Source organism: Xenopus laevis, chromosome 9_10L, assembly GCF_017654675.1.
Source record: "Xenopus laevis strain J_2021 chromosome 9_10L, Xenopus_laevis_v10.1, whole genome shotgun sequence".
Lineage (NCBI taxonomy): Eukaryota > Metazoa > Chordata > Amphibia > Anura > Pipidae > Xenopus > Xenopus laevis.
The window spans coordinates 8,595,325-8,809,651 of record NC_054387.1 but is presented as its reverse complement, the minus strand read 5'-3'; the positions used below and the strand labels follow the sequence as shown (position 1 = coordinate 8,809,651).

The following is a 214,327-nucleotide window of genomic DNA, read 5'->3' as shown; positions in this document are numbered from 1 at the left end:
GACCCTGCCCTGAAGAGCTTGCAATCTAATAAAGACGTGGAGGTGGGCAAGATCAGGGGTCAGCAAGGTGACAGACGAGGGGGCATGTAGTGTACTCTGAAGCTATGCTATGTAAAGAAGAAATGTGCTCCATCTATATGTTGCTGAACTACAACTCCCATCATACTCCAAAATCATATCAAGGAATAAAGCATGCTGGGAGCTATTGTATTAACAGGGGTGATATTCATTTAGGGATTAACCTAACATCTGGGATTATAATATATATAACCCTGCCTGTTGTGGAGAGGTTAGAGTTAATCCAGTTGTACTGCTATACGTTGTTTCACCAGCAGGTGTCCCTGCAACACAAGTTGTGTACACCCTTTATGCGCCAGGGTAGCCCCAAACTGACACGAAACAGATGCTCCTTTGCAGCGTTTGGTTTATTCAAAAACGGATCATTGCTGAAAAGAAGATCATTCTGGTTAATGGTAACATCAGGAGAAAATATTTATTAAAGGGGAACAACCCTTTTTTTTAATTTCCTTTTATATTCGTCTATGGGGAAATGTTTAGAATACACTTTCTGTTCAGGCTCTCTGTTGTCTTTCAAACCATTGCCTTTTGCTTAAATCAGGCTACTGGGTAGTTAAACCCTAACTGGGTGGCCGATACCTAAATCCTTTCTAAGGGCTCTTACAGACGAGCGTTTTTACCTGCGCCCCCCTGCGTTCCGTTTTTCTGCGTTCAGCCGCAGGGGAGCGTAGGAATAGACGCATTACATTTTTTCCAATGGGGCTGTACTCACACAGGCGCATGTAGGCGCCGAACGCAGGTTGAGACGCAACATGCTGCATTTTTCCTGCGTTCGCCTGTGTGAGTACAGCCCCATTGTATGTAATGCGTCTATTCCTGCACTCCCCTGCGGCTGAACGCAGAAAAACGGAGCGCAGGTAAAAACGTCTGTAAGAGCCCTAAAGCACAAAAAAAAAAAAAATTAAGAGCAAATGGCAGAATTCATCCTACGAACAGTTAATCACGTCAAGTGCGGGTAATTAGTATAGGGGAAGCAGGTCCAGAGAGAGAGAGACAGAGGAGAGAGAGAGAGAGAGAGAGACAGAGGACAGAGGAGAGAGAGAGAGAGAGAGAGACAGAGGACAGAGGAGAGAGAGAGAGAGAGAGAGAGAGAGACAGAGAGAGAGAGAGAGAGGAGGAAGAGGAAAAGGACAGAGGAGGAAGAGGAGAGAGAGAGGAGGAAGGCTGCCGGCTCTATGGAAAGGATTCTGGAAATGGAATTGTTGTATTCAGCAAAGGTACAGTCAATATATATTATATATTTAATTTTATGCTTATGATTCCGAATGGGGGGACTGGACTTGCAAGGGAGTTACACCCTGTATCTAATTAGAGCCCAATAGGATTAAAGATTCATGGTCTGTCTGCCTTAGGGCTCTTACATACGGGCGTTTTTTCCTGCGCTCCCCTGCGTTGCGCTTTCTTCTGTTCAGCTGCAGGGGAGCGCAGGAGTAGACGCACTCAATTATTGTGAAGGGGGCTGTACTCACACAGACATGGAAATGCCAAACGCAGGTGGGACACCGCATGTTGCATTTCACCTGCGTTCGGCGCATACATGCGTCTGTGTGCGTACAGCCCCCTTCGCAATAATTGAGTGCGTCTACGCCTGCGCTCCGTGTGTAAGAGCCCTAAATCCTTAATAAACTGCATTTGCCTTTGTGCTTCTGATCCCACTCACGGTGCATTTGGGTCGGAGCTTTCCACTAATTGAATAATGAGCAGCTCAGCCGCAGAAAGGAAAAGCCCCCCGACTGTATTGTGGGTCCCAAATACCCCGGCCCAGACCTTCAGCCTAAGGAGTGGAGGGTAACTAGTAGTACAAGGAAAAGAAGACCCATAAGCAGCTGCTTTCTGTATATTCCTGCAATAAAAGTATAAAAATCTTTGTGGATTTTGTGTTCCCTACAATGGGTGGGCTGTGAGCGCTCGTCTCTCCTCTGGATTGGGTGGGCTGGAGCTGCCATACTGGTTTCCTTGCAGCATTTATAATGGGGTGTGGGCACTTTGCACCCAGTTCAGCAGAGCAGACTGTAGGGATCCAGTCTCCGCAGGAGTATTAGTTGTGCACCTGTTACCTGATCATCATTTCCCCCAGGTGCAGCTAATGGGGCAGAGGAAGCCCAGTGAGACCATAAAGGATAAGTAACTGAGAACTAATCAATCCCACCTGGGCCTCCTGTCTTTGTAAAAGGTAAAATAAAGGTTAAACTGTTCCAGGAATGAGAGATGTTGCTGTCGTCCAAAGATCTAATTAATAACAGGGAATAGACAGAATTGGCATTGGACTCTGTAGCCTTTTTCACTGAAACCCGAGCCTGGCCTGATGCCCAACATCATTGCTTGAGACCTTACCATTAAAGGGATTGTTTCCCTTTAAATCTACTTTTAGTATGACGCAGAGAGGGATATTCTGAGACAATTTGCAATCGGTTTTATTTTTTTATTATTTGTGGTCTTTGAGTTATTTAGCTTTTTATTCAGCAGCTCTCCTGTTTGCAAATGCAGCAATCAGGTTGCTAGGGTCCAAATAACCCTAGCAACCATGCACTGATTTGAAGTATGAATAGGAGAGGTCTGAATAGAAAGATGAGTAATATAACAATAAAGGTGTAGCCGTAAAGGGCATTTGTTTCTTTAGATGGGGTCAGTGACCCCCATTTGAAAAATGGAGAGAGTCAAAAGAAGGAAAATACAGGTATAGGACCTGTTATCCAGAATGCTCTGGACCCGGGGATTTCTGGATAATGGATCTTTCAGTAAATTAGATCTTCATACGTTAAGTCTACTAGAAAATCATTAAACATGAAATAAACCCAATAGGCTGGTTTTGCTTCCAATAAGGATTAATTATATCTTAGTTGGGATCAAGTACAAGCGACTGTTTTATTATTACACAGAAAAAGGAAATCATTTTTAAAAAGTTTTTTTATTTGATTAAAATGGAGTCTATGGGAGATGGCCTTCCTGTAATTCAGAGCTTTCTGGATAATGGGTTTCCCGATAACGGATTTTTCTGTAATTTGGATCTTCATACCTTAAGTCTACTAGAAAATCATATAAACATTAAATAAAGCCAATAGGCTGGTTTTGCTTCCAATAAGGATTAATTATATCTTAGTTGGGATCAAGTACAAGTGACTGTTTTATTATTACACAGAAAAAAAGGAAATGCAGGTATGGGACCTGTTATCCAGAATGCTTGGGACCTGGGGTTTTCCGAATAACAGATCTTTCTGTAATTTGGATCGTCACACCTTAAGTCTACTAAAAAATCTTTTAATTATGATGGTTTTGATGATTTTTTATCTAGAATGCTCAGGACCTGGAGTTTTCCAGATAACGGATCTTGTAAACATGAAATAAACCCAATAGGCTGGTTTTGCTTCCAATAATTAATTCTATCTTAGTTGGGATCAAGTACAAGTGACTTCATTTTTAAACTTGGATTATTTGGATAAAACGGAGTCTATGGGAGACGGCCATTCCATAATTTGGAGCTTTCTGGATAACGGGTTTCCAGATAAGGGACCCCATACCTGTAATTCAAAAAATATTTTTTTTATTAAAAACGAAGACCAATTGAAAAGTTGCTTAGAATTGGCCATACTAAAAGTTAACATGAAGGTGAGCCCCCTCTTCGTCATTATGAATCAGGCAGGTAAAGTTCTCCTGGTATCTGCCAAACCCAGACTTTTCCATCAGACAGACCCACGGGGGGGAATACGATGTTTCCTGCAGAGAACGCGTTTCCGCTGATTGTTCCATTAGGGGGAGTCTCGTGTTGGGCAACGTGTCTGGATAATTTTGGCCATATGACATTGCATTGCTTTTCAATCAAAAACGAGAGATTTGAACCCTCATGTAAAGCGATCTGAGCTGAGTCATTAGGCTGAGGCCCATCAGTAATAACAATCAGTAGTTGCACCCTTTGTTACCGAATCCTTCTTTGTTGGGTTTAGTTCTCCTTTCAGTCCCTAGCACTTCTGTGTGATTGTTGTGTAGCACACGCCAGGCTCAAGGTCGTCTTTAAGTAAATTCAATTGGCAGGTGGTCTGGGAAATTCCGGCTCCAGCCAAGATACAGCCATGAACCCAAGGAAATGCCCGGGGTCTTATCTCAAGGAGGAAATCCTGAATAACCAATTAATTATTAGCTTTGATCATTGTATGGCAAGTTACACTGTACTGCTTCTTAGTTGCACTGTCTGCTGTAGATGTCACCAGACTAGTGGGATATAGAGTTCCTACACTGATGTTTGATATAGGATTCTATAAAATCCATAAGCATCTGTTCCTGCTGAATTGTGCTTAGTACAGGGAATACCTATGCTGCCATAGTTTTATGGGATCTCTCTGTACAGACTATGAGCAAACTTAGGGGACTGTTCCTGCTGAATTGTGCTTAGTACAGGGAATACCTATGCTGTCATAGTTTTATGGGATCTCTCTGTACAGACTATGAGCAAACTTAGGGGGCTGTTCCTGCTGAATTGTGCTTAGTACAGGGGAATACCTATGCTGCCATAGTTTTATGGGATCTCTCTGTACAGACTATGAGCAAACTTAGGGGGATGTTCCTGCTGAATTGTGCTTAGTACAGGGGAATACCTATGTTGCCATAGTTTTATGGGATCTCTCTGTACAGACTATGAGCAAACTTAGGGGGCTGTTCCTGCTGAATTGTGCTTAGTACAGGGGAATACCTGTGATGGGCAAATTTGTTGCAAAATTTGCGAAAAGCATTGAAGTCAATGGGCGTCAAAATTATTTTGATGCGCATCAATTTTGACACCCGCGACAATTTTTATATGCGCGCCTATATTGTCCAAATGCATTAAAGTCAATGGGCGTCCGATTAATTTTGACGCTCAACAATTTTTACATGCGCAACTATTCTGACGCATGACACTTTTTTTTTTTTTTTTACGCACAGATTTTTTCAACTGCGAATTTTTGCTACTGTTTCGCGAATTTATTTGCCGGCGGCAAAACATGGAAATTGCCTGCATGGCTACACAGCAGCTTGTTTATATAAACTATAGTAGTGCTTATCTGTTATCTACTGTGTATCCTGTGCTTGAATGGCTGCCCCCATGGCTACACAGCAGCTTGTTTATATAAACTATAGTAGTGCTTATCTGTTATCTACTGTGTATCCTGTGCTTGAATGGCTGCCCCCATGGCTACACAGCAGCTTGTTTATATAAACTATAGTAGTACTTATCTGTTATCTACTGTGTATCCTGTGCTTGAATGGCTGCCCCCATGGCTACACAGCAGCTTGTTTATATAAACTATAGTAGTACTTATCTGTTATCTACTGTGTATCCTGTGCTTGAATGGCTGCCCCCATGGCTACACAGCAGCTTGTTTATATAAACTATAGTAGTACTTATCTGTTATCTACTGTGTATCCTGTGCTTGAATGGCTGCCCCCATGGCTACACAGCAGCTTGTTTATATAAACTATAGTAGTACTTATCTGTTATCTACTGTGTATCCTGTGCTTGAATGGCTGCCCCCATGGCTACACAGCAGCTTGTTTATATAAACTATAGTAGTACTTATCTGTTATCTACTGTGTATCCTGTGCTTGAATGGCTGCCCCCATGGCTACACAGCAGCTTGTTTATATAAACTATAGTAGTGTTTCTGAAGCAAACACACCAGTTGTACCAGTGCAGGGAAACTGTATATTATATTTATACAATTAAAATAATTTTTTACTGTTTCTTTAACCATGTCTCTCTGGTTTCTAGTATAATGAATGACATTATAAACAGGGAGACCAGCGGCCGGTGATAATTGTTACAAGCCTGCCTGTGAGACAATGGCTCTTAAAGGAAAGCTATAGTGATCACCATTAGTAATTGGTTAAACCAGAGCAGCAGTGTCTGTTTCTGTTGGTTTCTCAGATCGGGAGCTCGGTGGCTTTTGCGGCTGAAATTTCCGGGACTGGGAGGTTTAACAGCAAAGAATTGAGCAGGAATGTGTAAGGAAAACAGTCGGGATTCTTTGCAGATCAGCGTGTGGGGCTCTCGGCAGCCTGTTGTGTTTAAACACTGATCTGAGTTATACACTGGGGGCTGCAGAGAGGCTTATACAGGTGCACAGACACCAAGGGGTTACACCAGCGTTTATTCAAGGAAAAGCAATTGTTTCTGAGTTCACTATATACAGAAAAAGTCATTTATGTTCCTCATATACAAGTATGTTTTGCCTTCAGTTGTACCGTGTGAATGTAAATCTCCAGTAGGACGGCAGTTCGATTTAGCTTTCCCAAGTCGCCCAAAGTTTCCGCGAGAGGCAACGTTGGACGACTTCGGAGAATGAAGCGTTCCAAGTGCCATCCCTCCACGATTTATATTCTAGCCAACGGGAAGGCAATTCTGAGAGATTAGTCACCCGAAGAAGAAGCGATTGGCGACTAATCTACCCGAACTGCCTTCCTGCCGGTTAGATTGTAAATCACCAGCGGGATGGCAGTTGAATCGCTTCGGCTTTCCGAAGTCCCCCAAAGTTTCCTTGTGAAGAAATTTCCGACAACTTTGGAAAACGAAGTGTTCCGAGTGCCACCCCGCCGGCGATTTACATTCTAGCCGGCGAAAAGGCAGTTCCCGAGAGATGGCAGTTTGATTGCTTCGGCTTTCCAAAGTCGCCCGAAGTTTCCTCGCTGCTATTTCGGGAGATTAGTTGCCCATTGACAAATCGCCTCTTCTTCGGGTGACTTATCTCCCGGAACTGCCTTCCTGCCGGCTATAATGTAAATCACCGGCAGGAAGGCAGTTCCGGGAAATTAGTCGCCCCAAAAAAGAGGCGATTTGTCGATGGGCGACTAATCTCCCGAAGTAGAAGCTTGTCTCTGCCCTTAAGGGTGAAAGTATAATGGGAGCTGTAGTTCACCAGTCTGGGATTGGGATTTCAACTAAGAGCAACACTGGACAATAGAAACCTGCTTTTTTTTGCTTTTGAGTCACTTTTTGTATAATTTCCCAAAAACGGACTTTTTTTATGCCCTATAGCCTGAGCTGGATTTAGGTCACTAGGCAGTAGCCCTTGGCCCTCTCCCTTCCCATTGCCAATTGGCACCTATGCTCAGCCATGATCCTCCAGGTGTTCTATCAATATATTTGTCATAGTGCTGAGCCAAATTTTTCGCCAAGTTTCGGCACAAAAACTATAGACTTTAATGGGTAAAAAAAATTGTTGCGCAAAAAAAATTGTCCCCCATAGACTTAAATGCATTTGAGTGAATTTTCGCCATTTAGCAAATTTTTGGCGAAGCTAAACAGGTCAAATTCACCCATTACTAATTTGTAAGTAGATGGCTGTCCTCTGTAGACTGGTCTACCTCACTGGTTGGAGCTGCCATCTTGGACCTGCTGGAAAACCAAGAATCGGCATAGGAAGCAAGAAACTTGGCTTTCCATTGGTGGGTGTAAGGCTTGTGATAACGGTGGACTTCCCATGTGACCCGCTTGCAACCACTGCACAATTGTAGGGAGTTATGCCCCCGAATTTGGAGAGCTGGTTGTGTAAAAACAGGAGAATTTTGTAGGCAGGTTTATAACCACTTTATAAAGTTTCAGCAGTGGGTTTCTTGTCCTTACAAATAAGACATTGGCACCTCAATGAGACTCAACAGTCTCACCATCATTATTCTATGGTGCATCATTTGAGTGCAAGCCTGTCCACTTCATTATATAACTCCTCCACCCCCACCTTGATCTACCCCCTCATCATCTACCCACCACCAAACCGTGTTTTGTAGGATGAGTCCTGATCGATTCCCTGATCTTTGTTGGTGTATTAAAGTTTTAGTGGGTCATTATTTTCATTTGGACTTTTGTTAGCAATTCCCTAGGAATAGACTTATTTGATACAAGCTCTGTCCCTCAGACTCTTGAGGTGCTCCAGCATCCATGCATCTCAGAGGCTTCCAACCCAAGACCAACTTCAGACAAAGACCTTTAGATCAAGTCAACCGAGGTTTTAGGTGACCATACAGACCATGGTTTCAGTGTCAGTAATTTCTTTAGAATAGATTTATTTGATACAAGGTCTGTCCCTCCAACTCCAAGGTGCTCCAGCATCCATGCATCTCAGAGGCTTCCAACCCAAGACCAACTTCAGACCAAGACCTTTAGACCAAGTCAACTGAGTTTTTGGGTGTTTTAGGTGACCATATAAACCATGGATTCAGTATCAGCAATTCCCTTAGAATAGACTTATTTGATACAAGGTCTGTCCCTCCGACTCCAAGGTGCTCCAGCATCCATGCATCTCAGAGGCTTCAGACCAAGACCTTTAGATCAAGCCAACTGAGTTTTTGGGTTTTTTAGGTGACCATATAAACCATGGCTTCAGTGTCAGCAATTCCCTTAGAATAGACTTAATTGATAGAAGCTCTGTCCCTCAGAATCCGAGGTGCTCCAGCATCCATGCATCTCAGAGGCTTCAACCCAAGACCAACTTCAGATCAAGACCTTTATACCAAGTCAACTGAGTTCTTGGGTGTTTTAGGTGACCATATAAACTATGGCTTCAGTGTCAGCAATTCCCTTAGAATAGACTTATTTGATACAAGCTCTGTCCCTCAGACTCCGAGGTGCTCCAGCATCCATGCATCTCAGAGGCTTCCAACCCAAGACCAACTTCAGATCAAGTCAACCAAGGTTTTAGGTGACCATATAAACCATGGAATCCGTTTCAGGAATTCTTTCACTCAAGTTTTAGGATAGGTCAGCTGGATAACAGTGCAATATCCGAAAGTAAAGGTTGAACTGCCTATTTTGAGAACTTGGGGTGCAAATGAGGGAGTTTTGTGAAAGTTTACAAACCCTTAAAATATGGCTGAAATCCTGGTACCTCCAAAACAAAGGTTTTAAACACCTTTTAGGATTTTTCAGGAAAAGGATGTTTTCAAATTTGATCCAAAAGTTGAATCCAAAGGAATGTTGACCTTCTTCAATAGGAAGAGAGAAGAAAAACTTGTCAGAAAGAGAAATGTGTTAGAAATGGAAACATTTTATATCTTCATTGTTTATAGCTTATAAATAGGGTCCTGAGGTTCCATTTTTAGCGCATGTATTTATTTTATTTTCAATTCAGAGCTGACGGTCATTGTAGAGGCCAAACTGTGCTAAAATAGGACTATTTATTATCGAAAATTTCCCCAAATACTTTTGACAGTTGTACAAATAGTTTTTCGGTATTTCGGGTCCTTTTTATGAACGATTTCCTTGGGACAAATATTTTTGGTATTTCAGGTCCTTTTATGAAAGGTTTCCTTAGTACAAAAGCTGGAGACAGCCTAAAAATAGAGGGAGCCCAAAATATCGCAGCCAATATATTGCTGGAAGAGCAGACGGGAAACCTCCCAGGCACATGGGAATGGGCAGCAGACAAATAAATATAACAGTTTATTACAAGGGAGATGGTGACCCCTCTACTGCAGGGCTTGAGGCCCCCCAATAAAACAAAATAAGAAAGTTCCAACCTAAAGGAGGTCGAAATCTGGTTGTATTCCACAGTACTTTACAGAGATTTTACATCAGTTCCAGCCCCAGTGGAGCTTACAATCTAAGGTCCCTATCATATTCATACACACTAGGAGCCAATAACCTGCCTGTATATGTTGGTGGGATGACTCTAGCGTTCCCGGAGCAAAGCCATGCACACAGAGGGTGATTGTGTCTGGTTGGACTTAACCCCAGGGCTGCAGGGCACCATACTGCCTATGTCATAGCCTTGGGTATAAATCTGTTTCTGGATTCAGTTATCTTCTGGTCTATATCACCCAGGGCTTCCAGGCATGTTCTCCCACTGCTTCCAGGAAGAATTCATCTAGGCCGGTGATCCCCAACCAGTGACTCATGAGCAACATGTTGCTGTCCATAGGCCCTGATTTATGGAAAGACCACCTAGGCCCCAGGCCTAGGGTTGGAGGATTTTAGGGGGACGGCATGCTGCCCAACCACACCCACATTGGTTCAAAAACACTGGAGATACAATCATTTTTTTAAATTTCCCGTGCGCAAATTCCCATTGCTCCAGTCCAGATGATGAAAATTTACACGAATAAAGGGGAGGGGATAGGGGTGACGAACGGCAGTGGGCTTAGGGGCAAGCACTATTTAAATCCGGCCCTGGCTGTCCAACCCCTTGGATGTTGCTCCCAGTGGCCTCAAAGCAGGAGTTTATTTTTGAATTCCAGGCACGTTTTGGTTGTATAAAAACCAGCTGTACTGCCAAACAGAGACTCCTGTAGGATGTCAGTCCACATAGGGCAATTGAATAGCCAATCGCAGCCTTTATTTGGCACCCCAGAAACTATTTTTTTCATGCTTGTGTCCAACTCTTTTTACATTTGAATGTAGCTCATTGGTAAAAAAGTTTGGAGACCCCTGATCTAGAGTATAACTCTACTGAGCCATTTACTCAATGGTGGCCTAATTTGCTGGTACCTTTGTACTCCATCTTCACCATAGACAAGGACAGTCCTAAGTACTGGGGCGAAATTATCCTGGACAAGAGGACTCGGGAAGATTCAGAAAGATTTATTTGCCAGGCGATAAATCTCCTCCTCTTCAGGGCGACTAATCTCCCCGAACTGCCTCCCACCGGCTGGAATGTAAATCACTGGCGGGATGGCAATCTGAGCGATTAGTTTTCCAAAGTCGCCAAAGTTTCCTCGTGAGGAATTCCCACTGTATGAATATCCAAATCCACGGAAGGGCAATAGTTTTCTCTCTGAACTACATTTTCTAGGAATTCCCCCAATGAGATAAACAAGGGGTTCTTTGATTATTAGCGTCACTATAATCGCACTGAATGTTCCCATACTCATTCTGCACTTTCTAACGGGGAACCTCCTGGGTCCTGTTTGGGGGAACACGGGCAAAGTCTTAATAACACTGTGTAAAGGGCTATGTTTTTTGTTGTTTACACCCTTGACCGGCCTCTGTAGCACCCAGTAGCACCCAGTACCACTGGCTGGTTATGGAGCAAGATAAGCGTAAGCAGGTGTTGTGCTACTGGGTCTGGTCCCACAGTAGGTAAATATACATTGGGGAGTGTATCCCAGATTCCACTCTGTTTTCGCTTTATTCCATCCAGTGTTTCTAAAAACTGTCCGTTTCCAACAACAAGGAGCAGCCTAGACGTCATGATAACGTTTATTCCTTAAGGCCCCAATAGACGGATCAATAAAAGCTGCCGACAGACCGAGTTATTGGCTGTGTTTGGGGCCATCTGATGGGCTTCCCCGATCGATATTTGCCCGAAAGTCGCCAGGTTAAAAAATCCCATTGGATCGCGGCCACATCTGTACCTCTATGCGGTTCCGCTATCCGTCCACGTATTGGATCCATTATGATCCAATCATTGGGTACTAGGGTCCACAATCGGATCAGCCCGATATCGCCCACCTCAATGTTGGCATATTGGGGAGAGATCCGCTCGTTTATCGACATATCACATACCAGCATCACTCACTGGGAATAAAGTCTCCATTAAAGAGGTACTTGCAGTTGTTTTTAGTATGTGAGATATGGAACTCGGCACTTGTTCTCCTGCTGCAAGCAACTCAGACAAGTTGTTCGGCACCATGTAAAAATTATATCGGGTTGGAGATCAGACGGATCATTTGTGACGGTTTTAAAATCCCATTGGGTGTTGGGCTGTTGATGGCTCAGTGACATCAGCAGCAAAGGAAAAGCGCAACCTCACATGCTGTTAGTCTGGGACTGAGTTGTTTGCAGCAGGATAAAAAATGTTAGTGCTGAAGAGCTCACTAATGTCCCGTTCCATAGCGCCAAAGGTATAATAATACTGTGATTTCAGGGCACTTTTTTATTGCAATGGCCGTTTCGGGGAGAAACCCCTTATTTTTATTATTTAGCCTGTGTTCTGTCAGCTCCCCTTCTTCAGAGAAACCCATTGAGGCTTTTGCTTCTTACCAATGCTGATGCACGCTGGGCCGGGAGAGATTTATTCCCTGGATTATGGGGATTTTAAATATTAACACAGTCAACTCTCCGCTTATCCCAAGAAGGTATTCATGTCCCACAATAATTCTAAAATTCCAGACCAGCCCCCTGTTCTACCGACTTTCTATAAACAATAAATGAGCCCTCGTGTCTCCTTCTCTTACAGATGCAAAATTGCACTGGGGCAGTTGCTCATAGCAACCAATCAGCAGCTAGAATTGAATTTACATCTGCAAGTCGCAAAAGGAGGTGGTAAGTTGCAATTTTCTTTTTTTTTAATATTTAAAAAAAAAAAAAAAAAATTAAATGTTTGAATATTTTCATTGGATCTTGCTCAATTAATTTTCTTAATGTTCCATTTGGGTACATGTTGAAATACAATGCTGTGTTTGGTTGATTATTTCCCTATGAACATCCTGATTGGCTACAGGCTGGTCTAACTCCGTTTCTGATTGGACGCAGGTAGGTCTAGTCTTGCAAACCAACAGTCTAAAGCTTTTGTTGATCGTAGCACCTCCTCTTCAAAGTTGGTTATTATACCCCACGATAATGTCTTATTGTACATCTCCTCCTATTTCTTGTAGGGATTTTTCAAGCAAAATAACACGTACATTTGGGATAGCAGACTGTAACTGCAGCCTTAAATGGGTTGTTCGCCTTTAAATTAACTGATGATTTTTTTTGAGTTATTTAGCTTTTTATTCAGCAGCTCTCCAGTTTGCAATTTCAGCAGTCTGGTTGCTAGGGTCCACATTGCCCTAGCAACCATGCACTGTTTTATTATATGAACAGGAGAGGGACTAAATACAAAGATGAGCAATAAAAAGTAAATAGCAATAACAATAAATGTGTAGCCTTACAGAGCATTTGTTTTTTTAGACGGGTCAGTGACCTCTGTTTGAAAGCTGGAAACAGACAATAGAAGGCGATAAATTAAAAAAACGATATATATTAATTAAAAATTAATTATTATTAAAAATTATGAAGAGCAATTGAAAAGTTGCTTAGATTTAGCCATTCTATAACGTACTAAAAGTGAACTTAAAGGCAAACCACTCGTTTAATGGAAACTTTGTATTTTCTTTCATTTGCCTAATGTAATATTGTCCTCAAGGTATGGGATCCCTTATCCAGAAAGGATAACCACACATTTAATATACAAGCCCTTGCCAGATTGGTTATATATATATATATATATATATATATATTTTTTTTTTTTTTTTTTTTTTTAAAAAAAGCAAAAACACAAGGTTCAACTTTTCTTCAAACAAATATAAAAGTTTAATGTTTTGTCTTCCCTTTACACACACCACCAATAAAAATGTAATGTACGTACAAACCCTGGTTTCCCAAATCCATGATGTTTTCCATAGAAAAATGAAAAGGGACGCTGTATAAAAAAACGTGAGTTTCTGTGCAATTTGGTGAAACCTTTCTGTAATTTACTGTATTCACTTTACTATTCACTTTACTATTGCTCAAGCAGTCGGTTATAGGTAATTTGTGCAAAAATGTGTAATAAACGTTGCTGCGCACAGTGTGGCAAATTTTTAACCACGCCCATTTTTGTGACCACACCCCCTAATTACTGTGTTAATTTTACAAAATTTGGCAGGTTATGAAAGTTTGAACATATTTCTTTTTTTTTTTTTCTTTTCAGTTATTAAAGTTTTGCTAATGAAGGTGAATTGCCCTTTAGGGTAAGTCCACACTGGTCGTTTTGGGGAGATTTGGTCACCTTGCGACTAATCGCCACGTTTTTGCGGCGACCGAATCTCCCCAAACGTCTTCCCTGACTCTGCGCTAGCTTAAAATGAAAAAAAAAAAAAACGCCGCACGTGATTAGCGCATGTGTTTTTATTTATTTTAGCCGGCGCAGAGTGAGGGAAGACGCTTGGGGAGATTGGACGCCGCAAAAACGAGGCGACCAAATCTCCCCAAAACGCCCAGGGTGGCCTGACCCTTAAGCTGTGAGTCTAACTTCTCCCAAGAGACCTGTAATCTTATATTGTTACAATTACTTATTTGCTTATCTCAAAACTGTTACAAAAGTATCTTATCTGCAGTTGTGGCTGTTCTATGCTCTCTGCCAAAAGCCAAGTAAGTTAGAAACTTTGTTTCTTTTTCTGGCTGTTCAGTGCAAACAAAAAAATAGGGAGTTTCCAGTACAAACAAGGGACTGCGGGTTGAGCTGTCAAAAGAGGGACCGTTGGGAGGTATGAATTTGCATATGCAAATTAGGTTTCGTATTCGGTTCAGTATTAAGCCTAATCTTTCATGAAGGATTCGGGGGTTTGGCCGAATCCAAAATAGTAGATTCGGTGCATCCCTAGAGTTAAGGGAAACTTTGCCTAATGTATTCTTGTTCTCAAGGTATGGGATCCATTTTCTGAAAACCCCTTATCCAGAAAGCTCCGAATTACAGGGATGGAGTTCCTATAAAGTCCGTAATAAAACAGTCGCTTGTACTTGACTTTAACTGAAATATAATAAATCCTTATTGGAGACGAAACAATCCTATTTAGCAGATTTAGGGCATTGACACACACTAAGATTCAGGGGAGATTAGTCGCCCAGCAACAAATCACCTCTTCTTCGGGCGACTAATCTTCCCAAAATGCCTTCCCGACGGCTAGAATGTAAATTGCTGGCAGGATGGCACTCTGAGTGATTCGTTTTCTAAAGTCGCCCGAAGTTTCCTCGCGAGGCAACTTCGGGCGACTTCTAAATGAAGCGCTCCGAGTGCCATGCCACAGGTAATTTAGATTTTAGCCGGTGAAAAGGCAGTTTGGGGAGATAGTCGCCCGAAGAAGAGGAGATTTTTCGCTGGGCGACTAATCTCCCCGAATCTGAGCGCGTGTCTCTGCCCTTTAAGGTGAAGATCCAAATTTAAAGCAAGATCTTCTAGATACAAAGCATCCCAGATACAGGTATGGGATCTGTTATCCAGAATGCTTTGGGTTTCCCGGATAATGGATCTTTCTGTAATTTGGTTCTCCGTACCTTAAGTCTACTAGAAAATCATGTAAATATTAAATAAAGCCAATAGGCTGGTTTTGCCTCCAATAAGGATTAATTATATCTTAGTTGGGATCAAGTACAAGCGACTGTTTTATTATTACACAGAAAAGGGAAATCATTTTTAAAAAATTGGATTATTTGGATGAAAGGGAGACGGTGGGAGACGGCCTTCCTGTAATTCTTTGCTTTCTGGTTAACGGGTTTCCGGGTAATGGATCCTATACCTGTAATTCCTTCCTCTCTTTGCAGTAAATGACTGTATAACTGTATGATTCACATTAGTATCTAAGGTCAATATTGTCCTTTTTGGCTGTTTATGGTCCCTTATCAGATGGAGACACAATTCTGAGGTTGCCGATATCTTGCTGGGCGCAGTCTGTTGCCGACAACAACTGAACTAAACCACATTGTGCAAGTGCTGGGTGTGAATACACTTTATGCCATTTCAAACGAACATTTTAGGGGATATAAAACCGTATTTGAGCAGTTGTGCTATTCCACCTGATGGATTTGGTACTTATTAAGCTCAGCTGTCGTTGGAGGAGAAGTTAGTCCTTCATAAAACCTAAAAAGGCCGCCCAAACAGAACCCCTGATGCAGTTGTCCTCTAATGCCAGTTCCTTAACGTTCTTCAGATACTTGTTCAAGCTCCTTCAGGTTAAAGTCTAGGGTTTTGGTGTCCTGGTTGGCTTGATTTCTTCCCAGGAACACAAACCTGTGGCAGCAGGATTTCTTCTTCAATTTCTGGAACTGTGAAACAAAGTTCTCATTGGTCACTAGGTAAAGAAGAGGGTTTATGGCGCTGTTGAGGCAAGCCAAGCCTCTGGTGATCTGGTAGGTGACGTAGAGGTCCTCCAGAGCCTTGGTGCATGTTCCTTGCAGTTGCCACGTTCTGGAGAACAAATTAAAATTCCGGAAGCTGTAATAGGGGAAAAAACAGAGAAAAAACAAAATCAAAACGATCAAGACCAGTTTGATACTTTTTCTTTTCACGTTGGGATTCACGCTTCTGTTATTTTTCAAGACCAAAAGAATGCGGGTGTAGCAGCCGACGATAATGAGGAACGGTATGAAGAATCCGGTGACGGTTACAACCATGGAGTAGGGCGTGTAGGTGGGTAGATGCTCGTTGATGACAGAATCGTGGCAGTAGGTGTCGTTTTTGTCCATGTTTGTAAATAGAAGGTTTGGTAGAACCTGAATAATCACCCAAACCCACAACAGGAGGCTGATGTACAGCGAAGGACGCAAGTTCTTAAATCGCCCTAAAGTCTTCATCGGGTGGACAATGCCCAGGTAGCGTTGGACACTGATACAGGTGAGAAAGTTGATGCTGGCGTACATGTTGACGTGAAAGAGACAGCGAGCCAGGCGGCAGAATTCATAACCAAACACCCACACTCCTTTGTTGGCGTAATACGACACGAAAAACGGAAGAGTGATGATGTAGAGGAGGTCGGCCAAGCCGAGGTTCAGCACGAAGACGTTCAAAGAAGTCCACTTCTTCCAGTTGAGAAAGGAGTTCCACAAGCCGAAAACGTTGCCGAGGAACCCGGCCAGGAAGACGACGACATAAACAGCCGACAGGTATTGGAACGTGAAGTCTTTGTTTATCAGGCACTTGGAGCTGACGTTGAAATTCCCAGATGTTCCGAAGAAGTCGTCCATCTCCATTGTGTAGAACAGAAGGAGGTTATGGTTAATGCACTCGCCTTCACAACTGGCACCTCACTGCAATTTTTTTGTTTTCTAGGTTTACTCCGATTCTGTTCCGAGCATCAGGAAAATTTACAGAAACATGTCGGTGTCTGGTCACATCTTCTGAAGCTGATTTTAGTTTTAAGTCATCAGGGTTGGATGAGAAGAGTTCCAATGTGAGAATGAGCCGCAGAGTGAGCTCTTTTGGGAGTAATGAGACGGTTGCTCTGGGTCTGTATAGTTCTCAAGATAAACATTCACTCCCTCCAGCGCGGAAAGCTCATAAATTGAAGCTGTAGATCCCTCCGTTGCATGGTCTTCTCCTACAGCATGGCGCCTGTATCTGGCATCATGCCATGCTCTTGTCACCGGCATAGTATTCTCTCACTTATGGCATTCCTGCAATTATTCCCACCAGCTAGTGCTGAAAATAAACCTAAGGGTCTGTAGTGAGAACACAATAATTCTAAAAATGCTGTCCAAACATTGTGCACAGGCCTCGTCTGAGAAGCCTAAAGCATCAAACACTTTAATGTTCAGTTCCTCTAGAGAGAACTACGAGGCCCAATCCAAACTGGTTCTTTGTTCAAGGGGTGCCCACATTGGCATAGTTTTAAAATCTCTGTACAGGCTATTGGGAAAAGACATGATTGTCTGTTCCTGCTGAATTGTGCTTAGTACAGGGGAATATCTATGCTGCCATAGTTTTATGGGATCTCTCTGTACAGACTATGAGCAAACTTAGAGGACTGTTCCTGCTGAATTGTGCTTAGTACATGGGAATACCTATGTTGCCATAGTTTTATGGGATCTCTCTGTACAGACTATGAGCAAACTTAGAGGACTGTTCCTGCTGAATTGTGCTTAGTACATGGGAATACCTATGTTGCCATAGTTTTATGGGATCTCTCTGTACAGACTATGAGCAAACTTAGGGGCTGTTCCTGCTGAATTGTGCTTAGTACAGGGGAATACCTATGCTGCCATAGTTTTATGGTATCACTCTGTACAGACTATGAGCAAACTTAGGGACTGTTCCTGCTGAATTGTGCTTAGTACATGGGAATACCTATGTTGCCATAGTTGTATGGGATCTCTCTGTACAGACTATGAGCAAACTTAGGGGGCTGTTCCTGCTGAATTGTGCTTAGTACATGGGAATACCTATGCTGCCATAGTTTTATGGGCTCTCTCTGTACAGACTATGAGCAAACTTAGGGACTGTTCCTGCTGAATTGTGCTTAGTACAGGGGAATACCTATGCTGCCATAGTTTTATGGGATCTCTCTGTACAGACTATGAGCAAACTTAGGGGCTGTTCCTGCTGAATTGTGCTTAGTACAGGGAATACCTATGCTGCCATAGTTTTATGGGCTCTCTCTGTACAGACTATGAGCAAACTTAGGGGCTGTTCCTGCTGAATTGTGCTAATACAGGGGAATACCTATGCTGCCATAGTTTTATGGGCTCTCTCTGTACAGACTATGAGCAAACTTAGGTACTGTTCCTGCTGAATTGTGCTTTGTACATGGGAATACCTATGTTGCCATAGTTTTATGGGATCTCTCTGTAAAGACTATGAGCAAACTTAGGGACTGTTCCTGCTGAATTGTGCTTAGTACATGGGAATACCTATGTTGCCATAGTTTTATGGTATCTCTCTGTACAGGCTATGAGCAAACTTAGGGGCTGTTCCTGCTGAATTGTACTTAGTACAGGGAATACCTATGCTGCCATAGTTTTATGGGATCTCTCTGTACAGACTATGAGCAAACTTAGAGGACTGTTCCTGCTGAATTGTGCTTAGTACAGGGGAATACCTATGTTGCCATAGTTTTATGGGATCTCTCTGTACAGACTATGAGCAAACTTAGGTACTGTTCCTGCTGAATTGTGCTTAGTACAGGGGAATACCTATGCTGCCATAGTTTTATGGGATCTCTCTGTACAGACTATGAGCAAACTTAGGTACTGTTCCTGCTGAATTGTGCTTAGTACATGGGAATACCTATGTTGCCATAGTTTTATGGGATCTCTCTGTACAGACTATGAGCAAACTTAGGGGACTGTTCCTGCTGAATTGTGCTTAGTACAGGGGAATACCTATGCTGCCATAGTTGTATGGGATCTCTCTGTACAGACTATGAGCAAACTTAGGGGCTGTTCCTGCTGAATTGTGCTTAGTACAGGGGAATACCTATGCTGCCATAGTTTTATGGGCTCTCTCTGTACAGACTATGAGCAAACCTAGGGGACTGTTCCTGCTGAATTGTGCTTAGTAAAGGGGAATACCTATGCTGCCATAGATTTATGGGATCTCTCTGTACAGACTATGAGCAAACTTAGGGGCTGTTCCTGCTGAATTGTGCTTAGTACAGGGGAATACCTATGCTGCCATAGTTTTATGGGATCTCTCTGTACATACTATGAGCAAACGTAGGGACTGTTCCTGCTGAATTGTGCTTAGTACAGGGGAATACCTATGCTGCCATAGTTTTATGGGCTCTCTCTGTACAGACTATGAGCAAACCTAGGGGACTGTTCCTGCTGAATTGTGCTTAGTACAGAGGAATACCTATGCTGCCATAGATTTATGGGATCTCTCTGTACAGACTATGAGCAAACTTAGGGGGATGTTCCTGCTGAATTGTGCTTGGTACAGGGAATACCTATGCTGTCATAGTTTTATGGGATCTCTCTGTACAGACTATGAACAAACTTAGGGGCTGTTCCTGCTAAATTGTGCTTAGTACAGAGGAATACCTATGCTGCCATAGTTTTATGGGATCTCTCTGTACAGACTATGAGCAAATTTAGGGGACTTAGCCGTGTCCTTTTCTCACTTCTTGTTAAAACATTATAACACAGCAGGAAGCTAATGGGAAGGAATAAGGACAATTGTGCTGGTAAAGACATAATATCTCTGTAGTTAAGGGCAAAACTGTAGCCAGAACCAGTGAGAGCTTCATAGAGGAACATTCATAAATGGACTCCTTAATAATTACACTGAAAAAGTCATTTTACAGCCCGTTCAACCTCTGGAATATGGAGGAGTAGTTGTCGTGGGTAGGTCAGGAATATCTCCCAGCACAGCGAGAGCAAAGTACAATAATGAGTCAAAGGGCTAAATGTCAGCGATGAGTAAACTGTCAGTTCCTGCAGTGATGCGGTGTTGGTGCCTCTCATTGAAGCAGCTGAGGGAAACTTGATGGGATTCATCCAGCATTACATGTTGTTATGTAACATAGGGAGATCATTGTGCGGCTTCTCTATTCTATAATAATATAATACAATAATAATAATAATAATAATAATATAATACACAAAAGCCATGAATATCTTGTAAATTCCTTATAAACGGTCAGTTCTGATGTCATCAGTTATAAACGGTGAGTATATTAGAAGTTACCTCGGTAACTTATAATATCCTTATATTTTACAAGAGGGGGTACTTTATTCACTATATAAACTGTATTCAAACAGGGGAAAGGAGGAAAATGTAGTTGTTCAGCAGCTGAACAACCCTCATTGGGAATTCTCTAACATTCATTCTGTCACTGACCCTGGAGAGGTGATAATTAATTAATAAAAGAAGGCAACCCTGGTGTTGCTGAACTACAGCTCCCAGCATGCTCTACTTCTTGAGATTATATTGGAATATCCTGGGATTTGTAGGCATGTGATCAGGGCTGGATTTACAATTTAGGCACAAGGTCCCATGCCTAGGGTGACTCTTGGGTGCAGGGCAGGGGTAGGATGAAGAGGCCTAGGGTGCAACAATAAGGGGGAGCCAGTCTCCTTCTCCAGTGCAGGTCGCATAATGTTAGATTGCGATGTCCCCATGATTCCCTTAAATGCTAAATGTGAAATCTTTTGTGCAATTTTTATCGCTTTTGGTTTTGCAGGGAATTTCCCAACAAACCTCCCCTACCTCGTCGTACTTGTAACTGCAGATCATGGCCTCTCCTGTTCATAGTCCAGTCTCCTATTCGTATCAATGCATGGTTGCTAGGGTAAGTGGGACCCTAGCAACCAAGTTGCATAATGCCATAGGGGCCGTGCCTTATTCTTCCAGACTTGACCTGCGCTCCGAGTCCATAGGTTACTTTTATAGAAACTGCTCGATGGACTTGGAGCCTGACTTTATACATTAATGACTCTAACAGACTCTATACTGGCCTCTATATGGACTCTCAGGCTGCAGAGCATGTGGCAAGTCTGTAATTTATTATTTATTTTTCTTCTTCTTTTTTTTTTTTTGTATTAGAGATCTTTGTTGCAGTTTCCTATATCTGGTATCTATATCTCCTATATCTGGTATCTATATCTCCTATATCTGGTTCTGCAAGGCTTAAAGGTGCCCATAGACGTAACAATTGTGATCTTTTTTGGAAAAGATGTTTCCAGGAAAGATTGTTGGTTCCAATACACAAGTGTAGAGCTGAATGGTCAGATATACAATAGAAACAATAGAATTCTACCTGTATCTGACAATTCAGCACTAACAATGGCCGATGTTTTGAAGGCAACTGATAATAATTTTCCGTCCATCCCGATCGACGAGCCGACCAATATCTAAGTCTTCCACCATAATCGCACAGAATATCGTACGAAAATTTGATTTGTACGATATTATCTGTGCGTCTATGGCCACCATTAGCAACACAGCTTAGGGATTATAGAGGATTTCGATCCTCCAAGGAAAATTTGGCCGAATCTGAATTTGAACATGGCCGGTTTGGCCAGGCAGAAGGATTCGGCCCAATCCTGCTGAAAGAGGCCGAGTCCCAACCGAATCCTGTATATACACAGTTCAAGAGGACCCGCAGCTTGAATATATATATATATATATATATATATATATATATATATATATATATATATATATATATATATATATATATATATATATATATATATATATATATATATGTATAAACACTATAAAGGTGGTATATTGAATAAGAAGCATACCCTGTAATATTGTTCTACGTTGTGGGCAAGTAGAGCCTTATCCCTCCAGTCCAAAACTGTTTTCCCAGGTTCCCTTTGGGTCACATCACCCATTTAACATTGAGCCAATAACCCTACTCATTATTATATAGGAATGACTGCAGATTCTCAGTACTCATTGCACTGGTCAGGTCTTGTGTTTAAGTCCAACCTATGTACTTTGGGTTCTCTCTGATAAAGTTGCCCATTGGGTGTGTGAATGTGTGTGGGACCTTGGACTGTAATCTTCACTGGGGCTGGGACTGATCTCCGTGTAAAATCTATAGTTTATATAAACAAGCTGCTGTGTAGCCATGGGGGCAGCCATTCAAGCACAGGATACACAGTAGATAACAGATAAGTACTACTATAGTTTATATAAACAAGCTGCTGTGTAGCCATGGGGGCAGCCATTCAATCACAGGATTCACAGTAGATAACAGATAAGTACTACTATAGTTTATATAAACAAGCTGCTGTGTAGTCATGGGGGCAGCCATTCAAGCACAGGATACACAGTAGATAACAGATAAGTACTACTATAGTTTATATAAACAAGCTGCTGTGTAGCCATGGGGGCAGCCATTCAAGCACAGGATACACAGTAGATAACAGATAAGTACTACTATAGTTTATATAAACAAGCTGCTGTGTAGCCATGGGGGCAGACATTCAAGCACAGGATACACAGTAGATAACAGATAAGTACTACTATAGTTTATATAAACAAGCTGCTGTGTAGCCATGGGGGCAGCCATTCAAGCACAGGATACACAGTAGATAACAGATAAGTACTACTATAGTTTATATAAACAAGCTGCTGTGTAGCCATGGGGGCAGCCATTCAAGCACAGGATACACAGTAGATAACAGATAAGTACTACTATAGTTTATATAAACAAGCTGCTGTGTAGCCATGGGGGCAGCCATTCAAGCACAGGATACACAGTAGATAACAGATAAGTACTACTATAGTTTATATAAACAGTCTGTTTTATATCAGATTAAAGAAGCTGTAAACCTGCATCAAAATACTAAACCCTCATTTGCTGGGGCCTGTTTGTTTATTTGCAAGACTTACACAACATATTAAATTCACTAAATACATGTTTTTCCTATATATATATATATATAGATATATATCTATATATATATATATATCAAAAATAAACATTTTTGCTTCTTAATGTAAATCTACAATAGCTGAGATGCCTCTAACAGTGCTGCCGATTATGTACAGACAAGAACAGGGAAATTCATAAAAAAAGACGGTCCATTAATTAGGCAGAATAACGTTCCAAAAGGCTTGTGTATTCCTGGGATAAATATTGCTTTAAAAATGGACCAAAAGTCATATTTACCATATTTAAGTGCAGATCAGGTGTGTGTGGGGGGGGTATTACTATTCAGGCAGGTAAATGGATGACTAGTGAAAATGAATCCTGGAAACATTATTTTGTTTAGCTTTTCTTGCTGACCCCAACAATTTACATTTCTGGATAACGGCTCTTTCCGTAATTTGGCTCTTCATACCTTAAGTCTGCTAGAAAATCATATAAACATGAAACAAACCCAATAGGCTGGTTTTGCCTCCAATAAGGATTAATTATATCTTAGTTGGGATCAAGTACAAGCGACTGTTTTATTATTACACAGAAAAAGGAAATCAGTTTTAAAAATTTTGGATAAAATTAAGTCTATGGGAGACAGCCTTTCCGTAATTCCGAGCTTTCAGGATAATGGGTTTCCGGAAAACCGATCCCTTACCTGTATTAACATGCACAGCAGTGCCTACATGATGTCTAATATATTTAATACTGTTATGAATAAACCATTTGAGAGTCAGTGGAATGTTGAGGGAAGATAATATTTGACAGGGGCATCTGGACTTTATGAACTGTCAGTAGATGACTCTCCCGAGATACTGAATCAGAGCTCTGCGTAGTAGTAGTAGTAGTGGTAGTAGTAGTAGTAATGATAGTAGTAGTGGTAGTAGTAGTAGTAATGATAATAGTAGTGGTAGTAGTAGTAGTAGTAATGATAATAGTAGTGGTGGTAGTAGTAGTAGTAATGATAATAGTAGAGTAGTAGTAGTAATGATAATAGTAGAGGAGTAGTAGTAGTAATGATAATAGTAGAGGAGTAGTAGAGTAGGTTAATTCGCCCCCGCTCCCCAAAGCAAAATCAGTATAGGTCATATGATTGTTATACACGCAGGGACCTTTAGAGGGGTGAAAATAAGGGGCGCCGATCTGAATTCCAGCAGCTACAGGTTGGAGAATTTAGTTCAGAGTTGCCAGGTTTAATTTTCAAAACCAGCCAAAGTCGGCTACAAAACCAGCCCAAAACCAGCCAAGAGGCGCTTCAAAAGTAGCCCAAAAAAAATGTGAGATTGTGACGGGAGACTGGGGTTCAGAGCCCAAAATCTGGTAACTCCCTACTTCTACACAAGTCAGTCCCATTGCATGCTGGGTATTGTAGTCTTACATTAAACTTGGCAGTTGGCAAATTGTTAAACAAAACACTATATTACCCAACATGCATTGGGAGACGCAGGCTTGGCATATTGGGGCAGGAAAAAACGTTGGCTGGTTTTCAAAGTACAAACCAACAAGGATCCCAAATCCGTAGCTTGGCTAGTTTGTACGCCTGGGCTTTAATTTAGTAGCCCAATTTAGCTGGAAAACCACCAACCTGGCAACCCTGATGCAGTTAGATCAAGATGGTCCTGCATTTTGAAGGTTTGCACCTTGCAGCACCCATCCACAGCTCAAGACTGTAGGGAGTTGTAGTTCCAACAGCTCCACCCCAACTAGAGTTGCTGGCCAGGCCTTCTATCCTCCTGGACCTCCAACTAGCTCCTGCCTCCATGATTATGCCTCTGATTCTGATATCTCTTTAAGTTCAGTATTCCCAGAAAGAGTGATGTCCTGATTCCTTCCGAGAAACACAAAAGCACGCAAGGTGGACCTCCGCATCTTCTGGAACTTCATAGCAAAGGTCTCATTGGTCACAAAGTAAAGGAGAGGGTTGATGGCGCTGTTCATACTGGCCAACCCTCGCGTGACCTGATATACGATATAGGCGCTCTTCAGGGAGGGAGAGCATGTCCCCGCCTTCTGCCAAAGTCTCGAGAACAAATTGAAGTTCCGTAAAATATAAAAGGGGAAAAAACAAATGAAAAACAAAGCCAGCACTATCACCACCAGCTTGATGCTCCTTCTCTTTAAAACCGGGTCGATATTTTTATTTCTCCGGAGGACGGTCAGGACCCTGGCGTAACACACCACGATGATGAGGAACGGGATGAGAAACCCGGTGACGGTTAAGATCATTGTATAAAGTGTATAATATTTCAGTTTCTCCAGATTTTCGTTGCTGGTGGAGTCGTGGCAGTGGGCGATATCGGGGTCGCTCTCGGAGATAAAAAAGCTGGGGATAACCTGGACAATGACCCATATCCACATGAGCACACTGATATAAACAGAGAGGCGCAGGTTCTGGAAGGTCCCCATCATTTTCATGGGATGGACAATTCCCAGGTAGCGTTGGACGCTGATGCAGGTGAGGAAGCTGATGCTGGAGTACATGTTGACGTGAAAGAGGCAACGGGCGAGGCGGCAGAATCCATGGCCGAATAACCACACTTCCCCCTTGAGATAATAGGACACGAAGAACGGCAGGGTGATGACGTAGAGGAGGTCGGCGATGCCGAGGTTCAGCACAAAGACGTTGAGGGACGTCCACTTCTTACGGTTGATCCTCAAGTTCCTCAAGCCGAAGACGTTGGCAAACAAGCCGACGAGAAAGACGATGAGGTAAACAGAAGGCAAGTAGCGGAATGTGAACTCCTTGTTTACTGTGCAGCTGGAGCTGTTGGTGGAATTTTCCATGATTCCATCAGAAGGAGAAGAAGCACAAGAGGGAGCTCAGCTATTGCCGTGGGACAACTCCATTGGTTTCCTCCCAGACAATACAGGGAATGTCCAACCAGAGACAAAGTGGCATCTCCGCTTCACACCGAACTCCCCAATCTTTAACTTGTTTCTTTCTTACTCTTCATGGCAACGTCCCGTTGTGTGAAAATAAACAGAAAGTGAGAGCAGGTGTGCCCAGCCTCCGCTACACATTCTGCTCCACTCACTAAACCTCCCGGCAGCTCCACCCAGCGCTGGTTATCTCTGGAGAGCTGCTGCCAAACCAACCCTGTGATAAATACCTCCTGCCTCTTCTTTTTCAGTGGCCGGGCGAGATAACTCCCTGCAAGAGAATAGCTGACAATGATCCGTCACTATTTGGTTTTTGCTGCGTGGGTTTAACTTTGCCTTGTAACTTTGCAATTGGAATATGTGTGTGATGTGTTTGTCTGTCAGAATGAAGCAAGTCCCATAGTCCGTCTGCTGACACCCGTCAAATGTCTAGTTACTGGAAATCAGTGTGTTCAACTTTGAGTTAACTTTTACTATGACGTAGAGAGGGATATTCTGCGACAATTTGCAATTGGTTTTCGTTTTTTATTATTTGTGGTTTTTGAGTTATTTAGCTTTTTATTCAGTAGCTCTCCAGTTTGCATTTTAGGCAATCTGGTTGCTAGGGTCCAAATTACCCCAGCAACCTTGCAATGATTTAAATAAGGTTTGCTGCTTTGTCCCTGCATGAATATACTGCTATACACTAAAATGATTTGCTGAATTGCACAGAGGGATAACTGTGCTGCCTGAGTTTTAAGCATTTGTTTATATAGTGTGTGAGCAAAATAGCTCCGCCTGCACTGTACTAAGTATATGGTAAGCGCTATCACTATTACCATGACCATGCAGTAAGAACCATGCCCAGTACTATGCTGCCATAGTTTTATGGGATCTCTCTGTACAGACTATGAGCAAACTTACGGGGCTGTTCCTGCTGAATTGTGCTTAGTACAGGGAATACCTTTGCTGCGATAATTTTATGGTATCTCTCTGTACAGACTATGAGCAAACTTAGGGGCTGTTCCTGCTGAATTGTGCTTAGTACAGGGGAATACCTATGCTGCCATAGTTTTATGGGATCTCTCTGTACAGACTATGAGCAAACTTAGGGACTGTTCCTGCTGAATTGTGCTTAGTACAGGGGAATACCTATGCTGCCATAGTTTTATGGGATCTCTCTGTACAGACTATGAGCAAATTTAGGGACTGTTCCTGCTGAATTGTGCTTAGTACAGAGGAATACCTATGCTGCCATAGTTTTATGGGATCTCTCTGTACAGACTATGAGCAAACTTAGGGGCTGTTCCTGCTGAATTGTGCTTAGTACAGGGGAATACCTATGCTGCCATAGTTTTATGTGATCTCTCTGTACAGACTATGAGCAAACTTAGGGGGCTGTTCCTGCTGAATTGTGCTTAGTACAGAGGAATACCTATGCTGCCATAGTTTTATGGGATCTCTCTGTACAGACTATGAGCAAACTTAGGGGCTGTTCCTGCTGAATTGTGCTTAGTACAGAGGAATACCTATGCTGCCATAGTTTTATGGGATCTCTCTGTACAGACTATGAGCAAACTTAGGGGCTGTTCCTGCTGAATTGTGCTTAGTACAGGGGAATACCTATGCTGCCATAGTTTTATGTGATCTCTCTGTACAGACTATGAGCAAACTTAGGGGGCTGTTCCTGCTGAATTGTGCTTAGTACAGAGGAATACCTATGCTGCCATAGTTTTATGGGATCTCTCTGCACAGACTATGAGCAAAATTAGGGGCTGTTCCTGCTGAATTGTGCTTAGTACAGGGGAATACCTATGCTGCCATAGTTTTATGGGATCTCTCTGTACAGACTATGAGCAAACTTAGGGACTGTTCCTGCTGAATTGTGCTTAGTACAGGGGAATACCTATGCTGCCATAGTTTCCAGACTAAGGCAGGCAAAAAATCTATGGCACCCGAGTAGAGATGCCAACCTCATCTGAAGGGATGTGGCACTACCTGCTCCACACCTCATGCCCCAACACAACCCCTTTCCACCACAATGACCACAATGAATTTCAATAGAGTCGGCGAGTTTAGTTTCGGGTGCACATTATTGATAGTGGGTGATGGACCTGTTACTGAGGGTGATCAGGCTGAAATCAGAGTGGCTACTAAAAAATACAACTTTCACTTGTCCGGCCAATAAAAGGGTGGTGAGCGCTGGGGCCAGTACAGATGAATCCATGGGCTGCAGTGTAGCTGGGGCAACAACTTTCACAATAAAGCTGCACATTAGGAACATGCCCCTGGTACTGCCCCTAGTACTGCCCCTAGTACTGCCCCTGAGCAATGGTTGAGAATTTCACTTGGTTTATTACTATTTCCCCAGAGTCATTAGCCCACACCCCAATGTCCCGTAGCCCATGACTCCTAATGGCTTCTTGTATTTGTATCAAGCACAACAAGTCAGTTGATAAGGAATGTTGCCATTTTTGAGAACAACGGCATCTTGGGCAAGTCTGAAGCTGCAAGCTGAGCCATTAACTCCTTCATAGAAGCCAGGCCACTACAGAGGGTTAGTCTCCGGGCAACAAATCTCTTCTTCGGGCGACTAATCTCCCCGAACTGCCTTCCATCGGCTAGAATGTTAATTGCCGGCGGGGTGGCACTCTGAGCGCTTCGTTTTCTGAAATCGCCCGAAGTTTCCTCGTGAGGACGAATCGCTCCGAGTGCAATTCTGCCGACGATTTACATTCTAGCCGGCTGGAAGGCAGTTCGGGGGGATTAGTCGCCCGAAGAAGAGGAGATTTGTCACTGAGCGACTAATCTTCCCGAATCTGAGCGTATGGCTCTGCCTAAAGAATTCTATGGACGGAGTGGAATGTCAATGCCATAAGGAATTTCATACGTAGGCTCTGCTCTGCTCAAGTCATGTGAATGGGAGAAGTAAATCAGAGGAGTGTAAATAGTACTGCTGAAAGGCACTTTATAGGTTAAAGTAATGGAATCAACCTGTAATATTGATTTGCTTGGCACCTGCATTCAGTCAACAGAACTGGAGATAAGGGAGAATGAGAAGTGACACAAGGGCAAGTGTTTTATGATCTGGATGGGAAATAATAAGGAGGTGGATCCGGACTGACACAAGGACAAACAAAGCCAACACTCCAGCAATGTCCCAGGAGGAAGTGAATCCCAGAGACTTTGACTCCAAAAACCAGTTCATAAAGTAATGGGGATGGGATTGGCTTATGCAGTGGAAGGGGGCGAGTTGGCTGGGTTCATTAACAAGATTATATCCTTATAAACGGTGAGTTCTGATGTCATCGTTTATAAACGGTGAGTTCTGATGTCATTTCTGTCACATGACTCACTACAACTTGTGTATTATAATAAATAAAATACCCCCAGTTGCAAAATATGAGGATGTTAGAAGTTACCTCGGAGTTCCATAATCTTCGGCCTCGTGTTTTTATATGGTCATAAAACTCCTCTGTAACTTATAATATCCTTATAATTTACAAGAGGGGGTACTTTATTCACTATAACACGAGAGAGGTCACTTACTGTATTACTGGAAAGTAAATTCACAAGGCGTTGGCTGTAGAGAGAGAATCTGTGGTTTGTGTTTTATACTGACTTCTTGAATTTAGGTTTGTGAAGTTGTACAAAGATCAAACTTTATATTCATTCTGGCCTCATAATTTACCAACATGTTAAATAGAGATACTGTAACTGCAACAATATTTTGTTTAGAGACTTAAAAACTGCAGGGAAGATAAACAGATCTGTCCCTCTCCTTCTCTCCCAGGATCTCTGCAGGTGTCAACATTCTCTGTTTACACCCCTAATATCTCGGGTGTGGGAGTGTGACTGTGGGATAGCAGGTATAGTAGGGAGAGATGGTGCCTATAGTAACAGTGGATAATAGTCTCTGTGAAGGGAATGTGACTTAGGGATAACAGGTATAGTAGGGAGAGATGGTGCCTATAGTAACAGTGGATAATAGTCTCTGGGAAGGGAGTGTGACTGTGGGATAGCAGGTATAGTAGGGAGAGATGGTGCCTATAGTAACAGTGGATAATAGTCTCTGGGAAGGGAGTGTGACTGTGGGATAGCAGGTATAGTAGGGAGAGATGGTGCCTATAGTAACAGTGGGATAATAGTCTCTGGGAAGGGAGTGTGACTGTGGGATAGCAGGTATAGTAGGGAGAGATGGTGCCTATAGTAACAGTGGATAATACTCTCTGGGAAGGGAGTGTGACTGTGGGATAGCAGGTATAGTAGGGAGAGATGGTGCCTATAGTAACAGTGGATAATAGTCTCTGGGAAGGGAGTGTGACTGTGGGATAGCAGGTATAGTAGGGAGAGATGGTGCCTATAGTAACAGTGGATAATACTCTCTGGGAAGGGAGTGTGACTGTGGGATAGCAGGTATAGTAGGGAGAGATGGTGCCTATAGTAACAGTGGATAATAGTCTCTGGGAAGGGAGTGTGACTGTGGGATAGCAGGTATAGTAGGGGGAGATGGTGCCTATAGTAACAGTGGATAATACTCTCTGGGAAGGGAGTGTGACTGTGGGATAGCAGGTATAGTAGGGAGAGATGGTGCCTATAGTAACAGTGGATAATAGTCTCTGGAAGGGAGTGTGACTGTGGGATAGCAGGTATAGTAGGGAGAGATGGTGCCTATAGTAACAGTGGGATAATAGTCTCTGGGAAGGGAGTGTGACTGTGGGATAGCAGGTATAGTAGGGAGAGATGGTGCCTATAGTAACAGTGGATAATACTCTCTGGGAAGGGAGTGTGACTGTGGGATAGCAGGTATAGTAGGGAGAGATGGTGCCTATAGTAACAGTGGATAATAGTCTCTGGGAAGGGAGTGTGACTGTGGGATAGCAGGTATAGTAGGGAGAGATGGTGTCTATAGTAACAGTGGATAATAGTCTCTGGGAAGGGAGTGTGACTGTGGGATAGCAGGTATAGTAGGGGGAGATGGTGCCTATAGTAACAGTGGATAATACTCTCTGGGAAGGGAGTGTGACTGTGGGATAGCAGGTATAGTAGGGAGAGATGGTGCCTATAGTAACAGTGGATAATAGTCTCTGGGAAGGGAGTGTGACTGTGGGATAGCAGGTATAGTAGGGAGAGATGGTGCCTATAGTAACAGTGGGATAATAGTCTCTGGGAAGGGAGTGTGACTGTGGGATAGCAGGTATAGTAGGGAGAGATGGTGCCTATACTAACAGTGGATAATAGTCTCTGGGAAGGGAGTGTGACTGTGGGATAGCAGGTATAGTAGGGAGAGATGGTGTCTATAGTAACAGTGGATAATAGTCTCTGGGAAGGGAACTGTGGCTGTGGGATAGCAGGTATAGTAGGGAGAGATGGTGCCTATAAGTAACAGTGGATAATAGTCTCTGGGAAGGGAGTGTGACTGTGGGATAGCAGGTATAGTAGGGAGAGATTATGTCTATAGTAACAGTGGATAATAGTCTCTGGGAAGGGAGTGTGACTGTGGGATAGCAGGTATAGTAGGGAGAGATGGTGTCTATAGTAACAGTGGATAATAGTCTCTGGGAAGGGAGTGTGACTGTGGGATAGCAGGTATAGTAGGGAGAGATGGTGCCTATAGTAACAGTGGATAATAGTCTCTGGGAAGGGAGTGTGACTGTGGGATAGCAGGTATAGTAGGGAGAGATTATGTCTATAGTAACACCTTACTTACAGAGAATAAATGACAAATATCATTTACCTATAAATGTTGTATAATAACATTAGTATCCTATAAACTCTACAAAACAATAAACATTTCAGTACATGACAATACATCGATACATTATAACAGGGAGGTTCATTACAAGTATCTAACATAGTAGGTAACATTACTCACTCAGTGGTGCTGGGACTTTGTTTATCCCATTTAATACTCTCTCACAAACCATTACATAAAAACACCTTTAACATATAATACACAATATATCTGCTACTCAGTGCAGTTTCACAAAAAACTTATAGAACATAACTGATAAGGAAATATCACAATGACACAATGCATTGCCCAATCTATGGTGGATTGTGTATTTATTTACAGCTCTTAGTTTTATGCATCAATCAAAATACTTTTTCCAGCTTTCATATGGGGGTCACTGACCCCACCTAAAACACAAATGCTCGGTAAGGCTACAAATCTATTGTTATTGCTACTTTTGATTACTCGTCTTTCTATTCAGGTCCCTCCTATTCATACTCCAGTCTCTTATTCTTATCAATACAGGGTTGCTAGGGTCATTTGGTCCCTAGCAACCAGGTGGCTGAAATTGCAAACTGCAGAGCTACTGAATAAAAAGCTAAATAACTCAAAAACCACAAATAATAAAAACTGCAAATTATCTCGGAATATCACTCTCTACATCATACTAAATTTTATTTTAAAGCTGAACTCTCATTTAACCAATTAAACTCCAGTCTAGGTTCTCGGAAGCTATCCGGGAATAATGCAGTCAACAAATAATCGTTCCCCTCTCTTGCCTTTTGGCTCAGTGGTTTGTGAGCCACTACCCTGTCGGTCCTTATGGGCTGTCCATATGTACGGCAAAAGCCTGGCCAAGGAAAATAAAATAACACTGTCCCCCCTGCTCATGGTGCTACCTTAACATTATCCCATTCTTCCAATAAGTGAACGGAACAGACCAACTTACGCAAGAGGGAGAGCTGTTATCAATAGTTCTTTGGGCAATAAACAATATTCTTTCTTTTTTTCTTTTGCCCCTGTCCTCTGTCTGTGCCGTAGGCTACTAGTTCCAGTTTTGTCTCCAGCTCAACAGTCAATCATTATGCTCCTCCTAGCCGTCGGCATTAACCGTTAGCGTTGGATTCCGAGTCCTCCCAATATACACACACGCGTGCCATGTTTTCGTCTTCGCCTTCTTAATTGTCAACAAAAAGTTCTCGCCGGTGACGAAGTAAAGCAATGGGTTAATGGCGCTGTTCATACTGGCCAAGCCCCGGGTGACCTGGTAGGCGATGTAGGTGTTCTTCAGAGCCGGACTGCACTTTCCTTGCAACTGCCAAAGTCTGGCGAACAAGTTAAAGTTCCGCAAAATATAAAATGGGAAAAAACAAACAAAAAACAGCGCCAGGACAATGCTGATCAGTTTTATGATTCTTCTTTTCACCGCCACGCCGATATTTTTGTTTTTCCAGAGCACTTTGAGGACCTTGGCGTAACACACCACGATGATGAGAAATGGGACGGAAAATCCGGTAAAGGTCAAGATTATGGTGTAAATGGTGTATCTCCTGACGTTTTCGTGCCTGTTGCTGGTGGAGTCGTGACAGTGGTCCGGATCGGTGTCGTTGTTTGTGATGAAGAAACTGGGCGCCACTTGAATGATCACCCACAGCCACACCAGGGCGGTGATTACAAGAGCGTGGCCCAAACTCTGGTATTTAACCAATGTCCTTAAGGGGTGGACAATGCCCAGGTAGCGTTGGACGCTGATGCAGGTGAGGAAGCTGATGCTGGCGTACATGTTGACGTGAAACAGGCAGCGAGTCAGGCGGCATAATCCGTACCCGAAATGCCACACTTCTTTCTTGGTGTAATACGACACAAAGAATGGCAGGGTGATGACGTAAAGGAGATCGGCGATGCCGAGGTTCATCACAAAGACGTTGACCGGTGTCCATTTCTTCCGGTTTATACACAAGTTCCACAAACCGACACCGTTGCCGACCAGTCCCACCACAAACACAATGAGGTAGACCGAGGGCAAGAAGCGGAACGTAAACTCCTTGTTGACGGAGCACATGGTCCCGTTGGAAGTAGAGTTGGTGTCCACTGGATCCATTATCTCATTGGCTTTAGAAGATGAACTTCAGAGCTTTCTCTGGCATTTGTTAGACTTCAGAGCTTTCTCTGGCATTTGTTGAACTTCAGAGCTTTCTCCAGCATTAGTTGAACTTCAGAGCTTTCTCTGGCATTTGTTGGACCTCAGAGCTTTTTCCAGGATTTGTTGAACTTCAGAGCTTTCTCTGGCATTTGTTGAACTTCAGAGCTTTCTCTGGCATTTGTTGGACCCAGTGATTTCTCCAGCATTTGTTGGACTTCAGAGCTTTCTCTGGCATTTGTTGAACTTCAGAGCTTTCTCCAGCCTTAGTTGAACTTCAGAGCTTTCTCTGGCATTTGTTGAACTTCAGAGCTTTCTCCAGCCTTAGTTGAACTTCAGAGCTTTCTCCAGCCTTAGTTGAACTTCAGAGCTTTCTCTGGCATTTGTTGGACCTCAGCGCTTTTTCCAGCATTTGTTGAACTTCAGAGCTTTCTCTGGCATTTGTTGAACTTCAGAGCTTTCTCTGGCATTTGTTGGACCCAGTGATTTCTCCAGCATTTGTTGGACTTCAGAGCTTTCTCTGGCATTTGTTGGACCTCAGAGCTTTTTCCAGCATTTGTTGGACCTCAGAGCTTTCTCTGGCATTTGTTGAACTTCAGAGATTTCTCCGTAACATTTCTGTAAACCTCAGCTCACTCACCCCTGGAGAACACAGGAAAACAGATGACATTTGCTCCCGCTGTCCTTCAGTTCATCCGGTGCAGAAGGAACATCCAATTAGTTCCCCTTATCACAACGCAATTAGACTGTTGTCCGGCTTGAGAATATTCCGAGTGACTTTATCGACTCCTCCCAGACTTTTTTCAGCTCTATGAAGATGTTGGCAAACGACTCACTGACAGTTAATACAGCAGTCACATCTCCTAGCTGCCACTTCCCCACCGATCAGCCTGTGAAATCATACAAAGATAATGAGTCAATTTTATTTTATAAACAATTACAAGAAATACTGATGTTCAAACAGATAAAAATGTAACCGCATGTGACATAGAGGTCTATCACTAGTTCACAGGGCGGAAGCACAATCACTAGCCATCAATGAATTTGGATGTCACAACTGCCGCCCCTTCCTAGCTGTCAGCTATCACATGGCATCTGACTTTTAGTCTCTGAACTGCAGAGATCATGAGATATAACGCCATGATGTTCATCTGATAATCCGTTAACTGGCTCAGTGTTGAGTGAGTAGAACAGGGTAATGGAGCAATATAAATTATACTGTAAATGATAAGGATATTAGAAGTCACTGAGGGGTTCTGTGACCATATAAAGGCACAAGGCTGCAGGCTGAGTTATACAGGGAACTCTGAGTATCACTCATGTATTATAAGGGATAATGTACCCCCCTACTGTAAATGATAAGGATATTAGAAGTCACTGAGGGGTTGTTCTGTGACCATATAAAGGCACAAGGCTGCAGGCTGAGTTATACAGGGAACTCTGAGTATCACTCATGTATTATAAGGGATAATGTACCCCCTACTGTAAATGATAAGGATATTAGAAGTCACTGAGGGGTTCTGTGACCATATAAAGGCACAAGGCTGCAGGCTGAGTTATACAGGGAACTCTGAGTATCACTCGTGTATTATAAGGGATAATGTACCCCCTACTGTAAATGATAAGGATATTAGAAGTCACTGAGGGGTTCTGTGACCATATAAAGGCACAAGGCTGCAGGCTGAGTTATACAGGGAACTCTGAGTATCACTCCTGTATTATAAGGGATAATGTACCCCCTATTGTAAATGATAAGGATATAGAAGTCACTGAGGGGTTGTTCTGTGACCATATAAAGGCACAAGGCTGCAGGCCTCCTTCCCTTTCCCCTCTCACTGTATAATGTGTTTGGGCAAATGTTCCCACTGCCTCTCACTGTATTTCATATATTTGTCCCTCCCTACCCTCTGCCTCTCACTATATAATGTATTTGGAGTCATTGTTATGGGAAGTCTCTGTACCATTATTTAAAAGAAAAGTTTCTGCAACCAAGCGACTTCCTCTCCTCCCTCATGTTGTCGGTTTTACTTGCCCTTTCAGCAGTTACACGGGGACCGCATCCTGTTTTCTGCTGCTCTCTGGTCTCACAAATGTCACTTGCTTGTACTATATATTATTATATCTATTATACACGTATACATTGATACAGCTGCCACTGATACTGAATTATAGGAGGTGTAAGTCTATGATGTCACTGCTGTGACCTGATGATGCTGAATTATACGATGTGTAAGTCTATGATGTCACTGCTGTAACCTGATGTTGAATTATACGATGTGTAAGTCTATGATGTCACTGCTGTAACCTGATGATGCTCACACTGTTCCCAGATTCAAAAACAAAATGTAAAAGCCGTGACTTGTTCCTTATTAAGGGATGTAGCTTTGAGATTATTGAGTTATTGAGAATTTTATTCAGCAGCTCTCCAGTTTGCAACTTTTGCAATCTGCTGTTGCTAGGGTCCAAATTCCCCTAGCAACCATGCATTGATTTGAATATGAGACTGGAATATGAATAGGAGAGGCCTGAATAGAAGGATCAGTAATAAAAAGTAGCAATAACAATACATTTGTAGCCTTACAGAGCATTTCTTTTTTTAGATGGGGTCACCGACCACCATTTGTAAGCTGGGAAGTGTCAGAAGAAGAAGGCAAATAATTCAAAAACTATATAAAAAAAATAATGAAGACCAATTGAAAAATTGCTTAGAACTGACATTCTATAACATAAGTTAACTTAAAGGTGAACTGCCCCTTTAAAGTGTGTTCTAGAAGGACTAATTCTAAGCAACTTTTCAGTTGGTCTTCATTATTTCTTTTTTATGTTTAGCTTCTTTTGCAGTTTTGATGTTTTGGAGCCAGAGGGTGATGTTAGCAGAGATCAAGCCGAGCAGAAAACATTAAAAAAAAAAAAAAAGAAGAAATTTACAAACAAACAGGAAAGTGTTGAAATACTTGAAATGACAATGACGGCAACGTTTCACCGAGTCGTTTTCCTGTAGGCGCAGCTCTGATTTCCGGAAACAAACACTGCAAGTTTAGTTATTACTGACTTAACCCGCAGTTCATCTTATTTTCTCCATTATTCCCACCTTCACCTCCCGTAGTCCTCCCGTCATTTTATTCTTCCCCATTACAAGTGACCAACTGCAGGAGGGGCTTATGGGAAAGGTCCGATGATGTGATCATAACAACATAAGTGCTAATAGCTTGTATAGAGGTATTCCAATAAAATACTGAATGTAAGCATAGGTATTCCCCTGTACAAAGCACAATTCAGCAGGAACAGCCCCCTAAGTTTGCTCATAGTCTGTACAGAGAGATCCCATAAAACTATGGCAGCATAGGTATTCCCTGTACTAAGCACAATTCAGCAGGAACAGTCCCCCTAAGTTTGCTCATAGTCTGTACAGAGAGATCCCTTAAAACTATGGCAGCATAGGTATTCCCCTGTACTAAGCACAATTCAGCAGGAACAGTCCCTAAGTTTGCTCATAGTCTGAACACAGAGATACCATAAAACTATGGCAGCATAGGTATTCCCCTGTACTAAGCACAATTCAGCAGGAACAGTCCCTAAGTTTGCTCATAGTCTGTACAGAGAGATCCCATAAAACGATGGCAGCATAGGTATTCCCCTGTACTAAGCACAATTCAGCAGGAACAGTCCCTAAGTTTGCTCATAGTCTGTACAGAGAGATCCCATAAAACTATGGCAGCATAGGTATTCCTCTGTACTAAGCACAATTCAGCAGGAACAGTCCCTAAGTTTGCTCATAGTCTGTACATCCCATAAAACTATGGCAGCATAGGTATCCATAAAGCACATTTCAGCAGGAACAGCCCCCTAAGTTTGCTCATAGGTACAGAGAGATCCCATAAACTATGGCAGCATAGGTATTCCTGTACTAAGCACAATTCAGCACAGTCCCTAAGTTTGCTTCAGTTACTCATAGTCCATGTACCCCTGTACTAAGCACAATTCAGCAGGAACAGCCCCCTACGTTTGCTCATAGCCTGTACAGAGAGATCCCATAAAACTATGGCAGCATAGGTATTCCCCTGTACTAAGCACAATTCAGCAGGAACAGTCCCCCTAAGTTTGCTCATAGTCTGTACAGAGAGATCCCATAAAACTATGACAGCATAGGTATTCCCCTGTACTAAGCACAATTCAGCAGGAACAGTCCCTAAGTTTGCTCATAGTCTGTACAGAGAGATCCCATAAAACGATGGCAGCATAGGTATTCCTCTGTGCTAAGCACAATTCAGCAGGAACAGTCCCCTAAACTTGCTCATCGCCGGTACAATGACAGTGACTCATTTGTGTATTTAGACCCTCTATTCATATTTCAGTCTCTTATTCAAATCAGTGCCTGGTTGCTAGGTTAATTTGTACCCTAGCAACCAGATTGCTGGAATTTCAAAGTGGAGAGCTGCTGAATAAAAAGCTAAATAATTTTTAAAGCCACAAATAAAATAACATTAAAACCAATTGTAAATTGTATCAGAATGTCCCTTTCTACACCCTACTAAAAGTTAACTCAAAAAAAATTTCCCAGGCTGGTTGGTGGAAGTGATGTCACTTGGGGGCAGCATCGGACATAAATACAGTCCTGATTTAGGGTCTGGCCACACAGGCAGATTCGGGGAGATTAGTCGCCCGGCGACAAATCTTCTCTTCCTTGGGACGACTAATCTCCTGAAGTGCCTCCCACCGACTGGAACCTAAATTGCGCTTTGTTTTCTGAAGTCGTCCGATGTGGTCTCACGAAAAAACTTCGGGCGACTTCAGAAAACGAAGCGCTCCGAGTGCTTAACCCAGCCGGCGACTTTTATTCTAGCCGCACGTCTCGCGCCAGGGCCCGCCCCCCTCTAGTTACGTTTCTGCGGACGACTAATCTCCCCGAATCTGACCATGTGTCTCTGCCCTAAGAGTCTGGCAAGTAATCTGTATATTTTTGGTGGATGACTTTTGTTTACACTGAAGAAATGTTGAGACATAATAAATATGTACAATAGAGAATGGAATAACATCCACACACTTCCCTGCACACGGCGCATTGATTTACTACAAACTGACAGTTACAGTAACAATTCTGGGCGGCAGTGAGTCCAATGTTGGCGCGAGAGAGAGAGAGAGAGAAAGGTAAAGTGTTTGGAAATCTTCATTAAGAGCAGAAAACAGGAAGGGAGGGACGAATTCTTTGTTACCAAAGAGTAAAATCATGTTTTTCCCTGACCTTGTTTTGTTACTGGTGCTCGGCGTCAGCTCAGATACCCTGCAAGAATAGTAATATTTTCCCCAGGGTTTAATACAGGGGTGCAATACAGGGGTGCAATACAGGGGAGCAATACAGGGGTGCAATACAGTGGAGTAATACAGGGGTGCAATACAGGGGAGCAATACAGGGGAGCAATACAGGGGAGCAATACAGGGGAGCAATACAGGGGAGCAATACAGGGGAGCAATACAGGGGAGCAATACAGGGGAGCAATACAGAGGTGCAATAGAGGGAAGCAATACAGGGGAGCAATACAGGGGAGCAATACAGTGGAGTAATACAGGGGAGCAATACAGGGAAGCAATACAGAGGTGCAATACAGGGGTGCAATACAGGGGAGTAATACAGGGGTTACAATACAGGGGGGCAGACGTCTAAGTGCTACTTGGACCTGAGGGGCCCCGCTGGGCAGAAAGAATGACATTACACCCCACAGCAGTGTGACTGTAGCAATGGTTTTGTATATTGAGGTTGCCAGATCAGTGATTAATGGGGGGTGACAAGGGGATATGGGGGGGCACATTTTGGGGTAACAGGAGTAAAACGCTAACCCTTAGCCTTATGGACCGATCCTTCCTGAAAATAAGTATGAGTACCACACGAAAACAGAAAGGGTCATTTATTTAACCACAGGATAAGCTTCTCTCTGTCACCCCCTAAATTGCTCATATGAATGGGGCAAAATGGGGCGTGTGTGTGTGTGTGTGTGTGTGTGTGTGCGCTACTATAGGAGATACATAAAAGAATAATCTACCGTCCAGGTATTGGGGTCACTGACCCCATCAAGTTTAACAATTCCCAGAGGTTAAATAGTCAAAAATAGGTTTTTTTTTAACTCTTACTAGAATGTTAAAATTATGAATATTTAGAGACAACCCCCCAACCATTTGCCATCAAAGGGTAAGTCATCCTACCTGAATTTACTATTGAAAGTCGTTCAGTCCTCAGTGGAAGAATAAGCAGAGAAGGGTAACTTTTCCCCATCTGTGAATGTCGGTAAACTAGAAACCCAAGCAGTGACTATGAGAAGCTACAGGGACACTGTGTGTGTGTATATATATATATATATTATAGAGGGTATGCGTTGCTATCAGTTCCACGAAGTTCTGCCCGTATTCGCCATGAATCATTTTATAGACTCCCTTGTGGCCTGTATTTTTAGCAGCAGCTTTCCCACTAATACACACACATAAACACATACACACACACATATATATATATATATATATAAAACACAGTGCCAGGAAGGAAATATGTGACAATTGGCTACAGCCAAAAAATTCTATGGAAGTAGTGACGGGAAAAACATTCTAAAGAAATTCAAGTGGTGTAAATAATGAGCAGTTTCATGTAGAACCGACGTGACAATGTGTCCCTTCTGCTTATTAATATGAAATAAATATTTCTCAAACTTAACTCTTTCTGGATCATACAAGTGCTGCTCACATTGAATTGTGGGCTACGAATGTGTAGGTAATTGCCCAGCCTGAAGGTCAGTTAGGGGGAGATTTGGGGTGAGTGCTTATTTGTACCCTGGGTACCCCTGGAACTATAGCAGGGTGACTGTTACCCCAATGTTTCTATATATCTGTAACCTTGTTATGAGCGAAGGGGGCCCAGTCTGAAGGCCAGTTGGGGGAGATTTGGGGTGAGTGATTATTTGTGCTCTCTGTACCCCTGGAACTATAGCAGGGTGACTGTTACCCCAATGTTTCAAATGTGCTGATAAGAGATCTGAAAGAAGACATAGACTCGTTTTTCTGCCTGTGGCTAAACTCGCTATACCATACATGAGACTGGCACCATCTGCTTCTCTCACTTCTGTAAATTACCCAAGAATAGTTTGAGTCGTTGAGTGGGTGCTGGGGGAACGGTGCAGGAAAGCTGTTGGGGAGGTAGAACGATGGGGGATTTACAGAGGTACAATAAGTCCAGTGTTCTCCTACGCTGGCTGCCATTGCCTCCAACCTGCCTCTACTGGTGAGTAGGTGCAACTGCGCTTATTGAGGTTGGGGAACCCTTGAGCAACTGCCACCCTGGACCAGACAGTTGCTTTAATCTCTGCCAATAGAACTTGGCTTGGCACTGCATTCAAGTTAGATCCGTTCAGTCCTCAAGCTCCTTAGGGTCGGTCTCCGTGACCCCCTTTAAAAAAAGCGACATGCCCTGCTGCCATAGACAATAGCAATGAAAATAAAGCATTTGGTTAATTCTAGGTGAATTCTTGGCTTCCAAAGCCTTTATTTGGGTCCCTTGATTAAAAGAAAAAAGTTTTGAATAACCCCAGTAGAACAAAGGTGCGTTTAATGGTTTCCATCTTGGTCAGGCGTGGGGCACACTAATAGCACACACAGGAAATAATGGACATCATTCATTTCCAGGTTAAGTTCCCGCGGCAACGAAAGGCAACCGGTTCAGTGTGAGTCTGATATGGCACACAGCGTCTGGATGGGCAAATGCCACAGAATATTGGCTTGAACTCTCTGAGGCTGATACACTCGTCAGTCTTATATCTCAGCCGGTGCTCAGAATGGACGGTGGGAGTGCAGGCGGCTCCTGTCTGGAAAGAACAAGATTTAGTTACTGAGATTCCCCCAAAATTTATCAGAGATTCCTTGTCATTAATATTATTAGCTCTTATAATATCCGAGATATCCTGATCCTAAGTCAACTCCTGCTGCAAACAAAACACTCCTGCTCCGAGTCTCGGCACAAAGCAACGTGGCTGTCTGATTGGTTCAATTCGGTTGAGTGAATGTGTCATTTACTCCACTCACCATTAACAAATGGTTAACAGAAATCAACCAAATGGAAGCCCGTGTGCCAATGGTTTCCTTGTTTGCAGCAGGAAAAGAAAAAATCAGGATGAGGAAGCTCTCTTATACGGCAAGTAATAATATCTCATAAATTAGGATCATATAATAACTTGAAAATATTTGAATTAAACATTTACAAATGATTCAGTACAGCTTAACAACTAATCTAGTTCCCCTTTAATTTTTTTTTTTTTTTTTTTTTTTTTAAAGACATAGTAGATGATTATTGGCTGCTCGTTGGCCTTTACACTCTAAAGCCGGTTGCTGTGATTGTCCCGGTGTATCAGTTATTCCCATACATCATAAAAAGTAACCTCTGACCCCGGAAAGATGATTCCTGCAATGCAAAGTCTGACTTTGAGACTGGAGCTTAAGAATAGAGTCTCATGGGAAATCACCTCCATAGAAAGCCCACATTTTAGAATTCCCTGGTGATAGGGGCAGTGTATCGATATGTATCAACATGAGCAATTACTGGGGAAGTGAAAGTGCGTCTTTTGACACTGGAGAACCCTGGAGGTAATTAGTACTAGAGGTGTTCCTATAATTAGCAATTCGGGGAATACCTATGCTGCCATAGTTTTATGGGATCTCTCTGTACAGACTATGAGCAAACTTAGGGACTGTTCCTGCTGAATTGTGCTTAGTACATGGGAATACCTATGCTGCCATAGTTTTATGGGATCTCTCTGTACAGACTATGAGCAAACTTAGGGGGCTGTTCCTGCTGAATTGTGCTTAGTACAGAGGAATACCTATGCTGCCATAGTTTTATGGGATCTCTCTGTACAGACTATGAGCAAACTTAGGGGGTGGTTCCTGCTGAATTGTGCTTAGTACAGGGGAATACCTATGCTGCCATAGTTTTATGGGATCTCTCTGTGCAGACTATGAGCAAACTTAGGGACTGTTCCTGCTGAATTGTGCTTAGTACAGGGGAATACCTATGCTGTCATAGTTTTATGGGAACTCTCTGTACAGACTATGAACAAACTTAGGGGGCTGTTCCTGCTGAATTGTGCTTAGTACAGGGGAATACCTATGCTGCCATAGTTTTATGGTATCTCTGTGTACAGACTATGAGCAAACTTAGGGACTGTTCCTGCTGAATTGTGCTTAGTACAGGGGAATACTTATGCTGCCATAGTTTTATGGGATCTCTCTGTACAGACTATGAGCAAACTTAGGGGACTGTTCCTGCTGAATTGTACTTAGTACAGAGGAATACTTATGCTGCCATAGTTTTATGGGATCTCTCTGTACAGACTATGAGCAAACTTAGGGGACTGTTCCTGCTGAATTGTGCTTAGTACAGGGAATACCTATCTGCCATAGTTTTATGGGATCTCTCTGTACAGACTATGAGCAAACTTAGGGGACTGTTCCTGCTGAATTGTGCTTAGTACAGAGGAATACCTATGCTGCCATAGTTTTATGGGATCTCTCTGTACAGTGAGACTCTGATGTTATGGCTCAGTGTAGATCAGTATATATATCCTGATTTATAATCTAGGGGGGATATTGTTATTTGATTTAATGGTGTGAGTGGATGATATATAATTATGAGAGATATAGACCGAATGGCAACTCCCAAACAGCCTGTGTCCATGGGTTTTACTGGACCTGTTTGGAACAATGAGGTGAAACAATAAATACTGACCGTGCTGCTCATGTCAGGGCTATTCCTGCAGGGTCTCACTATACACAGACGCACTTGTGTCTCCAGCCTGCAGAGCAGATTCCTATTGGACACCCGCAGGGACACGCCCAGCCCGCAGCTGACGGAACACGCGCTCCATTGGGTGCTCCAATCTGTGCAAGCGAGCGGCTTAACCCGTGACCCTCCTTGTAATACAATGGACGTTTCTGCCCGACATAAAAACAACATTTAAAAAAGAAATAAATTGTGTGATCATTATGGAGAACAGAGAGTCAGTAGAAACTCTTGGGCTGAATAGGGGGCGCAGCTTGTGCAGACCATTATCATGTTTTGATTGTAGTGGGTGTGGTCTGAGTGGATACATGATATATTATATAGTGAATAAATGACCCCCTATTGTAAAATATAAGGATATTATAAACGACAGAAGAGTTTCGTGACCCTATAAAAGCAAGAGGTATTATAATACACAAGCGACAGAAATGACATCACTAAGCTTCGATGACATCACTAATCATTTATAAGGATATAATTTACAGGATATTCATGGCTCTTGTATAATATATATCTCCATAGTAGAAAGCACTCACAGCACCTAATTCCTATTGCAAATGTGGTTAAAAAGTTTATTTTGCCAAAAAAACACATCAACGCGTTACGATCCGCAAATTATCTTCATCGTTTCGAGCCCAAATTGCACCATGGGATACAAATCTGGCAAACTGCTATTTTGAACTCAGTAAATCAACTGGGAGCTCTCAACGACCTCTTTAAATGTATTGGACCTGCATTTTGTCAAGTGGCACTTGCTGGAGGTGCCTTCTAGTTGGCAGTTAATAAAGTGGCATTTAGTAAGGGACAATGTGATTTCCATATATTGTTTGGTCCAAACCTCAGGGCAGACAATTGGTAGCCTCTAAAACAGACCCCCACAACAAACTGCCCACCCTGCTGTATTGTTACATCACTGCTTACATAGAAAAATAGTATAAAATAATTAGATTTTAGGCTACCTTTTCCAAGACTGTTGGAAACCGGGCTTTGTTGTTCCTCGTCACATATCCACTCTGGGCAACACCTCCCCGGAACTTGTACCCGTCTGGGAGAGGGACATTCCGGAGAAGCGAGCAGAACATTTTCGCTGCAGAGAGGGGTGCAAGTGACGCCACCATCGAGGCACTTGCACTGAAACTTACAGTTGGGCTGAAATACCTCTCCGTCTTCATATTCCTTCCCATCGTATTCACAGCCGCCATCATAGTTATCTACAGAAACAGTAATATCATTTTATATGGTATCAAATATTCTTTCCTGCATGTCTATACCCCCAGACCTACAAAAAAGTGCTTTTTCCCATCAATCTAGCCAGTCTGTTTTCACTTGGCATCACTACTTCTAGCTGGACTGGGCCTCCTAGGGTTGAATGTTTGGCCCAAAGACCCACCACCATTGGAGGGAAGGTTAACTAGCTGTAGCCTCCTACCCTACTTCTGGTGGGACCCTTGGAAATATCTTTAGTACAGCAAATTGGAATTATCCACCTCCCCAACAGGCCTTTAAAGGAGAACTAAAGTCTAAAAAATATTATGGCTAAAAATGCAATGATCCAGCAATGATCCAGGACTTCAAACTTGTCACAGGGGGTCACCATCTTGGAAAGTGTCTGTGACACTCACATGCTCAGTGGGCTCTGATTGGCTGTTGAGAAGCTAAGCTTAGGGCTCGTCACTAATTATCCAGCAGAAAATGAGCTTCCCCTGTAATATAAGCTGATGCTACAGGTTTGCTGATTATTAAATTATGATGCTAATTGCACTGGTTTCTGTGCTGCCATGTAGTAATCTGTATTAATTACTAATCAGCCTTATATTGTGACATTTCTATTCTATGTGTACTGTATATTGTGAATGGGTCCCTAAGCTCAGTAAGTGACAGCAGCACAGAACATGTGCAGTGAATCAGCAGAAGAAGGTGAGGAGCTACTGGGGCATCTTTGGAGACACAGATCTTTACTGCTAAAGGGCTGTGGTTGCCTGGGGCTAAACATAATGTACAACATTTCTAGCTACTCCTTTAGGCTTTAGTTCTCCTTTAAGACAACTCTTAACTCCCATATTACCCTGTTATCTTTACATGAAGGACCTCTATCTTCCCTCTGCACTAGAAGCAAAAGCGCCTCTCGCTAATGGAACAATTAGGGGGTCTTACAGTTGCATGTTCCTCTCCCAGTGCTAGTGGGATAATCACAGAGCAGCTCCTTTGACTCATCACACAGGTAGAGGCGGTCGCAAGATTCTCCAACCTGGCGAGCGCAGATTCTGCAGCAGCCGCAACCATCCACAATAATGGGGACCCCAGGGGGACACCTTGGTGGGATCCAAGAGCAGAAACATGGTGTTCGGCAGAGCTGAGTGCAAATCTAATGCAGGAAAGTGCCATGTTAGTAGAATTCATCTTATTTAACCCAAGGGAATGGTTCTGGGTGGAGCTTATTTAAAGGGCATGTAAAGGCAAAAAAATAAAATCCAGTTTTTACTTTCTTAAATGAAAAAGAAACCTATCTCCAATATAATTTAATTAATAGATGTGCACCATTTTTATAAAAAACCTGACTGTATGCAGTGAAATTCTTCCTTCATTTACTGCTGTGGATAGGAATTGTCACACAGTCCCTAACTGCTCTGCAGGGAAACAATCATACTTATGTACAGCAGGGGGAGCCCCCCGCCTTACTTCCCAGCCATGCAGAACTCAAGCAGCTTTGTTTGTTTCCCTGTTTTTATCATTTATGATGATCTCTTAGCAGCTCAGACCACACTGAGCATGTGCACAGTCTTGGTCTTACAAAGATGTTTAACAAAGTTACAAGATGGTGACCCCCTGTGGCCAACTTTGAAAGCATAAATCATTTGTTTGATTAGGCTTGTGGTGCAGTAAGTTTATGTTTAGTATACAAAATACACCATTTCTAGCCTCATTCTATTTTAGACTTTACTTTCCCTATAAGTGAATATGTACAGGGTTTATACAATAACTATGGTCTATGGTACCCCACTTATCCATACCAACCAGAGTTGGTTCTAAAAGGAATTCTAATTTCCAGAATTATAATAGTATTAGCCTGCTCATTGGTGAATGGTCGCTGTCTGTTAACTCACATCTGTTGTGTTTTTGAAGGACGGTTCTGATTTGTTAATTTTAAAAGTGGTGGAGCTTTATAGAAAAGGGGGGACACCTCTTGGTTGAGGTTAGCCTCAATGGAATGCGGCCGAGGTATATTTAGAATTTTGTAGATATGTTTGCTTAGATATGTTGGCTTGAAGCCATTAATCCATGAACTTTCTCTTTTAAGTCTGGGCTGTTTCCCCTGGAGAGCTGGGGAGTGCAATTAATTGTTTTTTTGGAAGGTTTCTATTCCCTTTAATGCATACAATTTCTATGATGTGCTGGTATATAACATGTGTGTGAATGTATAGAGGGAACTCTGATCATGAGGCATAGCTGAAGTTCATGATGACCTTGCTCAACCAACTTAATACAAGTTCTCATAGAGCAATGCTGTCCAGCTGGTACTGAAGCTCCGGGCCAGAACCCGACTTCTGAACATGTGGAATGGAAACCAATACTTGTGCAAGGCTGTTGTAAACCATAATTATACCTTTGGTGTCTACATGACTTTTGTATTGATTAGGGAAACCTATAGAAAGAATCACCTTGGCTGTGCCCTACCCACAAGCATGTCTCAACCATAGAGAGACCCTGCCCAGATAGGATTTGGTATTTACATTGGACCTTCACTGTATGAATGTAAGAATATGGAAAAGTGGATTATTAACTGAGAGCATTAGCTGACCTAAACTGCTGCATTTATTTAGAGCAGAGCAGTCAAGCAGAATTGGTCCTATTGCATTGGGTCCCCCTCTCTACAACAGGATCTTGTGGAGTAAGATGGTCCACACCAACCACTCGGTGCATTTTGGGAGGATGAAGAGAGGACTCTGGAGGGTCTCTCTCTCTCTCTCTCTCTCTCTCTCTCTCTCTCTCTCTCTCTCTCTCTCTCTCTCTCTCTCTCTCTCTCTCTCTCTCTCTGTATATACAAATGTACATGCATACAGTGTAAAACAACATCAGCGTCTTGCTTTATGGCAGGGATTTTATAAAGGTCACCAAGCTTGACCGAAACTCTGGGCTCTTGATGAATTGCTGTTTGAGTGTGCTATTTTTTCTAGTAGCACCCAAACATCAAAGGTAGGTAGATAGACAGATAGGTAGATATATAGACGATAGATGACAGACAGATATAGATAGAGAGATGGGTGGGTAGATAGATAGATAGATGATAGATAGATGATAGATAATAGATAGATAGATAGAGTGGAAAGATAGATAGATAGAGTGGAAAGATAGATAGATAGAGTGGAAAGATAGATAGATAGAGTGGAAAGATAGATGGACAGATAGAGTGGAAAGATAGATGGACGGATGGATGGGTGGATAGACAGACAGACAGATGGATGGATAGATGGATAGACAGATAGACGGGTGGTTAGATAGACACACAGACGGATGGATGGATGGATAGACGGATGGATAGACAGACAGATGGATGGATAGATGGGTGGATGGTTGGAAAGATGAATAGACAGACAGACGGATGGATGGATGGATAGACAGACGGGTGGTTGGATAGACACACAGACGGATGGATGGATGGATAGACGGATGGATAGACAGACCGATGGATGGATAGATGGGTGGATGGTTGGAAAGATGAATAGACAGACAGACGGATGGATGGATGGATAGACAGACAGACGGATGGATGGCCAGATGAATAGACAGACGGATGGATGGATAGATGGGTGGATAGACAGACGGATAGATGGGTGGATAGATGGATGGATGGACAGACAGACGGATGGATGGATAGATGGGTGGATGGATAGACAGATTGATAGACAGATGGATGGATAGATAGACTGATTCAGAGGGTTAAAATTAGAAATGTTTGACCAAACAGGGTAATTAAGTGAGTGGTATGACATTAAAGAGAGGAAAGCTTGGGGAGATTGGTACCTGTGGGAGGGAGCAGTAGAGGAGCAGCAGCAGGTTTCTGTTTAGAATCCCCAGGTCCATAGTATTCCAGGCAACATTCATCAAACCAGCGCCTTGTCCAGGATTAGGAATGTGATGTGGTTTTCCTTTCCGACTCCCAGCTCCATCCAGCTCCATGTGTTTATACTCGCAGGCAGCAAAACAAACACCGCAGGGGCAACTGGAAACCCATCCAGATTTCTCCTGTGATTTCTGACATTCCAGTACAGGTTTGGCCCTTGTGCAGAGGAAATAACACAGTTCTGACTCCGTATGATGAAGAGATTGTATCCCGGGAGATCCAGCAAGGAAACAAGGCAAATGTCTGTATTAAAGGGCAGGTGCCTCTTATAATTAACCTTCCCTCAGAAATGTAAAGAAGCTGATGGTATTCCAAGACAAATTGCAATTGGTCTTTTATTTTGGTTCAATTGTTTTTGTGCTACAGCTGCCCAGTATAGAATTGAAACTCCTCCTCTCATGGCTGAGTCAGTGCTGGGCTAATTGATAAGGGGGCCCAAGGCAGGTCCCTTTCCTCACCCCCCCCCCCATTTGTCACCATTATGCAGACTATCAGAAAACTTAAGGGCTGTTCCTGCTGAATTGTGCTTAGTACAGGGGAATACCTATGCTGTCATAGTTTTATGGGATCTCGCTGTACAGACTATGAGCAAACTTGGGGGACTGTTCCTGCTGAATTGTGCTTAGTACAGGGGAATACCTATGCTGCCATAGTTTCATGGGATCTTTCTGTACAGACTATGAGCAAACTTGGGGGTTGTTCCTGCTGAATTGTGCTTAGTACATAGGAATACCTATGCTGCCATAGTTTTATGGGATCTCTCTGTACAGACTATGAGCAAACTTAGGGGACTGTTCCTGCTGAATTGTGCTTAGTACAGAGGAATACCTATGCTGCCATAGTTTTATGGGATCTCTCTGTACAGACTATGAGCAAACTTAGGGGACTGTTCCTGCTGAATTGTGCTTAGTACAGAGGAATACCTATGCTGCCATAGTTTTATGCGATCTCTCTGTACAGACTATTAGCAAACTTAGGGACTGTCCCTGCTGAATTGTGCTTAGTACAGGGGAATACCTATGCTGCCATAGTTTTATGGGATCTCTCTGTACAGACTATGAGCAAACTTAGGGGACTGTTCCTGCTGAATTGTGCTTAGTACAGAGGAATACCTATGCTGCCATAGTTTTATGCGATCTCTCTGTACAGACTATTAGCAAACTTAGGGACTGTCCCTGCTGAATTGTGCTTAGTACAGGGGAATACCTATGCTGCCATAGTTTTATGGTATCTCTCTGTACAGACTATGAGCAAACTTAGGGGACTGTTCCTGCTGAATTGTGCTTAGTACAGGGGAATACCTATGCTGCCATAGTTTTATGGGATCTCTCTGTACAGACTATGAGCAAACTTAGGGGACTGTTCCTGCTGAATTGTGCTTAGTACAGAGGAATACCTATGCTGCCATAGTTTTATGCGATCTCTCTGTACAGACTATTAGCAAACTTAGGGACTGTCCCTGCTGAATTGTGCTTAGTACAGGGGAATACCTATGCTGCCATAGTTTTATGGGATCTCTCTGTACAGACTATGAACAAACTTAGGGGGCTGTTCCTGCTGAATTGTGCTTAGTACAGGGGAATACCTATGCTGCCATAGTTTTATGGTATCTCTCTGTACAGACTATGAGCAAATTTAGGGACTGTTCCTGCTGAATTGTGCTTAGTACAGGGAATACCTATGCTGCCATAGTTTTATGGGATCTCTCTGTACAGACTATGAGCAAAGTTAGGGGGCTGTTCCTGCTGAATTGTGCTTAGTACCAATGTTGGTTTAATAACTCTCTGTAGAGGCTAGGAGCACAGTTAACTGGATTGTGACAGTATTAATCATAGGGGATAAGTATCACTTATAGGATCAGAAGCCTTGGCAGTTAAGCAGCCCAGTCGTGCCATAATAATTTTCCTGAGAAATTGGATATTTCCCACTCTTACTCAAGATTTCCACATTGGGATTGAGAGTATAGTGCTTTAAGTGAAAGGGCTGAGCAGTTTCTGCAGTCAGTCTGTATCCAGACAGACAGACACACACATACATACATAGATACCGACAGACAGACAGGACAGACATACAACGGGTGCAGTTGGCTGAATCTCGCTTGTACACCAGTTATTCTGCTCAGGACAGGGAGAGACCTTTAATTCTGTGCAATGGAGATTTAAACTGTTTATTAAATATGGTTATCACTTATTCTAAATATTTACATTCTTGTAAGCTCTAAATGTAATCAAGAGCCCGGCCTTCAGTTTACTGATCTGTTCCATCAAAGGGAGAAACCAAATCCCTCAGTGCTGGAATTAAATAAAAATGTCAATTCAACCACTAGATTTTGTGCTTTAACCCTTTTATGTGATGTCCGCTAGATTTACTATCCAAGTCCATCCCGTATTCCCCTCCTTACATGGCGGGTGTAACACTCCCCCACATACATGCAGTTTACTATTCACTGCAACTCTGTGTGCCTTTAGGCAAAATCACACAATTCTAAAAATTACATAATTTTTAAACAAAATTATTTTTTTTATAATGTAGGTGAATATGAAAGGGTTAATAGGTGTAATACCCTTTTAAGAAAAATATGGCAGCACAACTTACCCTGTAACCCAGACACACAAGCTGCCAACTTCTGAGCAGGTTCTTATTTTAAGATGCATTTTATATAGAGTTAGCTCATTAATCCCACGGAAGGGAAGTGTTACTCTCACATTCCATACTGGCTTTCCATTCTCCAAAGAATTTATGTTGGCAAAAGTCTCGTCTGGGCCTGAGACCTCCTAGTCAACTGTCACAAACCCACACAGCTTAGAGGAGAACAGCAGGTATAGTAGGGAGAGATGGTACCTATAGTAACAGTGGGATAATAGTCTCTGGGAAGGGAGTGTGACTGTGGGATAGCAGGTATAGTAGGGAGAGATGGTGTCTTATAGTAACAGTGGGATAATAGTTCTGGGAAGGGAGTGGTGACTGTGGGATAAGCAGGTATAGTAGGGAGAGAATGGTGGTCTATAGTAACAGTGGGATAATAGTCCTCTGGGAAGGGAGTGTGACTGTGGGATAGCAGGTATAGTAGGGAGAGATGTCTATATAACATGGATAATTAGTCTCTGGAAGGGAGTGTGACTGTGGGATACAGTATAGTAGGAGAGATGTGTCTATAGTAACAGTGATAATAGTCTCTGGAAGGAGTGGACTGTGGATAGCAGATAGTAGGAGAGATCTATAGAACAGTGATAATAGTCTCTGGGTGTGACTGGATAGCAGTATAGTAGGAAGACATAGTAACACTCGGGAAGGAGTACTGGATAGCAGGATAGTAGGAAGAATGGTGGTAACAGATAAATAGTCGGGAAGGGAGTGTGACTGCAGTATAGTAGGGAAGATGGTGTCTATAGTAAACAGTGGATATAAGTCTCTGGGAAGGGAGTGTGACTGTGGGATAGCAGGTATAGTAGGGAGAGATGGTGTCTATAGTAACAGTGGATAATAGTCTCTGGGAAGGGAGTGGACTGTGGGATAGCAGGTATAGTAGGGAGAGATGGTGTCTATAGTAACAGTGGATAATAGTTCTCTGGGAAGGGAGTTGACTGTGGGATAGCAGGTATAGTAGGAGAGATGTGTCTATAGTAACAGTGGGGATAATAGTCTCTGGGGAAGGAGTGTGACTGTGGGATAGCAGGTATAGTAGGGAGAGATGGTGTCTATAGTAACAGTGGATAATAGTCTCTGGGAAGGGAGTGTGACTGGGATAGCAGGTATAGTAGGGAAGAGATGGTGTCTATAGTAACAGTGGTATAATAGTCTCTGGGAAGGGAGTGTGACTGTGGGATAAGCAGGTATAGTAGGGAGAGATGGTGTTCTATAGTAACAGTGGATAATAGTCTCTGGGAAGGGAGTGTGACTGTGGGATAGCAGGTATAGTAGGGAGAGATTGGTGTCTATAGTAACAGTGGGATAATAGTCTCTGGGAAGGGAGTGTGACTGTGGGATAGCAGGTATAGTAGGGAGAGATGGTGTCCTATAGTAACAGGTGGGATAATAGTCTCTGGGAAGGGAGTGTGACTGTGGGATAGCAGGTATAGTAGGGAGAGATGGTGCCTATAGTAACAGTGGATAATAGTCTCTGGGGAAGGGAGTGTGACTGTGGGATAGGCAGGTATAGTAGGGAGAGATGGTGTCTATAGTAACAGTGGGATAATAGTCTCTGGAAGGAGTGTGACTGTCGGGATAGCAGGTATAGTAGGAGAGATGCGGTGCCTATAGTAACAGTGGATAATAGTCTCTGGGAAGGGAGTGTGACTGTGGATAGCAGGTATAGTAGGGAGAGATGGTGTCTATAGTAAACAGTGGATAATAGTCTCTGGGAAGGGAGTGTGACTGTGGGATAGCAGGTATAGTAGGGAAGAGATGGTGTCTATAGTAACAGTGGGATAATAGTCTCTGGGAAGGGAGTGTGGACTGTGGGATAGCAGGTATAGTAGGGAGAGATGGTGTCTATAGTAACAGTGGATAATAGTCTCTGGGAAGGGAGTGTGACGTGGATAGCAGGTATAGTAGGGAGAGATGGTGTCTATAGTAACAGTGGGATAATAGTCTCTGGGAAGGGAGTGTGACTGTGGGATAGCAGGTATAGTAGGGAGAGATGGTCCTATAGTAACAGTGGGATAATAGTCTCTGGGAAGGGAGTGTGACTGTGGATAGCAGGTATAGTAGGGAGAGATGGTGCTATAGTAACAGTGGATAATAGTCTCTGGGAAGGGAGTGTGACTGTGGGATAGCAGGTATAGTAGGGAGAGATGGTGTCTATAGTAACAGTGGATAATAGTCTCTGGGAAGGGAGTGTGACTGTGGGATAGCAGGTATAGTAGGGAGAGATGGTGTCTATAGTAACAGTGGATAATAGTCTCTGGGAAGGGAGTGTGACTGTGGGATAGCAGGTATAGTAGGGAGAGATGGTGTCTATAGTAACAGTGGGATAATAGTCTCTGGGAAGGGAGTGTGACTGTGGGATAGCAGGTAATAGTAGGGAGAGATGGTGTCTATAGTAACAGTGGATAATAGTCTCTGGGAAGGGAGTGTGACTGTGGGATAGCAGGTATAGTAGGGAGAGATGGTGTCTATAGTAACAGTGGATAATAGTCTCTGGGAAGGGAGTGTGACTGTGGGAATAGCAGGTATAGTAGGGAGAGATGGTGCCTATAGTAACAGTGGATAATAGTCCCTCTGGGAAGGGAGTGTGACTGTGGGATAGCAGGTATAGTAGGGAGAGATGGTGTCTATAGTAACAGTGGATAATAGTCCTCTGGGAAGGGAGTGTGACTGTGGGATAGCAGGTATAGTAGGGAGAGATGGTGTCTATAGTAACAGTGGATAATAGTCTCTGGGAAGGGAGTGTGACTGTGGGATAGCAGGTATAGTAGGGAGAGATGGTGCCTATAGTAACAGTGGATAATAGTCTCTGGGAAGGGAGTGTGACTGTGGGATAGCAGGTATAGTAAGGAGAGATGGTGCCTATAGTAACAGTGGATAATAGTCTCTGGGAAGGGAGTGTGACTGTGGGATAGCAGGTATAGTAGGGAGAGATGGTGTCTATAGTAACAGTGGGATAATAGTCTCTGGCGAAGGAGTGTGACTGTGGATAGCAGGTATAGTAGGGAGAGATGGTGCCTATAGTAACAGTGGGATAATAGTCCTCTGGGAAGGGAGTTGTGACTGTGGGATAGCAGGTATAGTAGGGAGAGATGGTGTCTATAGTAACAGTGGATAATAGTCTCTGGGAAGGGAGTGTGACTGGGATAGCAGGTATAGTAGGAAGAGATGTGTCTATAGTAACAGTGGGATAATAGTCTCTGGGAAGGGAGTGTGACTGGGATAGCAGGTATAGTAGGGAGAGATGGTCCCTATAGTAACAGTGGATAATAGTCTCTGGGAAGGGAGTGTGACTGTGGGATAACAGGTATAGTAGGGAGAGATGGTGTCTATAGTAACAGTGGGATAATAGTCTCTGGGAAGGGAGTGTGACTGTGGGATAGCAGGTATAGTAGGGAGAGATGGTGCCTATAGTAACAATGGATAATAGTCTCTGGGAAGGGAGTGTGACTGTGGGATAGCAGTTATAGTAGGGAGAGATGGTGTCTATAGTAACAGTGGATAATAGTCTCTGGGAAGGGAGTGTGACTGTGGGATAGCAGGTATAGTAGGGAGAGATGGTGTCTATAGTAACAGTGGATAATAGTCTCTGGGAAGGGAGTGTGACTGTGGGATAGCAGGTATAGTAGGGAGAGATGGTGTCTATAGTAACAGTGGATAATAGTCTCTGGGAAGGGAGTGTGACTGTGGGATAGCAGGTATAGTAGGGAGAGATGGTGCCTATAGTAACAGTGGATAATAGTCTCTGGGAAGGGAGTGTGACTGTGGGATAGCAGGTATAGTAGGGAGAGATGGTGTCTATAGTAACAGTGGATAATAGTCTCTGGGAAGGGAGTGTGACTGTGGGATAGCAGGTATAGTAGGGAGAGATGGTGTCTATAGTAACAGTGGATAATAGTCTCTGGGAAGGGAGTGTGACTGTGGGATAGCAGGTATAGTAGGGAGAGATGGTGCCTATAGTAACAGTGGATAATAGTCTCTGGGAAGGGAGTGTGACTGTGGGATAACAGGTATAGTAGGGAGAGATGGTGCCTATAGTAACAGTGGATAATAGTCTCTGGGAAGGGAGTGTAACTGTGAGATAGCAGGTATAGTAGGGAGAGATGGTGTCTATAGTAACAGTGGATAATAGTCTCTGGGAAGGGAGTGTAACTGTGAGATAGCAGGTATAGTAGGGAGAGATGGTGTCTATAGTAACAGTGGATAATAGTCTCTGGGAAGGGTGTGTAGTTGTGGGATAGCAGGTATAGTAGGGAGAGATGGTGCCTATAGTAACAGTGGATAATAGTCTCTGGGAAGGGGGTGTAGTTGTGGGATAGCAGGTATAGTAGGGAGAGATGGTGTCTATAGTAACAGTGGATAATAGTCTCTGGGAAGGGAGTGTGACTGTGGGATAGCAGGTATAGTAGGGAGAGATGGTGTCTATAGTAACAGTGGATAATAGTCTCTGGGAAGGGGGTGTAGTTGTGGGATAGCAGGTATACTAGGGGGAAATAGTACATAAAGTAACAATGACTGTAAATGACTGAGGCTGGTATATGGTATAGTCCGTTTTATCTCCTGTTCAATTCAATAATGTGAGAATGTAAACCCCAGTCCTATGAGGTGTAATTTAGGATTGTGATCTCCTGAATGACAGTGCCATCTTCTGGAAAGCCTACAAACAGCACTGTGACTAGCAGCCCGGCTAATGAACTGGACCTGCTTTCTAATGAATTTCACAAATGGGAATATTTATTAATGAATTTAAAGTATGTTTGTGCAAATTGAATTGCATCTAATAATTTACTGTCCCGTGTAGTACCGTCATGTTGAGCAGTGCATTGCAATTGATTTACCTACTGAATTAATTATTTACATTTAAGATACACCACTCTTCCTTGAATTGGAGAATGATAATCACTTACACCTAGGAATAACATATTCTTATAATATATAGTGAATAAAGTACCCCCTCATGTAAAATATAAGGATATTATAAGTTACCGAGGAGTTTCATGACCATTTAAAAGTACAAGGTCGAAGGCTGAGTGTTTTTATACAGGTCATGGAACTCCGAGGTAACTTCTAATATCCTCATATTTTGCAACTGGGGGTAATTTATTTATTATAATACACAAATTTTAGTGAGTCATGTGACCGAAATGACTTCAGAACTCACCGTTTATAAGGATATAATTTTTAAGATATTCATGGCTTTTGTGTATCATACTGTATATATTCCTATTGAGTAAGTGAGAGACAGACCTAGGAAATGTTTGGAGGATACTCTTGTATTGCAGTTACAAGCAGTAGAATGCTGGTTGTAGGAAATTCAACAGCTGTACAGATTCCACAGCTTCATAATAGTGATGGGCGAATTTGCACCGCAAAAACGCCGGCGTCCATTTTTTTTTTTGGCAAATTTATTCGCCGCCGGCAAATCACGCAAATTCACCGCAAATTCGTGCCTGGCTAATAAATTCGCCCATCATTACTTGATACTTATGACCAAATATTGGTTTGCTGGTATAAAACAGCGATTATCCATTTTGTTGTTCTGTATTGTAATTCTGTATAGTAATTGGGTCCAATTTGGGTTCAAATTTCTTGGTATTTCGAAACATGTGCCTCCTTGGGCTTGTCCATGTCTAATTATCTCTTGTACAGGTCTGGGTCATATATTGTGTCATAGCCGTGTCCCATTCTCTCTGCTTTCAGCATCTCTACAGCCGGAACACAAAAGAACATGTAGGCTTACACTTCTTAAAGGGGAATGGCCTTGTTTCCATGCCAAGTTTTGTAAATTGTCTTAGTCAAGACCTGCTGTCCTCACTGTGCTCTCGAAACTGCTTTTTATAAAACTGTACCAATATTTCTGCTTCCCCTTTTTATTTGTCTAAAGGAAATTAGAGGTTCAAGGCTAAGTAAACCTTAAAAATGAGAGAATATAAAATTGAATAAGCACTTTTGCAATGTCAATTTATTATTTATTTATTTTTGATTCCAAGATATTAAGGGATACATGTCCAGTTAATATGAATGAATTTAGTTACAACAGCGCCACCTGCTGGTCAGTTTCCCACCAGTCTGACCACCAAGTAGTCAAGGAAGTTGTCAGGAGAAAGAAAGAGGCTGCTCTGATGTTCTTCTGCTTAGGAAAACAGTTAGAAACCTTTCTCAAATCTTTCCTAAGCAGAAGAACATCAGAGCAGCCTCTTTCTTTCTCCTGAAAACTTCCTTGACTACTTGCTGGTCAGAGTGGTGGGAAACTGACCAGCAGGTGGCGCTGTTGTAACAAAATTCATTCCTGTTAACAATATATGTATCCCTTAATATCTTGGAATCAAAAATAAATAAATACTGAATGTACATTGCAAAAGTGCTCAGAATAGCCCCCTCATCAATTTTATATTCTTTTATTTTAAAGTTTTACTTGTCCTTTCATGTATTATTCTTTCCCATGGGCTTTTGATTTCATGACTAAATCTCCCCAAATCTGAGCGTGTGTCTCTGCCCTGAATGGGGGCATTGCATAGAATGGTTCTTGTTGCCACTGATTTCCCAAGATATTGAGGCAAGAAAACTCCAGAGGAATAATGATAGAAAAATCAGTTACAGGTATGGGATCTATTATCCAGGAAGTTCCAAATTGGGGGAAGTCCTTCTTCCATAGACTCCAATTTTAATGAAATAATTTAAATTTTAAAAAATCCTTTTTATGTCATAATAAAGCAGTCGCTTGTACTTGATCTCAATTGATAATTAATCCTTATTGGAGGCAATTCCTGCATCCAGTCTGTTGTATGGCTGAACTAAAACCCACCCATGCAGGTCCGGAATGAGAATTAAAATAGGCCTGACATTTCAGGTACACAGAGGCCCAATCAGCCCACAAAGAGGTCCAAACAGCCCCCACCAGCCCACTAAATACTGACTTTCTATGGGACCTTATAGCAGCCCCTTTGGCATTTGCCAGAACCCACAGATTGCCAGTCCGGGCCTGCACCCATGTCCTTGACCTCTGATAAATGTTCTCCTTCGTTCATGTGCTGAGATTTAATCGGCTTTGATTTCGGTTTCATTTCGGAGCTTTGTTCTTTACTCACCTGGAAAGCTTTCAGTTGCCCTGGGAATGTCTCATTCTTCAAGCCTATATCTCCCGCCAGATCAATTCGGACTACACCGACATTGTGATATTTCTTACACCGCTCCACCACGTCAACCGACCAACCTGCCAGAAGCCCACTCACAATTACAGAAAATAAACAGTGTGCAGCGAAACCCTACGAAATCCATTATTATCTCTATCTGCCTTTCCCTGAATTTATAATAATATTGTGTGGGTTTAGGGCAGTGATCCCCAACCAGTGGCCCTTGAGCAACATGTTATTTCCCAACCCCTCGGATGTTGCTCCCAGTGGCCTCAAAGCAGATGCTAATTTTTGAATTCCTGGCTTGGAGGCAAGTTGTGGTTGTATAAAAACCAGGGGAACTGCCAAACAAAGACTCCTGTAGGCTGACAATCCACATAGGGACTACCAAACAGCCAATCACAGCCCTTATTTAGCACCACATTAACTTTTTTCATGCTTGTGTTGCTCCTCAACGCTGTTTACATTTGGATGTGGCTCATGAGTAAAATAGGTTGGGGGACCCCTGGTTTAAGTGTCCAAGGTGGTTATACAATGACTGATCTTCCATGGTAACTGACCATTGAGTAAAAACATTTCTAGAATCTGCTTAAAGGGGAAGTAAAGTCTAAAATCAAATAAGGCAGGAGAAATGCTGTATTTTGTATACTAAACATAAACATGAACTTACTGCACCACAAGCCTAATCAAACAAATGATTTATGCTTTCAAAGTTGGCCACAGGGGGTCACCATCTTGTAACTTTGTTATACATCTTTGCAAGACCAAGACTGTGCACATGCTCAGTGTGGTCTGGGCTGCTTAGGGATCGTCATAAATGATCAAAACAGCACAAGTCAAATAATATCTGCCAGAAGCCGATACAGCAAGACTGATTAATAATCAGAATATACAGACTGCACTGGGTCCTGTGTTGTCATGTAATCTAATGTGGATTTTATAGTTTTTGTATTGGTTAATACAAACTTTCTCCAACTCTGCAGAACCAGTGGCTGCAGCAAAATAATCCTCCAAATAGAATCCCAGTTTATCTGTTTAAATCTGGCTCCATGATCTTTGTCCCTGCAGCTGGAGTTGGAAACAGTAAAGGGGATGTAAAGGCAAAAATAAAATCCAATACAAATTTCTACACAGTCGCCGACTGCTCTACAGGGAAACAAACAAAGCTGCTTAAGTTTTGCATGGCTGGGAAGTAAGGCGGGGGCTCCCCCTGCTGTTCATAAGTATGATTGTTTCCCTGCAGAGCAGTTAGGGACCGTCTGACAATTCCTTTCCACACATTTTTTGATTAAAGTATATTGGAGATAGGTTTCTTTTTCATTAAAGAAAGGAAAAATGGGATTTTATTTTTTTGCCTTTTTTACATGCCCTTTAAATGAACACAGACAACACCTCAGGCTGAAGCTACGTATATTAGATTCTTCTTATCAAGTATGTATCTTCATTTTGCCCTGGGCTCCGTACAAAAAGAATTTTTTTTTGGAAGGAAGGAGCTGTGAAGTTAATGAAAGATGACAGACTCCAGGATTGGAGCGAGGCTAGTTCAGGTCAGCACTCCATTTGTATTCAGCTGTTCTTTAAAAAAAAAAAGTATAATCTGTAATGTCAGCCGGCACGTACAAGTAAAGGAGCTGTAATTCTGTCTAAATAATCTACAATGGTTTCCTTAAGTGCTGGTGTCATGGAGACTCCATTACTGTCAGCTGGTTGGCTCCATATGGTATTTCTGAGCATGTTACCATGTGGGATGTGGGATAATAGTCTCTGGGAAGGGAGTGTGACTGTGGGATAGCAGGTATAGTAGGGAGAGATGTGTCTATAGTAACAGTGGATAATAGTCTCTGGGAAGGGAGTGTGACTGTGGGATAGCAGGTATAGTAGGGAGAGATGGTGTCTATAGTAACAGTGGATAATAGTCTCTGGCAAGGGAGTGTGACTGTGGGATAGCAGGTATAGTAGGGAGAGATGGTGTCTATAGTAACAGTGGATAATAGTCTCTGGGAAGGGAGTGAGGGATAGCAGGTATAGTAGGGAGAGATGGTGCCTATAGTAACAGTGGGATAATAGTCTCTGGGAAGGGAGTGTGACTGTGGGATAGCAGGTATAGTAGGGAGAGATGGTGCCTATAGTAACAGTGGGATAATAGTCTCTGGGAAGGGAGTGTGACTGTGGGATAGCAGGTATAGTAGGGAGAGATGGTGCCTATAGTAACAGTGGGATAATAGTCTCTGGGAAGGGAATGTGACTGTGGGATAGCAGGTATAGTAGGGAGAGATGTGTCTATAGTAACAGTGGGATAATAGTCTCTGGGAAGGGAGTGTGACTGTGGGATAGCAGGTATAGTAGGGAGAGATGGTGCCTATAGTAACAGTGGATAATAGTCTCTGGGAAGGGAGTGTGACTGTGGGATAGCAGGTATAGTAGGGAGAGATGTGTCTATAGTAACAGTGGATAATAGTCTCTGGGAAGGGAGTGTGACTGTGGGATAGCAGGTATAGTAGGGAGAGATGGTGTCTATAGTAACAGTGGATAATAGTCTCTGGGAAGGGAGTGAGGGATAGCAGGTATAGTAGGGAGAGATGGTGCCTATAGTAACAGTGGGATAATAGTCTCTGGGAAGGGAGTGTGACTGTGGGATAGCAGGTATAGTAGGGAGAGATGGTGCCTATAGTAACAGTGGGATAATAGTCTCTGGGAAGGGAGTGTGACTGTGGGATAGCAGGTATAGTAGGGAGAGATGTGTCTATAGTAACAGTGGATAATAGTCTCTGGGAAGGGAGTGTGACTGTGGGATAGCAGGTATAGTAGGGAGAGATGGTGTCTATAGTAACAGTGGGATAATAGTCTCTGGGAAGGGAGTGTGACAGTGGGATAGCAGGTATAGTAGGGAGAGATGGTGTCTATAGTAACAGTGGGATAATAGTCTCTGGGAAGGGAGTGTGACTGTGGGATAGCAGGTATAGTAGGGAGAGATGTGTCTATAGTAACAGTGGATAATAGTCTCTGGGAAGGGAGTGAGGGATAGCAGGTATAGTAGGGAGAGATGGTGCCTATAGTAACAGTGGGATAATAGTCTCTGGGAAGGGAGTGTGACTGTGGGATAGCAGGTATAGTAGGGAGAGATGGTGCCTATAGTAACAGTGGGATAATAGTCTCTGGGAAGGGAGTGTGACTGTGGGATAGCAGGTATAGTACGGAGAGATGGTGTCTATAGTAACAGTGGGATAATAGTCTCTGGGAAGGGAGTGTGACTGTGGGATAGCAGGTATAGTAGGGAGAGATGGTGTCTATAGTAACAGTGGATAATAGTCTCTGGGAAGGGAGTGTGACTGTGGGATAGCAGGTATAGTAGGGAGAGATGGTGCCTATAGTAACAGTGGGATAATAGTCTCTGGGAAGGGAGTGTGACTGTGGGATAGCAGGTATAGTAGGGAGAGATGGTGCCTATAGTAACAGTGGGATAATAGTCTCTGGGAAGGGAGTGTGACTGTGGGATAGCAGGTATAGTAGGGAGAGATGGTGTCTATAGTAACAGTGGATAATAGTCTCTGGGAAGGGAGTGTGACTGTGGGATAGCAGGTATAGTAGGGAGAGATGGTGTCTATAGTAACAGTGGATAATAGTCTCTGGGAAGGGAGTGTGACTGTGGGATAACAGGTATAGTAGGGAGAGATGGTGTCTATAGTAACAGTGGATAATAGTCTCTGGGAAGGGAGTGTGACTGTGGGATAGCAGGTATAGTAGGGAGAGATGGAGCCTATAGTAACAGTGGATAATAGTCTCTGGGAAGGGAGTGTGACTGTGGGATAGCAGGTATAGTAGGGAGAGATGGTGCCTATAGTAACAGTGGATAATAGTCTCTGGGAAGGGAGTGTAACTGTGGGATAGCAGGTATAGTAGGGAGAGATGGTGTCTATAGTAACAGTGGATAATAGTCTCTGGGAAGGGAGTGTGACTGTGGGATAGCAGGTATAGTAGGGAGAGATGGTGCTTATAGTAACAGTGGATAATAGTCTCTGGGAAGGGAGTGTGACTGTGGGATAGCAGGTATAGTAGGGAGGGATTGTGCCTATAGTAACAGTGGGATAATAGTTAATGTTTTTCTTTGCCCAATGTTGTGTGCTCAGCAGATATAACAATTTGCCAAGTACATATCGAATACAACATTCTGGTAACAGCCAAAAATGTACACAAGGTGTCACTGTTGTTCAAACACGTTTGACACTAGAGGATATACCAAAAGCCAATATATTTTTAAGAGACATACAATTAATAAATAGAGTCTCATCCATGATCAAAGCTTTCTCTTCGCTATATTTCCTTATTCAACCCTTTCACACATGTATTTCTGGCTGTACCATACATTTTATTCAAAGCTGCAAAAATTGTGATATTCCCTTGAATCGGCACAGAGTTTACCAGCCACTGGGTGGTGCTGTGTTTTAAGCTTGTGCCCCCCACACTTCTCACAACTTTTTTTTTTTCCAATATGGGCCGAATCAGTTGGGTGATGGTTTATGCTCAGTGTTGAATTGACCCACTGGGATACCAGCAAAAGTCCCAGTGGGCCCAGGTGTCAGTGGCCCTCCTGCTGCTAAACATTTGGCCTATTTCATGGCCATTCCCTATTTCTATGAGAACAAAGAGGCTAAAGAGATGGAATAATAGATTATAGTATGTAAAGAAAAGAGACTAGGAGAATAGAGGTTGAGTGAGGAGAGGAAGAATAATGATACTAAGGGTGGGCCCCTGGTCTAAGATTAATTGGTGGGCCCCTGGTCAAAGGTTTTTGGATGGGCCCCTGGTGTCCCAGTCCGACACTGTTTATGCTAAGGAAGAATTAGGATGGGGGACCCTCTTAGCAGTGTCCATGATGTATGTTTGGATTATATAGAGTTAATATAGAATATAACTGGCGTGTGTCTGGCTCATGTCCACAGAGAGAGAATGTGGTGGATTCTCTGTAACCAATTAACCGCAGCTGCTCTTTATCAGGACTGGATGTGTTGCACAATGTTTTTATAAATAACATTCCATGCTTTGGACAAGTAGCCGAGTGTTTGAGGGGCTTCATATGGGGGCTGCTTCATGGGTCAATTTGGGGGAGGCCAAGGGAACTAGCCATTAGCCTGTTAGGGCAGAGAAACACGCTCAGATTCAGGGAGATTAGTCGCCCACCGACAAATCTCCTCTTCTTCGGGGGACTAATCTCCCCAAACTGCCTCCGACCGGCTAGAATTTAAATCGCTGGCAGGATGGCACTCTGAGCGCTTCTTTTCCCAAGTTTCCTCCTGAGGCAGCTTCGGGCGACTTCGGAAAACGAAGAGCAGCGATTCCCATCCCGCTGTTGATTTAAACTGTAGGCGGCCGGAGGCAGTTCGGGGAGATTAGTCGCCCCGAAGAAGAGATTGTGTCTCTGCCCTTATGCGTTCTTGAGCGATTATTCATTTTTTTTTTTAATAAAATTCTCACTGTATTTATCCTCGTTATAGATAAAACAGAAATTGCATATATCCTACTATGGGGGTTATTTAATAAAAGACATTAAATTTGCCCCGGAGCAATAACCCATAGCAACCAATCAGCAGAAAGCATTTAGCGGTCACCTGTTTAAAAGCAAACATCTTATTGGATGCTATGGGTCAAAATAGTGGCAGCACCAAAGTCTGTGCATTCTGCCAGCCCAATAGCATCAGCTTCTTTCTCACAACCCCTAAGTTTAGCCTAGAGCCCACTGAGCATGTGCAGAGTCACTGACACTCAAAGGATGGTCTAACAAGATCCAAGATGGGGAGCTGCTGGGGGCAACATTAAAGGCCTGAATCATTACTGTTATAGAATTGCTAAACCTCTTGGTCAGAAAATAAAATTGTATGTTTCCAGAAATTTTTTCAGGCTTTAGAAACTGAGAATTAAATTTCCTCCTTTAAAGGGGTTAAAAATTAACTTGTAGTATTATGTAGAGAGGGATATTCTGAGACAATTTGCAATTGGTTTTCATGTTTTATTATTTGTGTTTTTTGACGTATTTAACTGCAGCTCTCCAGTTTGCAGTTTCAGCCGTCTGGTTGCTAGGGTCCAAATTACCCTCACAACCATGCACTAATTTGAATAAGAGACTGGAATAAGAATAGGAATGTCCTTAATAAAAAGTAGCAATAACAATATATTTGTAGCCTTACGTTTTTAGATGGGGTCAGTGACCCCAATTGAAAGCTGAATGTAAAATTATAGGGGGGGGGATCTCAAGCAATCCATGAACACATTTTTTTTTAAGCAATTCCTACAATGTAAACAAGAGTCAAAGATCAGGGGTAAACATGGGGAAAAAAATCTTTCATGCTGTTGGCAAAAGAATAAAAGAGCAATGGTTATAGTATTCCCATTGTATGTCGTGTGTAAGCAGCTGCCACTGTCCCCAGTGAGTAAACTTTGAAGCTTCAGTGTTTGCACAGAGGTTACAGCACCATGAGAACTTGTGCAACTCATGAAATTGGATGATAGAAAGGGGCTCATTGTTTCACGGGGTCTCCGTGTCAGCCAATCACGATGCCCCGTTTGTTTCTCTGGTGCTTTAAAAGCAAATATCTGATTGGTTGCTATGGGTTCCAAGACCCTCACCTTTCCACTTAACTTAAAAAGGGGTTGTTCAACTTTGAGTTCACTACTTTTATGTAGTGTGAATGCTGTAAATATACCACAGTCCTGCAGAGAAAACTGATGTTTCAGCATGTTAATGTTTATGATGAGGCCACACCAAAGGTTTTAGATTATGGTTTTATGATCTAATAATGACACACACACAAGGGAAGGTCATTTTACATTTATACCATTCTGCTGAATTGTGCTTAGTACAGGGGAATACCTATGCTGCCATAGTTTTATGGGATCTCTCTGTACAGACTATGAGCAAACTTAGGGACTGTTCCTGCTGAATTGTGCTTAGTACAGGGGAATACCTATGCTGCCATAGTTTTATGGGATCTCTCTGTACAGACTATGAGCAAACTTAGGGACTGTTCCTGCTGAATTGTGCTTAGTACAGGGAATACCTATGCTGCCATAGTTTTATGGGATCTCTCTGTACAGACTATGAGCAAACTTAGGGACTGTTCCTGCTGAATTGTGCTTAGTACAGGGAATACCTATGCTGCCATAGTTTTATGGGATCTCTCTGTACAGACTATGAGCAAACTTAGGGGACTGTTCCTGCTGAATCGTGCTTAGTACAGGGAATACCTATGCTGCCATAGTTTTATGGGATCTCTCTGTACAGACTATGAGCAAACTTAGGGGACTGTTCCTGCTGAATTGTGCTTAGTACAGGGAATACCTATGCTGCCATAGTTTTATGGGATCTCTCTGTACAGACTATGAGCAAACTTAGGGGACTGTTCCTGCTGAATTGTGCTTAGTACAGGGAATACCTATGCTGCCATAGTTTTATGGGATCTCTCTGTACAGACTATGAGCAAACTTAGGGGACTGTTCCTGCTGAATTGTGCTTAGTACAGGGAATACCTATGCTGCCATAGTTTTATGGGATCTCTCTGTACAGACTATGAGCAAACTTAGGGGACTGTTCCTGCTGAATCGTGCTTAGTACAGGGAATACCTATGCTGCCATAGTTTTATGGGATCTCTCTGTACAGACTATGAGCAAACTTAGGGGACTGTTCCTGCTGAATTGTGCTTAGTACAGGGAATACCTATGCTGCCATAGTTTTATGGGATCTCTCTGTACAGACTATGAGCAAACTTAGGGGACTGTTCCTGCTGAATTGTGTTTAGTACAGGGAATACCTATGCTGCCATAGTTTTATGGGATCTCTCTGTACAGACTATGAGCAAACTTAGGGGACTGTTCCTGCTGAATCGTGCTTAGTACAGGGAATACCTATGCTGCCATAGTTTTATGGGATCTCTCTGTACAGACTATGAGCAAACTTAGGGGACTGTTCCTGCTGAATTGTGCTTAGTACAGGGAATACCTATGCTGCCATAGTTTTATGGGATCTCTCTGTACTGACTATGAGCAAACTTAGGGGACTGTTCCTGATGAATTGTGCTTAGTACAGGGAATACCTATGCTGCCATAGTTTTATGGTATGAGGCTTTACAGTGAATGAATAAATGTTTTCCTTTCTGAATCAATTTTCTCTTTTCCATATTTCTCCCTCCTGTTGCCACTCCCTTCTAATCTTCTCAGTCAACAATTTCTCCCTCCTGCGTTTCCCCTTTATCATTTATTATTCAGCAGTTTTCTAACAGGTTCATTACAATTTTATGACACAAAAAAGCCATGCTGAACAACCCAGCAGAAAAAAAAACTATTCGAAAGCAATGGGAAACATTTGAAACTTGAAGCTTTTGAATACAATTTGTGATGATTCTTTGTTTATATAGACATGTGGTGAGTTAGGGGGGCAGCCTTCAGGACCCCTTAACCCCTTAGAATCCACCAGTTGCCGACCCTGCACCTCGTTTTTTTTTATATTAAATTTCTCTTCCCATTAAAGGGGTTATTCACTTTTGAATTAAATGTTTAGTTATGATGTAGAGACAATTTGCAATTGGTTTTAATTTTTGTGGTTTTTAAATTATTTTGCTTTTTATTCAGCAGCTCTCCAGTTTGCAATTTCAGCCATCTGGTTGCTAGGGTCCAAATTCACCTAGCAACCATGCATTGATTTGAATAAGAGACTGGAATATGAATCGGAGAGGCCTGAATAGAAGGATCAGTAATAAAAAGTAACAATAACAATATATTTGTAGCCTTACAGAGCATTTGTTTTTTAGATGGTTCAATAATTCTCTAACACAATTGTGCCGGGCAGCTCAGCAGGACAGAGTCACAACCACTGAGGAATTAGGAACAGAGTGTCCGTGCAAGAACACAGATCCCAGACTTCACGTTCATTCCATTCTCAATCCCCAATGAATATCCGTACAAATCTCTGCAGGCCCCAGGCCAACGTCTCTCTCCAGCTCTTCTTAAAATTGATCAAATTAAGTCATGAGAAAGATGTTGCAATTCAGTGTTGACGCTTCGGGAGTATTTGGAAACCATCTGGATCTACAGCAGAACTTTGAGTTCCCAAGAATGAAGTAAATGGGCCAAAATGTTACTTGGTTTGCCCCTTAAGCCCAAGGCTGTCCAAATCCAGGCCACTTTGTTTTTCTTATTATTATATAATGTGGGCCCTTCGAGATCCAGAGGTTCCCAAACCAGGGTCGGACTGTGCTGGTGGGACACCGGGAAAAAACCCGGTGGGTTCCCGGACCTCATGGTTCTCACCGACCCAGACCTACTGCCCCAGAAACACCGGCTCCTGCACCATTAGAGTTCACGTATGTACACGCCGGGTGAGAATTTGGAGGTCGGGAGGGGGCCCCCAGGACTGCCAGGAGGGCCCTTCATTTTCCAGCTCCGGTGGGCCCCCAAGGCTCCAGTCCGACCCTGTCCCAAACTACTGCAGACCCAGCTCAAAGGTCAGTTCTGGTGAGATTTGGGATGAAAACTTGTTGGAATTATGGCTTATATACGAACGTTCTCCTGTAGCTGTCGCCTTATTATTAGTGATCAGGGACAGTGGAGTAACTAGTTACTGGGCCCCACAGTAAATAAATTTTAGGGCCCCCAACATATCCAGAGATTGCCCTGTTTTATCAATAAATGTTAAAATCGCTCATTATTTGGGCCTTGTGGGTCCCCTATGCCTCCTGGCCCCCTGCAGCCTCAGGGTCTGCTTCCTCTATAGTTACACCCCTGATCAGGGACCATCACTAAAGAAGGGGCCTCCAAATGGGGCTTGAACCTAAAAAGTCAACCATTGCTTTAGGTCCATTCTTATTATAAATATGCAATAAGTCCAAGACTCTCTGATTGGGACAGGGTTTAGTGAATATGATTGTGTTTATTAAACCTAAAGCCTACTGATAGGATGATAAAATAACGGAAAGAAATCCCAGCAGATGGACAGGGAAGATAATGAGTGAGAAACAAGTGAGAAGAGGCTGAAGGACAAGGACTCCCAGTAGCAAGTCTGTAGGAAGAATGTGGAATGCTCAAGGTTACACACAACGACATTATCATATAGTCACAACAGCATTGTGTGGATTTTGGTTGTTCACCTTTAAATGTACTGTTAGTATGATGTAGAGAGGGATATTCTGAGACCATTTGCAATTAGTTTTCATTTTTTATTATTTGTTTTTTCAGTTATTTAGCTTTTTATTCAGGTGCTCTGCCATATGGTTTCCCTTCAGCAGTATGTCTTCTCTGTATTTTTGTATTTATACATAAGGGTAGGGGCTGCCTTATCATTTCCCATGGACACACTATGAGGGAATAGCTTGTTGTGAATTACCCAAGTGTGCGTCAAAGAGGTTAAATAAGCTTTCTAACCAACTGACCCTCAGCCTGAGGCTCATAGCAACATGCTCCACTCCACCCCATTGGCTGTTGCTCTCAGTGGCTGTGAAGCAGGTGCTTATTTTTGAATTTCTGGCTTGAAGTCAAAGTTTTGTTGCATAAAAACAAGGTGTACTGTCAAACAGAGCCTCCTGTAGGCTTCTAGCCCATGTTGGAGCTACCAGTAGCCAACCAGAGCCTATAGTTGGCACCCCAGAAACTCTTAAACATGATTGTGTTGCTCTCCAACTTTTAATTCAATTTGAATGTGCTTAAAAAAGGTTGGGGACCCCTGTCCTACACCCATAGCTTGAGGTTCCCTTATGGAGCCATTCACACAGTTTTGGGTAGTAGAAAGTAACACAACTATTCCATGGCAGGTTTTTCAGTTTTGCTTTTCCCAGAAAGTACAACTTTTCTGTAGCTGAAATAAGAGTTTCAGCTAAAAAAAAAACCCAAGTGGTCCTCTTGTCTGGACCAATTATGGCCAAGTCTTTTCCACTCAACATCTACTGGGTTGTCCTCTCAACGAGGCTTCTTTGTGTTGAGTACATTAGGTACATATAAATAGCAACTACAACACTCATTGTCCTTGTTCCAACAGAAGACTCACAATGGGTTGCCATAGTAAAGTCAGCCCCAAACATTCTAGAAGGTCAAAACAAAAATCCAGCTTCCATCCCCAGGCCTTCAATGGGACCCAGGAGCACATCAGAATGATGAGACCTTGTCACTGATGGTTTTGTTGGGTTTATTGACGAGACAAAGAGCCACTGGAGGGGGCAGTAACAAAGCAATGGCAAGAGACTGGAGCTCAACACTTACCATTTACCTTGGGTACAGTTCCCAGCATGCTCTCTGCCTTTGTGTCACAATGGAATACTATTCACTCTCGTTGATGGGCCAATTATGTATTATTCACCGTCCTACAATGTAACAAAGGGGCAGGTTCTTTTAATGCAGTTATGTTGGGGGTTAAAAATGAACTCATGGCAATTTCAGATTAAATAACATTATTATTATTATTCATATTCATTTCATAGAAAAGAAACTTTGTAAAATACAACCGTGTGTAATGCTACTTAAACTCTATCTTTAGAGTCTGAGCAAATATGATGATTATTTCACATGGCTTGGCCATAAACAGGACTTTCTTACATGAGACACGTGAAAACCTTCTGTTTTAGGGTCTCTCTACACCTGTTTTGCATTTGAATAAGGCTCTTTAGCTCTTTTTAGTCCTTCTCATCCCCTAATCCATATGGTTCTTTTGCTTCACTGGACCAATACCCTAACCATTGTTGTGCTTTAGCATCTCTATGGTCCGTCCATTTGTCTGAAGGTTTTGGGTAAATATGAGGTCACAAGGTGATTGCCCTTTATGTGGCTGGTGTTGCCTAGGAAACTGATGTTGAGTGACTTCAATCAGGCTTCATGGTGTTGTTGGAAAAGTTGAAGGTTTTATGGAACTAGAGAAGGTCTTTTTTTTTTTTTTTCCTTGCAGTGCAGAGGATAGGATGGCGTTACTATAACCCCAGCAATATGTTGGCCAACTTGCGGTTATCTTGTATACAGACATTATTGCGCCTCTATTCTGTAATAAAACATTAGAGGGAGAACATACTCTACATCTGTTTGCCTCATGCTAGAAAAACTGTTTGATGCCTCCAGCTTGAATTGCAGGTACAAAGAACCCTGAGCGAGATTTACACAGAGCAGACGGGATTCTCAACGTTAGAGGATTCTCTTTTACTCGATGGAGCACGGGCCCTGGAGATGTCGGGAGGATGCAGACATTGTCCAGTAAGATCGGAGCAAACTACGGTGTTGAGCAACAGGGTTTACATGCCCTTTAAAGCTGGTGTTCAAGCATTGGCTTCCAAAATGTTGCTTAACAAACACCCAGATACTTCAATGTATTATCAAGGCCTAAAGCAGGGGTCCCCGACCTTTTCTGAGCCGCATTTAAAATTTAAATTGGAGAGCAACATAAGTATTCAAGAAGTTCCTAGGGGTGCGAAATATGGAATGTTATTGGCAATTGGTAGCCCCTGTGTGAACTTGCAGCCTACAAGAGGCTCTCATTGGCAGTACACATGCTTTTTGTACAACTAAAATTGCCTTCAAGCCAGAAATTAAAAAATAAGCACCTGCTTTGAGGCCACTGGGAGAAACATCCAAGGGGTCGGAGAGCAACATGTTACTCACATGCCACTGGTTGGGGATCACTGGGCTAAAGCATGCTGGGCTGAATCCTTAAAGCAACATGGCTCAATAAGATTTTTAGATCCTTCCCTTTAGAGTCCTGCCTCCTCTGTGTACCTGCTCCTCCCTGTTCATTAGGTGCATCAGGTTAGTATCACCAACAGAGGCCTGTGTGTATCTGGCAGACCCATCCAGACTTGACAACCTACATTTAACCCCCCTTAAACCCCATGACTCATTCTACAGCGGCATTTCCAAAAAAACAATCCAGTGCCCTCCAGCAGCTCATGTGACTTGCAAGTCATATGACTTTACCGTGGAAGTGACATCACTCCAGGAAGCATATCAGTTAGGTATAGTAAGCTCTTTTTCCTTTATTTTACAAAAATATAAAGTCCACACCCTACCGGAGTACCTAGGCATGGTGCCAGGCCTGGATTTGTGGTGATGCCACAAAGGCCAGGGCCTAGGGTGGCAAGATCTTAGGGGCCTCCCAACCTAAGGAGAATTGGGGGACGCAAACTCCTATATGCGCAATCCCCAGTGATCCGCCTCCCAGCACTTCCATTGCATGCTCGAGCGTGGGGAGAGGAGGTAAGAGCTTGAGGCGGCCAGGCAATAGGACCCAGTGACCTAGGGGCACCCAACCCCAAAATCTGGGCCTACATGGTGCCTGCAGACCACCCACATGGTCTGGAAATAGGGGATTTTCTACCAGGGGGTCTGCTTCCTCTGCATTGATCCCCAACCAGGGATCAATAACATGTTGCTCTCCAACCCCTTAGATGTTGCTCCCAGTGGCCTCAAAACAGGTGCTTGCCGGCTTGGAGGCAAGTTTTGGTTGTATAAAAACCACGTGTACTGCCAAACAGAGACTCAATGTAGGATGACAATCCCCATAGGGGCGCTAAATGGCCAATCACAGCACTCATTTGGCACCCCAACAAAATTGTTCATGCTTGTGTTGCTCCCCAACTCCTTTTTACTTCTGAATGTTACTGACAGCTACAAAAGGTTGGGGACCCCTGCTCTACAGCTTTAAGAAACCCACCCACACGGGACACTTGTGGGCAGGAGGTGAAGGGTAGGTGGTAACTATGGGCTTGGTGGCTAGTGGGCAGAATTCTCACTAGAGACAGTACATGTGCCAGCGGATATTCTCAGCCCATTAATCAGCGTGCCAGGCTACCCATGTTGCACAGTAATGTGACTGATCTTATTTATTCCTCTCTTAATCTGATAATGTGTTCCTCGCTCATTAGTCACTTCCCCGCAGTGTCTGACACTGATCTGTAGTCACATTCTGTAAAACAGAGAGGAAATGTATTTTTGTCTTATGTTTTATTCACTAGATTTTCCAGTTCCCTGGACCGCAAGCTTCTTGTGCCCAGCCTTGTTATTTATGTACAGTAGCACAGTCCCACCAATGGCCTTCCTCCTCTGTGAGTCTTTCCTAATGTGATTGGCCGTGCAAGATTACAAAAAAAGTTGCTTGTGCTTTAGATCAACCTTGGGTTTCCCAAATGTGGCTGGACTATATATATATATATATATATAGCCTGCTTTCTCTGAAATGATGTTTTATAACAACGATACATAAATCTATGTCGGTGATAAATCAATCCTATTGGGTTATTTGAAGGGGAAGTAAAGTCTAAAATAGAATAAGGCTAGAAATGCCTGAAACATAAACATGAACTTACTGCACCACAAGCCTAATCAAACAAATGATTTATGCTTTCAAAGTTGGCCACAGGGGGTCACCATCTTGTAACTTTGTTATACATCTTTGCAAGACCAAGACTGTGCACATGCTCAGTGTGGTCTGAGCTGCTTAGGGATCGTCATAAATGATCAAAACAGCACAAGTCAAATAATATTTGCCAGAAGCCGATACAACAAGACTGATTAATAATCAGAATATACAGACTGCACTGGGTCCTGTGTTGTCATGTAATCTAATGTGGATTTTATAGTTTTTGTATTGTTTAATACAAACTTTCTCCAACTCTGCAGAACCAGTGGCTGCAGCAAAATAATCCTCCAAATAGAATCCCAGTTTATCGGTTTAAATCTGGCTCCATGATCTTTGTCCCTGCAGCTGGAGTTGGAAACAGTAAAGGGGATGTAAAGGCAAAAATAAAATCCAATACAAATCTCTACACAGTCGCCGACTGCTCTACAGGGAAACAAACAAAGCTGCTTGAGTTCTGCATGACTGGGAAGTAAGGCGGGGGCTCCCCCTGCTGTACATAAGTATGATTGTTTCCCTGCAGAGCAGTTAGGGACCGTCTGACAATTCCTATCCACAGCAGTAAATGAAGGGAGAATCTCACTGCATACACTCAGGTTTCATATAAAAACAGTACACATTTTTTAGTTAAAGTATATTAGAGATAGGATTATTTTTGATTAAATTAAAAATGGGATTTTATTTTTATGCCCTTTAATGTTTAAATAGCTGAGGTATGGAGATCAAAAGTCAAAACCCCTCAACTGGAAGCCCCAGGTCCCAAGCATTGCAGATAATGGGTCCTATACCTGTATAGTGTGGCCAGTCGTTTTGTATATTATAATATGGGCAAGTGTGTGTCACAGGTTATTTATTGGTGGTTCCAGCAGCGACAATCCCCACAGAACTGAAATTATACATTAGACACACGCATATGTTCATTTAAGAAAGCTTCCTCTGTTCTTCTAGAGCATGTTGTAACATTTGTGACATTCTTTGTTCTGTACTGAAGCTCTCACCTAAGGGCAAGGAATTTTGTTTTGACAAATACTCGCTGTTCCATACTTGAATATTGTTTCCTTCGAGCTTCGGATTCTTTACATGTCAGTTTGTACGAATAACAGCATGAACTTTGCTGTTCCCTCCTGATTTCCAACATAAAGTCAATACAGATTTTATACAGCTGGAGAAGCGCAAACTTTAGTAAACCCTCCTGCCGGCAACTCTCAACTATCAACAGTCATCTAATTATCTGGTGTTGATCTTTTGAACTTCTCCAAAATTGCTATTTGCTATCTATTTACTAAGATACACAGTCCTTGGCAACAAGAAAATAGTGTTACAACTGATACCCATTGCTACTATAGGCACCATCTCTCCCTACTATACCTGCTATCCCACAGTCACACTCCCTTCCCAGAGACTATTATCCACTGTTACTATAGGCACCATCTCTCCCTATCATACCTGCTATCCCACAGTCACACTCCCTTCCCAGAGACTATTATCCCACTGTTACTATAGACACCATCTCTCCCTACTATACCTGCTATCCCACAGTCACACTCCCTTCCCAGAGACTATTATCCACTGTTACTATAGGCACCATCTCTCCCTACTATACCTGCTATCCCACAGTCACACTCCCTTCCCAGAGACTATTATCCACTGTTACTATAGACACCATCTCTCCCTACTATACCTGCTATCCCACAGTCACACTCCCTTCCCAGAGACTATTATCCCACTGTTACTATAGACACCATCTCCCCCTACTATACCTGCTATCCCACAGTCACACTCCCTTCCCAGAGACTATTATCCACTGTTACTATAGGCACCATCTCTCCCTACTATACCTGTTATCCCACAGCCACACTCCCTTCCCAGAGACAATTATCCCACTGTTACTATAGGCACCATCTCTCCCTACTATACCTGCTATCCCACAGTCACACTCCCTTCCCAGAGACTATTACCCACTGTTACTATAGACACCATCTCTCCCTACTATACCTGCTATCCCACAGCCACACTCCCTTCCCAGAGACAATTATACCACTGTTACTATAGGCACCATCTCTCCCTACTATACCTGCTATCCCACAGTCACACTCCCTTCCCAGAGACTATTATCCACTGTTACTATAGACACCATCTCTCCCTACTATACCTGCTATCCCACAGTCACACTCCCTTCCCAGAGACTATTATTCCACTGTTACTATAGGCACCATCTCTCCCTACTATACCTGCTATCCCACAGTCACAAAGTATTCCTTTTATTTAATGAAGAAAATAAATTCCTCTTGAGAAGTGCATAAATAGGAAAATACACAAAGTTTTCCAATAAATCATACAAGTTATGAATTGCAGAGTGAAGCTGCTGGGAGTTATTAATGATCAGCTAAGGGAAGATAGTCTAATTACCCCAATAAATACCTGTATGTTATTCCTGGGAGCACACATAGGGGTTGGCTCATTATATATATATATATATATATATATATATATATATATAGCTGTAGTAGGCTGAGCCTGGGCTGATCTTATTATCTCAGTGCAGCATGTGTGCTAGTTTTTCCGGCAGTTGACAGCACACAAGAGGTGTGTCTATATTGAAAAGGCTGAACTGGCAGTGGGACATAGAGCAGAGCTGGGCTAGAGACAGAGGAAAGCCTCAATCTGTCACCGAGCTGAGCAGCAGGGATTACACTGAGCTCTATGGCTTTTAACAAACCAAAGGTAAATCCTTTTCATTCCGCACACACATCTCTACACAAAGGATCTGCTCCATGTACAGGGCGAGCTGCCCGACTCTCAGCAAAGCAAACCAGGTCCCATCTGCTGGGGAGACACATTGTAAATCAATGGAACCCAGGGGAGCTTGATTCATGCTGGGAGACAGGGGGTGACGCTGGGGGGTTCCCTGCCGGAGATGATCCCTAGGAAACTTGTAGGAAGACTTGTGTCATTGTGGTGAATTGGTGCAGAACACAGGAATGTGAGTATAGTGTGACTGGGGAGGATGCCAGGGTACAGGTTGGTATTGGCCCCGGATAATTCTGCAGCAGCAGCAGCAACGTAATGTGTGTCTCTATATGTGACTGTGATTGCTGTCAATATATATATATATATATATATATATATATATATATATATATACACACATATACATATATATATATATATATATACACACACACACACACACCCCCACACACACACACATTGATGTATACAGAGAGATACATTCAAAGATAAATAACACACAAACACACACATATATACACAGAGTGTTAAATACCGCCCACACACACACACGTGTATAAATACATAGATATACAGACACATAGATACATGTATTATTATGTATATACGATATATATATATATGTGAATAAAGTACATATAATTATGAATAAAGTACATATAATTATAAGGATAAAGTACATATAATTATAAGTATATTATAAGTTACTGAGGAGTTTCATGACCATATAAAAACACGAGGCTGAATGGCTTTTGTGTATCATTTATTTATATATATATATATATATATATATATATGTATATATGTATATATGTATATATGTATATATGTATATATGTATATATGTATATATGTATATATGTATATATGTATATATGTATATATGTATATATATATATATATATGTATATATATGTATTTATACACGTGTGTGTGCAGTATTCATCTCTCTATGTATACATCAATGTGTGTGTTTGTTATGTATCATGAATGTATCTCTCTGTGTATACATCAGTGTGTGTGTGTAGGTATGGGATCTGGTATCCAGAATTTTTGGAACTTGTGGTTTTCTGGATAAGGAGTCTTTCTATAATTTGGATGACGATTCCTTAAGTCTACTAAAAAAAATCATTTAAACATGATTTAAACCCAACAGGTTTGTCTTGTGCCCAATAAGGATTAATTATATGTAAGTTGGGAACAAGTACAAGCGACTGTGTTATTATTAAAAATTTTGACTTATTTGATTAAAATGGAGTCTATGGGAGACTGTAATTAGGAGCTTTCTGGATAATAGGTTTCAAGATAACGGATCCTATACCTGTATATGCATATTCACACACACAAACATCATATTCTCTATTGATTTCCATTAAAATAGACCGGCAAACTCTCTCCTCTGTTCTGATGGTGCATTGCTCCCAGCAGGAAGGGTTAAAAAGAACCGCATTCTCGATTAATTGCCTGTAATTCCAAGTACTCCAGTCTATGGCTATTACAAGATATATTGAGTGATGCGTCTCGGGATGGGGATCTGGATGACGCTAACTAATCTTCCTTATAAAGCGAAGGGGAAGAGCCTGGGTCGCCCAACCCTTTATCATTTGTTCTATGAATTGCGCAAGTTTTTTTTTTTTTTGGATGATCATTGCAGGGGACAGTTGAGTCGAGACTCTTTCTATTCAAGTCAATGGGAAGCAGGTTGGAGCACTTGGTAACCCTTCTTATAGGAAGATAACACAACATAATGCCATTTAAGTATTATTTATTATTTGTTAATATCCTGTGCTTTCGGGAGTTAAACATGGGGGATAACGTAACTCCTGAGGCTGCAGCTAAACAGCAATAACGACAGTGAATCTGAGCATTGATTCCTTATCCCCTTTCCCTTGTTCCTTTTCTATTGATAAATGAGAATGATTGATATATACACACATAAATATATATATATATATATATATATATATATATATATATATATATATATTCCATAATGTACTTTATCAAGTTGCAAATGTATATATGCCCATGTGCATAGGGAGGCATCTCTGTATATGTATGATCTTTGGACTGTACCAAGTCCATATTTGCATTGTTTTGGGGGTGAGGGGCAAGTCATGGCTTGTTCATTATCACTCAATATAGAGCGATGGAGAGTAGGAAAAGGTAAGCGCAGATGATTGGGAGGAACATGAGTTGGCGTGGAATAATACCGTGACAATGGCCTCCTTGTTCACCTTTAAATTAACGGTTAGTCTGATGTAGAGAGGGATATTCTGAGACAATTTGCAATTGGTTTTCATTTTTTATTATTTGTGGTTTTGGAGTTATTTAGCTTTTTATTCAGCAGCTCTCCAGTTTGCCATTTCAGCCATCTGGTTGCTAGGGTTCAAATTCCCCTAGCAACCATGCACTGATGTGAATAAGAGACTGGAATATGAATAGGAGAGGCCTGAATAGGAAGAGGAGTAATAAAAAGTAGCAGTAACAATACATTGGTAGAGTTGTTTTTATAGAGGGGGTCAGTGACCTCTGTTTGAAAGCTGGAAAGAGTCAAAAGCCATTGGCATGGCTGAACGAGTCACTGTATTTTGTTAGAAAGTGCCAGGATGAATAGAAAAAGGGAGGGAAGGTTTCTCTGTTAATCATGAAACCCAGAAGTTCGGTGGGAATTCATGGGGAGGCTGAACCCATAGGCATGGGACCTGTATATATATAAAAATATGGGATCTGTTGATTGGAAATCCATTATCCACAAAGCTCCTAATTAGGGGAAGGCCGTCTCCCATCGATTCCATTTTAGCCAAATAATCCAAATTTTTAAAAACAATTTCCTTTTTCTGTGTAATAATAAACAGTAGTTTGTACTTGATCCCAACTAAGATATAATTAATCCTCATTGGAAGCAAAACCAGCTTATTGGGTTTATTTAAGGTTTACATGATTTTCTAGTAGACTTAAGGTATAAAGATCCAAATTACAGAAAGATCCGTTACCCGGAACACCCCAGGTCCAGAGTATTCTGGATAACAGGTCCCATGCCTGTATAACTATAGACAGTACAGGTATGGGATGCGTTATCCGGAAACCCGTTATCCAGAAACCTCTGAATTATGGAATGGATGTCTTCCGTAGACTCCCATTATAATGAAATAATCCAAATTTGTAGAAACGATTTCCTTTTTTCTGTGTAATAATAAAACAGTCGCTTGTACTTGATCCCAACTAAGATATAATTAATCCTTATTGGAAGCAAAACCAGCCTATTTCATGTTCAAATTAATTGTAAGTAGAATTAAGCCATGGAGATCCAATTTACAAAAAGATCCCTTATTCGGAAAAACTCCAGGTTCCATAACTATATATAATATAGTAACCGTAATGTCTCGTTTAATATAGGTTACAAAAATCAAATTTCAATAGGTCGACATAAGACATAAGGGGTGAATTATGGAGGATCACGGCCCTAAGGCTAATGTCCTACTTGGCACCCAATTGGTCCGGCGCCTGCATCTAGGGACAAGATTGATATCTGCCCTGTCGCTGATCACGCATGGAAGGTTTTCCACTCCAAAAATTCGTGTGCTGTTAGCCTTAAGGTCTAACCCTACAAGGCAAACTTCACATAAGGAATTTAACAGAAAGGACGACAAAGCATTTAAACATTTTAAGGCTAAAGACTGATATTCTTGGATCTTAAAAAGTTACAGATTGCTGTATAGGAGCCATTATGAAGGCAAAATAGAAAACAAGGAACTGATTGATTCACTTGCAAAGAACAATCCCCCCAATATATACTAATACTAAAAGGATGCGGTTTGAGAGTGTGGGTCCATTGGAAATCGAATTTACGGTTTTTACAGGTTTCCTTGTGTTATTTTCTCCTTTTTATAAGCTTGTTTTATATAAGAGCCAATGGTACAGGAATTACACTGTAGGAGTAGAGAAGGCTTAGCACAAACTAGATTGTCAGATTAGTTCTGGTTGTAATTGGTGTTGAAAGATTTATAGGGAATAGTGATGGGCGGATTTGGGGTGTTTGGCTTCGCCGAAAAATTTGTGAATTTCCCACGAAATTTGCAAAACTGCGAAAAATTTTCGAAACAGCGCCGGTGTCATTTTTTTTATGCCGGCGTCCGTTTTTGGCGAAATTGCACCGGTGTCCTAAAAAATTTCACCGGAGTCCATTTTTTTTTACTCCAGCAAATTTTCACGTCGGTTTTGCGTATTTATTCTCCGGCGGCTAATTGCGGGAATTCAAGCAAATTTGCGCCTGCAGAATAAATTCACCCATCATTAATAGGGAATTTCCAATGACAGAACCATGCAGAACTTTTCCATCCATCCAGGATGGGTCTGGTTCATTCGTGCGGGAGGGGGGCGGGGTTTAGACAAACTGGTGATCTGGGCAGCAAATTAGATTCTGTGTTGATAAATGGAAGTTTAAGCACCTAGAATGTTAAAATATGCAGACTATTTATATGCTTAATGGGACTGAGATAGTAGAATCCTTGATAGAGAAGGACCTTGGAATACTTGTGGATAATAAACTGAAGCGCTAGCAAAAAAAATGCCAGTCAGCAGCAAGGGCTGTTAAGATGTTATCTAATATTTAAAGGGTTATAGAGTCAAAGAAGGAGAGTGTAAATGCCTCATCTTAAGGGCAGTTTAGTTCTCGAACTCTCAAAAGAGACATTAGATTAATTGCTCAACCGAACCCTTTTCTCTGCAGCTGCAGGCAACATGCTGTGAGTCGCTGACAGAGAACACCTGCTGCAGGGGCGGAACCATGTAACAGCAGAAGGGGGGGTGGCTAAATAGGGATCCCTGACACCACTGCCTGCAGTAAGTGACTGATGACAGCATGAGTCTGCAATTTACAATGCAATAATGACAAACCGCATGGTTGAGCTGCTTCTCTAAGAACAAGGGTAGTTTAAGAAAACATAGTAATGAACCATTTTTAGCGCAAAAGCCTACAAGGTATAAACACAGTAAAACCCGATGTGTGAAAACTTAATTTACCTTTACTAAAGTTTAGTATATTTTCTAGAATTGTAACTGTTCCCATTTTATGATCACTATGTAAGGACCAGTAGATCCAAAGATACAGGGGCACCTTAAGGCTAAGGCCACACTAGGCGATAGCGCCGCGATTTGACTCGCGGCGACTTTTCGCCGCGACTTTTAAGCCGCAATCGCTGGGGAAACTTTTGCGCTGGCGTCTATGGGGAATCGCGAAAAATCGCCAGCGTAAAAACACACGCGGCGATCTTTTTTCTATTGTCGCTCGAAATCGCCTAGCGCGGCAATTTCGAGCGACAGTAGAGAAAAGATCGCCGCGTGTGTTTTTACGCTGGCGATTTTTCGCGATTCCCCATAGACGCCAGCGCAAAAGTTTCCCCAGCGATTGCGGCTTAAAAGTCGCGGCGAAAAGTCGCCGCGAGTCAAATCGCGGCGCTATCGCCTAGTGTGGCCTTAGCCTAAGGGCAGAGACACACGGTCAGATTCGGGAAGATTAGTCGCCCGGCGACAAATCTCCTCTTCTTCGGGCGACTAATCTCCCCGAACTGCCTTCCCCTGCCTTCAGCCGGCTAGAATGTAAATCCCCGGCAGGGTGGAACTGGAAGCGCTTCGTTTTCCGAAGTTGCCGCACAAGAGGATTGGGAGCCTTTTACTGTAAAGCCTCTTTCAGAAGAGGCCCACACACACTCCAACTGTGTAGAGGAGAGGTCAGAGCGTAGCTCAGGTGGCCCTGGGGATTGGTCTGGTCTGGCGGGGCCCACAAGATTTTTACCCCATTCTCCTGTTGGCCAGTCCAACCCTTTATACAACATATAAATAAGTTTCTACTTTTCACAATATAAAAGTAGGTGAATATTTGGACGTGTTTCGATCAGTTTGAGCTGATAAGTGTCTAACATTCTTCATGGGGGCAATTATTAACAGAGAAGACAAGATCTGTGAACTAGAGTCCTGCGCGGAACCAATTTGTTAAACCGGAACCCGACCTGGGACCTGCAACCCACACCCCGACCCACTTTCTTACCCGATTGGACCCGCTACCCGACCCGCAAGTATCTTATCCGCAACCCGATCTGCGAATCAGGAAGTGCTCTCATTGTAAACCAGAAGTGACATCATCAGAAGTAGGCATGATCAGAAAAACTCTATTGAAAAGACCCGCAGCCTGACCCACGATCCGCAAACTTGCAGAACCACCGACCTGCATCTATACCTGCACCTGAAACTTCTACCCAAAGGTTACTCGTTTTTTTTGCAGGTACCCGACCCGCTGCAGGACTCCAAACTGTGGTCTACCTGGGAGGCACAAGAGCTATATGGTAGAAGAGGAGCTTGAAGGTTGTTTAGGTGCACACAACAACCGATAGAACAATGGGGGAACCCAGACCACAAATAACACCTTGAACTGAAGTCTGGAGCCTCCTGGTCTAAGGGAAACCCAGAAACCCAGGTTTGACTTTCATATCAATTCTTGGACAAAACTCTTAATTGACCTCTCCATTATCCCCGTCCCATACCGCTAGGTCTAAAGATCCCACATGCATTCCAGTGGTGATAAATAATGTAAATGCCTTCTAATAATGGAAAGACACTGCCTACGAAAAAATTCCCACATGCAACGACGACAGTAAAAATTGACACAAGGAGGAACAGCCAAGATCAGCAGGGGCCAGCACCGCCGAGCATATAGGAATCCAGGCACTTGAGCCAAAATGTCAAGGAACTGAAGTGTCACAAAGTCCCCATGAAAAAGAACAAAATGCTGGGATACTAAAAATATACCGTGATACAAAAACAGAATGTCATGGGAGCAGAGAAGTTTACATATATTTTGTGGCATCTGATGTTGTGTATGCAAACTCTACTCAAAGGTTTGATTTTTGTCTTGATAATGGTAGTCAAGTAAATCTGGTTTTTGTCTTACTCCTCTGTGACCCAACCCAAGCAGCGTTATTTTTTTTTGATGTAGGAACATGAAGGACGGCATGCTATTGCCAAAAATGGGCCAACATTTTCCTTCATATAGAGAACACAATATTTTAATGTGTGTTGCCCCATATTGTGAGGAAGACACAAGGCATAACTCTATGAGAGCACTGCATTTTAAACATGCACTTCACCAGACTTTATGGTACATTTTGTAGTTCTTGCTTGTTTATAGGCTGCTATGGGTTATACTAAGCTCCTAATCTCTACTGCTACATAAAGATCACTACTGGAGTTTGAGGACACCAAGCAAGTAGTGGGCCTAGTCAAGAGCTCCCTTGCCAACAAGCATCTAGGCCACCCTATTCTCTAAAATGCTATTTGTTATCTACAGATGTTGACAGACTAAACCAGATAGGGCCACACCAGGCAGCTTAAATGCCCATTTGGCCAAAGACTAATGCCAGGAACATAAGTACAGAAGATATCTCAAAGTCAAAGGCCAACTGTAGATGCCTTCATATCAGCAATCCATTGGACAACTGTAAATAATTTCTTTATAAGTGTAGATCCATCCTTCCAGCCATGAGATCCCCATAGGCCTGATGACAGGAAGAACAATGGAGATGGATTGGGTGAATCAGGGAAGGACAATGAGATCTATGAAATAAGGTAAAATGTCAAGACATAATCACTGAAGCAAAGCAGGAGGTTATCTTCTTTTGTTCAACAGTGAAGCCAACGCCATATCAGATGTCTCTCCACTGACTGTCAGCTGATTAAATGTCACACGGAAAAAGCATGTCTGTCTCTCTTTATCAGGCTGCTAAATGAGGCACAGTCCACAGCAAACGACAGTATCAGAGCACACGTGTAACTGAGAGGCCAAGCAGAAGTCAATTTGACTCAAACGCACTGCTGATACCGTGCAGAGGCCATCTTGGGGCACACGAGATTTTCTAGATTTGTTCTGCCTTCTCAAATATCAGCTGGTGTGTAGAATGTCGTTCCAGCAGTTTTCGTTTAATAAAAAAGGGAAGCAAACTCTAATGTTAATGGTTACATAACATTACAGAGATATAGAGAACTTCTTCTGAATCTGGAACTTAGGGAAGTGTTACTGTGGCACTTCCCTACTAAATAAATCCTGTTATTGTTATTGGTTTATATAAATATCTTGATATGATGATAATGATGATACATGCTCCTCATCATGAGTCCTCTAGACTTCTTTAATGATTTTATATGGTTGGCAGCAGCATCCTTCCAATGACAGCGACCCATGTTATACCCTCCAACTTGGACCTGGTTCAGAAAGTGGTTGGGCAGGAATGCAATCTGAAGACTACTGTTAATATCTCACTTACATGTACATATAAGAGAAGATCAAAGATTCCATGAAAGACAATTTGGCTTTCCAAAATGGCGGTCAAAAATATTTCTAACGCCTAAACAGCTGATCCTGTTGATGAAAGTGTTATGAAGTGCCGAGTCTGGTTGACATTAGAACTTCTGCATATGGACCCAATTAGAAAATACAAGGACACTGTCGGACTGGGCCAAGTAGGGCCATCAAAGAAACTGACATTGAGGGCCCCACTACCAACACCATTTCCACCACTGCCTATAAAGAAAGGGCTGATGGAGATTGCCCTTGGCCAAGGCCTACCAGGAGACCTTCTGGAACTCTGGCACACTAGTCCAACCCTCTAATTGAACAGCTTAGTAAAGCCCCACTTTGTTTGAGATATTAGATGGGGGAGTGGATTCAAGTTCTAAGTGTAGACAGGATAAATTGAACCATCTTTGTGTCTAAAGGCGTTAATGAGATGTTCTAAGGTTAGTCCAGATTTTCATGGCTATGAGGAACAGGGGCTTCATGGACAGTAACATGGATCAGGGTGGGGCAATGACTGATCTGGATTTAGGATTGAACCATGGGTTTTATTTATTCCTCCTACGCCCAAAGACATGACATTTATGTTCAGTCGGCCGGAGATTATTGCAGCTGCATATTATTTACAACAGGCAAATACTGTATTGTGGTCCAGTTAATCTGCACAGTGGCAATGCAAAAGAACTGCCAATTGCAATCAGGAGACATATCCTATTTGGTTAGAGAAGAATAAACTGGCTTGGGTGCCAACTTTTTTTTTTTTTTTACTTAGTGGATATTGTTTACCAGCATTATTTTCTCTGTGTTCAATGAACATGTGACAAGCTGAGCTGCATTTGTTTGGCTTCAGGCCAGACACATTTTGCTTTTTAGTGGAACAGTGTGGTTATCTAGTGTTCGTTGAGTGCCAAGTTCATAGTCTGACCTTTCATTGAAACGTTGAATGTTATGGTTGCTGCACTTCGGGTTGTCTTCGAGGTGGGTGTTATTTATATAAAGGTGATGTGCCATTTAGCTATTGGCAGGAGCCATCTTGCCCTTCTGCTCTGCTTTGTTATTCCTCACTCTTCTTACCTACAGCTTCTTCTCTGCAGGGAACCAACCATGTTTGAGCTTTCCTATAAACAATAGTCTACAAAATAAAGGGGGCACTCCAGATGTACCCCAACTAGTGATGTGAGGGTCAAGACAAACTCGACCTACACCCGATCCAACCCAAGCCCACAAACGCCCACCTCCTCACCTCTATTTATGGGCCTTCGTTGACCCCTCCCTGCCAATGATATTGCAAAAGGGGCAGGGCGAGCACGCACCTATAAAACCAGAAGCCAGCAGTGTAAGGCAGGGAGAGCAGGCAGAAGAGCTCAACCCAAACCCACCCGCAAATGGCATGCTAAGGTCGTCCCAAACCCGCCAGACCCATGGGTATCAAGCCAGCTGGCACATCACTATCCCCGACCACCAACTTTATTTCCAACACTCTGAAATGCTAGAGCCGAGTCTCTCTGGCACACTGAAATGCTACAGCCAAGTCTCTCCAACACACTGAAATGCTAGAGCCGAGTCTCTCTGGCACACTGAAATGCTAGAGCCAAGTCTCTCCAACACACTGAAATGCTAGAGCCGAGTCTCTCCGACACACTGAAATGCTAGAGCCGAGTCTCTCCAACACACTGGAATGCTAGAGTCAAGTCTCTCTAATACAGAATAATGCTAGAATTAAGTCTCTCTAATACAGAATAATGCTAGAGCCAAGTCTCTCTAACACACTGAAATGCTAGAGCAAAGTCTCTCCGACACACTGAAATGCGAGAGCCAAGTCTCCCCGACACACTGAAATGCTAGAGTCAAGTCTCTCTAATACAGAATAATGCTAGAATTAAGTCTCTCTAATACAGAATAATGCTAGAGCCAAGTCTCTCTAACACACTGAAATGCTAGAGCAAAGTCTCTCCGACACACTGAAATGCGAGAGCCAAGTCTCCCCGACACACTGAAATGCTAGAGCCAAGTTGCTCAACAAGTACTAGACATTAGCAGAACCGGCAACGGGAGGGGTCATTGCCCCGTTCTTATTTCCCTACATTTCACATACAATTAGCAGATCCGCTCTGTCTGGCTAGCGTGGCCATTAATAAGCAAATTTACAAAAATTGTGCCTCTTGTGTGAAGTCAAAGCCTTAGCATAGGGAGGGTGCACATTATATACCCTGCGGGCAATGAGCAATTAGTAAAACCTGCAGCACTTATATTGTTATAGGATTATGCTGTTTCCTTTCTTTTTTTTTCATTGAAAGGTTCTTTCTGGAGAGATAGAAACAATAATGTATATGTCCAAACCTTAGACATGTCAACTAACCCCAAGTAGGGTTGCCACCTTTTCTGGAAAAAAAATACCGGCCTTCCTATATATTTATATTTTTTCCCATATTAATAACATTGGGATCAAAGATCATTTTTGCCGGCCAGGCCAGTAAAATACCGACCAGGTGGCAACCCTAACCCCAAGTCATTACGGTGATCCAGCCCTGGCTTTTTTTAAACCAGATTTCTCTTTATTTTAAGTCATACCATGAAATAAGGTCTCAAAAAAAAAAGCCCAGAGTGGGTTGCTACCAACCCATGCCCAATCCCAACCTTTCTTAGGCCAATCCAGAAACCTACCCAACCTGGTGCACCGTCCTTCCTTATACCCATGTCCACCCTACTCCAACGTTACTGGAGAAGGAGGGTTGGTAAGCACCAGTATAAAACTATATATATAAAATGTATATGGCTGCCTGAAAGAAGGGAAACTCAGAGGGAGCCGACACCATGGGCAGGGTGCAGCCAAGACAAAGTTCAGACCCAATGGAAAAGCGATACACGGGCTTGAACCCATCCAACCCATGAGTTCTGTGTGTTTCATGCCAGCCCGTCCAATACTAGTGTGTAACCCACATCACTTACAGTCAAGTTACAGCCAGGCATTGTATCTTGCTCACCGCTTCTCACAAGCCGGAATAACCCAACTATTATACATTTCTTTTTAACACGAAACCCCGATACCAATTTAATGTTTTAGCATTCTGCTCCTTTTCCAGTGGGTGCATTTCCTGGATTTTACGTTTTTCTGCATTTTAAGCCATTTATTTACAGTTAAACCCCATCTTAACCCTCCCTTCCATTTTATGGTTCTGAGCCTTATATTTTGGTTTTTCCTTTTTTGTTTCCTGGAAAATGTTTCTTGAAAAACAGGGTTTGCCTGTATGCCCGCCCTGCTAATGGTGTAATATCAGCAAGCCAAAACTGCACCGTAATCTGTGTTGCACTTACTAAGTGCAAATTAGCACAGAAATAATTGCACATTTGCGCCCTTTTCACTGGAGAGGGACTTTATAAATGCTGCCCATTATCTTATAACAAATGCTGAAGTTTGGATAACATGAGTTAAACAAAGAACGGATTGTTTATGTTGTATGATTTCAATACAAGTATTTTCCTTAGTATCACTCTGTTTGGATGGCTTAGCGATGTTTATAAACAGATAAAGATAAAAATCTGCTGTTGGCAAATGTTATTCTAGTTACCCTTTAAACCTCTCTGCAGCCGTCTGAACACTTGAGCTACAAGCACAGGTCAGGCGTATCCTTTACTCAGTGTAACTCCCAGACATGATGGAAAATCTCCAAGAGAATTAACAGGATCTCACCCCAAACCAAAGAACTGCTCTGTTGTACCAAAAACGAAACGCCTTTTCTTGGCGAGCAATGCAGTCGTATAACGGGGTGGCAAAACATCATTATCAAAACATATCTGACAGTTTAAAAAAACTGAACGTCTACAGTTCTCTCCTCCTGGCGGGAGATCAGAAAGACGGCAAATTCTAAAAATATTCCTATTAATGTCAGGGCGTCCGAGGATCAGATATTCAACTGCAGCTTCTCGGCTGACTGCACCGCTACCATATTAACTGACCAGAAATGAAAATATTGCAGCTCTCATTTGTGTGTATTCAAGGGAAAATATATTTGCATTGTAGCCTATGAGGAAAAACGCTGAGGCAGTTCGGGGAGATAGTCGCTCAAAAGACGAGGCGATTAGTCGCCAGGCGACAAAATCTCCCCGAACCTCCTCGCGTGGCCTTACCCTAAACATTTATAGTGTTTCGTGTTCAGGGTAATGGAAACACCATTGTGATATATAGTGATGCCTAAGTTTCATTCTGAAACACTCATAAAAAAAAGTTGTGGGTTAATAGTTAAACCATAAGCTGATTCATATATGTGTGGGCAGCCATCTACTAAATGATGTTCATAGCAGCAAAATTGACCTTATTTTATCAAAATAGCCCATTGTAAATGTTGAGTCGATAGTAATGCATTTTAAATGCAAACATGTTATTAACAAGCTCTGAAGGCAACATCAGAAAGGTGATAAGATTATAGGATTGGACTTTATTGCCCTAACATTCCTTATGAGCGAGCTACAATCAATACACCCAGGACAAAAGTTTCAGTTGCCCTTTAGACAAAGAGAAAAACAGGGATCTTAAAGGAGACTCCTAAAAATAGTAAAGGAGACATTGGCTGTACATAGTGAGTTGGAGGCTAGATGTGTTGTTATTGAGTTGGAGGCTAGATGTGTTGTTATTGAGTTGGAGGCTAGATGTGTTGTTATTGAGTTGGAGGCTAGATGTGTTGTTACTGAGTCGAAGGCTAGATGTGTTGTTACTGAGTTGGAGGCTAGATGTGTTGTTACTGAGTTGGAGGCTAGATGTGTTGTTATTGAGTTGGAGGCTAGATGTGTTGTTACTGAGTCGAAGGCTAGATGTGTTGTTACTGAGTTGGAGGCTAGATGTGTTGTTGTTGAGTTGGAGGCTAGATGTGTTGTTACTGAGTTGGAGGCTAGATGTGTTGTTATTGAGTTGGAGGCTAGATGTGTTGTTACTGAGTTGGAGGCTAGATGTGTTGTTACTGAGTTGGAGGCTAGATGTGTTGTTACTGAGTTGGAGGCTAGATGTGTTGTTACTGAGTTGGAGGCTAGATGTGTTGTTACTGAGTTGGAGGCTAGATGTGTTGTTATTGAGTTGGAGGCTAGATGTGTTGTTATTGAGTTGGAGGCTAGATGTGTTGTTACTGAGTTGGAGGCTAGATGTGTTGTTACTGAGTTGGAGGCTAGATGTGTTGTTATTGAGTTGGAGGCTAGATGTGTTGTTACTGATTCGGAGGCTAGATGTGTTGTTACTGAGTTGGAGGCTAGATGTGTTGTTACTGAGTTGGAGGCTAGATGTGTTGTTGGTGATACAAACAACTGGAGTGTAATTGGCCAATAACTGCTCCAGTAGGAACACTAGATGATCTGACTGCCTTCTGCAACCTAATAGAATCAGACTGTCCCACCGAACAGAATTTTTGGGGTTCAAGTCAATCTTTGTTGACCAGTATTTGGGCAAGGCTGCCCCACCAACAAGGTGAGAATTTGTTGTCATATAATTATTGTTCCAGTAACAGACTTCAGTTGTCCTTTGTCCTGGTCATGACGATCTACAATAGCAAATAAGGCCGACAAGGTGAACCTGTGCCACCACCAACTGCTTTTTTTTTTTTTTTTTTCCAAATATCTGTTTATTAAAGTTTTAAACAACATAGGAAGTGGGGATACAGAAAGGAAAAGGGGGATGAAGGATACAAGATTATCAACAGACATGTTGTTACACATTACATTAGGCCATGATGAGTAATCTGATAAAGAAACAATGCACATAGTCACAATGTAAGCTTGTAGGTAGGGGAGAGAGAAGCAGAGGAATCTCTGTAGCAGATTAGTATATTTCAGTTAGGGGATAGTCCTTTTATAGTAGTCAGATTCCTTAAAAGAAAGCCAACTATACCATTTTGAGCTGTAAGTATTGGATTGGTCTACCGAAAAGAGAGAGAGTTGTTCAAATTTATGGATTTCTTCTATTTTCCTATACCAATCTCGCAATGTCGGGGTTGTAGGTTGTTTCCAATGAAGCGGGATCAGAATCTTGGCCGCATTCAATAGATGTGGCTCTATGGTGGACATGAAGTCATGGAGGGATTTTTCCATGTGAAAAAGTAATAGATACGCTGGATCGTCAGGTATATCAAAGTTTAGTATGTGCCGCATGGCAATTCTGATGTGTCCCCAGAATACTTGTATGAGTGGACACGTCCAGAAGATATGCATTAATGTACCAATTTCTAACCCACATCTCCAGCATATCCCATTGGAATTTTTATATATAAGTTTAAGCCGGGAGGGAGTCAGGTACCATCTAGTAGCTATCTTATAGTTTGTCTCTTGGATTCTGCAACATCTACTACTCTTAAAAAGTTTTGTCAGAAAATCACTGAACTGATCCTCCTGAAAGTCGATAAGGAGATCTTTAGACCATGAATTTAGGTATGAAGGGCTAACGTATTGCTGAGAATTGCGCAGTAGAGCATAAATTTGTGATATATTGTGCCGCGGGGGAGAGCTTGACGAGCACATTGTTTCAAATGGTGTTAGAGCTCTACCTAATGTGACTGAACCTCCTAGACTTTGATAAAAATGTTTTATCTGAGCGAATTTAAAATGATCCGCTTGCGTAAATGGTTTAGCCTCCTGGAAATCTGTTTTGGAAATAAAGTCCCCTTTAGTGATAAAGTGCAGCATCTGACCACCAACTGCTTTAGGTGCTTCCAGTCTGGGAACGAGTGTAATTCTAGTAGAACTTGATCGATCATTATTATATCACCCAGTGTAACAGTCTCTATAGCCAGTCAATAACTGCAATTGTATTATCTTTGTGTTATAGCACAAGAATGTTACCTTGCTCCAAAATCACTGCACACATCACAAGTCACCCATATAGTGGCAGATATTCTAGCTTGTCATTGGCAGACCCTGGTCCATGTCTCACACCAAAACAATTGAATTGACTAATGTTTGGTCAGATATCAATGGGCCAAAACTGAAGCTCCTGTTGGCCAGAAGCTGTCTTAAAGGGTTTGTTAACTTTTAGTCTGATGTAGAGAGGGATATTCTGAGACAATTTGCATTTGGTTTTCATTTTTTATCATTTGTGGTTTTTGAGTTGTTGAGCTTTTTATTCAGCAGCTCTCCAGTTTGCAATTTCAGCAGTCTGGTTGCTAGGGTCTAAATTACCCTAACAACCATGCATTGATTTGGATAAGAGACTGGAATATGAATAGGAGAGGCCTGAATAGTAAGAGGAGTAATAAAAAGTAACAATAACAATAAATGTGTAGCCTATGGGGAAAACACGCTGAGGCAGTTCGGGGAGATTGTCACTCAGAAGACGAATATATATATATATATATATAATACACAAAAGCCATGAATATCCTGTAAATTATATCCTTATAAACCGTGAGTAGTGATGTCATTAGTTATAAACGGTGAGTTCTGATGTCATTTCTGTCACATGACTCATTGAAATGTGTGTATTATAATAAATAAAGAACCCCCACTTGCAAAATATGAAGATATTAGAAGTTACCTCGGAGTTCCATGACCTGTATAAAAACACTCGGCCTTCGGCCTCATGTTTTTATATGGTCATGAAACTCCTTGGTAACTTATAATATCCTTATATTTTACAAGAGGGGGTACTTTATTCACTATATATATATATATTTATATATTACCAAGGAAAGCCGGCACTCTCGAATAAAAAGTTTATATGCCTGGGTGCAGTATCCATAATTTTAGCCACAGGAAATCCAAGAAGATCTGTACTCACAGGCAGGTCCGGACTGAGAATTAAAATAGGCCCTGGCATTTCAGGTACACAGAGGCCCAATCAGCCCACATAGAGGCCCAAACAGCTCCCACCAGCCCACTAAATAGTGACTTTCTATGGCACCTTATAGCAGCCCCTCTTTCATTTGCCAGAACCCACAGATTGCTCACCAGGGGCGCGCCGCCAATGAGGCGAGCTGAGCCACTCGCCTCAGGCAGCAGCGGCTGAAAGGATTCCAGGGGCGGCAAAAAGCCGCTCCTGCACCTTTAAGAGACGGATTTCCGGTTTTTGAACCGGAAATTCGGCTGTACTATTGCGAGAGAGCGCAATTGCGCTCTCCGCAATAGTGTTTCTGCCTCCCCTCCCGACACGTAAGTTGGTGAGGGGGTGCGGCATTGCAGGAGCCGCCTCAGGCGGCTCCTTAGTCTGAATCGCCGCTGCTGCTCACAGGTCTTACTACTTAAATAAAAATGTTTTTATTGCAGAGTTTACAGCCTAACATTTCGGCACTTTGAGAAAGGCCTTGGATGAGGCCAAAACTTTAGGCTGTAAGCTCTGCAATAAAAACATTTTTATTCAAGTAGTAAGACCTGTGTGTACGGATTCTCTTGGATTTCTTGTGTGTGTTTGTATATATGTGTATGTATGTGTATATATATATATATATATATATATATATATATATATATATATATAGACAAACAATCCCTGTGTTGTTTAAAGGGTAAGGCATTATTCAGTAGCAGTAGCACAAAATGTCGCTGTCTTAAATATATTGATAATGGGTTGAGTGCAGAGGAATCTTGTATTTGTCTATATGTATCTTGTGGTCACAGCCTCATTGCACCCCCGCCTAATGGTTTTAAAAAATAGTGGTGAGCACAACTTTCCCTTGTTTGTTATATATAGATAGAGATAGATAGATAGAGAGAGAGACACAGAGAGAGAGAGAGAGAGAGATTTTATGTAAGGGGGGAGGTTATTCTTACTGCTTTTCCCTGTCTAGTTGTAAATTCAGATACATGTGTGAGTAAATAGTAAGAGGAGTTGGTGTATAAGAGGCTGAAGGGGTTGGTATTTCAGTAGCAAATACCTGCGGTACATCATTTCCTGTTCCTAGTAATGAAGAGAGAAGCCACTGCAATGGGATTTCCTTGTTCCCCTCCGAGCTGCTCTCTCATTTATTATTGGCCGCCCAGGGGACGTTGCTCCAACTCCCGTCTGACTTGTCATGTTTAAGCTCCCGGGATGTTCCTGTGTAATTAGATTGGGGGAGAGAATCTGGCTGGTATTTCCGTCATAAGCCTGCGTCTGTTTTATACAGAGAACAAACTGTTCACCGAGTCTCCTGAGCATATGTAGAAATACCTTTAAGTTAAATGTTAATGTGGCCAATTCTTAGCAACTTTTCAATTAGTCTTCATTATTTATTTGTTATCGATTTTTGATTATTTGCCGTTGTTTGCTGACTGTTTCCAGCTTTCAAATCGGGGGTCACTGACCCCCATCTTAAAAGCAAATGCTTTGTAAAGCTACACATGTATTGTTCTTGCTACTTTTACTATTCTTTCTATTCATGACCTCTCCTATTCATATTCCCTTATTCAAATCAGTGCATGGTTGCTAGGGTGATTTGGACCCTAGCAACCAGATGGCTGAAACTGCAAACTGGAGAGCTGCTGAATAAAAAGCTAAATAACCTTGGTGTTAACTTTGATTATGATGTAGAGAGTGATATATTCTGAGACAATCTGCAGTTGATTTTCATTTTTTATTATCATTAACTTTTTATTCAGAAGCTCTCCAGTTTGCAGTTTCAGCAATTTGGTTGCTAGGGTCCTAATTATCCTGGCAACCATGTTTTGATTTGAATGAGACTGAAATATGAATAGGAGAGGCCTGAATAGAAAGATGAGTAATAAAAAGTAGCAATAACAATACATTTTTAGCCTAATAGAGCATTTGTTTTTTTAAATGGGGTCAGTGACCTAGAAAGAGTCCGAAGAAGAAGATAAATAGTTCAAAAACTATAAAAAATATATAATGATTGTCAATTGAAAAGTTGCTCAGAATTAGTTATTCTATAACATACTAAAAGTTAACTGAAAAGTGAACCACCCCTTTAACCAGACTTAGCTCACATCTCTAGACCAGAAAAAAAAGTAATCATGGTGCACAGTGATCCCACAATGTCTGCTGTCCAGGGTGCTGGACCCAGATTTACTGCTTACCAAGGTTTAACAGTTGAACCCAATAATCCACAGTTCTATTTCCCCTTACTTTATACATACAGCTGAATTGTGCTTAGTACAGGGGATACCTATGCTGTCATAGTTTTATGGGATCTCTCTGTACAGACTATGAGCAAACTTAGGGGACTGTTCCTGCTGAATTGTGCTTAGTACAGAAGAATATCTATGCTGCCATAGTTTTATGGGATCTCTCTGTACAGACTATGATCAAACTTAGGGGACTGTTCCTGCTGAATTGTGCTTAGTACAGGGAATACCTATGCTGCCATAGTTTTATGGGATCTCTCTGTACAGACTATGATCAAACTTAGGGGACTGTTCCTGCTGAATTGTGCTTAGTACAGGGAATACCTATGCTGCCATAGTTTTATGGGATCTCTCTGTACAGACTATGAGCAAACTTAGGGGGATGTTCCTGCTGAATTGTGCTTAGTACAGGGGAATACCTATGCTGCCATAGTTTTATGGTATCTCTCTGCACAGACTATGAGCAAACTTAGGGGGATGTTCCTGCTGAATTGTGCTTAGTACAGGGGAATACCTATGCTGCCATAGTTTTATGGGATCTCTCTGTACAGACTATGAGCACATTTAGGGGCTGTTCCTGTTAATGTTGTTGCCATTTATCTATGGTGCTATACCACTGACTATAACCACTATGGCATTACACTATATTGGGTCATACCACTTCTTCTAAGGAGATTATAACAAAACAGAAGGACTATGGAACGGGATAAGAATGGTTGTAAGAAAGGTCTTAATATTTAGATTGTACTTTTCATTGCACGGAAAATAAGAAAACAAAGGTATAACCATGCTGTGAAGGATGTAGTATGAATACAAATGTGACATGAATGTACCATTATAAATACATGAATAGCTTTAAAGTGTTTACCCAGTACTAGACTGTTCCTCTATCTATGCCATGTTGGGTAGGATAGTAAGGAAAACACTATTCTCTCCCATAGATCCCGTACAAGATATTCTTTCCCTCTTGACTGGAGTATAAGTTTGCAGCAAAAATCTTTCTGGAAAATAACAATAGAACTTTCTCTTACTGGGGAACAAACTGTCCTCTCGGGTCCAGTAAAATGTTCTGAATCTGCGCATGAAACAATTACCTATGACCTAATTACAACGACAAAGCAGGCAGAAAATTTAATTACTTTCACATCAAAAAGTGGCAGCTGCTCCAATGGGAAAATACAGCGAACAGAGGAAAAAATGTAATATCAGCTGTAAACTCCCACCTTCTGTGCATTGAAACAACAACTACTCTGCAGGACTACATGAAATGCTGTGCCCCGGCAATGCTGGAAGACTTTATATGGTCACAGAACAACCCCTCAGAGACTTCTAATATCCTTATCATTTACAGTAGGGGGTACATTATCCCTTATAATACATGAGTGATACTCAGAGTTCCCTGTATAACTCAGCCTGCAGCCTTATGCCTTTATATGGTCACAGAACAACCCCTCAGTGACTTCTAATATCCTTATCATTTACAGTAGGGGGTACATTATCCCTTATAATACATGAGTGATACTCAGAGTTCCCTGTATAACTCAGCCTGCAGCCTTATGCCTTTATATGGTCACAGAACAACCCCTCAGTGACTTCTAATATCCTTATCATTTACAGTAGGGGGTACATTATCCCTTATAATATATGAGTGATACTCAGAGTTCCCTGTATAACTCAGCCTGCAGCCTTGTGCCTTTATATGGTCACACAACCCCTCAGTGACTTCTAATATCCTTATCATTTACAGTAGGGGGTACATTATCCCTTAGAATACATGAGTGATACTCAGAGTTCCCTGTATAACTCGGCCTGCAGCCTTGTGCCTTTATATGGTCACAGAACAACCCCTCAGTGACTTCTAATATCCTTATCATTTACAATAGGGGGTACTTTATCCCTTATAATACATGAGTGATACTCAGAGTTCCCTGTATAACTCAGTCTGCAGCCTTGTGCCTTTATATGGTCACAGAACAACCCCTCAATGACTTCAATTTCCTTATCGTTTACAGTAGGGGGTACATTATGCCTTCCTTATGATGTATTATCCACCCCAATGCTTAGAACTGCCATTGATTTCCATGTCCCCTAAAACTCCTGAAAGCCCAGGTAATATATCAGGATTCTGACATTGATATGTAATGTTGTTCCTTTGCCTGAGAAAGTCAGACATTATCATTAGTACATGACAACACATCTAATAAATGACTTCACAGCATTGGCAGTTTATCTCCCAATTACCCTTAACCATTAATTAGTTGCTGAATAATTTTCTTCCAGACCTCGGTGATAAGGAAAATGCTGAGCTACAGTTCTATGTTCTAGCGGCTGTGCCCTCTGCCCTAGAGAATTCCTCTCCCGGTGTGGCAGAATGTGCAGCACAGTTGACTATTTTGCTCAGTTATAAGGGTGTCATTGATTGAGGTGGGACCTAATTATTTATAGAACTGTCCAACATGTGTTCTGTCAGCTGTCGTTGCATTACAACTGGCAGCACTCAACACCAACTCAATGGCTGCAGTTTGGACAACATCAATACAAAGTGATGGTCACCATCGCCCCATCATGACCTGCCATTGCTTTCTTGGTCTACTGTCACTATCTTCCTCTACTGTCCCCATCTTGCTCTACTGTCCCCATCTTCCTCTACTGTCCCCATCTTGCTCTACTGTCCCCATCTTGCTCTACTGTCCCCATCTTTCTGGTAGTACTTCCATTCTTCCCATTGCAACTGCTGCTCTATGGGGCCACTGTATGTTGAGTCCCTTTGGCAATCTGTCCTTTTTGCACCTCCTGTTAGGTCACTGCTCCCGTTATGTACCCTGGAAGGTTAAACTGTTAAATCAGCAGCACGAGCCCATCAAAAACAACTAAAGTCAGCTGAAAACACAAGCACAAACCACATTACGGATACTGCTGAGTTGAGCCAGGTGGTGTTTGAAGTTATATACAATACTACTTGACTTGAGGAACCTCTACAAGAGCGTTATTTAATGTCATCCTATGGGGGGTACAACTAGCAAATACAAAATACATATATTGTGGTTTGAGCTACAAATACAACGATCAGAGAAACCCCCTTTCTTTTTCCCTAACCAGTTATCTTGTTTTTCCCACATCCCCCAATTATCTCCCTTCCATAAATACATAGCTCACCTGGGAACAGAGCAGCATTAAAGGACAAACCAACTGAAACAACCAATATCCAAGGTACAAGGATGTCTGTTCCAATCATTCTTTGGACACACACACCTTCAAAATTGTATGAAACCCTCATATTTAACAATGCATGGCAGCTTTAGTTGTGGGCACCATTTGATGTCATGCTAATGCAGGTTTCTATTATTCTATTTGTGTATTTCTATTTGGGTTTCTGATGGGGACCATGTTCAGGAGGACTCACCATACTTTCACTGGACAGGAGGTCCTATGATGAAGCTCCTGCATTGGCTTAGGCATTGGGTGGAAAAATAGGGTTCAAACAATGATTGTTTGTTTGACCAGGCAGATGCAAGTTCAGCAAGGGACAGCTGGAAGCCTTCTCTGGTATAAGTTCCTAGAGGTAAGAAGCCAGGAAAACCTTAATGTTGGCATAATGATAGTTAGGCTACAGATTAAGAACTGGAAGGTGAATACAAGGCCAAAATATGGTTTAAAGTATTTATTTAATGAAGGCACATGATGGATAAACTTCAATTTTAACATCATTTCCTCTCTTTATAGGTGGAACTCCATGTTCACCTTGATGGAAGCATCAAACCAGAAACGATCTTACATTTTGCAAAGTAAGAACTTCTTTATCGGTGAAGCTTTGGGCTCCCATGTCTAGAAGATGACTAAATCTAAACTAGTCATCATCCAGAGTTTTTGAATAAGATTATGACATCGGAGCAATCATGGTTGTCACTCAACCCCAGATAGACGGCTAAGCAAATTGACCCATGCTGAAACAGTTACTGAACATTTAGACAGTGTAAGATAGAATTTAATCCTTTTTTGTATAAATTCCCTATGAAGCATCCAGTTACAAGAATGCATCCCTAGCAGAGAAATATATGTATAATGAAATTGGAGCAAAATTGCTCTGCTGGGGCTCTAAACCATTGAGTAAATAAAGCAGATTTGCAAAGGCATGCTGGTTGCACAGAGGGTGTTGAGTTAGAAATGAGTCTCATTTTAAAACTAAATGAGACTCTGAAAGACTGGGAATGTCTTCCGCTGTAACTGTTTATCTATTTAGCACACAAACAAAATTTCAGCTGTCGTCCAAATGCTAAAGTGTGCTCTGAGCCAATCATAAAATAACTGTTAAATACGAAATCAATCCCTCACTGCATAATGGCAAGGCTCTATCAGCAGCAATGGGAATCTTGATCAGTAGGTTCTCCTTGAGAAGTATGAAGCTGGCCATAACCGAAAAGATCCGGTGGTTTGGCAAAGCACCAGAGAGAAGGTCTTCACCTAATGTGGGACAAGCAGTTGCCTAAATTGAGCTAAATTTGTCATTTGGCCAAGATCATGACCTATTCAGAACCACTGGTTGAGGACAGCTTCCATGGACTGATGCAGCCATTTACCAACAGGATCTTCAAAGCTGGCCCAAGCTAGATAGGTTTATGTATTTAGAACCCAATGTTGTGGTACTTCATGATTGTAAAGTGAAGCCAAGTGTGGTTCTATAGAAAAGCAATGCTTCACACCTATAGTAACCCCTTTTTCAAGTCTTATCTGGGCAAGGAGTTTCTAAAGCTTGGATATGACCATAGTGGTGGCATCTTTTTATTAGTAGATATGTGTTAGGTGGGGCATTATTTTGGACATGTGCACATGCTCATAAGCTACGGACTTTGTTTAGTCTTACCTTTTTATTTCATATATTTTTTTAAATGTATTTCCAGGAAAAGACAAATCAAGCTCCCCGCAGACACAGTGGAAGGCCTCCTAGAGCATGTTTCCTACAAAGAACCTCTGAGTCTAACCGAATTCCTCCAAAAATTCAATCATTACATGCCAGCAATAGCGTAAGTAACCTGCCTGTCGGCTTGCGGTTCCTGCATGACTACGTGCCAGCGAGAGCCCGGCTCACATCTGATGTTAATCAGCTATCAAGATAAGAGGGCCTGCGTTTCGCACACAATCCTTAGGGTAAAGCTGTTAACACACAAACAGATTTTGTCAGTTGATTTGAAGAGGTTTATTAACTAAGCCAGGGAAGGGCACCATGCCAGCCTTCTTGTTAAAGGCCAACTATCATCAGAATAAAAAGCAGTTGTGTTGCCTGAAAGCAATGATATTGTTCTGCATATTTCCTGGTACACCGGATGTATATGCACTGATTTATAATTGTGTTGCTCTAAATTTGGCCATACACTTCCCAATTCAGATGGATACCATATATGTGCCCACATGTGTACATGGCCACCGTCTTCTTCTGCCGATGTACCAATTGGACCACAGAATGGTTCAATCTCAACTTGACATACTCAGGCAAATTAAGACATGTATGGCCATCTTAACGCAACCTGCGACAGTGTCGGACTGGGGTGTCCAGGGTCCAGCACCTCCCAATTTCCAAAACCCCAACCATAGAAGGCCCCCGATTCACACAGCGAACCCCTCCCCACCACGTACCTCCATAAACTTCAACGCAGACCAGATAGTCTTCTCGTCTACTCTTCAAGGAGGATAAGTCATTGATAGGCCACCACCTTCCAAGTCCCAACACCCCAAACATAGAAGGCCCCCGATTCACACCGCGAATCCCTCCCCACCACGTACCTCCATAAACTTCAACACAGACCAGATAGTCTTCTCGTCTACTCTTCAAGGAGGATAAGACATTGATAGGCCACCACCTTCCAAGTCCCATCACCCCAACCATAGAAGGCCCCGATTCACACAGCAAAGCCCTCCTTGCCACGTACCTCCATAAATGTCCAACGCAAACCATACTAGAGACCATATAGGCTTCTAGTCTACACTTTAAGGAGTAGAAGAACTTCGTTGATAACCATTTTTTTTCTTCATCCATACAGAGGTGACAGAGAAGCTATAAAGAGAATCGCCTATGAATTTGTGGAAATGAAAGCCAAAGAAGGGGTGATTTATGTAGAAGTCAGATACAGCCCCCATTTCCTAGCTAACTCCAAAGTGGAACCCATTCCATGGGGCCAGAAAGAGTAAGTCACTGGCCATTTATCTGCAATGTCAAGCTGTTTGGATGAGGGTCTAGTCTACCTAGGGTGCTTTGCCTTTAGTATAGGGTAAATTGTTTTTCCTCCATATCCAGATCTTAGCTGTACACTGAAAGGCTGCCCTTCTCTGCCCAATTTTGCTGCAATGAATGGGCACAGATCCAGTACCGATCTCTTTATGGGTTCCTGGAACATTCATAGGAGAAGACCAACCTATTTGTAACATATGAACATTCACAAGGCTGCACCAACCTATAACCAGTCAGTGCATTAGAATATTCATTGACCAATCACAATATCAGACTGTAGCCAGAGCTTTCATATATTCACTAGTCTATGCCAAGCAGAGTCAGCAACCAACATTAACTGGTCCCTCATATGGGACAATTGGTATCCTTATTACAACATAATATGGGGAGGCCCATTTATCAAAGGTCGAATTTCAAATTCATGTTTTTTTTTAAAAAAACTCCCCCAAATTCGACCAATTGAAATGTATTAATAAAATCTCATTTTTAAAACTCTGGTGAATTCAATCAATCCGAAAACTTGAATCGAATTTAATTAGAATACAGTAGTTCACCTTCAAGTTAACTTTTAGTGTGTTGTAGAATAGCCAATTCTAAGCAAACTTTTCAATTGGTCTTCATTATTTATTTTTTAAAGTTTTTGAATGATTTGCCTTCTTCTTCTGACTCTCTCCAGCTTTCAAATGGGGGTCACTGACCCAATCTCTCCAAGGCTACAAATGTATTGTTATTGCTACTTTTTATTACTCATCTTTCTATTTGGGCCTCTCCTATTCCAGTTTCTCATTTAAATCAATGCATGGTTGCTAGGACTATTTGGATCCTAGCAACCAGATAGCTTAAATTGCAAACTGGAGAGCTGCTAAATAACTTAAATGCGCAAACAAAAACCAATCGCAAATTGTCTCAGAACAGCACTCTCTACATCAAACTAACAGTTTATTTAAAGGCAAACACTTTAAAAAACATGATTTGAGTTTTTTCTCCTAAAAAAAAAAAACTCCAGGAAAGCTGCAAATAGCTTCAAAATTGATCCCAGAACTTTCTCTCCCATTGACTCAAACAGCAATTTGGCAGGTTCTTGGTGGCGAATAGTCGAATTTGAATTCTTAAAGGGCCAGAGGATGCTAAATCTCGAAAATCAAATTTTATAAAAAGCCTCGAATCGGATTTCAATAACTCCCTAAACCTATTTGATCATTTTGACCATAAAAAAATTGAAAATTTGAATTTCGAATTCAAATTTTCAATTCGACCCTTGATAAATCTGCCCCTAAGTCTATACTTTAGTTGGAAAGTCAGTGCAAGAGATGCCACCCTAGAAATACCCCATTGTTGGTGAAGGCCAATAGGTAGAAAAGATGTCCATATTATATTGTCTTCTCCTTCTCTCTCTTCCCAGAGGTGACATCACGCCTGATGAAGTGGTTGATCTAGTTAACCAGGGATTACGGAAGGGAGAGAAAGCGTTCAACATCAAAGCCAGGTCTATTCTATGCTGCATGCGACACATGCCAAGTAATGTATACCAGCTCCCCCAACACTACATCTTAGGCTCAGACAATGATAATTCATACTAATTGCTCATGTAGTAACTCTAATGACAAGATAAGCAATGCTCCTCTATATAGTAACTCCGCTTCTCTATCTCGCTCTGGTCATGGAAAACCAACACAGTGTATGAACAATATTAGACTGAGTAAAGTGTTTTTTATGGTGCTGGTACCAATCATAGTGACTTGCTGAGAAAGGAGAAAGACTATTCCCATAGGCCCCAAGGCTAAGCTTAGGTATCAGAGGCACAGTCTGGAAAAAGGATCTAGTTAAATGGCAGACACAAATCTCAAGCAATTATGAGATCTGTATTTAGCTATGCGTCACATTTGCAACCAGTTAGTGCAGTTTTTTTTTTTAAATAATCTGTTAAATATAGATCTGGTAACAAAAAGCCAGACACCATCACCCTCTGTGTATTGTCTTGCAATGCTGGGAACAGCCCCTTAGTTTGCTCATAGCCTGTACAAAGAGACATTAAACAATGTCAATAGAGTGATCTTGAAATAAAATCCTGGTTTAATGGGTACAAATGGGACTCTGGTTGTGGGATAACAGGTATAGTAGGGAGAGATGGTGCCTATAGTAACAGTGGATAATAGTCTCTGGGAAGGGAGTGTGACTGTGGGATAGCAGGTATAGTAGGGAGAGATGGTGTCTATAGTAACAGTGGATAATAGTCTCTGGGAAGGGAGTGTGACTGTGGGATAGCAGGTATAGTAGGGAGAGATGGTGTCTATAGTAACAGTGGATAATTGTCTCTGGGAAGGGAGTGTGACTGTGGGATAGCAGGTATAGTAGGGAGAGATGGTGTCTATAGTAACAGTGGGATAATAGTCTCTGGGAAGGGAGTGTGACTGTGGGATAGCAGGTATAGTAGGGAGAGATGGTGCCTATAGTAACAGTGGATAATAGTCTCTGGGAAGGGAGTGTGACTGTGGGATAGCAGGTATAGTAGGGAGAGATGGTGTCTATAGTAACAGTGGATAATAGTCTCTGGGAAGGGAGTGTGACTGTGGGATAGCAGGTATAGTAGGGAGAGATGGTGTCTATAGTAACAGTGGATAATTGTCTCTGGGAAGGGAGTGTGACTGTGGGATAGCAGGTATAGTAGGGAGAGATGGTGTCTATAGTAACAGTGGGATAATAGTCTCTGGGAAGGGAGTGTGACTGTGGGATAGCAGGTATAGTAGGGAGAGATGGTGCCTATAGTAACAGTGGATAATAGTCTCTGGGAAGGGAGTGTGACTGTGGGATAGCAGGTATAGTAGGGAGAGATGGTGTCTATAGTAACAGTGGGATAATAGTCTCTGGGAAGGGAGTGTGACTGTGGGATAGCAGGTATAGTAGGGAGAGATGGTGCCTATAGTAACAGTGGATAATAGTCTCTGGAAGGGAGTGTGACTGTGGGATAGCAGGTATAGTAGGGAGAGATGGTGCCTATAGTAACAGTGGATAATAGTCTCTGGGAAGGGAGTGTGACTGTGGGATAGCAGGTATAGTAGGGAGAGATGGTGCCTATAGTAACAGTGGATAATAAGTCTCTGGGAAGGGAGTGTGACTGTGGGATAGCAGGTATAGTAGGGAGAGATGGTGCCTATAGTAACAGTGGATAATAGTCTCTGGGAAGGGAGTTTGACTGTGGGATAGCAGGTATAGTAGGGAGAGATGGTGTCTATAGTAACAGTGGATAATAGTCTCTGGGAAGGGAGTGTGACTGTGGGATAGCAGGTATAGTAGGGAGAGATGGTGTCTATAGTAACAGTGGATAATAGTCTCTGGGAAGGGAGTGTAACTGTGGGATAACAGGTATAGTAGGGAGAGATGGTGCCTATAGTAACAGTGGATAATAGTCTCTGGGAAGGGAGTGTGACTGTAGGATAGCAGGTATAGTAGGGAGAGATGGTGCCTATAGTAACAGTGGATAATAGTCTCTGGGAAGGGAGTGTGACTGTGGGATAGCAGGTATAGTAGGGAGAGATGGTGCCTATAGTAACAGTGGATAATAGTCTCTGGGAAGGGAGTGTGACTGTGGGATAGCAGGTATAGTAGGGAGAGATGGTGTCTATAGTAACAGTGGATAATAGTCTCTGGGAAGGGAGTGTGACTGTGGGATAGCAGGTATAGTAGGGAGAGATGGTGTCTATAGTAACAGTGGGATAATAGTCTCTGGGAAGGGAGTGTGACTGGGATAGCAGGTATAGTAGGGAGAGATGGTGTCTATAGTAACCGTGGATAATAGTCTCTGGGAAGGGAGTGCGACTGTGGGATAGCAGGTATAGTAGGGAGAGATGGTGTCTATAGTAACAGTGGATAATAGTCTCTGGGAAGGGAGTGTGACTGTGGGATAGCAGGTATAGTAGGGAGAGATGGTGTCTATAGTAACAGTGGGATAATAGTCTCTGGGAAGGGAGTGTGACTGTGGGATAGCAGGTATAGTAGGGAGAGATGGTGTCTATAGTAACAGTGGATAATAGTCTCTGGGAAGGGAGTGTGACTGTGGGATAGCAGGTATAGTAGGGAGAGATGGTGCCTATAGTAACAGTGGGATAATAGTCTCTGGGAAGGGAGTGTGACTGTGGGATAGCAGGTATAGTAGGGAGAGATGGTGTCTATAGTAACAGTGGGATAATAGTCTCTGGGAAGGGAGTGTGACTGTGGGATAGCAGGTATAGTAGGGAGAGATGGTGTCTATAGTAACAGTGGATAATAGTCTTTGGGAAGGGAGTGTGACTGTGGGATAGCAGGTATAGTAGGGAGAGATGGTGCCTATAGTAACAGTGGGATAATAGTCTCTGGGAAGGGAGTGTGACTGTGGGATAGCAGGTATAGTAGGGAGAGATGGTGCCTATAGTAACAGTGGGATAATAATCTCTGGGAAGGGAGTGTGACTGTGGGATAGCAGGTATAGTAGGGAGAGATGGTGTCTATAGTAACAGTGGATAATAGTCTCTGGGAAGGGAGTGTGACTGTGGGATAGCAGGTATAGTAGGGAGAGATGGTGTCTATAGTAACAGTGGATAATAGTCTCTGGGAAGGGAGTGTGACTGTGGGATAGCAGGTATAGTAGGGAGAGATGGTACCTATAGTAACAGTGGATAATAGTCTCTGGGAAGGGAGTGTGACTGTGGGATAGCAGGTATAGTAGGGAGAGATGGTGTCTATAGAATGGATGAGTATTTATTTTGCTCTCCTTTTCTCTTAGTATATATATACTAATATACTATACTATAATATATATATATATATATATATATATATATATATATTTACATAAATGTAGTGAATATCATTATCTAAAAAAGGATTTATATTTATTCTCCATTGTTTGTACCAAAAAAAAAGGCGCCCATGCTTTAGAATAGTAAATACTAGTTGGCAGGATAACATTCCACTTGTTTTGGAATGTGCAGAGATGCAAATTAAAGTAGTTAGTGGAAAGATTTGGCAAGAGAAGTAGAGGATTCAGTGATATTAGGGTTTGCTGCTGTTTGTTCTGCAGCTCTTCAGATTCAGTACAGTACACTGTGGGGTTGATTAGTAATGAACTACTCAGCATTGTATAGTCCATTTACCCTTTATACAGTACATCTCCTAGTTCTGATGTTTAGCAAATAAATACACAATCAGATGTACCAGTATAATCCCCCATCTCGACAAACCCTGATGTTAATTGGGAAATAATGAGGCGTGACGGCAAATACACAAATCCGGAGCGTTTGAAGGTGAAATAGAAGGTATGACCTGGCTGAGAAGTCATTGTTTTCATCTTTATACCCAGGCAGGCAAATCATTAATCACTAGTATATCTGCAGTGCAGGTAATATTTTAATCCAGTCATTAGGAAACCGTAACAAGAGTTTAGATGGAGATATCAATCCTGAAGTCCTTGCACTTGCACTTGAGCTACAACAACTTGTATCCTCTGAGAGAGAAGGTTATAGCAGGCAGGGAGTTGCATCTCCCAATGTTAAAAAAGATGGTTTTATCATTTATAGCCTCATTACACAATCATAGTTTTAATTATTTGCTTATCCAACGGGCTAAACCCAATTTGGCAGTTTCTCATAGACATGACCCTAAAAGTGCAAGTGCCTATTTCACAGCACAATTATAGGTGGCATTTAGCAGATTCCTTATGACTTCTCCAAAGCTGGAGATTTAGGGGAAAAGTTGTATTTTCCCCCAAAAGGGAGTCTTGTCTGCTTAATAGATGTGCTACCACTATGATAAAAGGAACTTTTTCGGAATTGTTTAGTTAAAGGAATAAATGACAGTTTTATCTTGTATTGACTTGTATAGGGTCTCTTGTATTGTGATTGGCCTTTAAGTATGTATTTAATTTTTCTGCTAATTAATCACACTGGAGCTTTCAAAGGCTTTTACTCTACATCTCTTGAGTTTTAAAGGGGTGGTTCACCTTTAAGTCAACTTTTAGGGCAGAGACACAGGTTCAGAATCTCCTCTTCTTCTGGGCGACTAATTTCCCCGTACTGCCTCCCGCCGGCTAGGATGTAAGTCGTCAGCCGAATGGCAATCGGTACGCTTCGTTTTCCAAAGTTGCCTCATGAGGAAACTTCGGACAACTTCGAAAAACGAAGCACTCCGCTGGCGATTTAGATTGTAGCCGGTGGGTGGCAGCCAGAAGAAGAGGGCAGCTAAATCTACCCGAATCTGAGTGTGTGTGTCTCTGCCCTTAGTATGTTATAGAATGGCCAGTTCTAAGCAACTTTACAATTGGTCTGTATTATTTTTTATAGTTTTTTTTTTAATTATTTGCCTTTTTCCCATGACTGTTTCCAGCTTTCGAATGGGGGTCACTGATCCCATCTGAAATACAAATGCTCCGTAAGGCTACAAATGTATTGTCATTGCTACTTTTTTATTCCTCCTCTTTCTATTCAGGCCTCTCCTATTCATATTCCAGTCTCTTATTCAAATCAATGAATGGTTGCTAGGGGAATTTGAACCCTAGCAACCTGATGGCTAAGCTTGTAAACTGGAGAGCTGCTGAATAAAAAGCTAAATAACTCAAAAACCGCAAATAATAAAAAAATTAAAACCAATTGTAAATTGTCTCAGACTATCACTCTCAACATCATACTAAAGTTTAAAAGTAAATAACCCCTTTAAGGGCAGAGACGCACGCTGCTATTTCGGGAGAGATGCCTTCCCAAGCCGGCGGGATGGCACTCGGAACGCTTCGTTTTCCGAAGTTGCCTCACAAGGAAACTTCGGCCGACTTCGGGAAGCCAAAGAGATCCGAGCGCCATCCTGCCGGCGATTTACATTCTATTCTCATTAAAGCACTATGCATTAATCACCTGAAAACTATATCCTTATAAACAATGCTTAGTGATGTCATCAGTTCTAACTGGAGCTCAGTGATGTCATTGGAACCTGTATATTAAGTAAAATCTGAAAATAGTAGTAGCCTCCTTGGACCTGTAACAACCTTGTGTGGACATGATGTAACTCCTCCGTGAGTTCTAGTATCCTTATGATTTACAACAGGGGGTGCATTGTTCCCTATATAAATGTACGCTGAATGGTGGTGTTGAATTCTGTCTTAAAACAGATTGGTCCTCAGAGGTGGTTGAGCTTTGCAAAAAGTACCAAAATGACACTGTTGTTGCCATAGACTTGGCCGGGGATGAATCTCTCAACTGTGAGTCGTACCCCGGGCACAGGAAGGCGTATGAGGTGGGTCACTTGTTTTCTTTAATCCTAGTCTCTGTATTTAACATATTTCCATTCTATTTTATTGGCTATAATTGCATTTATGTGCTGTACACTCATGTATCATCTCCTCAGTTTTGGTAATGGCTCAAAGAAGGGCATCTACATAGAGGAGGTACATAAAGGAGGTGCAAGGAGTCCCGAGAACAGATTTAGATGGGAGACATATTTACAAATGGGAGAAGCAGAGCCGTCAACTGGATTATAGTTCGGGGAGAGCTGGGATAAAGAGAAGGGTTCTTGGAGTGATTAGTGCTTGTTTGTATAAAGATGGAAAATTACCAATAGAAAGTGAAAGGTTACATAGGTGAGTAAGTGCAGGAGAGAGTATCAGAGATTTGGTAACGGAGGTGAGAAGGTATGGGGTCAAGAGAGCAGGTTGTGGGGTTTGAGAAGACTAGAAATTTGCTATCTAGTGTTGCAGGGGTGAATGTGAGTGGACTGCAAGATAATCTGAAATTAGCAGTTACAGTAATGGGCAGAGGGGGTTATAATAGTGAGTTAAATGTGGCAAGAGGGGGTTATAATAGTGAGTTAAATGTGGCAAGAGGGGGGCATAATAGTGAGTTAAATGTGGCAAACAGTCGTTGTGATTCAGAGGACAGAGAGGAGACTAAAGAAGTGCAGACGTTTGGCTATTGATAGAGCTTGATTGTAGTGGGAGAGCATGAACTTGAAGTGGATGAAGTCAAAATCAGTTTGTGACTTTCTCCACTGGAGTTCAGCTCATCTACTACATCTTCTGAGGTACAGAGTTAAACTACTAGTGTGCCAGGGTTGGGGTTTAGCCAGGGTTGGGGTTTAGCCGTCGACTGTGACTCGTGTTAGAAAGAGCAAGGGAGTCAAGGGCACCATTGTAGAGAGAAGCTGCCATATTCGGATGCTGTGCTGCTACTCTTGATATTTGTTGTGGGTCAAATGTGTTAGGACAGAGACAGACGAGAAGATTCGGGGAGATTAGTCGCCCGGTGACAAATCGCCTCTTCTTCAGGCAACTAATATCCCCGAACTGCCTCCCTGCCAGCTAGAAACTAAATCGCTGGCAGGATGGCACTTGGAGCGCTTAGTTTTCAGAAGTCGCCCAAAGTTTCCTTGTGAGGCAACTTTGGAAAATGAAGTGCTCCAAGCGATTTAGATTCTAGCCAGCGGGGATGCAGTTCAGAGAGATAAGTCGCCCAAAGAAGAGGCGATTTGTTGCCGGACGACCAAATCTCCCTGAATCTTCTCGTCTGTCTCTGCCCTTAAGGTTTCTGTACGTGTGGGTGGAGAGAGATGGTTGTGATAGAGCAATTGAAAGTGTCATCTGAAAGGAAAGAAAGTGATGGTAAAATACGAGGAAGGGAGCATTAGTAAGGTTGGAGAGGTGGCACTAGTAGCAGAATATAAGATCAAGAGAATGACCCTCAAGGTGAGTAGGAGAGTCGTCCACTGAGAGAGACCAAATGAAGTTGTTAGCGAGAGCAGTTTAGAGGTGACTGGAGAAGCAGAATTGACAATTGGAATGTTTGTCACCTAAAATAAGAGCTGGTGTGTCACTGGAGAGAGAATATTTGTAATAATGTAGCCCCTACTGTAAATAAGTCACTGAGAGGTTGTTCTGTGACCATATAAAGGCACAAGGCTGCAGGCTGAGTTATACAGGGAACTCTGAGTGTCACTCATGTATTATAAGGGATAATGTACCCCCTACTGTAAATGATAAGGATATTAGAAGTCACTGAGGGGTTGTTCTGTGACCATATAAAGGCACAAGGCTGCAGGCTGAGTTATACAGGGAACTCTGAGTGTCACTCATGTATTATAAGGGATAATGTACCCCCTACTGTAAATGATAAGGATATTAGAAGTCACTGAGGGGTTATTCTGTGACCATATAAAGGCACAAGGCTGCAGACTGAGTTATACAGGGAACTCTGAGTATCACTCATGTATTATAAGGGATAATGTACCCCCTACTGTAAATGATAAGGATATTAGAAGTCACTGAGGGGTTATTCTGTGACCATATAAAAGGCACAAGGCTGCAGGCTGAGTTATACAGGGAACTCCGAGTATCACTCATGTATTATAAGGGATAATGTACCCCCTACTGTAAATGATAAGGATATTAAAAACATCTGTGACGTGTACAAGTAACACAGCTTTAGCATGAGGTCTTCAATTCAGGTAATCGGTAACTCTTATTGATTTATAATATCTTTAGATTTTACAAAGATAAATGACTATTATTTTGCTAATTTCAGGCTGATTACATACAGTATACAGATATGCACATGAAAATAACGATGACAACACTCTGTAACACAGTTGGTTGTTTCCACATACAAAGAAAAAGCCTTAAAATGGGAAAGGATTGGAGAAATATTTATCGGTAGGACGCCAAATATTTGAGGCCCATGGATATTTTTATAACCTTATGCGTTCCCGACCGCATTCCTATCGCTGTCCCTTTTCATGGTCACGTTGAGTAAATAAGGCTGAGTAAATATATCCGTGCACGAGGCAAGGTGCCAGCACTCTCCCATACTCTCCCATACGGCTCCCCTTGTCTCTAGCTGTATTTACACACACACACACTGCCCCTGTTCATTTGTATAGGTGCAAATATCTCACAGACACAATGTCAGTAATCACTCCAGAAATCCTCACTTTACTCCTCAATTCACCTGGAGTGATGACCTGCAGATTTCTTTGTTAAAGGGATGGTTCAAGCTTCAGTTCACTTAAGTATATTACAGAATAGCTCATTCTAAGGGCACTTACTCATAAGCGTTTTTACCTGCGCTCCCCTGCGTTTCGTTTTTCGGCGTTCAGCCGCAGGGGAGCGCAGGAATAGACGCATTTCATTATTTCAAATGGGGCTGAAATAATGAAATGCGTCTATTCCTGCGCTCCCCTGCGGCTGAACGCCGAAAAACGAAACGCAGGGGAGCGCAGGTAAAAACGCTCATGAGTAAGAGCCCTAAGCAACTTTTCAATTGGCCATTTGTTTCCCTATAGTTTAATTATTTGCCGCCTTCTTCTGATTCTATGGCAGCATAGGTATTCCCCTGTACTAAACATTTTCTATTCTGTCTTGGGGTATAAGACGCCCCATTTCTCTAAACTTAATATTTGTCAAGAAAAGACCATCTGTTCTGCACCCAAACTAGTATAATGACACTATGGGGCCCATTTACTTAGTTCGAGTGAAGGAATAGAATAAATGATTTTTTTGGCTACTTCGACCTTCGACCACGACTTCGAATCGAACGATTCGAACTAAAAATCGTTCGACCATTCGATAGTTGAAGTACTGTCTCTTTAAAAAAAAACTTCGACCCCCTTCTTCGGCAAGTAAAACCTACCGAGGTGCAATGTTAGCCTATGGGGAAGGTCCCCATAGGCTTTCTAACAATTTTCTGGTCGTAGAAAAATCGATCGATGGATTAAAATCCTTCGAATCGTTCGATACGAAGGATTAAATTGTTCGATCAAATGATTTTTCGTTCAATCGAACTAATTGCGGTAAATCCTTTGACTTCGATATTCGAAGTCGAAGGATTTACCTTCAGCAGTCGAATATCGAGGGTTAATTAACCCTCGATATTCGACCCTATGTAAATATGCCCCTATACGTTTGTATTAGTGCAATGAAATAACAGCACTAATCAGCGCCGGATTTGTTTGCCGGCCGCCCCTAGGCCGCGAGGTCCAACTAGGCGGCCCCGCGGTCCTAGCGCCCGCCTACACTTCCCCTTCCCAGCTGGTGTAATTGAATGGGGACGCACACGTCCCCATAATGCGGCTGGGCGGCATGCTGCCCCTATTTTTTGCCGCCCTAGGCCCGGGCCTATTTGGCCTCTCCACAAATCCGGGCCTGGCACTAATGAAAGAAAATGTAGCAGAAGTCATCCGATTAACAGACCTGGCAATAAGCCTGCAAGTTATTATGGTGTGTTGTTGTTGTTGAGAGTTGGGTTCAGAAGGGTTGTGGCAAACCAAATACTGCAAAAAGTGCAATTACATTTGGAAATAACTTTAAAACCATTGAAAATGACTTACTCCTAAACCTGACAGCAAGTGCATGTTTATACTGTGGCACCATCTAGTGGCAGATCCATAGAAAAAACTAGGGAAGCAAACCTAGATTTTTGTTTTGTCATTTCTAAGATAGCATAATAGTACCTATACAGTAAAATCTCTGATTTTACACTGTTCTTTATGGTCCCAACAATATACAATGCAAAATACATTTCCCTGATTTTTACATTTTCCTGGACCGTACAGCATTTGTTTTCTGGGGGTCCTACTGTATTAGCATTGCATGTAGTAGCAGTGAGGAGTATGTAACTGTAGCACCTAGAGTAACATTGGTGACACCGAAAATAATGACATTATCTCCGAAAATAATGACATTATCCAGATCGTATCCCTGCCAGTTGGTATGTATAAAGTGCATATCCTTTCCCCTAATGCAATAAAGGAGATAAGTTATTGTTGGACTCTTGCAGTGTTTGCATTCCTGTTAGTTTGTGTTTCAGGCTTTATGTGAGAGCAGTAAATTCCACCACTATCAGTAGTGACAGGACAAGGTGTTTGTTCTACTTTGGGAAGGCACAATTTGTTATTATAGAAGTCGACGGTATTATTGTAGTGCAGTTATAGAAGGTCACAGAAGGACGTTAGTGTATTAGTTACTGTAAAGCTAGCCATAGATGAAAAGATTTGATCATACGAATGTCCGTTTTGTACGATTTTCGGGCCGTGTGTGGAGTGTCCCAACATTTTTCGTGCCATGGCGATTTTAGAAAATTGTATTCATATTTTATAATATTAATAAAGGCAGACAATAAATAGATTAAAAAAGGAACCGGCCAATGTTTCGGTCTATCTCTAAGACCTTTATCAAGAAACGTTGGCCAATGTCAACATTGGTGATGGTTGATGAAAAGATGTGGATATCAAGATCTGGGCATGGATAAATGTAGGAAAGTAAATTAAGAGAAGGATGGATGATGGAAGGACGAGAATGCCATGATCTGGGAATGGATGGTTGATGGAAGCAGATACATGACAAGATCTGGAGATGTATGCCTGATAGAACGATGTGGATAAATTGCAAATTAAGGCTATGTAAACAAAGGTGATGGTTTGATAGAAGGATGAGAATGGCATGATCTGAATGGATGACTTTTAGAAGATGCCTAAACTGGATGATGGAAGGATGTTAATGAAGATCTTGGGTGGTTTATGGGAGCATGTAGATTGTAAGATTAACTGATGCTTGGATGATGGATGGATGTGGATAGCAAGATCTGGGAACGGACAGTTGACAGGAGGAGTTGATTTCTAGAACTGCATTTTGTTCTTTAAGTAGCCAAACAGATCAAGATATTTAAGAAGAGTCTATTTAAGAGCGTATTAATGGACACAACCCATTTCTGAACTAAATAAATCTAAAATGTGTACCTTTATTAAACTTCCCGGACTTTGTTCATCTCTTCTGTTGTAGGAAGCGGTCAAATGTGGAATCCATCGAACTGTTCATGCTGGAGAAGTGGGACCCCCCAGTGTGGTGAAGGAGGTAAAGTACAATCTCATGGCAATAGTAATGGTTTATCATTGGAGCTGGAAATCTAAACTTACCTTGTGGTTGGGGTCCCACTAACCCCTAGAAACAAGACAAAGCAATACTTGCAGGAAAAAAAAAAAATACACTATTGGCTGATGAATGTCACTCATCCTGACCATATGTGGGAGTATGTGGCCTTTGGAAGGTCCTGCCTGGTAGATATTGCTCAGGTGAGTTTGAAAAATTGCTTTGGTCAAGGACAGCATCAGTGTAAGGGGTCTCCAGAGACCCCAATATGATCAAAAAACAATAGGATTTTCTTGATTTGGTCTTTAAATCATTTGGCAAGGTCGTCATACCATGTACTGCATGCCCACCTTCATTTCTACAGCTTACAGTCTTGGTTAACTGCCCTGCACAAAGAATCAGTGCATATAATGGGTTCTAGGTTCTCTTCTGGCTTGGAGTAATGACTATACCTCAAGGGCTCTGTGTGTTTCAGGCTGTGGAGGTGCTGAAGGCTGAAAGGATTGGACATGGCTACCATACTACGGAAGACCCAAATCTATATAAAGAGCTTTTGGAAAAGAATATGCACTTTGAGGTATGTGTGTTGGGGGTGGAGTAAGTGACCTACACCTCCCTTAAGAGTGATCCTGTCATTTTAGGGGTGATGAAGGCTTCAGGGGGGCCAAGTACTGCAAGAGAAACCTACTGAATCTGTCACCAAAAGTTGGACGAGTTATGGGAGTGGGAGAGTTTTAAAGGGTTGTTCACCTTTGAGTTAACTTTTGGTATGAGTGATATTCTGAGACAAATTGCAATTGGTTTTCATTTTATATCATTTGTGGTTTTTGAGTTATTTAGCTTTTTATTCAGCAGCCCTCCAGTTTGCAGGTAGGGTCCAAATTCCCCTAGCAACCATGCATTGATTTGAATAAGAGACTGGAATACGAATAGGAGAGGCCTGAATAGAAAGACGAGAAATAAGTGCCAATAACAATATATTTGTTGCCTTACAGAGCATTTGCTTTCAGATGGGTCAGAAGAGGAAGGCAAATACTATAACAAATAAATTATAAGCCATTTGAAAAGTTGCTTAGAATTGGCCATTCTATAACATACTAAGGGGCCAATTCACCAAGGGTCGAATATCGAGGGTTAATTAACCCTCGATATTCGACTGGGAATTAAAATCCTTCGACATCGAAGTCGAAGGATTTTAGCGCAAATAATTCGATCGAACGATTAAATCCTTCGATTCGAAGGATTTTAATCCAACGATCGAAGGATTATCCTTCGACCAAAAAAACTTAGGAAAGCCTATGGGGACCTTCCCCATAGGCTAACATTGAGTTCAGTAGCTTTTAGATGGCGAACTAAGGGGTCGAAGTTTTTTCTTAAAGAGACAGTACTTTGACTATCAAATGGTCGAATAGTCGAACGATTGTTAGTTCGAATCCTTCGATTCGAAGTCGTGGTCGAAGTAGCCCATTCGATGGTCGAAGTAGCCCAAAAAACACTTCGAAATTCGAAGTTTTTTTTACTTCGAATCCTTCACTCGAAGTTAGTGAATCGGCCCCCAGAAGTTAGCTTAAAGGCAAACAAACCATACTTTTAAGCAAAGTTTAAATGCCCTGGCACAACACCAAACACAAAAGTGCTATCCGATTCTTTTGATCCAGGCAAGAGCAGTTGGAGGCATGTCGTTTGCCTCTGCTTATAAAATATTTTAATACAAAGCAAAACCAGTAAAATCTATTAAAATATCATTATTGGATAAGCATGTTAGGTTTACGGAGTCCTTGTGTTTACCTGAAAATATTCCTTTATGTTCCTTACAGGTGTGTCCGTGGTCGAGCTATCTGACTAGCGCGTGTCACCCAGATTTTACCAAACATCCGGCTATACAGTAAGTTTTTACTTCTTCAGCTGCTTGGGGTGAAACTTAAGAGTAAGTGGGGTTACTGTTTGGACACACCTTAAAAAGTATCCAGTGCAAAGGGGATATACGTCCAATATACATTCATTAACAATTTCCATTGGTTTTAAAATGCATTATTGCTTCTATCTAGGTCTAAGGCAGTACATCTTTTGGGGTTCAACATGTGGTCAGAGACCCTCATACCTAAATACAAAGATTTACAGAAATTATTGTACCAGCCACAATCCCAAGAATATCCCGGGAATCAAATGTGGCTTCAGACTGGGCTTCTAGTATTATCTCTAGTATTATTTAGGAGCGCAAATAGGCATTTCCCTATATTTCACCCTATCTGGCCTTCAAACTGCACCAATCTAGGTGCCCCATAGTTTGGGAACCAACTGTCCAAACAAAGTCCAGCCTCCCTTCAACTTCACATTTTTCTCTTGGATAGATTTAGGAAAGACAAAGCCAATTACTCACTGAACACAGACGACCCTCTGATATTTGGATCTACCCTGGACGTTGATTATTCGATTGCAGTGAAACACATGGGCTTTACAGAAGAAGAGTTTAAGCGAGTGGTAAGGCCCCTTTGGTTACAATTGTGATTAAAGTCATACAGATGATTCTAAACTGTCTGGATATCAGAAGTGGTGTCAGTGGGTGGGACTACATTTCAGCAGTCTGCCTCTGATAAAGGAAGACAATTGGGACCGAATTTATCACCATAGACAATAACTGATCACAGTAGGGGGCCTGTATCAGATAACCAGTCATAAACTTAGAGGGACCTGTATTTTTTTCAGTGGAGATGATATATGCACTATTAGAGGGCAATACATAAGGGTTTGACAGTGTTGGCAAAATCTGAATCATAACATCCATGAAGGCAGCCCATAAACTTGTAGCATCTGGTACTTCCACACAAGTTGAATTGAACTTTTTTCTTTGGAAAAATACATGTCCAAAGGGAAGTAATATATTCATGCAGGTGACGGAAGAAGCCATTTTCTTGAACTTAGGCCTATGCACGGTCAAGCCAAAGAAGATATCTAAAAGACCTTGCTTGAAGAGCAGGGTTTTTTTTAAGACCATCTTAGCCAACGTAACTACAAGATATTTTATCAGACATTTATTTTACCTTTTTTGCCATTTTAGAACATCAACTCTGCCAAATCAAGCTTTCTACCTGACAATGAGAAGAAAGAGCTGCTGTATAAACTATATGAAGCCTATGGCATGATCCTATCCACAGGACTCTGAAATTACATGTCAGTATACCAAATGCATTTAAAACACTCCCTGGGCAGAAGAGGCTTTTCCAAGTATTTGGAATACACCACAACCCAGATACAAAGCCAACTGGGATACATATTGTACCAAACCTGGCATGGCTCTGCTATATTATGGGAACAATTCTTTGTTCTGCATGACCAATTTATTTACTCAACAACATTACTCAACATTCTAAGTCTCTGTCTTATATATTTCCCTTATTAATCATATAAATCTCCGGTTGGGCTTCTGCACTCTAATCCCTGAGCTCCACCTTAACCGCTACTTATTAGAACCAAGGGAAGGAAAGTCTGGAGCCAATGCCTGGAACAAGAAGGAAACACGCACAGCCAAGATTATTTCTGGGTTTTTTTGTTCATAAATGTTAACACCTCTAAAATGTATTGGACAGCCACTGGTTTCTCATGAATGTACCAGGAATACAAAGAAAGAATATGAAGAAAATAAAAAAAAGTCTTAATTTTGATGCAAGTATATACATTTGTCTTTGGTTTCATAGATGCCAAGTCTCCAAAACAGGTTTCTGCTGTGCAGATATCTACATGGGTTTCTACTTATACATTACCCAAGTGTTCCTCAAACATACAAAATCCAAGATCCCCAGACTTATAATCCATTCCCTACAGATAACATATCAAATCAGATTCAATTTAAAAAGATTAACTCATCATCTGATGCAGTTTATAGTCTACACTTGGAGCTTTGTTCATACTGTACATATAAGCATTACGTTGTCCTAAAATTAGCAGAGTTAAACAACCAAAAGTCTTGTTGCAAAGTCAAAATCAATGTACTATCTACATTGTATTCCTGCTTTTATATGGATAGTCAATAGCATGTTTAATCTAAGTCTAAGCTAAAGAATATTTGTTGATGATTCAACATAGACAAAGGCACATTGGTGGCAACAAGAAACATTCCATAAATTGTAGTATAGAAAAATAACTTATTAAAGGAAAAGCATGATAAGTTCATATTAATTGCTCTAAAAAGTCAACAATTTTGAGCGGTTTGCCAAAATTTTAAAATCCCTTCTTAGAGGTCCAACCTTTGGCAGGAGCCCCCATTCAACATATAACAAGGTTACGGATATATAGAAACATTGGGGTAACAGTCACCCTGCTATAGTTCATGGGATACCCAGGTTACAAATAAGCACTCACCCCAAATCTCACCCTAACTGACCTTCAGACTGAGCCCCCTTAGCTCATAACAAGGTTACAGATATATAGAAACATTGGGGTAACAGTCACTCTGCTATAGTTCCAGGGGTACCCAGGTTACAAATAAGCACTCACCCAAAATCTCCCCCTAACTGACCTTCAGACTGAGCCCCCTTAGCTCATAACAAGGTTACAGATATATAGAAACATTGGGGTAACAGTCACCCTGCTATAGTTCCAGGGGTACCCAGGTTACAAATAAGCACTCACCCCAAATTTCCCCCTTACTGGCCTTCAGGCTGGGTCCCCTTAGCTCATAACAAGGTTACAGATATATAGAAACATTGGGGTAACAGTCACCCTGCTATAGTTCCAGGGGTACCCAGGTTACAAATAAGCACTCACCCCAAATGTCCCCCTTACTGGCCTTCAGGCTGGGCCCCCTTAGCTCATAACAAGGTTACAGATATATAGAAACATTGGGGTAACAGTCACCCTGCTAAAGTTCCAGGGGTACCCAGGGTACAAATAAGCACTCACCCCAAATCTCCCCCTAACTGGCCTTCAGTCTAAGCCCCTTAGCTCATAACAAGGTTACAGATATATAGAAACATTGGGGTAACAGTCACCCTGCTAAAGTTCCAGGGGTACCCAGGGCACAAATAAGCACTCACCCCAAAAGGTTGCATAACTTTCCTCTGCTCATCAGATTTATTTGCTTTTATCTAGATCGACCTTCAAAGGCTTCTACTTTAAACTGGCATTTTGTACAGTATTGGGATTCATAAGAGGGACATTTTTTATCTCAATGGTGCTTTATTCAATGTACTCAATGATTTGTTCACACAAAGAAAACCACTACTTCCTTATCCATGAAGAAAAAAGTAAAAAAAACAAAAAAAACACCATTCATTCATTCGTTTGAAAGTAATTAAATATCTATATATGTAGAATATATGTTTGGTTCTACATAAAAAATAGTACGTAAAACTTTGAATTAAAAAACAAAACAACGTTTTTGCGGTTGGCAGTTTGTGGTTGACAGATGCACGGTACATGGGTACTTGGTAGTGTTTGGTCCACTCAGATCCAATAAGGCAGTGCTTAAACGCAGCTGTGACGTGTGCTGTTGTGGTTCCAACGATGAATTCTGTCTTAAAGACCCAAGTTTAGGATCTTTCCCTGCAAGTTACACCATAGATACAAGTTATTGTTAATCCAATGTTAGCTCCATACCGTATCTTCTCTGTTTCATAGCCAGGGCCTTTCATGGTGTAGTGGCCTCCACTGCCAAGTTCCTATTAATCCAAGGTTAGCTCCATGCCTCTACTTTATGGTTTTATAGCCATGGAAATTTATTGTTGCATTATTGTGGGTGTAGTAGCCTCCCCTGCCAAGTTGCTGATAATTCAGTGGTAGCTCCATCCTGTATCTTCTCCATGGTTTCATAGCAATGGAAAAATATATTGTTGCTTTAACGGTGAGTGTAGTGGCCACCCCTGCCAAGTTCTTAATAATCCAATGTTAGCTCCATCCGATAACTTCTCCATGGTTTCATAGCCATAGAAATTTATTCCCCTGTGAAGTTCTTGATGATCCGACATCAGTTCCATCACATATCTTTATAGTAAAAGTCTCCAAGGAACAAATCATTTCATCACCATGATGTCATACAGCTTGCCAAAAATTCTGAATAAATAAGATCTACAGGCTAAAGGGGGCAAAAAAGTACCTTCAAAAAAAAATATCAGTATAATTGCATATTTTTTTTTTTTTTTTTTTTAGAAAAGGAAAAATAATGCTAAGGCAAGTTTGGATCACGTGGATCTTCAAGAAATGCATCTTACTTACTCACCAGAGTTCAGCAACATATTTACTCCATAGGCCACTGTATGCATGGAATTTTCCATATCCATAGTCCTAAAGTTTTGAGCAGGCAGGTTGCCTTTTGCATACAATGGTTTCTTCCTGTAAAAATATAGTTCATGTAGAGGTTGGCGAGACATATTGAGCTCACGATGGTGAGCTTCCCCCTTGTGCTTCTGGAGTCTGTACTTGCCCACTGTCTGAAGAGGTTGCCCCTTCTTTGTTCTCTGAAATGTCAAAAAATAGTCATAAAGAGACTGATCATCCAATAGGAAAGCTGACTAGTCTGTGTACACTCCATGCAACCACAATTCTGGGTTCAATACCAGCCAGGGCACCATATGCAAGGGATTTGTATGCTCTGCCCATAGACAATTTTAATAATTTAATACAGTTTGCGCAGCTCACATTTATTTACATATAGTTGTTTTGCATGTGGTTTTCCCTAAAAGCCTAAATTTTGCACTGCTGTACGAGTCTTTCCTTTATTTGTGAATTGCAGCCAAAGTCTCATTGCACACAAATATTTGCAAATGAGATAGGTGTTCGATTAGTTATCCACCACCAAATTTGTGGCATAACTGGAACGCAGAGTGTGTGCGTACGTTTTCGTAATTTACAATTATGCACTATTTAATCGGACCGCAAACAAAAATGTGCAATTATGCTTGCGTCCATTGTGCAAAGTTTAGTATGTCTCCCCCCAAACCAAAACCGATTGAATTTGCTAAAAAAAACCAAAAAAAAACACAGGACGGAGCTGTTATACATAGAACTGGCACTTTATCCATCTTCTTGGAGGTATGAGTTCATGGAGTTGGCATTGTACCTGTGTTACTGCCACGTGTTTGTAGGTTATTATACATAACATTGAATATGTGTTATCCGGACACGTGTTCAGGGGTATCATACATATAACTAGGTGTATTTAACCTATTAAGTTCTGGGGGTATTTACAGGCCTGTATTTATATATATCCAAACCAAAAACCACAGAATTAGAATTGTACACCCTCCACTGTAACCCTTTTTATGTGCGAATAAAAGCCGAATTTTGATGATAATTGTGCCGGATTCCTGATGTTCTTGGTCAGCGCCTGACAGCGATCTGTGGTTTTTGGTTCGGATGTAATAGCCGGTGAGGAGTGACTGGCTTATCGCGAGAGCTGCGATCAAGCAGGAAGGCATGTTGGTCCGGGTGAGCTCCGCCATTGACGCTCCGTGAGTAAAACTGTATTTATATATAATACACAAAAGCCATGAATATCCTGTAAATTATATCCTTATAAACGGTGACTAGTGATGTCATCAGTTATAAACGGTGACCAGTGATGTTATTTTTGTCACACGACTCCTAAAACTTGTGTATTATAATAAATAAAGTACCCCTTTTTGGAAAATATGAGGATATTATAAGTAACCTCGGAGTTCCATGACCTGTATAAAAGCACTCGGCCTTCCATGACCTGTATAAAAGCACTCGGCCTTCGACCTTGTGCTTTTATGTGGTCATGGAACTTTATGTGGTCAAGGGCTCATGCCTTGGGAGGCAGCTTTGGGGGGGGGACTTAGTTGCCTATATATAAAAAAATAAACAAATATAATTCTCCTGTTTGCAGCTGCCATCATAGTGATGTAAAAAAAACACAAAGAATAACTGGATGCCTGATCCCCTATTTCCTCCTGTGATGTCATAGGAGCTTTACAAGGGAGAGAGAAGCCAATAGGGAAAATTAATTATTACTGGGCGGCCCCACAGCAATGTCTGGAGTTTGACCTGTTTTAACAATTTTTATTGAAATTGTACATGAATTAGGTGGGACCCCTATACCTTCTGGGTCCCCCTGCAGCCACAGGGTCTGCTTCCTCTTTAGTTACACCAATGAGGACAACCTATCCTGGACTCGTACTAGTCACAAGCAAACCTTGTTCCAAACCTTTGCCTGACTTTCAGCTGGGCGACATACCTGACCCCTGAATGGCCAGCTCCCCCATGTTCTCCGACAACTCCCCTACTTGGCTTGCGCCATCTTCCTCTTTGAGGTCGGGGACGGCGTTCCTTCTGCCGGTTCGGTCGCAGGATATGAATTCAGAGTATGCAGACTCGACATCCATCATCACCAATTTCATATCAAATCAATTGGGTCTGAAAGGAGAAAAAGCAACAGGAGAAAAAGGTGAATAAAAGCAGAGTTAGAATGCGGATATTTCTATGCTTTGGATGAGCTATTCCCCATATGCTTCAAACAAACTAGTAGGGGTATACATGAGCCTTTACACCCCATTATGGATTGCTGAGCCAACTGCCTGGTTTGCAGAAAGAGCAGTAATAAGTTGAAAGCACCAATAAATCACTAACTTTATAATAACACAAGCAGAATGTTATGTATAACTAACCTTCTGTTGTTCAATTACAGGAACATACATGACATACTGTACATGTTTTTTTTCTTCCCTGAAGCCAATTATGTCTCCAGATTTACTTTATGCACCAGCAGAGGGCAGTAGATACATAAGAGAAATGATCGAGAGGAAGGCAACTTGGTCAAAATATTAACATTAGCCATTTAGGATATCAGATCCAACAGGAACAGCCATCAATGTAGCCTCTGTATTATAATCCACACCAATATGGGATGAATATACCTGCAAGTCATGTCCTGGCTGGAATTGAACCTAGAGCACTAGGGCTGTAAGACATCATACCTTACCATTGTAACACCAGGATGTCCTATCAAAAGGAGAGTGTGTACTTAGATGACTGGGAAATAGCTCAGCTTAAGCCCAGGGCAGGATCTTGAGAAGGATGGATGGGTACAATGACGTAGGCTAATTCTGGTTGCTAGGAAGCAGGGAAACCCCAGTTCAATTCCCATATCAGACCCTAATGAGCTCAGACACAAAGGTGAAGGGACATTCCCAACGCACTATATTAAGACTCTGTAAATGTCAGGGATGTTGCTCTGTTCGGCAAAATGTAGCTCCCATCATCTTACTGTAATATAGAAAACGCTACGTCAGGGTTAAATGTCAAGAGGCCCGAGGCTAAACTGATCAATATCGGAACGATTTTCGAGGAATTGCAAAATGCATCTACCGTTATACATCTTCATGCAGTTACACCATTACATGGAGGGAGGGCTTTGTAGAATAAAGCAAAATACATTGGGTCTTAGATTATAATGATTATACTAAAATGTGTAAAGATATTAGAAGTCACCTCAAGAGTTACACAATGTGTAGAAAAGCACTTGGCCTGCAGCCTTGCCCCTTATATGGTCACAGAACAGCCCCTCAGTGACTTCTAATATCCTTATCATTTACAGTAGGGGGTACATTATCCCTTATAATACACAAGTGATACTCAGAGTTCCCTGTATAACTCAGCCTGCAGCCTTGTGCCTTTATATGGTCACAGAACAGCCCCTCAGTGACTTCTAATATCCTTATCATTTACAGTAGGGGGTACATTATCCCTTATAATACATGAGTGATACTCAGAGTTCCCTGTATAACTCAGCCTGCAGCCTTGTGCCTTTATATGGTCACAGAACAACCCCTCAGTGACTTCTAATATCCTTATCATTTACAGTAGGGGGTACATTATCCCTTATAATACATGAGTGATACTCAGAGTTCCCTGTATAACTCAGCCTGCAGCCTTGTGTCTTTATATGGTCACAGAACAACCCCTCAGTGACTTCTAATATCCTTATCATTTACAGTAGGGGGTACATTATCCCTTATAATACACGAGTGATACTCAGAGTTCCCTGTATAACTCAGCCTGTAGCCTTGTGCCTTTATATGGTCACAGAACAACCCCTCAGTGACTTCTAATATCCTTATCATTTACAGTAGGGGGTACATTATCCCTTATAACACATGAGTGATACTCAGCGTTCCCTGTATAACTCAGCCTGAAGCCTTGTGCGCTATATATATATATATATATATATAGCATAATTCAGTTACCAGAACCCTGCAGTGAAATGACTTTGTAGCTAATGAGAGAATTGCCATAAGGAACTGACAGTGATTAAGCTCCCATTGATCTGAACCAAATCAATGAGAGGGCAAGCGGAGTTCAGTCATCCGGAAGGCGAGTGCTGCACTTTTCCAACCTATTAATGGTCACGCAAAAGGCCTTCGTGGCCTTGAATTTATCACAGATTCCCGCTCTCCTTTTGGAAAACAAAAGCTGTAACGTTTCGGGAGACGCTCCATATTGGAAATACGATAAAACTGCGGTTAACGACTCGCAGGGAACCGCTCATCTCCGCCGGGCACCTAACTCCCTTTTTATTCGAACGTAACCCTTTGAACGCTGATCGAGGCGATGTAGATTAATCCTTGTACAAAGTTCTGACAGCACTGGATGGGTTAAAGGGGCTCTGTTGTCTGTTACGGGAAGCAGTGAATTTAATACAGATCATGAAAATAAAAATGATTTGCTGGTACAATTTAAGGAATAACAAGAGAGACACTACATTAGAGGAAGAGAAAACACGGTTGATAATCAGATAAAGGCCATTATTAGTCCTGGGCGGCTTGTTGTGGAGATTCAGAGGGACAGATAAAAGCAAGTTGCCAGTACTTGCAGAACCAGCAGGGAAACACAATAGACTGCAATTACCAGTGTCCTTGCTCTTTTGGCTTCCTCTGAGGTTTCAAAAGGGAAATCCTATTGAGCTTATTTCATTGTGGGGCTCTCGCATTGGTTCCTGGGGAGGAGGGAAGAATTACAAGGTTGTACATCTGTAAATGAGAGCGTGATGGGGCGATGAAGCTGGTCGTACCCAGCAACACAATAGGGAACGAATATTATTCCATATCAACCCCCCCGTGGTAAATCAGTGTTGGTGTGACCCACCGAGTTCAGCTGGGTCAGAGCTTAAAGGGGATGTTCACCGTTAAATACACATAGTAGAGAGGGATATTCTGAGGCAATTTGCAATTGGTTTTCATTTTTTATTTAGCTTTTTATTCAGCAGCTCTCCAGTTTGTAATTTTAGCAACCGGGGTGCTAGGGTTCAAATGAACCTATACTTTTACCACCTTTAGGCTGGTGCCACAGCCGAATCGTCAGTTTTTGTGCCCACAATAAACACTTTTGGATTTTAGTCGTAAGACCTGCTCCTTTTATGGACTGTATTACGACTTAACACGTAAGGATTGCACCCAGGCAGTAGTTTATGCATCTTTTTCGTGAGTGCCAGTAGTCTCCATATTGAGATATATATATATATATTTTATATATTAGCAATGCAATAGAAAGTTTCGTTTGGACCTTCATCAGGATTCAAACAGTGAAAACATATCTATATCTATCTATATCTATCTATATCTATCTATATCTATCTATCTATATCTCTATATATATCTATATCTATATATCTATATCTATATATATATTCAAATCTGGAAAAAACAATTCCTTCCTTTCAGTGTTTTTATTTATATACACACACACACATATAGCCACTCCAACGTTTCGGTCCACTTTGGGACCTTTATCAAGGATGAAGGACAATAGTAATTAGTGCTTAGTTTGGAAACTTTTGGTTTATTTGTAGGGCCCACACAATGTTGCTATTCATTTAACAGATGACTCTGCTCTGATTGGTCCATTTCCATTTCCTGAGACTGTTCTAAAGTGCTGATTGGGTACAGTATGTCATTAACCTCTAAAATATTAAATGTTCTACTGGGTTCTAGCCATGAGAATATTCTTATCATTTGATTGGCTGCAGGTTTGTTTTAACCCTCAGAATATTCTAATGCTCCGATTGGCTACAGGTTGGGATTTAAGAATCTCCTAATAATCTAAATGGCTACAGGCCACCGCCGCATATGTCTTTTTAAAAAAAGTAAAAAAATCCTCTGCCAACCCACTAGGCCAAATACTTTGTGTCCTATGAGAACCCCAGAACTCTAAATGGATGTTCATTATCCTAAATCAGAGCAAGTAAATGAATACAGGTAGTTGCCAAATATTTATAGGGTCAGACCCCCCCCTTAAAAGGTTGAAACTTTGGTGATGGCCCCCCTTAACTCATAGCAAGGTTACAGATATAGGAAAACATTTGCCGTTTAGTACAAAAAAATCTTTCCCAATCCCCCCCCCCCCTTCTTTACATCTAGATACAGGTTTCTTTGTGGTGCAGTGTTTGGAAATACCAACACCCCGAGGGTCCAGTGAGCTTTAGACATCACTTTCACTCTGACATGCCTGGTATTTAGAAACAGGAGCTGCCACCAACTGTTTGTGTTATGGACACAGCAAGTATCAAGACTGGGCAGCTGCTCCGTGCTACAAACAAACCCCATCCCAGGCAACATGCTACTAGCCATTCAGGCCCTTACTAGCCATTCAGCTTTAGTGGGAGATAGCATGAAAGGCAAGAAGGTTGGGTATTTATTTTACTGTGGGTTTGTAAATCTGTATCACTGATTTTCCCTTAGCTGACAGTATTTCCTTTAGAAGTAACAGTATTATAGGGTTGGTTCACTTTTAATTTAACATGACTAATTCTAAGCAAATTTTCAATTTTTTATATATTTTTTTTAATGATTTGCCTTCTTCTTTCCATGTTTTCAAATGGGGGTCAATGACCTCATCTTAAACCGAAGGCACTGTAAGGCTACACATTTATTGTTATTGCTACTTTTTATTCCTCATCTTTCTATTCAGGCCTCTCCTATTCACATTCCTGTCTCTTAATCAAATTAATGCATGGTTGCTAGGGGAATTTGGACCTCAGCAACCAGATTTTTGAATAAAAAGCTAAATAACTCAAAAACCACAAATAATAAAAATTAAAACCAATTGCAAGTTGTCTCAGAATATCACTCTCTACTTCATACTAAAAGTTAATCTTTTGCGGCACGACCCACCATGGCCCAGCCCCTTTTTACATCACGGTTCACCCCTTTTTGCATCATGGCCCACCCCCTTAGTTCCCCCCTCTATCACTGGTCGGTAAAACTTTCTTGAAAAGGTGGCAACCCTATATACGTATGGCTTGGACCTACCATACAGACTAAAACTTGGGGACATAGCTCAACTGTATGTTCAAAGAGAAGCCATGTGATATGACTTCTGGTTACGCCTCCTTGTTGCCCCCTATTATGAAAGTTTGAAAGTTGGGTCTAGGGTTGGACTGAGCTCATACCTGCTCGCCGATCGGCTCACATCCTCTCTCCCTATTGGCCCACGGAAGCCCCTTCCCCAATTGGCCCACACCTGCTTAACCCCCCACACCTTATCGGCCCACACCCGCTCCAGCAGGAGGGGTGCCAAGAGGGCCCTTCGTGTTGCAGCCCCCGTGGGCTCAAAATGTTCCAGTTCAATTGTAAAATAGGTTTCATAATCCAAATGGACAAAGTCACATAATGGCTGATACCTAGGGTTGCCACCTGGCCGGTATTTTACTGGCCTGGCCGGTAAAAATGATGGTTGATCCCGATGTTATTAATAGGGAAAAAATAAATTTATAGGAAGGCCGGTATTTTTATCCAGAAAAGGTGGCAACTCTACTGATACCTGACCCATCCCAGCCTAATACACAAGCTCTGTATAGTGCAGCAAATGATGATCCCCCAGCATTTAATACTGTCTATAAAACATTGACTTACAGTGAAACCGGATCCTCGGTAGTTCGAGGTTTTGCTGTAGAGAAGTTCGTCTTAATGACAAGATCATTAAATGTATCGGTTTCCCAGAAGCTAAGAGAGTAAGCACAGCTCAAATCCAACCTCCTAGGGAACCTTAATGACTTGCTATAGGGCTCATAGTTTTATGGTATCTCTCTGTACAGAAGGTGGAGTCCTGCAGCGGGTCGGGTACCACCTGCAGGTATAGACGCGGGTCGGCGGTTCTGCGGGTTTACGGGTCGGGCCTTCTCAATATCGGTTTTTACTCATTTTTTCTGATCACACCTACTTCCGATGATGTCCCTTCCTGATGGTCAGCGAGTCGCGGGTCCGGGTTGCGGATAAGGTACTTGCGGGTCGGGTAGTGGGTCCAATCGGGTAAGAATGCGGATTGCAGGTATGGGTCGGGTACGGGTTCCAAAAATGGACTCTAACTTAAGGTCCCCATACACATGCTGTTAAAAGTGGCCGACAGACCGAATCGACAGCTTATTGGCCCGTGGGTGGGGCCATTGGACAGGCTTCCCCGATCGAAATCATCGCAATCGGGCAGGTTGGTTTTCATTTTTCATTATCTGTGGTTTTCGAAATATTTAATATTTAATATGTAAAGCAAAAAACCGACACTCACGAAATGGAGGTCAAGCGTGCCTGGGTGCAGTCCAAGGTCGGTAACATCAATTAGAAGTGGTAGAGATCGCACTCACAGGTCTAAATATAGAAAAAGAAAATTTATTGTGGACAATAAACTTGTCCACAATAAATTTTCTTTTTCTATATTAAGACCTGTGAGTGCAATCTCTACCACTTCTAATATATATATATATATATATATATATATATATATATATATATATATATATATATATATATATATATATATATATATATATATATATATTAAAAAGATGAGTAATAAAAAGTAACAATAACAATACATGTGTAGCCTTACAGAGCTTTTGTTTTTAGATGGGGTCAGTGACCCCCTGTTTGAAAGCTGAAAAGAGTCAGAAGAAAAAAAAGGCAAATACTTAAACTATAAAAAATAAATAATGAGGACCAACTGAAAAGTTACTTAGACTTGGCAGGTGTATTTTTAGCTGACACCATTGCTTTCCCACTCACAGACGTCTGCTTTTATGTAAGCAATACATAGGCTGCTGACTGGTTGCTATGGGTTACTAGACTTTTGTTATGAGAAACTGTGGTTTTTAAGATGTTTGAAAATATAATTGAAAGCAGTGTTTGTCTGCCCCTTTAATGTACTCAACTGTAAGGAAGAAAGTCTGCCTTTTGGTAAGTCGCTGTGGGCTGCAAGCGAGAAACAAATGCAACTTTTATCCAGTAACATTTGAACATTTCAGCACTATAAATCCAAGATCAAATACTTTTTCTCATTGGCTGATACCCAAGCACGTTCTGCTAGTATGTTATATAAGAGCAATTTACATTGTGTGTTTTTCCAGAGAGTCAGGAACACAAACACACACTAATAAATAATACCAGCGCTGGATTCCAATGTCATCTCCTAGGTGGCTGGTAGTTTGCCATGTAGAGGGGATAAACACTATAAAACTATGGCAGCATAGGTATTCCCCTGTTCTAAGCACAATTCAGCAGGAACAGTCCCCTAATTTGCTCATAGTCTGTACAGAGAGATCCCATAAAACTATGGCAGTATAGGTATTCCCCTGTACTAAGCACAATTCAGCAGGAACAGTCCCCTAAATTTGCTCATAGTCTGTACAGAGAGATCCCATAAAACTATGGCAGCATAGGTATTCCCCTGTACTAAGCACAATTCAGCAGGAACAGCCCCCTAAGTTTGCTCATAGTCTGTACAGAGAGATCCCATAAAACTATGGCAGCATAGGTATTCCTCTGTACTAAGCACAATTCAGCAGGAACAGTCCCCTAAGTTTGCTCATAGTCTGTACAGAGAGATCCCATAAAACTATGGCAGCATAGGTATTCCCCTGTACTAAGCACAATTCAGCAGGAACAGTCCTCTAAGTTTGCTCATAGTCTGTACAGAGAGATCCCATAAAACTATGGCAGCATAGGTATTCCCTGTACTAAGCACAATTCAGAATGTTATTTGTATTGACAAGGCAGCCAATATGGAGAAGAGAAGGAGGAGCGGTTCTTAAAAGGGTTAAGAGAAATCTAAACATGGAGGCCACCGACGCTGAAGGTTCATATTTTTCATGGGACATGCATGGACGATAAGGTTTATTTGCAACACAGTCACTTTACAGGATCTCTATGTCTCTGCCACAAACAGGCTATTCATTTTTTTCAGCATCTGTTTGCACAGCTGAACGCTTCAGAACCCCCAGATTCAGCAGGAACCGGCTCTGGAGAGGAATCAATACAACAGAATTAACATTCCGATGTGTCACTAGGCAAAGGGAAAAGCTTGAGGGTTTTTGTTTTTTTTCCTTCTTCAATTGAATATTCTCTCCTTTACTTTCCAAGACTGCAGTTCAGTTCCTCCAGACCCCGGGGTTATTTATATCTGGTGTCAGTACCCCCGAGTGTGCAATGCCCAAGATTTATACTATTTCTATACAGGGGACACCCACATCCAGCAAAGGCCAATATCTGCTGCATGGAATATTTATAGGTGAATCCTGGAAACATACAGAGCAATGTATCACAATGGGCCGGTCTCTCTTGCAAGGTTTAGTAACCAGGCCGGGCCCAAGTTGGTTCATTGTTCTCTTATTCTGCGGCTACATAAAGAATGGTTAGGATTTTTGGATGAAATGGAAAATTGCAAATAAAATAAAGTTATCCATAAGCCTAATGATAAGTTGGGTAAGTGAAGGCTTCCAGGGGATGATGGGAGTTGCAGTTAAAGAATAAGATTTCTTATTATCCATAAGCCTAATGATTAGTTGGGTAAGCGAAGGCTTCCAGGGGATGATGGGAGTTGCAATTAAAGAACAATATCTTTGATTATCCATAAGCCTAATGATATGTTGGGTAAGCAAAGGCTTCCAGGGGATCATGGGAGTTGCAACTAAAGAACAAGATTTCTGATTATCCATAAGCCTAATGGTAAGTTGGATAAGCGAAGGCTTCCAGGGGATGCTGGGAGCTGCAGTTAAAGAACAAGATCTCTGATTAACGTCGATTTTGGGGAGGGCCCTTCATTGCCAGGGGTTCCGCTTACTTTCACTCCAGCTCTGCAGAAAAGGGGAGCAACCCAGTACTGGAAAGGTGACCCTGGTCTGTAAAGGGAGTAATAAGTTTTGCCACCTTGTTTTTTTGGTTTTTTTTTAGAAAAACGGGCAGGGGGCTGGCTGGTGATGTAGGTGGGTGGGCCGGTGCACCTGGGGGCGGGTGACGTCGGGGACAGGCCGGTGACATTAAAATCGCCACGCCATTCACTTCAATGCCCTGTCCGGATTTCCGAATTTGGAAATCCAGACAGGAACTTTTCAAAAACCGGGCTGTCCAGGTGAAATCCAGACAGGTGGCAACCCTATGAATACATAAAACACGTGGCCAGTAGCATGTTTTGTAGCCTCTATGTAATACACTGGCCCAACCTGGCCTTACCAGAACTATATGGGTGCTTGGTCTGGAAGGGATAGGTTAGGTAGGAATTCCAAAATAGACTTGCGCTGTAATGTTGTGTTATAACTCCGTATATGCACCGGTGTGATCCCCTGCTTGCTGGTTACTTCTTTCATAAAGGGGTGGTTCCCCTTTCAGTTCACTTTTAGTAGGTTATAGAATGGGTAATTCTATATAAAATTTCAATTGGTCTTCCTTATTTATTCTTTATAGTTCTTTATACTCTTTCCAGCTTTCAAACAGGGGTCACTGACCCCTTCTATATACAAAATCCTCTGTAAGGCTGCAAACGTGTTATTATTGCTACTCATCTTTCTATTCTAGCTTTCTCCTGATTATCTTCCAGTCTTGTATTTGAATTAAGGCATGGTTGCTAGGGTCATTTGGACCCCAGCGACCAAACTGCTGAAATTGCAAACGGGAGAGCTGCTGAATAAAAAGCGAAATAACTCAAAAACCACAAATGATAAAAAAAATGAGAGCCAATTTGAAATTGTCTCGGAATATCCCTCTCTACATGATGCTAGAAGTTAATTCAAAGGTGAACAACTCGTTTAAGAAAGAAGTAGCCGACAAGCAGGGGATCCCACCTGTGCATATACTGAGTCATAACACAACATTACAGCTCAAACAACCTTTTAAGGAAATCCCCAGGCGCACACCCAAGGGCGTAACCAGGTCCGGACTGAGAATTAAAATAGGCCCTGCCACTTCAGTACACAGAGGCTCAATCAGCCCTCACAGAGGCCCAAACAGCCCCAACAGCCCACTAAATACTGACTTTCTATGGAACCATACAGCAGCCCCTCTGGCATTTGCCAGAACCCATAGATTGCCAGTCCAGGCCTGGGCGTAGCTACTGAGGAAGCAGACCCTGCGGCCCAGTAATATCACACTACACCACTTCCTCAAGCGAGCCCAAAAACACACAGGGCTGCCCCCCTACTTGCTTCATTCTGCCGTGCCGGATACATCTGTTGTAATGTGATATATGTGCATTATTACTCGGCTATACATCAGCATCATAGAGCCATCTCTCCCTGCTCTGCTCCATTCAAGGGAAATAATCTGCACACAATCCTGCTTCTAATTAGAGCATATTTCCCCTTTAGGCTGAATTCCACTTATGGCGGTGACTAACATGAAATGAGATCAGTTATATAACAGTTGTTCCGCTGACTGTAGAAATAATACACTATAGATCCTTTTATGGCACTAAACCCAATATCACATATCTCATCGTTCCGAATAGACCTGCAGTAGAATTCCTGATAATAGAGGTCTGAGAACTATTATCCAGAATGCTCCTGACCTGGGGTTTTCAGGATAACAGATCATTCTGTAATTTGGATCTTTATACTTTTCGATTTTAAATAAACCCAATAAGCTGGTTTTGCTTCCAATGGGGATTACCTGTAAGTACAGTATATTTTAGTTGGGATCAGTACAAGGGACTGTTTTATTGTTATCAGTACAGGATTACCACGCTTGCACACCCTGGCTCTCCACGATAAGATGACCCGGTGCACTGTGAAGGAGGCCTCGGCAACCTCAATAGTACTAACGAAGAAAGATTTCACTGGCACACAAAGGTTCTTTCAAGCAGGTACAAGCCCTTGCTGAGTTTATTTTGCAGAAGTGCAACGTTTTGGGGTGAACCCCTTTATCAAGCATGCTTGGTAAAGGGGTTCACCCCGAAACGTTGCACTTCTGCAAAATAAACTCAGCAAGAGACTGTTTTATTGTTACACATCATTTTTAAGAATATGGATAAAAGAGTCTATGGGTGGCAGCTTCCTATAATTCAGAGCTTTCTGGATAGCGGGTTTCCAAATAACAGATCCCATACCTGTACTCAGCTAGCAAAGCTGACATTCTAATGATTCAGAATAATCTCTTTAAAAATGTAATAACATATTGCCGTCCACATGAATTATTGCTTTCACAAATTCAGTACAGGTATGGGATCCGTTATCCGGAAAATCCGTTATTCAGAAAGGTCAGAATTATGGAAAGGCCGTCTCCCATTGACCACATTTTATCTTAATAAAATTTTTAAAACTGATTTCCTTTTTCTCTGTAATGATAAAACAGTGCAGGTATTCCCCTGTACTAAGCACAATTCAGCAGGAACAGTCCCCTAAGTTTGCTCATAGTCTGTACAGAGAGATCCCATAAAACTATGGCAGCATAGGTATTCCCCTGTACTAAGCACAATTCAGCAGGAACAGTCCCCTAAGTTTGCTCATAGTCTGTACAGAGAGATCCCATAAAACTATGGCAGCATAGGTAATCCCCTGTACTAAGCACAATTCAGCAGGAACAGTCCCGAAGTTTGCTCATAGTCTGTACAGAGAGATCCCATAAAACCATGGCAGCATAAGTATTCCCCTGTACTAAGCACAATTCAGCAGGAACAGCCCCTAAGTTTGCTCATAGTCTGTACAGAGAGATCCCATAAAACTATGGCAGCATAGGTATTCCCCTGTACTAAGCACAATTCAGCAGGAACAGTCCCTAAATTTGCTCATAGTCTGTACAGAGAGATCCCATAAAACTATGTCAGCATAGGTATTCCCCTGTACTAAGCACAATTCAGCAGGAACAGTCCCCTAAGTTTGCTTATAGTCTGTACAGAGAGATCCCATAAAACTATGCATAGGTATTCCCCCGTACTAAGCACAATTCAGCAGGAACAGTCCCCTAAGTTTGCTCATAGTCTGTACAGAGAGATCCCATAAAACTATGTCAGCATAGGTATTCCCCTGTACTAAGCACAATTCAGCAGGAACAGTACCCTAAGTTTGCTTATAGTCTGTACAGAGAGATCCCATAAAACTATGCATAGGTATTCCCCCGTACTAAGCACAATTCAGCAGGAACAGTCCCCAAAGTTTGCTCAAATAGCACTACAGACTACAGACCCTATAGCCCATTGCTATAGCCCCTCGCTCAGAGCTCATATGATACCACTTACCATCAGACAATCCAGAGCCTAATAGGATGCAAGGCTGAAGCTGACAGAGTGCTGCTGTTCTAACATGCAGAACAAATTCTTACAGAAAAATCAGCCAAGTCGAATACATTTTCCTATATTTGCCTACCATTAAATCTCTGGGCATTTGCATAGTTACTGAGCACAAGAACTGTCTCTGTATTGTTTTAGCGCTTCATTTCACAGCACACATTCTATAATTAGATTCCCCCTAATGGCACTATATCTATAACAACACTATGTATATTAACCCAGCTGTGACCTCTCCAATATTCCAAGTATTTAAATAATGTGGCTCTGGTAACTCTCCTTTACTTGAATTTAATGGGGGGGGGGGGGTTGTTTTTCTATAATACTGCAGCAAAGCAAGAGAGTCAGCATTCACGGCAGCTTCTGAAGCATAAAATAAACTCATACTGAATTCTGATCGGAACAAACAATTTCCCATACATTTTCCTATCAAGATAAAATTCTAAGCTAAAATACAAAGCCACAATGAGGATTCCAAGAATGGTTGAAATACTGCCTGCCAGAGACATGCTTAAGGGGTCCAAGTGAAGCTGTCATTGGTAGGGATGTAGCGAACTGTTCGCCGGCGAACTTGTTTGCGCGAACTTCGACCGTTTGCGTCCGCCGAATGTTCGCGAACGTCGCGCGACGTTCGCATTTTCAGTTCGCGTTCGATCGTTCGACCATTTGACCATTCGAATTCCTTCGACCGCTAAAAATCGAACGATTTCCATTCGTTCGAACGATTGTAAGCATTCGAATGAATGAAAAGCATTCGATCGAATGCTTCAATCGTTCGATCGAACGATTAAAATCCTTCGATCGAACGATTAAAATCCTTCGATCGTTCGATTCGAACGATTTTAGCGGTGTTCGAAGTTCGCGAACTGTTCGCGAACTGTTCGCGAACGTTCACATTTTTTGCCAGTGTTCGCGAACGGCGTTCGCGAACACCAAATCGGCAGTTCGCTACATCCCTAGTCATTGGCCCTGCAAAGAAGAAATTGGAGTGTAAACTGTGGGATAGCAGGTATAGTAGGGAGAGATGTGTCTATAGTAACAGTGGATAATAGTCTCTGGGAAGGGAGTGTGACTGTGGGATAGCAGGTATAGTAGGGAGAGATGGTGCCTATAGTAACAGTGGATAATAGTCTCTGGGAAGGGAGTGTGACTGTGGGATAGCAGGTATAGTAGGGAGAGATGGTGCCTATAGTAACAGTGGATAATAGTCTCTGGGAAGGGAGTGTGACTGTGGGATAACAGGTATAGTAGGGAGAGATGGTGTCTATAGTAACAGTGGATAACAGTCTCTGGGAAGGGAGTGTGACTGTGGGATATTTAGGTATAGTAGGGAGAGATGGTGCCTATAGTAACAGTGGGATAATAGTCTCTGGGAAGGGAGTGTGACTGTGGGATAGCAGGTATAGTAGTGAGAGATGGTGCCTATAGTAACAGTGGATAATAGTCTCTGGGAAGGGAGTGTGACTGTAGGATAGCAGGTATAGTAGGGAGAGATGTTGTCTATAGTAACAGTGGATAATAGTCTCTGGGAAGGGAGTGTGACTGTGGGATAGCAGGTATAGTAGGGAGAGATGGTGTCTATAGTAACAGTGGATAATAGTCTCTGGGAAGGGAGTGTGACTGTGGGATAGCAGGTAAAGTAGGGAGAGATGGTGTCTATAGTAACAGTGGATAAAAGTCTCTGGGAAGGGAGTGTGACTGTGGGATAGCAGGTATAGTAGGGAGAGATGGTGTCTATAGTAACAGTGGATAAAAGTCTCTGGGAAGGGAGTGTGACTGTGTGATAGCAGGTATAGTAGGGAGAGATGGTGCCTATAGTAACAGTGGATAAAAGTCTCTGGGAAGGGAGTGTGACTGTGGGATAGCAGGTATAGTAGGGAGAGATGGTGTCTATAGTAACAGTGGATAATAGTCTCTGGGAAGGGAGTGTGACTGTGGGATAGCAGGTATAGTAGGGAGAGATGGTGTCTATAGTAACAGTGGATAAAAGTCTCTGGGAAGGGAGTGTGACTGTGGGATAGCAGGTATAGTAGGGAGAGATGGAGCCTATAGTAACAGTGGATAATAGTCTCTGGGAAGGGAGTGTGAGTGTGGGATAGCAGGTATAGTAGGGAGAGATGGTGCCTATAGTAACAGTGGATAATAGTCTCTGGGAAGGGAGTGTGACTGTAGGATAGCAGGTATAGTAGGGAGAGATGGTGCCTATAGTAACAGTGGATAATAGTCTCTGGGAAGGGAGTGTGAGTGTGGGATAGCAGGTATAGTAAGACAAGATATTGTATAGATGCACTATGCCACTATTAACCACCTAGCACCCATACTGTGTATACTTATACTGTACAGTCTATGGGAAACAATGTGGCAAATACCATCATATACATAAGGCCAAACTTTTTGCACACATAGGTTGTCATTTATAAACACTGAGCAAATTTGCACAAGGGCAGTAACCCATGGCAACCAATCCAATAATTACTTTTCAGTTCAGCCTGCAGCTATACATTGGTCGCTCTGGGATACTGTCCAGGTGCAAATTTGTCCGGTCTTTATAAATGAGCTGCACAATGGGCTGGAATAAGATGCAAAATAAAAATGCTGTAGTTAGAATATATGAAGGTCGTGCTTGAAGAAGTAGATCCAATGCTGGAGTTGGTTTGTACCACGGAGGCTTTCTGCTTGTGCAACAATTTGTGAGCCAAATGCAAATTGGGAGTTTGAAAAGCAAATCCTTTGGCTCAGCGCTCAGCTCTAATTACAAGCTTGCAATCCCTTCAAAGAAATCTGTTATTAAGTGATGCCCGAGGAACAAAATGCGCTGCTTTATTCACTTTTCTCTCCTTTCCGAAAATGCTGGGAGCTCATCCCGAGTCAAATTCTGCCGCTCACAGAGTTGGGCCAAATCCGATCAGGGAAACCAATGGCGGAGTCGCTTAATTATACTGGAAATGAGCGATTCTAGAATTTATAGCAAAGAACTCTTGCCCACAGCAACTCTATAAAGAAATGCCAGCGTGCATTGGCCCAGGTCATTAGGAGCTGGCATAATTACGGAGCTAATTAACACACAACTCTGGATTTAGATTCTCATGGGAACTGTAGCATTTACAGCGTAATATCTTCAGATCTGCTCTCCTGCAACTATAGGGGTTAGCATAAATTAAAGGGGTGAAATATTTGCCTTCCTCTTCTGATTCCTTCCAGCTTTCAAATGGGGGTCACTGACCCCACTGCAAGCACAAATGCTCTATAAGGACACATTTATTATTACTTTTTATTAGGGATGCACCGAAGCCACTATTTTGGATTCGGCCGAACCCCCGAATCCTTTGCAAAACATTCGGCAGAATACCGAACCAAATCCGAACCCTAATTTGCATATGCAAATTAGGGGTGGGAAGGGGAAAACATTTTTTACTTCCCTGTTTTGTGACAAAAAGTCACGTGATTTCCCTCCCCTAATTTGCATACGCAAATTAGGATTCAGATTCGGTTTGGCCAGGCAGAAGGATTCGGCCGAATCCAAATCCTACTGAAAAAGGCCAAATCTTGAATCGAATCCTGGATTCGGTGCATCCCTACTTTTTATTACTCCTCTTTCTATGGTACTTTGGACCCTGGCAACAAGATTGATAACATTGCAAACTGGAGAGCTGCTGAATAAATAACTAAACTCAAAAACCATAAATAATAAAACCATGAAAACCAATTGCAAGTTGTCTCAGAATATCACTCACTTACTGAGCTTAGGGACCCACTCACAATATACAGTACACATAGAATAGAAATGTCACAATATAAGGCTGATTAGTAATTAATACACATAATTACTACATGGCAGCACAGAAACCAGTGCAATTAGCATCAGAATTTAATAATCAGCAAACCTGTAGCATCAGCTTATATTACAGCCAGGGAAGCTCATTTTCTGCTGGATAATTAGTGACGAGCCCTAAGCTTAGCTTCTCAACAGCCAATCAGAGCCCACTGAGCATGTGAGTGTCACAGACACTTTCCAAGATGGTGACCCCCTGTGACAAGTTTGAAGTCCTGGATCATTGCTGCTATTGACAAGCTGAAACTTTAGCCTCGTGCAATAAGTTCACTATATAAAATATGACATTTTTAGCCATTCATTTTTAGAGTTTAGTTCTCCTTTAATCTGAGTCACTGGTGGGGGACATACCAGCTACATTTGCCTAATGAGCAGACTATTCTGATGTCTCATAATTCCAAATGTAAATCAGCACAGAAGACAAGAGTCCATACAGTGTCGGACTGGGATATCAGGGGCCCACTAGAAAACCTTAGGCTGAGGGCCCACTTTCCAAACTTTTATACCTCCTCTCCTCACTCAACCTCTTTATTCTCCTAGTCTCTTTTCTCTTCATACTATACTCTATTCTTCCATTATTAAGCCTCTTTATTCCCATAAAGAAATAGAGAATGACCATGAAATAGGCCAAGAGATTAGAAGCAGGAGGGCCCACTGACACCTTGGCCCACCGGGAGTTTTCCTGGTATCCCGGTGGGCCAGTCCATATTACATCATTGACATAATGTCTTTTACATCACTGCCAGAACGATTTCACCTATTTGGTCACATGAGAATCTTGGGGCAGAAATAGCTTCCTCTTCAGGGACTTGCGAGTGACGCTACAATGAGCCGACTCTCATTCCTGAAGGTGATTGTGACCTCATCGCTCATGAGAAGGAATCCTGTCCTACTATTCCCCTCATTTCTGGGTCATGTGAAGCACAAAGCACAGTCTGCAATAAAAGCTGTTGCAAATGGTAAAAATTTTGCCTAATGAAAAATGTTCTTCTAAGCAACTTTCCAATATACATTCCTTTCAGTATCAGTCAGTCCCTTTTGCGTCGCTGGCTGCGACTATTAAAACCAAGTTTTAAAAGCCAAAACCCCAATTCTGAGATTGCCATGAGTGCTTCTACATGGGTCTGGCTTCTGCTACATTGCTTCACGAGTCAGAACTAGCAGTACAGAGAAAAGAAAAGTGATAGACAGGAGTGGAGTTTCAAATGAAAACCGGAAACTGTCATGTTTAGAAACAAAATGTCAGATATGCTCATTGCAAAAAGGAAAGGTTGAGAGAGCACTCTATGGCTTAATAGAAATGTACTAAAATACATGCTCATCCTTACAATTGATTTATTCTGGTTCCGATCAGCCCTCCAAGCAATCGGTAATTACTGCCGAATATTTGGTATTTTTTATCCTAACCGATCCCATCTTACGAGTAGTTGAGGGAGGGTATTGCTCGATCAGAGATATAATTTATATCCGTGGGCCCTTGAGAACGAGAAATGCAATAAGATAAATTCAATATTCTCTTATATTGACTCTAGGATAATCTTTTTCCATGCCTTTTAACCTAACAATTTAATCTGCTACGTACAAGTGACTCATACTGCAAGTCCCAGACAAACAGCAGGAGTCATTTGTCTTCCAGCTTTCAAATGGGGGGAGGGGGTCACTGACCCCATCTTAAAAAAACAAATGCTCGGTAACATTATAAATGTATTGTTATTATGATTTTTTTTTTTATTACTCATCTTTCTATTTAGGCCTGTTCTATTCATATTCCAGTCTATTATTCAATGCATGGTTGCTAGAGGGATTTGGACTCTAGCAACCAAGATTGGTGAAATTGCAAACTGGAGAGCTGCTGAGTAAAAAACATAAATAAGTCAAAAACCACAAATAATAAAAAATGAAAACCAATTGCAAATTGTCTCAGAATATCTATATATATAAATATAAATATAAAGGTGAACAACCCCATTTGTAACAATGCCGCCAATGTCCAAGGATTTCAGACATTTTTCACTGCATGCTCTACTCTACTTTTAGTGGCAGAATATATTAATATTTCAAACCTGGATGAATGAGAACCATCACAGATATACTGAAGGCTAAGTGTTACAACCAAATAGTTGGAAAAAATTAATGACAAAAAAAAAAGAACTCAAAATATAATAAAGCCTTTACTTCCCCCTTACAAAAGCTTATGGTCAGATATGATGCTGCAACCATGGAGCAAAAATGTGGATTAGAAAAAGGTAATTAAAAATAAACACATTAAACGACTTTATTGCTCTTGGGCCGGGTTTTTTCTTTACTGAAGTCTCTGAACAAAGGAACATTCATTATTTTCCCCAGGCACTCCTACAGTCAAACAATCTGTGTTTACTTAGCCAGGGTTTGGCCACTAAATTCAGATTTTATTGAATGTTGCCATATCCTGGGTCATGAATTAATTAAACTGACCCCCCCACCCCCCCTCCGGCAGCCTTTCTGTCTATTGCAGATTTCCCAAAAGTAATGTCCAGTCGATTAAGATTTCAAGGGGAACTTAATCATCCCAAAAACATCTGTCATCATAGGGTCATCATATCTGTCCTGTGTCTTATAGGAAATCCATTGGTGTTAGTTTAAGGAGGTTTAGACTTCATTACTATCAGCCTGTGAAAACCAGTATGAAGTTTAAGCCTTATACAATATATATATATATATATATATATATATATATATATATCTATATATATATATCTATATATCTCTCTCTTTGGACAGAGACAACTTTTTTCTAATTTTGGTTCTGTACATTACCACATTGAATTTTAAAGGAAACAACTCGGATGCAGTTGAACTGGAGACTTTCAGATTTAATTCAGTGGGTTGAACAAACAGATTGCATAAAAATGTGAGGAACGAAAGCCTTTTTTTTAACACAATCGCTTTATTTCAGGGGCTCAAACGTAATTAGACAAATTAAAAAAGTAAAATGTTCATTTCTAATACTTGGTTGAAAACCCTTTTCTGGCAATGACTAGGGTTGCCACCTGGCTGGTATTTTACCGGCCTGGCCGGTAAAAATGATGGTTGATCCTAATGTTTTTAATAGGGAAAAAAGATCAATAAATAGGTAGGCCGGTATTTTTATCCAGAAAAGGTGGCAACCCTAGCAATGACAGCCTGAAGTCTTGAACTCATGGACATCACCAGATTCTGGGTTTCCTCCTTTTTAATGCTCTGCCAGACCTTTACTGCAGCGGCTTTCACTTGCTGTTTGTTTGTGGCCTTTCTGCCCGAAGTTTAGTCTTCGACAAGTGAAATGCAGCTCAACTGGGTTTAGATCAGACGACTGACTTGGCCATTCATGAATATTCCACTTCTTTGCTTTAATAAACTCCTGGATTGTTGCTTTGGCTGTATGTTTTGGCTCATTATGAAACGCCTCCCAATCAATGTGACTGCATTTAGCTGGATTTGAGCAGACAGTGTCTCTGAACAGCTCACAATTCATTCTTGTGCTTCTGTCCTGTGTCACATGATGGATAAACACTAGTGTCCCAGTGCCACTGGCAGCCATGCAGCCCAAGCCTTCACACTGCCTCCCAAATGTTTTATACATCATGTGCTATGCTTTGGATCATGAGCTGTTCCACGTCTTCTCCATACTTTATTCTTGCCATCATTCTGCTAGAATTTGATCTTGGTTTCATCTGTCCAAAGAATATTTTTCCAGAACTGTGCTGGCTTTTTTTAGATGTTTTTAGTCCAATCTAGCCTTTCTATTCTTGATGCTTATGAGTGGCTTGTACCTTGCAGTGCACCCTCTGTATTTACTTTCATGCAGTCTTCTCTTTATGGTAGACTTGGATATGGAGACTCTACCTCCTGGAGAGTGTTGTTAACTTCTTTGGCTGTTGTGAAGGGCTTTCTCTTCACCATGGAAATTATTCTGTGATCATCCACCACTGTTGTCTTCCATGGACATCCATGTCTTTTTGCGTTGCTGAGTTCACCAGATCTCAGGATGTACCAAACTTTAGATTTTGCCACTCCTAAAATTGTATCAATTTCTCAGATGGCATTTTTGCAACTTGAGGATGGCTTGTTTCACCAGCATGGAGAACTCCTTTGACCACATGTTGTCAGCATTGTCAGACTGGGACACCAGGGGCCCACCCAAAAATCTTAGACCAGTGGCCCAGCAAAAGACCTTAGATCTGGGGCCCACTCTCAGTACTACTATAATTCCTCTCCTCACGCAACCTCTATTCTCCTAGTCTCTTTTCTTTACTTGCTATAATTCATTATTCAATCTATTTAGTCTTTTTGTTCTCATAGAAATAGGGAATGGCCATGAAATAGGCCAAATGTTTAGAAGCAGGAGGGGCCACTGACACCTGGGCCCAACGGGAGTTTTCCTGGTATCCCTGTGGGCCAGTCCAACACTGGTTGTCAGCAAAATCTTCCACATACAATCACCCCCCTCAAATCAACTCCAGGGCTTTTATCCGCTTCATTGATAATGAAATAACAAAGGAATTGCCCACATAGGGTTGCCACCTTTAGGTCTTGCAGAGACCGGGCGGGTCCATGATATCAGTGGGCGTGTCTGTGATGTCAGTGGGCGGACCCATGACGTCAGTGCGCGGGGCTATGATGTGGTGATCAGCGATTGGCCGATCGCCGTGTCAATCAAGGGAATCCCGCCCAGTTTTCCTTATTTGGAAAACCGGGCAGGAAGTATAAACATGGGCAGTCCCTCAAAATACCAGGCTGTCCGGGTCAAAACCAGACAGGTGGCAACCCTATGCCCACACCTGCCCATGAAATAGCCTTTGAGTCAATTGTCCAATTACTTTGAGCCCCTGAAATGAAGTGGCTTTAGTTCCTCACATTTTTAAAAAGGAGGAAACCCAGAATCTGGTGATGTCCATGAGTTCAACACTTCAGGCTGTCATTGCCAGCAAAGGGTTTTCAACCAAGTATAAGAAATGAACGTTTTATTTTCCGTTCTTTCATTTGTCCAATTGGTTTTGAGCCCCTGAAATAAAGTGATTGTGTTAAAAATAGGCTTTAGTTCCTCACATTTTTATGCAATTTTTTTGTTCGACTTAAAGCTGAAAGTCTGCAGTTCAACTGCATCCGAGTTGTTTCATTTAAAATTCATTGTGGTCATGTACAGAACCAAAATTAGAAAAAAAGTTGTCTCTGCCCAAAGATTTATGGGCCTAACTGTGTATGTGTGTAGTGTCAGTTTCCAGCTCACAGTCTTGTCACTTACAGAAGCATTCATGGGTCTGGGTGGTTGAAAACAGAGCTATGTGGGTGCCTGCTGATTCCAGCTGCTGTCAAATCATGGCATGCTGGGAGTTTTGTAGAGTCAGAACAACACACAAGGTTAAAATTGAAAAAATAAAAGCCATGAAAACAGCTGCCGACGGTTTATCTGTTCCCACTTATTTGCCCCATGCACAGAAGGCGTCCGCCTAAAGGGGTTTCGATGTTATTTTATCATTATAAAACAATGGGGGGGGGGGAATTAGTAGGACAACGCATTGAAAGAAAATAAGGCCTATAACAGTCACTATAAATTATCCTTCTAAATAAATTCAATAGCCGGGGTTCAGCTGCCATTTGGATGAACATCTTTCCTCGCAGTGATCCGTGACGATGCTTTACGTCTGCAAATGTTTTACGTTTTTTTTTTAATTCTGCTTGGGAACGCAAACCAGAGAGCAAAAATGGAATAACAGCAATGTGTAATTTATACAGCAAATTCCCAGAGGAGATATAAATTAGCCATGTTTGGCCATGAAAAGCATGCTGGGACAATGGGACAGTGCGTAACTCACTCACTTTTATTCTGTATTAGGTAAAACAATGATGCAAGTACATGGTCTTTGCTGCCTTTCATTGGTGTATGAATTCCTATAACAATCATTTTTTAGCCCCATGTGCAACTAGTTTTGATTGTCAGTGGGACTAGAACCAGCTTGCACTTAGACCAACTCACCTCCAGATATATAGAAACATTGGGGTCACAGTTTCCCAGGGCACAAATAAGCACTCACCCCAAATCTCCCCCTAACTGGCCTTCAGGCTGGGCCCCCTTAGCTCATAACAAGGTTACAGATATATAGAAACATTGGGGTAACAATCACCCTGTTATAGTTCCAGGGGTACCAAGGGTACAAATAAGCACTCACCCCAAATCTCCCCCTAACTGGCCTTCAGACTGGGCCCCCTTAGCTCATAACAAGGTTACAGATATATAGAAACATTGGGGTAACAATCACCCTGCTATAGTTCCAGGGGTACCCAGGGCACAAATAAGCACTCACCCAAATCTCCCCCTAACTGACCTTCAGACTGGGCCCCCTTAGCACATAACAAGGTTACAGATATATAGAAACATTGGGGTAACAGTCACCCTGCTATAGTTCCAGGGGTACCCAGGGTACAAATAAGCACTCACCCCAAATCTCCCCCTAACTGGCCTTCAGACTGGGCCCCCTTAGCTCATAACAAGGTTACAGATATATAGAAACATTGAGGTAACAGTCACCCTGCTAAAGTTCCAGGGGTACCCAGGGTACAAATAAACACTCACCCCAAATCTCCCCCTAACTGACCTTCAGACTGGGCCCCCTTAGCTCATAACAAGGTTACAGATATATAGAAACATTGGGGTAACAGTCACCCTGCTATAGTTCCAGGGGTACACATGGCTCAAATAATCACTCACCCCAAATCTCCCCCTAACTGACCTTCAGGCTGGGCCCCCTTCGCTCATAACAAGGTTACATTGGGGTTTCTCTCTCGCTTTCTCTCAGAAGTATCAAAAAAAAGACATTGAGGTTTAGTTCCCCTTTGAAACAAACACAACCTTACAATGTAAAACAGACCACATTGTTCTCTCACAATCCTTCCCCCTTTTGTTGCATTCAATCTTCCCTTCGAGGTTACAGGAACAACAGAAGACACTAATTAGCGTGATTTACAGGCCGACAATATGAACTGTAACAATTTGGGTCCATATTCTACTTCGTACACAACAATAACGGCCTTTGTGACTGAAACATCTGCTGGCAATGGCTGATCTAACCGCAACCACCCAGAATGCTTTACTGGCCAGCTGCTGCCAGCAACTCCAGATGCGGGCTTCTTTAACCCTTTCACGGCCATCCCAAAGGGTTAATGCTATTGAAGGTTAACACACAGGTTTGAAGTCCCCCAAGTATTTATTAGGAAGGGGGCAGGGCTGCCATCATAATAAAGCTTTTCAGCTGCTGAATTTAGCTGGGGAAGGGTCATGGGAGTTGTTTTTCATCCGCTGATGTCTGGATATCCCTAATCTACAATATGACATTAATTAGCAGCAGTATCGTTTGATTCCCATGAGGCTTAGACAGGCCTGGCAATCTATTTATTGGGCCGACAAGGGGGGGGTTTATTTGGGCCTCTGTGAACCTGAAATGCCTGGGCCTATTTTGAATCCCAGGCCAGAAACGGGTCTAGAGGCCAGGCCCACAGCAGCCAGAGCTCTGAACCCAACGGCTAATCAGAGTACAACCCCCAATCTATATTTCAATGTCATTTATAAACCGGAGAGTAATCTTGATCCTTGCTTGCACTGGGAGAGAGAATGGAAATCAATCATTCCCAATTACAGCAAACAGAGCATGTCTATGTTCTCATGCAGGCCGTATTTCTCCCAACATGCTTTTTAAAGGTACTGAAGCAGTTTATGGTCAATAGATTAGCCACAATTGTGCAATTATTAGCCACAATAATAATTGATAGATTAGCCACAATGGTGCAAATCAACTGTGGCTCACGTGGGCACATACTAAAGGTTTTCGGACAGATAAACTGGTGCCATGGTCAGTCACAATAATTGAAACCATGAGCTACTGTTATTCTAACACATGCCTCTGACCCCAACTAATTCCCCCAAGTTTCCAGTAAGGACGGCCTCCCTTTCACTTTTGTTTATCAGGGCTGTGCTGCCTAAGGAGTGATCTGTAGGATCAGTGCCCAATTACAGGACTAACCCCCTTGCCACTTTCCTTGCTAGCGTGCCTTTAGATAATGAATCCTTAGAGCTGCGGCTACGGTTAATCTCTTCTTCCGAGCCAGTAATCATTTTGCAACAAACTGTTCTTAGCTGCGCATGCAAGAGATAGATCTCTGAAATCCCAAAGGGCAAAATCTGGCCTGTTACTGTGGGTTTAATGTGGACCAGCAGATTCCCATTAGGGAGGGGGAATGTCCGTGCAAGGAAGGGGTTGCTGGATGAATGCCTCTCTGAATTACACATAATAATGCAAGTTCCATCAGAATAAAGTGCATTGCTATTATTATTATTGTCAGTAAAACTTCAAAGCACAGAATATTCCTCAGAGCTGAATAGAGTAAAACAGAATTCTCAGTAACAGAGATATTTATTGTGAAACGCAAGGCCCTGCATGGAAGACTAAAGGTGGCCATACACGGGCCGATAAAAGCTGCCGACAGACCGTGTCTGCAGCTTATTGGCCTGTGTATGGGGCCCCCGACCGGCTTCACTGATCGAGATCTGGCCGAAAGTCGGCCAGATCTCGATCGTATGGGACAAAAGATCCCGTTGGATCACGGCCGCATCTATTCGTTGATGCAGTCCCGCGATCCAACCGCCCATTGCTATTCGTTAGGATCCGATCGTTGGGCCCTAGGGCCCACGATCAGATCAGCCCGATATTGCCCACCCCAAGGTGGGCATATCGGGGACAGATCCGCTCGTTTGACGATCTCTCAGTGTATGGGCACCTTAAGAGTTGAACAGGCTCCTTTTGATTTCTCTGCTTAATCCTTTGCCAGATATGTCTTGCTGCAACATATACGTTAACATCTCAAACTACAAGCAACAATTTGTGCTACAAAATCTCTGCACAAGCTGGAACATTTTCACAACAGACAACTTATGCTACAACATCTGAACAACAACCACCTCATGCTATATCGCTGGAGATACCTCAATCTCCCTGCAAAGCTCAAGGTGGAAGATTTCCACAACAGACAACGCATCCTATAACATCTTTGCAGATACCTAAAGCTAGAACACCTTCGTAACAGCTAGAATGATTGTTACTGCAACACCTCGTGCTACATAACATCTCTGTAAACGCTCAAATGGAACATTTCCACAACCTAAAGCTGGATCTCCATAACAAGACACCTTGCTACAATGGATTGCTCAGGCAACAACAACATCAACCCAATAGGTGGCTCAAGCTGCAGCAGACAACTGAAGCTACAACATCTCCACAACAGGTAGCTCCTCATTGCTCCCCCCCACAAACACACACACACATAGCTTTTGCTACATCTCAATCACAGATAGCTCAAGCAACATCTTCACAGTAGAGACACAGTAGACAGTAGAAATGCTACAACATCTTTGCAGATAACTCAAGTGAAAACATCTCAGTAGCAGCTCATGCTGAAACACTTCTGCAACAGACAACTTATGTTGCAACATCTCAACAATAGATCTCTGCAGATGCCTCAAGCTACAACATCTCTGTAGCAGCTCCAACGGAACATTTGCACAAACTAAAGCTGCATCTCCATAACATCTCCCCAATAGACGGCTCAAGCTGCAACAGTTACCTGAAGCTACAACATCTAAACAACAGGTAGCTCATCATTGCTCCCCAACAAATAGATCTTACTACAATGTCTCAAACACAGATTACTCAAGCTACAACATCTTCACAACAGAGAGCTCATGCTACAAAATCTTTGCAGATAACTCAAAGCTAGAACATCTCTATAGCAGCTCAAACTGAAACACTTCTGCAAGAGACACATCATGCTACAACATCTCCCCCAACAAATTGCTCATCTCCACAGGCTACACCTGGAACAGACACCACATCTCCCCATTTCTCATGCTACGCCCCCCACCCAATATGTCAATTTAGGTCATCTCCGAAAGACCTAAAAGAACAAACATGTCAGTAGCTCTACAGCGAAGAGGGTGCATCAGTTGCTGAACCACAATCTGTATATATCTAAATTATAATAGAGGCTGCATTTTGTGAAAAAACTAAAGAGACCTTTCTACAGAACAATGTTTTTTTTAAAAGCCTTACATGTGGCCATTAGGAGATACAACCCCATTTTCTAAAAAATACTAAAGCATTGTAAATGTGCCTTGTAAGAGACGCCCCAAGGCATTAAGAGCTAACATGGTCTAAAAACATAAAAGGCCAACAAACTCTCAGCCTAGACTCATCCCCATCTCTACTGCTGTTGGACTGCAACTCCCACCATGACATTGGCTAATGCAGCTGTCACACCGGGCTTGGAGGCAGTGCTCCAGGCTGTAGATGGTGTTATCATGGAACTCCAGCATCTTGGATCTTGATTCTGCCCCATGCCCAGAGCGATGGCTGCATTCAAAGAAGATGGAGGTAAGAGGATTAGTATAAACAAAAAATAAATGTAATGGGAATGTTTTTAAAGGAATTGTTCAGTGTAAAAATAAAAACTGGGTAAATAGGCTGTGCAAAATAAAAAATGTATCTAATATAGTTAGTTAGCCAAAAATGTAATGTATAAAGGCTGGAGTGACTGGATGTGTAACATAATAGCCAGAACACTACTTCCTGCTTTGCAGCTCTCTTGGTTTACACTGATTGGTTACCAGTCAGTAACCAGAGACTTGAAGGGGAGCCACATGGGTCATATCTGTTGCTTTTGAATCTGAGCTGAATGCTGAGGATCAATTGCAAAATGACTGAACAGAAATGTACCATGTGGCCCCCCTTCAAGTCGCTGACTAACTCAGAGTTAGAGAGCTGAAAAGCAGGAAGTAGTGTTCTGGCTATTATGTTAGACATCCACTCACTCCAGCCTTTATACATTACATTTTTGGCTAACTAACTATATTAGAAACATTTTTTATTTTGCACAGCCTATTTACCAAATTTTTATTTTCACACTGAACTGTTCCTTTAAAGTGATCCTAAGTACAAATAATTTCACTGGCATTGAACTCTCACAAAAACACAGCAAGGGCTTGTCCCAGCTTAAATTTGACCTGAGTGCCAGTGAAATTATTTGTACTTTAGAGGTTGCCAAAGCCTTCTTCACTGGGCACCGGGCATTCACTTCACGGAGAGCCAGGGTGTGCAAGCGTGGTAATGCTTTATTATTTAAAGTGATCCTGCCATTTCCTCTGTGTCCTTTAATTAGTTGCCCTTTCATAGAAAGTGAAGCCATTTTAATATGTTATACTGGATTTTGGAAAAATTTTATTTTTGGTAAAATAATACTTCAATAGTTTTTATCATGGCGATACATAAAGAACTAAGCTATCCATAGCAACCAGCTGTTAATTACCTTTTGCTGTTACACTACAGCAGGGGTCCCCAAAATTTTTAAGCAGTGAGCCACATTAAGGGTCGGACTTGGGAGCCTGAGGGCCACCCCTACCCCTGCCTATACCTACAGTTGGGAGGTATGAACTTGCCTTCAAGCCTGGAATTCAAAAAATAAGCACCTACTTTTAATCCACTGGGAGCAACATTCAAGGGGTCGATGAGCAACATGTTACTCCCGAGCCACTTGTTGGGGATCACTGCACTACAGTCTTGATAATAAAAACAATTTAACTAGTGGATTTGGGATTCTGGAACAAGCAGAACTTTGCTCATGTGACTACACTGTATAGCTGTAAGAATAAGTAGACCAACTTAAATGTCCTTATTCTTCATGATGTGTCATGAAATTGGATGTGCTTTTTAGAGGATAATGACCTTTACTGCACTGAATAACAAGGGCTAATAATAGGTAGTCCTAGACCATTATTATTGGGTCAGGTGGAAGCTGCACAAACCTGCAGACTTTAGGTGTATCAGTAATATATCAAAGAATATCTAGGCCACAAATACATTTTCAACCTAATTAATTGACCTCCAAGCTGGGCCTTCTGCTGTATCTAGGAGAGCATTTAGGAATTTTCCCCAAGTCTAACCTTAACTGCCCTTCAGGCTGAGCCCCCTGACACTATTCCCCAGTTCCTCAGCACTGCTGAACACAACCATCTCATTTGCTCAGCAGTTTTGGGGTTAAGGATACAACAGAGCAAAGCTCAAGAACATTACATTGTGATGTAAATTCACTGAACTGAAAGGGGTTCTGCCTACTTTTCCTCTTATCTTGAATCCTCAGCAATTACCCTGAAATTCAGGACCAAAACCCGAGACTAGGGATGCACCGAATCCACTATTTTGAACCCCGAATCCTACGCAAAAGATTTGGCCGTATACCGAACCAAATCCTAATTTGCATATGCAAATTAGGGTTGGGCAGGAAAAACATTTTTTACTTCCTTGTTTTGTGACAAGTCACGTGATTTCCCTCCCCTAATTTGCATATGCAAATTATGGGTTCGGATTGGGTTCGGCCAGGCTGAATCCTGCTGAAAAAGGCTGATAACTGGCGAATCCCGAACCGAATCTTGGATTCGTTGCATCCCTACCCAAGACAAGCTTTCGACGCGCATATGGACTGTAAAAAAGCTTCATTTTGTTTGTCTGATTAATTCCGACAAGCTTTATGGGAAATGAATTTATTTTCAGCCTTGTCAGAATATCCCACGCAGAGCCGAAATTATTCATCCCTTTGCACTTTTAGTCCATGTTTTTCTGCTTGCCCGCATAATCCGGCTTTCTGTTTGTTTGAAAGCTTGTCGGGTCAGCATGTGACCAGGGCCAACTGCTGAGAAGCACAATGTGAACCTTTTCCTAGATGTGTGTTATAATCATTCATTTGCAACATAAAACCCTTGATCAGTAGAAGGGATCATTGTTTCCTTGGCTTCTTTAAAAGGGTTTACGGTTTACAGTTGCTTTATGGTTCTATAAGTGCCATGGCAAGTCCGATAGGTCTTCATATTTGTGTTTATTCATGTGTATGAGCTTCCATACATCTAAATTGAAACCTGTAGACTTTAATAAACCGCTGCCCTCTAGTGATTCAACATGGTAAAATGCCCCTGCACTTACAGAGCTGTAACTCTACAAAGCTGAATATCTCCTAGGCACAAGTTTTCTCGATTTATTTAAACAGAAAATCCAATTTTATGCCAGTTACTCCCTGGAAATGTGAAAGAACCTACAATTGTTCTACAATATATGTCAATCTATATATAGATACCGTATATTTATTTATACACATTCATTAACTGGAAATGTGGAACTGACAAAGCTATAGAGGAACGTGGCATAGGATTATGCGTTCATTGTGCATAAATAAAATGGGTTGTAGTTGCCCTTTAATGTTCCAGTAGGAATGATGCAAAATATCCTCATTGCTCCAGGTGCAACAGTTCAGTCGATCTCACGTAGCAAAGTTTGCAGTGGAACTGTTACGGACACTGCGGCTAGAATGACAGCCAATGGAAAGACACGGAATCTACCCAAGGAATAAGGGGGGAAAGGGGGCAGATTTTCCCTTTCCAAGTAGAAAATTTTAAATTAGGACACCCCCCTTCCCCAGTCACTAAGCATCAAAGGCTTCTCTAGCTGTACCAGCTGCCACAGTACAAAAAGAGCCTTGGCAAAAATCAGCCATAAATCAGTGTACTTACAGCGAGATTGTTGGGTTCTACAGATTCCCAAAGGCAATATCCAGGGAAAAGTCAGGCTGGGGTGCCCTGTCATTGTTCAGGAAGGACGTGGTCATTTCGGGTGCTGTGCTCAGTCGGGCTGCTTCATCAGACTGGATGCTGGGCTAGAGTGGGAGTTCCACACCCCTGCTGTAATCCAATACTAGACTCAGTGATGTCACTGGTCTCTTTCTACTAAGTAATGCACACAAAAGCCATCTCTCCCAGGCACAATGGCACGGCTTCGGCTTTGTGCTGGAGAATTCGCTTGTGGTCCCTGTCTGCCCACCGCCTATATCATTATTATTATCATCACGTAGCACCAACATATTCCACAGCGCTGTACAAATTCATTCATATATACTTATACATTCGGTCATGATTTTTATGATGTGTTTTTTATCTCTAAATGACACTGTTTACACTGCAACTAATTCACTCTACAATATAAAATGTCATTCCTGAACCAGCAAGTGTATTTAGTTGTAATATTGGTGTGTAGGTGCATCTCAGGTCATTTTGCCTGGTCATGTGCTTTCAGAAAGAGCCAGCACTTTAGGATGGAACTGCTTTCTGACAGGCTGTTGTTTCTCCTACTCAATGTAACTGAATGTGTCTCAGTGGGACCTGGATTTTACAATCGATTGCTGTTCTTCGATCTACCAGGCAGCTGTTATCTTGTGTTACGGAGTTGTTATCTGGTTACCTTCCCATTGTTCTTTTGTTAGGCTGTTGGGGGGGAAAGAGAGGGTGGTGATTTCACTCCTTGCAATACAGCAGTAAAGAGAGACTGAAGTTTATCAGATCGCCAGTCACATGACTTGGGGAAACTGACAATATAGCTAGCCCCATGTCAGATTTCAAAATTAGATATAAAAAAAAAATCTGTTTTCTCTTTTGAGAAATGGATTTCAGTGCAGAATTCTGCTGGAGCAGCACTATTAACTGATGTGTTTTGGAAAAAAAATGTTCTCATGACAATATCCCTTTAAACATACAGATTACATACATATAGGGTTGCCACCTGGCCGGTATTTTACCAGCCTGGCCAGTAAAAATGTTTCTTAATGCCAATGTTATTTATAGGGAAAAGCCATAAAAATATAGGAAGGACGGTATTTTTTTCAAGAAAAGGTGGCAACCCAACATACATAGTATATCTATACACCACTCTGATTTGTGTGTGAGGTTTTAAAATGTAAGAAAACTCCAAAAAGAGGTCTGCCTGTGTATGAAGCCCTAGACAAGGCTTACCCAACCCCAGTGTCAGACTGGGGGGTTCCAGGCCCACGGGGACTGCCAACATCAAGGGCCCACACACACCTACTCCCCTGACCACCCCCTCCGCCACCTTCAGGGCCCCTGACCCCCTCCTCAATCAAAAGTCCTCCTCTAGATGCGCTGTCACAGAGCTCTGAGTGAGTCTGGATCTGGGCCCACGAGGGCCAATCAGGCAGATTAGAAAGACCTATAGTGTAAGGACCATATTTGCACATTGATGCTGTCCTTGTCTCCTGGGTCAATCAGATCAGACTTCTTTGGCCCAGGTGGATGTCACTGGGGTATATTTATCAGAAAGTGAAGTTAGAGATCACCATGGTCCACTAGAGTCAAATTCTGCCAACTCTCCATTCATTTCCATAGGATTTTAAAGGTGTATTTATCAAAGGGTGAACTTTCACCCATTGATAAAAACTTTTTAAAATCCAATAGAAATGAATGGATAGTGGTGATCTCAAACTCTTTGATAAATATGCCCCATTGTGTATGGCCCGCTTTAGAACAAAGGGCCCAGATGGCACGGCACATGAGAGCAGGGATGCCCACTGGATGCCACCGTTATCTTATAGGCTTCCCTGCAGTCACACTCACTTATCCCAGCTACAAGCCATTTCCTATGCCCATAGACAGGATTTGGGGGAGCAATTTTTTTGGTACTTAAGCAAAACAAGCCTATGCACACCTCAATATGTCGTTTTATGGACATCACAAGTCACTGGAGTCATAACACACGTTATAACACCTTAATATATATATATATATATATATATATTATATATAATATAAATCAGAGCTCAGCGTTCCCAATCTCACGCCCACTCACCTTGCCTGATTACACCCACCACCACAACCGTGACTCTTGCTAGTCATTATCTAAAGCTCATCACAATGTAATCCCTGGGAACAAGTGTGTCATTATCTTTATATTTAGGGTCTAAGCGTAGTATTTTGTTTCAGTTCTGCGGTTTCGATAGGGCCAGCTAAAGGTTCTTTGCGGAGTGCCTAAAGGGAAAGACATGCTTTTCGCATGCTATAGATTGGCCAGTTCTGCACAATTTTTCAATTAACCTTAATTTTTACAATATTTGTATGTGTTTAAAGGAATATAAAGGCTAAAGGTTATCATGCCATCTTGGTTCCAGGTTCACTGGAGAGAGGCACCCTCTCTAGAATAAAGAAAACATCCACAATAACATGGCAGCCTCCCACCAGACTTAAAAGGACAAATAAAGCGATACTATATATGGGAAGAGGGGTGGCACTTTTCAAGAGAAAGGAGTGTTGGCTTGAGGTCGAAGAGTTGGACTCATTCACAAGGGGGTGCATAAGACATTGGAGCCCCTCGTTGAATATTACTTCTCCTTTAAGGTGGCCATGCAAGGGTCGATAAAAGCTGCCAACTTCAAGTCAATTCGGCAGCTAATTGGACCCCAAAGTTATGTTGTTGTGAAAGGGTCCACCTCAAAGGGACTACCTAAGTTCCTATTAAGAGCCCATCATTGGCCCAGGAACCAAACAACGTGGACTTGGTCCAGTGTGCTGGTGACCAAATTGGGTAAAAATCCACTTGTTTGGTGACCTCACAAAACAAGCAGATCTTTAAAAGTACGACAAGCTTTAAACTGAGTGCAATGCTCATAAATCACTGCAAAAACTTCCAGGCCAGAGCATCTAGAATCAGAGCTGAAAGTCTGGCAAGCTGTACCTCCAAAACTCGTGTTATGGAGAAGAAGACGACATGTTTCCCCACAGGAAATGAAGTCCTCAAAATTGTGTTAGTTAATACTATATTTACAGTAGGTTCTCTCATATCAAGGGCATATCTGCCATCTTGGTCACTGAATAAGATCAACATTCTATTTGACATAAGTCACTTGCATCAAGCCTCTCAGTAAGAGAAGATGCAGGGACATCCATTAGAGTTAATGGAGCCGAAAAAACCCAACTCTCTAGGGTGATCAAGTCAACCCCACTCCAAAGCAATTATGGTTAATATTGAAAGCATCAAATCAATAGTTATTGCCAAATCCTGGTACATAAATAACACTTTTTGGAATGGCCCCTAAATATTTCAGCAAAGCCAGGGGCCCTTCAAAGCAAAAACCCACAAATAACAACATAGTAGATTATTTCCAACAGAGCCCAATTGGATCGATGACTATAGGGCTCATAAAATTGTATCTTAAACGCTTATCTGTGTTGGTTTATGGCTGTTGGGCATTCACCAACTCGGATGGCCTTCATTGAATATCCACTTTTGATTTGTTGAAGTATGCCTCATAAATCAGTGCATCTTAGGGGTCCTCCAGTAGCACATACTACTTCTTCCATGAAACTGTTTCAATCCCACTGTAGCTATGTCCATCCCTCTAGAGCTATATTTGCCAAAGTGAGAGGCTTCCCAGTCCCAAGGGGCTAGAAGCAGCAGCAAGGGGACGAAGCCTGAATACCATCTAGGGCAGGGATTCCCAACCTTTTCTACCGGTGAGCCACATTGAAATATAAAAAGAGTTGGGAAGCAACACAAGCATGAAGTCCCTTGCTGTGCCAAATAAGGGCCGTGATTGGCCATTTGGTAGCCCCTATGAGGACTTGCAGCCTACAGGAGACTCTACTTGGCAGTATACTTAGTTTTTATACACCCAAAACTTGCCGTCAAGCCTGGAATTCAAAAATAAGCACCTGCTTTGAGGCCACTGAGAGCAACATATAAGGGGTTTGTGAGCAACACAATGCTGACGAGCTACTGGTTGGGGGATCGCTGATCTAGGGTGTTTCTTCAAATATAGGCATTCAATGAAAGCCATCAGAGTTGGTAAATGCCCAACAGCCTATAAACCAACTTGACAATAGTACGATTCCTATGGTCATCAATCCAATTGGACTCTTTTGAAAACATCTACTAGGGTGATGTATTTGTGGGTTTTTACTTTGAAGGACCACTGGGGAGAATATCTATTTGCTGAACTAGAAACACCAGAAAAAGCAGCTTAGAGGCCAGTAAGGTTGAGATCGGAACATGGCTCAACAACATACACCAGCTTTTATATACACTCTATCACCTTGTTATAAACGAAGAGGGAACCTGAGCAAAGGATTGCCCACCAAGAGGACACGAACTTTAAAAAGTCCATCAACCAGTGCTCAATGGATATGAGATGGTTTTAGATATTCATAGAGGAGAGGACAACGCTCCTAAAGCTAAACATTATAAAATGATCAGTTGATGGAGGTGGAACCTTCCACTGGGTCAACAGAACAAAGATTTTGATTGGGAAGATCTTCATGGGTTCATGTGGGATTGTCATACGCAAAAACTACGCAATTTTCTTGAGAAAGCGTGAACATTAAAAGGGATTTGTGCACATATGTCTCTATACAGAAGGATATATTAGCCACAGCAGAGCAGGAAGTGGAGTGAATATAATGGTAAGAAATGTTACGGCTGTCCCTTAGATTTCGGGAGTAAAATGATAGAGTTGGCCACCTGCTTCCCAAACTGGCCCTCAACAGGAAGCATCTGCCTACAACACGACAGCTGGACAAAAAAAAAAAAAAAAAAAAGTCAGGGAGCAAATGGAACCAAAAAAGGTGCGGTATCCTACTCAGACCACGGAGGAAGTATATGCACAGGAAAACTATCCGAACTATGCTTGATTGTGGTTTATACAACACAATCTCAGAACAAAATCATTCCAACAGCCCAGGAATGACATCTGTTCTGAGGATACAAATGTCTTTGACATGGCAGGAAATTCCATGACATCATTAAAAACGCAAAGTGACTTCATTAACTCATTACTGGGGGGCTTAGATTAAAGGACCAGCAGCACCAAAGAATGTGAATGTTTTCTATTTCATGATCATTTACTGTAACCAACTGCGTGTTTGCCGCAGAGGCTCAAATAGAGTTCATATGAATGAGACTTTCAATCGGCAAAATAGGGTAATAGGATATAAGTTTACAAAGCAATAATGGGACATGGGCAGTGTATCATCATCATCATCATCATTTATTTATATAGCGCTGTCAAGATACGCAGTGCTTTATAATCACTTTTGTAAATAACCAGGGATCAAATAACATCACTGTTTACATAACTCTAGAAGGGACACCCTAGAGGACAGGTATAGGCATACGAACATGGAAAATTGGGAGAAAGCTTATACCTAGCCTACTGCATGACTTCTGATATCCTTATTTAAAGTAGGGGATATATTATCCCTTTTAATACGAGTGATACTCAAGAGTTCCCTGTATAACTCAGCCTGCAGCCTTGTGCCTTTATATGGTCACAGAACAACTCCTCAGTGACTTCTAATATCCTTATCATTTACAGTAGGGGATACATTATCCCTTATAATACATGAGTGATACTCAGAGTTCCCTGTATAACTCAGCCTGCAGCCTTGTGTCTTTATATGGTCACAGAACCCCTCAGTGACTTCTAATATCCTTATCATTTACAGTAGGGGGTACATTATCCCTTATAATACATGAGTGATACTCAGAGTTCCCTGTATAACTCAGCCTGCAGCCTTGTGCCTTTATATGGTCACAGAACAACCCCTCAGTGACTTCTAATATCCTTATCATTTACAGTAGGGGGTACATGATCCCTTATAATACATGAGTGATACTCAGAGTTCCCTGTATAACTCAGCCTGCAGCCTTGTGCCTTTATATGGTCACAGAACAACCCCTCAGTGACTTCTAATATCCTTATCATTTACAGTAGGGGCTACATTATCTCTTATAATACATGAGTGATACTCAGAGTTCCCTGTATAACTCAGCCTGCAGCCTTGTGCCTTTATATGGTCACAGAACCCCTCAGTAACTTCCGATGCTCTTATTCAGTATTACAACAGAACATTATTTTCTAAGTAACCTTTTTAACATCAGTAACCAGCATTACAAATTATTTGAATAATGTTTCCTATAGGAGAAGGCTGGGTGACTGGGTAAGGCCTTTTTGAAAAAGTTTGGAAGCCCCAACATTAAACTAAAATGTCCATGATAAATTGAACCTGCCGTTAAAATCAGTTGTACAAAAAAAGGGGGATAATGTTTTAGAAAATATCCACACAAGTAAATGAATTATTTGTACACGGATACAATTGAGGGTCTAATTCAGCGTGAAAAGGCTCAGCTGCTGCAGAGGATTTAGAGAGATGCCCGTTCTCTTTCCAGGGATGGTGGTGTGGATGGCATAGATTAAGAGCAACATTCCTGCTGCTATTTATACCCACTAACAAGTGTTGCACTATCAGCAGCCGTTACTCTCAGACACTCTTGTATCTACTCCGAGGGGCTCTGCTTAGGCTCAAAACTTAATCCTGTTTCAACACCAGGCATTGCTATATTAGGTTTTAAAGGGACATTAAAATAAACTAGTTAGTCCCACATCCCACGAGAAATATTCTACCGTTACTAAGCAAACAGTCTACCATTTTCCTGCCACTAGGGGACTCTCTCCATTAACACCTACAGATGAGCTGGTCTCATTCGAGCAACAAACCTGTCCCTAGTGATGTGAACCTCCTGCCAGACGGGAAGAGGAGTTGAGAAGGATAGAGAGGGAAGAGGAGTTGAGAAGGATAGAGAGGGAAGAGGAGTTGAGAAGGATAGAGAGGGAAGAGGAGTTGAGAAGGATAGAGAGGGAAGAGGAGTTGAGAAGGATAGAGAGGGAAGAGGAGTTGAGAAGGATAGAGAGGGAAGAGGAGTTGAGAAGGATAGAGAGGGAAGAGGAAGAACGGAAAGTTACAGAGGAGAAGGGGGAAAAAAAGGCAGAAGAAGGAAGGCCGGGAGCAACAGAAAGGGAAAGAGAAAGGGAGGAGAATTTAAAAATATTAAGAGACCATCTACAAGTAAAGCAGTAGCCAAAGTATTTATAAAGTTAAAAAGACTTTATTAGGACATAAGCCTAACGCGTTTTGTGCCTAAACTGGGCACTTACTCATAGCCTGGTGGTCTCCCTTTTAAAGGGATGTTGATCAATTAAAATTTACATACATCATACTGATCCTTAACCAATCAGAGAAGAAGAGTAAGGGACCAATAGAAATGTATTACATATACTTCATCATACTAAGTCATAGCCAATGGAAACAGATATATAATCAAATAGAAAATCCAAAGGGAGAAACCACATTATACAAGGGAGGTTGTAGGTTCATGCAGGTGAATCCCCTGTTTTTCTGCAAGAGCAGCATGTGGGGAAGGAGCCCATCATAGAGGATCAGGGGAAGAAAAGGAAAGGAAAGGGCCCCTGAAATGGGAGAGCAGGGAGTTTCAGCAGGAGGGGACTGGAGTTTCTGGAAGAGGAAGGTGATTCCCAAGAAGTAAAGGCCATTCAAGTAAAGAGATTTGGGCAAGGATCGGAGGAAATTTTTGCTAAATCCTCAAGGGCCCCAAAATCACCAAAGAAACCTAAAGGGGCAACTAATTACAGTTTAAATAGGGAGTCCCTGGGAAAGGAAAGGGTTAATGAAACATCTGTAAGATATTACAAATCACAGTGGCGATACTGTACAACAGTAGAAGGCTACAGGCTGAGCTATCAGGGAACTCGTGTAATATATGGGATAATGTACCCCCTACTGTAAATAAGGATAATAGAAGTCACTGCGGGGTTCTGTGACCATATAAAGGCACAAGGCTGCAGGCTGAGTTATACAGGGAACTCTGAGTATCACTCATGTATTATAAGGGATAATGTATCCCCTACTGTAAATGATAAGGATATTAGAAGTCACTGAGGGGTTGTTCTGTGACCATATAAAGGCACAAGGCTGCAGGCTGAGTTATACAGGGAACTCGGAGTATCACTCATGTATTATAAGGGATAATGTACCCCCTACTGTAAATAATAAGGATATTAGAAGTCACTGAGGGGTTGTTCTGTGACCATATAAAGGCACAAGGCTGCAGGCTGAGTTATACAGGGAACTCTGAGTATCACTCATGTATTATAAGGGATAATGTACCCCCTACTGTAAATAAGGATATTAGAAGTCATTGAGGGGTTCTGTGACCATATAAAGGCACAAGGCTGCAGGCTGAGTTATACAGGGAACTCGGAGTATCACTAGTGTATTATAAGGGATAATGTACCCCCTACTGTAAATGATAAGGATATTAGAAGTCACTGAGGGGTTGTTCTGTGACCATATAAAGGCACAAGGCTGCAGGCTGAGTTATACAGGGAACTCTGAGTATCACTCATGTATTATAAGGGATAATGTACCCCCTACTGTAAATGATAAGGATATTAGAAGTCACTGAGGGGTTGTTCTGTGACCATATAAAGGCACAAGGCTGCAGGCTGAGTTATACAGGGAACTCTGAGTATCACTCATGTATTTCTGTAAATGCTATCACAAGAAGCCTTAGCAATGTAACTGTACTTTTCAGCCTACAACAAGTAATAAATCAAACCTTCCCACTCCCCTTGATTTTGAAGATAATATAGACAGGACCATAATTTCATAGCGAGCATTAGTTAAATGGTTTCCTGGAAATTTCTTTTCTTATGGAGAACTACAAATTCTTGATTTTACAAGAGCCTCAGAGGACACAGACAGACTTTCATGCACATACGTAGGCACTAAATCCTAAAATGAGCACGACATTAGATTTAACCCTTAAACTCCAGGGTTCCCAGACTGGGGAAACAATAAATAGTTGCCTAGTCTGAATTGTGGAAATATTCACTTTAGTGCACATACATGAAGCCTTCCAGCTCAGGGGCCATATGAAATATCAGACCACATGTAATAGGGTTGGCTCAAAACATAAAGATCTTTTTATTTTATTTTTTTTTTTAGGAGGCTGCAAATAAAGTTGCTTCATTCATCTGAATAGTTAAGGGTTTCAAATATCTGCAAATAAGTGGGTTATTTATTAAAGTCCAAATACCAAAAACCACAAAAAATCATGTTTTGTATACTATAAAATCCACATTTTTAGTGGAAAAAAAAAAAAAAACTCAAATTTTTCGGGATTTATTATACCGCAAGGATGGAAAAAGCTAGAATCCGAAAATCCGGCATCTCAGAACTGCCGAGGCTGCATATGAGCCAATGGGAGAAGTCCCGAAGATATTTTGATCTGCGCTGGGTTTCGTGCAATAATCTGAAGATTTCGTGGTTTTTGGGCAAAAATCTAAAAAGAAGTCATAATTTTTGTGCGGAAAATCCAAAAAATTCGGGGGTTTTCCCGCACAGGAAATTTTTGGGAAAATGTATTAATAAATAAGGGGAAAAAACCCGTGCGGATTTAGTTGGAAGAAGTTTTCAGAAAATAATGAGAAATTTGGACTTTGATAAATGGGCCTCCCCCAAGGTCGGACTGGAGTCGTCAGGGCTCACCGGGGCTGCACAACGACGGACCCTCCTGGCAGCCCCCGGGGCCCCCCTTCAACTGCTAAGTTCCCGGCATGAGGAAAAACCAAGTGGAAGCGCATGCAAGACAACCAGCAGAGAGAGACATGCATGCGAAAAAAAATGCAGTGACGTACATGTGCTTACAACTGCATGCGCAAAAAAATGCTGAAATGCGCCGAAAAACACAAGCAGGCCAGCAACAGGGGGCCAGCGAGACCCATGAAGGCCGGGGCCCACAGAGTTTTTTCCCCGGTGTCCTGCCGGCCCAGTCCGACCCTGGCCTCCCCGTGTATAGTGAGCCATGGTACTGCTGTAACTGTGGTATGTGCATATACTAAGGTAAGTTGTAGTTCAGTAGAGAGCTGCAGATTGGATTAAAAATAATGGCTATTTTGCCCTGGGGCCCCATCAGAATGAATAAAAACCTTCTTTGGGATCAGCAGGCAGGAAATGAGAGTGTAAATCGTCTGCTGCAGCCAAGATCCCGGATTGCCTCAGGGTGTAACACAGCGTCGGGAGATAGAGAGAGATGTGTTTTCCTGGTTTGTTGAACCCAAGGGCCACACAGTAGGTTATACTTATCACCATTGTTCCTCTCCCACATCTTAAAGGGCATAATTCAGTGAAAGATGAACTTTTGCCCCTTTTAAAAGGTCCACTTTACATTCTTTTTTATTCTTTATAAAAATGCTGAAAGTATATTTATCTTTCATTTATTTTTCTTAGGTCATTCAAAGTTCCACTGACATTTTAATCTTGCCTAAAGAGCCACCACGTCATTGGCTTGCAAAAATCTCCTTATCACCTCCCTTGGGCTTCCCCAATCGATATCTGGCCGAAAGTTGGGCAGATCTCAATCGGGCAGGTTAAAAAATCCCATCTGATCGCGGCTGCATCTGTGCGTCTATGCAGTCCTGCGATCCGACCGCCCGGATTGGATCAGACTGCCCGTATTGGATCCATTCTGATATGATTGTTGGGTCCTAAAGCCCACAATCGGATCAGCCCGATATCGTCCACTTCAATGTGGGCATATCGGGGAGAGATCCGTTCATTTGGCGACATCGCCAAACGAGCGGATCTCTACGTCTATGACCATCTTTAGTTCAATACAAAGGGGTGGTTCAGCTTTAAGTTAACTTTTAGTATGTTATAGAATTGCTAATTAATGACTCTTTCCAGCTTTCAAATGGGGGTCACTGACCCCATCTTTAAACAAATGCTCCGAAAGGCTAGTGTATTGTTATTGCTACTTTTTATTACTCATCTTTCTATTCAGGCCTCTCCTATTCATATTCCAGTCTTTTATTCAAATCAGTTTGCAATTTCAGCCATCTAGAAGCTAGGGTTCAAATATGGCTGTAATTGCAAACTGGAGAGCAGCGGAATAAAATCCTAAAATAACTCAAAAACCACAACTAATAAAAAATAAATACCAGTTGCAAATTGCCTCAGAATATCCCTCTCTACATCATACTGAAAGTGAATTTAAAAGGTGAACGACCCCTTTGTTTATAGTGTTTAGGGAACATATACTATATTTCTATATTTTCCAAATTTACAACAGTTTTCAACTGCAAAATCCTTATGGTCAACACCAGTGATCCCCAACCAGTAGCTTGTGAGTAACATGTTGCTCTCCAACCCCTCGGATGTTGCTCCCAGTGGCCTCAAAGCAGGTGCTTATTTTTGAATTCCAGGCTTGGAGGCAAGTTTTGGTTGTATAAAAACCAGATGTACTGCCAAACAGAGTCTCAATGTAGGTTGATAATCCACATAGGGGCTACCAAATGGCCAATCACAGCACTTATTTGGCACCCCAAAAACATTTTTCATGCAAGTGTTGCTCCCCAACTCCTTTTACTTCTGAAAGTTGCTCATGTGTTCAAAAGGTTGGGGACCCCTGGTCTACACCATATTAAAGGGGCCGTTTACCTTTGAGTTAACTTTTAGTAGAGAGTTATATTCTGATACAATTTGCAATTGGTTCTTTTTTTTTATTATTATTTGTGGTTTTTGAGTTATTTGGCTTTTGTATTCATCAGCTCTCCAGTTTGCAATTTGAGCAATCTGGTTGTTCGGTATCCAAATTACCCTAGCAACCCTACATTGATTTAAATAAGACTGGAATATGAATAGGAGAGGGCTTGAATAGAAAGATGAGTAATAAAAAAATTCTTTTTTTTTTAGATGGGATCAGTGATCCCCATTTGAAAGCTGGAAAGAGTCAGAAGGAGAAGGCAAATTATTAAAATAAATAAAACAAATAATGAAGACCAATTGAAATTTTGCTTAGAATTGGCCATTCTATAACCTACTAAAAGTTATCTTAAAGAGTAACATTAGCATGCCCAAATCTCCTTGTCTGTCCTGAGAGCCTTTAGGTGTATCCGGATCCAGACAGTTATACATTAAACAACTCTCCAAACATTTACCCACAACTCCACGGGGAAACAATAAATTGGGAATGCAAAGTGAGTATGACTTCCCAGTGAGTTCCTTTGCTGCCCTGCGATTGGTCCTTTTGCTGCACACCTCTAACGGAGACACTGGTCTGCTATGGAACATGGAAATGGCAGAAATGTTCCCACCCTCTATTAAATAACAAGATTAAGCCTCTTCCATGTGATAGCAATAATACAAGTAAAGATCTGGAGGCCTTACCGAGAAGAATGTCACTGCTTATCCAAAGGGATAATGAGAGTGGAGATATTTATAGAAACATTTAAAGAATTTCCCCACAAGCCCCAACGTTCCTTTTGGAAGCTCCCGAGCCACAACAACAATATGGAAAGGTCACCTTGTCTAAACCAGACTCCATGCAAAATACTGGGCTAATTACATTTAGGATTCGGTCTAAACCAAGTACAAATACATAGAGGTGGGGGAAGATGGCGGTGGTGGGTGGGGGTAACAAACAATTTAAATATGTAAATCTGATTCTAAGCCTGGAAACATACTTTGTTCTTCTAGTTTGTAATTCAAATGCTGAAGTGGTTGCTAGCGTATCACCAAGCCTAGCAACCAGTAATTTGAATGTTATAATGATATATAAGTAGCAAAGGGGACTGATTAGACCAAGAAGTACTCATATCAAATAAAAAAACTCGTAAAGGAACAGTAACACCAAAGTAATGAAAATATCATGTAGTGTTGCCCTGCACTGGTAAAACCGATCTGTTGCTTCAGAAACACTACTATAGTTCATATAAACAAGCTGCTGTGTAGCAATGGGGGAAATATATGGCACAGGTTAAATAGTGGATAACCGATAACACCATTATGTTCTACAGAGCTTATCTGCTGTTACCCGAGTCTTTTCCCCTTTCAATGGCTGCCCCCATTGCTACACAGCAGCTTATTTATATAAACAATAGTAGTGTTTCTGAAGCAAACAAACCTGTTTTACCAGTGCAAGGCAATGTTGCATTATATTTGTATTAATTTAAAACACTTTATTTTTTGATCTTATCAGATAGGCTTTCAGGTTTGAGACTTACATGCCAGGCTGTCTCATACTACAAGTTATTTCTAGGGTGAATGTGAAGAGGAAGGTCCCCAGCAACACAGGTACATTTAGTGGCCCTCAAGCTGATATTCTAAGATCAACTTTTAGTATGTTATAGAATGGTCAATCCTAGGCAACTATTCTGTTGGTCTTCATTATTTATTTATTTTTATAGTTTTTGAATTATTTGACTTCTTTATACTGACTCTTTCCAGCATTCAGGTGTGGTGGGGGGGGGGGTCGCTGACCCTATCTAAAAAACAAATGCTCTGTAAGGCTAAACCTCTATGCTGACCCCAGCAGCCAAAAACTATGCTCTGTGAGGCTAGGATTGAATTGTTGCTGTTACTTCTTGTAATTTATAATTCTATCCAGGTCCTCCATTATTCATATTCCAGTCTCACAATCAAGCCACTACCTGGTTACTAAAGTAATTCAGACCCTAGCAACCAGATAGCTGCTGAAACTACAAACTGGAGAACTGCTGTACAAAAAGTGAAAACCACAAATAATAAAACATGAAGACCAATTGCAAATTGTCTCAGATGATCCTTCTCTACAAAAACAGAGAGTCTGATTGAACCCAGCAGGTTCCTAAAAGTTGCCATCCACAGGCTTATTGTATATACTTTCCCACTGAACGAGCCTGATGAATGGAAAGCATATGAAGGGCTACACAATATGGTCGCCTTTCCATTGTTCCGGTTGTTTGAGCAAAGACTACCGACCCAAGCGTCATCCTCAGTATACGGATATCAGGATCAACGGATCTCTTCCAGATCTGTTAATGGGGAGCATTCTGTTACATTGTTTCAGAAGTGAACAAAAACATTTAATTTATGTATATTGCAGAGCTGCTAATAATTGATGCACAGCTTTTGGGGATACTTCCCCTTTAAAGCTGTGCGGCTTGCTGGAACACTGCTCACAGCTGAATGGCGAATATCAGTTTTGCTGGCTCACTGCGCCTCCGTATCTTTATCGAGCCCATCGCACAAAAGCTATAAAGTGTTGTTCAGACGCCATGCATGAATGCACCAGGGGAAGCTCAATGCGTGTAAGGAATTTCTAATAAAAATATAAGACTCCAAAAATACTTCCCACCCCCTCCGCCATAAGTGCTGAGGATCCCTGGAATAATATGAACCAGAATTGTGCAGCTTATACTTATGCCACAAGGTACCAGGATGCCTTATATAGTTAAATCGGGTTGAAAAAAGACAAAATTCATCAAGTTCAACCCTTTCCAAATGAAAACCCAGCATCCATACACATACCCTCCCTACTGTGACATAAATTATATATACCCATATCTATATTAACTATTTTAGTATCACATAATTTAACTCTTCCCTCCCTCTAACCACTCTAGTTGCACTTAGTCTCTGCACTCTCTCCAGCTCATTTATATCCCTCTTACATGAAAACGAAAACCCCCAAAATGAATACTTAAGCAACAGAAAGTTTATATCACATTACGTTGCATACTGAAGAATCTCATCAAACTGTAATATACATTTAAGTAAATGTGGAACTTTTACATCTCTTGCCATGAACCACCTTTCGTCTCTGTGTTGCCTCAGAGATCACCTGACCAGAAATACTGCAGCTCTAACTGTAACAGGAAGAGATCACCTGACCAGAAATACTGCAGCTCTAACTGTAACAGGAAGAAGTGTCGAAGCAAAAGACACAACTCTGCCTGTTAATTGGCTCATGTGACCTAACATGTATGGTTTGTTTGTGTGCACCGTGAATCCTATGATCCCAGGGGGGCGGCCCTTATTTTTTAAAATGGCAGTTTTCTTTTTAGGATTACCCAATGGCACATACTACTAAAGTAGTATTATTATGAAAATAGTTTATTTTCATGAAGCAGGGTTTTACATAGAAGCTGTTTTATGCAATATCTTTTTATAGAGACCTACATTGTTTGAGGGGTATAGTTTTCCTTTAAAGGAACTGTACAGTATAAAAATAAAAAATGGGTAAAAAGATAGACTGTGCAAAATAAAATCTGTTTTCGATATAGTTAGGCAAAAAGGTATAAAGGCTGGAGTGACTGGATGTCTGACATAATAGCTAGAACACTACTTTCTGCTTTTCTGCTCTCTTGGTTTCCACTAATTGGTTACCAGGCAGTAACTTGATGGGGGCTCATGGTTCATAACTGTTGCTTTTGAATCTGAGCTGAATGCTGAGGGTCAATTGCAAACTCACTGAACAGTTATGTCCCATGTGGCTCTATAACATACTTAAAGTAAACTTCAAGGTGAACCACCCCGTTAAAGTCACTGACTAACTCAGAGTTAGAGAGCTGAAAAGCAGGAAGTAGTGTTCTGTTCGACACAGTAGCGTAACTAGAGGGGGGGCGTGACGCGCAGCCGGGCCCCGTCCCCCTGCATACCACCCGCATTTTCAGTGGTGCGCATGCTGCTGGGGGGCCCTGAGGGGGGGTGTGGGCCCTGGCCCGCTCACACCCCCTGCTCCCCCAGTAGTTCCGCCACTGGTTCGACAGCCAGTCACTCCAGCCTTTATAAATTACATATTTGGCTAACTATATTAGAAACTTTTTTATGTTGCAAAACCTATTTACCCAGTTCTAATGTTTACATTGAATTGTTCCTTTAAGGATTGGAGTCCAAAACTGCACTGCATACTCCATGAGAGGCATTACCAGGGACCTATAAAGAGGCAAAATTATGTTTTAATTCCTTGAGTTTATGCAAGTCAGAACTTTTGTAACTACGATTGCTACCTGATACCACATACCAGACAAAGCCCCCAACCCATCTCCCCCCTTTTCTCCCAAAAAGTTGGCAACCCTATTACTGATGTTGGGGCGGGGGTTCAGCATGGCAAAGCAGATCCTCAGCAAGTTGCGGGAAGGTGGTGGGCCGATTCTTCCAAGATCAACTGGCACAACTTATTTATACACACCTGCCTAACCCGACCCCTCTGATGACATTAGAAATGGGTGGGTATATAAATAATGATGGCCTGCCAGGTCAGGTTGGGTATGGGTCAACTTTTTGCCAGCCTGTACATAACTGAACCCAATCTGTAACACGGGATGATTATGACTGGTTGAAAAAGGAGGCTACAATCCAACAGAACATACAGTAGTTTATTAAAACTGATAACTGTCCTTATAATTAAACCCACAAATAAAATATTTATTCACTAATAGCTATGCTTTTTAAATATAATATGATAAATATAGATATTTAATGATTGATGTGTTCCCCAATCTACCATTTGTTTTCCTGCTACAAATAACTCACTTATGCTATGAATCTCAGCAGCATTAGTCCACGATTTTGAATGTACATCAACAGCAGAAATGTGACGTTTGCAGTAGGGATGCACCAAATCTAGGATCCGGTTCGGGATTCGGGCCTTTTCAGTAGGATTCGGCCGAATCCTTCTGCCCGGCCGAACCGAATCCAAATCCTAATGAACATATGGAAATTAGGGGTGGAGAGAGAAATCACATGACTTTTGTGACAAATCAAGGAAGAAAAAAATTCCCCTTCCCACCCCTAATTTGCATATGCAAATTAGGATTCGCCAAAATCTTTCATAAATGATTCAGGGGTTCAGCCGAATCCAAAATACTGGATTCGGTGCAGTGGGGGAAAAAATGTTGGGTTAAGCCTAGGGAACAAGGCATCAAGAAAATAATCACCGAGATATCCACTACATTATGCACGACTCTAGTCATAACTACTAGTCCATATCCCAGCACAATATAGCCTAACAGAGATATACTTTATAATAAAGCAGAAACTATTTTTTTTATCACTGTCCCAATTAAAACCCCTAATTCAATCCCCATCTCTCTTAATGCAAGAGGTGCAACCTTAATATTAATAGACTTAAAAAAGAAAAAAAAAAAGTTGGGCTTCCAAAGCACAAAACGTGTTCTAGAATGGAGTTAGCTAGTTGGCACACTGTCAATAAGCAAATGGATTTTTGTCTCAGTGCCATGAAAAACTTAGGATTGTGAGAATGCTTACAGACAATCCAAAGATCACCTCCAAAGACCTGCAAGAACATCTTGCTGCAGATGCATCTGTACATTGTTCTACAATTCAACGCAATTTGCACAAAGAATATCTGTATGGCAGGGTGATGATGATGAGAAAGAAGCCCTTTCTGCACTCACGCAAATACAAACAGAGTCGCTTGTTGTATGCAAAAGCTCATTTAGACAAGCCACAGTCATTTTGGAACAAAGTGCTTTGGACCAATGAGACACAAATTAAGCTATTGGTCATAACAAAAAATACTTTGCATGGCGGAAGAAGAACACCGCGTTCCAAGAAAAACACCTGCTACCTACTGTCACATGCTGCGGGGCTGTGTGGCTAGTTCAGGGACTACTGGGGCCCTTGTTAAAGTCGAGGGTCTGATAAATTCAACCCAAAATCAACAAATTCTTCAGGATAATGTTCAAGCATCAGTCACAAAATTGAAGTTACGCTGCAGGGGTTGGATATTCCAACAAGACAATGACCCTAAACACACTTGGAAATCTACAAAGGCATTTATGCAGAGGGATAAGTACAATATTCTGCAGTCCCCTGACATGAATATCAGCGAAAATCTATAGGATGATTTGAAGCAGACTGTCCATGCTCGGCAGCCATCAATTTTAATTGAACTGGAGAAATTTTGTATGGACAACTGGTCAAAAATACCCACATCCAGAATCCAGACACTCATCAAAGGCTATAGGAGGGGTCTAGAGGCGGTTACATTTGTAAAAAAAAGGCTCAACTAAATAAGTGTTGATGTAATAGCACCTGTGTAATTTTGTTATGATGCATATTGCATATTTTCTGTTAATTCAATAAACTTTGTCACAGCTGAAATACTACGGTTTCTATAAAGGCATGTTATATATTAAAAGGAAGTTTCTACTTTGAAAACTCAGCCAATTATAAACAAAACGGCGAAGAATTAAGAGGGGTTCCCAAAATGTTCCATATAACTATTCCACAGCCACAGTCCCTTCCCAGAGACTATTATCCCCACTGTTACTATAGGCACCATCTCTCCCTACTATACCTGCTATCCCACAGTCACACTCCCTTCCCAGAGACTATTATCCACTGTTACTATAGGCACCATCTCTCCCTACTATACCTGCTATCCCACAGTCACACTCCCTTCCCAGAGACTATTATCCACTGTTACTATAGGCACCATCTCTCCCTACTATACCTGCTATCCCACAGTCACACTCCCTTCCCAGAGACTATTATCCACTGTTACTATAGACACCATCTCTCCCTACTATACCTGCTATCCCACAGTCACAGTCCCTTCCCAGAGACTATTATCCCACTGTTACTATAGGCACCATCTCTCCCTACTATACCTGCTATCCCACAGTCACACTCCCTTCCCAGAGACTATTATCCACTGTTACTATAGACACCATCTCTCCCTACTATACCTGCTATCCCACAGTCACACTCCCTTCCCAGAGACTATTATCCCACTGTTACTATAGGCACCATCTCTCCCTACTATACCTGCTATCCCACAGTCACACTCCCTTCCCAGAGACTATTATCCCACTGTTACTATAGGCACCATCTCTCCCTACTATACCTGCTATCCCACAGTCACACTCCCTTCCCAGAGACTATTATCCCACTGTTACTATAGGCACCATCTCTCCCTACTATACCTGCTATCTCACAGTCACACTCCCTTCCCAGAGACTATTATCCACTGTTACTATAGACACCATCTCTCCCTACTATACCTGCTATCCCACAGTCACACTCCCTTCCCAGAGACTATTATCCACTGTTACTATAGACACCATGTCTCCCTACTATACCTGCTATCCCACAGTCACACTCCCTTCCCAGAGACTATTCTTCCTAGATCTCCCTAAAGCTTTGATTGAGTCAGGCTGTGACTTTATAATACTGTCAAGATGCATTTACCAATAATAAAAGAAGACATGAACATCAAACATCAGACTGCATCCCTAAAAGCCCATTTATAAACCTTCAAGGTACAGTTTCAGTTGAGGCTATTGGTGATTTATAGATCCCAGTAGAAACATACACAGTGTGGAAATGATGTTCCATTACACATCAGTGCCTCCATATTCTTCCTCTGCTCTCCAGCATGTATGTCCCATGGGGATGGTTAGCTGTCTTTATCCACTGGCTGATTTATGCTTTTAATATTCCTTATTATATTAGAATGATACACATGATATTGAATAGTCACTGTACTGAAAGCCTAATGTTTATAGGACATTTGTAGCCTACAGAATCTCTAATGAATGTACCCGGCCCTCAGGAATCACATGGTGGGAGTGTTGCCTGACAGCGGTTTCTAACAGAAGAGAGAACCTATAGTCCACTTGTAGTCTTATGACTTACAGCATTAAAAGGGAAATAATAGCTTTTTGTACACTTGTTTCACTTGGTTCCCACTTATTGCAGCAATCAGGCAGTGATATGAATGACATTACCATAAAAAGATACAAAAGAACCAATCTGCTGTCTGGTTGCCAGGCATTGCTTACCCTAGCAACCCTACTGAACTGGAAACCAAGCAGCATTTTAAATGTTAGGTTAGCAGGATGCCAAATGCAGAGGGAATAATTTCCTAAACCACAAAAAAAACAAGCGGTCGTCTGATTTAGTGAATCCCCCTATACAGAGAGATACTGAACAACCATGGAGATTAAAGAGTTTACACAAATGTTGCTTGCCTTGGGTCACAAATGCCTCCCCATTAATGCCAATCACATATGTGCAGTTATTATACACGCTGGTTACATGGCTGCTTAGAAAGCTCTGCAGCCTGCACACACACCTGCGCTCATTAAAAGCAGTCACGCCCGTTTGGGTCTCATATAGGATCACAAAGAAACAGGAAAAGAGCCTGCACTTTTCCCCAGATAATTATGATACAGATAAGATGCAGTCTAGGGTCCAACAACCATATTTAAAGGGGAAATAAAATTAATAAGTTAAGGATTTATAGACTACACTATATATACATTTATATATGTGCAGGGGTTAATAATTCCATTGCATCCCTGGAGCTCTTATGGTTTAATGGCTGATCAGCTTAATGGACCAATATTTACACAGCGGCAATAAAACCCATCCGGCTGACTGCCCAGTTTCCCATGACACAATATTTGGACAGTACCTTTGGTCTCAGTAAGTAGATAGGAATGTCTCCTGGACAACTGCTGTTCAGCTCTGGGTGTGCTGCCTCCACTCTCTGCTGGAAGATCTTCTTGCAGTGCTTTATTGATTTTCCATCCACACTCGACCTTTCCTACTGGGAGACTGATGCCAACAACGGAGCGTAAGTCGTGCTGAAGTGAAACAGTTGGACGGCGGTCAATAGAGTGCAGCAAACTGAGTAACCCATGCAGGTCAGGTCCCTCTAGCTGCCTATGTTTTCTCCCACAGCAGCACTGGGGAAGCAATCAGTAGCACAGGTGGGGGGTCAAAAATGACTGACACACCTGTTACTGCCGTTAGGGTATCACCAGGTATTCATAAAGGGTTCACCTCTGTAGGGAGTGAAATTCAGAGACAATTTGCAATTGGTTTTCATTTTTTTTATTTATTTAGCTTTTTATTCAGCAGCTCTCTAGTTTGCTATTTCAGCCATCTGGTTGCTAGGGTTCAAATTGCGCTAGTTACCATGCATTGATACGAATAAGAGACTGGCATATGAATAGGAGAGACCTGAATAGAAAGGCGAGTAATAAAATGTAGCAATAACATTACATTTGTAGCTTTACAGAGCATTTGTTTTTGGTGGGGTCAGTGACCCACTTATGAAAATTGCAAAAAACAACAAATATTTGCAAGATTTAAAGTCCGGACCTGCGTGCAGCCATATTGTACTTTTTTCCACTACTTGGGGTGGTTCACCTTTCAGTTACTTTTTGGTATGTTATAGAATGGCCAATTCTAAGCAACTTTTCAATTGGTCTTCATTATCTTATTTTATTTTTATAGTTTTTAAATTATTTGCCTTTTTCTTCTGCTTCTTTCCAGCTTTCAAATGTGGGTACAATTATAGATCAGCGCCACAGGCTATGGAAAAAAAACAAATCACAGAACCTAGCGCAATATTGTTAATATTCAGTGCAGTCACCAAAGTGTTACAACACTAATCTGTGTGTGTCTTGAACCATAGAGAGTCTATGCACAGATTTTTAAAACACACACGAAAAATCTGTGCATAGACTCTCTATGGTTCAAGACCATACTTGTACTTGATCCCAACTAAGATATAATTAATCCTTATTGGAGGCAAAACCAGCCTATTGGGTTTATTTCATGTTTACATGATTTTCTAGTAGACTTTTTGTCTTGCCGAGCTCAGCAAGACACTTATTAAGGTATGAAGATCCAAATTATAGAAAGATTCCTAATCCAGAAACCCCAGGTCTGGATAATAGGTCCCATACCTTTAGTTATTTGTTGACAGTAGAGCATTTGGCTTAGGAGACACAGTTCAGATTCGGTGGGGAGATTTAGTCGCCCGGCAATATATCTCCTCTTCTTCAGGCGACTAATCTCCCCGAACTGCCTCCCGGTGGCTAGAATCTAAATCACCGACAGGATGGCGCTCGGAGAGCTTTGTTTCCGAAGTCGCCCGAAAGTTTCCTCGTGAGGCAACTTTTGGAAAATGAAGTGCTTCCGAGTTCCACCCCGCCGGCAATTTACATTCTAGCCGTCGACATGCAGTTCGGGGAGATTAGTCGCCCCAAATAAGAGGAGATTTAACGCTGGGTGACTAATCTCCCGGAATCTGAGCGCGTGTCTCTGCCCTAAGTCTGCTAAGCAATCATTAATTGATTAAACCCAATAGGCTGGTTTTGCTTCCAATAAGGATTAATTATATCTTAGTTGGGATCAAGTACAAGCGACTGTTTTATTATTACAGAGAAAAAAGGAGGCATTTTTCAAAAAGTGAATTATTTGATTAAAATGGAGTCTATGGGCAGGACTACACGGGCGATTCCGCCGCAATCCAACGAGATGCGCAAAATCCCGTTGGATGCGACGTAAATAAGGTAAGCAATTCAATTGTCAGATCGCGACCCAACGTTGATGCGATGCACCTGACGAATGCAGATGCTGCATGCTGTGTCTGCATCCGACAGTCGCATCAACAATGCGACACGATCCGACACTGGCAGTACTTACCTTATTTTCGTTGCATCCGACGTGACGCCTGCGATTTTGCACAGCTTGGCGGATCAAGGTGGATTGGCCCGTGTAGTCCTGCCCTAAGGGAGATGCCCTGCCTGTAATTTGGAGATTTCTGGATACCGGGTTTCCATATAACCTATACGTGTATAAGCAAACACCATAACAAATCAATCTCAAGCCACGAGGGCCCAAGGCTGGACCCCAGCAGCGCTTCTCTGCCTGCATTGTGATAGTTCGACCCCTTCCAGAACATTTCGCCATATAGTGTATGTGAACATGTAATGCTTTATATAGAAACCAAACCAATTGGTGTGTAAATAGAGGCCAGTCAGGGAAATATAATAACTGTTGATATAAGACCAAGTTGGCTTATTGGATCCTTTTTTAAATCAATATATTTGGCTGAATATGATGGGGGGCTCCCTGGTTGGGGAAGCATGTTTATCTCTATAGTAGATGCTGTGCCGACCAAGAGGATAGAGCAATGCTGGCATTAAGGGAACAATGTTGGCACACTGTCCCTTTGCTCTTGCCAAGTCCAACACATTGCCATCGGATAAACATGTCTCCCTTTTCATTTAACAGCTGCTAGTGGCATGTACAAACCCTCTCAGGCACAACATAGAAATTACATTTTTTTTTGCAACGGGTCTTCATTTCTGTTGCAATTGATCTATTAAACTTTAATTTTGTCCTGATGGGCCCAAGATGGGTATGGCAGCCTTCATATTTTGTTTTTTTACACTTTTTGAATTATTCGCCTTCTTCTGTCTGACTCTTTCCAGCTTTCAAATGGGGGTCACTGACCCCATCTAAAAACAATTTCTTTGTAAAGCTTCATATTTATTGTTACTTTTTACTACTCATCTTTCTATTCAGGCCTCTCCTATTCATATTCAAATCAATGCATGGTTTCCAGGGTAATTTGGACCCTAGCAACCAGATCACTGACCCTATCTAAAAGCTATTACTTTGTAAAGTTTCATATTTATTTTTATTGCAACTTATTATTATTCATCTTTCTTTTTAGGTCCTCTCCTGTTCATAGTCCAGTCTCTTATTCAAATCAATAAATAGTTTCTAGGCAGTGGCGTAACTACCGGGGGAGCAGGGGGTGCAATTGAGCCAGGGCCCGCACCCCCGCAGGGCCCCCCGGCAGTCACGCAACCACTGGATTCGGCTGCAGCCGCACGGACGGTGGTGGGGGCCGGGCGCCGGCTCCACGGCCCGCACCAGGGCCCCCACCTAGTTCTGTCAATGTTTCTAGGGTAATTTAGAACCTAGCAACCAGATCACTTAAGTCTACTAGAAAATAATTTAATAAACTCATTAGGCCGGTTTTGGCTTCAATAAGGATGGATTATATCTTAGTTTGAATCAAGTACAAGGAATTGTTTTATTATTACAGAAAAAAGGGAAATCATGTTTAAAAATTTGTATTATTTGGATAAAATGGAGTCTATGGGAGACAGTCTTTCTGTAATTCAGCATTTTCTGGATAATGGGTTTCTGGATAACGGATCCTATACCTGTGCAAGAAAGCTTAATGACAAAGGCAATGTAACTATAATAATGGGGGTTGCAACAAATTGATGGTAGCAGCCTTTGAACAGTGTTAAAAAAAAAAAAGGAGGATCTGCAGAATTCTACATGATTTCACATTCCTGCATTCGCTCTCTCCTAGGGAACGCTGCCTCCTCTCACTGTGATAAGTGACAAGTGGGAAATGAGTAATTGGAAGTTTATGAAACCCAGTGCAGATCATCTAATAACACACTTAAGCCGTGTAATTTTCCTTTGTAATTACACACCCGGGCTTGTCTAAATGCTACGTATTTGTGTTCTGCACCAGAAGAAGCAAAGAAGAGCCTTTCCCAAATTGGTTAGCATCTGAAGAATTTTCAAATACTTTAAAACAGCTCTGCCTACACATGTCTAGATGTTGTTGAACTACAACTCCAACAACTGAGGCTTATTTATATAATAAGCTTCTCTATGAAGCTTTAAAATACAAGGTACCTGGGTTGGGTTGGGTACTTGAGGCTTAAGAGATGGCTATAAAGAGATAGCAGTTCTCCAATTTATTTAAATTAAAAATATGCTATTACCCTTTATGTCAAATCATTTTCTATTTACATTAAATCACTTCTAGTTTTGCCCCTTCTTTCCCCCCACACTCAGAAAAGCACTCCACTTTAGGGAGGACAAATTGAACTGATCATCCCATACTAATAAGCAACAGTCTGCAGTGACATGGCACAAAAATGGTTAAAGAACTGACTTATCCCATGGCCCTCCGACAAAACAACTTAAGGCCATTAATGATTGATTTACAGTAATCCGTTAACACTTGAAGAGAACAATTTCTGGACTTTAAATATTTTATCACATTCCCTGCACTAAAGTATAATTGCTTTGCAACATAATCTTCCTTCGGCTGATGACATGGGACTTTTTTTTTTTCTGCTTGTCGTAATTGCTTTGTAATTGAATCCTGCAAGGCAAGGCTGTTTGAAACCCAGGACATGGATTTCCAGGAACAATCTATTTGGCTCATTCAACAACTTCTGCGTAGGAGAGAATCTTTATCACCCATGCAACCAAACTGAGACCTGAAGAGGATCCATTATTGTTATTTGATTTATTTTATGTCTATGATACCTTTGGGGTGAAAGAAAATATAGGATATAGCACAAATAACAGTGGGATAATAGTCTCTGGGAAGGGGCTGTGGGATAGCAGGTATAGTAGGGAGAGATGGTGCCTATAGTAACAGTGGGATAATAGTCTCTGGGAAGGGAATGTGACTGTGGGATAGCAGGTATAGTAGGGAGAGATGGTGCCTATAGTAACAGTGGATAATAGTCTCTGGGAAGGGAGTGTGACTGTGGGAGAGCAGGTATAGTAGGGAGAGATGGTGCCTATAGTAACAGTGGATAATAGTCTCTGGGAAGGGAGTGTGACTGTGGGATAGCAGGTATAGTAGGGAGAGATGGTGCCTATAGTAACAGTGGGATAATAGTCTCTGGGAAGGGAATGTGACGTGGGGATAGCAGGTATAGTAGGGAGAGATGGGTGCCATATAGTAACAGTGGATAATAGTTCTCTGGGAGGGAGTGTGACTGTGGGATAGCAGGTATAGTAGGGAGAGATGGTGCCTATAGTAACAGTGGATAATAGTCTCTGGGAAGGGAGTGTGACTGTGGGATAGCAGGTATAGTAGGGAGAGATGGTGCCTATAGTAACAGTGGATAATAGTCTCTGGGAAGGGAGTGTGACTGTGGATAGCAGGTATAGTAGGAGAGATGGTGCCTATAGTAACAGTGGATAATAGTCTCTGGGAAGGAGTGTGACTGTGGATAGCAGGTATAGTAGGGAGAGATGGTGCCTATAGTAAAATGGATAATAGTCTCTGGGAAGGGAGTGTGACTGTGGGATAGCAGTATAGTAGGAGAGATGGTGCCTATAGTAACAGTGGATAATAGTCTCTGGGAAGGGAGTGTGACTGTGGAATAGCAGGTATAGTAGGAGATGGTATAGTAACAGTGGATAATAGTCTCTGGGAAGGGAGTGTGACTGTGGGATAGCAGGTATAGTAGGGAGAGATGGTATCTATAGTAACAGTGGGATAATAGTCTCTGGGAAGGGAGTGTGACTGTGGGATAGCAGGTATAGTAGGGAGAGATGGTGCCTATAGTAACAGTGGATAATAGTCTCTGGGAAGGGAGTGTGACTGTGGAATAGCAGGTATAGTAGGGAGCCATGGTGCCTATAGTAACAGTGGATAATAGTCTCTGGGAAGGGAGTGTGACTGTGGGATAGCAGGTATAGTAGGGAGAGATGGTGCCTATAGTAACAGTGGATAATAGTCTCTGGGAAGGGAGTGTGACTGTGGGATAGCAGGTATAGTAGGGAGAGATGGTGCCTATAGTAACAGTGGATAATAGTCTCTGGGAAGGGAGTGTGACTGTGGGATAGCAGGTATAGTAGGGAGAGATGGTGCCTATAGTAACAGTGGATAATAGTCTCTGGGAAGGGAGTGTGACTGTGGGATAGCAGGTATAGTAGGGAGAGATGGTACCTATAGTAACAGTGGATAATAGTCTCTGGGAAGGGAGTGTGACTGTGGGATAGCAGGTATAGTAGGGAGAGATGGTGTCTATAGTAACAGTGGGATAATAGACTCTGGGAAGGGAGTGTGACTGTGGGATAGCAGGTATAGTAGGGAGAGATGGTGTCTATAGTAACAGTGGGATAATAGTCTCTGGGAAGGGAGTGTGACTGTGGGATAGCAGGTATAGTAGGGAGAGATGGTGCCTATAGTAACAGTGGATAATAGTCTCTGGGAAGGGAGTGTGACTGTGGGATAGCAGGTATAGTAGGGAGAGATGGTGCCTATAGTAACAGTGGATAATAGTCTCTGGGAAGGGAGTGTGACTGTGGGATAGCAGGTATAGTAGGGAGAGATGGTGTCTATAGTAACAGTGGATAATAGTCTCTGGGAAGGGAGTGTGACTGTGGGATAGCAGGTATAGTAGGGAGAGATGGTGCCTATAGTAACAGTGGGATATTAGTCTCTGGGAAGGGAGTGTGACTGTGGGATAGCAGGTATAGTAGGGAGAGATGGTGTCTATAGTAACAGTGGATAATAGTCTCTGGGAAGGGAGTGTGACTGTGGGATAGCAGGTATAGTAGGGAGAGATGGTGTCTATAGTAACAGTGGATAATAGTCTCTGGGAAGGGAATGTGACTGTGGGATAGCAGGTATAGTAGGGAGAGATGGTGCCTATAGTAACAGTGGATAATAGTCTCTGGGAAGGGAGTGTGACTGTGGGATAGCAGGTATAGTAGGGAGAGATGGTGCCTATAGTAACAGTGGATAATAGTCTCTGGGAAGGGAGTGTGACTGTGGGATAGCAGGTATAGTAGGGAGAGATGGTGCCTATAGTAACAGTGGGATAATAGTTTCTGGGAAGGGAATGTGACTGTGGGATAGCAGGTATAGTATGGTGCGAATGCGCAGTAACGGCGCTGGTGCGCATGCGTAGTAATGACGCTTGCACATGCGCAGTAACGCTGCTCCTGCGCAGTATTGTTTGGGGCGCATTGCATACACTAAGTTCCAGGTGAATCTGGTCTAGAGGTAGGCAGAAGAGGTAACTGCCCAGCGCCCCCTAATCATTGCGCCCTAGGCAGCTGCCTCTTCTGCCTACCTCTAGTTCCTTGCAAATCGTTCTTTGGTTGGATATTGATCCAGTTATATCCTTTGTTGATTGTCTCAAGGAAGACTGAAACATTGGAATAATAAATAAACTTTATCTCTTTTCACTATATTTTAAAGTCCTGAGAGTGTTTTGCATTATATGATATTCTATATGACTTTTCTGTGGTGTGCACCCAGTCGTTTTCTCCAATAAGTGCAGCTATTTTTCAAATATATTTAGTTCATGGACAGCACCACCTTCCATATTATGTGGGTGGAGGTTATTTAAGTGTTTTAAGAATTATGTATGTATTTGCACCTTGAAAAAGGTCCCAATGGTGACCGAAACGTCAGTTGTACATACTATGTAAAAAGAGGCTATTTTTTTAAAAACAGCAAGAACCTTGGTGCTTGTTTTTGTTCTATTAGATCTCTTTGGAAAGATGAGGATGGTTACAAAAAACTTTTTAAAAGCCATTAGGTGTCCACTTGCTCTTATATATCATGCCTTATACATGAACTGGACATATATACTCTATGTTTAGTGCCCTAGTAGTTAAATGGGTGCTTTATGGCCAGTACTAAGCAACTTGTCAATTGGTCTATATTATTACTTTTTTTTTTATAGTTTTTGAATCATTTGCCTTTTTATTCTGACTCTTTCCAGCTTTCAAATGGTCCCATCGAAAAACAAATGCTCTGTAAGGCTACAAATGTATCGTTATTGCTTTTTTATTACTCATCTTTCTGTTCAGGTTTCTCCTATTCATATTCCAGTCTTTTATTCAAATCAGTGCATTGTTTCTAGGATAATTTGGACCCTAGCAACCAGATTGTTGAAATTGCAAATTGGAGAGCTGCTGAATTAAAAGCTAAATAATTCAAAGAACACACAATGAAAACCAATTGTCTCAGAATATCACTACATCATACTAAACATTAACTCAACAACCCCTTTAATCATCAGGAGGGATCTGAGTTTTAGGCAAAGCATAAAAAGAAGACCTCACCTAGAGGCTATCTATCTATCTATCTATCTATCTATCTATCTATCTATCTATCTATCTATCTATCTATCTATCTATCTATCTATCTATCTATCTATCTATCTATCTATCTCTCTCTCTCTCTCTCTCTCTCTCTCTCTATCTATCTATCTATCTATCTATCTATCTATCTATCTATCTATCTATCTACCAACCAAATGTGCCAATCTTCAAGTATATGGTCAGTAATGCACCACCATGATTTTAAACAAGAACTGATGATTTCCAGTATGAAGAAGACTTTGGAAGAAAATACGTTTGTAAAGGTGGAACCTACGGAGAAGTGTTGATGGTTGATATTATTTGATCCCTTGGAAGGTATAAATTCATTGCCCCTACAGCAGGGGCGTAACTACAGAGGAAGCAGACCCTGCGGCTGCAGGGGGGCCCAGGAGGTACAGGGGGCCCCATGAGGCTCTCATTGATGAGCAATTTGAACATATATTGGTAAAACAGGACAAACACTGGATATGTTGGGGGCCCTAAAACCAATTTGCTGTGGGGCCCAGCAACATCTAGTTACGCCACTGCCCTACAGGCTTCATAGTGGGCCTGCAGCAAGCTCAGAGGGAAAGAAAAGCTTGGCTTGACTGTCTGTAAGCCTTTCAAAATCTCATTCCCATCACAGACAAATGGAGAGTGGTGTCCATTTGAGTAAGTAAAAAGCAGTTATCGCTGTGAGATGCACAGGAAGCCTTTATTGAGGTTAATTTACTTGGAATGTCCTGCGGCCTTAATGTAAGCAATGAATTGTCAGCAAACAGGAAGCTATCACTGTGATGAAAGCAAACTTCAATAGATTTGGCAACTGTGAGAGCTACCCAACCCCACGCCTGCTTTGGTAAACACCACCGCTTAAATAAGTGTTGCTGCTGGATACAAGAGTGTGTTCGGAAACTAGCTGGAACATAAGTAGATGTTTTCATACTGTGCTGCAAATAAAATAGGTTGTCAGAAAATATATACAATATTATACACTTAAAGGACCAGTAACGTCAAAAAATAAAAGTGTTTTAAAGTAATGAAAATATAATGCAGTGTTGCCCTGCACTGGTAAAACTGCTGTGTTTGCTTAAGAAACACTACAATTGTTTATATAAATAAGCTGCTGTGTAGCAATGGGGGCAGCCATTCAAAGGAGAAAAGGTCCAGGTTACACAGCAGGTAGCAGATAAGCTCTGTCTGTCTAATGGTGTTATCTGTTATCCATTAGTTAACCTGTGCCATATAGCCGGTTTTCAATTTCCGCCATTGCTCCACAGCAGCTTGTTTATATGAACTACAGTAGTGTTTCTGTAGCAAACAGATCAGTTTTACCAGTAAAGGGCAACACTACATGATATTTTCATTACTTTAAAACACTTTCATTTTTTGGTGTTACTGTTCCTTTAAACATTGAGATGTATTATATTGTAGCATAGCATTGCAATTCTTTGAGCTTGCTTTGCTTGTAGGTAGATATCTGCAGGGGTGCTTCGCCAATGAGGCAAGTTGAGGCTGTCGCCTCAGGCAGCAGCACCCCACTAGGTACCAGGGGCAGCAAAAATGCTGCTCCTGGTACTTTAAGAGCAAATTTCCAGGGGGGGGGGCAGCAACAGGCAGCGGAGGGGCCAGGATCGCCACTGGATATCTGTCTTTAACTCTAATCATTAACGTTGACTTTTGGTGAACAATATGTCACTTTAAAAGAGAACTAAACCCTAACGATGAATGTGGCTAAAAATGCCATATTTTATACACTGAACTTATTTCTGCTTGTCACTAGCAGCAATGATCCAGGACTTCAAACTTGTCACAGGGGGTCACCAGCTTGGAAAGTGTCTGTGACACTCACATGCTCAGTGGGCTCTGATTGGCTGTTGAGAAGCTAAGCTTAGGGCTCGTCACTAATTATCCAGCAGAAAATGATCTTCCCTGGCTGTAATATAAGCTGATGCTACAGGTTTACTGATTATTAAATTCTGATGCTAATTGCACTGGTTTCTGTGCGGCCATGTAGTAATTATCTGTATTAATTAATAATCAGCCTTATATTGTGACATTTCTATTCTATATGTACTGTATATTGTGAGTGGGTCCCTAAGCTCAGTAAGTGACAGCAGCACAGAGCATGTGCAGTGAATCAGCAGAAAAGAAGATGGGGAGCTACTGGGGCATCTTTGGAGACACAGATCTTTACTGCTAAAGGGCTGTGGTTACCTTGGGCTGGTACAGAAGCCCAAAACATAATGTACAACATTTCTAGCTACTTTTTTTTAGTTAGACTTTAGTTCTCCTTTAAAGGGATACTCATAAGTGGCTTAGAGGACCACTGAAACTGATAATATAAGTGGTTGCTCCATATTTACTGGGCTACTGGGGGGTGTTTGGGTTTCTGTGTACTTGAAATGCCAGGGCCTAGTATGAATCCAAATCCAGACCTGGGGCCCAGTAACATCTAAATACACCACTGAATCCAATGCTACTAAAGGTTTTGCTGTTATCATCACCACAGCCTCTGAAGGAGCTGCCATGCTGACTTGGGAAGTCCCTTCTATTAACCATCATGAAAGACAGCTCCGTTGAAAGAACTACATGTGCGTGGCCCATCTTTACTATGCAAAATGAATGGCTTTATCTCCGTAATTATGTCTGTCAGCAAATATGAAACGGCTCACTAATGAGGAGTATTGATTACAGCGGCAGGACGGATAATGCACTGTTTTGCACAGGAGAGGTCCATTACAGCAATAGAGATTGGGGGGAAACACGTCAGGCAAGAATAATATATTCAGCACTGTCTCAAAAAATAGTTCATCCCACCCACCACCTATCACAGGTCTGCATGATAAAGCCGACATGATACTAATTACAGGCAAAGCCTAATTACAGTGTGCAGGCTGACACTTTGCTGCTGAATTCTGCACATCCCCCAGGCTTTCCTACTTATATCATACTTTCACATTTTCTAGTTCTTGCTTTTTTTTCTGGGATTATTTGAAGCTGCAGTTGTGTGGGCCGCAGGTTGGGCGGGTTCATTGCAGACCTCACACTCCTTTTCGCAGGATTGAGCTCTTCTCCTGCGTGGTGGCACGGGTCTATAAAAGGAAGCCGGTAGGCGGGTGCGGGCGGGTGCGGGCGGGCACAGGTGGAAGGAGGGCGGGCTTCGGGCGGAGAAAAAAACCCGACCCGCACATCCAGGACCGCCATCAGAAATCGCAGGGCCCCATACGACAAAATTTCCTGGGCCCCCTGGGCTGCACCCACCGCAAGCCCCACCTACAGGTCCGCCCCCACCACATAGTAAAAAAACATAAAAAAATATTGGTGGCTCGGGTTCCCACATGTTAATAAAAAATAAAAAGATATTAGTGGTCAGGGCCCCCCATAAAAAAACATTTGTGGCTAGGACCCCCACATGAGAAAAAAAAATTGGTGGCCTAAATTGGTGGCCAGGGCCCCTTAAACGTCCATGCCTTTCCGAAGTCAGCAGCTCTCAGAAAGATGGGGGACCCGGCTCATCAAGTAAGTGTGGCGTGTCAGGGCCCCCCTTACCCTCGGGGCCCCCTACAACTCTCTCAAGGCCCCCCACAAAAGGGAACATTGGGGCCCCAGAGAATATTTTTTTAAAAACATTGGTGGCAGGGGCCTATTAGGGTTGCCACCTGGCCTGACCGGTAAAAATTATGGTTGATCCCAATGTTATTAATAGGGAAAAAAAGACAAATCTGTAGGAAGACCGGTATTTTTTTTCCAGAAAAGATGGCAACCCTAGGGCCTATAGTGTATTAAAATAATACATTGGTGGCTAGGGGTTTAATAAAAAAAAAAAAACACATTGGTGTTCAGTAGAACTCATGGCTTCAGGACTTTGGGTCTTTTCGCAGCTTCAAGACTTCAACTTCAGCTTCTTTCATGGCTTCGGGTCTTTTCGCAGCTTCGAGACTTAAACTTTGGCTCCTTTCGTGGATTCAGCTCCTTTTGTGGCTTCGGGACTTCAGAGGTTTAGGACTTCGGCGGCTTAGGCGTGACTTTGACACTGTCAAAGGGGGCCTCGCTATTATGAAAAGTGCAGCACTGCCGGGCCCCCCTTTAGGCCCAGTATGATAGTACCCCCTGATGGCGGCTCAGGTTATGGGACCACAATGCCCTGACGGTCAGAGCGATACCTGTTTAGCTCTATCTGACACCTGCATCCTCCAATCTATCTGACGGAAAGGGAAGTCCCGTCTCCTTTTGACACGTTAAAAAACAGAAAGCACAACCTGCATGTAGAACTGTCAGATCTGGGATCGTTTTTAAAAGAAAACGAAAACACATCCATACCCAGACAGCACTTGCCATAGGGATTCATACAAAACCTCATTCTTATAAGCAACAACTTTGTATAAACAGACAGAATTTGGACTGTTCTTTTTCATGGGCTAAGTGGGAGTTTCTTCAACAGTATCATGTTTCCCATACAATTTTTAGAAACTGTCACATCCTGCCAAACTCGTGAAGTTTTTCCAAACACGTGACTGGACCACCAGTGCATTTATGGACTGATCTGCTTAATATCAACTGCTGGAAAACTCAGCACTCCTCAGAAGGGGCCCCTGCTCTCTGATTGAAGAACTGTGCCATAAATGTTAGATATTCCATTATTAAAACTGGGGTTGTCTCATCGCCAATAAACAGCTGTTGTTGTTGTACAATAATTCCCAAAAGACTCCACCATCTAAATCGTTGTTGCCCAACTACAACTGAAAAATAAGGGGCAGATTTATCAAGGGTCGAATTTCGAGGGCTAAAAAACCTTCGAATTCGACCCTCGAAGTAAAATCCTTCGAATTCGAATATCGTAAAAACTTTGACCGAACGATTGAATAAAAATCGTTCTATCGAACAATAAAATCCTTCGAATCAAACGATTCGAACGATTTTAAGCGATCGATCGAAGGATTTTTATTCAACCACAAAAAACTTAGAAAAGTGCTGGGGAAGGTCCCCATAGGCTAACATTGAACCTCGGTAGGTTTAAAGTGGCGAAGTATGAAGTTAAAGTATTTTTTAAAGAGACAGTACTTCGACTATCGAGTAATCGAATAGTCAAACGATTTTTACTTCGAATCATTCGATTCGATCGAATTTGACCCATTCGATAGTCGAAGTACCCGATTTTTTTCCATTCAAATTATTCCCTCGAGCTTAGTAAATCTGCCACTAAGGGGCATATTTATCAAGGATCAAATTGAAAATTTAAAGGGCATGTAAAGGCAAAAAAATAAAACCCAATTTTTACACATCTCCAACATACTTTAATTAAAAAAATGTGTACCGTTTTTATGAGAAACTGACTGTATGCAGTGAAATTCTCCCTTCATTTACTGCTGTGAATAGGAATTGTCAGATGGTCCCTAACTGCTCTGCAGGGAAACTTATGAACAGCAGGGGGAGACCGAGCCATGCAGAACTCAAACAGCATTGTTTGTTTCCCTGTAGAGCAGTCAGCGACTGTGTAAAGATTAGTATTGGATTTTATTTTTGCCTTTACATCCCCTTTACTGTCTCCAACTCCAGCTGCAGGGACAAAGATCATGGAGCCAGATTTAAACAGATAAACTGAGATTCTATTTGGAGGATTATTTTGCTGCAGCCACTGGTTCTGCAGAGTTGGAGAAAGTTTGTATTAAACAATACAAAAACTATAAAATCCACATTAGATTACATGACAACACAGGACCCAGTGCAGTCTGTATATTCTGATTATTAATCAGTCTTGCTGTATCGGCTTCTGGCAGATATTATTTGACTTGTGCTGTTTTGATTATTTATGACGATCCCTAAGCAAGAGAAAAAACTCGAAGCGAGTTTTTAAATTTCTAATCAAATTCGTTTTGAATTAGATTTGAGTTTTCACTTTCGATTTCATTCATCCGAGTTTAAAAAATTAGATATTTTTTTTAATAAATTTCAATTGGTCGAATTTTTAAAGCAGCGTTTTTAAAAACTCGCATGAATTTGAAATTTGACCTTTGATACATGTGCCTCCCAGGCTGCACTGTCAAGGGAATAATAGGGATGCCTTATATAACTTAAAATAAACTTTATTTAAAATGACACAAGCAACACGGTCAGTGTATCTGCCACCCTTGTGTATCTGTCCCTGGATCATTCTAGTTGCTTGTCATTGGACCTTTTGGTTAAAAAAAAAGTGTTAGTGGGGAACAATGGAACCAACTGCAGCGGATCGGGAACCCTTGGAATACCCACAAATCCCTGGTGTTCTTGGTAATTTGTGATGTCACTTCTGGTCCCAAGTTTGTCCAGCCCCGAAAATTACAGATACGTTGGGTGAAGAACAGGGCGGGTTCAGGAAGGGACTTGGGATGAGTTTGGGTAGGGAAAGAAACCAGAGGCAATGCGGGTGCCTTAGTTCAAGTTGGATTGGGGAAGAGCTGGTCCAGGTCTGCAAAAACACACCCAATGAGTCTCTGTCCATCAGCACCATGCCTATGGTCTAAACACTGGCTCCAGCCACATGAATCCAGGTATTGTGGGAATGTTTTGAACATAAGGAAACCCCTATGTTGTGGTCCAGCTTCATACAATTCTGCCATAAGATTCTGCAGTGACGTTTGTTTTCCGCCACCATCAGCAAAACATCAACAGATAGAATTTCCCATTCCCCCAGCAGTGTCCCATGCCCTTGCAGAATCTGGGGCCAGAAGCTTCCTGGGAGGCTCAAGGTGGATCCATAGCCTGTGAGCTCAATTTTAGTACCTAATACAATGTATCTGATTTTATTGGGAAAAGAGAGAATTCCAATGAAACTGGAACAATAAAATTAAACTATATATTAGCTCATTTGTTCCCTATGTATTCTTTTTCTGCCAGAAAAACACATCACTCAGGTGCCTTTCCTGAATCAGTGCCCACACCACCAGCTTTGCTTTAATTCAGCACTTCTTTTTTTCAGAGCAATTTCAGTTTTTCTATCATTTTAGCATACAGTCGGTTGCTAAGCAGAGCACAATGGTTTGTGAACATACCAACAATAGTGTGTGTAAATATGACGGAGCCATTAATAAAGTGCCTTATAAACGCATCAGTGCAATATAAATAACAGATGATAAAATACACACACAGATATATATATATATATATATATATATATATATATATATATATATATATATATATATATATATATATATATGTGACTATTCTCTTCTTCCAAACCAATTAACTACGTGACTATGTAACATGGTGATTAAGATACTCAAACACAAAATTATACTAGTAAGAAGAAACTTTTTAACATGTACTGACATCTAGTGTTAGACATGATAATAACCGCCCTTGTGTTCCCCTGGTCCTTATACATCAAAATTAATATCTATTTAGGATAATAAAACATTGCCAACAAATAAGGATTTAAAGGGGAAGCAACAGCTATTTGCACCCAGCTGAAGTTTTGAACCCTGGAAGAAGCAGGGATAATATTTACCCCAGTCCCAACAGATATATTACATTTGAACTGTTGAGTAAAAGGAAATAAGAAAAAAAAAAAAAAAACTGCCCAAACATGCTGGGCAGCATTGTAATATATAAGGATATTAAAAAAGAAAGAGGGGATCCATAACTTGGAACTTCAAACTTTAAGTCTACTAGAAAATCATGTAAACATTAGTTAAACCCAATAGACTGGTTTTGCTTCCAATAAGGATTAATTATATCTTAGTTGGGATCAAGTGCAAGCGACTGTTTCATTATTACAGAGAAAAATGAAATAATTTTTAAACGTTTGAATTATTTGGATAAAATGAAGTCTATAGGAGACGGCCTTTCCGTAATTAGGAGCTTTCTGGATAATGGGGTTTCAGATAACGGATCTTATACCTGTATACAGAGCCGCCATTAGAAATCACGGGGCCCTGTACAACAAAATTTTCGGGGGACCCTGCTCACCACAGCCCCACCCCAGATCCCACCCACCCTACACCGCAGTTAAAAGACCACACAGACATCAGTGCTAAAAACGGTAACCCCCCCCCCACAAGTTATAAAAAGTCATTGATGGTCAGGGCCCCCCTATAAGTTAAAAAAAAACTATGGCGCCAGGGCCCCCCATAAAAGTTTTTTTTACAAATCATTGGTGGCAGGGGTTTGTAGAATATTAAAATAATACATTGGTGGGTAGGGCTTTAAAAAAATAAAAAAAACACACATTGGTGTTCAGTTGAATTGAACTTGTGGTTTCAGGACTTCAAGTTCAGCTCTTTTCGTAACTTCAGGTCTTTCTGCGGCTTCCGGACTTTAAGTTCGGCTCTTTTTGGGACTTTTGGGTCTTTCTGTGGCTTCAGGACTTCAAGTTCGGCTGTTTTCGTGACTTCAGGTCTTTTTTGGCTTTGGAAATCCGTCAGTTCGGCTCTTTTCATGAATTCGGCAGTTCTGGACTTCGGCTTTTAGGCGAATTAGGACTTTTGAAGAGGCGGCATGGCTTCGGCGCTGTGAGGGGGGCCCCTGTGCCCCCCTGATGGAGGCCCTGCCTGTATATATATTAGATAATTATGATGCTTGTAGTATTTATTTCCATCATTCTAGATCACTGTTCAATAATATTTCCAGTATATTTCCTCAGCCGTGTTAGCAGATAAATTCTTAATTCGTCTACTTTACTTATTTCATATTGTTTTTGAATTATTCGCCTTCTTCTTCTGACTCTTTCCAGCTCTCGAATGGGGGTCAGTGACCCCATCTTAAAAACAAATGCTCTGTAAGGCTACAAATGTATACTTTTTATTGCTCATCTTTCTATTCAGGCCTCTCCTATTCATATTCCAGTCTCTTATTCAAATCAAAGCAGGGTTGCTAGGGTCATTTGGAACCTAGCAACCAGACGGCTGAAACTGCAAACTGGAAAACTGCTGAATAAAAACTTAAAAACCACAAATAATAAAAAAAAATGAAGACCAATTGCAAACTGTCTCAGAATATCACTCTCTACATCAGACTAACAGTTCATTTAAATAAATAAAAATCTTGAAATCACCAGAAAATAAAATGGGAATTGTCTGTGACAATTTTATTTCCCCAGTTGATTCAAACATTTCGGCTTCACTGAAAATAAAAGGAAAATCGGTTGTTTCTCTCAACAACTCTGTTATTTTTTTATTTTGAGGGGGAAAAGTGTCATGTTGTGTTTGAAAACGAATAAATATGCCTCAGAGTGATATTCCTCATGCAAATTCCAATTACTGACTGAACTCTGTCATCTCTATCTCACCTGCGTGTGACGTCACCGGAGGTCGTACCGGCACTAGGAAGTAACAGCGTCCGCAGCCCTAGACCTTTGGTTGCCAGCATGGAAGAGGGGGCGTTGACACAGAAACAGCGTCACGTGACGTCCCTCCAAGATGGCGGCGCAGTGCTGAGGTAGAGCTCTGACTTCCTGATGGGGTCGCGTACTGCCTCTCATACTCATCCTCCCTTGAGTCACAGAAGCCGCTGATTGAAGCCCCGAAGGGGGGCCGGTTACGAAGAGAAGAGAGAGCCGAAGGGAGTTGCCGATCCGAGTGAGATGCAGGAGAAGGAGGAAGGGGATAAGACTAAAAGCATGTTCCTGTCACGGGCCCTGGAGAAGATCCTGGCCGATAAGGATGTGAAGAAGGCCCAGAATTCCCAGCTCAGGAAAGCCTGTGAGGTGGCACTAGGTAAGTTACAGTTCCTGCCTCCTGTCATGTTATTCAGTGCTCAGCTGTCAGTCAGGAGGAAGCCTGTCAGTCAAATACCTTCAACTGGTTTCCTCTATATTCTAGGGACCAGATTTATATGTTACTGATGCAGGGCCCCTGTGTGGAGTAATGGGGCTGTCAGGCTGCTGCAGAACCTCTTTACTCTTTGTGTTTCCCCTCACTATATGTTTATAGCAGTGATTAGTGTCCCTGGACTACAATACCCAGCATTCCTCAGCACCTGACTGTGTGATGGAAGATGCTAACTCACAACTCAAGTTTGATTCCATTCAAGGCACAGTCTGCTTGCCGTTGTTTCCTCTGTGTCCCTCTCACACTCCTCAACAGCTTACAGCCGTGTTTATTGGCTCCTAGTAACGTTGGTAGGGACCTTCGATTGTAAGCTCACTGGGACAGGGCCAATGTCACTGGTGAACAGTTTCTATAAAGTAAAACGTACATTGTCTGTCTATATAACTGCAATATAATAATAATAATAATAAAGCTGGAGTTGCTTGTTGGCCAGCGGGTAAGGTACGAGCTGAGGACAGAATGGCTTTACTAGTGTTTGACATTTCTGCAGCATGTTTCTATATATGTGTAACCTTATTTTGACCTAAGAGAGTCCAACCTGAAGGCTGGATACAATTTGGGGTGTGCGCTTATTTGTGTCCTAGGTACCCCTAGGGTTGCCACCCGCCCGGTATTTTACCGGCCTAGCCGGTAAAACACCTGTCAAGGCCGGGGCCGGTATTACAAATTTACAGGCAATGTAGCTGCCGGTAAATTTGTAATACCCTTAAAAAGACCCCCTCGGCCAGCCCCCAATCCCGAGTAAAATTTAGCTTGTCCTTCGGTTCTTGTCCTGGCTGTGCCGTGGCCACGCCCCTTTGTGGCATAACCCGCCCCTTTGACATCACGCCACGCCCCTTTTTGTACCCGCCCCCACCAGCCGGAATTTTTTTTGGAAAAAGTGGCAACCCTAGGTACCCCTGGAACTATAGCAGGGTGACTGTTACCCCAATGTTTCTATATATCTGTAACCTTGTTATGAGCTAAGGGGGCCCAGTCTGAAGGTCAGTTAGGGGGAGATTTGGGGTGAGTGCTTATTTGTGCCCTGGTTACCCCTGGAACTATAGCAGGGTGACTGTTACCCCAATGTTTCTATATATCTGTAACCTTGTTATGAGCTAAGGGGGCCCAGCCTGAAGGTCTGTTAGGGGGAGATTTGGGATGAATGTTTATTTGTACCCTGGGTACCCCTGGAACTATAGCAGGGTGACTGTTACCCCAATGTTTCTATATATCTGTAACCTTGTTATGAGCTAAGGGGGCCACAGCCTGAATGCCAGTTAGGGGGAGATTTGGGGTGAGTACTTATTTGTACCATGGCTACCCCTGGAACTATAGCAGGGTGACTGTTACCCCAATGTTTCTATATATCTGTAACCTTGTTATGAGCTAAGGGGGCCCAGACTGAATGCCAGTTAGGGGGAGATTTGGGGTGAGTGTTTATTTGTACCCTGGGTACCCCTGGAACTATAGCAGGGTGACTGTTACCCCAATGTTTCTATATATCTGTAACCTTGTTATGAGCTAAGGGGGCCCAGCCTGAAGGCCAGTTAGGGGGAGATTTATGGCGAGGGTTTATTTGTGCCCTGGGTACCCCTGAAAACCTGCATTAGGCTGACTGTTATTGTAATGTTTAACCTTATTATGAGCTAAGGCTAACTAGGGTAAGATTTGGGGAACCAGGTAGCAGGTTACCAGAATATGGACAGATTAAAACCCACAATTAATCATATCATTGTAATAGTTCCTCATATAACAAGTGGAGAACAAGTTTTATGGTGAGGTCTCTGCATATGATAGAATTGTGTGGCTGTTGCAAAGTCAATTCAAACAACTGAGTATTTATTTGCATTGTATATGAGTATGGGTCTTATGTTGCTTGCTGGGTTTTTCCTGTACTAGAATTTATAGCATTTCCCACTTGTGATGTGGACCATTTTTGAAAGATAGGGAACGGTTTCATACTAACAATCATAGAATGAATTTGCTGTGTTTCTTTTGCTTCTGGGGCTGCTATGCCTTGCCCTTAAGGCCAAAGAACCTGCTCAACTGGCTTTGACAGTTTATGTTTAAATGCAGCTGAGTTGGTTATCACTGTTTATTCTGTTTTCCACACTGTGTGGGATAATTAGGTAAATGATTTCTGTTTCATGGCTGATTTGCATATCGTCTTTACCTGTCCTCAATCCTGTTTTTTATCCTTATTAACAGCATGTAAATGCAGAGATGCTATGAGAGTTGTAGTTGGTTTCAAAGGAAACCAGTTTTGCAGGGGAGTACTTTTATTGTTTCTGCTGAGGGAATTGGCTACCTTTCTCGAGTATCAATGTGGCGGTTGATATAGAAGCGAAGCCGCATATGTTTATAACTGCTGCCTTTGTTCTGATTGTCTTATCAGTGGAATACAATGTATCACCTTAATGCACAAACGGGATGTTTAAAAAAAAAAAAAAGGCTACAAAAGTATATGAGAGGCATGTAAACAAGCTTTAGTAGATTAAAGAGCAAGTCAACCCCAAAATAAAATTTGCCTAGTAAATGAAAACATAACTATTGCAACTTTCCAATATATATTTGTTAAAAACGTTCAGTTATTTGTCAAAACAATTTGCTATTGAAAGCAGCATTGGCTTAACTTCTGGTTGTTAACGTTATAATAGGGATGAACCAAATCCACTATTTTTGGATTAGGCCGAATACCGAACCAAATTTGAACATACAAATTAAGGGTGGGAAAGGAAAAAGTGGGAAAAACATTTTTTACTTGTTTTGTGAAGAAAAGTCACATGATTTCCCTATGCAAATCAGGCACAGGCACTTGTTTGACAAGACACAAGGATTCGACCGATTCCTGGTGAAAAAGGCCGAATCCCAGATTCGGTGCATCCATACAATGTTGGAAAAGTCTTCCCCCACAGGTCTGTTAATCAGCGGCTTGTCTTAAAGCAGCCATGGACATAACAACTATGATCTTTCCTGGAAAAGATCATTCCAAGAAAGTTTGGTCGTTTCAACACACATGTGTAGAGCAGAGTCGTCAGATATAAAGATAGAAACAGTAGAATTCTACCTGTATCTGACGATTCAGCAGCTATAGATGCACCGATAATATCGCACAAAACAAATTTTTGAATTTGCCTGTATGGGATGGGAGATGAGCCAAACCGATATCTATAGATGACTTGGATATTAGTTTGCTCCTCAATCAGGCGCCTTTGAAGGCACCCGAACATCGGCCATTGTTAGTGCTGAATTGTCAGATACAGGTAGAATTCTATTGTTTCTATTGTATATCTGACCATTCAGCTCTACACGTGTGTATTAAAATGAACAATCGTAATTGTGAAGTCTGTGGCCACCTTAAAGGAGAAGGAAACCCAGTCGGTGCAAAAACCCTCCCCCCCTCCCATGTGTTGCCCACCCGCCCTCCTCCCCCCTGGCCTACCTGTCCCGCTGGGCAAATGCCCCTAACTTGTTACTTACCCTTCTGCGCAGGTCCAGTCCACGGAGTTCACAGGCACCATATTCTTCCTGCTTTGACCGGCGTTTTGGCGCATGCACAGTAGGAGCATTTCGCCGGTACGGATCTACCGCGGCATGCGCTTTGACGGGCGACTTTTGGCGCATGCGCAATAGATCGTACCGGCGAAATGCTCCTACTGCGCATGCGCCGGTCAAAGCAGGAAGAAGATCGCTTGGAAGAAGATGGCGTCGGTGAACTCCGTAGACTGGACCTGCGCAGAAGGGTAAGTAACAAGTTAGGGGCATTTGCCTAGCGGGACAGGTAGGCCAGGGGGGAGGAGGGAGGGTGGGGCAACACACGGGAGGGGGGGAGGGTTTTTGCGCCGACTAGGTTTCCTTCTCCTTTAACAGTGGCCAATCAGAATTTTCTACCTGGGCCAATAAATGAGCTGACAGATATCCAAGTCTTCTGCCAATATCGATCAGCTAATTTCCCACCATACATGTGCCAAATATAGTCCGAAAATTCATTTCATAGGATAATGTCGTTGTATGTTTGGCCACCTTTACATTGTATCAACGGTCTAAGTCACCAGGGCAGAGAATAGAAAGGGACAGACAGAGACTGCTTTCCATAGCATTACATATACACGTAACATACAAATAAATATACAAATAGTAATGAATGTTTATTGCAAAGTTGCTTAGAATTATAGTTTCTTTTATGAGGCAAAAAATAACTGCTCCTGGGATTTTTGGGTTTAACAGCTCCTGTATTAGGGGAAGGGAATAACAAATATATGCCATGGTCTCATTTTCAAGTGCTTATTTTCAGTGAAGAATTCTGGATCTCTTTGTGCACAATGTTATACTGTCGAGCTGTACTTTGGAATAGTCACTGCAGCTTGTGCCATGGGTTGTGACGCCTTTATTCTGATCTTTGGAGTTCAGATCTGAAGACCTGCCAGGTTTTTAATGACCCAAAACCAAGAAGAAAAAAAAACAGGGCAGAATGATTGAAGTGGAATAAATATATATATGACTTAGGGGGTTATTTATCGAGTTGTGGTCTTCCTGAAAAATTTGAGTTTTCGAGGGTAGTTTCAGTAAATACTCAAATTTTTCAGGTTAAAAAAAAAAATAGAATTTTTCGAGATGTATTATGCCCAAAACAGCAAAAAGCCAGAATCCAAAAAATACTCCCACTAAATCCTGTAGAAGTCAATGGCAGAGTTCCCTTTGACCATTTAAAGATGTTTTAAGCTCAAAAACACGATAAATTCAAGCTTTTGTGTGGAAAGAAATTTTCTTTACGATTTAGAATTTCTGTTGTGGAAAAATGTATTTTACTTAAACTGAGGGATATCGCCTTGGCAGGCTCCTGGCAAAACTGCAGTAAAGTATTTCTTAATGCCTGCAATTTTAGATATACGTTTTTAATATCTATCACCAGACTCACTGCATGGCTAACAATCCTTTCACTGAAAGGTTTGTTGCATTTACAGCACTGCTTTAGGTGGCCATACACGGGCCGATAAAAGCTGCCGACAGACCAAGTCGGCAGCTTATTGGCCCATGTATGGAGCCCCCCGACGGGCTTCCCTGATTGAGATCTGGCCGAAAGTCGGATGGGACAAAAAATCCCGTTGGATCGCGGCCGCATCTGTTCGTTGATGCTGTCCTGCGATCCGACTCCCATTCGTTAGGATCCGATCGTTGGGCCCTAGGGGTGGGCATATCGGAGAGAGATCCACTTGTTTGGCGGCATCTGTTCGTTGATCCGATCCCCATTCCCATTCGTTAGGATTTGATCGTTGGGCCCACGATCGGATCAGCCCGATATTGCCCACCTCAAGGTGGGCATATCGGAGAGAGATCTGCTCGTTTGGCGACATCTGGCATCGGATCGTTCATGCGATCCCCATTCCCATTCGTTAGGATCCGATCGTTGGGCCCACGATCGGATCAGCCTGATATTGCCCACCTCAAGGTGGGCATATCGGAGAGAGATCCACTCGTTTGGCGACATCTGGCATCTGTTAGTTGATGCGGTCCCGCGATTCCCATTCGTTAGGATCCGATCGTTGGGCCAGCGATCGGATCAGCCCGATATTGCCCACCTCAAGGTGGGCATATCGGAGAGAGATATCTACTCGTTTGGCGACATCGTCAAACGAGCGGATCTCTCCGTGTATGGCCACCTTTACTAGAGAGGCTTTCAGTAGATTTAAGTGGAAATGAACTCAATTGTATTTAAGCGATACAATATTACAAGATGAATGATTATGTTCAGGTATTACTGTTTGGATTACACTCATAATTGTTATTATGTTATTACATTGTTACTGTTGAAAAGAAGTTTATATACTGTAAATAGGGGAAGGGGGAAAGGATAGGATGTTGTATTAACTGCTGTGGGCCTCACCTCTATTTGTTCAGTTATCCATTTGTAGAAGCAGGAATACAAAAGAAACCTCTGTCTCTTACCAACAGTTTTATCCAGCCTTAAAGGGGTAGCTCACCTTAAAAAAAAAAACTTTAGACAAAATATTTGAAACCCCCTATGTGTATACCTGGAAGACATCTTTCAAACATAACCAAACGTATTGGTTTGGAACATTTTTCTTCCTGCAGTGTAAGTTGAATATTAAGGGTTTGCGGTGTGGGGAATGTGCTATATTTAAAATAGATGAATCACTATCTTTTTTTTTTTTTTCCTTCTGAAAATGTAAAGAGCTTTGTAACGTATAAAATGTTAATTTGTTGGGGAAGAAGCGAGCTGCTGATATTTTTTCATGTAAGAGTGAGCGGCACAAAAGAGGTGCCAGTGACTGTGGTTACTTATGAAAAGGGTTCTTGTTGTGTCAATGTAATCATTCTATACCTTATACCAACAGTTCATATGTAATTCTTCATATAAAGAGCCTATTGAACATTGGAAGGTCTTTTTCTTGTGCTTCTTGTACTCCGGTACACTAGGGTCAGCTACTTGTGATGAACCCACAAGGCCACAACTCCATTAATCCCTGGGAATGTAGTTACATCTTAGCCTGATGTGTGTTGTTGGCTTACAAATGCCATACAACGTGATTGGCTGCTTGTGATTACCTTCAAGGACATCAATACTCTTGAGCCATAATCACTTGCAGGTATCTGCACCAGTTAATAAAGGTGGGATTTTAAAGTGACAAGGTTCTCTGTAGTCATGAGGCAGCCATTCAAGCACATGATACACAGTAGATAACAGATAAGTACTACTATAGTTTATAATATGAATCTGGCTACACAGCAGATTGTTTATAAAAATGATAGTAGTACTTATCTGTTATCTACTGTGTATCCTGTGCTTGAATGGCTTCCCCATGGCTACACAGCAGCTTGTTTATATAAACTATAGTAGTACTTGTCTGTTATCTACTGTGTATCCTGTGCTTGAATGGCTGCCCCCATGGCTACACAGCAGCTTGTTTATATAAGCTATAGTAGTACTTATCTGTTATCTACTGTGTATCCTGTGCTTGAATGGCTGCCCCCATGGCTACACAGCAGCTTGTTTATATAAGCTATAGCAGTACTTATCTGTTATCTACTGTGTATCCTGTGCTTGAATGGCTGCCCCCATGGCTACACAGCAGCTTGTTTATATAAACTATAGTAGTACTTATCTGTTATCTACTGTGTATCCTGTGCTTGAATGGCTGCCCCCATGGCTACACAGCAGCTTGTTTATATAAACTATAGTAGTACTTATCTGTTATCTACTGTGTATCCTGTGCTTGAATGGCTGCCCCCATGGCTACACAGCAGCTTGTTTATATAAACTATAGTAGTACTTATCTTTTATCTACTGTGTACCCTGTGCTTGAATGGCTGCCCTCATGGCTACACAGAAGCTTGTTTATATAAACTATAGTAGTACTTATCTGTTATATACTGTGTACCCTGTGCTTGAATGGCTGCCCCTCATGGCTACACAGCAGCTTGTTTATATAAACTATAGTAGTACTTATCTGTTATCTACTGTGTATCCTGTGCTTGAATGGCTGTCCCCATGGCTACACAGCAGCTTGTTTATATAAACTATAGTAGTACTTATCTGTTATCTACTGTGTATCCTGTGCTTGAATGGCTGCCCCCATGGCTACACAGCAGCTTGTTTATATAAACTATAGTAGTACTTATCTTTTATCTACTGTGTATCCTGTGCTTGAATGGCTGCCCCCATGGCTACACAGCAGCTTGTTTATATAAACTATAGTAGTACTTATCTGTTATCTACTGTGTATCCTGTGCTTGAATGGCTGCCCCCATGGCTACACATCAGCTTGTTTATATATAAACTATAGTAGTACTTATCTGTTATCTACTGTGTATCCTGTGCTTGAATGGCTGCCCCATGGCTACACAGCAGCTTGTTTATATAAACTATAGTAGTACTTATCTGTTATCTACTGTGTATCCTGTGCTTGAATGGCTGCCCCCATGGCTAACCGTATAATATATTTTCATGACTTTAAAACAATATTGTTGTTTCTGTTACTTTAAAGGTATTGATTATTTCTTCTAGTACCACACAGAAGATAATTGTGTGCTTGTAACCTTTCTGATCTTAGAGTAGCCTTATACCACTGTATCATTTTCATTATTATTGCTGAATTTCCCCCCTTTTTTTTCGTTGCAGAGGAAATCAAGTCTGAGTTTATATCACAGAAGTAAGTACAATCACACATTCTTATCTGTGGGCCATGCAGCAGTATGAAAGTCTTATTGAGGAACAGATAAGTTAAAAGGAATACTGGTGGTAGTGCGATAATTCATTTACTACACTGCCCTAAATACCCTTGATCCCTTAGACAATTTATCAGAAATAGTTTCAAAAGTGCAGGGCAGGGTCTTGTGAAATACCTTTAAACAGGTCTATCAGGGAAAACTGGTTAATGTGACCCAGAAACCGAATTTGCCTTTTTCGATTTGTCTAAAGTGAGCAGTAGTGGCCATGGAATACCATTGTCATTCAGCAAAGTGCAAGTTAGGGGAATGTGTTAATCAGAGGGTGTGAGTTTCTAGTTAAACATTGCAACTTGTATCTTTTTATGGTTTTACTGCAGCTTCACCCTCTATACCAATTCCCATTCATTTATTTAGGGTGGTGGCACAAGGGGAGTAACATGCACCTTGGAGTATTCGCTATGCCCAAGGCTCAGAGGACAAGACATACCTAGAAAAATTATATTATATATATGACAAATATATTTATTTGGCTTATCATGAACATAGATTATATTTCCAATGCATTTGAACGTCTCAGATCTGGACCTGCTGGACCAATACACTCCCACTTATGAGTGGTGGCACTCGGGGAGATTAGTCACCAGCCAATAAATCTTCGCTACTGCGGGCGACTAATCTCCCCAAAATGCCTTCCCTCCAGCAAGAATGAATTTAGACTAGACTTCACTTTCTCTTTAAAGGGATTGTTCACCTTCAAACACTTTTTTCAGTTCACTTGGTTTCAGACGGTTCACCAGAACTAAAGACTTTTCCCAATTACTTTCTATTTGTCATCATTTTTCTAATATTGAAGCGTTAAGTTTCATTTTTCACCTTCTAAATCAGTGCTGGGCATGGCCGGGCTTATGAAATGTGGGGCCCAATTGGGACCATTTTGGCAGGGGCCCCCAGTTGAAGTGTTGCAGACTACTGACACACCAAGTATATAAGAAAATAGGGGCATACAGGACCAAGATAGAATTGAAATAGGGACACACAGGGAAAGACAGAGAGGGAGGAAACAGGGGCACATAGTGCATGAAAGATTGAGAGCAAATAGAGCCCAAAGGAACAGGAAAAAGGGAGCACATAGGGGCACACAGAGTAAGAGTGAGAAAGCGAGAGTAAATAGGAGCATACAGGTTAAGGGAGAAAGAGAAATGAAGAAATAGGGGCACACAGGGTAAGAGAGAGAGAAAAAGGAATAAATAGGGGCACACAGGGTAAGAGAGAGAGAAAAAGGAATAAATAGGGGCACACAGGTAAGAGAGAGAAAAAGGAAGAAATAGGGGCACACAGGGTAAGAGAGAGAGAACAAGGAATAAATAGGGGCACACAGTTAAGAGAGAGAAAAAGGAAGAAATAGGGGCATACGGGGTAAGAGAGAGAGAGAGAAATAGGAAGAAATAGGGGAGCACGGTGTAAGAGCGAGAGAGAAAAAGAGGAAGAAGGGACACACAGGGCAAGAGTGAGAGCTTTGGGCAGGTTGGACCGATTCTGGTTGGGAGCGGGCTCAGTCAGGTGGGGAGCGGGCTCAGTCAGGTGGGGAGCGGGCTCAGTCAGGTGGGGAGCGGGCTCAGTCAGGTGGGGAGCGGGCTCAGTCAGGTGGGGAGCGGGCTCAGTCAGGTGGGGAGCGGGCTCAGTCAGGTTGGGAGCGGGCTCAGTCAGGTTGGGAGCGGGCTCAGTCAGGTGGGGAGCGGGCTCAGTCAGGTGGGGAGCGGGCTCAGTCAGGTGGGGAGCGGGCTCAGTCAGGTGGGGAGCGGGCTCAGTCAGGTGGGGAGCGGGCTCAGTCAGGTGGGGAGCGGGCTCAGTCAGGTGGGGAGCGGGCTCAGTCAGGTGGGGAGCGGGCGCAGTCAGGTGGGGAGCGGGCGCAGTCAGGTGGGGAGCGGGCGCAGTCAGGTGGGGAGCGGGCTCAGTCAGGTGGGGAGCGGGCTCAGTCAGGTGGGGAGCGGGCTGGGCCTATCAGAATTGGCGAGGGACTGGACCTGTGTAGGGGCAGGCTGGACCTACGAAGGTGGGGGGTGCTAGGCAGTGTTATGTTCTGTGGTAATTCTTGTCTGTGCTCACCCCTGGTGCGGCCTAACTGGTCCAATAGGCCTAAGGCCGCCCCTGGTGCTGGGAAGGGGGGTCGTCGACCCTCACTGTTCTAAATTGATACATTTAGTTGATCCATGTGTTTGTCCCGGCTGAGCAGAATCCCTGCGTTTCATTAAAGGCAGCTGTTAGAATTGATACAATAGTTGCACTTGTATTCCCCATAGATCCTACTGAGAAATGGATCAACTAAATGTTGCAGAATTGTAACCGTTTAGAGTCTGCACCTGAATTACTGAGCTGCCAGACTCAAACACCAGAGCTAGGGACATTCAACTTTCAACTTAGATTTTGGGAAAACAATAAAAATGGAAAGTAATTGAAAAAAGTCTTGAAAACAATTCACCCTATAAAAGTGTTTGGAAGGTGAACAACCCCTTTAATGTGAGTAGTCAGGAGATTGAATAGATCTGGAGCTGGTTTATAAGGTGCACAAATAACATAAAGCTTTTTTATTTATTACCCAAAAACTTCATGGCAATGTCCTTTATTCCAGGGAAGGCACTGCAACTCCATCCAAAGCGAAATTCATTGAGGCCGATAAGTATTTTCTCCCATTCGAGCTGGCCTGTCAGTTGAAATCCCCTCGAGTGGTTAGTACATCCCTGGACTGCTTGCAGGTAATTACTGTTTTGTGCTGCTGAAACATTCTATTTAAAATAAAAAATACGACTCATTTTCTTTAGTATTTCTAATAGTAGTAGGAATCCTCGCTTTGTGGCAGTATTTGCTTTCTGCTCGGTGCTGAGCAAATCCCAGTGCTGTGATTTTTGAATAAGAAGAAATATGCCTTTTTATCCTCTTACCCATGGTATTGGGAGGTCATTTTTTGGCCACTCAATTGCTAAAAAATTACAGTTGATAAAGGAAGTACAGGTATGGGAGCTGTTATCCAGAATGCTTGGGACCTGGGGCTTTTCCGGATAATGGATCTTTCCATATTGTGGATCTTCATACCTTAAAGGAGAACTAAATCCTAAAATTGAATATAGCTAAAAATGCCATATTTTATGTACTGAATTTTTTGCACCAGCCTAAAGTTTCAGCTTGTCAATAGCAGCAATGATCCAGGACTTCAAACTTGTCACAGGGGGTCACCATCTTGGAAAGTGTCTGTGACACTCACATGCTCAGTGGGCTCTGATTGGCTGTTGAGAAGCTAAGCTTAGGGCTCGTCACTAATTATCCAGCAGAAAATGAGCTTCCCTGTAATATAAGCTGATGCTACAGGTTTGCTGATTATTACATTCTGATGCTAATTGCACTGGTTTCTGTGCTGTCATGTAGTAATTATGTGTATTAATTACTAATCAGCCTTATATTGTGACATTTCTATTCTATGTGTACTGTATATTGTGAGAGGGTCCCTAAGCTCAGTAAGTGACAGCAGCACAGAGCATGTGCAGTGAATCAGCAGAAAAGAAGATGGTGAGCTACTGGGGCATCTTTGTAGACACAGATCTTCTCTGCTAAAGAGCTGTGGTTAGTGATGTGCGGGTCGGGCCAATACCTGCAGGACCCATGGGTCGGCGGGTTCGGGCCGACCTTGCACCCCCTTTTGTGGGTGGTGGGCTCTTCTTCCTGCTGTCCCCGCCTGCCACCTTGCACTGCCAACTTCCAGCTTTCTTTTGTATAGACGCCTGGTTGCCCCGCCCCTTCTGCGATGTCATCGATGGGACGGCGCAAGTCTATAAGTGGAAGTCGGGCTCGGGTGGAGGGAGGGCACATCACTACTGTGGTTGCCTTGGGCTGATACAGAAGCCCAAAGCATAATGTACCAGATTTCTAGCTACTACTTTAGTTAAGCTTTAGTTCTCCTTTAGTCCTTTAAGTCTATTAGAATATCATGTAAACATGAAATAAACCCAATAGGCTGATTTTGCCTCCGATAAAGATTAATTATATTTTAGTTGGGATCAAGTACAAGCGACTGTTTTATTATTCCCATTATTTGGATCTTCTGGATAACTGGTTTCTGGATAACGGATCCCATACCTGCATTAACACACTTCAATTGTGCAGTTTACAGCAAGCCAAGCAGTGATCGCAGATTCTTATATTTACTTCTCCTGTAGAGACACGAGAGCTGCTTAGAGGTAGAGAAAGATTTACTTGCATGTAGACAAATGCTGCATACCTGTAAAAAAAAAAACTGTAATCGATGGCAGAAAAATAAATATTTATTTTGCCATGAACTCAAGCTGTATAGATAAATCTCCCTATTGATATGAAATAGAACTACTGGGTCAAAGAAAAAAAAGTATGGGATTCATTATCCAGAAACCCGAAAGCTCTGAATTACAGAAAGACTGTCTACCATAGACTCCATTATAATCAAATAATCCAGATTTTTAAATCTGATTTCCCTTTTCTCTGTAATAATAAAACAGTCGCTTGTACTTGATCCAATCTAAGACATAATTAATCCTTATTGAAAGCAAAACCAGACTATTGGGTTTATTTAATGTTTATATGATTTTCTACTAAACTTAGGTCATAAAGATCCACATTACAAAAAGATCTGTTATCCGGACATCCCCAGGTACTGAGCATTCTGGATAACCGGTCCCATACCTGTATCAGTTAATGCATTCATATTAATTAGCACCACCCTAGTCTATTTAACTGATTCAATGTATGGTTTTCCATGTTCACTTTTCTTTGGGAGCATTCAGGGAGACTGTTTAGCTCACCCACGACCACAGACGGTTAAACTATCTGTGCAACTTATAGGCAGCTATATATGATCCGTTAGATCTGTGTGCGAGTGAAAAGATCTTTGCTGCAGTCATGTTTTCTGAATTATTCATAGAAACTTATTGCCTATGGACACATCACCGGCAATGCTCCGGACAAAGGAGCCCCTGGCAAGCGCCTCATCGATCGCATTGTTGATACCATCTGCAGCTGTTTCCAAGGCCCCCTAACAGATGAAGGAGTTCAGTTACAAATCATCAAGGTAGTAAAGACCTTCTCCTTGAAGTATTACTGTTGGCTTTCATCTCTCTGTATGGAACCCTCAGGATAAAGGAATTATTCAGTATAAAAAATAAAAACTGGGTAAATAGATAGACTGTGCAAAATAAAAATGTTTCTAATATAGTTCGGTAGAAATTTAATTTATAGAGGATGGAGTGGCTGGATGTCTAACTAGGGATGCACTGAATCCACTATTTTGGATTCGCCTGAACCCCCAAATCCCCGCAAAAGATTTGGCCGAATACCGAACCGAAACCTAATTTGCAAATTAGGGGTGGGAAGGGGAAAACATTTCTTACTTCCTTGTTTTGTGAAAAAAAGTCATGCGATTTCCCTCCCCACCCCTAATTTGCATATGCAAATTCAGATTCTGTTCGGCTGGGCAGAAGGATTCGCCCGAATCCTGGATTAGGTGTATCCCTATGTCTAACATAACAGAACACTACTTCCTGCTTTTCAGCTCTCTTGGTTTCCAAGCAGTAAAATCAGTGACTTGGGGGGGGGGGGGGGGACACATGGGTCATATCTGTTGCTTTTGAATCTGAGCTGAATGCTGAGGATCAATTGCAAACTCACTGAACAGTTATGTCCCATGTGGCCCCCCTTATAGTCACTGACTAACTCAGAGTTAGAGAGCTGAAAAACAGGAAGTAGTGTTTTGTTCTGTTACACATCCAGTCACTCCAGCCTTTATACATTACATTTTTGCCTAACTAACTATATTAGAAATGTTTTTTAATTTGCACAGACTGTATTTATCCAGTTTTTATTTTTACGCTGAACTGTTCCAAAGGTTGGTTCACCTTCAATATAAATTTTAGAATATAGAATGGCCAAATTCTTAGCAACTTTTCAATTGGTCTTCATTATCTATTTTTAAAATTTCAAATGTGTGTGTGTGTGTGGGGGTGTCACTGACCCCATCTAAAAACAAATGCTCTGTAAGATTACAAATATATTGTTATTGTTACTCTTTCTATTCAGGCCTCTCCTATTCATATTCCAGTCTCTTATGCTAATCAATGCACGGTTGCTAGGGTAATTTGGACCCCAGCAACCAGACGGCTGAAATTGCAAACTGGAGAGCTGCTGAATAATTATAAATAAAACCACAAATAATAAAAAATGAAAACCAAATGCAAATATTTTCAGAATATCACTCTCTACACCATATTAAAAGTAAACCCTACTAGGGATGCACAGAATCCACTATTTTGGATTTGGCCGAACCCCCGAATCCTTTGCAAAAGATTTGGCCGAATACCTCACCGATTTCCAGGGTGGGAAGGGGTTCACATTTTTTACTTCCTTGTTTTGTGACAAATATCACGAGAGTTCCCTCTCCGACCCTAATTTGCGTATGCAAATTAGGATTCCGGGATTGTCCGGGCAGAAGGATTCGGCCAAATCGGAATCCTGCTGAAAAAGGCCGAATCCTGAACCGATTCCTGGTTTCGTGCATCCCTAATTTTTACTGAGCAGTGTTAACAGTAAATCTGCTGATGGAATAGTTAGCATTAAAACAGAGCAAATGAATGAAATGATGCCAAGAGGAAACAGCAGATGTTTCCTTAGTCTTATATTTCATTGCATGTAATAGCTCCTGACTCCATGTCAGCTTTGTTTTTGTTTACTGAATGACGGTGCCTTATTTTGTTGTCTGCAGGCTCTGCTAACGGTTGTTACATGTCCCTTTGTTGAAATCCACGAAGGAACGATCCTTCAGACTGTCAGGACATGTTACAATATCTATCTGGCAAGCAGAAACCTGGTCAATCAGACCACGGCCAAAGCCACGCTGACCCAGATGCTCAACGTTATATTCATCAGAATGGAAAACCAAGAGGTAATTCAGAAATGTGAATGTTGCATGTCTCTTTCTGGCTGTGTTTTCTTCTCTCTACCACTCTTCTTGAATCAGTCACAGGCATCTACAACTGTAGGTGCAGTAAATGTAAAGGTAAGGTAATGGTCTGTAAAGGTAAAGATGAACCTGCCATGTATTTTGTGAGACACGCATTCCTAATGCCGTGTGTATTTATATGTACAGGTATAGGATCCATTATCCGGAAACCCGTTATGCAGAAAGCTCAGAATTATGGGAAGGTCGTCTCTCATAGATTCCATTTTACCCAAATAATCCAAATTCTTCTCTTGTACTTGATCCTAACTAAAATCTAATTAATCCTTATTGAAAGCAAAACCAGCCTATTGGGTTTATTTAATGTTTACATGATTTTCTAGTAAACTTAAGGTATGAAGATCCAAATTGCAGAAAGATCCATTATCTGGAAAACCCCAGGTCCTAAGCATTATGGATAACCAGTCCCATACCTGTAGTATAGAAGTACCAGAAAATGGATTACCCTTGCAACTACAAAAATTGATCTCTTTAACATAAATATTTTTACCGAGACATAAGTCATTGTGTCCCATGAATTTTAAAATAAACTGGTGTGGGGAAATGGAAATAATTGAGGTTTTTAAGATTTTTCAGTCAATGAATTTAGCCTTGATATGTTTAATGCATTTGCTTGGAACAGGTAGCAAGCAGTTGCACACAGCTGTTTACACTTCAGAGATCTAGACAAGGTGGTTGACAGGCATAGCTTGATGGGAGCATGACAATATTAAATATATAAATAATATATTATTTAAATCATTTCTTCCCTTTAGCTGCAGGAACAACAGGAATATGTGACACCGCATGAAAACGTGCACTCTCCTGTGCCCTATAAAGCAATGGCATCACCACACCTCAAACATAGGGATGAAAACCATATCCTAAATGAGCTTCCTGAGTCAGGAAATGGCAATATCACAAACATGGAGGCTGCAGAAGCAAATGAGCACACAGAGGCAACAGAGAGCTGCAATGAAAAGACTGTAGAGCCTGTGTCTGAGGTCTCAGGTAATTGATTTTGTAATAAACGTGATTGTATGTGTGTGTATGTACATATGTATGTAACTAAACATAAATATAAACATAAATAAATACAAAAAAAACCTATGCCAATATGTTTTCTTGAATGTTGATATTACTACTTGTGGCCCAGGTGTAATGCTCTGGACTTTTATTTGGGGGAGAGCAGATCACCATGCAAAACTGTGTTAAACTGTGTAGTTTCTGATGATTCAGGTTGGATGCATTGATTCGCTAATTTATCAATTGGCCTGATTGATTGAATCTGTATGTAAGTGGGGCGAGAGGCGGCTTATGACGCACACTAGTTGTGATCTAATCTCCTGAGGGACATTTATCATTGGTTAATCATTAAATCAACCAGGCTACCTTTCTGTATTGTTTTATGTGTGCTTACCTTAAGGTGGCCATACACGGGTCGATAAAAGCTGCCGACAGACCAAGTCTGCAGCTTATTGGCCAGTGTATGGGGCCCTCTGATTGGCTTCCCTGAACGATATCTGTCCGAAAGATGTCAATTGGGCAGGGCTAAAAATCCCAGAATCCTAGGGCCCACGATCGGATCAGCCTGATATCGCCCACCTCAAGATGGGCATGTTGGAGAGAGATCCGCTCGTTTGGCAACATCTCAAAACAAGCAGATCTCTCTGTGTATGGCCACCTTTTGTATTTAAAGGAAAACTATACCCCCAAAATGAATACTTAAGCAACAGATAGTTTATATCAAATTGAATGACATATTAAAGAATCTTACCAAACTGGAATATATATTTACATAAATATTGCCCTTTTACATCTCTTGCCTTGAACCACCATTTCGTGACTCTATCTGTGCTGCCTCAGAGATCACCTGACCAGAAATACTACAACACTAACTGTAACAGGAAGAAGTGAGGAAGCAAAAGGCAGAACTCTGTCTGTTAATTGGCTCATGTGACCTTACATGTGGTTTGTATGTGTGCACAGTGAATCTTACGATCTCAGGGGGCGGCCCTTATTTTTTAAAATGGCAATTTTCTATTTATGATTACCCAATGGCACATACTACTAAAAAAGTATATTATTATGATAATGGTTCATTTACATGAAGCAGGGTTTTACACATGAGCTGTTTTACTCAGTATCTTTTAATAGAGACCTACATTGTTTGGGGGGTATAGTTTTCCTTTAAGGTTTCGTAACAATACTGTAGCTTGGCTGGTTTCTCTTCAAGAAGAAAGCAGCGTTCCTGACCACAGTTCTATCTATAAAATAATTCTAAATTCAAGGGTGAAGGAATTCTTTGTTCCACCTGCGCTCAAAAAGACAGCAGAAGTGAATATTTAATCACTGTGACCCACTTTATAGATGCTAAGTAAATTATGTGCTGTGTCCATTTAGCATGAATAAAAGAGCTACAAATTAAATATTGTGTATTTTTTTATTATTTTGTGCAGTCCCTGAGGAAACTCCTGTTCCTGCTGATGTTATCGAGGACACTACAGATTCTGTCTACAAAGGTATGTATATTTGTATATAGGTTTATAATGTATTTTCTTATGTTGAAAAGTGTCCGCCCATTGGCCAAGAGCCTTGTACATGTTTACTGGAAGTTATAGTATCTGACTGAGTAGATCTAATACATCTGAATCTGTGACTATAATAAATAAACACACCCCATGCAAAATCTTACTCTGCATCATCAGCCTCTTGCACCATTAAAACAGGACAAGTAAACTGACTAGTTCACCGTGATTTCCCAGAAATATATTTAAAGCTTTGCAGCCCTACTGGAGGCATGCATGGTATGTGGATTCTCCCACACCTGTAAAATGCTGGAGACATTTCATTAACATGTGGTTTTTGAAACTCTTGCATTTCTCACTCTTACTTTGCAGAGGAGGAGGAGAACAAAGCTGTAAATGAAACTATCACATCTGAAGCTGAGTCTGGTGACCTCCCACCCACTCTGAATCTTCCTGAAAGCAGCCAAACCAATGGAATTTCAGATGATGGGCAGTCTGTGTCTTCTACAGATAACCTGGTAATGACATGTTGACTTAATTCATAATTCTTGAAAAAAATGACTACTTCAAGGTTAGTTGGGTTAAATGTCATTACATGGAGAGCACATGAGCTTCCAGGCTTCTCTTGCAGTCAGCCTCAGACAACCTAGCCAGAGCTTACAGTGGCCCATGCAGTTTTGTAACTTCTTATAAAGCTCTCCTATAGAGTCTTGGGCCCCTCAGCCATTATGTGAGAATGCTGTTGCTTATGTGCATGAATAGTTTTTGATAAATTTGAACTCCATTCTACATGTGAAACCCTGACCAACCCCCCCCATGTATGACTGACCTGCACCCCGCATTACTTCTGCTCCCTCCCTCACCACATGAGTAAAGAACAATCCTTCCTATTGCAGAGAAAACTGAACTTACTGCCAAAATATATTTTGGCTTTTGCAGCACTGCATGTGTGCCTTTTAGGCAAAAAAACACTCCTGAATGGGAAATAAAATATGTTATTTAAGGCTGTTTTGACATCAGAATCCTAATACCTTTTTTTTCTATGATTTCTACTGTCTAGGAGTCTGATTCTCTCCATGGTCAGAACTCTGGTGCGAAATTCTCCCATATCCTACAGAAAGATGCCTTCCTTGTATTCCGATCACTCTGCAAACTTTCCATGAAACCCCTCGGTGAAGGCCCACCAGATCCCAAGTAAGCATATACTTCTGGATATTGTTTTAGGGCAGAGACACACGCTGCAATTCAAGCAGATTACTCGCCGGAAACAAATCTCCTCTTCTTTGGGGCAACTAATCTCCTCGAACAGCCTTCCCTGCTTTCCCGCTGGCTAGAATGAAATTGCCGGCGGGATGGCACTCAGAGCGATTCGTTTTCCGAAGTTGCCCGAAGTTGCCTCACGAGGAAACTTCAGGCGACTTTGGAAAACGAAGCGCTCCAAGGGCCATCCCGCCAGTGTGTCTCTGCCCTTAAGGGAAAGTTTACCCTGTACTGTATTGATTCTGGTTGAGGCTGGTCAATTTTGTTACTGAATCTTAAAGTTGTTTTTTCTCACCCCCTAAGGTCCCATGAGCTGCGTTCTAAAATTATTTCCCTTCAGCTTCTCCTGTCAGTATTGCAGAGCGCAGGTCCAGTATTCAGAACGCATGAAATGTTCATTAATGCAATCAAGCAGTACCTCTGTGTGGCACTCTCGAAAAATGGAGTGTCCTCCGTGCCTGATGTCTTCGAACTCTCACTTGCCATATTTCTCAGTTTGCTGTCAAACTTTAAAATGCATTTGAAAATGCAGGTCGAGGTAAGGATAACTAGCAGGTTTAACTATCTTTAATGTGTTTATTGTTCTAATACAGCCAGGGTTTAAGATTATACCACACTGGGGGTGCAGTGAAGTTTACAGGTCCCAGAGGTATCCAAACATGAAATTTGTTATATGGGTTATCTTCTCTGAGGCTTGGATAGTGGATCTATTATCCGGAATGCTTGTTATCAGAGTTTTTCCAGATAAAGGGTCTTTCTGTAATTTGTATCTCCATATTATGTCTACTTTAAAATGAATTATGCATTAAAAAAAAAATATTATTGTTTTGCCACCAATATGGATTTATGCAGCTTAGTTAGGATCAAGTACAAGGTACTGTTTCATTGTTACAGTAATAAAGGAAATCAATTAAAAAAATAAAAAAATAATTATTTAATTAAAATGTAATCTGTGGGAGATGGTCTTCCCGTAATTTGAAACTTTCTGGATTATGGATTTTATGCCTGGATTAGTATTCCTAGCCAGAGCCTTTCTTTTCACTATAAAATATTTTCTACTAACTAAAGGCAATAGCTTAATGTAATAAGAGGCTCTAGGTTTGCTTCAGGTTACTAACCCATAGCAGCCAATCAGATGGATTTTAATAAGCAGACTAGACTATTCTACATACTTATATCAAGTATGAATATTACTAAAAATGGTTCCTTATCTGAAAGTTGCACCTTTTTTCAATTATTGCTTTCTAAAGGTCTTCTTTAAGGAAATCTTCTTAAATATTTTGGAGACCTCTTCAAGTTCGTTTGAACATAAGTGGATGGTTATACAGACGCTAACAAGGATTTGCGCAGGTATGAAGACAATACAAAAACTAAAAGGTTAACCCTCAGCGCTGTGAAATATGTTGGCGCTATAAAAATACATGTTAATAATAAAAATATAAGTTATTTCTCAAAAAAAATTAAATAAATTCAAACACAAAATGTGCTCTTTATTTTATACCCTTAGATGCTCAATGTGTGGTGGATATTTATGTGAACTACGACTGTGATTTAAATGCTGCTAATATATTTGAACGACTCGTTAATGATTTGTCTAAAATCGCTCAGGGAAGAAGCGGACATGAGCTTGGAATGACTCCACTGCAGGTAATTCAGCATAAGCAACCCATCTCACTTTTCTCCTTCTAGCAGTCAAATGCTTGCGTTAGGAGAAAATAATAATAATAAACAGTCATATTAAATAACTTTTGATGGAAGATTCCATGTTCGTTTAATAAATTAATCAAATCTCTGTGTTTATGCCTAGGAGCTTTGCCTCAGAAAGAAAGGATTGGAATGCTTGGTGTCCATACTTAAGTGTATGGTGGAATGGAGCAGAGATCTCTATGTGAATCCAAACTTTCAATCCAATCTTGGTAAGAACTGGGTTTCATAAGAGCAATCAGGGAATGGAATTGGAATAAAATACAGACAGTCCCCGGGTTACATACGAGATAGGGTCTGTAGGTTTGTTCTTAAGTTGAATTTGTATGTAAGTTAAAACAAATACAGGTATAGGACCTATTATGCAGAATGCTCGGGACCTGGGGTTTTCCCAATAACGGATCTTTCCGTAGTTTGGATCTTCATACCTTCAGTCTACTAGAAAATCATGAAATAACCCTAATAAGCTGGTTTTGCTTCCAACAAGGATTAATTATACAGGTATAGGATCCCTTATCCGGTAACCCGATATCCAGAAAGCTCCGAATTACAGAATGGCTGTCTCCCATAGACTCTATTTTATCCAAATAATCCAAATTTTTTGTGTAATAATAAAACAGTCGCTTGTACTTGATCCCAACTAAGAAATAATTAATCTTTATAGGAAGCAAAACCAGCCTATTGGCTTTATTTAATGTTTAAATGAATTTCTAGTAGACTTAAGGCATGAAGACCCAAATTACGGAAAGATACGTTATCCTGAAAACCCCAGGCCCTGAGCATTCTGGATAACAGGTTCCATACCTGTATTTTAGTTTGGCTACTGTTTTATTATTACAGAGAAAAAGGAAATCATTTTTAAATATTTAGATTATTTCATTATAATGGAGTCTTTGGGAAGCGGCCATTCTGTAATTTGGAGCTTTCTGGATTATGGATCCCATACCTGTACATTTACTTATTAAATTCAATTTAGTATGTATTTTTACGTTTCTGTGCTCTGCAGTAGACCGCACACACCTTACGGGATTGGGGCAGGTAAATGCTAATAAAAGTCAAGCAAAACGCAATCTGTTACTGTAACAGCCTCCGTCTCACTGTGTGAGTTCTAAGTAAGTCGGATATATGTAACTTGAGGACTCCATGTTCTGTTCTTACTTAAAGGTGAACAGTAGTGAAAAAAACTGTGGTTGCATAAATTATTTTCCCAATAGTTAATTTGTGAGTGCTGTCAACTTTTTTCCCCTTCTGCACACCCCTGAAATCCTGGACCAACAGCAGGAGCAGGTGGTTGCACCGCTTAAAATTGTACTGTTGCAGGAGCATGTGTCATTGCCCTTATTATCTGGATAACCTGAAAGTATGTCTATGGTAGAGATTTTAGCACTGCAACCCTAGCTGTTGTATGCAGCAACTAGGGATGCACCAAATCCAGGATTCAGTTCGGGGTTCGGCCTTTTTCAGCAGGATTCGGCCGAACCGAATACAAATCCTAATTTGCATATGTAAATAAGGGGCGGGTAGGGAAATCATGTGACTTTTCATCACAGAAGAAGAAAGTTTTCCACTTTTCACTTCCTGCCCCTAATTTGCATCCCTAGCAGCAACAGACATAATAACAACAATGTTATTATGTAGCAGTTAATATGCATGCTAATTGTCCTTGCCATAATTTATGTTTCTTCTATTTAGGCCAGGAGAAAAACTCTGACCCTGAAAGCTGCGAAAATAAAACGCCGGAAACCACAGGCAGAAGGTACAGCGTAAGCTCTAGGGATTCGACCGTATCCTCAGGAATTGGCAGCACCAGCACCCAGACATCCATTCCAGATGACCCAGAGCAGTTTGAAGTGATTAAACAGCAGAAGGAGATTATTGAGCATGGTATAGAATTGTAAGTTCTTGGTTCCATATTTTTGCCAACATATTTATATCGTAACTGACCTAGTTGGGCTGGGTCGTATTTTTGCTTCCCCTATTCTTCCTGTGCTAGTCAGGTAAAAGCTAACTGCTGAATGATAGTTGTGGTTACTTGAGCAAGCTAATACTGCTGTCTTCATTTTACGTATTTGTATGAACTCAACCCCATAAAATTAGGCATCTTTCTCCTGCTGTAACCTGCTGGTGTAAATAGATTGTCAGTAAATACAGTTTACAACTTTTTCCCATTCAGATTTAACAAGAAGCCAAAAAGAGGGATTCAGTATTTACAGGAGCAAGGTATGCTTGGAACAATGCCGCAGGACATTGCTCAGTTTTTGCACCAGGAGGACCGCCTGGATTTTGTAAGCATCTTGTACCATTGTTCCTATTTCTATTCTGAGAAAGAGATCAATTCTTTGTCTTTCAGTATATATTTTTAAATTAAAAAAAATAAATAAAAATAAAAGAAAGCAAAATTTTGTGTTTAAAAACAAAAAACAAATCTGCCCTTGTATGGCCACCTTTAAACTAGTGTTCGATAGATCCCATAGAAAACGTGCTCATAATTAAGTCACACATCTGAGGTAATCCCATGCAGATCTTTTAAAACAACGTCTTAATAAATCAGGATTCAGATAAAAACAAAATAGTTTTATCTGTAATGCAGTTCAGTAACATTTTCAGTGTGCAGTGTAACATGTGAAGTATTGGACCCCCAGTGACATAACACCTTGACTGTATGTAGATTCCTGCAATAGTCTGCTGACCCCTGGGCTAGAGGATCTAGAGACAGACCCTGTGGCAATATTCAGAGCTACTGTGAAAAAGCAGCATTTCCTCTTCTCCAGCCTTAGGGTAAGGGCACACCTGGTGAATCGGGGAGATTTAGTTGCCTGGCGACTAATCACCTCTTCTTTGGGGCGACTAATCTCCCCAAACGGCTTCCCCCTGTCTTCTGCCGGCTATGATGAAAAATTGCCTGCGGCATGGCACACGCAGTGCTTTGTATTCCAAAGTCGCCCGAAGTTTCCTCATGAGGCAACTTTGCGTGACTTCGGAAAACGAAGAGCCACGTGTGCCATGCAGCAGGTGATTTTTGATTCAAGCAGTGGAAGACTGGGGAAAGCCGTTCGGGGAGATTAGTCGCCCCAAAGAAGAGTAGTAAGACAAAACAGAGGCGCCAAAAGGATAAAATTAGCTAAAAACACTTAAAAACCCAATAGGTAATTCAGAGGAGGTAGTAGTGGACTTACCTTCTCCAAGCAGACCCCAACGAAAGTGGTAATTTTCAGTAATAGTTTATTCACAAAACAGTATTGCTATAACTGCAATACTGTTTTGTGAATAAACTATTACTGAAAGGTAAGTCCACTACTACCTCCTCTGAATTACCCATTGGGTTTTTAAGTGTTTTTAGCTAATTTTATCCTTTTGGCGCCTCTGTTTTGTCTTACTACTATATCGAGTCCACCTCGAGTGGAGGGGTATCATCCCCTTTTTCGTCTTCTACAGAGAGCGACGTCTTATTCCTGAGTGGGGTCAGGATAATCTCCCCACCTGCCTATACAGTGGTTGCCTATCGGTAACCCTGGCTTGTGAGTATTAACTTGTTTACTCTACCATTACTCCTTGTAAAAACATATTACACTATTGGGGCTCTTGGTGTTCCTTTTTGTCTTCATTTTATACAAGCCCCAAAGAAGAGGCAGTTAGTCGCCAGGCGACTAAATCTCCCCGAATCGCCAGGTGTGCCCTTACACTAAGGGTGAAGACACACAGAGCTACTAGCAGCAGCTACTTGTCGTGGCTACAAAATAGACAATAGTGATAACTGGCTTTGTGAAAACACTATTTTTAGCAGAGGCAATTCTCAGTATCAGTGTCTGTGGCAGGGTATTTTGTAGCTTCTACTAGTAGTTCCAGAACTACTAGTAGCAACTACTTGTTGTGGCTACAAAATACCCTGCCATAGACAAAACTGAGAATTGCCTCTGCTAAAACACACATAATGTCTTTGCAAAGCAAGTTATTACTATTGTCTATTTTATAGCCGAGACAAAAAGTTGCTGCTAGTAACTCTGTGTGTCTTCACCCTTGAAGTGTGTTGATACTGGTGTACCAACAGATTACTGCCTTTGGCTCATTACATCTTAAAAATTCAACCCTCAATCATTCTGTTGTCCCTGCACTTTGGCAAAAAAAAGGTCTCTAAAACTGATTTTATTTCCTTTTAATTTTACAGACCCAGATAGGGGAGTTTGTGGGTGAAAACAACAGGTTTAACAGAGAAGTGATGTATGCTTATGTGGATCAGTTAGATTTCTGCGACAAAGACTTTGTGTCTGCTTTGCGTATGTTCCTGGAAGGATTCCGTCTACCCGGTGAAGCTCAAAAGATTGACAGATTAATG

At 41.9% G+C, this 214,327-nt stretch overlaps 7 protein-coding genes across 11 annotated transcripts in view; 2 read left to right on the top strand and 5 right to left on the bottom strand.

Moving 5' to 3' along the window:
* Positions 1-15,691: 15,691 nt before the first annotated feature.
* On the bottom strand, positions 15,692-16,896 carry LOC108701993 (P2Y purinoceptor 1). The gene has a single exon (XM_018237001.2). The coding sequence runs from the start codon at positions 16,742-16,744 to the stop codon at positions 15,692-15,694; it is 1,053 nt and encodes a 350-aa protein (XP_018092490.1). The 5' UTR covers positions 16,745-16,896.
* Positions 16,897-24,248: 7,352 nt separating this feature from the next.
* Positions 24,249-26,192, bottom strand: LOC108701992 (P2Y purinoceptor 1). Its single transcript, XM_018237000.2, has one exon. The coding sequence runs from the start codon at positions 25,651-25,653 to the stop codon at positions 24,634-24,636; it is 1,020 nt and encodes a 339-aa protein (XP_018092489.1). The 5' UTR covers positions 25,654-26,192; the 3' UTR covers positions 24,249-24,633.
* A 6,293-nt stretch (positions 26,193-32,485) lies between these two features.
* LOC108701991 (P2Y purinoceptor 1) lies at positions 32,486-34,880 on the bottom strand. The gene has a single exon (XM_018236999.2). The coding sequence runs from the start codon at positions 33,561-33,563 to the stop codon at positions 32,556-32,558; it is 1,008 nt and encodes a 335-aa protein (XP_018092488.1). The 5' UTR covers positions 33,564-34,880; the 3' UTR covers positions 32,486-32,555.
* A 6,216-nt stretch (positions 34,881-41,096) lies between these two features.
* On the bottom strand, positions 41,097-70,850 carry ccn5.L (cellular communication network factor 5 L homeolog). Of its 3 annotated transcripts, none has more exons than XM_041575820.1 (7): positions 69,557-70,846; positions 58,273-58,397; positions 48,439-48,694; positions 45,571-45,781; positions 44,376-44,627; positions 43,363-43,568; positions 41,097-41,446 (listed from the first exon to the last, which is right to left on the bottom strand). In XM_041575820.1, the coding sequence occupies exons 3-7, from the start codon at positions 48,592-48,594 to the stop codon at positions 41,258-41,260; spliced, it is 1,014 nt and encodes a 337-aa protein (XP_041431754.1). In that variant the 5' UTR covers positions 48,595-48,694; positions 58,273-58,397; positions 69,557-70,846; the 3' UTR covers positions 41,097-41,257. The 3 variants fall into 3 exon arrangements, with proteins under 3 accessions (XP_041431754.1, XP_018090402.1, XP_041431755.1); XM_041575821.1 differs by having other exon boundaries at positions 41,253-41,442; positions 69,557-70,850; XM_018234913.2 differs by lacking the exon at positions 69,557-70,846 and having other exon boundaries at positions 58,273-58,539.
* Positions 70,851-75,299: 4,449 nt separating this feature from the next.
* On the top strand, positions 75,300-116,578 carry ada.L (adenosine deaminase L homeolog). Of its 2 annotated transcripts, none has more exons than XM_041575818.1 (11): positions 75,300-75,413; positions 97,543-97,604; positions 98,718-98,840; positions 99,855-99,998; positions 101,445-101,560; positions 107,175-107,299; positions 112,830-112,901; positions 113,392-113,493; positions 114,734-114,801; positions 115,268-115,397; positions 115,975-116,578. In XM_041575818.1, the coding sequence occupies exons 1-11, from the start codon at positions 75,393-75,395 to the stop codon at positions 116,077-116,079; spliced, it is 1,068 nt and encodes a 355-aa protein (XP_041431752.1). In that variant the 5' UTR covers positions 75,300-75,392; the 3' UTR covers positions 116,080-116,578. The 2 variants fall into 2 exon arrangements, with proteins under 2 accessions (XP_041431752.1, XP_041431753.1); XM_041575819.1 differs by lacking the exon at positions 75,300-75,413 and adding an exon at positions 75,456-75,672.
* Positions 116,579-118,071: 1,493 nt separating this feature from the next.
* Positions 118,072-171,519, bottom strand: pkig.L (protein kinase (cAMP-dependent, catalytic) inhibitor gamma L homeolog). Of its 2 annotated transcripts, none has more exons than XM_018234910.2 (3): positions 171,249-171,519; positions 121,108-121,286; positions 118,072-119,368 (listed from the first exon to the last, which is right to left on the bottom strand). In XM_018234910.2, the coding sequence occupies exons 2-3, from the start codon at positions 121,268-121,270 to the stop codon at positions 119,289-119,291; spliced, it is 243 nt and encodes an 80-aa protein (XP_018090399.1). In that variant the 5' UTR covers positions 121,271-121,286; positions 171,249-171,519; the 3' UTR covers positions 118,072-119,288. The 2 variants fall into 2 exon arrangements, with proteins under 2 accessions (XP_018090399.1, XP_018090398.1); XM_018234909.2 differs by lacking the exon at positions 171,249-171,519 and adding an exon at positions 150,860-151,019.
* Positions 171,520-188,899: 17,380 nt separating this feature from the next.
* The window catches only part of LOC108700881 (brefeldin A-inhibited guanine nucleotide-exchange protein 2), a 55,762-nt gene continuing 30,334 nt past the window's right edge, over positions 188,900-214,327 (top strand). The window contains exons 1-16 of the mRNA XM_018234908.2: positions 188,900-189,204; positions 197,441-197,471; positions 200,120-200,243; positions 202,436-202,582; positions 204,269-204,448; positions 205,279-205,513; positions 206,962-207,024; positions 207,403-207,548; positions 208,091-208,224; positions 208,594-208,828; positions 209,541-209,640; positions 209,798-209,937; positions 210,098-210,206; positions 211,687-211,888; positions 212,168-212,279; positions 214,160-214,327. The exon at positions 214,160-214,327 is cut by the window's right edge and continues 38 nt beyond it. Coding sequence (XP_018090397.1) covers positions 189,072-189,204; positions 197,441-197,471; positions 200,120-200,243; positions 202,436-202,582; positions 204,269-204,448; positions 205,279-205,513; positions 206,962-207,024; positions 207,403-207,548; positions 208,091-208,224; positions 208,594-208,828; positions 209,541-209,640; positions 209,798-209,937; positions 210,098-210,206; positions 211,687-211,888; positions 212,168-212,279; positions 214,160-214,327 — 2,259 coding nt within the window. The 5' untranslated portion in view covers positions 188,900-189,071. The remainder of the gene's footprint in view (positions 189,205-197,440; positions 197,472-200,119; positions 200,244-202,435; positions 202,583-204,268; positions 204,449-205,278; positions 205,514-206,961; positions 207,025-207,402; positions 207,549-208,090; positions 208,225-208,593; positions 208,829-209,540; positions 209,641-209,797; positions 209,938-210,097; positions 210,207-211,686; positions 211,889-212,167; positions 212,280-214,159) is intronic.

What these genes read in the sequence shown, in the direction of transcription:
- LOC108701993 (XM_018237001.2), bottom strand. Translation starts at nt 16,744, where the DNA reads ATGGAGATGGACGACTTCTTCGGAACATCTGGGAATTTCAACGTCAGC.
- LOC108701992 (XM_018237000.2), bottom strand. Translation starts at nt 25,653, where the DNA reads ATGGAAAATTCCACCAACAGCTCCAGCTGCACAGTAAACAAGGAGTTC.
- LOC108701991 (XM_018236999.2), bottom strand. Translation starts at nt 33,563, where the DNA reads ATGGATCCAGTGGACACCAACTCTACTTCCAACGGGACCATGTGCTCC.
- ccn5.L (XM_041575820.1), bottom strand. Translation starts at nt 48,594, where the DNA reads ATGGAGCTGGATGGAGCTGGGAGTCGGAAAGGAAAACCACATCACATT. An exon ending in TGGGAGAGGAACATGCAACT is followed by an intron (nt 44,628 to 45,570) that starts GTAAGACCCCCT and finishes CTGTTTCTGTAG; the next exon opens with ATAACTATGATGGCGGCTGT. An exon ending in TTCCAACAGTCTTGGAAAAG is followed by an intron (nt 43,569 to 44,375) that starts GTAGCCTAAAAT and finishes TATGTCGGGCAG; the next exon opens with AAACGTCCATTGTATTACAA.
- ada.L (XM_041575818.1), top strand. Translation starts at nt 75,393, where the DNA reads ATGGCTTTTAACAAACCAAAG. An exon ending in CATTACATGCCAGCAATAGC is followed by an intron (nt 98,841 to 99,854) that starts GTAAGTAACCTG and finishes TCATCCATACAG; the next exon opens with AGGTGACAGAGAAGCTATAA. An exon ending in CTGCATGCGACACATGCCAA is followed by an intron (nt 101,561 to 107,174) that starts GTAATGTATACC and finishes GTCTTAAAACAG; the next exon opens with ATTGGTCCTCAGAGGTGGTT.
- pkig.L (XM_018234910.2), bottom strand. Translation starts at nt 121,270, where the DNA reads ATGAAATTGGTGATGATGGATGTCGAGTCTGCATACTCTGAATTCATA. An exon ending in GCTGGCCATTCAGGGGTCAG is followed by an intron (nt 119,369 to 121,107) that starts GTATGTCGCCCA and finishes TTGACATTTCAG; the next exon opens with AGAACAAAGAAGGGGCAACC.